Source organism: Geotrypetes seraphini, chromosome 7 (assembly GCF_902459505.1).
Source record: "Geotrypetes seraphini chromosome 7, aGeoSer1.1, whole genome shotgun sequence".
NCBI lineage: Eukaryota > Metazoa > Chordata > Amphibia > Gymnophiona > Dermophiidae > Geotrypetes > Geotrypetes seraphini.
This window is the reverse complement of record NC_047090.1, coordinates 158,822,624-159,110,981: the sequence shown is the minus strand read 5'-3', so window position 1 is coordinate 159,110,981 and position 288,358 is coordinate 158,822,624. Positions and strand designations below refer to the sequence as shown.

Genomic DNA, 288,358 nt, shown 5'->3' with positions numbered 1-288,358 from the left:
AACTTTTTGCTGAATAAATTTTCAAAATATATCCTTTTTCTTTGACTTATTTATTCAATGAGATTTGTCCTTCTCTCATGTCAGGTCCCAGTGACCACTGATAACGCATACAATATATTCACAATACATCTATGTCTATTTTGAAGCAGCTACAAATATACCCATGGAAAATATGTATGCATGGCTTTCTTTTTTTAAAATTCTTTATTCATTTTTAAACTTTCAACAAGTGAAGCAAAATACAATCATATACACTTTAATATCACTTACTAATGTAGCAAAGATTAATATATGACACATACCCTCCCTTCCTCCATTATAAATATTAATAACACTTTTGCTCAAGATATCATTAAAATAACCCCCCCCCCCCTGTACTTTAATAAATAAAAGGGGACTTTGAAAGCCCCACTCCCCTCCAACACATGCAGGTAGGATCTCCCTCTGCTCCGACTTGCTCTTTTTTTCCCAGCAGGCAAAAGTACTTGCACTATACTCATAAAGGAGGATGGTCAAATTTTCTGTGACTAGTGACTGGCAGACCTGGTACAGGAGGAAGCCAATTGCATCAGTGGGTCCATTCTTCCACGAATGCCTCATCCATTCTACTGTATTCATCATACAAATTTCTCTTTCATGTTGACTTCTGTAACCAAACTAAACTCTTCTGAACTAAGGCCTTCTTTTACTAAACTGTAATAGAGGGGTTGTTTTTTTTACCATGACCCAGATTGCTGAATGCTCCAACGCTATTCCAATGCTCATAGGAATTCGATGAGCATCGGAGCACCATCGGAGCATTTATTTTTATTAAGATTTGATATACCGCTCCTGCATATCACTGACCTAAGTGGTTTACAATGCAAGAATTGATTAAAAAAAGGAACTCCATTGAAGATAGGAAAGATAGAGATAGAGATAAGATATGTATATCCTAACAAGCATGCAATGAGGATGAAAACAAAGATTATATTAAAAATAAAAATACTAGTTAATTATAAATTATAAATGAAAAAGATTAAGAAATTAAAATTAATTAATTTAAAAATAATAAAATTAATTAATTAATTTAATTACATAAATTCCAGTCAGATACTCCAGTCCAGTGGAGACATAGAGGCCCCTCGATGCTGCCGTGGAATGCAGCCGTTAACAGCCAAGAAAAAAATAACAAAAAATTTAAAAAAATGCTTTCCCACTAGTGGTTCATCGGACTCTTTTTCTACTCTATTTAGAGCTCCGGGCCACAGTAAAAACCTCTATCGTGGCTTAATAAAAGGGGGAGATAGGTTAGGTAAGCACAATATTGCTGGCACTTTTTAGAGGAGAGATTTTCTGTTTTTATTACCAAATATATTACCACCTTATTAAAAATGTTCTTAATCCAATTAGGGTCACATCAGTGGCATGGTAAGGAGGGGACAGAACGCCTTGGGCACAGTCTTTGGGGGGCGGACCAGCACTCTCCTCCTCTCTGCTCCCTACACCTTCCCACTCATTCCCCGCCATGCGCGCACCTTCAATTCACCCCCCCCCCCCCCAATACCTCTAGCTATTCGCTGGCTTGAGAATCAGCTCCAACCTGCTCCTCGCACTGGCCTCCGTGCTTCCCTCTGACATTACCTCTGGGTCTATGATTAGGAAGTGATGTCAGAAGGAGAGTTGATGCCGTTGAAGGCAGCAAGTTAGAGATGCCGCTCACGCCGAGGAAGTTAAACAGGTACAGGAAAGGGAAGGGGAGCACACGCAGCTGGGGGGGAGAGGGCAGAGAAGAGGGCAAGGGAGGCACCACCGCCCTGGGTGCCTCCCACCTTTGCTCCACCACTGGGCCGCATTATAACTTTTGTGGGTCCTATTCTCTTTTGCCTTTGGGGGCATCTCCCCCTCCCGGTGGCATTTAATATGTTACTGAACTTTTTAATTCTAACGGAATGTATGTTTCATTTGTATTTGATTCATATTTTATGTATTTGTATTGCATTCGTTGTGTTTATTTTCAAGGCTGAAAGGCAAGGCATGAAAATAAATTAACTTGTACTTTATTTTTCTTGTTTCTGATTAAAAAAATAATTAATTAATTAAAACATTTTCGTGGGTCCTAGGCTCTGTGCTTATTGTGCCTAATACAGATTTCAACAGCAGGCTAGGATCTTTCTCAATACAGTACTCCCCCGAAATCCGCAGGGGGTTCCGTTCCAGGAACCCCCGCGAATTTTGAAAAACCGCAAATGCGGTTTTTCACATGTCAAAAGGCAGGGGAAGCAGGGCAGGCAGGAGAGGCACGAGAGGGCAGCTGGAGCGCCGGCGGATGAAGAAAATCACTCGCGGTCTGCCCCAACTGCCTCTGCCTTTAGTAAAGTCGGGCTACACCAATCAGGAGCTGCGTGTCAAAGCAGCTCCTGATTGGTGTAGCCCGCCTTTACTACAGGAAGAGGCGGTTGGAGCAGACCGTGAATGAGCAAGTTCTCAATTCACGAACCGCGAATTTGCGGGGGAACACTGTACCTCTAATCAAATTGCCCTTGTAGGAACTTTCGATATCTGTTGCAGGTGCAACCCAACAAGTGGCATAGTGAGGGTGAAAAGTGCCCGGGACAGTGGCGTCCTTCCCCCACCCTCCTCTCCACCCTCTGCTCCTTCCCCGACCCCCCCAACTGCCGCGCGCACCCCTTCTCTTCCTCCATACCTCTAGTTGTTCACCGCCACAGCCAACCACTTCAACATGCTCCTCACAACCGCGTCCTCTCCCTCTGATGTCATTTCCTATGCATTGCACCCAGAAGTGACGTCAGCGGGAGCCAATGCGGTTGCGAGGAGCACGCTGAGCAACTAGAGATACGGGGGGAGGAAGAGGGGGCGCATGTGCAGTGGGGAGAGGAGTGGGAAGGGGCGGGGAGCAGAGAGGAGGGGTGATGGCGCCCTCACCAAGATGGTGCCCGGGGCAGACTGCCACTCCGCCCCTCCCTTACTATGCCACTGAACCCAACCAAATCTATATGTGGAATTGACTATGATAATGCACAAAACCAAGGAGGCAGATTCTGTGCTCCCTGAGTTCCATTTCACGTCGGTCGGTGTTGGGTGATATTTAATAACGTCTGGTGTCATTTCACTCCAGTCTAATATTCCACAGAGCCCACCTGCAGCCTCCAGTTCCAGGGGGGATGCCCGAAATATCTTTGGCAACAGCTCCCATCGGTAAGCGCTTCAGTCGAAAAATATGCGCACTTTAATCTCAGAGCCATGCTGGCTTCAAACACGCCTTGCAAAACTTTGCTGGGAGCCAGTGATACCATAAACATTTCCCCTTTTCCGTATTATTAACGCAGCTGTTGTCTTTCATGTGTAGGCCGAAGCAATTAAAATATCATTTCAATCTGAAAAGCGTGTCTCTTAACTATCCTGTTCCCTCACTAGACTGCTAGTCCCGCATTAATTACTTCTATCATTAGACTTTAACAAGAGCTACATTAACTGCATAACAAGCATGGTGGTTTATATGAGCAGATGAACCACCCTCTTGAGGAAACAAGAATCAAGAAAGTGGAAAGCTCTAAGAAGGGAAATACCATTGTTGCATGAATCACAGAGACAGAGAAAGCTACAGATATGGTAATAATGAGCACCTTGACTCAAAATATTTTACTGACAGTACCTAATTATTATCACTCAGCTACAAATGGAACCCATTTCACTTTCGTGGTTAAAAAAAAGAAAAAACAGATCAGAGAGAAAAGTCCTTATTAGATATTAAGGAACTACACTTAAAATAGACAGTAGCCCGACATGGCCATGTTTCACCCCTTCCAGAGGCATTTTATATTTGATTTTTTCAGCTCATAATTTTATGTTTGGTCTGTGGTAATACGAGGTTCATTTCATAAATAATGCACACTATTTTTTTTTAATTTACATGTTTTATTTTTTTTTCAAGTATTTCTTTACAATCCTTCAATATAGTCTCCCTGCTTTACAATGATCGAGTCCCAACATCTGGGAAGCTTCGTTATTCCATCCAAGACACAGTTTTTGTTCAGTTGCCGAATGGCTCAGGTACCGGTGGAAGAAAGCTCTGCCAGAGATGCGAAACGATGTCCACGCATAGGTTGTTCAACTTTGGAAAAGGGTCGAAGTCTGGTGGACTCATATCTGGACTGTAGGGAGCATGAGGTAATACCTCCCAGCTGTATTTGCGTAGTTTTTCAATGACGACATTCCCTATATGCGGGTGAGCGTTGTCGTGAAGAATGAGTGGCCCAGCCAAGAGCAACTGAGGTCAGGTTTTGTGCATTTTTGTACGCATTGTTTTTGCGAAAAATCACAATAATACACTGCTGTGACACTTCTTCCACATGGAAATTTGTCTGTGATGATGACGCCTTCATGATCATAAGCATAAATCATCATTTGTTTGACTTTTGATTGAGTTCTTTGAAATTTTTTTGGCCTTGGGAAAGATGGAAAAACTACGCAAATACGGTTGGGAGGTGTTACCTCATGCTCCCTACAGTCCAGACAAGAGTCAACCAGACTTCGACCTGTTTCCAAAGTTGAAACAACCTAAGCATGGACATCGTTTTGCATCTCTGGAAGAGTTTTTTTCCACCGGTACCCAAGCCATTTAGCAACCGAACGAAAACAGTGTCTTGGATGGAATAATGAAGCTTCCTGGACGTTGGGACTCGGTCATTGCAAAGCAGGGAGACTATATTGAAGGATTGTAAAGAAATACTTGAAAAAAAAAAATAAAACATGCAAATTAAAAAATAGTGTGCATTATTTATGAAATGACCCTCGTATTACCACAGACCAAACATAAAATTATGAGCTGAAAAATTCAAATATAAAAAGCCTCTGGAAGGGGTGAAATATGGCCATGTCGGGCTAGCATTTTTTTTTTTTTGCTACTTCAGCTTCTTGCGGTGTTCTTTGCTCACATGTTTAAAGACAATAGACTGTTTTCAGTCCAATTCTCTATATGTGAGGTTGCAAACCATTAGACCCCTGAGGAAGGCGTGTTCACTGAAACATGGACCGTGTAAGGTCCAGTTGGATTTTTATCATAGTATTTTTTATCATTGTACTTTTTTAATTGAATTTTCATGGTTTTATATATCAGTGTTTAACAAATTATCTCCAGAACATCTGTATCCACAGTTTTTGTTTTCATCGTTACATTCAGGTACTCAAGCATTTTTCCCTATCTGTCCTAGCAGGCTCACACTCTATCTAATGTACCTGGGGCAGTGGGTGATTAAGTGATTTGTCCAGGTTCACAAGGAGCAGTGTGGTATTACCTTACCATGATTGTATGACATCACAATCTCAGCTCTGGATACTAGAGACTGAAAAATCTTCATACTAGGAGGGGGTGCTGAAAAGTTCTCTGCCTAACCAAGAAGAGAATGACGTGGATGTGGTTCAATCAATGATCTGAAACAATGCTAAAACATAGAATTTCATTTTTGTACACAGCTGCAAACATCTCCATATTATGAAACAGCTTTGATTAGTTAAGCTTTCAAATTAATATGCTTATGTAAGAGGTTCATCTTTTCTCAGAGCTAGACAATATCTGGTGACTGTAACAGTATTGGATATTTTGGGACTTTCCACCAAACAAGAAGATAATCCCAGGCAACATTACTGCAGGACAAGAAGTCCTACCAAAAGTTATCTGAACTGCTGACAAAGGACAATGAAGCTCAAGAAGGAGGGAGCCTACTCTCAGAAATTATTGAACTTAGTATTAAAAATGCATTGTCAGGGGAAATAGAGAGGAGTCAGATTTGACAGTAGGTGACATCATGCTTCAATATGGCTCCGAGATAAGTATGCAGACTATACAATCAATAGATATGATAGATGTGTCAACCCAATAGAAAGTGAGTATGTAATATGTAACTAGGTAGTATTCTAGGCTACTGAACTAAAGTATATAAGTAGCATACCGGCTGGCCTAAGCTTCAGGATGGATCTAGCCGGCCACTCTGTATGTTATCCATTGGCTCAATTTGCTGTACTTTGTTGTTCCATGTAAGCTGGCTTTTGTCTATTTCTAATAAACCTATATTAAATACAGCATTTGGGTTGTTGTTGCAAGGTCCCTATTTTGAAGTTTTCTAGGATGAGTTCGCAAACTCGTCAGACCTCGTATGTACCTAGTATGTGTTGTTAGGATAAAAATGTGTATCAGAAAAACTTGTACTGTAACTATGGCAAATCGTAACTCATTAACTATATATTATGTATGCTAACCTGTAACCCATTCTGAGCTCTTAGGAGAGAACGGGATAGAAAATGAATTAAATAAATACATAAATATTAGCAACTCTATTGAAAGTCCATGTCAAACTCCATTGTAACTTCCTGGGTAACTGACCCGACCTCTTGTAATGTAATTTGACCTTGAACCGAATAGGCAAAGGCAGAATAGAAAACCTCCAAGCAGATACACAATTAACGCAATTTCTCCCTAAACACTGCATGGGTTCTTTTGGGCTTTTCTTCTGAAAATTGTGAATTCCTACATGGTCCTGGTTTGTGAAGGATTTTTGCAGTACAGTACAGTGGATAATGACCCTCTCCCCCAATACCCACTTAAATGTCTTTACTCCTTCTTAGGTAAATATGTTTTCACAATGTCTACTTCAATATGGGTGGCCATGCCCTCCTGAAAGAATCTCTTTAGTCATAATATGTGAATTCTCTAAACATCCCGTGAACATACCCTTGCGTCTAAACATTCCATTTTGTCAGTGTGGCTGCTACTGACAGGGAAAAGGACTTCAAAACTGTGCAGGAGCCTTGTTTCAGCTCCTTAAGAAACATGCCTCTGTGGATTTGAATGGGAGGTGTATAAATAGTAAATCTCCATCAAATGCTCCTTAATAAGCACATAGTAACACTTGCTTTTTGGCATTTCTGAAAGATCTCTGTTGTTCTTTTCTTCCTTCTAACAATGAGAATGATTTTCCTGCTTCTGACTGTGCTGCTCTCCCTTTCTCTTTCTTTTTCTTCATTTAACACATCTCGAAACAATTCACCCTCCGCTAAATGCAGGCCTTTCAGCAGGCTGGATTCTCCCTCTCTCCCTCCTATGGTTATTGACAGAAAACACAAAGAAGAGACAGTAATTTCTAGGTAGGACTGCTCTTAGAATGCTCAGAGATAGTTCAGTAGTCTGAGAATCTCATTCATCTCTCTTTTGGATCATTAATATTGACCTGTCCTTTATAACCCTTCACTGATTCTGTTATCCATAGAAACCTGCCAAGGAATAAAAGCATTATTAGATTTCATTTTGTGACAGCAAAACGCAATGCTTCCAATTTTATTTTTTTTATTTTTTCATATGTACGCCTACTTGCTGTTTGCTAATCAAACCTATTACCTGGCACAAGTAAATTCCGCAGGCGGGCGCATCCTAAGCATACAGGACGTGACTTTATCACAACAAACACACAAGAAACTTGGTTTTCCACCAGATGACTTATTAAATCTGTCTTCAGCAATTAGCTTTTGTGATGCATGCCTCATACAATCGGGTCTCTTGCCATTTTACAGATGCCTATGGAGGCAAATGTTGTATGGAGCTAGCATATAATTTATTCTCCACCCCCTGGAAAACCTTTCATACACAGGTGGGGAAAAAAGTGTTCTCATCGCTCAGTGGGGACACCTGAAGATTTTATGTATGCTCGCAGGCCACTGGGACCTCTCCCATCAAGAACCTTTAAACCTTTACTATTGTACATCTTTCAACCCACAACCCAATGTATGACACAAAGAACATTAAACAGACCTTTATTTGGTTGCTGGTTACTCAAAAAGAAAGAGAACAGAATAAACACTGTTGGATTCTCATGTTTGTTTTTCATTTTTCTCATTACTAGTCTTTAAAAAAACTCAAACAGTATAAATTATCAATTATTTAAATGCACCAATGCTGAGATTGCATACTTCTGGGTAATTTGGCCCAAATATTTTGAAAATTTTGCACACATGTCAGAATTATGCAAAGTTCTGTAGACTTTTTTTCTCCCTACAAACAGAATATAATCATCGCCATTGAGCAATGCACACCTTGGAGTCCCTAGGGGTAGAAATCCCATGAGTAAAGGATAGGGATAGGAGTGTACGATCGTCCACTTAACTAGGATGAATGGGCAGATGCAGAAATGTTATCAGAAATTAGGGAGGCTAACAAACTGGGTAACACAGTAGTAATGAGTGATTTCAACTACCCCGATATTGACTGGGTAAATGTAACATCAGGGCATGCTAAGGAGATAAATCCTGATGAAATCAAGGACTGCTGTACGAAGCAGCTGGTTGAGGAACTAACAAGAGGTGAAGCAATTCTAGACCTAGCTCTTGGTGGAGTTCATGAATTGGTGCAGAGGATAATAAGAACATAAGAATAGCCTTACTGGGTCAGACCAATGGTCCATCAAGCCCAGTAGCCTGTTCTCACGGTGGCCAATCTAAGTCACTAATATCGGACAAAACCCAAGAAGTAGCAATATTCCATGTTACTGATCCAGGTCAAGCAGTGGCTTCCCCCATGTTTTTCTCAATAACAGACTATGGACTTTTCCTCCAGGAACTTGTCCAAACTTTTCTTAAAACCAGCTATGCTATCTGCTCTTACCACAACCTCTGGCAACGCGTTCCAGAGCTTAACTATTCTCTGAGTGAAAATAATGTCCTCCTATTGGTTTTAAAAGTATTTCCCTGTAACTTCATCAAGTGTCCCCTAGTCTTTATAATTTTTAACTAAGTGAAGAATCGATCCACTTGCACCCGTTCTACTCCACTCAGGATTCTGTAGACTTCAATCATATCTCCCCTTAGCCGTCTCATTTCCAAGCTGAAGAGCCCTAACCGTTTTAGTCTTTCCTCATACAAGAGGAGTTCCATTCCTTTATCATCGTGGTCGCTCTTCTTTGAACCTTTTCTAGCTCCACTATATCTTTCTTGAATTGAACGCAATACTCCAGGTGAGGTCGCACCATGGTGCGATACAGGGGCCTTAAAACATTCTTAGTCTTGTTAACCATCCCTTTTTAAATAATTCCTAGCATCCTGTTTGCTTTTTTGGCTCCCGTTAAACATTGGGCGGAAGGTTTCATCGTGTTGTGTATGATGATACCCTGATCCTTTTTGTGGGTGCTAATCTCCAAGGTGGACCCTAGCATCTGGTAATTGTGATTCAGATCTTTCTTCCCAATGTGCATCATTTTGCATTTGTCCACATTAAATTTCATCTGCCATTTGGACACCCAATCTTCCAATTTCCTAAGGTCCGCCTGCAATTTTTCACAATCCGCATGCATTTTAACAGCTTTGAAGAGTTTAGTGTCATCTGCAAATTCAATCACCTCATTTGTCATTTCAATTTCCAGATCATTTATAAATAAGTTAAAAAGCACCGGTCCCAGTTCAGACCCCTGCGTCACTCCACTGTATACTCTCCTCCATTGAGAAAAATGACCATTTAACACTACCCTCTGTTTTCTATCCGATAACCAATTCCTAATCCACAACTGAACTTTGCCACCTATCCCATGACTCTTTAATTTTCTCTCGTGAGGAACTTTATCACAAGCTTTCTGAAAATCTAGATACACTATATCAACCATTTCACCTTTATCCACATATTTATCCACATCTTCAAAGAAGTCAAGCAAATTGGTGAGGTAAGACCTCCCTCAGCTGAACCCATGCTGACTCCAACTCATTAAATCATGTTTGTCTGCGTGTTCCACAATTTTATTTTTTATAATTGTTTCTACCATTTTGGTAAGGGGCCGCTTGATAACACTGATCATAACATGATCAGATTTGATATAATCCCTGGAATAAGTCCACACAAGAAATCCAATACAATAGCATTTAACTTCAAAAAAAGGAGACTATGATAACATAAGAATGGTAAAAAAGAAACTTGATGGGCAGCTGCAAAGGTCAAAAATGTATATCAGGCATGGATATTATTCAAAAAATACCCTCCTGGAAGTTCAGACTATATTTATTCCATATTTTAAAAAAGGAGGAAGGAAGACCAAACAGCAGCCAGCGTGATTAACAAGTGAGGTGAAGGAAGCTATTAGAGCTAAAAGAGAATCCTTCAGAAAATGGAAGAAGGATCCGACTGAAAATAATTGTAAACAGCACAAGGAATGTCAAGTCAAATGCAAGGTACTAATAAAGAAGGCAAAGAGAGTCCTTGAAAAGAGGATTGCACTGGAAGCAAAAACACAGCAAAAACATTTTTAGGTTTATTTAAAGCAGGAAGCCAGGAAAAGAATCAGTTGGACTGCTAGATGACCGAGGGATAAAAAGGTCACTCAGGAAAGACAAGGCCATAGTGGAGAGATTAAGGGCTCTTTATACAAAGGCGCGTTAGAGCCTTAGCGTCTGGAATAGCGTGCACTAAAATGCCATGTGCGCTAGCCGCTACCGCCTCCTCTTGTGCAAGCGGTAGTCTTTTGGCTAGCGCATGCTATAGCACGCTCTAATCCGGTGCGTGCGCTAAAAATGTTAGCGCAACTTCATAAAAGGAGCCCTAAATGAATTCTTTGCTTCAGTTGTCACCGAGGAAGATGTGGGAGAGATACCGGTATAATCATAATAATGGGCAAAGATGTAAATTATACACTAAAAAACATATCATGGAAAACACCTTCAACTGTCCATGTCAGGCGGTTAACTGAGCAAGAATAGCTGTTAAATAATTGGCCTTAAAATCCAAAAGGACAAGTCAACGTCCCAGGTGCAAATCAAGCTCCTATAAGGGGTATATATTTTATTCCTAGGCCAGCTCCGGAAAACTAACCCAAGGTAAATTCCCAAAACATAAGGGAGAAAAACCCTTAGGCCAAATACCGGGCTCATATAATGCTCAAATTTAGACTGCCTGAGATGGAATATTATGTTTTTTCTTTGTTTATTTCCTGCTGTATTACTGACGCAAGAGTAAATTCTTGTAATATAATTTGAAATTCGATAAATAAAAGAATTTTTTAAAAAAGGAGAGATGACTCAAGGAAGGGAGAGATGTCAGATTCTGGAGAAGGGTGATGGAAGGAGGGAGAGAGAGATGTCTAACTACTGGAAGGGGAAGGAGAGAGATGCCAGACCAGGTAAGGAAAGAAAAGAGATGCAAGACTATGGGAATGAGAGGGGAGAGATGCCAGACCGTGGGAAAGGGGGGAAGGGAAGGAGAAAGATGTTGAACCATGGGAAGGGGGAGGGAAGATGAGTGAGATGCCATGCTGTGGGAGGGAGAGGAGGCAGATGCCAGTCCATAGGAGGGGGGAAGGGGGACATACAGAGATGTCAGATGAGGGGAGAGGGAGGAGATGGTGCACAGGGATGGAGATGAAGGGAAGAGAGAAGAAGGAGATGGTGCACAGCAATGGGTGTAGAAAGGAAGAGAGATAGAGGAAATGCTTCTTATGGATAGATGGGAATAGGGGAGACGAAAAAGGAGGATATAGTGCACAAGGATAGATGGGAAGGGACGGGAAGACATGGAAAATTAGATAGATTTTGAGAAGAAAGCAGAAAAATGGAAGAAAGTTGAATGTTAAAAGTTAGTGCCAAAGATGGATGAAGAACTGAAAGAAAATCACTCCGTGGACCTGTTCAAAGTATTATATGGATGATATAACAGAGTTCACAGGCTTGCTCAGAATCGTGGAGGGGAAAACTGGGGCGAACCCCAGAGGAAAAACCACCTCACAGCCCAATCATCGCATGGACAAGTAAACCAGAGGTTATATCAATTCATATATGTTTTTACGTTGTGAAAAAACTACGGTTTACTATAGCTTATAGTCAAAGAAGTTAGGCAAACTTAGCTTGCAGCATGCGAGTTCCGACATGCATGTTTCGGTCCTGCCTCAGGGAACACACAGGAAAAATCTTAAGAGAAACACTCATGCGATGGGAGATTCTGAAAAGAAAAAATTAAACGAATTAATGCTTTATTCAAAACAACACATTAAAAGAATATTCTAAATAAAGTTTTCCCCTCCACGATTCTGAGCAAGCCTGTGAACTCTGTTATATCATCCATATAATACTTTGAACAGGTCCACGGAGTGATTTTCTTTCAGTTCAACACTTGCATTTTATCACTCCTGTTACATTGTTTGTAACTGGTCCCCTTTCCCATATTTGAAAGATGGATGAAGGGCAGAAAGTGAAGAAGGAGAGAAAAATCACAAATGGATAAAAAGGTCCTGGAGGCGCGCTAAGCGTTTTAATGTGTTATAATACCGCACGAGCTAAACGCTAACGCCTCCATAGAGCTTGCATTAGTATTTTTTGTTTAGCACATGGTTAGTGCACGGTAATCTTTAGCACACGCTAAAAATGCTAGCGCCCCTTAGTAAAAGGAGCCCATAGTTAAGAGCACAGACAGAAGGAAATGCAACCAGATACTAGGAAGAGACGGTTAGAAAAATAAAATCACCAGACAACAAAGGTAGGGAGAATGATTTTATTTTCAATTTAGTAATTGAAATGTATCAGTTTTGAGAATTTATATCTGCTGTCTACTGTCTACTTTGCACTGTTCAGGAAGAAATGCATTTGTTTCTATTTCTCTGGTGTTGTACTGCATCCCAGGGTTTACTCTGTGTATATTAGTATTTTTAGTTTGTGGACCTGTATTTGCATAGGGGTTATCTGTGTTCTGCATGTGTGACCAAGGTCGGGTGTTCTGGTATGAATAAATGGTGAGAAGCAGTCTAGTTTAATTTTGTGGTTAACTATTATGTATTGTTATTAAGATTATATTGTGTGTGTGTATATCAAAAATGGATGGAAAAGTTTACATCAGTGGCGTTCCTAGGGAGGGGCGGGGGGGGGCGGGCCGCCCCGGGTACCAGCCCTAAGGGGGTGTTCCCGGCCTTGCCGTTCAGTCCCCCGCCACCCCCGAAGGACCGTTCGCCCCCCTGGCCTCCCCGCACCACCTATGAACAGCCGCAGCAGGATAGCGAAGTCAGCGTCAGCGATCCCTGCGCTGCTTCCTGCGCCGCGATCCCGCCCCTCCCCTGACGTCAGAGGAGGGGCGGGACCGTGGCGCAGGAAGCAGCGCAGGGATCGCTGACGCTGACTTCGCGATCCTGCTGCGGCTGTTCATAGGTGGTGCGGGGAGGCCAGGGGGGCGAACGGTCCTTCGGGGTGGGTCGGGGCATCAGGCCTTCAGGGTGGGGCGGGCGGGCAGGCAAGCAGGCTTTCAAGGGGGAGGGGGTGACAGGCAGGCATCCTTCAAGGGGGGACAGGCCTTCGGGGGGGGGGTGCAGACCTTCAAAAAAAAAAAAATTTTTTTTACATGGGGGGGGGTGCAGACCTTCAAAAAAAAAAAAATTTTTTTTACATGGGGGGGGGGTGTCAAAAAATGATGCGCCCCGGGTGCCACATACCCTAGGTACGCCACTGGTTTACATTACAATTATTACTATTATTATGGGGGTGTGATCAGGGATGGAGTTTAGTTAGGGTCTGGGGCAAAGCTTGGGCAGGGTCTGGGAGTGGAGCTTCCCCCCCCAAAAAAAACACAAAAAAACACACACAAACACATAAAAAGTGTTCCACTGCCTATGAATTCTAGGGCTTAATTGTTGGTTTAAATGGGCAGCCATCTCTTTTTTATGTTTAAACACATTGGAACTATAAACAAATTTGAAATGTTATTTAATGGTGAGAGATTGACCTGGGTAGTATTGGGCAGTTTAAGATCATAAGCATTGCCATATTGGGACAGACTGAAGGTCCATCAAACCCTGTATCCTGTTTCCAACATTGACCAATCCAGGTCACAAGTACCTGGCAAGATCCCAAAAGAGTAAAGCAGTTTTCATTCTGCTTATCCTAGAAATAAGCAGAGGATTTTTCCTAAGCCCATCTCGTAATAATGGCTTGAGGACTTTTAGGAAAGTATTAAAGATTCTTTTCTTTTTCTTTTTTTTTACATCCTGCTGAGCTAACTGCTTTCACCACATTCTCTGACAACGAATTCCAGAGTTTAATTACATGTTTATTCCAGTTTGTTTTAAATATACTATTAATAGCTTCATTGCATGCCCCTCTAGTCCTAGTATTTTTGGAAGGAGTAAACAAGCAATTCATTCAATTCATAGACAGCGGAATGCTGCTTGGTTTGGGGGGGGGGCAAGGAGCTCCGCCCTAGCCCTGTGGAATCCTACGGTGTGGACTCTCCCCAGCTCCCAACCCCCCACCTACCTCCTCCCAGCGCTATACTTTTAAATCTTCTGGCAGCTGCCATGCAGTGTCAGCGAGCAGTCCTGGCCCCAGAAGTAGAATGAAGTGCTCCAGGGCAGGCATGCTCGCTAATGCTGCGTGGCAGCTGCTGGAAGATTTAAACATTAGAACACCAGGAAGTGGGTGGGAGGGCGGGCACCAATCTTGGGAGAGGCCACAGCCCCTGTGGCCTTCCCCGTTCCGACGCCTATGATTCAATCTATGATGCTTAGCATTTAATTTGCTATGTGGTAGTGTCCCTACTACCTTCCCCTTCAGATATACTGACCTACTGGGTAGATCTACTGATCAACATTCATCACCGTCCCCGTCCCCGCAGATAACCGCGGGAAATAATCCCATGTCATTTTCTAGTGTCTATTTCATCCTCTGTCCTTCTACACCAGCATTCTTCAAAGCAAAGCTTGCGGGTCAGTGGCTGTGCTTATGTGAGCCAAGGATAATGAAGCCATTGTGACATCACTGATGTGATTGGTTCTTAGGCACTGGTGGAATGAGGCATTATGACATCACAATATCTGCTCTGGATACCAGAGACTGTCATTCTGTAGTGTCTGTTTCAACCTCTGTCCTTCTACACCAGCATTCTTCAAAGCAAAGCTTGCGGGTCAGTGGCTGTGCTTATGTGAGCCAAGGAAAATGAAGCCATTGTGACATCACTGATGTGATTGGTACTTAGGCACTGGTGGAATGAGGCATTATGACATCACAATATCTGCTCTGGATACCAGAGACTGTCATTCTGTAGTGCCTGTTTCAACCTCCTTCTACACCAGCATTCTTCAAAGCAAAGCTTGTGGATCGGTGGTTGTGGCCATTCATACTCTGATTCTCCCTCTCTCCTTAAAGAATGACATGAAGATGATTTCCCGCGGTTATCCGCAAGGACAGGAACGGTGATGAATTTTGTCACCGTGTCATTCTCTAATCAACATAACTCTTAACAGCCTGATCCTATCATTCCCAACTACAAAAGACAGAAAATACAAGATATCTGACAGCAAATCATTCAACTACCAAATACTTGCCATTGTAATTCACACAACCACAGTATATATGCTGTTTTACAAAAATCTAAAATTCCTACCAAGGGTCCAAAGAGACTCAGACTAATACTACAAGTCACCTGAAATAAAGACTATCCCCCTCCTTTACTAATGCGTAGCGTGGGTTTTAGTGCCAGCAGCAGAAGTAACTGCTCTGACACTCATAGTTTCCGCTGCTGCCAGTGCCAAAACACGCACTGTGTGTTAGTAAAGGTGGGGTATGTTAATGGTCAGCTGTTAGCTCTGATTTATTACTTCAGACTATATGCACAATTTGATAACCTTATGTAGAGCATAAGAACATAAGAATTGCCGCTGCTGGGTCAGACCAGTGGTCCATCGTGCCTAGCAGTCCGCTCCCGCGGCGGCCCTTAGGTCAAAGACCAGTGCCCTGAATCTAGCCTTACCTGCGTACGTTCTGGTTCAGCAGGAACTTGTCTAATTATGTCTTGAATCCCTGGAGGGTGTTATCCCCTATAACAGCCTCCGGAAGAACATTCCAGTTTTCTACCACTCTCTGGGGGAAGAAGAACTTCCTTACGTTTGTACGGAATCAATCCCCTTTTAACTTGAGAGAGTGTCCTCTTGTTCTCCCTACCTTGGAGAGGGTGAACAACCTGTCTTTATCTACTAAGTCTATTCCCTTCATTATCTTGAATGTTTCGATCATGTCCCCTCTCAGTCTCCTCTTTTCAAGGGAGAAGAGGCCCAGTTTCTCTAATCTCTCAGTGTACGGCATATATAATTCGTTGTTTAACTTTATACAGAATTCTATGAAACATGGAAACATTTGGTGGGCTAGATGGATACTTTGTTTTTCAACATTGTACAGTGGTACCTCGGTTTACGAGTGCAGCGGTTTGCAAGTGTTTTGCAAGACGAGCAAAACATTTGTAAAATCGGTGCCTCAGAAACTGAGCGTGCCTCGATTTATGAGCCCCCCCCCCCGCGATCCGGCACCCCCCGCTCGCGTTGCACCCCTCACCCCACCCCCGCCGCGATCCAGCATCCCCCAGGCACCCACCCACCCGATCACATTCCATACCCCCATTTGGCACCGACACTGGTACCAACGCACAGGACATGCCGGTGCCCGAAGATCTGCCTTCTTCTTTGTGCTGGGCCTTGAGCATCTGCGCAAGGCCTTTCTTCATGTTATTCACACCATCCGGCATGTCTACTCTATTGCAGATTTTCGTATCATCCGCAAAGAGGCAAATTTTACCCAACAACCCTTCAGCAATATCGTTTAAAAAAATGTTAAAAAGAACAGGCCCAAGAACAGAACCTTGAGGCACACCACTAGTAACATCCCTTTCCTTAGAGCGATCTCCATTGATCACTACCCTCTGTCGCCTTCCACTCAGCCAGTTCTTGACCCAGCCCGTCACTTTGGGACCCATCCCTAAGGCACTCAGTTTATTTATTAGATGTCTGTGTGGAACACTGTCAAAGGCTTTGCTAAATCTAAATACACCACATCTAGCACACATCCTCTATCCAATTCTCTGGTCACCCAGTCAAAGAAATTGATCAGATTTGTCTGACAAGACCTACCTCTAGTGAATCCATGTTGCCTCCGGTCCTGTAATCCACAGGATTCCAGAAACATCACTGTTCTCTGTTTTAGAAGTGTTTCCATTACAACAGAAGTCAGACTTACTTCCACTTTTGTGGAGAGGGACCACATCCGCCCTTCGCCAGTCCTCTGGTTCCACTCCCGACTCTAGAGACTCGTTGAAAAGGTCAGTCAGCGGAGCTGCCAGAACTTCCCTAAGTTCCTTCAGCACCCTCGGATGTACACCATCCGGCCCCATCGCTTTGTCTACCTTGTCCGGCCCATCGCTAGCTCCTCACGAACACAATCCTCTGAAAATCGATCAGGGTCTATTACTCCTCCATCCCTATTCACATTGTAGCAATATGCTGCTTGTAACCCATCTAGAACTTTAATTAATGAGGATTCGGCAGGATATAAGATTGCACATAACTTTTTTTTTAATCTTTATTCGTTTTCGAACTTACAATAAGTGTCAATATGTTAAAACAAATTAACAATAAGTATATCACTTAATAATCATCAATAGTACAAATGAGATATTCTTATCTCCCACCCTTCCCACCCCTTCTTATTATATAATCAAATACCTTGTACAATATGTAATCATAAAATTACCCCCCCCTCCTCATAATTGAACCTGTAAATTTAAGGGAAAAAAATGTCATCTAATCAGTACAATATTTTGTTAATGGCTCCCACACATCTTGAAATTTCCTAAAACATCCTCGTTGTATTGCAATAAATCTTTCCATTTTATAAATATGAGATAAGGAATTCCATCAGAAATTATAATTTAATCTACTCCAGTTTTTCCAATTATACGTAATTTGTTGAACGGTAACCCCTGTCATTATAAGTAATAATTTGTTATTATTTGAAGAAATCTGACTTTTTTGCTCTCATTGCCATACCAAACAGCACAGTATCATATGATAATGCCACTGGGTTATCTAATAAACAATTAATTTGGTCCCAAATTGATTTCCAAAAAGTCATAATAAATGGACAATAGAATAATAAATGATCTAAAGTCTCTGCTTCGAGATGACAGTGCCAACATCTATCTAATTTTTGTAAATGAACAGGGGGTCCAGAAACTTCTATGTAACAGAAAAAAACAGGTTTGTCTCATAGATGCCGACAATGTACATCTCATCCTCCGAGTCCAAATTCGTGGCCATTGAGACGCAGAAATTTGATGCTTAATCTCAATACTCCAAATGTCTCTCAGACCAGTGTTTGGTTTCTTTTTAATAAATCCAGTCAGCAATTTATACCACTGGGCGGCCTGGTGACCCAGGAAGTCCGCCTGAAAGCATAAGAACTCCATATTATATTGATTGCACATAACTTAAGATAACACTCCACTCAGTATTTTATAGACCTCTAACATAACTCCCATCAGCTGTCTCTTTATTGCTGGGTTTTTTACATGCTGTTAGAAGAATTTGAATATTGATTTCCATTATTGAGATTCTACTCAAGCAATCCCCCACCAAAAAACCCCAAACCCAACCAAGTACCCTAGTATTATTACATGTTTATCTCTTTCTGCTTCCTTTAATGCTGTCTACCTCATGAACAATAATCAACTTATTTCTAGTCTATCTTAATTTTAATAATATTTAGGCCCTCTTTTACCAAACCACAAGAGAGGTTTATACCTCAGGGCGCTATATGCTCCAACACTTATTTAGCGCTCCAGGCCGCGGTAGAATCCTCTATCACCACCCAATAAAAGCGGGGTTAATTAGTTAGCATCATGAACTCTGATAACAGGATAATTCACAAGGTTAGAAATTTGTTAAATTGATTATTATCAGAATCCCTTGTCCCGTGAGCTTACAATTTCTTTCTGGGGGAAAAAGGAGGTACTTGAGGGAGTCCAGAGAAGAGCGACAAAACTGATAAAAGGTATGGAAAACTTCTCATACGCTGACAGATTGGAAATGCTGGGGCTATTCTCCCTGGAAAAGCGGAGACTTAGAGGAGACATGATAGAAACCTTCAAAATCATGAAGGGCATAGAGAAGGTAGACAGGGACAAATTCTTCAGGCTGTGGGGAGCCACAAGTACAAGGGGGCACTCGGAGAAATTGAAAAAGGACAGGTTTAGAACAAATGCTAGGAAGTTCTTCTTTACTCAGAGGGTGGTGGACACATGGAGCACGCTCCCGGAGGCTATGATAGGCCAGAGCACGCTACAGGGGTTCAAGGAGGGTCTAGATAGGTTCCTAAAAGAAAAGGGGATTGAGGGGTACAGATAGAAGTAGAGGTAGGTTATAGGAATAGTCAGAAACCACTTCACAGGTCATGAACCTGATGGGCCGCCGCGGGAGCGGACCGCTGGGCACGATGGACCTCTGGAGGCAACTTCTTATGTTCTTATGATTATCATTTATCATAGAAAAGAATAATTCTCACAATCAACAACAAATATCGATTGACTCTCGTTTACTCAACACATAGAACCATTCCATTACTGTCTTACCGGGTGTAAGTGCTTACTTGATAAAGCTCTGCTAAAGATTTTATGGCAAATGAAATAATAATCTGGGCCTCTGAATAAAACCTGGAATCTCTGCATTAATGTATCCGAGTGCCTAGTGGCTGTTAATATAAATCATATCCTTTGCTTAAAAATAGCCAATTCCCATCTTTTTAACTTATCAAACCACTCTCCCTTCCTCAGCAGGATTTCACACTTCATCTGTAGCATTTGCATGTGGTTGCTTCTTTTCTCTGTGTATTTTTAACCCTGAATATTTAAATGGAATGCACAAACAGTGAAAAGCAAAACCTGCCCCGCGTCGTCTCAGCTACGAACTTGGTTGTTAACCTTTCAAGATCTCTGGCCAATTCTTATTCTTATGTGCACTTATTCTACTGTGACACAACAAAGAAAAATGGGGAGACCCAATGATCCACAGTGAAAACAATCCACCGATGAAAACAAAAACAAAAACTGTGGTTACAGATGTTCTAGAGATAATTTATTAAACACTGACATATAAAACCATTTTTTTATTACTTCAGCTTGTCTGCGGTGTTCTTTGCTCACATGTTTAAAGACTGTTTTCAGTCCAATTTATATGTGAGGTTGCAAACCATTGGACACCTGAGGAAGGCGTGTTCACTGAAACACGGACTGTGTAGGGTCCGGTTGGATTTTTCTCACTGTATTTTTTATCATTGTGCTTTTTTCATTGAATTTTCATGGTTTTATATGTCAGTGTTTAATAAATTATCTCCAGAACATCTGTATCCACAGTTTTTGGTTTTGTTTTCATCAGTGGATTGTTTTCACTGTGGATCATTGGGTCTCCCCATTTTTCTTTGTTGGGCAGACTAGATGGGCCATTTGGCCTTTATCTGCAATCATGTTTCTACGTTTCTATAACCATAAAGTTCTATGATATCACAATGCAGGTGTAAAGAGCCTTAGCCTATAGGAAGAGGAGATGCAAATGTTAAGAGCCTTAGCCAATAAGGTTACTGCAGATGGGCATGTTTTTGCTACTTCAGCTTGTCTGCGGTGTTCTTTGCTCACATGTTTAAAGACAATAGACTGTTTTCAGTCCAACTCTTTATATGTGAGTTTGCAAACCATTGGACCCCTGAGGAAGGCGTGTTCGCCGAAACACGGACTGTGTAGGGTCCGGTTGGATTTTTATCACTGTATTTTTTATCATTGTACTTTTTTAATTGAATTTTCATGGTTTTATATGTCAGTGTTTAATAAATTATCTCCAGAACATCTGTATCCACAGTTTTTGGTTTTGTTTTCATCAGTGGATTGTTTTCACTGTGGATCATTGGGTCTCCCCATTTTTCTTTGTTGGGCAGACTAGATGGGCCATTTGGCCTTTATCTGCCATCATGTTTCTATGTTTCTATAACCATAAAGTTCTATGACATCACAATGCAGGTGTAAAGAGCCTTAGCCTATAGGAAGAGGAGATGCAAATATTAAGAGCCTTAGCCAATAAGGAGAGAGATAATGATTACTGCAGATGGGCATGTTTTGCTACTTCAGCTTGTCTGTGGTGTTCTTTGCTCACATGTTTAAAGACAATAGACTGTTTTCAGTCCAATTCTTTATATGTGAGTTTGCAAACCATTGGACCCCTGAGGAAGGCGTATTCGCCGAAACACGGACTGTGTAGGGTCCGGTTGGATTTTTATCACTGTATTTTTTAGCATTGTACTTTTTAAATTGAATTTTCATGGTTTTATATGTCAGTGTTTAATAAATTATCTCCAGAACATCTGTAGCCACAGTTTTTGTTTTTGTTCTTATTCTATTGTGACCAGCAGTTTTCTCTTCAAGGGGTCTTTTTTACTAAGGCGCACTAACCGATTTTGCGCGTGCGAAATGCGAAGCCGCCCATTATATTCTATGTGTGCCTTAGCATTTAGCATGTGCTAATCTTTAGCGTGCCTTAGTGAAAGGACCCCTAAATCTTTTTTTTAAATGTTATTTTTATTAAAATTTCATTTTTCCATGATCACAAAATCATTCAGTTTAAACAGAAACAAAAATAATAATTTTATACAATTAGAAATTAAATAAGGCACATATTCCCCCTTTGTTCTGTTATTTCAGTCCACTACTTACATAAAATCTAATCACATATTATGGTGACAAGGGTTTCTTGATTCTTCAAGCAATAAAATCAGGATCAAGCATGACGATATTTCTATTATTTAATATAAATATCTGTTCAAATTAGACAAATCTGGTGGCTAAAAATGAACTGATGCAAAAATGAAAGTTTAGGGCTGCAAGAGAGTTTGACACCGCATGGATATGTGAGAGCACTCTCCAAGATGCAAGCCCAAAACCAAGTGATATTGCACTTCCCCCTCCCTATTCACGGTTTCGACGTTTGCGGTTTTGATTATTCGTGGGTATTTTCCCCAGCCCCCCCCCAAGAAACACTCATTGGCAGCCCGCATCAAAAAACAACGGCCCCGGGACTTGGATCGGGGCGAGGAAGGAGGCGATCGGAGGAGGAGGAGGGGGGTGATCGGAGGAGGAGGAGGGCGATCGAAGGCGGAGGGGGATGATCGGAGGCGGAGGAGACGAGCAGCCGCCCCCAGGAACTAAGACTTTACCTGGTGGTCTAGCGGTGATGCGGGGCAGGAGTGATCTTCCTACACTTCTGCCCCATGCAGAGCCGTGCTGCGAGTTCCTGTGGTCTCACGAGACTTCCAGAGGCTGTTATAGGGGAAAACACCCTTCAGGGATTCAAGAAAAGGTTAGATAAGTTCCTGCTGGATCAGAACATATGCAGGTAAGGCTAGAATCAGATAGGGCACTGGTCATTGACTTAAGGGCCGCCGCGTGAGCGGACTGCTGGGCACGATGGACCACTGGTCTGACCCAGCAGCGGCAGTTCTTATGTTCTTATGTTAAGAGTTAAAAGCAACCTCGGAAAAAAATTAACTTTTTAGCCTGGATTTGAATACTGCCAGGGAATGAGCTTGACGTACTGACTCAGGCAGTCTGTTCCAGGCGTATGGTGCAGCAAGAGAGAAGGAATGAAGTCTGGAGTTGGCAGTGGATGAACAGAGTTCCTGGGAAGGAGTATAGGGAGCGAGAAAAGAGGAGAGAGATACTGAGGAGCTGCAAAGTGAATGCACTTGTAAGTCAATAAGAGGAGTTTGAACGGCATGTGGAAATACATAGGGATTTATCAAAATGTATACAAGCTGAATATCCAAAAAAATAAAATAACCAACAAATATTCAGAATAAAGCTGCTAATAGTGGAAGGAAACAGGCTGAAAGGCAAGTAACTAACATGGAGAAAAAGACCTCAGTGTTTCAAGGAAACAACCAAGAAACTATATGTTCAGTTATAAACTGCCATACAAAACACATCCCAGGTCAAAAAACTCCATGGAAAAGATTCATAAAGATACAGTTTAAAATACACAAGTTAAACTGCAAAAAAACTATAAAAACTTGCACTTATCTTCCATTCATCTCACACAAGCAGTGGAAATAAACATCCGTTGCTCCAATACGGAACCAGACACACTTTTCAAAGAATGAACTCAGTATTCCCGACAAGCCCTGTTTCGCCAAGTGGCTGCGTCAGGGGAATATCTGAAAAGACAAAAAATTAATCAATAATAAAGAATATATAATACTTAAAGCTTTAAAAATTCAGATTACCTTTAGAAAGAGAGCAACTGCTTCAAAAAATCTTCCTCTTGCTCTCTTTCTAAAGGTAACCTGAATTTTTAAAGCTTTACAGAAAATCAAAAAGTCCAAAGAGAACCTTCTATCACAAGAAAGAATATAGCGGCGCTAGATAAGGTTCAAAGAAGAGCGACCAAGATGGTAAAGGGGATGGAACTCCTCTCGTATGAGGAAAGATTAAAGAGGATATGGCTCTTCAGCTTGGGGTAGAACGGGAACAAGTGGATCGATTTTTTTACTGCATCAAGATTTACAAAAACTAGGGGGCCACTCGACGAAGTTACAGGGAAATACTTTTAAAACCAATTGGAAGAATTTTTTTTTTCCACTCAGAGAATAGTTAAGCTCTGGAACACGTTGCCAGAGAATGTGGTATGAGCGGATAGCATAACTGGTTTTTAAAAAAGGTTTGGACAAGTTCCTGGAGGAAAAGTCCCCAAACTGCTTTTGAGACAGACATGGGAGAAGCCACTGCTTGCCCTGGATCGGTGGCATGGAATGCTGCTACTTTTGGGGAGTTTGGCCAGATATTTGTGACTTGGATTGGCCTCTATAAAGATGGGATATAGTAACATAGTAGATGATGGCATATAAAGACCCGAATGGTCCATTTAGTCTGCCCGGTCCATTCAGTCTGCCCCAATTTTTAAAAATTTTTTTTTCTTAGCTATTTCTGGGCAATAATCCAAAGCTCTACCCGGTTCTGTGCTTAGGTTACAACTACTGAAGTCTCCGTCAAAGCTCACTCCAGCCCTTCTACACCCTCCCAGCCATTGAAGCCCTCCCCAGCCCATCCTCAACCACATGCAGACACATACCGTGCAAGTCTGGCCTTAGTTCAATATTTACTATTATTTTCTGATTCTAGATCCTCTGTGTTCATCCCACGCTTCTTTGAACTCCGTCTGGGCCAGATGGATCATTGGTCTGATCCAGTAAGGCTAGTCACTATAGAAAACTCATCGGCACCGAAAAACCGAACACCAAAAAACTCTTCAGCATTGTAAAAAACCTCACCGATACCAAACCCTTCCTCGTCACCCAAGGAACCCAGACCCCATCAGCTTCTCAACTAGCAGACCACTTCAAAAATAAAATCGCCACAATCAGATCCACATTCAACCACTCCCAAAACATCACAGAAGAGTTGCTAATAAATCCCACAATAGACGAAGCCATCCCAGCAGACAGGATCTGGAACAACTTCCCAATGACACAATGGTCAGACCTCGACCGGCTGTACAAAAAATACAGCAAATCCTCTTGTGATCTGAACAACTGTCCACCCTATCTACTTGCTACAGCGTCCACTAAATTCATAGCATGCCTCACGCTATGGTTGCAAACCACCCTCAGGGAAGGTCTGTTCCCTCCGGATCTTGGCGAAATCATAATCACTCCCATACTAAAAGACCCCAAAGGCCCAATAGACAACCCAACAAATTATAGACCAATTGCTTCTATCCCACTATACGTCAAACTTATAGAGGGCATAGTAGCACAATATCTCACCAATTACCTAGAAGACCACCACATTCTGCATCCAACTCAATCTGGTTTCAGAGCTAATCACAGCACAGAAACACTACTGGTATCTCTACTAGACATAGCCCGACAGCACCTCAGCAAAGGAAACAAATTACTAATCATCCAACTCGATCTCTCAGCAGCATTCGACTTAGTCGACCACCCAATACTACTCCAGATACTAGATGCCATAGGAATATCAGGTAAAGTTCATAACTGGTTCCAAGGCTTCCTTAAAACAAGATCATATAGAGTTAAGTCAAAAGATCATCTATCTGATCCCTGGACAAACCCATGCGGAGTACCACAAGGATCCCCTCTATCGCCCATACTCTTCAACCTCTTCATAGCTTCCTTAGGCACTGCCCTAGATGCCCTAAACCAGAGGTGTCCAATGTCGGTCCTCGAGGGCCGCAGTCCAGTCGGGTTTTCAGGATTTCCCCAATGAATATGCATTGAAAGCAGTGCATGCAAATAGATCTCATGCATATTCATTGGGGAAATCCTGAAAACCCGACTGGACTGCGGCCCTCGAGGACCGACATTGGACACCCCTGCCCTAAACATAACATCTTTCAGCTACGCGGATGACATAACCATCCTCCTCCCTTACGACATCCATGACCCCATCTCCAACGGACGCCTAAAAACAACACTGGAAACTGTAGAAAAATGGATGAAGAACCATAAGTTGAAACTGAATGCAGAGAAAACCAAATTCCTACTACTAGAGAAGGAACAAAAACCATCCCTAATAGAACTAGAAGTAAACGCAACCAAATATTCAATTCAGAACACTCTCAAAATTCTGGGAATACAACTAGACAGATGCTGCACAATGCAAACACAAATCCAAAAAATCATACAAAAAGCATTCTTCACCATGCGAAACCTAAGAAAAATAAGAAAATTCCTTACCAAAGAACACTACAAACTCATTGTACAATCCCTCATACTTGGTACCTTAGATTACTGCAACAGCCTCTACCTACCTTGCCCAAACAACATGATAAAACAACTGCAGACCATTCAAAACACAGCCATCAGACTCATCTACGCTCTTAGAAAATTTGACCACATCACTCCCGCCTATGTAGACTCTCACTGGCTTCCAATAAAAGCAAGAACTCAATTCAAATTCTATTGTCTACTATAAAGTAACCCACGGCACTGCCCCCAGCTACTTAAGCAACCACCTTCACCGCTACCACTCACCCAGATCAAGGAGAACTCAGAACCTATTCACCTTCCCCCCTCTTAATGGTACCAGACGTAAGAAACTTTACGACAGCCTTCTGGCGACACAGGCAGCGAAAATTGACCCCACCATCACCAAACTGATGATCAAAACAACAGACATCAAAGTGTTTCGAAAAGAAATCAAAACAGTCCTATTCAAAAAACACGTCCTCACTCACTAATCTCCTCCCACTCGTACATGCTTTCTCCCCTGCGAAGAGCACATCAGTCATTCCCTCAAACCGCACCTTCCAAAAAATCTTCTTCTATTACCCGAACATATTGTTTTTCTCCACTGCATTCTATAACTACTTGAATCTTTATATGTAACTCTCAACTATATTATGTAATGTATATAATTTTCTCGGTAATGTCCGATATCTTCTAATTTGTAATCCGCTTAGAACCGCAAGGCACAAGCGGAATAAAAATCACTAATGTAATGTAATGTAATGTAAAATGGTTGAATGGGAGGTGTTTTTTTATTGTGATATCCTGTAAATGTATTGTCAAATATAGATCTAATACATATGTATTCTTCGATCCTTCTCAGTTAACAGGGTTCCTATCTACGAAACGCCTTGAAGGGGTAAAAGAAACAACAGCAATAATTTAAAGTTAATAGAAAGATTCCTACTACCTGTGACAAATCTAGCGCTATCCCTAGCTTTGACACAGTGGTGAAGAAGGTAGGTAGTCCCCGAGGCAGGAGAGCTGGTCAGGTTGGCCCTGCAGAATATGAAAAGCTGACTTCACTTGGACTATCCCAGGAGCTAAGAAACTACAGCTCCCAGAAGGCCAGTCTCAGCACAGAAAGCTGTGACTGAGACAGGCACAGCTGCAGAGAGTTTTCTCTCCCTTCTCACTCTGCAGCAGGGAGGGGCGAATTAGAGGGGGTTAAAACAGAGCAGCTGAGAGAGAGTTGGGGAGGAGGAGGAGCCGAGGAGGCTTTAGGGTGTGCTTGGTGAAGAACCCTCTCCTCTTCAACGGAATGCTGAGGAGCTGAACCAAGACTGGCAAATTTTGGACACAGAAGAGCTTACTGCTGACCCAGGGAATGAGGAAGGAACCCCAGGGGAACCCATGGAAATCCAGGAGAGTCTGGTAGGACCGGAGGAGGCGTCCATGGACATTTATAAGCAGTAAGGGGATGTGTATTGCCTGTGTCCACAGTAGTGAAGCTACCAGTTATGCCAGTGATAGTTTAAAGGGGAGTTGTAGTTCTCTCCCTGCTGATAATGAACTGTTAATTGCTGCTCGAAAGCTTTAGTTGTAAAGCTAGCAAATGTTTTGGCATTTTTTTGTTCTCTCTGCTAGCAGCCAAGCTGAGCCGAGAGCTCTTCCTCACAGCTGTGCATAATTAATTACTTGAAAGGCACAGCAGGGAGCTGTGCTGAGAGCCTGCACGGACCTTGTGAATTCTGTGCTAAAGAATAATACGGTTTACAGAGCTACAGTATGTGATAAGCCACGTTAGGCTGTGGAAACCAGGTGACATGCTGGCCAGGTTTCTTGTTGCCCAGTTGTGGTTTAAAGTGTGTTTCTGTTCTGAATTTTTTTCATGCCTGTGAAATGACCCAGCTGCTGGAGCTGAAGCAGCTTAGTGAAAGTTACTAAATCCAAACTACTCTGGTGAACAGGACTGTTTATAGATGTGCTAACAAAGTCCAGAGGCTGTGGAACGATAGGTTAAGATGAGACGCACCCAAAAACCTGGACACTGGATTTTTTTTGAAAGTTTTGCTCTGTTTGAACAGCTTGTGTTTTGCCTCATAGTTTTGAGTGCTTGTTTTGAGGTCTGCTAAGCTGAAGCATTTTTCCTTTTGTTCAATGCAACCAATGAACATAATAAAAGCTTTGTTTGATTATTCTACTATACTGGATTTTGAGGTGTGTGAGTTTCTTTTCCCTTGCCTGTTTTTTTCTTTTGGTAATGTCAGGGAATCTGATATTATACCTCAGGCAGACGCCTAAGAAGGCCTGAAGGGTACCCTGGTTAAAGGGTACACGTATGGACAGGAACAGTCACAGTGTTCCAGCTCGCTGCCGTGAACAGGAGCTGGGCAGGTGTGACATACCGCAGTTAGATATTTGCTTTTCTTGCTAAATTGATGTGATTTATTTTTAGTTACACTCACTAGAAGTCTTGGATCCAATAAATGGGATTAATAGTATTGATTAAGAATTATATTTCCTATTTGATATTAGTATCTTGTTTAAAAATATTATATCAGTATTTATTCAATATTCTGTACAAGAGGTTTTCTTGGAAAAATTTTGAAAGCAATAAATAAATTTTAAAAAGATGGTTACCAGCAAGGAAATGAAAATTTTTCTTGGCAGCATGGATCAGTGGCTGACTGCAGGAGCTCACAAAATGCAGCACTCCTAGATTGCAAGTACAAGTCAAACTAAACTAAACTAAACCTTAGGTTTGCATACCGCGCCATCTCCGCAAGCGTAGAGCTCGGCACGGTTTACAGAGTTAGGATAGAAAGGAACTCCAATGAAGGGTTATAGGATAGGAACTAAGAGGTAGAGAATGGCACGGTGACAAAATTCATCACCGTTCCCTTCCCCGCGGATAACCGTGGGAAACCATCTTCATGTCATTCTTTAAGGAAAGAGGGAAGAATCAGAGTATGAATGGCCACAACCACTGACCCGCAAGCTTTGCTTTGAAGAATGCTGGTGTAGAAGGACTGAGGTTGAAACAGACACTACAGAATGACAGGCTCTGGTATCCAGAGCAGATATTGTGATGTCATAATGCCTCATTCCAAAGCAACAAAACAACAAAAGAACCAGAGGTCCAACTTCGTCTGCAGTGAAAAAACAGACCAGAGCAAACAAACCAAAACTGCAGACTTGTACACGGTGCAGGCAAATTTTATTTTGACAAATAAATCTTAACTAAAAACCTTTTACCAGACGGGGGACCCAACACGGTCCGTGTTTCGGACAACCTTCATCAGGGGTCCATGGTAATAAAGGTAAAAAGAAAAATATCACAAAAAGAAGCCTGGAGAAATAGCGTTTGGTAGCACACTTGTTCGTGACGAACTTGTAGTGCATTTCGGAGATTCACTGGTGTGCTACCAAACGCTATTTCTCCAGGCTTCTTTTTGTGATATTTTTCTTTTTACCTTTATTACCATGGACCCCTGATGAAGGTTGTCCGAAACACGGACCGTGTTGGGTCCCCCATCTGGTAAAAGGTTTTTAGTTAAGATTTATTTGTCAAAATAAAATTTGCCTGCACCGTGTACAAGTCTGCAGTTTTGGTTTGTTTGCTCTGATAATGCCTCATTCCACCAGTGCCTAAGAGCCAATCACATCAGTGATGTCACAATGGCTGCATTATCCTTGGCTCACATAAGCACAGCCACTGACCCGCAAGCTTTGCTTTGAAAATGCTGGTGTAGAAGGACTGAGGTTGAAATAGACACTAGAAAATGACATGGGATTATTTCCCGCGGTTATCCGTGGGGACGGGAACGGTGATGAGTTTTGTCACCGTGTCATTCTCTACTAAGAGGGTATGGAGGGGCCAGAGTACCAGAGAGGGGGGAGGTGTTACATTTTAGTAAAGAGCCAAGTTTTCAGGTGTTTGCGGAAAAGTTGGAGGGAGCTTGAATTTCTAAGCGGGGATGTAAGGTTGTTCCAGAGTTCTGCGGTTCTAAAGGGGAGGGATGTTCCTAGTTTTCCTGCACGGGATATAGTCAAAGCACTTTCTATATGTAAGCCTACACAGTCTCTCTCAAGGTGCAAGGATATGGCGGGGCCAGGGCCAGGCTGCTGCCCCGGCCCCACTCACAGCAGCGTCACATCTCCCTGCAGCCCAGTGCCGTGCCTCAGACGAAGGGTCAGTCACTGCCACTGCAGCCCCAGCTCTGGAGGTGGGGGGCAGAAAGGGCTCAATGGCATGCTTGCACAGACACAATCACTCTCCTCAAGGGCAGGCTCACCCAAAATCAGATGGCTGGCTATGCTACTGATGCAAACAAGGAAATCAGCCAGCCCTGCCTCCTCACAGGCTTGGCACTTTCTACTAAAGTCTCCTCAAACACAGTCACAGTGTCAGTTGCTTATCCCTGACATGGCTTCATGCTTCAATATGTAATAGACTTTCTCAAGCACAATCATAGATCCTGAAGTGGTTCTTCAATTCCAAGGGATAATTGCTATGCCTTGGCAGTTTTCGCACACATTCCCTGGAGGCGTAGATTTGAGACTTCTTACAACACAGTGTGTAAATGTCTGAGCTAGAGCTATTCCTCTTCCCTCAAGTACCACAGTCAAGCCAGAGCACCTTAGAAACATAGAAACATAGAAAAAGACGGCAGATAAGGGCCGCGGCCCATCTAGTCTGCCCACCCCAATGACCCTCCCCTATTTAACTCTGTGCAGAGATCCCACGTGACGATCCCATTTCTTCTTAAAATCAGGCACGCTGCTTGCCTTGATCACCTGAAGTGGAAGTCTATTCCAGCGATCAACCACTCTTTCAGTGAAAAAGTATTTCCTGGTGTCGCCGTACAACTTCCCCCCCCCCTGATTTTCCATGGATGTCCTCTTGTCGCCGTCGGACCTTTGAAAAAGAAGATATCCTCTTCTACCTCGATACGGCCCGTGAGGTACTTGAACGTCTCGATTATATCTCCCCTCTCTCTGCGTTCCTCGAGTGAGTATAGCCGCAATTTATCCAGCCGTTCCTCGTACGGGAGATCCTTGAGTCCTGAGACCATCCGGGTGGCCATTCGCTGGACTGACTCAAGCCTCAGTACATCCTTGCGGTAATGAGGCCTCCAGAATTGCACGCAATATTCCAGATGGGGCCTCACCATGGATCTATACAACGGCATAATTACTTCAGGCTTACGGCTGACGAAACTCCTATGTATACATCCTATGATCTGCCTAGCCTTAGATGAAGCCCGCTCCACTTGATTGGCAGTCTTCATGTCTTCACTGATGATCACCCCTAAGTCCCGTTCTGCAACAGTCCTTGCTAGGATCTCGCCATTTAGGGTGTAAGTCTCGCATGGATTTTGACTGCCAAGGTACATGACTTTGCATTTCTTGGCATTGAAACTCAGTTGCCAGGTCCTTTGACCATTGCTCCAATAGGAGTAGGTCGTGTTTCATATTGTTCGTTGTGCTCTTGCTTGTTATATTACATAGTTTGGCATCATCGGCGAATAACGTTATTTTACCGCGAAGCCCCTCAGCCAAGTCCCTTATAAAGATATTGAAAAGGATCGGGCCTAAGACCGAGCCCTGTGGCACTCCGCTGATCACTGCCGTCGTTACGGAGGGGGTGCCGTTCACCACCACCCTCTGAAGCCTACCACCAAGCCAGTCCCCAACCCATTTTGTCAAGTGTCACCTAATCCTATAGAACTCAATTTGCACAACAACCTGCGGTGTGGGACACTATCAAACGCTTTGCTGAAGTCCAAGTATACAATGTCCAAGGACTCTCCAACATCGAGCTTCCCCATCACCCAGTCAAAGAAGCTGATCAAGTTGGATTGGCAGGATTTCCCCTTGGTAAATCCATGTTGACGGGGATCCCGTAGATTCTCCTCATCCAGGATCTTATCTAATTGGTGTTTGATTAGGGTTTCCATTAGTTTGCTCACTATAGATGTGACTCACTGGTCTGTAGTTCTCAGCCTCTGTCCTGCAACCTTTTTTGTGGAGTGGAATGACCTTGAGCCTTCCTCTTCTGTTCTACCAGAGGGCTTTTAACTAGAGAATGACACAGGGACAAACTAGTCCCCGTCCCCATGAGTTTTGTCCCTGTCCCATTGCTGTAAGCTCTGCCTTAATCGCACAGGTTTTGAACACTTATGTTTTTAAAGAGTTTGGGGCTTGTGCAGATGAGGACGGAGCTTAGGCATTGGTGGAATGAGGCATCATGACATCACAATCTGAGCTCTAGAATGTTGCTACTTATGATTTTAAAGAGTTTGAGGTTTGTGCAGGCGAGGACGGAGCCGGCAGGAATGGGGTAGGGACAGGAAGAGAACTCACAGGGATGGAATGGGAAAATGAGTTCCCGCGGGGACAGGGAAAAAATTTGTCCCTGTGACATTCTCTTCTTTTAACGTCTTGCTCTCTCCTTGAGTCCTGCCTTCCCAGCCTGACAGACTTCCATACCTATTCTTAAGCTAGTTTTGTTTCTGTGAGGCAGTGTTCTTAAGTAGGGTTACCAGACATCTGGATTTACCTGGACGGCTTTTCACAGTTGCAACATAAATATGGCCTTAATAAATCACAAAGCTTTAGATGGATGCAACTGAATCAGGCCATTCAGGTGGGGTTCCCTGAGTGTAAAAATCTAAATAATCAATATAGTTTGGAGTTCTTATGCTTTCATGTGGACTTCCTAGGACACCAGGCCGCTCAGTGGTACAAATTAATATCTGGGTTTATGAATAAAAGACCAAAGACTGGTCTTAGAGACATTTGGAGCATTGAGATTAAGCATCAAATTACTGCATCTCAATGGCCACGAATTTGGTCTTGGAGGATGAGATGCACAATGTCTGCATCTATGAGACAAACATGGTTTTTTCTGTTGCCTAGAGTATTCTGGACCCCTGTTCATTTACAAAAATTAGATTGCTCTACGTCTGATAGATGTTGGCATTGTCATCTTGAAGCAGGGACTTTAGACTATTTATTGTTCTATTGTCCATTTATTATGGATTTTTGGAACTCAATTTGGGGCCAAATTAATAGTTTATTAAAAAATCATTTGGCATTATCGTATGATACAGTACTATGAGGGTTAAGAGCCAAATATCTTCCCAAAATAATAAACTTACTTATTTTTACAGGAGTTGCCATACAACAAATAACATGCAATTGGAAAAATTGGAATAGATTAAACTACAGTTTTTGGTGGAATTTAGTGTGTCATATTTATAAAATGGAAAGAACATTAGCTATTCAGAAAGGAAATTTTAATAATTTTCAAGATGTGTGGGGGCCATTAACAAATTATTGCAATGAATAAGTATTATTTTCCCTGATTTGTACAAATGTAAGAAAGGGGTGGGGGGAGGGGGGATTTTATTATATGGTATAAGCGTTATGAGATGTTGGAAGGATGGGAGGGAAAGGGATAATTCTATTTAATATGAAGAATTGTAGAATTTCAAGTGATACATTTAAATTAAAATGGTTGATACCTTTTGATGCACTTGATGTAAGTTATAAAAATGAATAAAGAATTACAAAAAAAAAAAAGAAAACCCAAGGTTTAAAAGGTGTTCACAATTGTCTAATAGATCGCTGGGCATCGGAAAGATATTTTGCTGTTATATGTAAAGCAAGTTATCCAGACAGAGGAAAACAAATTTTCTGTCTCCAGATATGTGCATTGGCAACTGCTAAGCATTTCATGAAAACTCTTGGTGCCAAAAAGGTCAAAAAAGCACAGTACAGTGGTGCCTCGCACAACGAACGCTGCACACAACGAACTTCATGTCTTGATTCACACAACGAACTTCGTTTCACACAACGAACTTCACACAACGAACTTCGTTTCACACAACGAACTTCGTTTCACACAACGAAGTCGCCCGAGCTGCCGATGTATTGCATCCTTCCGCGCAGGCACTGCAGGCAGTCGTTAGTCACTGCGCTTAACTGCCCTCTCTCACTGTATACAGTCGTCCTTTTAAGATAAACTCAATATTTTTTATATATCATGGCTTCTAAAAAAAGCAGGAAGGTGATTTCTGTTGAAATGAAACGGGAAATAATTAGAAGGAGTGAATGTGGGGTAAAACAGTGTGACCTCGTCAAAGAGTTTGGCCTCAGCAAGACCACCATTTTCACCATTTTGACAAATTTATCTTTTTTTATGTCATCTTAGCATATTTTATGCTGCAGAACGAATTATTTTTTTTAACATGTATTGTTATGGGAAAACGCGTTTCACATAACGAACTTTTCGCATAACAAACTTGCTCCTGGAACGAATTAAGTTCGTTGTGTGAGGCACCACTGTATTGAGAATGTTGAGTTTTGAAAATGACTGAGGTACTTTCAAATGAGAGTGAATGGCTATTAAGACATCTCTATTCTGTCATCTCCGAAGCAACACCGAAACATGTGTGATGGAATGTCAATATTTTATTAGGTCATTGATTTGACATGGAGCTGATCAGTTTTATGTTTCTCTGATTGCCGATCTGTACTGGCTAACCTCCTTTACATTTCTGACTGAGCTAAGTATCAGCAGGTGGCTGTGTAGAGAAGTAAAATAATTTAAAAAAAAAAATTAAATAAACTGGATCCTAAAGCGAACTGGGAGCCAGTGAAGCTTTATCAACAAAGGGGGAAACATGATCATACTTTTGTTTCCCCAAAATGAGCTTAGCTGCAGTGTTCTGTATTAACCGGAGTCGTTTTAGACTGCTCTGCTTAAGGCCCAGATAAACTGAGTTACAATAATCTAGCTGAGAAAGCACAGTGGATTGTACCAATGCTGAGAAATGTTCTTGATGGAATAGTGATCTGACCTTCCAGAAAGTGTGTGGGGGGGGGGGGGGGGGAGGGGGGGTTATATGAAAGTCAAATACAAGTCCAAGTAGAGCCACATAAGGTTTCTGCAAGACCTTTAGGGATCAGAGCCTTGGGGCCTTTATGTATAAAAGAAGATGCCACACATTTCTTTCCTGGGCTTTTTGTTATTTTATTTGCTACTAGATGATAAAGAATATACTACAAATTGTGCTATGGAGTAGAAGCTTATTGTGTCACGTATTCTTTTGAAAATTGTCCTGCTCCCCCCCCCTCCCCTGCCATCTATGTGGCTAAAATGTTCCTGAGCTATTCGTCAGTGCAGATATGTTAGCTGGGCCCAAAGAGGAGAGAGGCCGGGGTGGAAAGAGTAAAATGCATGAGGGGGGTTTCATTCTGAATCACTAGAAATCGCTGGAAAATGAATATTTTTATATATATATATATATATATATATGTGTGTGTGTGTGTGTGTGGCAATCTGAGTTTCTATTGATGCTCTTGAATTGTGAAGGCACAAAGGTCTCTGATCACAAACAGTTTCATAATTTCGCTCATTTGAGTAAAGAATATCTTGCAAAGACTGTTTAGTAAATGAGCTGAATGCAAATTGCTGACTTCCTGGGCTTTACCATGCGTGCCAATTTTCTTTAATACACCGCTAACTACTGAAGTAAACCCGAGCGGTATACAATAAAAGCAGACGAGAAATAGAAATCCATGAAAAACAGGATAGCCCCCCCCCCCCCTCCCAAAGAAAGCAAAATAACTCACAGCTTAAAAGCCATAAAGAAATTGACATGGAAAGAAAACGCATATGCAGTCTATCACTTCAGTATATACTCTTAAAAAAAAAAAACAAAAAAAAACCATTTCTCAATACTACACACCCTGGAGAGAGAGTGAGAAGGCCTGTTGAAAATAATAGGCCTTCAGCAGCCTCTTAAATCCTCCTTGTGCATTTCAAGAGGGAGGGCATTCAGTGCCACAGTAAATGATGGCAGAGCCTCATGCACCACTCCTTTTAGGCCCAGGTCACCCATGTTTAGGGTTACCAGTAAAATCCGGACCCATAGACCCGCCCTCCAGGCCAGCCCAGTATCACCCATCCCCGCTCCGTTACACCCATGCCATGCCCTTGCCTGGCCTTGCCGCGATCGGCCCCTCAGCCTGTTCTTGTCGGACATACACACACGCACGGACACGTGTGACCTCACCGTGTGCAGATGCCCCTCCCGACGCGATCTGCTTTTCAAAACCTGGACAAAGTGCTGGGTTTTGAAAAGCCGTCCGGACGCCCGGACATACCCTCTAAAAAGAGGACATGTCTGGGTAAATCCGAACATCTGGTAGCCCTACCCATGTTTAAAGCAAAACAATAGATCGTGCCAGACAAACTCAAAGAACCGTGTTTCTCGCCACACATACTTTAACCTGCTTTTCAGCAAAAACACAAAGGAGATATATAATGCTCAAACAACATGGAGCAAAATGAGAAAGAAAGAAAAAGAAAAGCTCAGTGTAACACACCATAATAAAATTAGTTTCACGAGAGCTGATATTCTACCTCCCCACAATGTGCAGATCAGAGCTAGAACATTTCTCCATGGAAGTCACCATACAAAAAAAAAAAAAAAAATTCCTGATTTTCATGTTATCTGAGCAATAGGAACACAGAGCTCTCCACTACAAGGCACTTTGTGAAATACAAAACCTGAAAAGGGGGCTCCATATCTTGAACTGAATACAGTATAAAGACATCTGCAATTAATATTTCCCAAAGCTAACATATTTCAATTAATTTAATATATTCCAAATAAAACACTACAGTATATTCTACCTTTGTTTTCTGGATGGTTTTATGCTCTATTATGCTGGTTCCAGTTACTTGTCTGCTTTCCTGCCTTTCTTCTGTTTCCAGTAGCTGTTGTCTCTCTTTTTCAGTTCTTTTTTTTTTTTGTCCCTGGCCACTCAGATTTCACCCTACTCCTTTCTACTTTTCACCTATCTATCAACTTTATCTCCTTCTCTCACCCCCTAGCTCTTCCATTTCCCATCTTGCCCCTTTCTCAGCCTCCTATTCCCATCTCTCTCTCTCCCCATTTTCCTCCTCCCCAAGTCCATTTCTTTCTCTCCCCATTTTTCTAACTCCACCAAGTCCATCTCTCTCTCCCCCCCCCCATTTTCCCCTCCATCAAGTCCATCTCTCTCTCCCCCCATTTTCCCCCTTTACCAAGTCCATCTCTCTATCTTCCCCTCATTTCCCCCTCCACTGTCCAACTCTCTCCCCCCCATTTTTCCCTCCACCAAGTCCATCTCTCTTCCCCATTTTCCCCCTTTTACACCCTCTACCATCTCTCCCTGACCCCCTTTTACACCCTCTACCATCTCTCCCTGACCCCCTTTCACCCCTTTTGCCATCTCTTCCTTTTGTGTCCCCAAGGACATTTCTCCTTCTCCTGCCCCCTCTGTCCTCTCTGCCGCTCCCCTTCCCGACATCTAAGATTTTCACCCTTCTCCCCAAAATCGACATTTTCTACATTCTATCCCTCGCCTCCACCGCCGCATCTAACTTTAGGTTTCTTTAAAAGTCGCAAGGCAGTAATAGCGATTCCCTGCCACTGGTCCCGGCGTCTTCTCTCCTCTGCGGCCCACCCCAGCAGAAAGAGGAATTTGTCAGAGAGGGTGGGCCACAGTGGAGAGAAGACGCCGGGACTGGTGGCAGGGAATAGCTACCACTACCCAGCGACTTTTATAGAAAACTAGATGCGGCGCTGGCAGCAAGATGTCACTCCCTCAACAGTGCCGCCTGAGGCCGCCACCTCAGTTGGCCTCATTATAGAGCCACCCCTGCACTCAGGATTTTGTAGAACTCAATCATATCCCCCCTCAGTCATCTCTTTTCCAAGTTGAAGAGACCCAGCTTCATACGTAAGGAGTTCAATTCCATTTATTATTTTGGTCAATCTTCCTTGAACCTTTTCTAATTCCACTATATTTTTTTGAGATACTGCGACCAGAACTGTATGCAGTACTCAAAGTGAGGACACATCATGGAGTGATTCATGGGCATTATAATGTTCTCTGTCTTATTTTCCATCCTTTTCCTAATGATTTCTAGCATCCTGTTTACTTTTTTTTGCCTCAGGGCAGAAGATATCAGTGTAGAGGGGCATAATTGAAAGGAACGTCTAAGTCTGTGTTCGTCTAAGTCGCAAGTCATCCAAAATAAAAAACAGCTTAGGACACATTTTCGAAAAATACATCCACATTCTTTTCCCTTTCGAAAATAGTCTAAGTATACATCCTGCCGATCTGATTGTCCAAATCGCTAAATCGTCCATCTTTATACCACATTTTTGTCCAAGTCAAAAATGCCTAGAACAAGCCCTGTTGGATGTGGAAGGGGTCTGCAAAGTGATGGACTGAACACCCAGACATGGCACCTAAATAGTGGGGTACCTTACAGGGCACTGCTGTGAATTTCACAAAAAGGGTGCCATGTCATCATCTCACTACAGCTCCCATATAGGTCACGGTGAGTCCCCCCCAAACCACCTCCAGAATCCCCTAGACCCACTTATCTACCACCCTAATAGCCCTTATGGCTGCAGGAGCCACTTATATGCCAGTACAAAAGGGTTTTGGGGGTGTATAGGGGAGTGCACATGTTTCAATAACAATGCAGTGATTATTGGGGCTTATGGGTATGGGACCTCCTCTCTATGGGTCCCTAACCCACCCCAAGATGGCTTAAGATGCCTCTGTGCAGGACAACTAGGCTTTCCTATGCCAGGCGGCCAAGTGATGATGGTCTGGAGGCTGAATTTTAAAGATATGATTATGATTTTTATGGGGTTGGGTGGGGGGGGGGGCAGTGATCACTGGGGTAGTGTGTGGGGGTCTGTATTATGTGTTTGCAGTGCTTATCGGGTGACTTTAGGTGGGTTTTTGTGACTTAGACCATATTTTAAATGGTCTAAGTCACAACACCCAAGTTCCGTCGATCCTGGGCTGTATAACTTTCGGTTATACATGCAGTATGTCTAAGTCTAATCCTGCCCAAATCCCACCCTCGATATTCCTCCTGATTCACCGAGATTTCTTTCAGGTCCTTCTCATCGTTTCCCTTGAAACCCATTTCCTGGTTCAGGTAGATCTCTTACATCTTCTTCCGTAAAGACTAAAGCAAAGAATTCTTTCAGTCTCTCTGCTATGGCCTTGTCCTCTATAAATGCCCCTTTTGTTCCTCGATGACCCAATGGTTTCATGAGTTCACTCACAGGTTTTCTGCTTCTGATGTACAGTACTCCCCCGATATTCATGGGGGTTCCGTTCCAGGAACCCCCGTGAATCTTGAAAAACCGCAAATACGGGGGAGACTGGAGAGGGCAGCAGGAGAGAGCAGCCGGAGCGCCGGCGAGTGCAGGAAATCACTCGCTGTATGCTCCAACCACCTCTTCCTGCACTAAGTCGGGCCTTACCAATCAGGAGCTGCGTGTCAAAGCTGTTAACTTTTATTTTCTAGACTCAGAAGATTCTCTAATTCTCTGACTCCACTTCTGCCTTGATGCATTCCTAAAACGCTCCCAGACAAACTTGATTAATAATAATAATAATTTTATTCTTATATACCGCCAAAGCCATAATAGTTTGAGGCGGTTTACAACAAGAAATGCTGGACAATCGGGGAATAAAACACAATATAAAATCATCAGTACGTACATATAATGTGAAAGTAAAAACAGTAATCTTAATATGCTAATGTAATTTTGAAAGTTTTTTGTATTATCGCTGTCTGTATACAGTCTCTTCCTCTGCAAACCGCTCTGAACTATTTGTGGTATTGCGGTATATAAAAATAAAGTCATTATTATTATTAATATCGCTGGTAAAATCTGATGGGACACTATCGCAGCTATAAATGTAACGATTTCAAAAGGATGAGTGATTCTCAAAAAAAAATGCGCATACAAATGAGATTCATGGAGGGTCACCAAATTTACATGAGACAAGTCACTGGTGATAGCAATCAGCATATCCACAGAATAGACCACAGAAAGAGGCGTAAATGCGCTTTTGTGCCGGGAATAGCTACGTCGTAGGCAAACATATTGTATGTGTGCCTTATTGGAGCAAAGTATAGGCACATGTCATAGATGCAGGGCTGGATTTTCCTATAGGCTAACTAGGCTTCAGCCTAGGGCCTTAAGATCAAGAGGGGCCTACATTCAAATTGTTAGCAAAATTAAAATTACACTATTCTAAAAACAGTGAACACTAAAACACTGAACCGAAAATAAGGAGAAATTCTACGCTTTGGGATCGGAACCGGCTCCGGCCGCAACGGGGCACCGACTCGGCTTCTCCCTTTCTTTTTCTCGTCCTGGGAGGAGGATCGGGGAGGGAAAGACGACAGTCCGGAAACAGCTGGGCAAAGCTCAGCCCCGTGGGGAGAGAGGCAAAACCTGGATCCGTCAGGACAGGGCGGCCCAGACTGGCATCGGGGGGAGGGGGGGTTCAGGTTTCAGTGGAAGGGGGATGGGAGGCAGGCAGGCATCGGAAGGGGGGTGAGGTGAGGAAGGACGCACTGGGGGCACTATGGACATAGGAAGGGGCAATGTTGTGTGTTATATTTGATTAGTTATTGTTACAAGTACTATATATGGTGCTGAGAATAAATGTCCAAATAAGTGTTCTCGACTTTTTTTTATTTATTATCCGTGTCACATGTTTTATAAAGGTTAGTACCAATAACAACATGTTTCATTTAACATATTGATATATATCACAGTAATGATGTATTTTATTATCTCTCATGTAACTTACAAACTTAAAAATGGGAGGTGAAAGGGCCTCTTAAGTGGAATAGCCTAGGGCCTCTTTTCATCTAAATCCAGCCCTGCATAGATGCTACGTTATTGTGTCAATCATAGGTGTGCCAAGGCTATTGGATGAAGGTGAAGGGAGGGGAGGAAAGTACGAGCGTCAGCTTTCAACGTGTGTGCATAAGACATGCCTTTAATACACGTGCTCGAGAAGCGTGCTTTTGAGATCTTTTTTCCCCAAAACTACTATAATTTATGTGAATAGTGTGGGTTAAAATTTTTTTTTTTTCTGACGAGCCATAGCTAGAAATGCACGCCTGAGATGTGCTTTGCACAGTACCGGCACCCACGGACCAGCTGGTCATTTCTGGTCATCAAAACTACTATAATTTATGTAGATGGTGTATTTATTTTTCTTAAATTATATGATGAGCCATAGCTAGAAACGCACATTTGAGACGCGCTTTGCACAGTATGGAACCAGCCCGTAATTTTTGGTCCTCAAAAGCCGGTGCCGCGCTTGGAGAATCACCCGGCGATGATAGAGAATTGCCTAGAGTGCTCATTTAAATCCTGATGGGCTCATTTTACTGCCACTTTAATATTAATGACCTCATTGTAATACATGTGCGTGGCAGAGTCGTAGTCTGCCAGGAAGCTCAGAAAAGACCATGGTGAGCCATTTTGATAATTAGCCGGTAAAACACCGCCACGCTAAACCAGTTAGAGCCGGTTTAGTGACCATCTTTGAAGGCACACTAAGTTTTGAGAATCTTCCCCTTAGTGACAGACATGTGCTCCCTACTTGAAACATTTCAAGTTTCAAGTTTAATAAATTCTTTGATTAGATCGCAAAATCTTATTTCAATGCGATTTACATCAGATAAAAATATAAAATAATAAAATCCACAAATATCACATATATTGCTAATTAACATTAAAACATTAGGGAAGAGGGGATCTTAAATTACAATATTAAAAAAATAAAACCAAAAATAAAATTGGGTATAGGTTTAGAACACACAGGATGGGAGACAAATACCCTCATATCCTATCCTAAAATATAGTAAGACTGATCTAGTAAAAAGTGTCTTTAAAAAGCCAGCTCTTTAGAAGACTTTTAAATTTATTCAATAGTTTTTCTTCTCTTAGATTAAGTGGAAGTAAGTTCCAGATGTGGGGGGCAGATAAGGGTCTGAATTAATTTTGAAAAAGCCACTGAACAGCGTTTGACATCTGAATTGTGAGTAGTGATGACCAGTAGATGGTTGTGACCGAACCTCTAGTATATTTTGTCTTTCCCCTTTCTCTTTCCTATTATAGAATGGTGTTCTTTTCCCTATTTTTTTATTTTATTTTATTTATTTATAAGTTTCAACTATCAATTCAAGATTAATTTGTACAGAAAGTGATCACAGCAAAAGAAAAAGTGTAGTTACTTACCTGTAACGTAGGTTCTCTGTGGACAGCACCATGGAGAACCTACGTTACAGGTAAGTAACTACACTGATCACAGCATAAGAAAAACCAATACATCTTCCAATTTTATATAAGGACATAAATATTGCTTAATCACTCAAGTCCACAAATAAGATCTATGATGTAATATTAACAGAATAAGAAAACATTAATAACTTAAGATACGTGGAACACGGTTAACTGATATTCAGGCGTCTAATATCAAAGCCCTCATTTCTTTCTATTTTCTTTATAATTAGATGTTGTACACTGCCTCGATTCTGGAAGAGATCAAAGCCCTCATTTCTTTCTATTTTCTTTATAATTAGATGTTGTACACTGCCTCGATTCTGGAAGAGATCAAACCGGCTAGGTCGCTCAAAGCCCAACCGATGAAGTTACGACCGTCTTATTTTGATCACACTGTCAGAAGAGAAAGATCAGTGGAGAAGGACATCGTGTTTAGGAAGATCGAAGGAACCAGGCGAAGAGGGCGACCTGCAATCAGATGGCTGGAAGCGTTGAAAGCAACCGCGGGGATGACGCTGGAGGACCTTTCCGGACTAGCGCAAAACCGATTTCTTTTTAGATCCGCAGTTCATCAAGTCGCTAGGACTGGAGCACGAGTCGACGGCACCTAACAGCGACACACCACCTCGGCTAGAGCTGGTTGCGGTTAGAGAGTATTTTTCAGCCCTCGTACTGGATTTTTTGTTCGATATAGCTTCCATCTACATTAGTGCCTTCAAAATTTGTACCCTCATCGGTTGGGACCCCCTGAAGAAGGCAGTTTTAGCTGAAACTCGGACTGTGTTGGGTACGCACCATTCATGTTCCCTCTTTGTGAAATGCTGAATGGCCTTTATGTGTTAGATTAAATAAACGCCTGCATCAAGAACATCTATTCCACGGTGTTATTTTTGAGGTTTTTAATGTTTTCAGAAAAGGCAGTCTATTAAATACACTATTAATGAACCATAAACTGCAAATATCATCAGTTGCTTTTAACACTTTATATTAAGGAGAATACTTTTTAGAGAAACCCTAACTAGCTATTGGGCCCTTTTACTAAGCTGCAGTAAGCACTAATGGGTGGTTGACCACTGGAATAATCTTCCACAACAGGTAATTGAGGCCAGCAGCGTGCCAGATTTTAAGAAAAGATGGGATTGGCAGTGGGATCTCTTCATGGAGGTAGTTAGGGGGTGGGCCATTAGTGTGGGCAGACTAGATGGGCCGTGGTCCTTTTCTGCCGTCATTTTCTCTGTTTCTATGTTTCCTGCAGGCTAAACAGCACTGCCATGGGGTGCGCTCAGGCGTCCCGCGGTAGTTTTCAGATCAGTGAATTAGTTGGTACAGCTAAATTAGAATTCCAGCCAATTAGCACGGGACCTCTTACCACCTAGTAAATAGGCTGGCTGCAGATGCTCTGCTATTGGTTGTAGAAAGGGGTGATGATGTGGAACCTCAGGTGTAAAGATTCCTTCCCTGTTATCTAGTATTTGGTTGCATTCGATCAAGGTTGGTAGATCTCTTTTGATGTTGCCATCCGTGGCTTCTAACATGTAACCATCCACTTTTCTCCCTGTTTTTCTTTTCCTTCCTGCACAAGTTCTGAGGTGGTAGGAGTAGCAGTTTCCCCAGATGTTAAACAAGCCAAGGAACTCTTGTTACTTTGTTCGTCAATGACTTTGTTCGTCAACGATGACATACATTTTCATTGCTTTCTCTGGTTGCTCCTTTGGATACACATTCGCTACACAGATCTTGGTGCATGATCTCCCATTGAGGCTTTCTCTATACACCTCTGGCCCCTCCAACACCCCCCCCCCCCCACCAGAGGGGCAGGCTCTTTCTCTCTCCAGCTATAGTCCACCTCTTATCACCACTGGTCAGTAACTGCTCCCACGCTAATGGCCATGTGCTAATTTGGAAATTAGCTTGTAGACATTAATAGGGGAAACAGGAAATGTGGTCAATTTACAGCCACACTAAGTGACCTCAGGACGCAGCGAACCCACCTGCTAGTCATAGCGTTAGGCAAACTTTTTAGTGCTGCTTAGTAAAAGGGCCCCTGGATTTGCAACCCAGAATTTTCCTAAATCTTGCCAAGCAAAATTTGACAGCTATTTTTGCCTCTCTAAATCTGAGGGTCTCCTGCTAACTAAGGGGCCCTTTTTCCAAAGAGCATTAAGACTTAACGTATGAAAGCATTTTGCAGTAATCACCCCTTTTCTATGTGCTTACTGCGCATTATTTTTTTTACAAATATTTTTGAGAGGGGCATGTCATGGGCAGGGAATGGCGTTGTAATAATGGCGTGCAAGCATTATTAAGCTAGCGTGTTCTGATTATCAGACGCTAACTGGAGAATGCAGACTTCATGCAGGAGCACTTAGTATCTCCTAAGTAGGAGGAGTATATGCTTTCACTAAAACTTTTTGCAGGTACCATGTGCTAATGGCAACATTAGCTTGTGACCTGCAAGGAAAATATTTTTTTTAAGTGTGGTATTGAATCTGGGCTTTGCACGCAGGAAAGCTCGCATTAAGATGCACTAAGGGTCTCTAAGAGCTCCTTTTACTAAGATGCGCTAGTGTTTTTAGCGCACGCAGCAGATTAGTGCACGCTAACCCCTCGCTACGCAGCTAGAACTAATGCCAGCTCAATGCTGGTGTTAGTGTCTAGTGCGCGTGGTTTTGTAGCGCATGCCATTTCATAGAAACATAGAAGATGACGGCAGATAAGGGCCATAGCCCATCAGGTCTGCCAACTCTACTGACCCATCCCCAAGTCTACTATCCTAAGGATCCCACTCCTGGTGACAGGTTCCCTTGGCTTAACCCTCTAAGGGATCCCACATGAGCATCCCATTTGCTCTTAAACTCTTGCACGCTGTTTGCGCGCGTTAAAGCCCTAACGCAGCTTAGTAAAAGGAGCCCATAGTTTTAGCAGGTTAAATATAAATAACCCATGAAGGACATATTTTGATCAGACTTTCTATCGGCTAACTCCAAAATGTTAACTAATACGATCTTTTGAAAATTGACTTCTAATTGTTTGGAGGATATTTCTTGCCTAGGCAGGTTGTGTTCACTAACAGCTGGGCTCAGGAGCAGACTGACAGGAATCTGGGCCCCCAAGTGGTAAAGCTCCTGGGCCCCTGCCCCTGTCATGACCCACCCTCACGCAATAAGGCTCCTGGCCCCACCTATCTATTTCTTCAGCGACAGAGCTTCCCATCGGTTGTCTGCGGCAGAACTCGCAGCCTGTTCTCTGCCCTTTCTCTCTCTTTCACCCCACTTCCATCATCTGCCCTCTTCTCTCTCCCCACTTCCATCATCTGCCCCTTCTTCCCACTTCCATCATCTTCCCCTTCTCGCTCTCTTCCCCCCCCCCCCCCCCACTTCCATCATCTGCCCGATGGGAAATTACATTGGAAGGGGGCGGGATGAGTAGAGAACAGGCCGCGAGCTTGGCAGCAGACAACTGATGGGAAGTACTGGACCCAGTTGTCCGTATGGTCAATCCGCCCCTGACTGGGCTTCTTTTCCTACCGGAAAATCAGTCTCAGAATTCTTCCCTTAGCAAAATGTAGTCTACTATTAGTAACGTTTTCAGTGACTTTGTTGTGATTCACGGGGCTGCCGTTTCTAAAATATAAAACTGGAACACAGCTCATGAATCTTTATTCTAAGTAGAAAAAAAACCCAAAAGAAACATCATTAAAGAGTCATCGCAGGATGACGCTCAGTTAATGAATCTGAGCTGCAATCTCTTTTCTTCTGTAGCTAAGAAATGAAACCATGAGTCAGAGGAATAAAAGTAGGCTCATAGGACTTCACAGTTCATAGTTGCCTTATGTGCTTTATATTGATAAAGGCAGAAGAGAATAGACAGTTTGATCACGTACGATCTCCTGGGGATCCCTTCTCAGCTTGGGACCTGATGTGGCTTCTGCCTCTGGGGATGCCAGCAGAGTCAAAGAGAATTCCCCCCTCTGTTAGCCATCATTCTGACACACGCTTATTAACAGCTCTACTGCACGCTGACAGGTTTAATTATCTGTGCGTTCTCATCCCCCGAGTATAGTAGTCCATTTCAGATCAAAGGTTTGCTCTGCGCTTCACTAGCACATACAGATTTATCTTTAAACAACTGCAAACTTAAAGAGCACGAGATTAATACTTAACAATATTTTCTGCTGTTACCCCACAATTTTATATATGGTATAGTGCCCCCAAAAAATCAGCTGTTATAGGGGAAAACACCCTCCAGGGATTCAAGACAAAATTAGACAAGTTCCTGCTAAACCAGAATGTACGCAAGTAAGGCTAGACTTAGTTAGGGCACTGGTTTTTGACCTAAGGGCCGCTGCGGGAGCGGACTGCTGGACACGACGGACCACTGGTCTGACCCAGCAGCGGCAATTCTTATGTTCTAGAATTGTGTTAAGCGCCAGGAGTCTCATAACATTTAGGCCACCCATTTAGGCCAGCCAAAACCAAGCCTAAATGCCTGAGCCTATGTTGTGCGCGGATCGTGCGGATCCTATGACAATGGGCATAACTTTCAGGAAATGCCCCTGATCCACCCATGCCACGCCCCTGATCACGCCTCCTTTCCAAAGATGCACACTAGAACTGGTAGATACTTCGTTTATCGTTTATTAAACGTGATATAATGCCTTAGTTGCAGCACAATTCAAGGCGGTTTGCAATAAAAGAACTATTTATAAAAACAAGAGCGGAACACCGTTTGTAAAAAAGGACAAAAAGCAACATTCATCCCAGAGACATAGACATTCAAATCCTGATACCACAAAACAGTGCTCTGGAACGCATTGACAGAGGTTGTGGTAAGAGTGGATAGCGAAGCTGGTTATAAGAAAGGTTTGGACAAGTTCCTGAAGGAAAAGTCCATAGTCTGTTTTTGAGAAAGACATGGAGGAAGCCACTGCTTGCCCTGGATCGGTAGCGTGGAATGTTGCTACTCCTTGGGTTTTGGCCAGGTACTAGGGACCAGTGGCATACCAAGGGGGGGAGGGGTGGTCCACCCTGGGTGCAGCCTTAGGGGGGGGTGAACAGCCAGCCAGGTCCGGAAAATTCCGGAGCTGCAATGGCGATGGCACTCAGTGGCATCGGCGCCCTCCCCCCCCGGCAACAGCACTCAGTGGCATCAGCGCCCCACCCCCCCACCCCTCCCCGCGACAGCACTCAAGTTCGGCCTCCTTCTCCCGGCATCAACAGAACTTCAGATCGGCAACAGGTGCTCAGTCAAAAGCTTCCCCTGACTCAGTTTCCTGTTTCCGCCCACGCAGTTCAGTCAGAGGGAAGCTTTTGACTGAGCACCTGTTGCCGATCTGAAGTTCTGTTGATGCCGGAAAAAGGAGGCCGAACTTGAGGGCTGTCGCAGGGGGGGGGGGGCGCTGATGCCGCTGAGTGCCATGTGCAGGGGAGGGGCCTTGCCGATCTTGTTGCCAAAATCGGAAAGGTGAGGAAGGGAGAAATATGGGCCTATGGTGGATGGAGAGATTGAGAGAAGGGTTTAGATTATGGAAGTGGGGAGAGAGAAGAGGGCAGATGATGGAAATGGGGGAAAAGAGAGAGAAGGGGCAGATGATGGAAGGGGGAGAGAGAAGAAGGCAGATGATGGAAATGGGTGGAAGTGGGGAGAAAGGGCAGATGATGGAAGTGGGGAGAAAGGGCAGATGATGGAAGTGGGGAGAAAGGGCAGATGATGGAAGTGGGGAGAGAGAAGAGGGCAGATGATGGAAGTGGGGGGAAAGAGAGAGAAGAGGGCAGATGATGGAAGTGGAGAGAAGGGAGAGAGAGAAGGGGCAGATGATGGAAGTGGGGGGAAAGAGAGAGAAGGGGCAGATGATGGAAGTGGGGGGAAAGAGAGAGAAGGGGCAGATGATGGAAGTGGGGGGAAAGAGAGAGAAGGCAGATGATGGAAGTGGAGAGAAGGGAGAGAGAGAAGGGGCAGATGATGGAAATAGGGGGGAAGAGAGAGAAGGGGCAGATGATGGAAGTGGGGAGAAAGGCCAGATGATGGAAGTGGGGGGAGAGAAGAGGGCAGATGATGGAAGTGGGGGGAAAGAGAGAGAAGGGGCAGATGATGGAAGTGGAGAGAAGGGAGAGAGAGAAGGGGCAGATGATGGAAGTGGGGGGAAAGAGAGAGAAGAAGGCAGATGATGGAAATGGGGGGAAGAGAGAGAAGGGGCAGATGATGGAAGTGGGGAGAAAGGCCAGATGATGGAAGTGGGGAGAGAGAAGAGGGCAGATGATGGAAGTGGGGGGAAAGAGAGAGAAGGGGCAGATGATGGAAGTGGAGAGAAGGGGGAGAGAGAAGGGGCATATTATGGAAGTGGGGGGAAAGAGAGAGAAGGGGCAGATGATGGAAGTGGGGAGAGAGAAGAGGGCAGATGATGGAAGTGGGGGGGAAAAGAGAGAAGGGGCAGATGATGGAAGTGGAGAGAAGGAGGAGAGAAAAGAGGGCAGATGATGGAAGTGGGGGGAAAGAGAGAGAAGGGGCAGATGATGGAAGTGGGGGGAAAGAGAGAGAAGGGGCAGATGATGGAAGTGGGAAGAGAGAATAGGGCAGATGATGGAAGTGGGGGGAAGAGAGAGAAGGGGCAGATGATGGAAGTGGAGAGAAGGGGGAGACAGAAGAGGGCAGATGATGGAAGTGGGGGGAAAGAGAGAGAAGGGGCAGATGATGGAAGTGGGAAGAAGGGGTAGATGATGGAAGTGGGGAGAGAGAAGAGGACAGATGGAAGTGGGGGGAAAGAGAGAGAAGGGTCAGATGATGGAAGTGGAGAGAAGGGGGAGAGAGAAGAGGGCAGATGATGGAAGTGGGTGGAAAGAGAGAGAAGGGGCAGATGATGGAAGTGGAGAGAAGGGGAGAGAGAAGAGAGCAGATGATGGAAGTGGGGGGAAAGAGACAGAAGGGGCAGATGATGGAAGTGGGGAGAGAGAAGAGGGCAGATGATGGAAGTGGGGAGAAGGGAGAGCAAATGCTGAATGGAAGTGGAGAAAGAGAACACATATTGGATGGAAGGAGGGATTAAAAAAAGGACATATGTTGAATGGGGGAAGAAGATAGAGCTAGTGAGATAGTGGAGGGGTGAAGGAAAAGGGTGGCATGCTGTGGGTAGACATAGTGAAAAGTGGGCATTTGAGGACTGCATAGTAAGCACAAATTTAATTTAGACGGACGCAGAAAATAAAGAAGGAAGACCAGAAAAGGGAAGAGAGAGAGGAGAGATGCCAGAGAACGGGGAAGGAGACAGAGATATCAGATATGAGCAGAGGAAATGAGAAGAGAGAGATGCTAAAAACCACAGGGGGGAAGGAAAGAGAGATGAAAGGAAAAAGATGCCAGACCATGAGGGAACAGAGGGAAGATGATAGATGCCAGACCAAAGGGGGGGGTCTAGAGGAGAGATGGCAGGGGGAGACAGACAGTTTCTGGAAGGGGCAGACAGTGGATGGAACAGGCAGATGCTGGATTGAAGAGACAGGGCAGATGCTGGAAGGAAAAGAGTGAAAAGAAGATAAAAGCAGAACCAGAGACAACAAAAGGTAGAAAAAAATCATTTTATTTCTATTTTGTCATTAGAATATATCAGATTTGAAATATGTATCCTTTTAGAGACATAACTGGAGACTGCAAAGCCCAGGCAGTGCTTCTTTAGCTTCCAGCTGGCTTAGGGCTCTCTCGGACCAGGGGGTATTCCCCTAACACTATTCCTGTCATGTGTGACTGCAGTATTCTGTTAGCATGATATTTCTGTGTAGCATTCTATAATAATTTGGCTTGTTCAGTTTTCTTGATAGTGGAGGGGATATATGTGAAGGGGAGGGGAGACAGGGGTTTTGTTGCTCTGTATATTTATATTTATAAAATGACTATGTACAGAATAGTTTCTTTTTATACTTTAATAAAATATGTTCAATATAAAATCATAACTGAGACTTATGCGGATGGGATCAGATGGTTTGTGGGGACTGAGCTTGTGGAGACGGGGCAGAAATGTGTTTTTTTAATTTCAGTCTTAGTAGTTTGCCGGTCCACAAAATAATTATTTTGTTTCTGCCGGTCAACGGGTGTAAAAAGGTTGAAAAACACTGCTCTAGAGCAGAGTCGGCAGCTGTGCTGAGGTGCAGGAAGGTCCCCCGATGACTCATCTGCCGGCTTTGCTCCGGAAGAAGTAAGTTATGTCGGAGATGGTGGACCCGGCAGATGCAGTCATTGCAGGTCCTTGCCGCAACTCCCTGCGTCTGCCAGGTCAACCCCCTCCGACATAACTTACTTCTTCCGGAGCAAAGCCTGGAGTCATCGCAGGTTCTTCCAGCACGCGGCTGCCGACTCTGCTCCAGAGCTAGTACGTCAGAGTGGGGTGGACCGGCAGCCGGCAGCTACAGTCATTGCGAGAAAGGAGCAGGATTGCTGGAATGAAAGAGTGGTGCAGGGAGAGAAAGGGGGCAGGGTGGAATGGAAGGGTAGTGCTGATGGAATTGATGTACAGGGAAAGGCAAGAGAGACATAAGGGGGAAGGATACTGGATGGAATTGGATTGGAGGGAAAGAAAGGGGGCAGATGCTGATTGAAGAGGGGTGGATGGAGAGAGAAAGGACAGACATTGGATGGTAGTGTGGCGGGTAGAGGGGGAGCCTATGCTGGATGGAAGTGCAGATGGGAGAGATAAGGGAACAAATGCAGGAAGGAAATGGGAGAAGAGAAATAGGGGAGCAGACGATGGAAGTGGACAGAGAGGAGAAGGTACTAGATGGAAGGGGTAGAGAAAGAGGGCACATGATGGAAGGAGGGGATAAATAAAAGGAGGGCACATGATGGGGGTTAAAGGATTGTGTTAGGGAAATACTGGAGGGGTGAGGGAAAGAGGTGGCGAGCTGTAGGTAAACAGTAAAACAGGAAATTGATGAGAGGGTAGTAAGAATGTAATCTAGATGGATGCAGAAAATAAATTGAAAAGGAAAATGAGGGAAGAAAGGGATTGCAGAAGAGAGGTGTAGGAGAGGGAAGGAGAGGAGAGAGATGCCAGACCAATGGGGGTCAAAGGAGAGATGGAAGGGGGAGGCATACAGTTTCTGGAAGGGGCATAGAAGGAGAGAAGATGCCATATAGGGGCAGAGAGATGGCAGACAGTGGATGGAAGGAAGAGATTAACAAGAAGATGAGGAAAGCAGAAACCAGAGAAGACAAAAGTAGAAAAAAAAATTCTATTTATTTATTGTTTTAAGAGACATGTGTCACTGTTTCTGTGGTGTTGCATTGTATGCAGAGTCCAGCTTCATGCTGGTTCAATTTAACCTTTGTCTATGTATTTCTATTTTATCCACCCTTTTACAAAACTGTGGAGCGTTTTTTAGCACCAGACGTGGCGGTAGCAGCTCTGATGCTCAGAATTCTATGAGCGTCAGAGCTGTTACATTGTGGCTAAAATCCACACTACAGTTTTGTAAAAGGGGGAGGGGTTAGTTTGTGATGACATATTCCATACTAGGTGAAGGTGTTTTCTGTGTTCTGTGTGTTCGAAAGACATGGTTTTCTGTTAGGATTGACGGTGTAGGATTGATCTGTACTAGTCTGGCTTGTTTAGTTTTACAATGGGTGTATTGATGTTGTACTGCTCACTGCATATGTAAGATGCTGCCTTTTCCTAGGTACTCATGTGTGACGTGTGGCTTGTTACTAAAAATCATGTTTTTCGTACAGATGGGGGGGTGCCAAAAATGATGGGCCCCGGATGTCACATATGCTAGGTACGCCACTGCTAGGGACCTGGATTGGCCACTGTGAGAACGGGCTACTGGGCTTGATGGACCACTGGTCTGACCCAGTGAGGCTATTCTTATGTTTAATATTTCCATTTTAATGAATAAAAAGATGCTTGTTCAACAAGATATGTTTTTAGAGATATACAAAACTTGGTGAATGGTGATTCTAAACTTAAATATGAGGGCGGCGAATTCCATAGTGCTGGTGCAAAAAAATGCTCAGTGTCTTGTTTCCCTTTTCATTTTTGAGGAGTGAGGAATAACAAATCTATTATCTGCTAATGAACAGAGTCCAAGTTGGTGAGTAAGGAAACAGGGACGTAATAAGGGGGGGCAGGGGGTGGTCCACCCCAGACATCGTCATGGTGGAGGCACCGATACCCATCCTCCTCTTCACACATTCCCCCCCCCCTGCCGCTTGCATGCACCGCTTCTCCTCCCTCATACCTCTTTCATTTTCCCGGTGCGAGCAGTATCACGAACTCGCCGCCCGTGTCGGTGTCAGCTCTCTCTGACATCACTTCCGGATCCCGCGCTTAGTAAGTGATATGACGCGGGCGGTGAGTTCGTGATGCTGCCCGTGGCTGGACAATCCAAGAGGGACAGAGGAAAGGAAGGGGCACATTGCAGAGGAGAAGGAGCAGGAAGGCGGAGAAGAGGCGGGGGAGGGGCCCCACCACCCCGGGTGCCACTTACCCTCACTACTAATATTGCCAAATAATCTAGAATATGTGAAGATAAAGCCTTATAAATCAAAGTAAGAATTTTAAATTGTATACGATAGTATACTGGAAGCCAATGTAATTATTTTAGTAAAACCACAAGGAAGGATGCTTACAAAGATATACTCAGTAGGAAAACATCCAGATATATCTTCAGCACTGTAGACTATAACAGAATGGCATGCAAAATTGGAGAAAAGACCTCAGTGTCTAATAAGGGTTTAAATAAACCATTCACCCCACATACACTTTCCTGCTACAATATCACACTTATTTTGAAGCATGGAGACATATCCTTGGTCTGAAAAACTCCATAAAGCAACTGTCTATTCAAAACATATAATCTACTAAAGTACAGTTCTCAATATTAATAAATGACAGATGCAGAAAAAATGATGTCAACTTATCTGTAGAAGTTTCCTAGTGCTGGGCTTATGTTGAAGCAGAAAAAAAAATCGCCAAAGCGAAGCAAATGCTTAATGCTGAGGAGCGGTTATGCCACAACCGCTACGTTCTCTTCAATGTCCATTTCCAACAGGGCCCCCTGATTCGTTATACGCTTCTTCAGGGAAATGAGCGTCGATTATCCCGCTTCACAACTGTCAAAATGGCTGCTGTGAGCTCCTGTTGCAGCCTCGAAACTACAACGGGAACTCATGGCAGCCATTTTGATGACGGCTCTGCACGGGGCAGGAGCATAGGAAGATTGCTTCTGCCCCGCGTCACCGCTAGATCACCAGGTAAGGTCGTGGACGCAGGAGGGAGGCAGGGGTGGGTCAGAGCCGGCCCAAAGAATTATTAGTGATTTTTCCCTATTCGCGGGCCAGCTCTACACCTAACCCCCGCGAATACGGAGGGAGAAGTGTACTAACAATCCTTTGTCTATAGAGCAAACCCTCATCTGACTCCAATATCTATAGCATTCATCCACCCACCCATTACCCTTCCCTTCTTGATTAAAAGTAGTCCCTGGCATCGTCCAGACTCCCCAAACACCACTCATATCTGCCTCTGGCACCGTCACCTTCAAAATGGCAGCACCCTGTCTGCATGGTGCATTCTGGGATGCACTGGGAGGAGCCAGGATGCCATATAAGGGAATTTGATTAGAATCTTTCTGGAATAGAGGCTTAGAAAAACAACAGGGAGGGTAAAAGTGGAAGACTTGAAATAAGTCAGAAAATAAAATTCATTAAAGGCTCCTAATCATCCAAATATCTTAACCCCTCTTCACCTACCTCCAGATAATTCTCCCCTATAAAATCCTCCCCAAATCACCTACCAAGTAAACAGATCCCTGAAATGTATTGTAATCTTACCTACTCCAAATGTAATCTATTTGTTTATATCACACAGTTCTGCACTGTCAATTTGCTATCCAACTTGTAAATCCCCTCGGAATCTTTCCAGCTATATCTCCTCTGTTGTTAAAAAAAAAAAAAGTGTATCTTCACTGGAAAATGTCCAGTCAAATCTTTTGTAATCCGCCTTGAACTGCAAGGTATAGGCGGAATAGAAATCCGTAATGTAATGTAATGTAACTAATAGTCAAATGCATCTTTAAAAAGAAAGCATTTTTTAAAATTAATTTATTTATTTTCACATTACTATCAAGCATAACATCTGGCTCCCTTCCTGAAGCTGTTTAGGAAAGCATATTTTGGCAGCTGCTACATATGTAACATACTTAAACACCATAGTTGAGTTTATAGAGAATGCTGAGTGCAGCATTTGAGTACTGACCAGCTAATATTGAAGATGGTAAGCCCATGACAGGATTAACCCAAACAAGCATGGTGGGCCTCTTGTAATATACATATATTTAAAACACCCATAAACAAGGCCCCTTATGGTTCTAATTGGAGAGAGGAACTGGCAGAGAAGAAAGAGGGAGAAAGCCTGGGATAGTCATGTGAGATCTCTTAGAGAAAGGAAGAGATAATAGTTAATAATAATAAATCATTGAGTGGGGATCCAAGATGGCCACGGTCGTGGTGTACTGAGCAACCGCCCGCAAAGCCTTACGTTCGGGAAACTTTTCTTTTGGCGTTTTACGCTGTAGAACTTGACCATGCCAAAAAGGAGGGGAAAGGGAGCCTCTTCGGCCTCGCGGCATCCCGGATTAGCCTCCTCTGGTAATATCGAGGAGTTGATGTGACGGATGCAGGGCGTCATTGGAGCGTCGGTATCGCCCCCGGCTGAGACGCTTCCTGGCAACGGACTCGAGGCGTCTCTTCGGGCTCATGAGATCTCATTGAGCCCCAACGTGAGAATCCCTCCTCCCAACCCTCGAGCCGCCAGTTCCCCGGGAGTGGGGAGGCAGCCGGAAGTCGGCGTGAGCTCCCTCCCAGAGGCTGCAGGGAACGGCGAGACGAACACTGACTCAGGCTCACACGGATTGCAGCAGAGCCTGAATGTATATGAGGATATAACAACGCTGGGGTCAACCCCGACACAGGAGGAACGGAGAGGAGAGGATCCTTTAGCTGGTGAGCCTAATTTACCACTATTAAACCTGCAGACTTTTAATCTTGTAAAGCCCCAAGAAGTCACACTGGAGGCTTTGTGGGATTTGATTGCCAATTTGACTAGAACAGTAAATAGTAATCATCTTCAAATAGAGGGGAAAATAAAAACTCAAGAGAAAGAAGTTCTTCAGATTAAACAAGACTTGGGAGAATCAAAACTAGATATCCAGTGTATTAAAGATCAACTTAAATCTTCCAAGCTGCTTCAGGGCACCTTAATTAAGGATAATATAAATTTAAGAAGGAAGATAGAGACATTTGAAAACTTCTCTAGGAATAATAATTTAAGATTGATTAATTTCCCACGAATTTCAACAGTGACTCCAAGAGAAATGTTAAAAAGGTATTTGCTGGAGATATTGGAAGTATCGGAAGATTCATTACCTCCTTTCACCCAGGTCTATTATTTGCCTAATAAAAATCAGGATCTTCAAGAAAAAACTCGGGGACCAATTGATGTATCTGCTTTACTTGAACTATCTGATAAAGAAGTTGCAATACCTGCTACATTGATTGTGACCTTGGCTATTACGTTAAATAAGAATTGGCTTTTGAGACTATTCTTCAAAAATAAAGAGAAAAAGTTTCTTGATTTAAAGATACAGATGTTCCCAGATTTGGCAAGAGATACACAAAGACGAAGAAAGGAGTTTCTACTATTAAAACCTGGAGTTTTGGCTCTTGGGGGAACTTTCTATCTTCGCCATCCTTGCACGTGTATAGTTCAATATAATTCTCAGAAATATGTTTTCTTTGAACCAAACCAGTTGACGGCCCTTCTCTCCTTGTCCCGCCTGGAAAAGGGGAAAGAATGAGGGCTTCAAGATATAAGACGCCTGAACTTCAGTTAACCACGTACCAGTTATCTTTAATGAATAGTTCTTTGTTAATACCGTTTAATTTACATCATGGATCATAATGATGGACTTGAGAGATTATACAAAAATTTGTTTTCTATGTAAATTTATGAGGTTTTTCTTTGTTCTTTTGTTGTAATCACTTTCTGTACAAGATTTATCTTGATTTGTTAATTTGAAATTCATAAATAAATAATAATAAAAAATAATAATAATAATAATTTTATTCTTATATACCGCCAAAGTCAGCGAAGTCAGCAATACAATCTTACATAATGAAGGAATATGGGAGTTATACAATTTTACATAAAGAAAGAATATGAAAGCTGTATAGTTCATTAGGGATACTAGTTGAGTAAGCAGAGCAGAGAAGATTCTTAGTTAACAAATCAATTGAACAAGCTCGTTTTTACCTGTTTTCTAAAATTGAAGTAGGATGATGAGACCGCGAAAACGTTACTAAGCCAATCGTTCCATTTGCCTGCCTGGAAGGCAAGAGTTACTGCAGATGGGCAGAGTGGATGGGCCATTTGACCTTTGTCTATGAGAAAGCTTTTCTTGCTGACCCCGCCATAGATAGACCTCTATGGACAGCAACAGTTCTCTTCCTTCTACCCCCCCCCCCCACCCCCCACACATACACACACACTACACTTTCTTTCTACCACCATTTACCTTACCAGGGTAAATATTTGCCTTGGGATACCATTGTATTAGCACATTGTTATTGTTAAAGGCTATTTATAAAACAAAATACATCAAATATGAGAGGGTCCCTCGTAAACATTTAGGCCTAGTTTGCCAATGCCTTAATCCTGGCCTGTGTAAGTCCGTAGATTGATACAGAGCTTCTAGAATGCTATTTATTTCATCTCTACTTGTGAAAAGAGTTGGTGGTATTGTTCCTGTTGGAAAATATCCATTCAGGACTATTGTGGGGAAATACATTAACAAGCAAAAAGGCCCGAGAGATGTCCTAATCAAACCAATAAAAGCTTTATTAATTAAAACGTCTCTATAAATCAAGCTGGTTTGATTAGGACATCTCTCGTGCCTTTTTGCTTTTGCTTGGTTTGTCACAATAAAGCAAGGGTTTTTTTTCTCTTTGCTTGTTTTGTTTGGAATACAACACCAGACAAGAGATGCAGTTGGTTCTTATCCCCTCACTAGGGTTACCAGATGTCCGGGAAAGCCCAGCCAGGTCCTCTTTTTAGAGCACTGTCCGGGTTTTGGAAAGTCCCAAGCTCCAGGCATGTCTGGAGTGCATTTTATTGTTTTCCCTATATTTCTTAGCGTATGGCTCCAGAGGAGTTTGTGGTCATCGGAAGGGCATGGGGCACTAGGCTAACATTCTGTCAAGGTCATTCTGTGCAGAACGCCCTTGACAGAATACTAGCTTAGCACGCATCATCCCAGCGTCTAACTTTGGATGCCATTTTCTAAATTGACCCTTAAGTACCCAAGAATTTATTTTATATCATGCAGTCCGTGCAGTAACAATCTAAAAGTGTGTTACTGATCTTATTCTAGGACTAATATTTAAGACCATTACATTAACGGGTACTAGAATAGATGTCTTTCTTTCCTTCTTCCTCTCTCTCTCTTTGGTCGCTTTCTGTCTATCTTTCTTCCTTTCTATCTCTCTCTCTTTCCTTGGCCGCTATCTGTCTGTCTTTCTTTCTGTCTCTCTCTCTCACCTTGCCCACTGTCTGTCTATTTTTCTTTCTTTCTGTCTCTCTCTTTCTTCAGCTGTCCACCACCACCCCTTTGCCTGCTCCCCCTGTCCAGCAGTAGGCCTTCTCCCTTCCTTTTACCTCCCCCCTGTCCAGCAGCACCTCTTACCTGAGCCCCTGTCCAGCAGTAGGCCTTCTCCTTTCCCTGCTCCTCCTGTCCAGCATCCGCTAGCCCGGGCAGCCTCAGGGTTTTTGCTAGGCCAACCCACCTTGCATTATCGAAGTGGGCCTGCCTAGCAAATGCGCCGCCGCGGCTGCATTTGCTGGTCCGGGGGTGAGAAGAGGCATCCCGGCAGCAGCAGTGCAGGAGTCAAACCGCCACCGCCGTTGCAAGCCACCCCACGCGCTGTGTGACCAGCCAGGTATTCTCCCTGCCAAGGTCCCAGTTAGGGCAGGGGAAAAAGTAAAAATGAAATCCCGGGGTGGAATCAGGAAGGGGCATGTGGTTCCTGAGAATGATAATTTTATCCGTTGACCACCAGAGGGAGCCTGAATTGACTGGGGAGGAATTAAGTGATCTATACTCTAGTCACCACCGGGGGAGCCCAAGAGGCCCCTGGAACACTGCTGACTCACCTAGAGTAGGGCGTTGCCCCAGAGTACTTAAACCAGCAGTGGAGAGTAGACAGGGAGGTCAGCTAGGGAGAAGGTTTAAACCTTTTCTCCCTAGGGAGTCCCCGGGGCCAAGCAGGAGCAACCGGCCTGTTCCCATGGAGCTGTTAGAGGCTGGACAAGCTGAGGAGCTGCTATTTCCAGAAGAACAGCCCATGGAGTGTGAGGAAAGTCTGGCAGAGTACGCTCCTGATTTTTCTGAAGCCATGCAGGTAGACTGGGTCTCTACCAGCAAATAGTGAGTTGTGATTTTTTGCTCTGGACTGTTTGGGACTATTTTTGTTTTGGTAAGCTGGGAGTGTGTATTGTTTGGGAGAGATTTTGCTATCATCCTGGGTGGGAATTTTGAAAGCCTGTATTGAGATCTTCTTTTGCAAAACCTGACACTCTCCTATCCTGGCAGTGAGCTGAACTGGCCAGAGGCTTTAATGAACTTTGGACACTAGTGCTACCGAACAAATGCCATGAACTGTGTTTGTGTTTTCTTTGAAACTGCCTGCTTGGGAGCAGTCAGTATTAGCTCTAGGGAGAGCTAAATCCTCACCTGTAGCGAGGATTGAGTAAGACTGGAACAAGCCAAGAACTTTATTTTGTACTGTTTTCACTTATTTCTTTTGATATTTTGGTTTTGCTGCTGTGGGAGAATTCTGACAAGTTTACAAGTTGAATGATGAACTACTTACTTTCATGAAAGGAATGAGTAAAGTTGACTCATTTTTCCATGAACTTTAATGGTGGTGCTTTGTGATTTTTGTTCCTGTCTAAAGTTCAGTCCTGCAGGGTGACTCCGTTTCGGGTCACATGCTGGTGTGCTATTTTGTGGTAACCACTGGGAGTGCTGTTGAGCCCTGGTCTGGGCTACAGTGGACCACAGCTGCAAGCCGTCAAGAGCTGCCCCACACGCCGCAAGTTGCCCCACACCCTGGAAATCGAATTCGGCATGGAGGCACACAGCATGGTGGCAGGGATCACAAAACCCTAAGTGCACATGCGTGCTTAGGGTTTTATTATAGAGGATTCAGAATTAAAATACAGAAAAATATTCTTTAGGCAGGGGCTGTAAAATACCTTTGCAGCTGAAGGGGCCAAGAAACCAATCTCCAGTCAGGCCTCCAAGTTTTCTCATTGCTGATGTTACATGGGGCAAAATACTGGAGGGGGCAGGGGCACCATTTTGGTGGTCCATCCCATTTCACTGCCCAAACAACTAAAGAACAGAAATTCACAGCATCAGAACCGATTATCTGAGCTGTCTTTACTGTGCACATTCTCAGATTATAGAGGCAAATAATTGTATCGGTCAGTCAGACCTTTAACAACAATCTGTGGCAGGGCTGACTGACCTGATAAGATTACTTGGCTTCCAGCTTGCTGACTGTTAATGTTTATTTCTGCAATTTTTGATGCACTCAGCTGTTGCATACTATGTAAATTTTGCAGTTGAAGGCTTTTGTGTTTCTCTCTTACATTTCTCTCAGTCTTAGAACTGCTTTAGTTAGTAACAAATACTTGCACCTGCAGCTTGAAGGGGATACAATTCAAACGCTATTACCTTCCAAAAGCCAAGTGCTTCAGGGATGGATAAGAGATGCAGGTAAGCTATTGGTTTATTTGACGGCAGTGCAAAGGAAACGGACCGAGCCATGCCTGCTTCCCCTCCCCAAATGCTGCTTTCATAATTACCTGGTTTTCAGGCAAACACAGCAGTGCAGGGGTAGGAGGGCTGGGATGTTTGCAAAAAAAAACCCCAAAACCCCAAAAAGGTTGACTCAAGTTTCCACAGAGAAAAAATGGAAAACCCAAACAAAACAAAGCTGTGGAAACAATGTTTAAAATCTTCTTTAGTTCTTCACACAAAAAAACTTAAAACAATGTCCACATTTGTATGGAGTGGAGCCAACAACGGCCTTGTTTCGGCAAAATACCTTCCTCAGGGGTCCAGTGGTGTAGCTAGCCTTGTGGAGGTCACACTGGTGTACCTCTGAGGTATCACTGGTGGCCACAGCAATTTATATTCGTTTTCCTGTTGCATCCCCTCTGTTACTTCCAGCTTCTCCTGTAGCTTGCGAGCTCAGCTCTCCCTCTCTCCAGGGCTCTTCATGCATTCCTGTCCCTTGTCTCATAGGATTCCCAAAGAACCTTTTTCTCCATCATAAGAAACTCAAGGACTCAATTTACCCAAAATCGTTAAGGACTGAATAGGGAGAAATAGTTGGATTTTGTGGACTGTTCTGAGAAGAGGTATTCGTATCATATTGGTCACACAAAAAAAACATATTTGTCATAGCCTGAAAAAAAACCCCAAAATGTACTTACAGCAGGCGTTACTGCTTAGGCTTCATCTGACAACACACATCCTCACAAGGACTAATCAACCCATAAACCAGTGGTTCTCATACCTGTCCTGGGGGTGCCCCAGCCAGCCAGATTTTTCAGGATACCCACAATGAATATGCATAAGGTCAATTTGCATACTAAGGAGGCAGTATATGCAAATCATTTCATGAATATTCATTGTGGATATTCTGACTAGCTTGGGTCCCCCAAGATAGGTTTGTGAATCATTATCATGTACACACAAATTATTTAATGGTTCCCAGAGCTGGCACGTAATACTGTATATATCACTGGGACTACAAGTCAAGAGGAGGGCACCACCATCCATCACTATGCCACTGGTAGTGTTCCAAGATATGTGAAGCCTTTGGAGTAGCCCTAATAGCTAGAACAGAGTTGAGAACCAGGAAACCGCAGTTCAAATCTCGGTGCAGCTCCTGGTGGCTTTCAGGCATTGCCTCAAGTACAAAGTTACTAGTCGATATTCAGAGGGATTTAACTGGGCGGGTGAGGAGGAGAGTGCGGCTGGATGTCAGCTCTGAACCCCATGGCACTCTCCAGATAATATGGAAAGGGAGGCAGAGTCAGTGTGGACCTAAATGTTATGCAGGCATCGCTGGTATTTAGTGCCAGTGTCTGGAAAACTAACTGGGACTAAATAACATGCAGTTCTGACTATGCCAGATAACCTTCAGCACCCTGAAAAAAAATCCAGATCAGTGGCGTATCAAGGGGCGGGGCAGGGGGGGGCGGTCCACCCCGGGTGCATGGCTTGGGGGGAGGTGCACAGCCGGCCAGGTCCGGGTCCTCCTGCCCTTCCTTTCCCCCGGTCCGCGCCTGCAATCTTACCTTCCCGCTGCTGCAGCTAATTGCCGACAAGAATTCTTCTTTCCGACGTCAATTCTGACGTCGAAGAGGATGTTCTGGGCCAGCCAGGCAGTGATTGGCTGGCCTGGAATGTCCTCTCCGACGTCAGAATTGATGTCGGAAAGAAGGCTTCTTGTTGGCGATTAGCAGCAGCAGCGAGGAGGTAAGATTGCAGGCGCGGACCAGGGGAAAGGAAGGAGAGAGGCGCTTTTTTTCCCGCAGCAGGGAGGGAAGAATGTAGGCAGGCAAGCTGGCTGGCTTTAGTGTGGCAGGGATGGAGGGAGATAGGTAGGCAGGCAGGCAGGCTGGCTTTGGGGGTGGACAAAATCTGGAAGGTAGTGGGGGGACATAAGAAGGAGGCACTGGGGACACTAAGGACACAGGAAGGGGGCACTGGGGCATTATGGACACAGGACGGTGGCACTGGGGGCACTATGGACACAGGACAGAGGCACTGGGGGCACTAAGGACACAGGACGGGGGCACTGGGGGCATTATGGACACAGGACGGGGGCACTGGGGGCACTATGGACACAGGACGGGGGCACTGAGGGCACTATGGACACAGGACAGAGGCACTGGGGGCACTATGGACATGGGACAGAGGCACTGGGGGCACTATGGACATGGGACAGAGGCACTGGGGGCACTAAGGACACGGGAAGGAGGCACTGGGGGCACTAAGGACATGGGAAGGAAGGAGGGAGGGAATAGAAAGGGACAATTGTTGGGCCTGAGGGCAGAAAGAAAGAAATGAAAGAAAGGATACACTATCAATTAATAGATGTCCCCTTTTGATAAAAAAAAATAAATAGTCACGTTACCTCTGACTTACTTTCTCTGCAGCAGAGTTGGCAGCCGCACTGAGGTGCAGGAAGGTCCTGCGATGACTCGTCTGCCGGTTCTGCTCCGGAAGAAGTAAGTTATGTCGGAGGGGGTGGACCCGGCAGACGCAGTCATTGTGGGACTTTGGTAGGGGCCGCATGGTTGTGGGGGGGGAGTGGCGCCAGTGCCCTGGACACAGTTCACCCTTACTATGTCTCTGCAGGAGGACTAGGAATCATGTGACAAAAGGGATAGAGGTGAGTTCAGACATGGGGCAGTCCTGAGACACCTTCTGACACTCTTACACCTTTGGGGGATCTGTTTTTTGCTCTTCATCTTCTCTGCCTCTGAGGGAGAACTCCTCTCTCCCTACCCGTCAGAGAGCTATAATCTGCTCTTTTATTTGTTACCTAGGGAGAAGGGGTAAAACGCAGACCTTACAGACCTTGTGGATCTAAAACCCGTACATCCTTAAAAATCTGAGGTCCATGCCACTTGTAGTCTCTGGCTCTGACAGACCTCTATGACAATTTAGCTCTGACGGATCCTAACCTATGCTGAGACTAAAAGTGGAGCGGACCTCAGATTTTTAAGGATGTGCAGTTCAGATCCATGAGGTCCGCAAGGTCAGATGCACTGCAGACCTTTGCACACATTTTTTACCCCCCCCCCCCAAAAAAAAAAACAAAAAAACAAACAACCCAACTATTTGTCATCCAGTGTCATATCGCGGGGGCTTTCGGAAATAGTGCGGAGGGAGAAATCTGGAGGAAGGGACGATCGGGCTAATTAGCAAAAGCCACGGTGCGCCTCCTCCCTCCCTAGCCATTAGGAAAGGCAGAGCCGAGGGCCTGAGCTGAGCTGAGCAGGGAAAACAGTGGAATAAGCTAAAAGGCGGACTTGTCAATGCACGGACCTCAGATTTTTAAGGACGTGAGGTTTTAGATCTGCGAGGTCCGTAAGGTCCATGAGGTCTACATTTTACTCCTTCCCATTACCTATTTTCTCTTTTCCTTGCATGCCATGTTTGTTGTTTCTATGTAACCATTTTAGAGTGACTCTTTCCATTCTTGCAGGGATTTGCTTTCCATCCCCCCCCCCCCCCACACACCAATATCTTAGTAGACGGTACAAGTCTGGGGTGTATGTTAGGATAGAATACATGCCCTTTACAATAACTCTATAAACTGCCAATGTTTTGTGTTTCCAAAAGATACAAAATAATAATAATAATTTTATTCTTATATACCGCCAAAGCCATAATAGTTCGAGGCAGTTTACAATAAGAGGTGCTAGACAATCAGAGAAAAGTTACAATGTAAAGTCATCAAATACAAGCATACAGAATAGAAGAAGTAAAAATTATAAATTTCTTAGGTTACAAATTGATTAAACAGTTTCATTTTTACTGATTTTCTAAAACTCAAATAGGATGAGGAATGCATAATAATGTTCCATTACCAATCGTTCCATTTACCTGCCTGGAAAGCAAGAGTTCTGTCCAGGAATCTTTTATAACGGCAGGCCTTTATTGATGGATAGGTGAACCTATGAATTCTATGTATAGACCCAATGGAACTATCCAAATTAAAATGAGAAACCAAGTACTTAGGGGCCAAACCAAATACTGATTTAAAACGGAGACAAAAAAATGTAAACAAAACTCTAGCTTCCAGGGGAAGCCAGTGTAGTTTTTGATAATAGGGATTTATATATTCCTATTTTTTCAAGCCAAAAATCAGTCGAACTGCCGAATTTTGAATAACTCGGAGTCTTTGAAGGTTTTTGTTTTTTTTTAATTTCCCAAATAAATGATGTTACAATAATCAAGCATGCTTAAAATGGAGAGTTTTACCTGTTGAATGGAACAACAACCTTCAAGAAGGCAAGAGATATTAAATTTTGCACACACATGATGGTGTATGGCTGAATATGTGTGGAATACCTCACACCAGATAACTCCGAGGCTTAATAGAGCATTGGAGCCTTTCTCCTCGGGGATGTTATTGAGACAGACATGGGGGAAGCCACTGCTTGCCCTGGATTGGTAGCATGGAATCGTGATACTCTTTGGAGTTTCGGAATCTTCTGCTACTCTTTGGGATTCCGGAACCTTGCTATTCTTTAGGATTCTGAATGGAATGTTGCTACTCTTTGGGTTTTGGCCCGGTACTAGACACCTGGATTGGCCACCATGAGGACAGGCTACTGGTGAGGGACGCCCAGGGTGATGGCACATGCCCCCTTCCCTTTCCCCATACCCCCTGGTTCCAGAAGTGATGTCAGAGAGAGCGCCAAAAAAAAAGGTATGGGGGAAGGCAAGGGGTGTGCAAGGCAAGGAGAGAATCGAGTGAGAGGGGTGAGCGGGGAGAGTGGGTGAGCGAGAGAGTGAGCTACTGCACCCCTAGGAAGACCGCACCCGGGTTGGACTCACCCCCCTTACCATGCCACGGGCTATTGGGATAGATGGACCATTGGTCTGACCCAGTAAAGCTATTCTTATGTTCTTATGATATCGTTTCTCAGAGCTCATTACCTCACACTAACGATTCAAATCACAATTAAATTTTGATAGTTGTTCCATTCAACAGGTATAACCCTCCAGGGCTTTTCTATTTTGCATCTTTTGGAAGTACTGCAGGTATTTGTTTGCAGTTTTCTTGTTTTATAATGTTTTGTGTTGTCTGCAAGGTCTATTGATGGTGTTTTTTTTTTTTTTGGGGGGGGGGGGTTGCCTTTTTAATCTTTCCAGCCCCACCATGACATGCTGGTTCTTTCAAAAGTCTTCCAACCATTGTCATTCAAGTTTCAAGTTTATTTAACTCTTGATATATCGCCTATTTTAAATATTCTAAGCGATGTACATAATATAATAAAACATAGAAACATTAATATACATTTAAAAACAGCAAATTTCAATAATGACTAACAAGAAAGCGAGGAAAAGGGGGCAAAGTTACAATAAGGGCGTAGGAAGAAAGGGAAAAAACGAAAGGTTGGGTAAATAGTTACAAGGCACTCTTTAAGAATATTAATTTAAACAAAGTAGATACATTAGAGTTTTAAAGGTCATAGGCGTCCCTAAACAAATAAGATTTTAAAAGATTTTTAAAAGCTGAGATATCATGTTCCATTCTAATATACTGAGGAAGGGAGTTCCACGATTGTGGACCTGCTACAGTAAATATGTCTGCTCTTCTCGTACCGATGATTTTTAGAGAAGGGATAGTTAGTAAATTTGATTCGGATGAACGTAAAGATCGTTGTGGTTTGTAAGGGATCAGAGATTTTGATATGAATTGTGGCTCGCTAGATGTTAGAGTCTTAAAGATTAGAAATATAATTTTGTATAATATCCTATGATTAATTGGTAACCACCAGGGAATTAACCCTCATGAAAAGGAAGGGGGGGGGAGGGAGTGTTCCCTTTCTACGCCTGTTTAATATTATCTTAACAAAAACAGGAAAAGATGTTTTCTTCTTTAGTAAAACACAACCGGTGGGAAGAGAATATCTGGCAGGATTTGGAAAACAAAAAACTGTCATGCCAAAAACAAGCAATAGAATATAACTACTCTGGCCAAAAGCTGCATAGGTGGCAGTGGCGGCTTTGTTTGGGAGACCGTGCAAGCGTATTAGCAGCTGAATTTAAAAAGCCTAATTGGAACATTTTACACAACTGATGTGCTGAAACGAAGCCAGACGTTATTAGTCAAAAATGCCCGATTCAGGCACTGGCAGGCTTCTGCAATGAATGATATACACTCCCTCCCACATGCGTGTTTGCTTTGGACCTAAGGTAAATAAGAATGAAAAAGAAAGTAATAATTTGAGTAGGTTATCTGTAAACACTTTAACAAATATTTTAATATTAATATATATAGAATCAAAATGAAACTTCATGCACAATTAGAGAAGAAATAAGAAGAAAACCACATGACGGCAGATAAAGACCATACGGCTTATCCATTCTGCTCGTACACACCAAATGCTCAGCTGTGCAATCCTTTCCTTCAGAAATTCTCTGTAATTTTCCCACATTTTCCTACTGGGAGTCTGTTCCAAGTGCCTGTCACCTTTTCAGTAAGAAGGTCTACCCTAGATCAGATCTACTCCCTTTTCACCTTCATCGAGGTGGAAGAAGATATCTTTTTTTTCAAGGGTCCCGCGGCAACAAGGGGGCATCTGTGGAAAATCAGGGGCGGGAAACTGCACAGGGACACCAGGAAATTCTTTTTCACTGAAAGGGTGGTTGATCACTGGAATAGTCTTCCACTTCAGGTTATTGAGGCCAGCAGCGTGCCTGATTTTAAGGCCAAATGGGATAGACACGTGGGATCTATTCACAGAGAAAGGTAGGGGAGGTCATTGGGGTGGGCAGACTAGATGGGTCGTGGCCCTTATCTGCCGTCTATTTCTATGTTTCTATGTTTCTATCTTGAGTCGCCTCTCAACTGAAAAAGGTCTTCCTCCTGTGAATTTATGGCTTGGAGATATTTAGATGTCTCTATCATGTCTCCCCTCCGAGGCTTACATATTTAGATTTTTATGTCCATCCCCGTATGCTTTAGGATGAAGATTACTGACCATGTCAGGAGCTACCTTCTAGATGAACTCTATCTAGTTTATATCTTTTCAAAGGTACATCCCCAGAATTGTACAGAGGCCTTGTCACCTAATCTAATCTAATCTTCATTTTATATACCGAATCTACTCCCTAAGGAGCTCGACTCAGTTTACAGTTCGTTAAAAAATGAAACGTAGCAAGTAAAAATTGTGGGATAAAAACAGAAATTGGTTAGATTAGATGGATGGAAAAAGTTAGAAAAAAGTATGTTGAATTGCTTAAAATTACTATACTGAATAAAGTGATTGGAAACCAAATAGTGTCCAAAAATATAAATATTGAAATTATTCAAATGTGATGGAACACCAATGGTGTATATGATGCAATTTAAATCAAGGGAAAAAAGAACTCAAAATACCCCAAGAATGCAATCAATGAGTCACAATCATATTAGGATTGGGTATCATCATAGGTCAAAAACCTTTCAATTTTTAATTTTAATTTTTTAATAATTTTAATTTTGTGTAATAATTCTATATTATTCTTATGATCGACTTTTCATTATCACGATTAACTTTTCAGCATAGTGTAGGTAGAACAGTCGTGCATGGACTTCGTGTTAATTTAAAACATTTTGTTTTAGCTTCAGTTCGCAATCAATATATGTTTGACAGTAAAATGAATAGTAGTATGCCGTATGGCAAGCATATATCAATATAAAAGCAGTCCTTTTTAAAAAAATTTGTCACCTTGAAGTATGTTTTTCATTCGCATTTAGTCATATGACAGGCAAGCAGTACAACAACTGTTAAACCTTCATAGGAAAAACATTTGCGATAGTATATCAAAGTCACATTACTCATTCTAATGTCATAAAGTTCCGATTGGCTGAACAACTTTAGCGTTTAGTATAAATGCGAGCGCCATTTTAGTCGGCACTTTATGGCAGCAAAAGGAGCAGCAGTTTGCGAAATGGCAAGTACTTCATATAAAAAGTAGTAAAGAATGATTTAAACTTTTTTAAAATACTAGAACGTTGTTTAACATAAGACTTTGGTTCACATAAAATACAGGAAATACAGTGGTGCCTCGCATAACGAATGCCTCGCACAACGAACGCTGCACACAACGAACTTCATGTCTTGATTCACACAACGAACTTCGTTTCACACAACGAACTTCGTTTCACACAACGAAGTTGCCCGAGCTGCCGATGTATTGCATCCTTCCGCGCAGGCACTGCAGGCAGTCGTTAGTCACTGCGCTTAACTGCCCTCTCTCACTGTATACAGTCGTCCTTTTAAGATAAACTCAATATTTTTTCTATATCATGGCTTCTAAAAAAAGCAGGAAGGTGATTTCTGTTGAAATGAAACGGGAAATAATTAGAAGGAGTGAATGTGGGGTAAAACAGTGTGACCTCGTCAAAGAGTTTGGCCTCAGCAAGACCACCATTTTGACAAATTTATCTTTTTTTATGTCATCTTAGCATATTTTATGCTGCAGAACGAATTATTTTTTTTAACATGTATTGTTATGGGAAAACGCGTTTCACATAACGAACTTTTCGCATAACAAACTTGCTCCTGGAACGAATTAAGTTCGTTGTGTGAGGCACCACTGTACATTAAGCTAAAATTATGATAGACTGCATATATCTTTTCAGGTAACTGAGATTTGAACGAACAGTTTTGATACATTAAAAGCAACTTTGAAAGAATGGGGCTACATTAAACAAAATGTTCCAATTTGATGATTGGCAAGTAACACATAAATAGTTACATTTTTATGTGTGATATAGTTGCATTAGCATATTAAAATCGCGTCATTAACTCTGACGTCACCAATGTTCCGATAGGCTGAACAACCTTGGCGTTCGGTTTAAATGCGAGCGCCATCTTGTTCAACATTTACGACAGCTAAAGGAGCAGCAGATTGTTGAATGGTTAAACTGTTTTTCAACAAAAGGCCTTGTTTTTATGCAAGGCAGATAGCGACATTTAGTTAAAATTATGATATACTGCATATTTTGTACTAGGTAATGGGCACTAAATAAACAGTTTATCTTATCAGCATATTGTAATTTAATAGTTGAGCAGTTAGTACTTTTTGTAGCTATTTCAATTTTAAACATTATTCCAAAGATTTGTCTAGTAAAATTTTGATATAATGCTTTTATTTCTTCTTCTTCTTTTATTTAAGAGCAATGAGCCACTTTGAATTCCCATTGGCGAGTTATTAAGCCCTATCATTACCCTTGAAGAAGCCTCACGGTGCGAAACGGACCGGGCCTCCGTCGGGTTACTAAGATAAGTGCTTATTGATATTTTCTTGGATAAGCCAGTTAAAAATCTTAAATATACAACTGCTGGTTTTTCAATGCTCATTGGCTAGAAGAAAGTTGAGATAATGAAAAGTTAATCGTGATAATGAAAAGTCGATCATAAGAATAATATAGAATTATTACACAAAATTAAAATTATTAAAAAATTAAAATTAAAAATTCAAGGGTTTTTGACCTATGATGATACCCAACCCCAATATGATTGTAACTCATTGATTGCATTCTTGGGGTATTTTGAGGTCTTTTTTCCCTTGATTTAAATTGCATCATATACACCATTGGTGTTCCATCACATTTGAATAATTTTAAAATTACTATACGACAGCTAAAACCAAATTAACTATTGTGAAAACAACCAGGTTTTTAAACTATTTCAAAATTGAAAATAATTGATCTACCAGTCTTAGAGAATCTGGAAGTCCATTCCAAGTTCTCACCAATTTAAAAGTAAAAGATTTATTAAGCTTCCCAGTGCATTTAATACCTTTCAGAGTAGGAAATGCTAATTTGTGAATTGTTGTAATTCTTGAATAGCAGGATCACCTCCTCTCTCTTGCCATCTGTTCCTCTTCCTGTGCACCCAAGCATCCTCCTGGCTCTTGCTATTGCTTTATTCTACCTCTTTGGCTACCCTAAATTTATCAAATATGACCTCCCCCCTCCCATAGCGTGGTTTAGTAGAAGAGGGGGTAAGGTGAGGTAGGGTCTGAGAACATATGTCACAGAATACAAGGGTCTAGAAAATTAAAGTGCATACTTTAGTGGATAGGCAATGAAATGAAAGCAGATTGTAAAAAATGGATCTGAAACGATGCTTGCATCCAACATCTTTCCTCCTCTCGTCCTCTCCCTCAGTTCAAATTTTCTATCTCCCTTCCCCACAGTACCTCTTCCTGTCTATCTATCCAACCCTCTCCCCCCCCCCCCCCAGGTCCATACAACTCTTTCTCTCTGTCCCTCCCTGGCTCGGCAGAGGAGCAGGTCTCATTCACTGCCAGGGTCCCCAAACCACTTTTTCCTCTCACCCCAATCCGCACCCACCCACAGGTGCCAGAATTTCTCCTCCCCATGGTCCTTCTGCAACCATTAATCCCCTGCTGGTACCTGCATCTCAGCAAGTAAAGCAGGAAGCTCTCCTCTGATGTAATTTCCTGTTTCCACGAGGGTGGGATGCATTGCAGAGAAGGCTGAGGCCTCAAGGCGGCCCTTCTTTAGTCACTGAGGTGCAGGTATCAGCAGAAAATTAACAGTGGCAGAAGGACAGCAGGGAGAAGGAAAGATGCAGGTAGCTGCAGGAGAGTGGAGAAACTGGTTTGCTGGACCCAGGGAGTTTGTGTGCAGTGGCTTACTTAAACTTTAAGAGATCATGCTTGCAGCTATGGAGGCTTAGCCCACCCGAGCATCTTATACAAACAGGCACCTATACTCCCTCTCAACACAACTCATGTTTTGTGCACAAAAGAACCTCATGGTTTATATCAGTGGTCTCAAACTCGCGACCCGCCAGGTACTATTTTGAGGCCCTCGGTATTTTTATCATAATCACAAAAGTAAAATAAAAGTTTCTTGATCATATGTCTCTTTAGCTATAAATGACAATATTATTATTAAGACTTAGCCAAAAGGAAAGATTTATAAACTATAAAGAGTTTTACCTCATGCAAAATTGTCATTTCTTTAATAAGACATTAAGGGGCTCATAATCGAAAGAGAAAAACGTCCATAAACCGGCTTAAGTCGGCACTTGGACGCACATTTCTCAAAAACGTCCAAGTGCCGATACAAAAAACGGGTTTTGGACATATTTCTAAACGACCTAGGCCTTCATAGTGCTGCTGAATGACCAAAGTTAAATAGGGTGTTTCGGGAGGAGTGTCGAGGGCGGGAGTTGGGCGGGACGTGGGCCGGCTTAGACTTAGTTGTACAGCATGTATTATATAGCCCATGATCGACGGAACTTGGACGTTGTGACTTAGACCATGTAAAACATGGTCTAAGTCACAAAAACCCACCTAAACTCACCAGATAAGCACTTCAAACATATATAACAGAACCTCCACACACTACCCCAGTGATCACCGACCCCCCCCCACCCCCATAAAATTATTAATCACATCTTTACAATTCCGTCTCCAGACCATCATCGCCTGGCATAGAAAAGCCTAGTCGTCCAGCACAGAGGCAGCTTAAATGGTCTTGGGGGTGGGTTAGGGACCCATAGAAAGGAGGACCTATGCCCATAAGCCCCTGTAATCACTGCATTGATACTTAAACATGTGCACTCCCCTATACACTCCCAAAACCCTTTTGTACTGCATATAAGTGGCTCCTGCAGCCATAAGGTTCTATTAGGGTGGTAGATAAGTGGGTCTAGGGGATTCTGGAGGTGGTTTGGGGGGGCTCACCGTAACCTATAAGGGAGCTGAAGTGAGGAGAAGACATGGCACCCTTTTTGTGAAGTTCACAGCAGTGCCCTGTAAGGTACCCCACTATTTAGGTGGCATGTCTGGGTGTTCAGTCCATCACTTTGCAGACCCCTCCCACGTCCAACAGGGCTTGTTCTAGGCGTTTTGGACTTGGATGAAAAGTTAGACGAAAATGTGGTATAAAGATGGACAATTAAGCGATTTGGACAATCAGATCTGCAGGACGTATAATTAGACAATTTTCGAAAGTAAAAAAATTTTGGACGTACTTTTCGAAAATGTGTCGGCTGTTTTTTACTTTGGACGACTTGCGAGTTGGACGTAAATGGACTTAGACGTCCCTTTCGATTATGCCCCTCCACCTGAAGCCCTGAATATGTATACCCTAGAGGAAAGGAGAGACAGGGGAAATATGATTCAGACGTTCAATACTTGAAGGGTATTAACGTAGAACAAAATCTTTTTCAGAGAAAGGAAAATGGTAAAACCAGAGGACATAATTTGAGGTTGAGGGGTGGTAGATTCAAGAGCAATGTTAGGAAATTCTACTTTACGGAGAGGGTGGTGGATGCCTGGAATGCGCTCCCAAGAGAGGTGGTGGAGATGAAAACGGTGACTGAGTTCAAAGAAGCGTGGGATGAACACAAAGGATCTAGAATCAGAAAATAATATTAAATATTGAACTAAGGCCAGTACTGGGCAGACTTGCACGGTCTGTGTCTGTATATGGCCGTTTGGTGGAGGATGGGCTGGGGAGGGCTTCAATGGCTGGGAGGGTATAGATGGGCTGGAGTAAGTCTTAACAGAGATTTCGGCAGTTGGAACCCAAGCACAGTACCGGGTAAAGCTTTGGATTCTTGCCCAGAAATAGCTAAGAAGAAAAAATAAAAAAATTTAAATTGAATCAGGTTGGGCAGACTGGATGGACCATTCGGGTCTTTATCTGCCATCATCTACTATGTTATGTTACTATGTTATGTTACCTCTTTTTTTTCTGAGGCCCTCCAAGTACCTACAAATCCAAAATGTGGCCCTGCAAAGGGTTTGAGTTTGAGACCACTGGGCTAGATGACTATCGAGGAAAAAATTCAAGGCCTCAGGTGTTTCCAGGATTTGTTGTCATGGGTGATATTTTTTTACTTTTGTTGGGTATTGCAGAGTGAATCTGATAGCTTCTTAGAACAGCTGTGTTGAATAGGGCCTCAAAAATCAACTTTGCTCAGTCACTCTCGACGAAAAATCAATAAAAGGCAGTAGCTTGGACCCTTTGTATTCCATAGATCATTTAGCCTTATAACGAGCTATCACTTTGTTTTGGATCTTTTTATCTTGATTGGTTTTGTTATTGGGTTTGTTTGTTTTTGTGTGAATATCGCTGTCCTCATGCTGCTTATGGGATCGATAAAGACATTTTAAAAATGCACACAGTGGAGTGAAGGCGTGGCCTAGTGTTTAGAGCAACTGCCTCAGCACCCCTCTCCCGCCTCCTGAGGCTGTGAGTTCAATTCCCACTGCAGCTCCTTGGGCAAGTCACTTTCCACTTTATTGCCCTGTGCAAACCACACGGAAAAAGCAGTATACCAAGTCCCATCCCCCTTTATAGAATTTAGGGAATCTGTGCTCAGCTTACACACCAGGAATTATATCTGGTGCTATGCGCTAAAGGGAACCAATCCCAGAACACCATTCAGTGTCAATAGTTTTTCAGGGTCAGATTTTTAGCGCTCTTTATAGATTCTGTTTCACTTTAGTGCTCACATGTTGTGTTAGTCAGCTAGGTCCATATTCTCTAAACGGTGCCTTATCTTAGGCGCCAATAGTAGGATGACCAGATTTTATATGAGTAAAATCGGGACACGCAGTGTTCCACCCATGTCATGCCCCAATCTTCCCCAGCCCTGCCCCCAAACCCCCTCTTCTCGATCTCAGGGCCGGGTCTGGAGAGCATCTGTGCACGCGTGGGTGTGACACGATGATGTCGCACGCATACGCACACGGGCGTGACATCACCACATCGCATTCGGGCGTGGCGCACATGCTCTCCAGACGAGGCCCCGAGCTCAATGCTTTTTAAAATCTGGACAAAGTGCCGGGTTTTGAAAACATGTCCAGATGCCTGGACAGTCCTCAGAGGACATGTCCGGATAAATCTGGACATCTGGTAACCCTAGCCAATAGGCACCCTACTGGGGTCTAAGTTAAGTCCAAAACACCGCCTACTCAGTGGCATAATAAGGGGTGTGTAGGGCGTGGTCTTCCTTCTCCTCTCTGCCCCCCCCCCCCCGCTCCTCTCTTTGCCGTGCACACACCTTTTTTACCGCCCTGGCACGAGGTTGCTGCCTGCATCGGCATCAGCGCACTCTCTGATGTCACTTCCAAGACCCACGCCCAGGAAGTGACATCAAAGGGTGGGCATACTGCTCATGTCGGAGAAGTTAAGGCGACATGTCCCCCTGCAGCCCCTTGCGAACCTGATTCTGTTCATCTATACTGATCTCATTGCTCATCTTGTCGATAACATTGCTAATCTATCTTACTTTTTGCCAATATACTGCATTTTACACGTCTGGCCAGTATTCCTGGTTTCATTGCTTATGGTTTTGGTAGGATGTTTCCTACCCTGGCTTCTTTCTGGGACAATGATAGACAAAATGTATATCTTCTGTTACTATTTGCTTAGTGTATTGGTGATTGTTGCCCTATTGTTCTGTATATTATAAAACTTTCAATAAAGATGATTGAACTAAAAAAAAAAAAAGGGAAGAGGGGAGGTGCCCATGCATGGCAGGAAGGGGGGGCAGAGAGAGGGCGGGGGAGGGGCACAGCTGACACTACACCGCCGCGCTTACTAGTGCCTATAAAAGTGGCACCAGATTCACACTGTAGGCATAGCTAATGCCAGAAGCGGCATTAGGTGCCAGCGGGTGCCGCCAGAGGCTCGATTCACATCAAAGGTAGGTGCCGGAAATGTAGGCCTTGAAAACCCTAGCCTACGTTTCCAGCGCCTACCTTTGCGGGAGGCGTGATTCTCTAAATAGTGTCATCGAGTGATTGACACCGATCACGGCATCGTTTACAGAATCTGGGCCTTAGCGCTGTGCTATTTATTTATTTAAAACACATATAGTCCACCTAAAAACTAAGGGCCAGATTCTCATAACTTAAGGTTGTCTTTGATGCAATGGCTAAACCAGTTCCAGCCGGTTAAGCATGCATGTATTTTAGCGGCGGATTACCAAGACGGCTTATCGTGGTCTTTTCTGAGTTTTCTAGCAGTCTCCGATTATGCCATGCAAATGGGCTCATCAACATCAACATCATCGAATGATTTTCCAAGTGCGGCGTCAGCTTTTGATGACCAAAAATCAATGACTGGTCCGGGGTGGCCGTTACTGTGAAAAGCGCATATCTGGCGTGTGCTTTGACTGTGGCTCATGAAAAAAAACTACAAGATTCACATAAATTATAGTCTTTTTTTTTTTTGGGGGGGGAGGATAGACAAAAGCAAGCTTTTTGAGTGTATGTATTATAACCATATCATATGTGTTTCAGGCTGCGGTTCATGATAAAATTTGACAGTATAAAAAATTACAAGATTTAATAATAATAATAATAATAATCAAGGCTGTAAAGTTCTATGCGGTTTACAATAGTTTTTTTGGGTTTTTTTTTTAAAAACCCCAATAAAAGAAGTTGAATAGAACTAAAAAAATTAAAAGCCAATAATTAGAAACATTAAAATGATCAAAATAGTGCTTATTAAAATTTTTGCAAATTAGCTGCCTAAATACTTTGAAAACAGATACGTATGTTTTTAGATGTCTCCTAAATTCCCCACGCTGCTTGACATACATGAATTATAGCAGTTGGCGAGGGGAGGAAAGGCATTGACTTATGTGTAATTGTTGGAAGCCGATGTTGCATCTCCCTTCCCTTCATCCAGTAGCTCCTGCATGCCTATGACACACTGCTTATGGCATTGTTTTTCCCGGCACATGCGCACTTTTACACCTCTTTCATGGCGTATTCTGCACCTGTGCCAATCACTATCACCAGCGACTCATCTCATGTAAATTCAGCAAACCTTCGCTATTCTCTGCAAAACCTAATTTGCATGCGCCTTTTTTTTTTTAGACTGACACACCTTTTTGAAATCGCTACAATAACGGATGTGACAGCGGCCCATCGGCTTTTACCATGAAGTTTTGAAAATCTAGCCCTGAGAGGATTACAACCATACATACATAAAATATTAAATAAGCACAGTATCATTAAAAGCACAAACAAAAATTTTAAAATCGTATTTTGCTGCTTGTCTCTCTTATTTCCTGCTATACTAAACTGACTAAGGGGCTCTTAATCAAAATGGAAATACATCTAAAATCCCATCTAAATCGGCACTTGGACGATCAATAAGATAAGTCGTCCAAGTGCCAATAACCGAAACGGGTTTTAGACGTATTTATAAACATTTAGGCCTCTTCACTGCTGCTGTACACCCAGAGCTGAAAGAGGCATTTTAGGAGTGGTGAGAGTGGGATTTGGGCGGGACATGGGCTGACCTAGACTTAGTTGTACTGCAAGTATAACCGAAAGTTTAACGAGGCTGCCTGGACGGAACTTGTAAGTTGTGACTTAGGCAATGTAAAAGCAGATCTAAGTGTCCAGAAGGTATCCAAAGTGACTAGATAATCACGGCAGATACAAAGTACAGACCCCCACACACTTCCCCAGTGATCACTGACCACCCCCCCCCCTCCAACACCATAAAAATCAGAATAAAAATGTACATACCTGCCTCTAGAACATCAGCACCTGGCATAGGAAAGCCTAGTAGAGCAGCACAGAGGTAGCTTAAGTAGTCTGGGGCTATTGAGGTTGTAGACAGGTGGGTCTAGTAGGTTTTGGGGGGCTCACCATGACCTATAAGGGAGTTCTGGTGAGATGTTTATAGGGCACCCTTCTTGTGAAGTTCACAGCAGTGCCCTGTAAGGTACCCCCACTATTGTGTTGCCATGTCTGGGTGTCCAGTCCATCACTTTTCTGGCCCCTCCAACGTCTACAAGGTCTTGTTCTAGGCGTTTTTAACTTGGATGAATTTTTGGATGAGAATGGGGTATAAAGATAGATGACTTAGTGGTCTGGGCGATCAAATAGATGGATGTATAATTAGACGATTTTCAGGAAAAAAAATATTGTGGCCATTTTTTTCGGGAATGGACTTTAGGCACTGCCGACTTTGGACGACTAGCGAGTTAGACCCAAAACGGTCTTAGACATATCTTTCGATTATGCCCCTCCACATGTTTAAGACAACACGTCCACAAACAAGGTTGTTTTCAGCATAAGAACATAAGAATAGCCTTACTGGGTCAGACCAAAGGTCCATCAAGCTTGTAGCCCGTTCTCATGGTGGCCAATCCAGGTCACTAGTACCTGGCCAAAAAAAACCCCACAGAGTAGCAGCATTCCATGCTTCCGATCCAGGGCCAGCAGTGGCTTGCTTCATGTCTTTCTCAATAACAGACTATGGAGTGGCTGAATAATGTGGGAATGCCCACTCTACCCACAACATGCCCCTCCACAAGCAAGTCAGTGGAATTCAACCCTCATCTCTCAGGTTCACAGCCTAACCACAGATTTAGATCAACTGCTCCTTTTTACTGAAATTTATGGGGAATTTAGAAAACATCTAAAAACACATTTATTTTCGAAGTACTTAAGTAGTTAATTTGTAAAAATTTTACACTATGTAATTATTAGATTTTTAGGGTTTTTAGCTATTGGTTCTTTATGCTCTAGTTTTTTTCTGCTTTTATTGTATTTTAAATGTATTTTAAATTATGTAAACCGCATAGAACTTCACGGCTTTGCGGTATATAAATAAACTATTATTATTATTATTATTAACCACTAGGTTACTCCTACACTGTGGCTCTTTCTCCCTGCTGGCACAAGGAAATTTGAAGTTTGGCTCTGTTTCACTAATTAGTTCGTTGGTTGGCTTTGTGCTTTTTTTTTTTTTTTTTTCATGTTTCATTGAACTTCAGCCTTTTTCCTGTTTATCTGCCTTCCTGGACTTTCACCTATTTCTTGTATTTGTTTCTGCCTGAGTGCTCCTTGAACTCACTCATCTAGCTTTTGACCTTTGTCTGGACTTGACTGCTGTCCACCGATGCTTTACATTGCAGTGTCAGGTACACGTCATTTGCTGAGGGCCATGATCTCTCAGTCATTTATGACCCAACCAACTCTGGGCAGGCTTCATCCAAAATGGGGCCTTTTTAACAAGGGTTGCTTTTGGTGTCTTCTCTTTTAGGCTCGTATGCATGCAGACTCACAGATTGACTCAAAAGGGGCACTGTGCCCCTTCGCCCTTAGTTTGGCATCAGGCATTTTGAAAACCTTGGTCTACACTGAAAAACTGAAGAATACATATCCTCGAAAGGCTTCGGTTTCTGAGCCAACTCCTGTTAACGTCCAGCTTCCTCTGAGATTTGCCTGAACTTTCTTCTAATGAAAAGGCCAGTGGGATTCATGGCAAGATTCCGTGAATTGCAAATATGAACAAATATATATATATTTTTTCTCCTGTTTTGTTTCTCCCTTATTCACTCTATGCCTGTTATTGTTATTGCCAGACAAGGCGTTCAGTGACATTAATTGATAATACATGTTCACATAATCGCTCTCTCTTTTTGTCTTATGTTTTGATTTTTGACCAGACCTTTGATTTTCTTTGCTATTTTCTTATATCTCCTGGCCAGTATGCCCTCTAAGGCTTGGCCGGGCGCGTGCAATTTTTCGTGTGAGCGACAAGTTCTAAAAACCACATTTGCAAGTATCTTTGTGAGCGACTGTGTAAAATCTGTGAGCGACACTCCTAGAACGTGTGAGCAATTGCTCGTGCGCTCTGCTTAGAGCAGTGTCCCGCAACCTTTTTTTTTTTTTAGCTCTGGAACACTAACGGAGCAAATGTTTTTCTGTGGCACACAAAAAGGAGAACACGAGACCCTGCCCCATTCCACCCACAGCCCAGCCCCACACGAAACCTAATCTCATTTTCCCTGAGCTCGGGACCATGTCTGAAGAGCCTCCGAGCATGCACAGATGCTAACACAATGACGTCACACACGTGTCGTCATCATATCGATGCTCACGCAGGCTTGGAGGGCTTCCAGACATGGTCCCGAGCTCAGGGAAAACTAGATGAGGTTTGTGTGGGGGAAGAGAGGAGGCGAGGCGCCGGCAGTGACACTCACGTCACCGCCGTCATGAGTTCTTCAATCACTAGCAAATAAAATTGTGTATCACAGCCTTACAATTCCAATTACATTCATTAAATTAGTTGGTGCTCAGATTCACAACCTTTTTTACGTTCAAGTGAGGTAACCCAAACATAGGCTGCCATCAGACCATAATAGCATCAATGATGACTGTACCACCATCAACCAATTAATAGATGTCATATAGCAGAAAAATAATAACGTTTACTTATCTGCTGGTGGTGGTTGGAGCGAGTAGGTCATGAGACAGGCAGTCCTATGTGTCACATTTTTGCTTCAAGATTTTGGTTCAAGAAGGCAATAGTTTTATTATTTGTATTGCAGTTTGTCTTATCCCTTATTTACCATGGACCCCTGAGGAAGGAGTGTTGTCCGAAACACGGATCGTGTTGGGTCCCTAAGTTGGTAATAAGGTTGTAATATCACTGCAATTCTCTTTTTAATAAATATTGCCTGCATCTTGTACATCGTCTACCGATCTAGGGCAAGCAGTGGCTTCCCCCATATTTTTCTCAATAACAGACTATGGGCTTTTCCTCCATGACCTTGTCCAAACCTTTCTTAAAACCAGCTACACTATCTGCTCTTACCACATCCTCTGGCAACGCGTTCCAGAGCTTAACTATTCTCTGAGTGAAAAAAATTTTCCTCCTATTGGTTTTAAGAGTATTTCCCTGTAACTTCGAGTGTCCCCTAGTCTTTGTAATTTTTGACGGAGTGAAAAATTGATCCACTTACAGGGAAATACCTTTAAAATCAATAGGAGGAAATATTTTTTCACTTAGAGAATAGTTAAGCTCTGGAATGCATTGTCAGAGGTTATGGTAAGAGCGGATAGGGTATGGACAATTTCCTGGAAGAAAAGTCCATAGTCTATTATTGAGAAAGACATGAGGGAAGCCTCTGCTTGCCTTGATTCGGTAGCATGGAATGTTGCTACCTTTTGGATTTTTGCATGGTAATAGTGACCTGGATTGGCCACTGTGTGGACAGGCTACTGGGCTAGATGGACTATTCTTATGTCCTATTAGCCCATGAATTGAAAAAGAAATATTGAAAGTTGCCCTATTTCTTGGGGGCACTAGTTGGGCTTAGAATGGGGGAAGTACCATGTTGGTACACTCTAAGCCAGTGGTCTCAAGCTCAAACCCTTTGCAGGGCCACATTTTGGATTTATAGGTACTTGGAGGGCCTCAGAAAAAGATTGTGAATGGCTTATTAAAGAAATTAGGTGTCAAGTCAAAAGCGCGCCGGGACAAAGGCGCACGCAGACAACTGAGCGCAACACGGAGGCGCGTGCCAAAGAAAATGACTGTTTTAAAGGGCTCCGACAGGGGGTGTGGGGGGAACCCCCCCACTTTACTTTATACAGATTGCGCCGCGTTGTGGGGGGGTTTTGCGGTGGCTAATTGGAAGCCAATGGGAGTCGATCATTAAGGGCGTGACGTGGTCATATTTCTTGGCATTATGGATAAGTTTAACAGCTGTATTTTGAATAATTTGAAGTCTTCTTTTTTCCTTTTGTGAGATATTAAGTAAGAGAGAATTACAATAATCCATTTTGGCTATAACCAGGGAATGAATTAATATGTTAATGGATTTAGGCTCGAGAAATTTAGAAATTGATCATATCAAGCGTAATTTGTAACCCCCCACATTTTACTGAAAACTTCACTTTTTCCCTAAAAAACAGGGAAACAGTTAAGTTTCCAGTATAATGAGGGCGGTTACAACCCCCCAAACCCCCCACAACACCGCCGCAATCTGTATTAAGTAAAGTGGGGGGGTTCCCCAACAAAACCCCCTGTCGGAGCCCCTAAAAACACTCTTTTTCTTTGGCGCGCACTTCCATCTTGCGCTCAGTTGTCGGTGCGCGCCTTTGTCTTCGGCGGTTTTGTCTATGAACCAGAAATTACACAAAAAACTCCAAAGAAAAACTGCCAAAAGAACTTAAAAGACACTACACAAGAGGCAGTAACAGTCAATAGGTTCCCAGTGAGAACTCCGGGGGTAACCACTCGTGAGAATAATAAATACTCAATGATTCATTAAATAAGAATAAAAATAATAAAGATTTGTTGTGAAACGAGGTATCCTCAGTGTGGAGGGAATGACGAATGGAGGAAAGACCTCCAGCGTAGAAAAGAACTAGGTTGGGACAGCAAACCCCTACCAGCACACCATCATCGGAGGTTGTGATAAGCCAGAGCACATTACAGGGGTTCAAGGAAGGTTTGGATAGGTTCCTAAAGGATAAGGGGATTGAGGGGTACAGATAGAAGTAGAGGTAGGTTATAGAAATGGTCAGGAACCACTTCACAGATCATGGACCTGATGGGCGGCCGCAGGAGCAGACCGCTGGGCCGATGACAATAACAATGCCAGCCTGAAATCATCAAAGATTGCTGCATGATATATGGTTTTGAGGCTTTTTCTCCACCTGTTTTATATCTTAATGTTAGATCTTATTGTAGTAACCCACTGCTGGTGAGTGACATTTTTCGAAATTTTGGATTTTTTGTCACTACAATAGTGTTCTTGAGAGATGTTTAAATACCTGTGTGGCATATATAGGCATGAGGCCAGTCTTTTTCACTTGAAAGGAAGCTCCGGAGCATGAGGGCATGTTATGAAGTTAAGAGATGATAGACTCGGGTGTAATCTAACAAAATACATTTTTACAGAAAGGGTGGTAGAAGCATGGAATAGTCTCCTGGTAGAGATGGTGGAAACAAATACTGTGTCTGAATTCAAGAAAGTGTGAGCCAGGCACGTGGAATCTCAGGGAAGGGAGGAGATAGTGGATGCTGTGGATAAGCAGACTGGATTGGCTATTTGGCCTTTATCTGCTGTCATGTTTCTGAGTTTCTATTTAAAACATTAACTATCTGATAGGCACCTAAGTTGGTAGGAGTCTACACCGAAGAGCCTACTAGAAAGTAGGTATGGTTGGGGTGGATTTGGGGCTTCTTTTGACTTAGACACTGTCATTTAGACCAAGAAAAACCTGGCCTAAATTTATTTATTTAAAAAATTTCTACCTCGCACCGTCTACTATTGGAGTGCGCCTTAGGTTTCAACATCTACTGGCGACCGACTGCTTAGGTACCGCTAGGCGTGATTCCCAGTGGATGATTGACAATCGAGTCAATGGTGGCTATAAGTTTAGTTTCAAGTTTATTAGGATTTTATATACCGCCTATCAAGGTTATCTAAGCGGTTTTTACAATCAGGTACTCAAGCATATAAGTTAGGCACCATTTATAGAGTCAGGGCCTAAAGGCTGTATTCTATAAATGGCGCTGAAATCTGGGTGCTGGAAAAGATCAATGCTAAGCATGATTCTATAAAGGGCGCAAGGCCTTTACAGTGTCTGGCAGTACTTTTAAGACTGTCCTACAGTCAGTTGTTTTATCCAGCCTTGACTATTGTAATTTGGTTCTTCTGGGTTTACCTGCTCCAGCCTTGTGTGGTCTGCAGGTTGCACAGAATTCGATAATCCGGACGCTTTTTCAACTGGGGAGGTATGAGCATGTCAGAATGTTACATTACATTGCATTGGTTTAAATTGGAATACAGGATCCATTATATATTGCTGTTAATGGTCTATCTTTGCTATAAATTGTTAATGGTCTATAATTTGGCACCGAAGTATCTAATGGATAACATTCTGCCACATATTTCTCTCCATCAGTTGCGTTCCATAGATCATGCAGATCTACGTATTCCAACAGTTAAGCAATTAAGGCTGAAGGTGTCTAGGATCAGCATATTTTCCTGTATAGATTCCCGGGAATGGAATGAGATCCCATTGTATATACGCCAGCAGGAGAATTTGCAGAATTTTTAAAGATTTCTAAAAAAAAGACACCCTTTTTTGTAAAATGAAGTATGGGGGCCTGAATTTTGGATTGTATGATGGGGCGCTGGGTGCTTAACTGTTTCGCTGTCTGCGATTGTTCTTGTGCATGTATTGCTATGATGATAATTATGGACGTATTTGTCGAGACCCGCTTTGTGCAAGGCGGGACAGAAATAAATAAACTTGCACCGATTTCCGCGCCCTGCCTTAGGCGCCAGCCCTTCGCCTGCTGAGACGAGGTTTAATTCCTGGTGCCCAAGTTGAGCATGGAGACTCTTTACTTCAGTGTCTCGCAAACTTTCCGGCCGGCGGCACAGCCGTTCACCTCTGCCACTTCCAAATTTAGGTGTCGTCGATGATTTATTGAAAGCGTCTCAAGTGTGCAGTGGGGGCTAAGACATAAACAGAATATTAGAAATTATTAGAAGAATACACCAGAGGCGATCATGACACTTCTATATCACTGCATCTCAAATATTGTGTACATTTCCGATCACACACATCGCCAAAAGAGATGTAGCTGAATTAGAAAAGTACAGAGAAGGGCTACCAAGATGATTAAGCGGATGGAGTAACTATGACGAAAGGCTGGAAAGGTTAGGGCTCTTAAGCTTAGAGAAGAGATGCTGAGGGGAAGCATAATTGAGGTCTATAAAAATCAGTGGAGTGGAAAGGGAAATAATGATTCACTTGTTTACTTTTTCCAAAGGACTAGGAGGTATACAGCGAAGTTGTACATTTTTCCACTTAACATATAATTAAGTTCTGGAACAGTGTTTTAGCGTGGGTAGGTGGCACCCCCCCCCCCCCATGCCATCCTTTCTGCTCCCCACGCTTGTTCCCTGCCCCCATGCCACATTTGTTTCCTCCCTTTTCCCCTTACCTCTTTAAATCTTCACCAGCGCGAGCAGCTTCTCCGACCTGCTCCTCGCGCCGGCGTTGATGTTCCCTGTGACATCACTTCTGGTTCCGTGACCAGGAAGTGATTTCAGAGGGGAGCCAGGCAGGGGTGGGCAAACTTTTTGACTCGTGGGCCACAATGGGTTCTTAAATTTGACAAAGGGGTCAAACCAAAAGCATCTTTCTATCCCTCCATCCCTCCCATCCCCCTGTGCAGCAGAACCCTTGCCCAGCTTCCATCCTTCCCTTCCTCCCTCCCTCCCATCCCTTGTGCAGCAGAACCCTTGAGCACCTTACCCCGCCGCGCAGCCGAACCCCCGCTGACCCTCTATCCTTCCCTCCCATCGGAACCCCGCCGACCGCAAGCCCTACATACCTCTCTCCAAAGCAGCGTCGGGCTGGCAGCACTTTAAACAGGCTGCTTCGCGGCCTTCTCTCATTGGGGAATTCCCTCTGCCGCATCACTGATGATGTCATCAGTAACACGACACACAGAAGGCCCCGACGAGAGAAGGCCGCGAAGCAGCCTGTTTAAAGTGCTGCCAGCCCGACGCTGCTTTGGAGAGAGGTATGTAGGGCTTGCGGTCGGCGGGGTTCCGATGGGAGGGAAGGATAGAGGGTCAGCGGGGGTTCGGCTGCGCGGCGGGGTAAGGTGCTCAAGGGTTCTGCTGCACAAGGGATGGGAGGGAGGGAGGAAGGGAAGGATGGAAGCTGGGCAAGGGTTCTGCTGCACAGGGGGATGGGAGGGATGGAGGGATAGAAAGATGCTTTTGGTTTGACCCCTTTGTCAAATTTAAGAACCCATTGTGGCCCACGAGTCAAAAAGTTTGCCCACCCCTGCCCAAGATAATAAGAAATACTCTGGCCAAATATCTTGTTCACAGTTACGTGGAGGTGGTTTTTTTCCCCTGTGCTTTAAATCCTCCCCACTCTTACCAGGTCAGATTGTATACGAGGGATCAATATTCAGCTATTGGCAGTGAGCATTTTGTAGCCTCCATTGACCAGTATCCTCTGTCGCTTTCCAGTATCTTTAGTTAAGTAATAATCTACTGCTTGCTGAATATATTCATTTTGCCTGGTTTTGCCTGTTGGCTCACAGGTTGGGGGGAGGGGCATATAGACTATTTTTCATTGCTTTTGTAGTATTTAATTTATTTAATCACGTAATGCACCTTTAAGGTCACTTTGGGGTCCTTTCACTAAGCTGTTTTAGCCCGCGCTAAACACTAACACGTCCATAGGATATAATGGACGCGTTAGCGTTTAGAACACGCTAATATTTAGCGCACGCTAAAATGGATAGCGCGCCTTAGTAAAAGGACCCCCTATATTAGCACACGACCGGGGTGCCTATGATGGTGTGCGGCAGGAACCCAGGGGGCTTCTGCCTTTGGCTTGAAGCTGGTGAGTAGGTGCCTTGTAATCTGCTCCTTGGAGCTTACTAGCTCACACTGAGGACCCCGCATTATAAATTAAAAAATTAAAAAATGATGGGGTTCTTTTATTAAGGCATGCTAGCAGTTTTAGCGTGCTAAATGCTAATGCATCCATAGGATATAATGGACGCGTTAGCGTTTAACGTTTAACACGTCTTAGTGAAAGGACCCCAATATATATATAATTTTACTTATAGGTATTTTGTGAGTTTCTTCTGCTCCCTACCTGTGTCCCTTTAAGCAACAGTTTTGCAGCCCACAAAATAACCGGAGCATTAACCGGTTAAGTGCTGCTCGGTGTCAGCGAATTGCCCTGAACAAGCAATTTACCTGGCCAGGAGCTGTTACTGGCTGGTTAAATTGCTCTGACTATCGATCCCTAGACTTCCTTCTAGTTCCTTGGACTGTGTCATGAGCTCTCAGACTAGCAAAGCAGCTGTTGCCCTTAATGATAACCACGGATGCAACATTCTCCTCCCACCCCAGCAGAGGTTGTTTGTACCGTCTCTACAACATCCACATCTCTGGCAGACTTGAGCTAGGAATTGGACTAGGGACCTTCCACGGTACTTGGAACCAAGCCATCCCCAAATGCCTCCATTCATTAGACATTTTAACATTTCTTATTTTAGCATTTTTGTTTTCAACGCAGACTCATCAGCCTTTTCTAAACCTCCGCTTGGAAATTATAGTCCTTGTTCGAAGATGATGCATACAGCACAGCTCTCTTTCAGGCACTGAGATGCTGTCACCTGCTGGTAAATTGAAAATAGGGACGGAAGTGAAAAGTCAGAAGAATGAGGATTTCCCTGAAGAGCAGAGCTGTGAACGTATCAAACTATCACAAGGGTCGATGCTCAAAACCAAACGTGGGCGATACAGGTGATTAGCGCCGGACAAGCGCAGAATGCTCAGAGGACCTTAGCGTGGGAGACAATGTGTGTGCCAAAGATTAGGGCAAATAGCATGCAAATGTAATCCAACGGATGTTAATGAGGTCATTTCCTAATGCTTAGAGAACAGAGAATAAAAACAAGGTCACCTTACTGCTGAAAAAAAACACCAGCTTGGAGCAGGTGTTGGGGCGTTTGAAGAGACGGTTTCCTATGATTCATGGAACCAGAACTTGACGTCAGAAGATAACCGAGGCCGGCGCAACAGCAGGTAGAAAATGCTGCTCAGGCCAGTGAACATTTCAAGAGGTACGCGGGGGCAGGGGGTGCCCAAGTGGTGGGGAAAAGTGGGGGGGAGGGGTCACATGGTTCGGTGATGCCGGGCACCACCGCACTTGGGCGCCAACCTCCCTCCTTAAGCCACTGCATCTGGGCTTTTTGGGTCAGATAATATGGTACTTATTGCATAAGCTTCAACTTCTGACTTGGCTACTCTAGCTTCTCCAGTTAGCAGTGGCATAGTAGCAACATTCCAGAGCTGATATTGTGATGTCATAATGTCTCATTCCACCAATGCCTAAGCTCCAACCTCATCAGTGATGTCACAATGGCTTGATTGGCTCACATAAGTGATGTCACAAAGGCTTACAAAAGAACATAAGAGCTGAGATAGACCGAATATCCATCAAGCCCAGTATCCTGTTTCCAAGTACCTAGCTAGATCCCAATGAAACAGTAATAAAATGCAGCCCCAAATTCAGAGAAAATGACGAAGGTTTGTGTGGGGATATGACTGGGGTGTAACAGGATGGGGCCGGGATGGGGGCAGAACAGGGCATTACTGGGGGCAGAAGGGGCAAGGCCACCTGTCCTCCTTTTTAACTTTAAAATCTGGTAACCCTAAGTAAGCACATAAGATTAGACAGGAAAAAGGTTGTCCTAGTTTTACATGCCAAGTTAGCTGGTGTCTGATCTGAACATCAGCTGGTGCCTGGATAACTTCTGGGTCAGTAAACATACTTAGATTTTCAAAGTCGGGAGCCAAACATACTCCAGCACTGAATATCTGGGGTTAATTCAGCCCATGGCTCTGAGCGACTTATAATCTGCTTACTACCATGGGCTAAATATCATCTCCTGCTGGTTGATATTCAAAATGATTTAACTGGCCAGAAATGGCAACCAACTAGTTAAATTGCTTGTTCGCAGTTATCCGGTCATTTTCAGCAAAGATAACTGGGTAAGTACCACTGAAAACGACCAGTTAGCAGCTAAGTGAAAAATGGCTACATTGGGAGCATTCTGGGGGCGGAGTCAGCACTTGGTCATTTAAGTTCCGATATTCAGAATGTTATAACATAAGAATTGCTATACTGGTTTAGACTGAAGGTCCATCAAGCCCAGTATCCTGCTTCCAACAGTAGCCAACCCAGGTCCCAAGTACCTAGCTAGATCCCAAGTAGTAAAACAGATTTTATGCTGCTTATCCTAGGAACAAGCAGTGGATTTTCCTAAGCCATCTCAATAATGGCTTATGGATTTTAATTTTAGGAAATTATTCAAACCTTTTTTTAATCCCTGCTAAGCTAACTGCTTTTACCACGTTCTCTGGCAACAAATCCCAGAGTTTAACTACATGTTGTATGAAGTAATATGTTCTTGTTTATTTATTAATTTTAAAAATTTCTTCCCTACTTAACACCTAAGCAGATAACAATAGAAAACATACATATTCAGGACATACTCAAACATGTTATAATATATGCAACCTATCCTATTCTTCCACATATAATAGCTAAAATAAGCATAATGCTCGTAAAAATGTTCATCCTCTATGAACCACAAAATGCAGTATTATACAAAGCTAACAAAAAGCTTTGGCACATAAAAAGGTTTCCAATTGCTTCTTAAATAACATTTTCTCTTTGCATAATCTTAAGCACCCTTAAGCAAAGTGTTCCATAAATGGGGACCAACGACCGAAATAGCTGTTACTTGTGTTCTTCTGTAATGTGTTTGACCTAATGCATCAGTCGATAACTTCATTGCGAATTGAGATCTCAAACTTCAAGAAGGTACGTACTGCTTCAAGAGATGTCTCGGGTACAAAGGAGTCTCCCCATAAATTACCTGGTGAACAATTGTCAAAATCTTGTATTCAATTCTTAATTGAATTGGTAACCAATGAAAACTCTTCAATACTGGCATAATATGATCGTTCCAGGTGACTCCTCTGATCACACGAGCACCTGCAATGCTTTTATTCTGCATTTTGCAGTTTGTTTAAAATCTACTACTTAGCAGCTTCATCGCTTGCCCCCTAGTCCTAGTATTTTTGGAAACATAACCAGCCAAGATTAGCTAACAACGTGACTGCAGAAATCACAGTCCTATCTTTAAGTGCTAAACTATGGCTGGTTAAGTTCTGAATATTGACTTAACCTGCTAAAAATAATGGATCTCGCGCCTAACATGGGCACACCTGCAGAAACCTGATATAAATGGTGGTGCACAACTAATGGCGGTCGGGCGTGTTAAATGGCCCTATTCTATAACTTTGTGTCTAATTTCTGGGAGCATCCCTGATAAACCTATGCCCCTCCCACGGCCACACCACCTTTTGAATTATATGAGGGTCCTCTGAAAAGTTTTCAGCCCAACCAAGAAGAGAATGATGTGAAGCCATGAAACTTTCCAGTCATTCCACACTTTTCTTGATACTTTTCGTTTCAATGAGGCAAATGCATCTAGTAAATGGGCACAAGTATAGGGAAAGGAAGCCATTGTGACCTCTTAGGCATTGGTGGAATGAGGCATTATGACATCACAATACTAGGGGCTGTTGAAAAGTTCTCAGCCCAGCCAAGAAGAGAATGATGTGGAGCCATGAAACTTACAAGTCATTCCAATATTGGTCGCCGTCCCTAAAGAAGGACATGGAGATACTTGAGAAGGTTCAGAGAAGAGCGACAAAAATGATAACAGGTATGGAAAACCTTTCGTACGCAGACAGGCTAGAAAGGCTGGGGCTCTTCACCCTGGAGAAGCGGAGACTCAGAGGAGACATGATAGAGACTTACAAGATCATGAAGGGCATAGAGAAGGTGGAAAGGGACAGATTCTGCAGCCTATTGGGAACCACAAGAACAAGGGGGCAGTCGGAGAAATTGAAAGGGGACAGGTTTAGAACCAATGCTAGGAAGTTCTTCTTCACTCAGAGGGTGGTGGACACCTGGAATGCGCTTCCGGAGGATGTGATAGGTCAGAGTACATTAAGGGGATTCAAAGAGGGATTGGACAAGTTCCTGAAGGATACGGGGATTGAGGGATATAGATAGAGGTAGAGATAGGATTATGGAAGGGTAGAGATAGAAGAATAATGGGGATTGAAAGGTTTTAGACAAAGGATCACTTACAGGTCATGGACCAGATGGGCCGCCGCGGAAGCGGACTGCTGGGCGCGATGGACCCCTGGTCTGACCCAGCGGAGGCAACTTCTTATGTTCTTATGTAAAAGTGTCAAGAAAAGTGTGGAATAACTTGTAAGTTTCGTAGACCCACATCATTGTCTTCTTGACTGGGCTTAGAACTTTTCAGCGGCCCCTCGTATTGTGATGTCATAATGCTAGGCTTACCAGACGTCCAGATTCCCCCGGACATGTCCTCCTTTTGAGGACGTGTCCGAAGGTCCGGACGGCTTTTCAAAACCCTGCACTTTGTCCGGGTTTTGAAAAGCTTGGCACAAGTCACTGTCTGGCAGGAGCGCATCCACGCATGTGCGGATGCCACGCGATGACGTCACGTGCACTCATAAGAACATAAGAAGTTGCCTCCGCTGAGGCAGACCATAGGTCCATCCTGCTCAGCGGTCCGCTCCCGCGGCGGCCCATCAGGCCCATTGCCTGAGCAATGGTCTATACCTATCTGTACCCCCCAATCCCTTTTTCTTCTAGGAATCTATCCAAACCTTCTTTGAATCCATTTAGTGTTTTCTTGTCCACAACAGCCTCTGGAAGCGCGTTCCGTGTATCTACCACCCTCTGAGTGAAAAAGTACTTCCTAGCGTTTGTTCTAAACCTGTCCCCTTTCAATTTCCCCCAATGCCCCCTTGTACTTGTGGTGCCCCTTAATTTGAAAAATCTGTCTCTGTCTACTTTTTCTATGCCCTTCAGGATCTTGAAGGTTTCTATCATGTCTCCTCTAAGTCTTCGCTTCTCCAGGGAGAAAAGTCCCAACTGCTTCAATCTGTCGGTATATGGGAGATTTTCCATTCCCTTTATCAGTTTGGTTGCTCTTCTTTGTACTCCCTCAAGTACCGCCATGTCCTTCTTGAGGGATGGCGACCAGTACTGGACACAGTACTCCAGATGCGGCCGTACCATTCCACAATACAGCGGCATGATAACTTCCTTCGTCCTGGTCGTAATACCCCTCTTAATGATACCCAGCATTCTGTTTGCTTTCCTAGAGGCTGTGGCGCATTGCGCCGATGTCTTCAGTGTTGCGTCTACCATCACTCCCAGGTCTCTCTCCAGGTTACTAACCCCTAGTGGTGTTCCCCCCATTTTGTATGTGAACATCTGGTTCTTTTTCCCTACGTGCATGACCTTGCACTCAGGGCGGGGGATGGGTGGAACCGGCCGGGCCTGAGGTCTGGACTTTCCGATTGGAAAATCTGGCAACCCTAGTTCTTACGTTCTTCAATTTTGAATCCTAGACCTGCAACCTGCAAGGAGACAGGCTGCACCAGTTGTAAATAACTATGAAATATGCTTCTAAACCCAACTAAAGGGCATTAGCATATTCAGGACTAATCCGCTGTAGAGCATGGATGCCGCAAATCTGCAACAATCAGCTCTTCTTGCTAGTTTTCGAACAGCTTGTGAGCTTTGAGTGTGGCTGTATAACTACAAAAAGGGTATATACAAGTCCTAATGACTTTCCCTTTAAGAAAGTTTTTCATCCTGCTCCCTGCTTCTTTGCTGAGTTTCTCATTACATGCAGTAAGAGCCAAAGGTACACAGCTCAGGTGTGTTTACAGAAGAGCAAAGACCAACCTCCTGCTTCCTCTCTTTAAGCTCCATTGGCTTTCCCCTCCCCCCTCCCCAAAGCACCCTTTGTTCTTTGTGTTTGGTTAATCATGAATCCGAAAGTGAAAGAAAGACATCTTCTGGGGCTCACACAATGGAGGACAAGGGGACAAGCCTTTAGATCTGGGTTTGACTGACCTGCCAGATGACTTTCTTTCTGATCATTACCTAGGGTCTACTGTGCCAGCAAGAAGACATGAGAGTGTCATGGGCTCTGAAGAGTCACAGGGAGTTTCTACATTCATTAAGCCATGAGAAGTCCCTCGTCTAAAGCAAAATTGGCTACAGAGAATTCATATTAGAGGTAGGGTATAAAATAATATTTTTATTTACCGAATATGTGATCATTTGTGGGATAATTTAATGCATATGTATTAATTTAGTGCTTCAGTTTAAGTAGTGGTTAAAAAAAAACCCGGACGTCAAAAGGCAGTTCAAAGCCAGTAGAATAAGAATAGCACAGATTTCTAAAAGGTATGTATTATCCCTCCCTTTTACAAAACCGTAGCACGGTTTTAGAACCGGCCGCAGCGGTAACAGCTCCTGCGCTCATAGAATTCCTATGAGCGTCGGAGCTGTTACCGCCGCGGCCGACGCTATAAGCCGCGCTACGGTTTTGTAAAAGGGGTGGTATGTTTGGTCTCTTTTTGGCTCATTTTCTTCATTTGAGCCTCTCAGTAAAGACAGATTTTTTTGGTTTCAGAGAAAATAATGTAAAGACAGTTCAAATATTGCTTTTCTCCCCTAGGAAGTGCTAAAAAAAAAACCAACTTTATTCCACTTTATTCTGGGGTAGTTTGGTTCTTAGCTGAAAACCAAAAAGAAAATGAATCCAAAACTGTACAGCAGCTTGAAAAGGCTGGGATTCACTATCCTGTCCGATCCGGGCAGGTCCGATGAATTCAGGAATGAAAAATATGCAGATGGGGGCGATCAGAGGAATGCCCCCATCTGCCTGCACGGATCGCTCTATAGCGATCCCCGTGCATGCGCAGACCATCTGTAGATGGTCTGCGCATGCCCATCTGAGACGCAATCTTTTTTTTTTTTAACTTGAAAACTTTTTTTTGTTAGTTTTTAGCCCAGCGAGCCCGTGGTTTTAGCCTGCTTTAAACCCGCGGGTTAAAACCATGGGCTCGCTGGGCAGGGAAGGGCAGGAGAACGGCGATGCGGCAGGAGAGCAGCGATGCGGCAGGAGAGATTCGGGGAAGGTCGAGGCAAAGCAGGGCAGCATTCGGGGTGAGCAGGCAAGAGAGATTGCAGGGCAGAGAGCAGGGCTTCCAGTCGGAAAGACGTTTTCGACTGGTCCCCAGCAGTCGCTTCTTCAGGTCAGCCCAGGACTGGGTCAGCCCAGTCGGATCGGAAATTTGATGTTGTGAATTATGTCCCAGCCTACTTTGCATGCGTTTCACCTCATTTGCATGCACAGATTCGAAGCGGATCGCAGGAGAGGTAAGTGAATCAGGCCGGATGGAAATTTAATAGTAAAGGGGTCACAAACCGATCGGTATGAAAGATCACTCAGACACAATAATCAGAGACTTGAAGAAAGCGACAGGTATATTTTATTCAGCATATGCGGATCCCTGAGCCCCCCAAGCTGGCGGCATCAGAAATGCCAAAACCAGGAAGTTACAGAGATATTTATATACTTTTCTGGCTATACAACTGAATTCTAGAAAGAACTTCTCACATGTTACTTTTCTTAACAATCAGTGGTCCTAAGCTCACACTAACAGGTCACTAGCAGGTCACTTATCTAAGCCCTGCAGTCTTTCTGTTACATGTCCAGGAGGGCGGAATACAATATCTTGTATGCTGAGATAACCATAAGAAGCTAAAATGCCCAAGCTAAAACACCCAGTGCAGGCAGGCTAGAACATGCGATAAGTTAGGTCTGCAGCTAAACATAATTCAGCATTTTATTAAAGAGAAAACGTAATTTAAATCTCAGGAAAACCAGTCCCAGACTCCTTCAGATACATGATCAGTTTGCTTTGTGAATCTAGCCCAAAGTGTGTTGCATTGCTCAGGGAAGGATGGAGGAATAGATGTGGTTGGGTATGTTTGGTGGATGTGACTGGACAAGACTGGTCATGTGAAGGTAGAGACCCCCTAAGGTTCTATTTTATATGACTCCCTCCAAGAACACCTCTGCTACAGAGCAGGAGTGGCTGGATTCTTTGGGGAATCACAGAGGCCCTGATACACAAAAACTTTCCATGACAGTAAGATTTGTTAAAGCAGTCTTACTGCCAAGGAAAGTTCTCCTCCCTATGCACAAAAGCGTTCTCCATGGCTGCTACCGATCCTGGGATCAGCCACCGAGCCCTATGCATCGCAGTGAGCCTATTGGTATTTAAATGAGCTCTCCTTGCAATGCACAAAAGGGAACGCCTCCCCTTGTAAGGAGCAAAATTTTCCAGCAGGTCTGGACCTGCTGTTAGCTGTTCTACATGTGTTGTGTGAGGCACACAATACACACACAACAGCAGCATCTGTGTATGCATGTAATTTCCCCTAATTGATGTATGTCTTTCTTGCCTCTTATCTCTTTGACAAATTTCTCTGACTCCATTTCTACCATGATGTACTTCTAATACACTCCCAGGAAAAATTTGATTAATCTTACCATGTTAATGTAATTCTGAAAGTTTTTTGTGCTATTGCTGTCTGTATACTAGTGCTGCCCGATTCAGTGAAAAATATTTCGATTCGATTCGATTTATTTTCAGTGACACAGCTTTTTAAGTTTAAACGTTTTATTTAAACAAGGCAATATCAAGGAAATTGGGCAGCACTACCATATTCCCCCTCCCCAGCTCCCCTCACCGATTCTCAGCTTCCCCAGAGCATCCCCAAAGAAATAGGCCCTATATTCCCCCTCCCCAGCCCCCCCCCTCATTCTCAGCTTCCCCAGAACATCTCCAAAGAAATAGGCCCCATATTCCCCCTCCCCAGCCCCCCTCCCCGATTCTCAGCTTCCCCAGAGCATCCCCAAAGAAATAGGCCCCATATTCCCCCTCCCCAGCCCCCCTCCCCGATTCTCAGCTTCCCCCTTCTCCCCCTCCAATTCCATGGCCTCAGGAAAAGAAGAGAGCACTGCAGCAGAGAGATCCTTTACTTACGCTGAAAGTTAGATGTGGGGACTCGAGAGGAGAAATGCTTTTGGGAACGAGCCAGCCAAGAGCCAACAACTACAAAAAAATTAACGTGCTTGCAAGTTGCCGCCACCGCCGCGGATCGTACACTTGCACAGGCGCATGCCAACGTCCTTTCTTCTGATGTAACTTCCGGTTTCGTAAAACCAGAAGTTACATTAGATGAAGGACTCCGACGGCCGTGGCAGAGGGAAAGCCTGAATGTGAGCGGGTCTCAAGGGTGCCAACCTTGAATCGGTGAGTTCGATTTTTTTTGTGCAAATGAATCAATTTGGACCGATTTACCAGAAGCAATAAACGGTACAGCCCCCCACCTATCTAAACAATCGCCTAAACTGGAACCTTACCACAAGAGAAAGGAGAACTCTGACCCCATTTTCCTACCCCCCACTCAAAGGTACTCAACGCATGAAGATGTATGACAACCTACTAGCGACGCAGGCAGCGAAACTAGACCCCTCCATCACTAACTTGCTGACAGCAACAAGCGACTACAAATCATTTCGAAAGGAAATCAAAACCCGGCTGTTCAAAAAACACATCCAGCTATCCTAACTCTCCCCCATGCCCTTCCCCCGCCCTCAAAATAACTCCCCCTCAAATTGATACTCATCTTGCATTTTCTCCACAAAGTGTCAACTACAAAACCAGCCCCTAAATTGTTATAATTCTATAACTGGCCAGTTGTCTCCTGATTTCTACTTATATTGTAATTTCTCCTCTGCTCGCTACCCATCTTGTAACCTCTCCTCTAAGACTCAACTATGTAACCAGCCCCTAGTGTGTAATTTTTCCTGGAAATGTCCAGTTTTCTTCTGTTGTAATCCGCCTAGAACTGCAAGATACAGGTGGAATAGAAGTCACTAATGTAATGTAATGAATCGGTGAATCAATTCAAGTCGCGAATTGGGCAGCACTGCTGTATACAGTCTCTTCCTCTGTAAACCGCTCTGAACTGTTTGTGGTATTGTGGTATATAAAAATAAAGTTTTTATTAGTAGTAGTATACCCAATTCCTCCTGCCTCCCCCTGTTCCCCCCCCCCCGTAGATCACGCCAGCCCCCCCCAATCCCCCACCCGGGGATGCACCAGGAGGGGCCTAAGGCCTGATTGGCCCAGGCACCTAAGTCCCCACCCATTGGAGGGGCCTTAGGCACCTGGGCCAACCGGAATCTTAGGTTGGCCCCTGCCTAAGGCCCCTCTCCTGGGCCTATCTAAGATTCCCTCCTGCTGCGGTCTACCGGGGGGGGGGGGGTGTTCCAGCAGGAGGGATTGGCTATCCTTCCTGCAGTGTTTGTTAGAGAGGGGGTTGCCGGGCAGGAGGGACTGGGCATCCCTTCTGCCGCAATTGTTCGGGGAGATGGGGGGTTCTGGCATGAGTGATTGGGCATCTTTCCTGCCGGTAGTGTTCGCAGGGGGTGGGGACGGGTCGCCGCTAAACTTATCGCGGCAGGGATATCCCTTGCCGCGATAAGCTCAGCGGCAACCCGATTTCTAACCGGCATCCGTAACATGAACGTTGGTTAGAAAATCTGGTTCACTGTAGGTGCGATTCTGCATAGGACACCCGTCGGCTTCTGAAACCGGGGCGCTATATACAGAATCCAGGTCTAAATGTATAGCCCTCAACGGAGACTGCCCCTACTTTGTTGGTTGGACTGCGAACTTTTCAGCGGCTCCTCGTAAACTGTTCTTAATAACTTGCCTCTAAAAGCCTCATTGGTCTCTAAAATAGGCCAATATTTTCTCAAGATTCTGGACAATCGAAAACTGTTCTGGGCATATTTAAGTACACCGGTCCAAAAATCATCAGTATTTGAGAGAACATAAGAACATAGAACATAAGAACATAAGAACTGCCATCTCCGGATCAGACCCATGGTCCATCGAGTCCGGCGATCCGCACACGCGGAGGCCCAGTCAGGTATACACCTGATGTAGTTTTAGTCACCCATATCCCTCTATGCCTCTCGTAAGGAGATGTGCATCTAATTTGCCTTTGAATCCTAGCACAGTGGATTCCTTAATAACCTCCTTTGGGAGAGCATTCCAGGCGTCTACCACTCGCTGTGTAAAGCAGAACTTCCTGGCATTTGTCCTGGACTTGTCCCCCCTTAGCTTCAAACCATGTCCTCTTGTCTGTGTCGCATTGGACAATGTAAATAATTTATTTTCCTGCTCTATTTTATCGATGCCTTTCAGCATTTTGAAAGTCTCGATCATGTCCCCTCGCAGCCTCCTCTTCTCAAGGGAGAACAGTCCCAGTTTCTTGAGTCGTTCCTCATATTCCAAGTTCTCCATACCTCTTATTAGCTTCGTTGCTCATCTCTGCACCCTTTCCAGCAGTTTTATATCCTCCTTTAGGTTGGGAGACCAATGTTGGACACAGTATTCCAAGTGTGGTCTGACCATTGCTCTATAAAGCGGCATTATAACTTTCTCCGATCTACTCGTGATTCCTTTTTTTATCATGCCTAACATTCTGTTTGCTTTCTTTGCCGCTGCCACGCATTGTGCCGACGGCTTCAGGGTCCTATCTATCAGTACACCCAGGTCCTTTTCTTGTTCGCTCTTACCCAGAGTTGCGCCTGACATTCTATACTCGTGTTCCTTATTCTTACTACCTAAATGCATTACTTTGCATTTCTCCACGTTGAACTTCATCTGCCATTGCTCTGCCCATTTCTCTAACTGATACAAGTCGCTCTGGAGTTCCTCGCTATCCTCCTGCGATCTGATTGCCCGGCATAGCTTTGTGTCATCTGCAAACTTAATGATCTCACTGGATACTCCTTCTTCCAGGTCATTGATGTAAATATTAAATAGGATCGGCCCAAGAACCGAGCCCTGGGGCACACCACTAGTCACTTTCTCCCAGTCTGAGAACTTCCCATTTATGCCCACTCTCTGCTTTCTGTTTTCCAGCCATTTGCCTATCCACCTGTGTATATCTCCCTCTATTCCATGGCTTTGTAGTTTCCTGAGAAGTCTTTCATGTGGAACTTTGTCGAACGCCTTCTGGAAGTCCAAATATATTATGTCCACCAGCATTCCACTATCAATTTGCTTGTTCATGGTCTCAAAAAATTGAAGTAAATTCGTTAAACATGATTTCCCTTTCCTGAACCCATGTTGGCTGGGTTTCATCAAGTCGTGTGTATCTAGGTGCCGGACTATGCTATCCTTGATCAGTGCTTCAACCATCTTTCCAGGGACAGATGTAAGGCTCACAGGTCTGTAGTTGCCCGGTTCCCCTCTCGATCCTTTTTTGAAAATTGGCGTGACGTTCGCTATCTTCCAGTCTTCTGGTATCTGTCCAGTTCTGATTGTCAGATTGGCAAGTTTTTGCAATAGAGAGTGTTGATTTCGGTTGCAACAAAGCTCAGTTTTTGAATGGCCGTGTCAAACTGTCCATTGTAACTTCCTAGATAACTGACCGGACCCAACCTCCTGTAATGTAATCCGACCTTGAATTGAATAGGTAAAGGTGGAATAGAAAACCTGATTAACATAACATAACATAAATAGAGCTTTTTTGTATGCCTTCCAAACCAATTTCTTAGGAAATCCCTGATTGATATATTTGTTATATTGATCTAGTCCTTTGATTGTTGTTTAACATCCTCATCAAAAAAGCTGAAAACTGCAGAAATTGAGAAAATTTATTTATTCAATTTTCTATACTGTTCTCCCAGGGGAGCTCAGAATGGTTTACATGAATGTATTCAGGTTCTCAAGCATTTTTTCCCTTTCTGTCCTGGTGGACTCACAATCTATCTAATGTACCTGGGTCACTGGAGGGATTAAGTGACTTGCCCAGGATCACAAGGTGCAGTGTGGATTTGAACCCATAACCTCAGGGTGCTGAGGCTTTAGTTTTAAACACTGCGCCACACTCTGGATTTAATGGGTACACAATGAAATCTGGGGGTCCTTTTATCAAGCTGCGGTAGGGGTTTAATGCACGTAATACTGCGCATTAAACCGCCTGCCGCGCTAGCCGCTAATGCCTGCGTTGAGCGGGCATTAGTTTTTTAGCCAGCCGCGGGGGTTAGCGAGTGATGAAATGTCCGACGCGCTAACCCTACTAGTGCGGCTTGATAAAAGGACCCCCTGGTAAAGAGTACCGTATTTTCACTCATATACCGCGCACCCGTGTAAAATGCGCACACGGGTATACCGCGCGGGGAACACAAATTTATATAATAAAATGTTAATATAGCGCGCACACGCGTATACCGCGCATGCTAAAACCTCCTCCCGCTTACTCCGAACCGGCATCCTCCCCCCCGCTCGCGTCACCCCCCTCTTCCCCGCGATCCTACATCCCCCCCCAGCACCGCAAATACAACTCTTACCCGATTGGGCACCGGCACCAGCACCAATGCACAGCATGTGCCAGTGCCAGTGCCCGAAGATCCTCCCTCGTTGGGCTGGGCCGGGCTGGGCCGGGCGGTGCAAGAGAGATCCTCCTTCTTCCTCTGCCAGGCTGGACTAGGCTTTGAGCATTTGCGCATGCTCAAAGCCTTCTGGTCTCGCTCTCTCCGATCGCAAAGCCTAGTCCAGCCCGGCAGGAGAAGAAGGAGGATCTCTCTCGCACCGCCCGGCCCAGCCCAGCCCAGCCCAAACCAACGAGGGAGGATCTTCGGGCACTGGCACTGGCACATGCTGTGCATTGGTGCCGGTGCCCAATCGGGTAAGAGTTGTATTTGCGGTGCTGGGGGGGATGTAGGATGGAGGGGGGGTGACGCAAGCGGGGGGGAGGATGCCGGTTCGCAGGGGGGATGCCGATTCGGATTGAAAAAAAAAAGTTGTAAAACACGCTCACACGTATAACGCACACGGTTATGCACGGTTTGTAAAAATCGTGTATAATGCGCGCGTTATATGCGTGAAAATACGGTAATATCGTATTCCCCATTCGCTCACAAACCCTTCCACATTAGCTGCTTAATGTTAAAATTACCCTGCACTGCTAAGGTGGCACTTTGAACTGTTAATACGTGGTACAATTTCCGTGTTAAGCAGTTATCATACCAGAGCTATAATGGAGGATTAATTGTGCTTAAAATGATATGCATCACTTTTGAGTTTCAATGTTCGTTGATGGAACAATAAATAAATGCAAAAATAAATTTTAACAAAAGATACGCTACCAATATTAATCTGATTGTCACATTGATTTTAGCTCTGAAATAAATCCGGTGCCTTCCAGCAAACTGGAGTGGTTTACAAATTGTTTGACATTGTTTGTCAGACTTAGCAATGGAACATGGCAAAATTTTACAAGTGCCAAACTTTTTTTTCTTTTTTCTTTTTCTTGCATGCCGCCCTGCCATTAGTTTTAGGCGGTTCACAACAGTAAATAAATACAATCATATACACATTTCTATAAGCAGAATTATGCATCATGGTTAAATTACGACTTAAACATACAAGTATTAATGTCTCAATTAAGAAAGGAAAAAAAAACAACCCCTAATTGTAAAGAAAAATTTTAAAACATAGCAGATAAAAGACCTCCTGATCTCTCCTCCCGTTGCCCACAAAATTAATTGATCATTAAAAGTAGCAGTCAGAGAACATTTATTTCCAAAACACCACAAAGTCCATACTTGAAAAACTTGCCAACATAAAACTGCATTAGAGCTTGAGAGAATTCAAGGATTTACTCCTTAATTGAAGCTGTAGCCACAGAAAAGCTATTTCCCAAGCTGTCAACACCTCCTTCATGCTCAGTGAAGGCCTTCCTTTGGGATGATATAGGAAGAATCTAATCACAGAAAAACAAAAAAATACTGCCGAGACGATGCACTTGATGACAAGTCTTTATTGGAATAAATCACCGTTATGTAGATGTGGTGCCAACTGTATGATGAACGTACAGGGACCCAACACGGTCCGTATTTCAACAAACACGTCTTCCTCAGGGGTCCAATATTCGTATGGGCGAACCACAAATAACATGTAAAATCTGAAAAGGTAGAAATCCAGGCATGTATAACCAAGTTTCAGAGGGGTAGGGGGCAACATGCTCCCCAAATGATACAGATGCTTGTACTGAATTTGCTCGCTTGTCTCCATGGCTCATATGACCTCCTTCTTGAAACCCCTCACCACCACCACCAACTAAGCAGGAAAATTACACCGCTGATGCTCAGTTTTCCAAAGCTGATTTTCTATACCATTCTGGACTAGGTGTGAACAGGAAAAAATGTTTCACGTCACTACATCGGGGGGGGGGGGGGGGATTTTTTTTCTAGATTTACAATGTTTCTGTTTTCATTTTCCTGTGTACATCATTCTTTTTATGGGTTTCATGTTAGCTCATGCTATGGAGTAATTTTCAGACTGGCTCAATAGGTGCAAAGTCCACGAGTGCTTTTTACCTGCCAATTTTGTGTTAATTTTCAAATTGAGTGTATTGGCATGCAGCTTAGGGTTATCAGACGTATGGATTTACCCGGACAAGTCCTCTTTCAAAACACTTTTTTTTTTTAAGATTAGCACTATAAGTTTATGTAATCGCTCTTGTGCAAGCAAAACTCTGTATATTGAAAATGTGAAAGGGATGTCACTTCCACACCCCTTTCTATAGACTCACACTTGTCAAAAGTTTCTTCAATATTCACCAACCCTCAGAAGTGGCACCACGATACTCAAAACATTTCACTGTATCTGGCTTCACGCACTATATCTTCACTGGGTCCAACTTTTCTAACTGTCTTAGTTGAATTGTTTTTAACGTTATTTTTAAACATTTTATAAACAACCATTTCTAAGAAAGGTACTTAACTTTTAACTTTTTGCCTTCAGGTGGTCAATTTGTAGGGACATCTATGCCGACATGTTTCACCCAATGGGTTTTTTCAAGGCTCATATCCCTATATATTAAACAGACAATAGAAGCCTTGTAACAGATATAAAAATGCCAACAAAGTATTTTAAATATCAAAGTTCCTTACCTCTACAAGCTTTCGCCGTCTTATACAACCACCAAGTCCTTTAAACAAAGATGGCCGCGGCTTTTTCACTCCTCTTATTTATATCCCCCAGCCTCATCTGATGATGACCTCATACTTGGAGAGACCATCACTACCCTATCCGGCACCAGAGAAGAGGTTGGGGGGCGGGGCTGGTGTGAAACAGGGCATGATGGGCGGAACAGGGCGGGGCTGGGTGGAACTGGGGGCGGGGCTATGGGTCCAGATTTTACGATCGTAAAATCTGGTAATCCTAATACAGTTGCACCTGTTAGTTTGAACTGGTAGTTTTTCCATAGAGAAACAAAGACATACTTTTAAAGCATTATAAATGCAGGTACGAGTATTTTCAAACTTGTCCTAACCCAGGGGTGTCAAAGTCCCTCCTTGAGGGCCGCAATCCAGTCGGGTTTTCAGGATTTCCCCAATGAATATGCATGAGATCTATTTGCATGCACTGCTTTCATTGTATGCTAATAGATCTCATGCATATTCATTGGGAAAATCCTGAAAACCCGACTGGATTGTGGCCCTCGAGGAGGGACTTTGACACCCCTTTCCTAACCTAATCTCCACAAATGCCTCCCTCTACTTCAGGTTAAAGCAGAGGTCTCAAAGTCCCTCCTTGAGGGCCGCAATCCAGTCGGGTTTTCAGGATTTCCCCTATGAATATGCATGAGATCTATTAGCATACAATGAAAGCAGTGCATGCAAATAGATCTCATGCATATTCATTGGGGAAATCCTGAAAATCCGACTGGATTGCGGCCCTCAAGGAGGGACTTTGAGATCCCTGGGTTAAAGTATGATTGCAGTGGACCTATGTGTGCTCTGCTACACAGTAACACAGTAAATTATGGCAGATAGAGAGACCTGCACTGTCCATCCAGTCTGCCCAGCAAGATGACCAGAGCCGCACCCGCCTCTGTGCAGATAGTCATTCATGATTTAACACCAGTTAGCAGTTTACCATCATGCCAACCACATATGGGCAGTAAAATATGACAGTCTTGGAACAATATGTGTTACAACCAAAAGTATTGATCACAGTTTTGAACTTGCTGATAACTGCACCTTCACTCGTAGCATAAGAAAATAAAGCAAATATAAAATTTGCAGATTTGACCTTCATCTGTCTTTTGCCATACGCATGTGTATAATCTCATTGTGTCATATCTGCGCATGCGCAGATGCCCTCCCAACATGGCTCCAAGCATGAGAAGAGGTTGGGGTGGGGGTGGGGCCATGGGTCCTGAGAAGTCTTATCAAATCATTGGCGGAAAAAGTGGAAAGAGAGTCTAGACAAAAAGCTGTGCAAAATATGAGTGTTAATAAAATACTGTATATCTAGAAAGCAATAGACACAAAGAGGGGCATTTTCAAAACTTACATCTAAGTCCAATTTGGACGTATGGCACTAGACATCCAAAGTTGGCAGTTATAAAATGCCTATTTTTGAAAGGCAAACCACCATATGACTATTATTATTTTAAATCCTCTATCTCAGTGGTCTCAAACTCGCGGCCCGGGGACCACATGCGGCCCGCCAGGTACTATTTTGTGGTCCACGGTCTGTACTAGTGCTGTCTATACTAGTGCTACCTGCTCTTTGCAGCATCCTCCGGCTTTCCCCCTGGCCTTCCAGTTTTACCTTCAGATAATTACTGCAGCCTGCAGAGAGGATTGCTGGTGCTGTAGCGATCCTTGCAGGCTGCCGTTGTCCTCAGCAGCAAGTTCCCTCTGCTGCTATCCTGCCCCTGATGTCAAAAGAGGGGCGGGACTACAGCAGAGGGAATGTGCTGTGGAGGCCGATGGCAGCTTGCAAGGAAGGCTACAGCACCAACGATCCTCTCTGCAGGCTGCGGTAATTAGCTGAAACTAAGACTGGGAGGCCAGGGGGAAAGCTGGAAGATGCTGCAAAGAAGGGGGGAACATGCAGGCTTTCGGTGGGGGGGGAGATTTATAAACTATAAAGAGTTTTACCTCATGCAAAGTTGTCATCTAATATAATAAAGAGCTAGCCGCGCATGCGCACTTCTATTTGCGTGTTCCGTGTGCTGTAGGTCTGTGGCCGAAGGAGTGCGCATGCGCGAGTCCCCGTATGCGCCAGTTAGCTGCATTGGGCGACAGGAGCGGCTGTGGCAGCTGTGGCCGCTGCCGCTCCTGTTCACAGCTGCCTGCACGTCGCAGACTCCCCCCCTCCCGCAACAACCGCTACCACTCCTGTTCTTCCCCCTCCCTCCAATAACAGCTGCCATTCCTATTTAAAATGGCTTGCTGAGGTTCGCGGCCGGCTGTAACGAACCTCGCAGGCCGCTCTACACATGGTAGCACGTTCCCTCTGACGCGATCGCGTCAGAGGGAACATGCTACTGAGGTGAACAGCGGCCTGCGAGGTTCGCTACAGCCGGCCGCGAACCACAGCAGGCCGTTTTAAATAGGAATGGCAGGCAAGACCCCCCCCCTTCCCCGCCTCACCAAGGACCCGGCGGTCGCTGGCTGTGCGGACGTGGTTCCTGAGTTTTCGCCTCCCTGGTATAAGATTAAATCCCGATCGCGCGGCTCCAACCCAGAAAGAAAAACAGGCACTGGCAGTCCCGGTCCCAGGCGGCAATGCAGTTTCTCTGTCTCCTCCCTGCTCCTCCTCACACACAACCACAATCAGTCACAGCGTTCCGTCCGAACGAACAAGCGGTTGGCTGTGCGCCGGCCTGCTAGCGTGCACCTGCGCAAGAGTGAGAACCAACGAGCACGTGCTCCCTTGCCCTCTGCGCGAGACGGTGAGCCCATGAACACATGCCAGCCCGCCAGCAGCAGCCACTTAGTTGGCTCTCAAACTGGTCAGGCGCTGAAGAAAGCCGGCAAAGAAGTGACCCTGGAAGGCAGGACTGTCTATTGGCTCTGCAAAATAAGATTTTGCAAGGGAAGGGGTATAATGATGGACAGGGAAAAGCCAAGCCTGCAAATTAAAAATGGGCAAGAACTGCATGTATATATATATATATATATATAGAGAGAGAGAGAGAGAGAGAGAAAAAAAAAAAAAAGTTGACAGGTAGCAGGATACAGATGTTTCAGGCTTGGTAAATAAGGGGAGCAGTGAAGGGGTGGTGGTGGACACAGGGGAGGTAAAAGGAAGGGAGAATGGACAGGGGGAGCAGGCAAGGGGTGGTGGTGGACAGCCGAGGAAAAAGAAAGACAGAAATACAGAAACAGGCTAAGGAGAGAGAGAGAGATAGAAATAAAGACAGACACACACACATATATTCTAGCACCCATTAATGTAACGGGCTATAAGACTAGTTTCTTTAATAAGACATTAACTATTTTTTCTGCGGCCCTCCAAGTACCCATAAATCCAAAATTTGGCCCCACAAAAGGTTTGAGTTAGAGGCTACTGCTCTATCTGGACGTCCAGGCCTTTGGGACGCCCAGACTGCCAGGATGCCTATCTTTATACCACATTTTCAACCAAAATTTAATCCAAATCCCAAATGCCCAGAACAAGACCATTTGGACGTGGTAGGGGCAAGTCCTGTAATGGACGCTTTACAAGGCACTGCTGTGAACTTCACAAAAAGGGTGCCAGATAAACATCTCACCAGAACTCCCTTATAAGTTATGGTGAGTCCCCCAAAACCCACTATACCCACCTGCCTACAACCCCAATAACTCTTATGCCTGCAGGTGGCATCTATGAAGCAGTAGAGTAGGGTTTTGAGGGGTTTGGTGTGCTCACATTTCCCACCATAAATGTAGTGGTTAGAGTGGCTTATGGGACTTGCTACTGCTCTCTATGGTTCACTTTCCCACCAGGCTATTTAAGACACCTGTGTGCATCTGTACTAGGCTTTCCTATATCAGGTGCTGATGTTCTGGAGTTTGTATTCTGATCTTTGTGGGTGTGAAAGGGTCAGTGGGCACTGGTGGAGTGTGGGAGTGTCTCACTTTCATCTGGTCAGTTCGGGCACCTTTGTGTCACTTAAACCCTTCTAAAAACAGGTCTAGTTCCAAGTGTATAAGTTCCGTCCAGGATGTCTTGCAAACTGTTTGATTATCACTGCAAAACGTCCACCCTTGAGACCGCCCAAAGCCCGCCAATAACACGCCTCCACCACGCCCATCTCGTGCTCTGAATGTACAGAGGCTGGAACATCTCACTAGACGTACAGAAAGACGGTTTTTATTATCGGCACTTGGACGTCCTGGCGATTAGGACGTAGTGCCGATTTAGGATGCTTTTTGGACGTCTATGTTTTTTGATTATGAGCCTGAAATACAGTGCGAGCAACAAAGAGCAAGATCTGTAAGCCCTTATTGGGAAAGGGATTGGGATTTGTATACCACCTTTTTTTATTTTCTAGTTTTACAACCACATTCAAAGCAGTTTACATAAAGATGCTTCAAGCATTTTCCCTCTCTGTCCCGGTGGGCTCACAATCTCTCTAATATACCTGGGGCTGAGGCTGTAACTCTAACCACTGCCCCACACTCTCCTCCAGTACAATATCAGGCGTGAGCCAAGTATAGAACAATGAAGCCATTGTGACATCACTGATGAGGTTGGCTCTTATTGGTGGAATGGGGCATTATGACATCAGGGAAAGGGATTGGGACTTGTATACAGTTTTTTTTATAGTTTTACAACCACACTCAAAGCAGTTTTCCTACAGGTTCTTCAAGCATTTTCCATATCTGTCCCAGTGGGCTCACCTGCTTTGAAGCAGAAGCTTTCCATTTCCTGCTTTTGCAGCACTTTGAAAGTTTCTGAGGATGGGCAAAAGAGGAGGTGGAACACCAGGACCGATCTCCCCTTCCCTTTCTTACCTGGGCCTGGCAGCCGCATTAGACTGGGCTTTCTGGAATCTTCTCCGCACACGCCGCTTATCCCTCTGTGCATGGCGGATTGTGCTCTTGTGTTTGGATTTGCAATAGGAGGTAACGTCAGTTCTAGCTTTTCTCTCCCTTTTGTACTTTTGGCAATGAAAATAGTACATCATTAGGAAATCACATACTTGTTTTAACAAGTTGTCTGTCTGGTGGGCTGCTTGTCAGGTCAATCCGTTTTGTTCGTAAAATTTTGTACCAGTGCTAATTATTGTGCATCCCGGGAGAAATTACCCATTTCTGCAGATCTGCAGTGGTTTTAATTATAATTTAATTTGGTCCTTTTAGATTGAAACAGTTTGAAGCCTCTGTTTGGCACAGTGTGCTGTAATTTTCTTTTCATTAATGGAAATATGGTGTTGGGTTTTTTTTTTTTGTTTGTTTTATTTTGTCTTCCAGAAAAGTGATTTACAGGCATCGCAAGAATGGCCGAGAGTGGGAGAGACAGAGAACTGAAGGAATCATCAGAGTCAACGTCTGGGGTGACCAGTCCTGGAAATGAAAGCGTCCACTGCGAAGCCAACGTTTCTGCTTTGAGAGACCAGCTGGGAAAAGAGGAGAAGAGAAATGCAAGTTTATGGGGGCGATTTTCTTCTTTCAGGCTGAGTAAAAGGAATGTACAAGTGGAGAAAGAAACGGAAGGCCAGAGAGCTTCAGACAAGATATTAGGTCATCACAGACAGCAAAGCCTGAAGATATCTGAGTGCATTCAAGCAGAAACTGAAGAACTCGTAAGAAAAAGACCATTGTCAGGTTGGTGGTGAAAATACAGTTTAGGTACAAAATACAAAATATTTTTTCCCAACTGCTTACTCTAAATCAGGGCTTCTCAGTTTGTGGGTTGTGACCCTAAAGCAGCAGTCTCAAACTCAAACCCTTTGCAGGGCCACATTTTGGATTTGTAGGTACTTGGAGGGCCGCAGAAAAAATTAATTAATGGTATACTAAAGAAATGACAACTTTGCATGATGTAAGTACCTACAAATCCAAAATGTGGAGTAACTGAAATCTGAAATTATCAGAAGCAATTAAGGAAATATTTATAAACTATAACCGTTATAGTTTATAAATCTTTCCTTAATTGCTTCTGATAATTTCAGCTATACACAGCTGAAAGCAGTGCAGAAATGGAAAAACTATCCCAAGTATCAACTGCAAGAGACAAGATTTTGGACCAACTATTTTGAGGCCCTCATAGAAACATAGAAAGATGACGGCAGAAAAGGGCTATAGCCCATCAAGTCTGCCCACTCTACTGACCCACCCCATTAAGTCTGAGTACTAATGACCTAGTTCCTTAACTCGACCCTCGTAAGGATCCTACTAGGGCATCCCATTTATTCTTAAAGTCAATAACGCTGGTGGCCTTGATCACCTGCTCTGGAAGCTTGTTCCCTCGGTATTATAAGGAATGATTCTTTATGGAAAACTTGTGCCTTATGTGTCCGGCGGTCACGTCCGCAACCGCTTTCAGCTCTCACCTCCTCCAGCACCAGACACACGCACAAGCTGCACTACCTCCAATGGTTACCTTACATAAGAACATAAGACTTTGCTCCTGCTGGGTCAGACCAGTGGTCCATCGTGCCCAGCAGTCTGCTCCCGCGGTGGCCTCCAGGTCAAAGACCAGTGCCCTGAGACCAGCCCTACCTGCTTACGTTCTGGTTCAACAGGAACCCGTCCAACTTTGTCTTAAATCCCTGGAGGGTGTTTTCCCCTTTTACGAAGACTGATAGATTTATAAGGAGCTACATTTCTGTCATTATGCTTATCTTGAATTGCCTGTTGTAGATAAGTTATAAAAAAATAATAAATCGCTTCAGTAATGACTGTATTTACTGGCTGGTAAATAATTTATAACATTTTTACACATTTTTTTTGTAGTAATGCAAATGCATGAGCTTATTCAACACAAGAAACTTCAGGAGGCATTTGCCAGCATAAAACTGTGGGAAGATGAACTTCTCGCTGAAAACAATTCAAAGAAATATGAAGACGATGACACAGAGTATTACAGAAAAGCAATGGACGTGAACTTGCTCTACGATTCCCTTTTTGCTCGAATCAAAGCAATTGTAGAAGAGGCACTGCTGGCTGAGGGGAATTGTGATGGACAACTAATAGCCTCTGTGGTGGAGGTGATTAAGGAGGAAGAAATAGCTCACAGGGAAGCAGCCACTTCAGAATTGAAAGGTCTTGGTATACCCAAGAAATGGAAAGAGCTTTGGAGAGAATCCATCGGCGAAAGTGTTACAAAGAAAGTCTGTTCTGTCCCCATCCCATCAAAAGAAGAAGACAAATCCTGGCTGGCTTTTCATTTATATTACCTTAAGACAAATGTGAGCCATGCTTTGTCGAAAATCAAACATTCTGTGAAAAACTATTACCCGGACGACTATAAAGTGTGCGACCTTTACGTGGCAAACTTTCACAGTGCTATTTCTTCCCATTTGCAAGAAAACATCTTAAACAAGATCATAGATTTCGAAGAACTTTATGACCTGCTGGACTGGGTTATGAACACATACTGCGGGTGAGTTATTATTCAGAAATGAAGGAACTGTGAGGCTTTGGGGGGGAGGGGCTGGGAGTCATTTGGCTAATTAATTTGTTATGATTTGACATTCCACTAATGATGATCTTTAGGCCTTGATCACAAGTGGATACCAATCTGGTACAAAAAAGGCAGAAACCACCAACACAATCAAGACAAAAAGTATATTCCCAACACAAGTTGTATTATTATTAAATATTTTATAAAGAACTTTGTAAGAGACTTCAAAAATTATAAAAATATAAACAATGCTTTATTAATCTAACACTATCCACAGTCTCTCCAACCCCGGGATCTATCTTCATCCTTGCCCTGCCCCATGAGTTCTGTCCCTATCTCTGCCCCATCCCTGCAAGCTCTGTCCTCATCTGTGCAAGCCTCAAACACTATAAGTGCTTGCAGAGATGGGGCAGGATGGGGATGAAGATAGATCCCGCTTGGACAAAGACAAATTTCTCCCCGTGTCATCCTCTATGTTGAACTCCCACATGAATATAAACCCCCCTCCGTTACAAAGCCGCACTAGCTTTGGTCTGAGGGTTTTGGTTTTCTAAATAATTGTCTTGTCTTTGTTAACAGTCTTGGGCGGCTGGGTATATTGGATCACACTGCTCTGGGAGGGGCTGGGCTCCTGGGGCGGTCTCTACTTTTTCTTTCATTTTCGTGTATCTCCTCTTTCCTGACTTACTGACCTGAGTACTCCTTTTAGGCTTGTTTCTTGGAATGTTGGGGGCATTACCTCGCCGGTTAAGCGATCTAAAATCTTGGCTGCCTTACAGCGTTATCACTCGGATATTGTTTGCTTACAGGAAACTCGGCTGACGGACGCGGAACATCTTAAGTTAGCTCGTTCCTGGGTGGGGGAGGTTCAGTTCGCCTCCTCTTCGGGTCGTCATGGTGGTGTTGCGGTGTTGATTCGTAAATCCTCTCCCCTTGGTGTGCAGCTTCTTGACAAAGACGTTGATGGTAGATACTTGCTTTTGTGTTTGACCTTGGGGGATCGCTCCTACAACTTACTTGTGGTTTACGGCCCTAACTCGTCGGAATCTGGCTTTTTACAACGATTGACCAGTCTCTGTTCGCGTTTTTCCGGGGCTCCATTTCTAATAGTGGGAGACTTTAATTTGGTTCTGGATCCTACCTTAGATAAGTCTAGCTCCCCTCCTGTTTCTTTGGGAGCTAAGGGTCGTCTTCTCTCCGATTTTTGTGCTACTTTTTCGATGATCGATCCTTGGCGACTTTTTCATCCTGAAGTTAGGGATTGTACTCACCTTTCTCGGGCCCATAATACCTGGTCCCGGATAGATTATATTTTTCTTTCTTCAACTTTGTTTTCTTCGGTGCTTTCTGCTGAGATTGGTCCCTTGAATATCTCTGATCACGCGCCTATTTGGGTGGACGTTTACCTTGATGTTACGTATTCTAGAACGCCTCATTGGCGCTTCCCGTCCTACCTCGCTCATGATAAGGAATTTCAAACCTTTTTGATTGTGCAATGGGAGGATTATGTTACTAATAATGCTCCCCATCAAGATGATCCTGTTTTATTTTGGGAAGCCGCCAAGACTGTACTTCGAGGACATATTATATCTTTTCTGAGCGCCCGCAATAAACGTATCCACGGTGGTATCATTACCTTGGAACGGGCCTTACGTGTTGCTAAGCGGTCTTTTCAATCTCGCCCATCCATGCAGACTAGAGAATGTTATCTGTCAACTCAGGCAGCCCTCAATTCTTTGTTTCATTCTCGCTCTCAAAAATGGGCGGCTTACTATAATCATCGATTTCAACGCTTTGGGAATAAGCCTGGGCGCCTCATGGCACGTTTGGTGAAGACTACAACCTGCAAGAAACCGATTTTGTCGCTTCGGGCTCCAGGTGGGGGCACAGTGACTAGTCAGGCGGATGTCTCTGCTGTTCTTTTTGATTTCTTCCGTCAGCTATATGATATGCCTGCTACTGTCTCTCCAGATATGCTGACTGACTACCTTCATTCCTCGGGCCTTCCGGTTTTACCGGAGGCGGTCACGTCTTCTCTTAATCGACCATTTCGTGCGGCGGAATTAGAAACTGCGATTAAGGCCCTTCGCTCGGGTAAGGCCCCGGGCCTGGATGGCTTCTCGGGCAAATTTTATCGCCTTCTTCCTTCCCATGTTTGTGGCCCCTTACTGGCTTATTTCAATGCCGCTATTGCTCAGGGTTCGTTTCTGCGTTATGCTAACAAGGCTCTTATTACCTTGTTATTGAAGCCTGGTAAAGCGGCAGATGACCCGGGTTCCTATCGGCCGATCTCTTTGATCAACGTGGATCTAAAGCTTCTCTCTCGCATGCTGGCTGATCGCTTGGCTCCTCATCTCCCCGATCTTATTCACGACGACCAGGTTGGGTTTGTTCGGGGTCGTCAATTGGTTAGCAATGTTCGCAAGGTTCTCTTTGCTCTCGCCCATTGTAGTTCTAATAGCATACCGGCTTTGTTTGTCAGTCTTGACGCGTCCAAAGCTTTTGATAGTGTTGTTTGGTCTTTCTTGTTTAGTTCTTTAGAACATATCGGTTTGGGTGGCTTTTATCTTGATGCGATTAGATCACTCTATTGTAACCCGAGGGCTTCCCTTTTGATTAACGGGACCAGGACTGATTCTTTTCCTATTTTTCGAGGTACTCGGCAGGGCTGCCCCCTTTCCCCCTTACTTTTTCTGCTTGCTTTGGAATCGTTGCTTTGTACTCTTAGGGGATTTGCTGCGGTTCAGGGCCTCCGAGTTGGGGGGATCGAGCTGAAGACTCTTGCTTTTGCCGATGATTTGTTCTTAATCCTCACTCGACCTGAGGTTTCTCTGCCTACTGCGTTAGATCTTCTTTCTGAGTTTGGTTTTTACTCTGGTCTCTCACTTAATTTAGATAAGTCCTTTGCTTTGCCCTCTTCCCCCGATCTTCGTCACTCTTGGAGGGGGGTGTTCCCCCTTCGATGGGCTATTTCTTCTTTGAAATATTTGGGAGTGCTCCTTCCTTTAGATTTGTCCGCTTTATATCGTTTGAATGTCGAGCCCTTGTTTCTGGCTCTTCAGAATAAGTTGCAGCTTTGGGGAAACCTACCCTTTTCGCTTTTGGGCTGTGTATATTTGTACAATATGCTTATTGTTCCGTGTTGGCTCTATGTTTTTCAAGTCCTTCCTTTGTTTCTGACATCTCGGGATGAACGCCGATTAGAACGTATAGTCCAACGATTTCTTTGGCGAGGCCTTTCTTACAAACGGGCGGCGACTCCATGGTACAAAGGCGGATTGGGTTTACTGAACCTTCGCTATCTAACTATTGGTTGTGGCATGCGCCACATAAATGATTTTTTCAGAGGGACATCTATCTTCACTGCTACCCACTTGGAACTTTCTTGTTTTCACCTTACTCATTTTAGTGCTTATCTCCACTCGCTTACTTCTTCTCAGCCTGAGTCTCTCTCAACGAAGGTGCTACATCGTCCCTTGCGGAAGATTTGGCGCTGGGTCTGTAAGTTTCATTCTCTTTCTGCCTCAGTCACTCCATTTCTACCTATACGTTTTAATCCCTCCTTTTTACCGGGGATTGATGGGTTAAGTTTTGCTCGGTGGGAAACAATGGGCATTCTTACGTATTTCACCTGGTTGATGATGATGGTAAAATTAAATCCTTCGCCAGATTGAGCGATTAATTTGGTCTCCCACCTACTGATTACTTTGCTTATATGCAGGTTCACCATTATCTTTCTTCTTTGCATTCCAGATTTTTACAGGCCTCTTGCCATGAATTATTGTCCACGGCATTTACCATTGGTTCCCAACTTTCTGTTCCCCTTAAATTCCATCATCGCCATTTGAAAGAACCGGCATGGCTTACCATACAGGTGAAGGAAGCCATAAAAGAAAAGAAGGACTCTTTCAAAATATGGAAATGCACGAAGACAACCGAAGCCTGGAACAAACATAAAGATGAACAGAAGAAATGTCACAAAGCGGTGAGGGATGCAAAACAGGACTATGAGGAAAAAATAGCCCGGGAGGCCAAAAACTTCAAGCCCTTTTTTAGATACGTGAAGGGGAAAAAACCTGCAAAAGAGGCAGTGGGACCCCTGGACGACAAGGGAGTAAAAGGGTACATCAAGGAAGATAAACAAATCGCAGACAAACTAAATTCCTTCTTTGCCTCCGTCTTTACGAAGGAGGACACCTCAACAATACCTGAAGCGGAGAAACTGTTTACAGGAGAAATAGAGGACAGCCTCACCACAGTTGAAGTGAACTTGGATCAGATATACTACCAGATCGACAAACTTAAAAGTGACAAATCCCCTGGACCGGATGAAATTCACCCGAGAGTCTTGAAGGAATTGAAGGTTGAAATCGGAGAGTTATTGCAAAAACTTGCAAACCTGTCAATCAGAACAGGTCAGATACCAGACGACTGGAAGAAAGCAAACGTCACACCAATTTTCAAAAAAGGATCGAGAGGAGAACCGGGCAACTATAGACCTGTGAGTCTTACGTCTGTCCCCGGCAAGATGATTGAATCACTGATCAAGGATAGCATTGTTCAGCACTTGGACACACACGACTTGATGAAACCCAGTCAACATGGATTCAGGAAAGGGAAATCGTGTTTGACGAATTTACTCCAATTCTTTGAGACCGTGAACGAGCAAATTGATAGTGGAAAGCCGGTGGACATAATATACTTGGATTTCCAGAAAGCGTTCGACAAAGTTCCACACGAAAGACTTCTCAGGAAACTACAAAGCCATGGCATAGAGGGAGATATACAAAGATGGATAGGCAAATGGCTGGAAAACCGAAAGCAGAGAGTGGGCATAAATGGGAAGTTCTCTGACTGGGAGAAAGTGACTAGTGGTGTACCCCAGGGCTCGGTACTTGGGCCGATCCTTTTTAATATTTATATCAATGACTTGGAAAACGGAACATCCAGTGAGATCATCAAGTTTGCAGACGACACAAAACTCTGCCGGGCAATCAGATCGCAGGAGGATAGTGAGGAACTCCAGAGCGATTTGTGTCGGTTAGAAAAATGGGCGGAGAAATGGCAAATGAGGTTCAACGTGGAGAAATGCAAGGTAATGCATTTAGGCAGTAAGAATAAGGAATACGAGTACAAAATGACAGGTGCAACTCTGGGAAAAAGTGAACAAGAAAGAGACCTGGGTGTACTGATAGATAGGACCCTGAAGCCGTCGGCACAATGCGCGGCAGCGGCAAAGAAGGCAAATAGAATGTTGGGCATGATAAAGAAAGGAATCTCGAGTAGATCGGAGAAAGTAATAATGCCGCTTTATAGGACAATGGTCAGACCTCACTTGGAATACTGCGTCCAACATTGGTCTCCCTACCTAAAGAAGGATATAAAACTGCTGGAGAGGGTGCAGAGACGAGCAACTAAACTAGTGAAGGGTATGGAGAAACTGGAATATGAGGATCGACTTAAAACACTGGGATTGTTCTCCCTTGAGAAAAGGAGACTGCGTGGGGATATGATCGAGACCTTCAAAATACTGAAAGGAATCGACAAAATAGAGCAGAGAAGATTATTTACATTGTCCAATTTGACACGGACAAGAGGACATGAAATGAAGCTAAGGGGGGACAAGTTCAGGACTAATGTCAGGAAGTTCTGCTTCACACAGAGAGTGGTGGACATCTGGAATACTCTCCCAGGGGAGATTATTGCGGAATCGACAGTCCTAGGCTTCAAAAGCAAACTAGATGCATATCTCCTTGAGAAAGGCATATAAAGATAGGGTGGCTATAAAATAAACCAGGTGTATACCTGGCGGGGCCTCCGCGTGTGCGGATCGCCGGACTTGATGGACCGAAGGTCTGATCCGGAGATGGCGCTTCTTATGTTCTTATGTTCTTATGAGTCCCCCATGTTTGATCTCACCGGCCCACGAGAGGCTTGGGCTCGGGATCTTGCCATTGCCTTGCCTGATGATGTGATTCACCAAGCTGTTCGTAGATTACCTGCCTTTAGAAAATATACTACCTTTTGGGAGCAACACTATAAGTTGATTTTTCGCTTATACATCTCTCCCAGGTGGGCGTATCTTTCAGGCTTCCGTGAAACTGATACCTGTCCCCGCTGCCACGTTCCTGATGCAGGCCTGGGTCATATGTTCTGGACTTGTTCTCATATTCAGACCTTTTGGCAAGCTGTTCTTACATTTGTGGAGCGTATTTGGAACATTTCAATTCGATGCTCGCCTTTATTGTTGTTTGGAGTTATCCCTCATTATTGCCCTCGTCCGAGGGGGGCTGCTGCCTTTCTTAAGTGGACTGTCCTTGTTGCCCTGAAGTGTGTTTTACTGAAATGGCTTGAGGGAGAGGCTCCAGATTACTCTATTTGGCGATGCAGAATGATCACTCTCTTGATGTGGGAGCGGCGTGATGTACAGGACCTTTCCTCCCTCCCAGGTCGTACTTTCCAATGTGTCTGGGAACCATTTTGGAATACTATGACTCCAGTGGCTCGTAGCCGTCTGCTTAATAGCTAATTTTCGTCTTTGTTTTGTTTCATGTACCTGATATGCCTGATACCTTGATTTCTTATCTGTTTCTGATTGTCACAATGTGAAGGAGGACCCTCCAGGGGAGGGGGGTTTGGGAGGTTGGGCAGGGGGGTCGGGAGGGGTGGTTCAGTTGGGGGGTGGGGTCGTTGCTATGTTTATACCAAAATGTGAGCATATCTGCTGTTAACTCTGTTTCTCTGGTTGTTGTTTCTATTGAGCTCAATAAAAATATATTTGAACATCTCTCTTCTCCTCCTTTCTTCTCCCGCCATGCTAAATATCTCCCTTTCCTTCTCCCCAGCTCCAGCATCCCTTTCCTTCCTCCCTCCCCTGATCAGTAACATCCAGTATCCACACAGACATCCCAAGTCACACTCCTCCAATTTTTGTATAGGTTGGCCAACATTTGGCATGCAATTTTGATAGAGCCATAAAGATAGATAAATGCCAAATTGCCCATCATAGAAACATAGAATATGACGGCAGAAAAGGGCCTTCGGCCCAACAAGTCTGCCCACTCAAATAACCCTCCCCCATAAGTTCTTCATTGAAGTGAACCCACATGTTGATCCCATTTGTTCTTAAAGTCAGTCACGTTATTGGCCTCAACTACCTGAAGTGGAAGATCATTCCAACGGTCAACTACCCTTTCGGTGAAGAAGTACTTCCTAGTGTCACTATGAAATCTCCCGCCCCTGATTTTTAGCGGATGCCCTCTTGTCACCGTAGATCCTGTAAGGAAAAAGATGTCTTCTTCCACCTCAATACGGCCAGTAACGTATTTGAATGTCTCTATCATGTCACCCCTCTCTCTGCGTTCCTCGAGGGAGTATAGCTGCAACTTACCTAGACATTCTTCATATGGAACATCCTTGAGTCCTGAGACCATCCTGGTGGTCAACCGTTGAACCGATTCTATTCTCAGCACATCCTTCTGATAATGTGGCCTCCAAAATTGCACACAGTATTCCAGATGTGGTCTCACCATCAATCTATACAGCGGCATTACCATTTCGGGCTTACAGCTGACAAAACGTCTCCGGATGCAACCCAGCATTTGTCTAGCCTTAGATGAGGCTTTCTCCACTTGATTGGCTGTCTTCATATCTTCACTAATGATAACTCCCAGGTCCCGTTCTGCAACAGTTCTCGTTAAGGTCTCACCATTCAGAGTGTAGGTCCTGCATGGGTTTCTGCTACCAAGGTGCATAACTTTACACTTCTTGGCATTAAAATTCAGCTGCCAAATAGTAGACCAGTGCTCCAGTAAAAGTATGTCTTGTGTGATAGTGTTGGGCATGGTACCTCCGCCCACTATGTTGCATAATTTAGCATCATTGGCAAATAATGCAATTTTACCCCGAAGTCCCTGAGACAGATCTTGTATGAAGATATTAAATAGGATTGGACTCAGGACCGAGCCCTACGGTACTCCACTGTGTACTTCTGACTTTTCAGAGGGAGTACCATTTACCACCACCCTTTGATGTCTGCCACTGAGCTAGTCTTTAACCCATGTAGTTAATATTTCTCCTAGCCCCAACGAACTCATCTTGTTCAAAAGTCTACGGTGTGGAACGCTATCAAAAGCCTTACTGAAGTCTAGATACACTACATCTAGGGACTCTCCCTTGTCTAGTTGTTTTGTTACCCAGTCAAAGAAGCTGATCAGGTTGGATTAGCAGGATCTCCCCCTTGTAAATACATGCTGGTGGGGATCCCTCAGTCTCTCATCATCCAGAATCATATCTCATTTGTGTTTAATCAATGTTTCCATAAGTTTACATACTATTGATGTGAGATTTACTGGTCTGTAATTTGCAGTCTCTAACCTGCATCCCTTTTTGTGGAGCGGAATAACGTTAGTTGTTTTCCAATCTAATAAAACTTTTCCCGTGCTCAGAGAAAGATTGAAGAGTGCAGCTAATGGCTCTGCCAGGACATCTCTCAATTCCCTAAGCACTCTGGGGTGCAATTTATCCGGTCCCATGGCCTTATTCACTTTGAGCCTTGACAATTCTTGGTAGATGCTGCTGGTGGAAAATTCAAAATTCGGGTCTTCTGAGCTCTCCCTTGTTTGCAGCTGTGGACCGGATCCCGGTGCCTCACAGGTAAAGACTGAGCAGAAGTATTTGTTAAGTAGTTCGGCTTTATTGGAATCCGATTCTGCAAAGTTGCCGTCGGATTTCCTCAGGCGCACTATCCCATCTGTATTCCTCTTTCTATCACTAACATGCCTGAAGAAGGATTTATCCCCTTTTTTAATATTCCTAGCTAAATTTTCTTCCATCCGGAGTTTGGCGTTTCTGACTGCTGTTTTAACAGTTCTAGATTTCTCTAGATAAGCTTCTTTGGCTTCTGGTCGTTGTGATTGTTTGTAGGATACAAATGCTCTTTTCTTCTGTTTTACGAGTTCCGAGATCTCCGCAGAGAACCATTGGGGTTTGCTATTTCTCTGCCGTTTACTCACGATTCTTATAAAGAGGTTGGTTGCTTCCTGTAGGGTAGATTTCAGAGCTGACCACATTACCTCCACATCATCTGTTGTGTCTTGGTTTTGCAGCGCCTCAGAGACAAAATCTCCCATGCTCTCGAAGTCAGTGCCCTTAAAGTTAAGGACCTTCATTGACGTGTTCGACCTCGTGGATCCCTTCCTGAGGTGAAACCACACCATGTTGTGGTCGCTGGAGGCCAACGCCTCACCTACCGAAACCTCTGTGACGCTATCTCCATTGGTGAGTATCAGGTCCAGAATCGCCTGATCCCTGGTGGGCTCCAGTACCATTTGTTTGAGTCGTGCTCCCCGTATAGAGGTTAGTAGCCTTTTGCTGCTGCTGGACGTAGCTGAAAGTTTGTTCCAGTTTATATCTGGCATGTTGAAGTCCCCTAACAGTACATTACATTACATTACATTAGTGACTTCTACTCCGCCTGTACCTTGCAGTTCTAGGTGGATTAAAGAAGAAAACTGGACATTTCCAGGAAAAATTACACACTAGAGGCTGATTACATAGTTGAGTATTAGAGGAGAGGTTACAAGAAGGGTAGCGAGCAGAGGAGAAATAACAATATGAGTGGAAATCAGGAGACAACTGGCCGGATATAGAATTATAACAATTTAGGGGCTGGTTTCGTAGTTGAAACTTTGAGGAGAGAATGCAAGATGAGTATCAATTTAAGGGGAAATTATTTTTTTTGGAGGGGGAAGGACATGGGGAGAGTTAGGAAAGCTGGATGTGTTTTTTGAACAGCCGGGTTTTGATTTCCTTTCGAAATGATTTGTAGTCGCTTGTTGCTGTCAGCAAGTTAGTGATGGAGGGGTCTAGTTTTGCTGCCTGCGTCGCTAGTAGGTTATCATACATCTTCGTGCGTTGAGTACCTTTGAGTGGGGGGTAGGAAAATGGGGTCGGAGTTCTTTATCTTGTTGTAAGGTTCCAGTTTAGGTGATTGTTTAGATAGGTGGGGGCTGTACCGTTTATTGCTTTGAATAATAGACAGTATAATTTGAATTGATGTGGTCAAATTTTCCAAGTGAATAGATCAGTCTGAGGGCTGTGTTCTGTACAGTCTGTAATTGTTTTATCAAGTTTGTGGACATGGTAGATAGAGGATATTACAGTAGTCCACTAGACCTAGGACTAGGGATTGGACTATGTGTGATGGTTTCAATGTCTTCAATTAATTCTTTGTCTATGTCTTCTTGTTGTTTCAGAGGTCTGTATACAATGCCTAGATACAGGCATTTGCCACTTCCCCTGGCAAGGTTCACCCAGAGGGACTCCGCTGTATACTTGACACCAGTGATTCTGGTAACTTTGATTTCTTCCTTGGTATATAGTGCTACTCCTCCTCCATTTTTGCCTTCTCTGTCTCGGCGGAGTAAGTTATAACCTGGTAACCAAGTTTCAGATATTGCCACCACATCTAGGTTGGCACTCCTCATTTCCATCTCTAATTCCAGTATTTTATTGCCTAAACTGCGGGCATTAATGTACATAGCCTTATATACTTCGTGTTTGCCCAGTCTGCATGGAGATTTTCCCGCTTGACTTAGTTTGCCCTTTAGTTCCCTATTAGTTAGTTCGTCCCTTTTGAGCTGATCTGTCCCCTGCAGTACTGACTGCAGTGTAAGTACTTACCTCAGACTCAGTAATGGAGTAGTTACTTACCATATCGGGATGGATACTTACTAGAGAATGACACGGGGAGCGATCCCCGCAGCGAACCGCTGCGTGGCTGCGGTTTGGCTGCGGGTTATGGTGACCTCATTAGCAAATCGCCGCAGATGCGGGGACAAATCCTTTCACCGACCGCAAAAACGGTGAATAGATTTGTCCCCGCAGGCCAATGTCCCCCCTTCTAGGAACCGCTATTTACCTGTGTTTTCACCGTGCTCCTCATTTGTCAGATCAACCCTTCCTGCCAATAGAACCCCCCCCCCCCCCCGACGATCGCCCTCACTGGTAGGAGGGTGCCCAACCCCTCCTGCTGGCACCCCCAACGGCCCCCTATATCGCCAATAGGAGGGTGCCCAACCCCTCCTGCCGGTCCCTCCCCCAACAAACCCCGCCATCCCGAAACACCACCCGTAGTCTTACTTTCCAAGTTGGACCGGACAGCTCCTCGCTCGTCTGGCCAGCAGGCCTGCCTCCGTCCAAATGAGGCGGGCCCGCCCCTCCCCTCCCTTGCCTAACCCACAGGATCCTAGGGCCTGATTGGCCCAAGCACCTAAGGCCCCTCCTATAGCGGGAGTGGCTTTAGGTGCCTAGACCAATCAGGCCCTAGGATCCTGTGGGTTGGGCAGGGTAGGGGCGGGCCCGCCTCATTTGGACGGAGGCAAGCCTGCTGGCCATACGTGTGAGGAGCCGTCCGGTCCAACTTGGAAAGTAAGACTAAGGGGGTTCCGGGGTGGGAGGGTTCGTTGGGGGGGGTCCAGCAGGAGGGGTTGGGTACCCTCCTGCCGGCGATCTTAGGGGAGGCCATTGGGAGGACCGGCAGGAGGGGTTGGGTACCCTTCTGCTGCGATTGTCGGGAGGGCCGTTGGGGGGGTCTACAGGAGGGGTTGGGTGCCCTCCTGCCGTGATCGCTGGGGGGAGGGGAGACTTGCAGCCGTAGCCGCGGTCACTATGCTAATCACGGCAGGGAGATCTTTGCCGCGATTAGGTACAGCGGCCGCGTCTACTTACCATATAGGCTAACATTGTAAGCATTTAAAGTACATGTCGTGTTTGTTTTTGCATTGCTAGCCCCAGGGGTGGTGGAAGATTAGTGATTGAAAAACTGTATGAAAAATAACTATTTTAAATTTAGTGATCAAAATGTGTCAGTTTTGAGAATTTATATTAATTAATTTTTTCTCTGCGTGTTTTGTTTTTGTATAGTTATTAACTAATATTTAACTAAGTTTTAAAGTTTTAAAGTTTTAAAGAATGTTTCCTTTATACGTAAATAAAGAAAAGTGAATGGGATTGCAGTGGCGGTGACGGGGCGGTGAATGGGGTGGCAGTGGCGGTGACGGGGCGGTGAAGAGGATGGTGAGACGGGGACGGGGCGGTGACGGGGATGGTGAGACGGGGACGGGGCGGTGACGGGGATGGTGAGACGGGGACGGGGCGGTGACGGGGACCAATTTTTTCACCGTGTCATTCTCTAATACTTACCACACCAGGATGAGAATGGGTTCCCTCCCCCAACTCACCTAGTTTAAAGCCCTTTGGAGCAGGTGAGCCAGTCATCTACCGAAGACGTTCTTCCCTCGTCTGGTCAGGTGGAGCCCGTCCGAACTCTATAGTCCCTGTAGTGCCTCTCCGTGGTCCAGGAAGCCGAAGTTCATCTCTTTGCACCATAAGTGTAGCCACTCGTTTGTCTTCTGGATACGATCTTCCCTGGCTCTGCCCTTGCCTCTCACTGGAAGGATGGAGGAGAAGGCCACCTGTGCTCCCATTTGCTTCAGCTTCTCACCCAGGGCTCAAAAGTCTTCGGGTATCTTCTCCAGGGTGTTCCTGGCGGTGTCATTCATCCCGACGTGGATGAGAAGCATTGGATGGGGCTTGATTAGTCTCCCTAAGCTTGTGGTCACATCCCTAATTCTGGCTCCTGACAGACAACAAACCTCTCTTGATTGTGGATCTGGTCTACATATTGGTCCCTCGGTGCCCCGCTGCAGGGAGTCCCCAATGACTACCACTCTGCGTTTCCTCGGGGGGAGCTGATCTGTTGCCCCTGTAGCCTGAGTCATCTGCTGGAAATCCTCTTGAAAGTCATCCTGAAAGTCGCTGGCTGGTTCTTCCTGTAGAAGTTGGAACCTGTTCTTCAAGGTGATCTGTGGGGTTGATGTGAAGCTTCTCTGTTTGTTTGAAGTAGAGGAAGGTCTTTTGTATTTGCTTGTAGAGGTGACCAGCTGCCAGGAATCTGCTTCTCTAGCTTCTTCTTGTACCCCAGCCATTGCTTCCAACGCTGCAGATCTGGTTGGTCTGGGTGTCTCAAAGATGGTCATGTTTCCTTGTGCATGCTCAAAGACTTGGGAGAGCTCCTGGAAGACTCCATCGATGTAGGCTTCATCTTCCCTGATGCTTCTGAGACGCTTCACCTCTTCCCTCAGGCTCATCAACTCTTGCATGATGTCTCTGTCGGTCTGTTGCTGGTCGACCACCTCCGTCTGTACTGAGACTGAAGTCATCTGTTGTGGAATAACTTTGGTCTGCACAGAGACCTCTGTCATCCGTCATGGGTATTCCTCTGTCTGCATGGAAGCTGTGGTCTTCCTCTAGCTCTCTTCGGTGACTGGAGCGCCAGTCTTGAATGCAGCATCCACTATCTCCTCCTTTCCTAAAAGATCCCATGTGTCTCACGCTTTCTTGAATTCAGACACATTCATTGTTTCCACCATCTCTTCTGGGAGACTATTCCATGCATCTACCACCCTTTCTGTAAAAAAGTGTTTCCTTAGATTACTCCTGAGCTTATCACCTCTTAACTTCATCCTAAACCCTCTCAATCCAGAGCTTCCTTTCAAATGAAAGAGACTCGACTCATGTGCATTTATGCCACATAGGTATTTAAACGTCTATATCTCTCCCATCCACCTATCCTCCAAAGTATACATATTGAGATCTTTAAATCTGTCCCATATGCCTTGTGATGAAGACAACAGACCATTTTAGTACCTTTCTCTGGACTGACTCCGTCCTATTTATATCTTTATGAAGGTGCAGTCTCCAGATTTGTACGCAATATTCGAAATGAGGCTTCAACAGAGTCTTATATAGGGACATCAATACTTCCTTTTTCCTACTGGCCATACCTCTTCCTATGCATCCTAGCATTCTTCTAGCTTTCACCGTCGCCTTCATCTTATCACACCCAAGTCCCGCTTCTCTTTCATACACAAAAGTTCTTTGCCCCCTAAACTGTATCGTTCTCTCAGGTTTCTGCAGCCCAAATGCATGACCTTGCATTTCTTAGCATTAAATCGTAGCTACCAATTCACTTGTTTCAGATCTTCAGATTGCGGCAGCATGACACACCGTTTCTCTTTGCAGCTGAAATGCTGAGTCATAGCACGCTTGGTTGAGAGTGTGACTTAGCACGCCTCTGAATATTACCCCGTTGCAGCCCTATTTTGGGCGAAACACGGCTCATGATGGGTGTTTTTAAAGAAACTCTTAATAAAGCATCTCATTTTGTTGGTACCTGGGATCTACTGTTTGTTTCTACTTAAGCAGATTAAGGGAATTCCCAGGATTTAGATGTGGAATTATAGAATACTTTCATTTCTGTGCCTTACCGACAGTAGTTAGGCACAGTAGTATAGTAAGGGGGCGGGGGAAGGTGGACCGCCCTGGACGTCATCTTGGTAGGGGTGCTGACACCCGTCCTCCTCTCCACCACCCCCTCCTCCCCCCGCTACGCAACAGCCTTCCCTTCTCCCCCACTGCACCTCTAGTTCTTCGCTGGTGCACGCAGCAACTCTTACCCGCTGCTCATGCCAGTGGCGGCTCTCCCTCTGACGCCACTTCCAGGACCCGCGCCTAGGAAGTGGCGTCAGAGGGCGAGCTGACGCCAACGCAAGCAGCAAGTTGGTGATGCTGCTCACGCCTGAAAAGTTAAAGATGTGTAGGGGAAGGGAAGGGGTGCACTGCACATTCGCGGCAGGGAGGGTGGGGAAGGAGCGGTGGGGCGGAGAAGAGGGAAGGGGAGGGGCACCACCTCCCCGGGTGTCTCTAACCTTTGCTATGGTCCAGAATGCCGCGGCTAGATCGATAACTGGAACATCAAGTTATGAGCATATTGCTCCATATCTCCGACAACTGCATTGGCTGCCAGTTGTATTTAGAATTCAATACAAAGCAATTATGTTATGTCATCAATTTTTATATGGTACGATCCCTGAAATTTTTAAGAGTTTGATGTCTGGGTATCAACCATTAAGATCATTGCGCTCCGAAAGTTCAGCATTGCTGAAAACGAAGGTTAATCTTAAATATGTGGAAATGAATGACATGACTTTGACACGTGCAGGAGTTAAATTGTGGAATAGCCTTGTTGGTCCAATTCGAAAATGTAGACAGGAACTTACTTAGGAAAATGTTAAAAAACACAACTATTTGTAGATGCATTTCTTTGAGCAATTGACCATATGTAAAGATTGAATCTGTCTATTTTTTAAAAATATTTTGGGCCTCTTCTATTAAACTGTACTAGCAGTTTTCTAGCACGGGGAGCCGCGCAGAATGGCCCGCGCTGCTCCTGACGCTCACAGAGTTCCTAGGAGCGTTGGAAGCAGCACGGGCCATTCAGCGTGGCTCTCTGCACTAAAAACTGCTAGCACAGTTTAATAGAAGAAGGGGTTTTTTATGAATGTAACTTTTTGGAAATCGTTTTGGAAAAAAAAACGGTATAAAAATTTTATAAATAAAAAAATAATTAAAATAGTTTCTACTAGGAAACACATTTCTTTTATTAAAGCTTTTGGTTGACGAAAAAACTTCTTGATAGTCAAGAGATGGTGAAGTAAAATCTTGGAGAAGAGATTAAGATCAAATTGGATAGAATAACTTTTATTGATTTTGCTCACGCTGAAAGTTGTGTTTTTGTTTGATTATTATGCATGTTCTATTGTGAGCCGCTTAGGCCTTTAAGCAGATTAGAAATATTTTAAATAAATACTCAAATAAAGGCTATTCCAGGTAGAACTACCTTTATAGAATTTGCATTCAGTGTGTATCATTATGACACCTTTCCTGGGTCAGCTATGTTGGGATTTTTACCGCACTGGTTATTTTTGACGTTAAGGTAGATCCATGCTATCTACACAGCTTAGTAAAAGACCCCCATAGTTTTACATTTGCAAATCAGCAGTGCTCAGATGGCCTTGTTTGGTAAAAGTACCCACAGAAAAGGGAAATACATATCTCTGCAGATACTTTTTTCCTGAGCAAGTTTCCAAGGTAAATATGCTTGCACTTTCCCTCTTGAGAATTGATACAACAATCCACAGGGGAAGGTGGCCATGAACTTTGTATCTACCCACACAGTTCTGAAAATTATTACAATTCCCCCTCCATATTCGCGGGGGTTAGGGGCAGAGCCGGCCCGCGAATATTAAAAAAAACTTGAATAATATTTGGGCCAGTTCTGCCCTTAACCCCCCTCTTCCCCGACTATTTTAAGCCCTGTAAACCCACCCTTAAGCCTTACCGGGTGTAGCAATCTTCCCACACTCCTGCCCTGTGCAGATCACTCACAGGAAATGGCTGCCTCGAGCTCCCGTAGTCTCTCGAGCCATTTCCTGTGAGTGATCTGCACGGGGCAGGAGAATGGGAAGATCGCTCCTGCCCCGAAAACCCGCTAGATCACCAGGTAAGGCTTAAGGGGGGGCTTACAGGGCTTAAAATAGCCTGAAATATGAAAATAAGTTTTTGGGTTTAAAATCGCGAATAAGCAAATCCGTAGATATGGAATTCGCGAATACGGAGGGGGGAACTAAAAAAGGACTAACAAAAATAGTAAGATGTATTTGGGAACATATGGGCCCTACATGCCTCTCCAGGTGTCGCCCCCATCTCCCTCCTTCCCTTCTTATCCAAACTACTTGAACGTGCTTTTCACCGCCTCTGCTTGGACTTCCTTTCACCTCAAGCTATTCTTGACTTACTTCAATCAGGCTTTCACACACTGCATTCCACGGAAACTGACCTTCCTAAACTCTCCAATGCCCTGTTCCTGGCCAGATCCAAAGGCCCCTACTCTGACCTCCTCACTTACTCTGCTGCTTTTGTGTTGATCACCACCTCCTCCTCGATACACTGTCTTCACTGGGATTCCAGGGTTCTCTTCTCTCCTTGGTTTACTTCCTATCTCTCCCATCGCACTTTCAGTGTATGCAATCTCCACTTCTACCCCACTATCAATCGATGTAACCAAAGTAGGGTTCCCAGATTTTGCATCTGGAAAAGGAGAACATGTGGCCAAGCCCTGTTCCACCCTCAGGCCAGCCCTGTTCCACCCCTGGGTCCACCCCATTTCATCTCCCAACCTCCGCCCCATGCAAACTTCGTCTCTTCGGGCCGGGTCTGGAATGCATCTGTGCATGCGCAGATGCAATTTGATGATGTTGCGTGCATGCATGTGACATCACTGTGTCGCATCCACACATGCATGCCAGTCTCAGCCCCGATCTTACCAGTTTTTCAAAACCCAGACAAAGGGTTTTGAAAAGTCGTCTAGATGCCCGGACAGTCCTCTGAAAAGAGGACATGTCTGGGTAAATCCAGATGTCTGGTAACCATAAACCAAAGACTCTGTCTTGGGATCTGTTCTTTTCTCCATCTATACCAGTGGTCTCAAACTTGCGGTCCAGGGGGCCACATGCGGCCCACCAGGTGCTATTTTGCGACCCACGGTCTGTACTAGTGCTGCCCACTCTTTGCAGCATCCTCCAGCTTCCCCCCCTGGCCTCCCGCTCTTACCTTCAGATAATTACCGCTACCTGCAGAGAGGATTGCCGGGGCTGTAGCGATCCTTTCAGGCAGCTGTCATCCTCAGCAGTACGTTTCCTCTGCTGCGATCCTGCCCCTGATGTCAGAGGAGGGGCGGGACCACGGCAGAAGGAACGTGCTGTGTTGGCCGCCTACAAGGAACGCTACAGCACCGGTGATCCTCTCTGTAGGCTGCGGTAATTAGCTGAAACTAAGACTGGGAGGCCAGGGGGGAAGCTGGAGGACGCTGCAAGGAAGGGGGAACATGCAGGACTTCGGGGGGGGGGTGTGGATAAAGATTTATAAACTATAAAAGGGTTTTACCTTATGCAAAATTGTCATTTCTTTAATAAGACATTAACTATTTTTTCTGCGGCCCTCCAAGTACCTACAAAGCCAAAATGTGGCCCTGCAAAGGGTTTGAGTTGGAGACCACTGATCTATACCCACTCTCTCGGTGCACTGATCTCCTGCCATGGTTTTCAATATCACCTCTATGCTGATGACTCCCAGATCTACTTCTCCACACCAGATAATCTCTACAGGACTCCAGGCCCGAGTCCAACACTGTCACCTGGATGTCTCGCCGCCCTCTAAGACTGATTATAGCTAAGAATGAGCTCCTTATCTTTCCACCTAAACCCACCTCCTCCTCCCCCATTCTCTTATTTCTGTGGACAACACTCTCCTTCTCCCTGTATTATCAGCTTGCAATCTCGGGGTCATCTTTGACTCCTCTCTCCTTCTCCGATCATATCCAACAAACTGCTAAAACTTGTCGCTTCTTCCTCTCTCATAGTATTACCAAAATCAGACCTCTCCTCTCCGGGCACACTACCAAAACTGTTATCCACACTCTGATCACTTCTTGCATAGATTACTGCAATGTACTTCTCTCAAGTCTTCCGCTCAACCATATCTCTCCCCTTCAATCCATTCAAAATTCTGCTGCTTGACCTATATTTCACCAGAGCTGCCATTCAAGTCACTTTATTGGCTCCCCGTCCGTTTCCAAATACAGTTCAAACTCTTCTTACTGACCTACAATTGCATTCACTCTGCAGCCCCTCTCCTCACTGCCAACTCCAGACTCCGTCCCTTCTTTCGTGCCATGCCGTATGCCTGGAACAGACTGCCTGGATCATTACATCAGGCTCTGTCTCTAGCAGTATTCAAATCCAAGCCCACTTTCTTTCGAGGCTGCTTTCATCTCCTAACTCCCACTCACCATAAGATATCTATGTCTATCCTACCGTTCTCTCTGCAAGAAACTCCCCCACCCCTAAATGTCCTGTCTGTCTGACTAAATTAGACTGTAAGCTCTTCTGATCAGGGACCGTCTATTACATTGTTAAATTTACATTTACAGCACTCCGTACACCTTTCAGTGCTATAAAAATGATAAATAGTATTTATTAATTTATTTATTAAAAAAAAACTTTGAATACCGCTTGATGTCACATCGGTTTTCATATAAACACAAGGCAAGAACAAATAACAATGCATCTCACTCTTAAAAACAATATCAAAACACATAAAAAAATATAACCTACAGATTCTTCACTAGCATATAGGGCTCCTTTTACGAAGGCTCGTTAGCGGGTTTAACGTGGGAGACTTTTCATCACGCGCTAGCCGGAAAACTACCGCCTGCTCAAGAGGAGGCGGTATCGGCTAGCGCAGCCAGCGGTTTAGCGAGCGCTATTAAGCGCGTTAAACCGCTAACGTGCCTTCGTAAAAGGAGCCCATAGAGTTACATGTTATCAAGATACCCAAACAATTTCAGAAAAAAACCCCAAATCAGAAGTATGCCTCTACAAACAGCTTGGGGATCCTTTTACTAAGGCGTGCTAATCGATGTAGTGTGCGCTAAAGATTAGCACGCGTTAAAAGCTAAGGCACCCATTATATTCTATGGACGCCTTAGCATTTAGCACACACTTGTCTTTAGCAAGCGCTAAATCAGTTAGCGCGCCTTAGTAAAAGGACCTCTTGGTTTTCAACATCTTCTTAAAGCTATTATGATCTGCACATATTCTTAATTGGCCACTAAGCCTATCCCAAAATGACATTCCAGCAACAGAAAACATTTTAAGTTGGGTTGCCACATATCTCACATTGTAGTAGTACCGTGTTTCCCCCCAAATAAGACACTGTCTTATATTAATTTGGGGCCCAAAAAAGGCACTAGGTCTTATTTTCGGGGATGTCTTATTTTTTTCCTGTAATGATCATTTCTCCCTTCCTCTCCTCCACCCCAGTTCTTCCTATTTCCTTTCTGTCCCCCACATGTGCACCTTTCCTTCCCTCTCATCCATCCCCTTGTGTAGCATCTTTCTATCCCTCCCTCCCAACCCTTGTGCAGCAGAACCCTTGCAGTTTGTATCCCTCCCTCCCATCCCTTGTGTAGAACCCTTGCAGCTTCTATCCCTCTCTTCCTGCCATCCCCCTATGTAGCATCTTTCTATCCGCCTGCCACCTAAGCACCCCCCCCCCCCGCCTCGCACCCCGCTGACCCATCTCTCCCTTCCTCCCGAACTGCGAGACAGGAATACCTTATAACAGCAACCTACACAGGCTGTTTCGTGGCCTTCTGTATCCCAGGCGTTCCACTTCTACATCACCGATGATGTCATCAGCAACACGGCAGAGGAACGCTCGGGAGATAGAAGGCCACGAAGCAGCCTGTGTAAATTGCTGTTATAAGATATTCCTGTCTCGTGGTTCGGATGGGAGGGAGAGATGGGTCAGTGGGGATGCGAGGTGGGGGTGTGCGGCGGGCAGGCAGGGGGAAGCACTGCTGCTGCCGGCGTCTAGGGCTTATTTTCGGGGGTAGGGAGTATATTAAGACATACCCCGAAAATCATGCTAGGGCTTATTTTCAGGGTAGGTCTTATTTTGGGGGAAACACGGTAGTTCTCAATGATTGCGTTATGTGAAGGCATTTGTGTAAAGAGATGCAATGGATAGTGTTGACTTGTTCATGCACCTAAAAGTATCTTTTGTGCTCAAATGAATGCTAAATTTTATGATGTGACATTTTTCAGTTCTTCCTGTCCTTTGCTAGAGCTTCCCCTTTCCCCACCGCCATTGTCCCTTCGGCTTTATTACGTTCTATCCATTTGTCCTTCTGTTTTATTGTGTTCTAATCTTTTCTCTTCCCTTGCATTGAACAGAGGGAAAGAATGAGCCTGGGAGAATAACAAGCAGTGTACATGCAGATTTCATTTCAAGGTCAGCTGAAGTCTCTGATTTGCAACCAGCAGCAACCTGCAGTTCAGTGGTAAAATGCCACCTACCGAGCTTTCCTGCTTCTTCCTGGCTCTCCACAGTAAACTAGATCCAGGTTTGCAGGACAGGGTTGATCTGGTCCTGGATTTACCCCATCGCAGTCCCTAAGAAAAACAAGACTACAAGTCCCAGCGTGCACTAGGGTAAACTCAGGCCTGGATCAACCCTATCCTGCAAATTTAGATCCAGTTGGCGGCCTTACTCCGCAGACGTGTCTTGAGGAGTTTCAAACAGGACGTGTAGCTCTGTCAATGAAGGATGGTGGACCTAGTCCATAAAACACCTGTTTTATTTTTAATTTTTGGCACAGGGGTGTTTTAAAATCTCAAGAGAGAAACCCTACTCAAAACTTACAAAGCCAGTAAACAAGGCAGATTAGAAAACAAAACAAGAACGTTATTTTCCAACGTAACCAGAACAGCTAACGGATGCTTTTGAGCCTCACTACCACAGTTCTTTCTGGATGACCTGTGAATTAAAGGAAGCGCGTTATGCCAGCCTCTGCATTCCTGAGTTCAGTCCTGATAGTAAAGCAATAATGTGCCTTCCATATAAAAGATCCTTATTCTCTCTGAAAATCTTTGCATTTGATTGCTTTTTTTTTTTTTTCTCTCTCTCTTTTTTCTCTCATTAAGCTGTTCTGCCTGCTTTGTGGAAATTCTCCTCCTCAGGCTGCCTCTGCTGTAACTACTCCTCCACGCATGCAGCTTATGTTTCTAATTGCTCTCCCACTGTTCCCTTTTACACTCGTTCCCCTTCGCCCCCTCCTTCTGTCATTGTTCTCATTTCTTGTGGGCCTCCAAAACAGCTCAGGTGGGAACGGGGGAGGGGAGCCGAGGAAGAGAGGCATGGGGGTCTGTCTATTGTAAAGGAATGATTCATAAAAAGTATTTCTCAAGAGTATTTTATGGGGGTGCTAATGGCCCCTACAACACCTGAAACAGACATTGCATTAACCATGCCTAAGAGGCTGGTGGCCCTGTACAGACTAACCTAGAGCCTACTTTATTGTTGCTGGTTTAGATTAATGGGGGCTACCCCCTGGAAGTTTTCTCCTTGTGAAAGAATGTACCAAAAGGCAGACGAACAGCTTTTTGATTGGAGGAGCCAAACTGCTATTACTATTTATCACTTATATAGTGCTGAAAGGCATACAATGTGCTGTACATTTTGACATTTTAATAGTCGGTTCCTGCTCAGAAGAGCTTACAATCTAACTTGGTCAGGCAGACATGACATAAAGGGTTAAAGATGTGGAATCCAAGGTGAGAGGAGTTCAATCTCCATCCCTAAGGACATAAGAATTGCCATGCTGGGACAGGCAGAAGGTCCATCAAGCCCAGTATCCTGTTTCCAATAGTGGCCAACCCAGGTCACAAGTCCCTGGCAAGATCCCCAAGGAGTAAAACAGATTTTATGCTGCTTATCCTAGGAATAAGCAGTGGATTTCCCCAGATCATTTCAATAATGGCTTATGGACTTTTTTTTTTTTGTTTTAAGAAATTATCCAAATCTTTTTCAAACTCTGCTAAGCTAACTGATTTCACATGTTCTCTGCCAACGAATTCCAGAGTTTAATAACAAGTTGAGGGAAGAAATATTTCCTCCGGTTTGTTTTAAATCTATTACTTAGTAGCTTCATCACATGCCCCCCCTAGTCCTAGTATTTTTGGAAAGAGTAAAAGAAGTGATTCACAACTACCCTTTCCACTTCACTCAGTATTTTTTAGACGTGTATTATATCACCCCTGAGCCGTCTCTTCTCCAACTGAAGAGCCCTAGCCGCTTTAGCCTTTCCCCATAGGGAAGTCATTCCATCCCTTTTATCATTTCTGCTGCCCTTCTCTATAGCTTTTCTAATTCCGCAATATCTTTTTTTGAGATATGGCAACCAGAATCGCACACAGTATTCAAGGTGTGGCCTCACCTAGATGGGTGTACAAAGGCATTGTAACATTTTCATCTTTGTTTTCCATTCCTTTCCTGATAATTCCTAACATTCTGTTTGCTTTCTGTGCCTCTTTCCCTCACCTCTTTTCTGTTCCACCCCCACCCTGGGGCTAGTAAGTCTCCCTTTCTTCCTTGCTCTTCCCCTGTCCTCAAACTCTTTAGCTGTTGCTGCTGTTTGGGCAAAATGTTGATAGGGTCCTGGCCCCAGTGCATCACTCTAGTTCTCTGCCTGTGGGTCATAAGAACATAAGAACATAAGAGCTGCCATCTCCGGATCAGACCTTCGGTCCATCAAGTCCGGCGATCCGCACACGCGGAGGCCCTGCCAGGTGTACACCTGGCGTAATTTATAGTCCACCATATCTTTATATGCCTCTCTTAAGGAGATATGCATCTAGTTTGCTCTTGAAGCCTAGGACGGTCGATTCCGCAATAATCTCCTCTGGGAGGGCATTCCAGGCGTCAACCACTCTCTGAGTGAAGCAGAACCTCCTGACATTAGTCCTGAACCTGTCCCCCCTTAGCTTCATTACATGTCCTCTAGTCCGTGTCAAATTGGACAAATTGGGTCATGCACCACAAGTGTTGAAAATAATAACACTTAAGTGCATATGTGAACATACAGTAAGTGTTGGTAGGAAGCTAAGTGCTATTCTGTAAATACTCACTTAACTTACAGAGTGTGTATTTGCAAGGGGAATACAGGGGCGTAGCCAGTAGTCAATTTTTTTTTGGGATCCCAAAATGGACTGAGGGGCCCCAATATTCTCTCCCCTTTCCCCCTCCCCTGTAATAACAGTCTCCTACCATCCATCGCAATAAAATATTACCTTTGCTGGCGGGGATACCAAGCCTGTCAGCTGAAGGAATCTCCTGCCTGAGTCGCAACTGCGCCGAATGAGCAACACGTAGGGCTCCTTTTACTAAGGTGCGCTAGTGTTTTTAGTGCGTGCTACATTGCCGCGTGCGCTAACCCCGTGCTACGCGCCAAACACTGATGCCAGCTCAACGGAGGCGTTAGCGTCCAGTGCGCGCAGCATTGCAGTGCGCACTAAGCGCGAGCTAAAACCGCTAGCAACTTAGCAAAAGGAGCCCTTAATTTAGCAGGCGTGCATTGGTCGCCAGTGCTGGCTCTCCCACGCATTTCCGAGTTAGACTTGAACTGAACATGCACGAGAGAGGCGGCGTTAGTGGCTGAAGCGCACCTGCTGAATTTAAGTGCTGCTGCAGGTACGACTCGGGCAGGAGACCTCTTCGTCCGGCAGGGCTTGACATCCTCACCAGCCATGAAAACATAGGGGAGTCATAACATAAGAACATAAGCAATGCCTCTGCTGGGTCAGACCTGAGGTCCATGTTGCCCAGCAGTCCGCTCTCGCGGCGGCCCAACAAGTCCTGGACCTGTGTAGTAATCCTCTATCTATACCCCTCTATCCCCTTATCCATCAAGAAATTGTCCAATCCTTTCTTAAACCCCGTTACCATACTCTGCCCTGTTACGTCCTCTGGAAGCGCATTCCAGGTGTCCACCACACGTTGGGTAAAGAAGAACTTCCTAGCATTCGTTTTGAATCTGTCCCCTTTCAACTTTTCCGAATGCTCTCTTGTTCTTTTATTTTTTGAAAGTTTGAAGAATCTGTCCCTCTCTACTCTCTCTATGCCCTTCATGATCTTGTAAGTTTCTATCATATCCCCTCTAAGTCTCCTCTTGTCCAGGGAAAAGAGACCCAGTTTCTCCAATCTTTCTCTATCTATCTCTCTCTCTCTCTCTCCCTTTCTCTTTTTCTGTCCCTCTCTACTCTCTCTATGCCCTTCATGATCTTGTAAGTCCCTATCATATCCCCTCTAAGTCTCCTCTTCTCCAGGGAAAAGAGACCCAGTTGCTCCAATATTTCTCTATCTCTCTCTCTTTCTCTCTCTATTTCTGTGTCTCTCCCTTTCTCTCTCTCTTTCTTTCTATCTCTCTCTCTATTTCTCTCTGTCTCTCTTTCTTTCTTTCTGTCCCTCTCTACTCTCTCTATGCCCTTCATGATCTTGTAAGTCTCTATCATATCCCCTCTAAGTCTCCTCTTCTCCAGAGAAAAGAGACCCAATTTCTCCAATCTCTCAGTGTATGAAAGGTTTTCCATCCCTTTTATCAGACGTGTCTCTCTCCTCTGAACCCTTTCGAGTAACGCCATATCCTTCTTAAGGTACGGCGACCAAGCTGAAGGTGAGAGACCCCAGGCCCCCCTCCGTGGCTATACCACTGCATATACATGAGGGGAAGATGGGTGGGACCTAGGTGGAGCTCCCACATCAGGCATACAATACAGATTTCTGTAAGCTACACAGGTCCCTGTTGAACTTAGGTGCCTGCTTTTATGTCAGCTCTGGGGTTGGTATAACTATATGTGGTTAAATGTTAGGTGTGCCGACACTACGTTATGCTAGTATTCTGTAACAGAACATAGGTGTCATTACAAAATAGGCTCTTACCAAGTGGCCTCAGGGTGTCTAAATGGAAGTACCCAGTCATAACAACTGCATGCCTTACTTAAAAGCAAGACTCCTTTTTTTTCTACCTTTTTGTTGTGTCTTTACAGTGAAGATCTTATGGGAAATCCAGCTCTGAAGCCAGAAATAAACATTGAAAGTTTGCCTCCATTGTTGGAACCTCATGTACTCAACAAATTAAAAGCTGACTACAGAAAGTCATTAACGGTAAGTCATTCAGTGATTTTGTTCTCAATAAGAAACATGACTTGCATGACTCGCATTGCTCTTCATATTGTACCAGTTCAGGGGGTTTCATCCTATTTTTTAGAAAGTCTACCTCTTGTGTCTCAAAGTGTCAGCTAATATACTCCTAATGTCTCAGATGTGTTGTTGGTTTTTATCCTCACATTTCTTTACATGGATTGTGTTCTTTCTCCATCTCTCCTTCTTAGAAACATAATGGCAGATAAAGGCCAAATGGCCCATCTAGTCTGTCCATCCAAAGCAACCACTATCTTCTCCTCTCCCTATTGGCTAAGGCTCTTAACATTTGCATCTCCTCTTCCTATAGGCTAAGGCTCTGTGCACTGCATTGTGAGGTCATAGAGCTGCCCATCTGCAGTAACCATTATCTCTTCCTCTCTCTAAGAGATCCCAAGTACCTATTCCATGCTCTCTTGAATTCAGACACAGTCTTGGCCTCCACCACCTCTACTGGGAGACTGTTCCACGCATCTACCACCCTTTCTGTAAAAAAAAGTATCTCCTTAGATTACTCCTGAGCCTATCGCCTCTTAACTTCATCCTATGCCCTCTCGTTCCAGAGCTTCCTTTCAAATGAAAGAGACTCGACTCATGCTCATTTACATCATGTAGGTATTTAAACGTCTCTATCATATCTCCCCTCTCCCGTCTTTCCTCCGAAGTATACAGATGACCGTAATGGTTTTTTTTGCACAGGACTTCCTATCCTTTATGTCAGATTTCAATTTAATCCAACATGCGACTGGCCTAATTTATTGGGGCGGACACACACTAGATCTAGTCGCCTACAGATAACTACAAATCACACAATATCACAACTCACTCTTTGACCTGGTCAGACCCTTCTCTAATACTGTTCAATTGTACCGCCTCTATATGTTGGCAAGGATCGGATGATACCTGGTGAAATTTGGCGGCCTAGCAGTGAAGTCATCTCAATCTGGACTTTAATCCGACTGTTCTGATTTTTATTTTCATTTTTTTCCAGTTTATGTTTTATTGTTAATTTTATTCATTGATTTGCCCCTTGTTTTGTTTTATTTTTAACATTTAAATTTCTCCAAAATTCTATTGCTCAACGGTTCCCCCTTTCTGCAGCTATTCCTATCTCTCTTCTTTTCTACCTTTCAAAGTCCTTAGATCAATGTAGTCTTGTTAGAATGTTTATTTTCTTATTTTTTTCTTCCATTTCTATTTCTTACTTTTATTACTCAACTAATTGTTATTTTTCCAGGTACTTCGGTTAGATTGTGAGCCTTCGGGACAGTAAGGGAATTTCAAAGTACCTATTCTTTATTTATTTATCTTATTTTTATTGTATCCTTTAATGTTTATTTCTCTGTTAACCTATATTACTTATAATTTCAATGCACCCTATTGTCTATTTTCTGTAAACCGCTTAGAATCCTAATCGGAGTTTAGCGGTATATAAGAAATAAATTACATTATATTGCATCTACTGTTATTTCTCAGACTAAAACTATCTTTCACAGAGACCTTTCCAGCTACAACTGTCCTTGACAATTCTAGTCTTGACAGACTCTTTTTCTGTCCTGAAACTAAACGATAAGGCAAGCCAATGGAGCTTCTGTCTGAAGAATGCCTATAATACCAAGTTTCACCCCTCCCTAAATTTCACTATGGAAACTTCGAACCATAAAAAAATATTTTGATGTATTTTCATTCCGTTTGTTGGTTCAGTCTTCCATACTAAGTATGCTGGACTATTGCAATATTATTTATTTGGGAACTTGCAAGAAAACCCTTAATAGACTTCGAGTTGTTCAAAACTCATCAGTTCGACTGATTTTTGATTTGAAAAAATGGGAACATATTAGTCCGTATTTTAAAAAGTTGCATTGGTTTCTAATCGAGGCAAGAGTTTTATTTAAATTTATTTGTATCTTTTTTAAATCACTATTTGGTATGGCACCTGCCTACCTGGTTTTGCATTTTTCTAACAGATCCACACGTCGAATTCATTTGTTCACTTTTCCAACAGTAAAAGCTTTTAGGTATAAAAGATTTTTTGATAGAACCCTTTCTTTTTAAGCTGGCAGAATGAATATCCTTATGCATGCGCCTTCTTATCTTACTTTTAGAAAATTAGTAAAAACCCAGCTGTTTGATTTATAATTTGAAGGTTTACTGTTTTAACTTTTTAACTCATTTTTATTCTTATTTTAATACTGTATTTCGGATTATATGTATCTTTCTACGGCTTGTCCAGTATTTCTTGTTGTAAACCGCCTTGAACTATTATAGTTTAGGCCAGGGGTAGGCAATTCCGGTATTTGAGAGCCGGAGCCAGGTCAGGTTTTCAGGATCTCCAGCATGAATATGTATGAGATGGATTTGCATGCACTGCCTCCTAGAGATGCAAATCTATCTAATGCCTATTTATTGTAGATATCCTGACCTAGCTCCGGCTCTCGAGGACCGGAATTGCCTACCCCTGGTTTAAGCGGTATATAAGAATAAAATTATTATTATTATTATCACGTCAGAAATCTGATCCTCGGTGTACTCCTGAATTGCGACATCTCAAAGACTAGCTCCAGCAAGCAGAGAGGAAATGGCTACATTCCTTTTCACCTCTTCAATATTTATACGAGTACCGCCTCCTCGTACCTATTACACTGCTAAGATTACTGCTGCGCCAAACACAGCAGTACTTTATAAAACCCTCAAAATTCTCACTACATCTCGGGTCCCTCATCATACGGAAGATAGTTCATCGATCTCTGAACAGCAACTTGCAACCTACTTTGAAAAATCACTACATTACACAATTCCTCCGTGCCCCATATTGCAATCTGTAACAACTTTTCTTTTCTTTACTTGGTTGATCTGGCCACTTTGTTATGTAGGTGCCGGCTCCGAATATGCCTTTGCACTTAGGCCATATTTAGCGTGGCTATAAAAACTCCCCATGATATTCTATTTATTTATGTCCAGGCACTAATATTACCATTAGCGTGCTGACATTGAAAAAAATTACCACCTGTTTTGTAGGCACTCTTTATGCGCTAACTAGAGAGCACACAGTAATGTAGACGCACCAAGTAGTTAGCACACAAACCCCCGCTCTCTGCCCCTATACCGCCCCTTTAAAAAAATACAAAAATTTTGCTGTGCAGTTGGGGCCTGATTCACTAAAGGACGCTGATCTCGGTGGACGCCTATCACGCGTCAATCACACATCAATATCCTTTAGAGAATCACGTCTTTTTTTTCTGCCAGACGCCTTAAATGTAGGCCAGCATTTTACAGGCCTACATTCAAGGCATCTGTCTCGCGTCTACGGAGATGCATAGGGACGCTAACGGATGCCCAAGGTCATTTCCGGTAGAAACCACACCAATGCTGGCCTTGGGCGTCGATAGGCGTGCCTACACACCTCCGTAAGCATCAGTCAAATGCCTGTATTGTAGGCGTCCATCACGGCATAGATTTTTTTTTAACGTGAATCCTGATTGGCCAGTGAGACGGCGGTAAGACGTCTACCGCTGCCTACAGTCGAAACTTTGTTTGTGGAATCAGCCCTTTAGTGTGCACACATACAAAAATTAGCGTGTGACATTTTAGTATATCCCACTTAAGTCATTTTTCTGCTTTAGACGCACGTTAGCTCCTATCGCATTTTAGTAAAAGGACCTCTTAAGTTTTGTTGTGCATATGAACCACACACACACATAATGAGGGTAGTTTCCAAGTCATTTAACCAACTGTTTGAAAATTGTCTACTCTCCCCGCCATTGACAGAACACTTTGCTGGTTCTTTGAGTTTGTGTGGCTGACAGGAGCTATGGTTTGCTGCCCTAGATGACTTTCTTGTCTTGCTTAATGGTTAGGCTGATATAGAAATAAAAATCAGAATAACGGTTTGCTCCATTTTTTTCCCCTCTTAGGTTTTGTAGTGGGCTAGGGAAGAAATGTTTCCATCCCTATAGTAGTGGTCAGTCAGCCGAAATACATAACTTCCTCAAATCTCGTTCTAAAAATCTCAGCAGAACCCACAAAAATGATAAGAGAAGGCTTGCAGAAAAGAAGCAACAAAAGACGTCTAAGCCTGGGAGTGGAGGGATTTAAATTATTCTTATCATGAACTACAGAGTTTATTTTATGCATAGGAAAAGATGAACAAGTATTGGGAGAACATCCTGGCAATAGAAATGGAGAAATGGAACAGAGAAGAAGAGCCAAAACGTGAAGGAATTCAGAATCAAGGCTGCTATTGCTTACCAATGTACATTGATATTCAACAGGTAATGGGATTTCTTGATAGTTAAACCTATGATAAATCTGTGTTCTTTTCAATGATTGCAAGGTAGCCACAGTTTATTTTCTTTGACCTTTCATAAGAGCCCTATTCCATAGGGACTTTGACATAGGTCCATATTGCTTTAAACAAACAAAAACAGCAGAGGCTTTCTCAGTCTGATTCATAGAAACTTAGAAATATTATGGCAGATAAAAACCACATGCCCTGTCCATTCTGTCTATACACACCAGCTACAAAGCTTTACAATCCCTTCTCCCTCAGAGATCCCCTTGCTTTCTTGGGATCAGATGCTGTCTTTGCCTCCACCACTTCTACTAGGGGCTATTCCATATATCCACTATCTTTTCTGTAAAGTAATATTTCCTTAGATTTATCCTGAGTCAACCCTTTTCCCCTTCATACTATGTGTGGGCAAATGGTTGAAACTGCAGTGGAGGCCATACCACTTCTATAGTGACCATACCAGGATCATACCATCCTCTTTCTCATTCGGGTTTGGCAAACCTTTAACTAGGTTTGCCAGATTTGCCCGAAGGAAAATCCGGACCCGTGGCCACGCCCCCAAGCCCACTCAGTTCCGCCCATGTCATGCCCCATCCCCCTTAACCTGTTAGTGTGTTGGGACTGCATCTGTGTATTCGCAGATGCGATGTGATAACATCACCCATGTGCACTTTTCAAAACCTGGACAATGTGCTGGGTTTTGAAAAGCCATCCGAACATGTCCGGGGAAATTCGGATGTCTGGTAACCCTGCCTTTGACTCCTAGTGTGGATATCAGATCCATGCATGGATATCAGATGCCGGCATAACTCAAAGCACTGCATAACCTTAAGCAGGACAGTTGTAACCTTGGTAAATGTGTTGCATCTTACACTAAAAACATGAAACTCATAAGAACTATACTGTATATAAATCAGCAAACCAGAGAAAATCCATCCAACAGTATAAATCCCTTTGACAAGGCTCCTGCACCATCAAAAAAAGACCTCAGATTATGTACTCCCATGGCAGGACAACTACGTCGTACAAAGTGGGTTTTCTCACAGTCACTGGTCTCTTAAAAACTCCACATTTCACCAAAGGCATCCATAATCACAGTCCCCTTGATCATAGGGATATTGCAGAACACAACGCTTCAACAAAATAGGCACAAAAGCTGAAACTGGCACACAGCAAAAATTCATCAAATAATTCAAAGAGCCGGACTCAACAGCGGCCCTTTTTCGCTTTAGGCTATTTTGAGAGTCCTGGCAAAATGTTCTTCTAGTTGCCAATCAGCTTGAGCGCCAAAGGAAAACGAAACAAAGGAAGCAAATGTCCTGTAAGCGACGCGCCCACAGTGAGCTCCCATCTTGCACCGCCATGGAATTAGTTCCTCATCACAGATGAAACCTAAGGATCAGACGAACAGTTTCGAAAACAAAGTGTGCGTTTGTTTTCTTTGGTTCAAAAAGCGGCATTACCTTCTATGCAGACTCTTGGAAGTATTTGGACATCCAAAAGGGCATACCCCCATAGTCTCCTAAATAGGCCTTTCTTTCATCATGACAATGTACATTGCAAATTATTTATTTCAGCTGCTCTTGACAATCTTTCCAGTGCAGTGAGTTTCTAGGTACCTAATTTGAGCATAATTACTTTAAAAGCAGTAGATATATGTACCATTGAATAGTTGTTAAGTGGTGTTAATTAGATGCAATTGGCCGTAGAATGGTAAAAAAAAAATCTACAAAACTAACAGAAACAAAATTAAGATGTCAGGTAGAAGGAGATGCAAATATATGTATAGTAAATGGGAGTGTGTGGGTGAGGAATGAAAAATGTCGAGAGAAGTGACATTCACTACAGTAGAAACACTGGAATAAGGCTTATTGCAGTAAGGAACAGCCTGGTGGCGCACTGGCCGTTATTTTTTGTTGACAAGGGTGTCTGTGGATTGTTTGTTCAGTTACTGGGAACCGTTGGAGCAGACGGCATGGAAGAGATAGGTCAGGGGAGAGAAGAGTGCTTCAGAGAAGTCAGCGAGACCCAATAGCTAACCAAAGAGACTGCAATAGAATTTAACTCCAAAGGGATGGCGCAACCCTGCCCCTTAGCTTCAAGAACCACCGCAGTAGATGACCTGGGATTGTCCATGATATTGTCCGTGACGAAGGGAAAGAGTAAGGCATGGAAAACGTAAGTAGTTAATGTAGCATTCTGGAACACAGCGGCCAACTTTTCAGAATGACTTGAGGGGGCCAAACGCACTACAGATGACTACTTCCTGGACAAAATGAAGAAGCTTCCTGAATATTGGGGCTGCTTATACAGTATATAGGGGATACGTTTGCCGTGCTACAATCTCTCATACTATGTCTGCCACTCAATGTTTGCTATTCCACGTGTTCCATGCTTTTCTTCATCATGCACGCTTGCCTTACCAATTCTGCCAAGTCATGTCATACTATATTAGTCATGCTTCATCATGCTATGCTCACCATGCTGTGTCTCACTACACCATGCTTGGCATGCTATGTTTTGCCATGCTTTGTTAACTCTGCCATTTCTGTCAGACAATGCTTACCATGCTATCTCCTACCACACTATATCAGATAGTGTGACCACAGGGGTTATATTTACAACCCCAGTACTCTGAGGTTGTGGGTTGAGATCCACGCTGCTCTTTGTGACCCTGAGCAAGTCATTTGTTCCCCCATTACTCCAGGTATATTAGATGGATTATGAGCCTACTGGGACAGACAGGGAAAAATGCTTGAATACCTGAACAAATTCACGTAAACCATTCTGAGCTCCCCTGGAAGAATGGTATAGAAAACTGAATACATAAATAAATCAGTAGCATACTAAGGGGGGAGGTGGGGGGGGCAGTCCACCCTGGGTGTAGACCATAAGGGAGCGTTCCCAGGTTCAGCATCATGGTCTGGGAACTTCATTGCTCTGCCGACGTCGGGCCTCTCTCTGCTGGGTCATGCCTTCGCGGAAGCAGGAGGAAGGCCCGATGCCGACAGAACAGTGAGTTAAAGCTAATGACAATGAAAGAACACTCTATACAGGCGTCTTATGACCCACAGGGGCCTTCCCTCTGCTGCGTCACTGATGACATTACTGATGATATGGAGAAAGACCTGGTAGAGCAGGCCACAAAAAAATCCCACAGTGGGATGGAGTGTGTGTGGGGGTGGGGGGGAGGGGGGGTCGGTCGGGTCCAGAGGTGCTGCACAGGGGTTGAGAGGGAGAAATAAAAAGCTGCTGCACATGGGGGAAGAGAGGAAGAATTGTTGGACATGGGCTGGAGAAGAGGAAGGGAGGTGCAACAAAGAAGTAGAAAGGGGTGAGAGGGAGAAATCCTTCATATGGTGATGGGGAGGGAGACATGCATGGAAAAGAGAGAAGGAGAAATGTTGGACATAGAGTGGAGGGCAGGGAGAGATGGTGCATGGGGAGAGAGAAAGAAATTTTTTCATGGAGGGTAATAGAGAGGTTTGACTCAGGGCACAAGGCAGGAAGAGAGAGAGACAAGAGATGGTAGACAGTGAGAAAGAAATATTGGCTTTGGCAGTGGAAGAGAAGGTCCAGAGATGGAAGATGGTTGTTGAGCATGGGTAGGAGACCCTGGCGAGTTAGTTAAGAGAAGACAAAAAGAAACCAGCGCCTGGGACCAACATGATTTGAATAATAAAGTGACCAAACAAGAAATGGTAGAAAAAATAATTTTAATTTCTATTTTGTGATTACAATATGTCAGATTTGAAATGTGTATCCTGCCAGAGTTGGTGTTAGACAGCGACTGTGAGCTAGGACCTAAAAGAGAGAGAGAGAGGAAAAGTCTTTTTTGTATATTTTGTTTATAACCTCAGCCTGCATGGGGTTGGAGAGATTATAACCCTTTGTAATGTTATATTGTAACACTGTGAATGTTAAACTGTAACCCATTCTGAGCTCTCTGGGGAGGATGAAATTTAAAACTAAATAAATAAATAAAATTACTAAAAATATTTTTATAAAGGGGGGGGTGTTAAAAAATGATTAGCTTCCGGTGTCATGTACCCTATGAAATATATATATATATATATATATATATATATATATATATATATATATATATAAAGAAAGAATGCCTGAAAATAATACATGAACAGATATGAGTGGGCCCAGGTCAGTGTTTGAACGCAGCCTTTACGTTTGCTGCCTTGTATCTTTCAGATGATTGACCATCATGTAAGAAGATCTGGGAAACTATGCCTAGATTTGGAAAGAGGAACTCTTCAGATGTGCTTAGAAGGACTTCAGCAGTTCATAAAGAGGTATATGCAGAGCATTTGGCTTTTGTGCTTCTTATTATAATCCCCCAACCCCTGACACAATACATCACGGTCAAAGTAAAGGGGGTGGGCCTCGATATACTGTACCACATGTCTAGGGTTACGAGGGGGGGGGGGGGGCGCTGAAAAGTTCTCAGCCCAACCAAGAAGGGCTTGCGGGCAGCGCTGCTGTCGGATAGGAGTATTTCACGCCGTTTCACGAGGTATTACTTGGGGTCTCGGGTTCTCTGCGTTGTTGCATTTTTCAGACCCCTGAGGAAGGAGTGTTTTCTGAAACACGGATCATGTTGGGTCCTGTGGACTCACACACGAGAACCAAAACTTTATTATTTTTATCATTATTGATTTCTTTTCTTTTACCTATTTTTGGAATGACCCAACCCGATTCACAGCCAAAATTCACCACTCACCTTGTGGGTCCTCCTGGGCTAGCTTCTCCCCACCCTCGGAAGAGGGCCAGCTACCGGCCACCCAACTAAAACCCTTTGCCCTCCCGGGGCCTACCTTTGCTTTAAATGCTAGTTGTTTCCGGTTGACATTACAAAGATAAGTCCTCTTTAATGATTTTTTTAATTTAAATAAAATTGAAAAATAAGAATAACAAGTTATAGATAAGAAAGAAAGCAACAAATGGATCAATGGCAAATAGGACGTTACCTGATTGAAGAATGCTACAAACAGGTTACCTATTGGAATATTCTGATGGACCTTAGTAGAGAACATCAATAATAATAAAACCCTAAGCGCGCATGCGCACTTCTACCTCCGTGATCCGTAGCTCCATGGCAATGTCGACGTGTTCAGTGGTTTGTGTGTGGCGGGCCCTTTTATTTTTGGTTTAGTTTCAGTGGGCAGCAGCAGCGGTGGACCAGGGGGGTGTTTGAAGCAGCAGTAGGCCAGATAGTAGGTAGCAGCAGCAGGGGGCCGGTGCGGGGGAGGGGGGGCTGGCTTCGGTGCTGGAGGGAGGCAGGCAGGCTGGCTTAAGCATGGCAGATAAGGAGGGAGGTAGGCTGGCTAGCTTTGGGGGAGGGGGGTGGGACAGAGGATGGAAGGCAGTGAAGGGGACATAGGAAGGAGCACTGGGGGCACTAAGGACATGGGAAGGGGCACTAAGGACATGGGAAGGAGGCACTGGGGCACTAAGGACATAGGAGACACTAAGGACATAGGAAGAAGGCACTGGGGGCACTAAGGACATAGGAAGGAAGGAGGGAGGGAACAGAAAGGGACAATTGTTGGGCCTGAGTGTAGAAAGCGGCCAAGGAGAGAGAGAGAGAGAGACAGAAAGAAAGACAGACAGCAGAAAAGGAGAGAGAGAGAAAGAAAGAAAGAAAGACAGACAGACACATCTACTCTAGCACCCGTTAATGTAACGGGCTTAAACACATGTCATAGAATATACCTGTGTGTTAAAAAAACAACAGGGCAGGCGATCTGTAAAATCAAAGTGGAGGTCAAACCAGCATCTCAGCCAAAGATGATTTATTGTAGTGCAGACATAAAAATATATATATAAATCCCGACACAGGCCGTGTTTCGCCCATGCTAAGGGCTGCATCAGGGGTTAGTAGAACTAGGTGGTGTATAAAACCTGCATCACCAGCCAGATAAAAGCAGCATAAAGTCATAAGAAGGCAGCACTCAACAATCTGTTTCTGCTGTTGGGTTTTATACAGTCTCATATATATTTTTTACGTCTGCACTACAATAAATCATCTTTGGTTACTATACTTTGGCTGAGATGCTGTTCATACCTGTGTGTTGAAATGTCTAAATTAGACATTTCAAATTAGATGCAACACAACCTGTAACTAATTCCGCATACTTTATTCAACTATACATATAATTTGCCTTCAATTTACCACCCATCTATTTATCCCACTTGACTTGTCCATCCTGCCCAGCTTATCTGTCTTCATGTTTCAATTGCACAGTCCCACAGCTGCCTATTAAGATACCATCATATCTATGTTATTTTATTTTCCTAATTGCATGCTTATTCAGGTGTGTCATTTTTCTTGCCCTCACGTTGTATTTATCATGTATAAAACTCTTGTCCTTGCTCATAAAATCTATCACTCAGGACAACCTCTGTACCTTTCTTGCCTGTTGATTCCTTACTTAACCCCATGACCTCTCAGATCCTCTCATTTTGAATTGCTTAACGGTTCCTTCATTCTGCACCAAGGATCTAGATACATAACAACATAAGAATTGCCGCTGCTGGGTCAGAGCAGTGGTCCATCTCGCCCAGCTGTCCGCTCACACGGCGGCCCCCCAGGTCAAAGACCAGTGCTCTAAAATGAGTCCAGCCTCACCTGCGAATGTTCCAGTTTAGCAGGAACTTGTCGAACTTGGTCTTGAATCCCTGGAGGGTGTTGTCCCCTATAACAGACTCCGGAAGAACGTTCCAGCTCTCCACCACTCTCTGGGTGAAGAAGAACTTCCTTACGTTTGTACGGAATCTATCCCCTTTCAACTTTAGAGACTGCCCTCTCGTTCTCCATACCTTGGAGAGTGTGAACAGTCTGTGTTTAAGACTATTCCCTTCAGTATTTTGAATGTTTCGATCATGTTTTCTCTCAGTCTCTTTTTTTCAAGGGAGAAGAGGCCCAGTTTCTCCAATCTCTCACTGTACGGCAACTCCTCCTGCCCCTTAACCATTTTAGTCGCTCTTCTCTGGACCCTTTCAAGTAGTACTGTGTCCTTCTTCATGTATGGCGACCAGTGCTGGACGCAGTGCTCCAGGTGAGAGCGCACCATGGCCCGGTATAGCGGTATGATAACCTTCTCCGATCTGTTCGTGATCCTGTTCGCCCTTTTTGCTGCCACAGCGCATTGTGCAGACGGCTTCATCGACTTGTCGATCAGCACTCCCAAGTCTCGTTCCAAGTTCAAGCTTCAAGATTATTGTTTCTTGATATCCCACTAAGCGGCTTACAAATAAATTTAAGATGAAGTATAATGAAATAATACTATTTAACAAAGATGATTAAAATAAAATATAAAAATGACGTACAAACCAAAGAGGGATGGGAGAGAACTCCAATATGTGATAGAAAAGAGGGGGAAAGGGAACCACATAAGGAAGGGGGAGCGGTCCCGTTGCTCTTCAAGGGGGGGTGTCTCATATTACATTGTGTTATAAGTTCAATTGCCTATGAGAACGCATCACCGAACAGAAAGGTCTTAGGCATTGGTGGAATGAGGCATTATGACATCACAATCTGAGCTCTAGAATATTGCTACTTATGATTTTAAAGTGTTTGAGGCTTGTGTAGATGAGGACGGAGCTTAGGCATTGGTGTAATGAGGCATTATGACATCACAATCTGAGCTCTAGAATATTGCTACTTATGATTTTAAAGTGTTTGAGGCTTGTGCAGATGAGGACGGAGCTTGCAAGAATGGGGCAGGGACTGGAAAAGAACTCAAAGGGACAGAAAAATGAGTTTCCACGGGAATGGGGAAAAATTTGTCCCCGTATCATTCTCTACTCCATCCCTGTCCTATATAAAATATGTACTTCCTTTCCATTCTAAATATTGATGTGTTATATTTGTAAACTGCTCAGATAGTCCGTTCTTAAGCAGTATATCAAAATTTAAATATACTTTAAACTTAAATAAGGGCACCCCCCTCCCCCCTCCCCCTTTTAACAAGCTGCGCTAGAGGTTTTTAGCATGAACCGGCAAGGTAAGTGTTCCAACTCCCAAAGGTGTCGCTGCTTGCACCCCATAACAGGACCCTGGGCCCTCTACACGTCTAAAACATTTGTTGTGGATATTCGGGGGGGGGGGAAACCCCAGTTAAAGCTTTAGGATTTGGAGATAGCAATCCTGTGTAAGAGAAAGAACACTTTTTGAAGAAAAATAGTGAATTCATGTAGTTTTGCTAAGTGAACAGATTAAAAATAGATTTTATTCTTAGGAAAGTCTAGCATCTCTGCTTTTAGCTAGTAGGTTGTCAGTGACTTTAGAGTGGTTTACATGTTACAGTTCTGTGATTTTCTTGATATTATACAGATTGCAAATAACCCTTTTAAATTTATGATCCAGGTTAGAAAATGAATTTATGGACTGGGATGAAAAAAAAGCTTCCCCCATGTTTGTGCCTTATTTGATCGTCTACATTAACAGCTTCTTCGAATTAAGGTAGGTTTCTGTCTATGCATACTTTATAGCAGGGGTGTCCAACCTGCGGCCCAAGGGCCGCATGTGGCCCCGTGAAATATTTTGTGCGGCCCCGGTCGAGGGCGATGCCCCCTCTGCTGCCCCCGAGTGTTTACCGTCTTGCCTGCTCCCTCCTCTGTCTTGCTGCAGCGTTTGTGCAGCCCCAGAAACATTTTTTTCGGCCAATGCGGCCCAGGGAAGCCAAAAGGTTGGATACCTCTGCTTTATAGTTACGTGGTTGGCGTTCAGTTGGACTTATTAGGTCAGTGGAATGGTTTGCAATAACTGAGCAAAAATTTTAATATGATATAGAGGGCCATATTCGAGATGATGGCCAAATCTGAGTTTGGACGTTTTGTGGAAGACATGCAAAAAAATCCAGTTTCAAACTCGTAAAACGTCAATCTTGGGGTTTTGGGTTTTTTTTTTTTTTTAAATGGCCATTTTTCAGATGCGCCTCTATTTTTTTGAATCATTAAAAAACCCCACAAAATACACGTCCAAAAGGAAAATGCACAAAACAGGCCATGGGATGTAGGAGGGACCCACAATTTTCAGTGGACTAGCCACACAGACATCACAGTGGAGCACCTTAGGGGCCACTGCAGTGAGCCCCAGATAAAAGGACCCAGGTACACATCTCACCATAACCCCCTTACAGTGAGGGGCGTGTGGCGCGGTGGTTGGAGCTACAGCCTCAGCACCCTGCGGTTGTGGGTTCAAACCCTGCGCTGCTACTTGTGACCCTGGGCAAGTCACTCAGTCCTCCATAGCCCCAGGTACGTTAGATAGATTGTGAGCCCACCGGGACAGATAGGGAAAAATGCTTGAGTACCTGATTGCAAAACCGCTTAAATAACCTTGATAGTTGGTATTTAAACACCTAATAACTTGAATGTTGAGCCCTCCAAAACCCAACCAAACCTACTGGACCTAACTGTACACCACACCAATAGCCCTTATGCCTGCAGGTGGCACCTATATGTAGTTACAGCGAGATTCGGGAGGGATTTGGAAGGCTGACATAATCAGTGTTGTAGTAAGGGGAGTGGGGGGGAGGGGACGGGCTGCCCCAGACGCCGTCTTTGCAGGGTCGCCTGCACTGGCGCCTCTCCTCCTCTTCACACCTCTTAAAATGTTTGCCAGCGCGAGCCACATCTTCCACCTGCTGCTTGTTCTGGCCTCATCTCTCTTCTGACATCATTTCTTGGTTGCAGGACGTGATGTCAGAAGGGAGCCGAGGGCGGCGCAAGCAGCAAGTGGAAGACAGTGCTTGCACCGGCGAATATCTCAAGAGGTACGCGGGGGGCGGAGGCGCTCAAGCGGTGAGGGGAAGAGGCGCACGGCACAGTGGGGAAGAGCAGGGGGCGCCCAGCCCTGCGATGCCGGGCGCCACCGCACTCGCTACACCACTGCACGTAATCCAACCATAAGTGTGGTAGTTAGAGTGGGATGTGGGCCTGGGTCCTCTTCTCTGCAGACCACTGCACTGCTCACTGGGCTACTCCAGGAACCTTCTTGTTGCTGTACTAGGACTGGCCATGATATCAGAAGATATCATACAGGCGGGTATGTGCTGTTGCATTCACATCTTTGAGGGAAGGGAGTGGACTCATAGCGTGCTGTCGTAGACTTGAACTCTCTAAGCAAACATAAGCTATATTTTCCAGAGAGTTAAACCTTAGCATACCAATGCACACACTGGAAGTCCTTATCATTTTCTAAACTATACTTTATTGAGTAAATATAGTACTCGCAGTCAGTGGACTTCTGAACATTGGAGCTGAAGATGAAGATGTGAAAAACAGAAGCTTTGTGGCAGAGGTAGGAAATAGTTAGACAGTTAAATATTCCAAGTTCTAGAGATGAAATGCTGAATTATTCATGTGTGTGGTCAGATAGCTCCAGGCAAAAAGGCAGATCCTCAGTTCAGGGAATAGAGCCACATGTGTTTCAGATGGAAAGTAAGGTATGACTGACCCTGAGACAAAGATCCACAGGGAACACCCATAAGGTTGGAGGGGGGGGGTGAAGGGAAGAGACCAATAGGACCAGAGCTTGGCAACAGGTAGCAGAGAGAGGTCTTATCTTTACAGACCCATCCGAGCAAAGGTTATAGAAGTGACCAGGAAGTACAGCAGTAAGACAAAAGATTCAAGCTTAGATGAGAGGAAAAGAGAGGTCTTGCAGGAGAAAGACCACTAGAAACAAAGCTTATACAAGTAAGCAAGAGTGGCTGCACAACGTATGAGACTACATTACATACAATGCATTGCTCACATGCTATGCCAGGAAAAAACTGAAGCTACAATTCTAAGAAATGAGAATAACATTAAAAACATCTTAGAGCTACGTTATAAAACTTGCATGAAGCTGCCGGGGTCAGAACAATGTGATTTAAGGATAAATGGTAAATATTTTGTAGGACAATCTGTAGATGTTGATTTTTATATATATATATATATTTATATATATATCAGGTGCATGGCACTGATTTCTTGCAGTGTAAGCCAGTCTAAAAACTTCACAACCTCCACATTAAATAATCATTTTTAAAACACAAGCATGCCAACAAATATAAAAACATGCTGATTAAATTAGATGCCACTGATTCAACATGTAGATAAGAACCTGGAAAGTCAATGGAGATTAAGCAATTTTAAAACAAAGAAAACACATTGGAACATAAGACAGATAGCCATTGTTGAAGACACCAGCTTGAAAAGCCAACATCCATTCTAGAGCCTAGATCAGGGGTGTCAAAGTCCCTCCTCGAGGGCTGCAATCCAGTCGGGTTTTCAGGATTTCCCCAATGAATATGCATGAGATCTATTTGCATGCACTGCTTTCATTGTATGCTAATAGATCGCATGCAAATTCATTGGGGAAATCCTGAAAGCCCGACTGGATTGCGGCCCTCGAGGAGGGACTTTGACACTCCTGGCCTAGATATAAAAATGTAGTCAAGGTAATATGAAAAGATAAAAGATAATATGCAACATGCCAATGATAAAACTAAAAGTTTCCTTCAGCATTTATTGATAGACTTCTAAAAACAGAAAGTGATTCAGAAGTGCCTATAAGGAGGGTAAACAGGCTCGTCTCAGGACAGTTGTCTAATCATAGCCTAATGTTACAGGAAACACTAGAAGCAGGTTGTAGGAGTGTGATAGATTAATGGTTTTTCCCTCCCCCATGCAAATGTTATACCTCCGGGCAGCAGCGGATGCTAATTTGAAAGAGAATGGACTACATGTCCCAGAATACCCTGAACTTTGGGGCTCAGTGTTGAGTCACAGGGGCGGGACTCACAGGAGAGAGGTTCATTCTAGAGAGGTCCCCGAGGGAGGAAGAGGAACTCTCAAGTTTTCCTCAGACATAGGCAAGCCTTGGGAAAATAGACTGATGCCAGAAGCAGCTGAATGAGGTAAGCCATGGCTATATACTTTGGTTGGTATGACGCAAACAATAAAGCAAAGTGTTTTTGTGAAAGGTGTTTGTATGCTAATTGCTCCTAGCCAGCCAGGCCAACCTGCAAAACCAGGCCAGTCTCCCACAAAGAGAAATGAAAGCAAGGTGAATCTGGTGTATGTTTACTCACCCATCCTAAGTCTTTCTGCCTACTGGGTCAAAGAGGACTTCCGATTTGCTGTTTTATAAAATGGGTATTTTCATGGAGGGTGGCAAAGTGGAATAGTCAGAAAAGCCTGGTTCATGTTGTCTTAAGAGTGCCGACATTAGAAAAGCCCTGAGAGATGCAGAAGTACGTGGCAGGAGTTGCTTTACTCACACAACTCTATTCTCCCAAGCTTCTATGATTATATTGATTGACATAACAAGAAAATTCGTTCAGGTTTATGCTAGTATTCTATAAAGGCCTCTTGGCATTCAGATGGCATTATAGAGTTAGTGTTCAGCATGTGGTTTCAGTTTACCTAATGGAGGTGCCAAATTTGGGAACTGTCCCTTAATTGTGTGAAGCTCTTTGACAGGATACACCGTACCCTAGCATCTATATTAAAGCACTTGTTCCCAAAGCTGATCCTGGAGACATCCCAGCCAGTCAGGTTTTCAGGATATCCACAATGAATATGCATGCATAATTGACCATTCTCTTTTACTCTCCAGATTATCAGCTGTTGGTACAACAGACCTAGTGTATAAATGGTTCAGTTCATAACTTTCTAAGCAGACATTTAAGGTAGTGTCTCCAGACAACCAACCAGATTCTTGACCTCACACACTATTTTGTGGAGTACGACAGGGATCTTATCCTTTCCCCCATTTTATTTAATCTTTTTCTTAGCCCTTTAGCTATCCTGGTGCAAGAATGTGAAATATTCTAACTTAACCATTTCCAGATGTTGCCTCAGGATTTCTCCTTAAAGTTTCTTGCATCTTATATATATCTATATAAAACCTTTAAATATAAGTACAAATCATTTTCTCACATCATTCATAGCATCCATCATTCATTTGAGGCCCCATTCACACATCCAACACGGTATATTACATTCATACTTAATACATGAAGGCTTTCTCTGTTATACCCCAGTTTGGAATATGGAGTCTAATATGCTCTTCCTAATCAGCTCAAGCACATCTGTTATCAATTAGACCATGAGGCTTCTCCTATTCCCTCTGGGCATGGTAGACCACACAAAGAACACTAGCTTTTATAGGCGGGAAAACAGAAGTATGTTTTAAAGCCACGAAGAAGAGACACAAAGACAGAAAGAAACATGGAGGCAGTTTAATACCTCCATGTGTATATTATATATATCTATATCTGATTTCCTCTATGATTCTGGCTTAATAGCAAAATACTTAAAGAGAATATTATTATGCTTTTCCTTAATATTAATCTGTAATGTGTTTTCCTGGCTTTGGCTACATCCATATTCAGGTTTTTATTCACCAACTTTCCGTACGCTTTTATTGGGCGTGGCCTTAACTAACACATATGCTTGTATCTAACTAGAGTTACCCAGAACCATATGAAAAGCAGGCGGTTTGTAGAAAAAAACTCCACAAAATACTCCACTAACATCTTATTCATTATCCATTCCATTAACGTACCATAGTGCCCTAGAGTGCCACCTCATGCTGCACAGGGAAATGGAGGGAAAGGGAATGCTGCTTCAGCTTCTGCACAGCGTAGTGGGGGGGGGAGGGAAATGCTGCTGCTGCACAGAGAAGTGGAAGGTAGGGAAATGCTGCTGCACAGGGAAATGGAGGGGGAGGAAATGTTGCTGCAGCTGCTCACAGGAAAGTGGGGGGAAGGAAATGCTGTTGCTGCTGCACAGGGAACTGGGATGGGGGGAGGGAAATGCTGCTGAACAGGGAAATGGAGGGGGAGGGAATGCTGCGGCTGCTGCACAGGGAAATGGAGGGGGACGGAAATGCTGCTGCTGCACAGGGAAGTGGGTTGGGGGGAATGCTGCTGCACAGGGAAATGGAGGGGGAGGAAATGTTGCTGCGGCTGCTCACAGGAAAGTGGGGGGAAGGAAATGCTGTTGCTGCTGCACAGGGAACTGGGATGGGGGAGGGAAATGTTGCTGAACAGGGAAATGGAGGGGGAAGGAAATGCTGCTGCTGCACAGGGAAGTGGGTTGGGGGGAATGCTGCTGCACAGGGAAATGGAGGGGGAGGGACTGCTGCTGTGACTGCTGATCAGGGAAGTGGGGGGGAGAAAATGCTGCTACTGCATAGGGGGCAGGGAGAGACAGATAGAAAGACAGACATGAGGAGGGAGAAAGAAAGTAAGATGGACAGCGGGAGGGAGATAAAGAAAGGAAAGAAAGCCACAGGGGCAGGGAGAGAGACAGAAAGACAGTAGAGAATGACACGGTGGTTGTTACCCGCGGCTAGCCACGAGTAGCTGCGGGTAACCCGCCGAAACGGGGAAGAAAAAATAGTGGCCTCTGCGGGGACGGGGACAAGGTCATTCACCGCCCCATGGAGCGGTGAATGAACTTGTCTCCGCAGTGAGGCAAGCAAGGATCGCGCGGTCCCCACCCGCCCGATCGCAGCGTTCCGCCATCTCCCTCCCTCCACTTCACCTTAGATGTAGAGCACTGTTCTTCAACTGCCGGTCCGCAGGAAATTTCTGCCAGTCCGCACAGGGCCGGCAAGATTAAGGGACAGGCGCAAAAAAAAAAAAAAGCCTCCCTCCTTTTCCCCTGCTCTTACCGCCCTGCTGCGGTTGCTAAAGCTGACAGGAAGTCTTTCCGACATGAATTCTGACGTCGGAGAGAACGTTTTGGGCCAGCCAATTGCTGCCTGGCTGGCCCAGAACGTCCTCTCTGACTTCAGAATTGACGTCGGAAAGACTTCATTTCGGCTTTAGCAGCTGCAGTATGGCGGTAAGAGCAGGGGGAAAGAAGGAGAGTGGCTTTTTTTTGAGTGGCAGTGAGGCAGCAGGCTGGCTAGGGAGGGAGGGAGAGAGGTAGATAGGCAGGTGGGCTTTGGGGGGGGGGACAAAGTGTGGAAGGCAGTGAGAGGGACATAGGAAGGAGGCACTGGGGGCACTAAAGACATGGGAAGGAGGCACTGGGGACACTAAAGACAGGAAGGGGCACTAAGGATATGGGAAGGAGGCACTGGGGTCACTAAAGAGATGGGAAATAGGTACTGGGGGCACTAAAGACAGGAAGGGGCACTAAGGACATGGGAAGGAGGCACTGGGGGCACTAAAGACAGGAAGAGGCACTAAGGATATGGGAAGGAGGCACTGGGGGCACTAAAGACATGGGAAGAAGGCACTGGGGGCACTAAAGACAGGAAGAGGCACTAAGGACATGGGAAGGAGGCACTAGGGGCACTAAAGACATGGGAAGGAGGCACCGGGGCACTAAGGATATAGGAAGGAAAGAGGGAGGGAATAGAAAGGGACAATTCTTGGGCCTGAGTGCAGAAAGAAAGAAATGAAAGAAAGGATACATAGACAGAAGGAAATGCAACCAGAGACTCATGAACACATAGAAAACAATGGACAGCTAAAGTCGAGCCAGCACGGCTTCTGCAAGGGTAGGTCATGCCTCACAAACTTATTGTACTTCTTTGAGGGGGTAAACAGACAGGTGGATAAAGGGGAATCCATTGACATCATTTACCTTGACTTTCAAAAAGCCTTTGACAAGGTACCGCACGAAAGACTGCTTAAAAAGCTGTGGAGACACGGGGTGCAAGGGGAGGTCCACCGATGGATCAAAAACTGGCTGGCAGACAGGAAACAGAGGGTTGGAGTGAAGGGCCATTACTCAGACTGGCATGGGGTCACTAGCGGAGTTCCGCAGGGGTCGGTGCTGGGACCGCTCCTGTTCAATATATTTATAAATGACCTGGAGGCGGGAACAAATTGCGAAGTTATTAAATTTGCGGATGACACCAAACTCTACCTCAGGGTTGAAACCATGGAAGACTGCGAAGATCTGCAAAGGGACCTAACGACGCTAGAAGAATGGGCCAAAAAATGGCAAATGAACTTTAACGTAGGGAAATGCAAGGTCATGCATGTAGGGAAAAAGAACCCGATGTTCAGCTACAAAATGGGAGGATCACTGCTAGGGGTAAGTAACCTTGAAAGAGACCTGGGAGTGATGGTGGACACGTCTTTGAAGGCGTCGGCACAGTGCGCCACAGCCTCAAGAAAAGCAAACAAAATATTGGGTATCATTAAGAAGGGTATCACGACCAGGACAAAGGAGATCATCCTGCCACTGTATCGTGCAATGGTGCGACCGCATCTGGAGTACTGTGTCCAGTATTGGTCGCCGTACCTCAAAAAGGACATGGCGGTACTTGAGGGAGTCCAGAGAAGAGCAACTAAACTGATAAGAGGTATGGAAAACCTCTCATATACTGACAGACTGAAAAAGCTGGGGCTGTTCTCCCTGGAAAAGCGGAGACTTAGAGGAGACATGATAGAAACCTTCAAAATCCTGAAGGGTATAGAAAAAGTAGACAGGGACAGATTTTTCAGATTACAGGGAACCACAAGTACAAGGGGGCACTCGGAAAAATTAAAAGGAGACAGGTTTAAAACAAATGCCAGAAAGTTCTTTTTCACCCAGAGGGTGGTGGACACATGGAACGCGCTTCCGGAGGCTGTGATAGGCCGGAGCACGTTACAAGGCTTCAAAGAAGGTTTGGATAGGTTCCTAGAGGATAAAGGAATTGAGGGGTACAGATAAGAGTAGCGGTAGGTTATAGGGATAGTCTGGGACCATTGCTCAGGCAATGGGCCTGATGGGCCGCCGCGGGAGTGGACCGCTGGGCGAGATGGACCTCTGGTCTGCCTCAGCGGAGGCAACTTCTTATGTTCTTAAATCACCAGACAGCAAAGGTAGGAAAAATGATTTTATTTTCAATTTAGTGATCAAAACATGTTAGTTTTGAGAATTTATATCTGCTGTCTATATTTTGCACTATATTTGTCTATTTTTCTATAGTTCCTGAGGTGACCGAGCTCGCGGAGATGGGGCGGAAACGGGGTTTTTAAATTTTAGTCCTAGTAGTTTGCTGGTCCACAAAATAATTCTTTTATTTCTGCCGGTCCATGGGTGTAAAAAGGTTGAAAAACACTGGTGTAGAGTATGATGGCTTTCTTTTTCGCCCAGCCGCATGCGTTCAAAAAGCCGCGCACGCGCGGCTGCTCAAGTTGATCAATCTTCTCCTCTCCTGCAACTTCCTGTTTCCGGTTGCATCAGAGGAGAATATTGAACAAATGAGCAGCCGCACGTGCGGCTGGGCGAAAAAGAAAGCCGGCATACTCTACATCTAAGGTGAGGTGGAGGGAGGGAGATGGCGGAATGCTGCAATTGGTCGGGTGTCTGCTGTTTTTGTATCACTGCCTGCCTGCGCTCACGTTCCAGATCCTCCTGTTGGTCATTGTACTGCAGCATCTGTATGATTATGTGCTCAGGTGGGCATTTTTAGTGTGCACAATTGACCTGATTCGAGCTATAGGTGAACATGGGGGACACGTCATTGCAAGGGAGGACAAGTCAATTGATTTATTTTATGTTCTGTTTTTACTACAGGGCAGAGGCACTGAAACAGATTCTTAGTGCAGTAGTAGTAGTGGCAGGACTCTCTTCTGTCTTCATGGTGTTTCGCGGTACTGAGGCTTATATGGATGCTGCGGGGACGGTGACGGGGCGGTGAATGGGATGGCAGTGATGGTGACGGGGCGGTGAAGGGGATGGCAGTGACGGTGACGGCGGTGACGGGGCGGTGAAGGAATTGGCAGTGAAGGGGACAGTGAGCAGGGGACGGGGCGGTGACGGGGACAGATTTTTTTCCCCATGTCATTCTCTAAAGGACAGACAGACAAAGGGGGCCAGGGAGAGAGACAGACAGAAAGACAGACAGCAGGAGGGAGAGAGACAGAAAGAAAGACAGACAGCGTGAGAGAGAGAGACAGAAAGAAAGACAGACAGACATATATTCTAGCACCCATTAATGTAACGGGCTAAAAGACTAGTATCAGTATAACCTTTTCAATCACAGAGGGCAGGCAGATACTGTAGGGGTCCAATGGAACTGCCCCTCACAATCAAAAATATAATATTGATGCACCATTCCAACTGGCAAGAACAGGGGTTGAGAACCCCAGATTTATTGAAGTTTGAGAGAAAGAGAAAAAATTATTTTCCATATAGATATGCTGGAGTTGTATTGTCCAAGAAAGGCATTAAGATCTGAAAATGTTATGAGATTATCTACAGAAAAGGAGAAGAAAATAATGCATGCTAGAGTTAGAAATTCAATGTTCTCAGTTGCAGGTGTGAAATTCTGGAACACATTGCCAAGTCAGTTGCACTTATGTAAGCCTAGAGATGCCTTTAAGAAATTCTTGAAGACACAACTATTTGTTGATGTGTTTATGTGAACGGATTGTATGATCAGTAGTTATGTAAGATCTGTGATATCTTTAGAAGTTGGAGGAGATTATTTGTTGATGGAATGATGTGAATAATTATAAAAATGGAGAAGAGTGGGTAGCAACAGCTTTTATTAGACATAAGGGGCCGGAATCTGGATAGGACGCCTTGTCTCAGAAGCCGACAGGCATCCTATATAGAACTGAGCCTAAGGCCGTCTAAAATAAACCCGATTCTGTAACTGACGTCTATGTTACAGACGCTGGTTAGAGAATCGGGTTATTGTAGACGCTACTAAGCTTATCGCAGAACACCCCCCCCCCCCCCATTGATCACCAACAGGAGGATGCCCAATCCCTCCTACTGGAACCCCACCCCCACCCCCGATCACCGACAGAAGAATGCCCAATCCCTCCTACTGGAACACCCCTCCGCCCCAATGCTCGACGGCAGGCGGGTGCCTAATCCCTCCTACTGGAACACCGCCCAGATTCAGATTCTAGCCACTAGCCCCCAATGTCTGTAATCTGAGGTCCTATCTCTAATTTGCACTGCTAAGGATAGTCTTGTCTTCTTTTAACTTGCAGCAATACTACAGGTTATTGCAGGGGTCTCCAAAGTCCCTCCTCGAGGGCCAAATCCAATCAGGTTTTTGGGATTTCCCCAATGAATATGCATTGAAAGCAGTACATGCACATAGATCTTATGCATATTCATTGGAGAAATCTCGAAAACCTGACTAGATTCGGCCCTCGAGGAGGAACTTTGGAGACCCCTGGGTTATTGTATGGAAATGTGAGCATTTTCTTCTGAAATTATGGACTACTTGAGACTGCTTTCCAAAAGATCATACTTGTTTTAATTCATTCTTAAGAAATATTATACATTCTGGCCTGTAGATGGCAGCATATAACCACTTGTCGTGAAACTTACATTTGAGAGAGTATGATGAAATCAAGGTCACAATCAACTGCAAAATAAAATGACCAGATTAGTATCTGGTTAATAATTGCCATAGACTGCACAAGTCTTCTAGTAGAGAATGTATGGGATGGTTTTTCTGCTATTTTCTGTAACCTGAAATACTTTCTTTAATACAGTGACATTAGGATACCAGTATTTATATGCAAACACAAACCTTGGAATTAATTTAGAACACATTGTGGGAGTAATTTTAGAAAGCACTTGAGCTTGTAGAATAGCATTCTACGTGCTTAAGTAGGCTCATAAAATTTATTAGGCTTGAGCAAGCCTGGGCAAAGGGCTGAAAGATGCATAGCAATGGGAGGCGTCTGGCACTGAGAGGAACTGGCAGGATCAAAATTTGTTTTGAAATCTAGTGCTACCAGTTATTAGTGCTATATACAAGGAGATTAAAAATGTGTATTAGACTTATAGGAAATAGACCAGAGTAGTTGAAGCACAGAATCTTCCTCAATGCTTTCTATTGGAGAATGTGGCGTGGTGGTTAAAGCTACAGCCTCAGCACCCTGAGGTTGTGGGTTCAAACCCATGCTGTTCCTTGTGACCCTGGGCCAGTCACTTAATCCCCCCATTGCCCAAGGTACATTAGATAGATTGTGAGCCTGCCGGGACACACAGGAAAAATGCTTGAGTACCTGAACAAATTCATGTAAACCATTCTGAGCTCCCCTGGGAGAACAGTATAGAAAATTGAATAAATAAACACTGTGAAAAGTTTCAGCCTCTGATAACCAGAGCTGGTATTGTGACATCATAATGCCTCATTCCACCAATGCCTAAGAGCCAACCTCAGATGTCACAATGGTTTGATTGTCCTATACTTGGCTCACTTTTGCTACATTTTGATTTCTTGAGTGGTGCAGTAGTTAAAGCTACAGCTTCAGCACTCTGAGGTTGTGGGTTCAAACCCACACTGTTCCTTGTGACCATGGGCAAGTCACTTAATCCCCCCATTGCCCCAGGTACTTTAGACCAGTGGTTCCCAACCCTGTCCTGGAGAACCACCAGGCCAATCGGGTTTGCAGGCTAGCCCTAATGAATATGCATGGAGCAGATTTGCATGCCTCTCACTTCCATTATATGCAAATCTCTCTCATGCATATTCATTAGGACATGCCTGAAAACCCGATTGGCCTGGTGGTTTTTAGACAGATTGTGAGCCTGCCGGGACAGACAGGGAAACATGCTTGAGTACCTGGATAAATTCATGTAAACCGTTCTGAGCTCCCTTGGGATAACGGTATAGAAAATTGAACAAATAAATACTAAGGTTCCTCCCAAAGAAATATCCCTAACCAAATATCCCTTCTCCAAAAGAAATCGCATGATATGACCAATAAGCCTTCTCCAGAGGAAAACCCACACGCAGAATAGCTCCGCTTAAAGCAAGATTGTTTCTCTTAAGGAAGCAGATGAAAGCTTGACTCTTCTCCTAAGCCTTAAATGGAAGAAGCGACTAACTAGCTAGTCACTCCCACCAGATATGCAGCACTTGTCGATTAACGCCTGCTCTAGCTGAAAATCATCTTCCTGCACTTTTTCTAAATTCGTACTCAAAGATGTAAATGTTGTAATGCCTCTGTATCGCTCTGTGCTATGGCCGCACCTCAAACACTGTGTGCCGTTCTTGTCACTGTATCTCGGATATAGTGGAATTAGAAAAGTACAGAGAAGGGCAACAAAAATGATAAAAGGGATGGGACAATTTCCCTATGGGGAAAGGCTAAAGCAGCTAGGGCTCAGAGGTAGGGTTACCAGATGTTCAGGAAAATCCAAACATATCTTCTTTTTAGAGGACTGTCCAGGTGCCTGTATGGATTTTCAAACTCAGGCAGATTGTCCGGATTTTGGAAGGCCCCCTAGCTTGGGGAACGCATCTGGAGGGCCTCTGAACATGCACAGATGTAATGACATCACACTTATGCGACGTCATCGTGTCACATCCTCGCATGCTCGGACGCCCTTCTATTACGGCCCAGACTCGGGGAAGAAGAGACGAGGTTTATGTGGGGGCGGGGCTGGGGCAGAATGGGGCAGGTCTAGGGGTAGAATAAGGCGGGACTTGGGGCAGAACAGGGCGGAGCTATGTGTCCTCTTTTTCATGAATAAATCTGGTAACCCTATTCAGGGCAGGGGATATGATAGAGGTCTATAAAATACTGTGTGAAGTGAAAAGGGTAGATGGGAATCGCTTGTTCACTCTTTCTAAAAATACTATGCCTAGGGGGCATACGATGAAGCTACTAAGTAGTAGATTTAAAACAAACTGGAATTTGTTGCCGGAAAATGTGATAAAATCAGTTAGTTTAGCAAGGTTTAAAAAGGATTTGGATAATTTCCTAAAATAAAATTCCATAAGCTGTTATTGAAATGGCTTGGGGAAATCCACTGCTTATTCCTAGGATAAGCGGCATGAAATGTGTTTTACTTCTTGAGATCTTGCCAGGTACTTGCTGAAAACTAGATACTGGGCTTGATGAATCTTTGGCCGGCCCAATATGGCAATTCTTATATTCTTAATTTTTCCTTAAGTCAATCACCCATGTTTTCTATCTTAACGCTTGTTAACTCTGTTTTATCTGTCTATGGGGCTCATTTTCAAAAGAGGAAAATATCCAAAAAGTGGCAAAAATGGGCAGATGTACATTTTGCAATCAGTTTCTGATGCACATGTCGAGAAGCAGAGTGTTTGCTGCTTTATTATCATGGACATTATTGACAAGGCAATAATAATAGGTGATGTTTGCTAAACCCCTTTGGATGATTATAACTCAGACTCCTGAAACAGGCCTTTTTAGGCCAAAACACGTACATGTTGAGTCTCAGTAAGAAACATTAAAGGAATTGAGCACCTTCACTGGTTTTCTTGCCTCTCTACTTTGGGAAGGTAGTATCTTCTGTTTCTTGGTTGTGTTGGATGTTTTTCTGCCATTATCAAACGTTTAAGAATATGGTCCAGGGCACAATTTGGACTAGACCTGTTTTAATAATGAATAAGTGCCAAAGAAGTTCCCTGACAGACCAGATGACTAATGGAAGGATATGAACATGACTCCCCTCACTCCCCAGTGGCCACTGACCCCCCCCCCTCCTTCCCTCCAAAAATGTGCCTGTATGATAGCCTTGGAAGCAGTGGTGAGTGGTATCGGGGGCGGTGGCGACCTCCCCGTCTTATAAAAAACAGAGTAAATTTTGGATGACCTGGGAAACTTATATACAGCAATTATCAGTCAGAGCACGCAATTTTGTAGTGAACTCATTCCATTTGTAATCAGAAAGTGAAGCACTATTTATTAGTAATATTTGGGAATGGGATGGGTGGAGGGGGTAGGGGGATGGGAAGGGAGGAGGGAGTGTTGGGAGGTACATTATCGTGTCTGTATTGTAATGATAATTGATTGTTGATTTTTTTTTATTTTATATATCTACAATGTATTAACTGAGTTGAGATGATATTCTTTAAGATTTTTGTTATCTATATTTTATTTTTAAAACTCAATAAAAATTATTGAACGATGGAAGCGAGAATTTATTTTAAACTTTATTGCTTGGTTTATAAAATCAACAACAATACGACTTGTGGGTAAGATGTAAATAGTAATTTTCTTCCTAAGCAGTACTTTCAGATACCTGTGCTGTTAATCACGAATGATTTCTTTTAAACAGCTTCAACAGGTTAAGGATATCATTCATTGAGTACTGCTTTTTAGTTTTTTTTTAGTGCCAATGCTCTGTGCACATACTTGTATTAGAATATAAATATAAATATAAAGTGATTTGTGCAAAGATATAAACTTTAAGACAGCACTTATCTTAGAGCTGTCCTAGCCCAACGGGACCCGTTTCGCCGATTCTTCGGCTTCTTCAGGGGTCGTGACACTTAATAACTAAAATAAAATAACATAAACAAGTGTAAAGTTTAAAACTCTATAATACTATAAATTATCTTAAAACTTTTTCAAAGTGCGGTACTTACTGGGCTGCTCTGCCTTTGATTTGTATAGCAGAAAATGGCGCTAGCATTGTCAGTAGGCCACGCATGCGCTATAACATTACCTTTGAAAGAATTCATCAGCCCAAAAGATGGAAAGATCTATAAAATTCAACATTTTCTAACCTGCTCTTCAGATTATATTGTCTATGCAATTATTTGCCCCTGCGAGAAGTGGTACGTGGGCATGTCCACTAGACCGTTTAAAATCAGGATCAGTGAACATAAATCTAATCTGAAATACGGGAGACAAACAGCCCCCTTGGTTGAACACTGCACTATAATGAAACGTAATTTTCAAGACTTAAAATGTTTTTGTTTTGACAAAATTGTATCAGATAGAAGAGGGGGAGATCGTAAAAGACTCTTAATGCAGAAAGAATTCGCTGGATTTTTAAATTAGGTTCTTTAAAACCAGCGGGCTTGAACACCACAGTGGAATGGAGCTCGTTCTTTTAAATTGAATTTCAGGTTTAAATTCAAATCTAATTAATGGTAATATGTATAATCATATTTGGCTTCTGTAAATTTATTTTCAATAGGCTCTAATTCATTATTAATGGGCTTTAATACAATATAGCAGTGTTTTAATTTAGATACAGAAGATAACATCAGCGCGAGCACGTCATGAATTTTTAATGAGCTTGCTGTTATAGCGCATGCGTGGCCTACTGACAATGCTAGCGCCATTTTCTGCTATACAAATCAAAGGCAGAGCAGCCCAGTAAGTACCGCACTTTGAAAAAGTTTTAAGATAATTTATAGTATTATAGAGTTTTAAACTTTACACTTGTTTATGTTATTTTATTTTAGTTATTAAGTGTCACGACCCCTGAAGAAGCCGAAGAATCGGCGAAACGGGTCCCGTTGGGCTAGGACAGCTCTAAGATAAGTGCTGTCTTAAAGTTTATATCTTTGCACAAATCACTTTATATTTATATTTATATTCTAATACAAGTATGTGCACAGAGCATTGGCACTAAAAAAAACAAAAAAGCAGTACTCAATGAATGATATCCTTAACCTGTTGAAGCTGTTTAAAAGAAATCATTCGTGATTAACAGCACAGGTATCTGAGAGTACTGCTTAGGAAGAAAATTACTATTTACATCTTACCCACAAGTCGTATTGTTGTTGATATCATAACTGAGAGACTTGTCCACATTGTATATTTGTTGTTGGTTTATAAAATGTCTCAGGGTGTTGCACCTCTTTATATGATCAGACTTATCAAAATCTTAAATTCTAGGTGTAGAATAAGAAGTAACCTGATACTTTCAATTCCTTCCTAAAATTGCTTATAATCTTTTCCACTAATTTTCCATATTTAGCAGCTAAACTGTAAAATAGTTTACCTTCTTATGTACTTGTGAAAACAAGCCAACATGGCTTCTGCAAGGGAAGATCGTCCCTAACGAACTTATTGCACTTGTTCAAAGGAATTAACAAACAAATGGACAAAAGGGACCCCATTGACATCATATACTTGGATTTTCAAAAAGCCTTTGACAAGGTACCCCATGAACAACTACTACGGAAACTGAAGAACCATGGGGTGGAAGGAGACGTACATAGATGGATCAAAAATTGGTTGTTGGGAAGATAGCAAAGGGTAGGAGTGAAGGGCCACTACTCGGACTGGAGAAGGGTCACGAGTGGAGTTCCGCAGGGGTTAGTGCTCGGCCCGCTGCTGTTCAATGTATTTATAAATGATCTAGAAACAGGGACAAAGTGCAAAGTTATAAAATTCGCAGATGACACCAAACTATTTAGTGGAATTAGGACTAAATAGGACTGCGAAGATTTACAAAGGGACCTGAACAAACTGGGAGAGTGAGCTAATAAATGGCAGATGAACTTTAACGTGGAGAAATGTAAAATCTTGCATATAGGAAACAGAAACCCGATGTACAGCTATATGATGGGAGGGCTGGTAATGGGTGAAAGTAGCCTAGAGGGGTACTGGTGGACAAAACAATGAAGCCGTCGGCACAGTGCGCAGCGGCCTCTACGAAGAACAGAATGCTAAGTATTATCAAGAAAGGTATTACATCCAGAACGAAGGAAGTTATCCTGCCGTTGTATCGGGCGATAGTGCGCCCGCATCTGGAGTACTGCGTCCAATATTGGTTGCCGTACCTTAAGAAGGATATGGTGATACTCAAGAGGGTACAGAAAAGAGCGACGAGATTGATAAAAGGTATGGAAAACCTTTCATATGCCGAAAGACTATAGAAACTGGGGCTCTTTTCCCTAGAGAAGCAGAGGCTTAGAGGGGACATGATAGAGACTTACAAGATCATGAAGGGCATAGAGAAAGTGGAGAGGGACAGATTCTTCAAACTCTCGAAAACTACAAGAACGAGAGGGCTTTCGGAAAAGTTAAGAGGGGACAGATTCAGAACCAATGCTAGGAAGTTCACCCAAAGGGTGATGGACACCTGGAACGCGCTTCCAGAGGGTGTGATAGGTCAGAGTACGGTATTGGGGTTCAAGAAGGGATTAGATAATTTCCTGAAGGAAAAGGGGATAGAGGGGTATAGATAGAGGGTTACTATACAGGTTCTGGACCTGATGGGCCGCCACATGAGCGGACTGCTGGGCATGATGGACCTCTGGTCTGACCCAGCAGAGGCACTGCTTATGTTCCGTTCAGTCAATTATGTCTCTTTCCACCCTGCAATTAAGACTATTTTATTTTCAAAATTTGTACTTTCTAAGCACTAGACTAAGCTAATGTTACTATTTTATTTTATTGCATTATGTTTTTATACTTCCTAGAATATTATTCTAGTATTTCTTAAAGTATAATCCACCTCAAACTAAGGGCTCCTTTTACAAAGCCACGCTAGCGATTCCCGCAGGGCATATGTGACGCAACCCGTTCAATTACTATGAACTGCATTGCATTTGCCACGCCAGGACCCGCTAACACAGTTTTGTAAAAGGGGCCCTAAAGTTTGGTGTAGGCAAAATTTAAGTATCGGTTCATGTGAGGGGTGGCAAGTCAAGTGCGCGCAAGACAAAAGCGCGTGGACAATTGCGTGAAGACAACTCAGCGCAAGACAACTTAGCTTAGGACAATTGCGCGCAGCAAACTACATGGGTGCATGCGCAGGAGATTTTAACAACACAGCACTGTGGTTAGAGCTACAGCCTCGGCACCTTGAAGTTGTGGGCCCAAACCCCATGCTGCCCCTTTTGCGAATGCATGGCGCGGGTTTGAGTGCCGGCAGCAGCAGTAACTGCTCCGACGCTAAAACCCACACTATGCGTTCATAAAAGATGGGGTTAATTCTCTACTGCCCCAGCTGCAATAGATAGATTGTGAACCCACTGGGACAGATATGGAAAATGCTTGAAGTACCTGTCTGTAAACTGCTTTGAATGCAGTTGTAAAACCATAAAAAGGCTGTATACAAGTTCCAATCCCTTTCCCTGATGTCATAATGCCCCATTCCACCAATAAGAGCCAACCTCATCAGTGATGTCACAATGGCTTCATTGTTCTATACTTGGCTCACGCCTGATATTGTACTGGAGGAGAGTGTGGGGCAGTGGTTAGAGTTACAGCCTCAGCCCCAGGTATATGGACAGATATGGAAAATGCTTGAAGTACCTGTCTGTAAACTGCTTTGAGTGCGGTTGTAAAACTATAAAAAGGCTGTATACAAGTCCCAATCCCTTTCCCTGATGTCATAATGCCCCATTCCACCAATAAGAGCCAACCTCATCAGTGATGTCACAATGGCTTCATTGTTCTATACTTGGCTCACGCCTGATATTGTACTGGAGGAGAGTGTGGGGCAGTGGTTAGAGTTACAGCCTCAGCCCCAGGTATATGGACAGATATGGAAAATGCTTGAAGTACCTGTCTGTAAACTGCTTTGAGTGCGGTTGTAAAACTATAAAAAGGCTGTATACAAGTCCCAATCCCTTTCCCTGATGTCATAATGCCCCATTCCACCAATAAGAGCCAACCTCATCAGTGATGTCACAATGGCTTCATTGTTCTATACTTGGCTCACGCCTGATATTGTACTGGAGGAGAGTGTGGGGCAGTGGTTAGAGTTACAGCCTCAGCCCCAGGTATATGGACAGATATGGAAAATGCTTGAAGTACCTGTCTGTAAACTGCTTTGAGTGCGGTTGTAAAACTATAAAAAGGCTGTATACAAGTCCCAATCCCTTTCCCTGATGTCATAATGCCCCATTCCACCAATAAGAGCCAACCTCATCAGTGATGTCACAATGGCTTCATTGTTCTATACTTGGCTCACGCCTGATATTGTACTGGAGGAGAGTGTGGGGCAGTGGTTAGAGTTACAGCCTCAGCCCCAGGTATATGGACAGATATGGAAAATGCTTGAAGTACCTGTCTGTAAACTGCTTTGAGTGCGGTTGTAAAACTATAAAAAGGCTGTATACAAGTCCCAATCCCTTTCCCTGATGTCATAATGCCCCATTCCACCAATAAGAGCCAACCTCATCAGTGATGTCACAATGGCTTCATTGTTCTATACTTGGCTCACGCCTGATATTGTACTGGAGGAGAGTGTGGGGCAGTGGTTAGAGTTACAGCCTCAGCCCCAGGTATATGGACAGATATGGAAAATGCTTGAAGTACCTGTCTGTAAACTGCTTTGAGTGCGGTTGTAAAACTATAAAAAGGCTGTATACAAGTCCCAATCCCTTTCCCTGATGTCATAATGCCCCATTCCACCAATAAGAGCCAACCTCATCAGTGATGTCACAATGGCTTCATTGTTCTATACTTGGCTCACGCCTGATATTGTACTGGAGGAGAGTGTGGGGCAGTGGTTAGAGTTACAGCCTCAGCCCCAGGTATATTAGAGAGATTGTGAGCCCACCGGGACAGAGAGGGAAAATGCTTGAAGTACCTGTCTTTAAACTGCTTTGAGTGTGGTTGTATAACTGTAAAAAAAAAAAAAAAGGTGGTATATAAGTCCCAGTCGCTTTCCATAATGTGTTGGCATGAAACAGCCTTGGCTCTGGATGTGAACTCAGATGTTCAATTTTAATTTTTGTTTTTACCCCACCTAAAAGTTTTATGGTACAGTTATGTATTTATTTGTGTAGGGCAGACACAGAAAATGGAGATACCTCACATTTGCAAGAAAGAACAATTTGTATCCTAAACATGGCAGTCAAGAGTTTCAAGGACTACTTTTTCAATAGATTGAAACGGCAGACTCGGGTAAGGATATTTATTTTCAACATTTGTGTGCGTTACTTTCTTAAGGACAGTGTAATAACACTGTGCTAACAAAGGGCATGTGGTTTAGTAAATGTTTAGCATGAATTTGTACCACACAAATAGTCAATGTAATAATGCATTTCACTGCTGAAAAAAAGTTCTGTGTAAAGGAAAATTGTAATGAGGTTTTGCGCAGAAATCATCCTTTGGTTTCTGTGTAAACAAAAAATGCTAAACTTTGTGCATTAAGGGCTGAATTCATTAAATGATGCTCAAAACTTTGCACTGAAAAAAAAAACTGGCGCTGAGTAGTATTTTATAAAGGGCGTTCTGGGACAGGCACCCTGTACAGGTTTACAGGTATATTAAGCATAATATGCCACTTACCTACCAAAGCTAACTCAGCGGTGTACAATTAAAACAACTAACATTAGAAAAGGAACTCCATTTTGCAATAGGACAGCTCCAGAAAAGAACACCCCCCGAACTTTAAAAAGAAAACGGTAAAATGAAAAACAATCACAATCTCTTCTCCACAGCTTCCTCCCCCCCCCCCCCCCCCCCAAGTATGAGGAGCCGCTGGAAAGTTCTCAGCCTAACCAAGAAGAGAATGATGTGGAGCCATGAAACTTAAAAGTTATTTCACACTTTTCTTGGAATATATCAGTCTTTCTCTGGTGTTGCACTGTATGAAGAGTCTGGCTTCTTGGGGGTTCAGTTGAATTTTTATTTCTATTTTCACATTGTGATTACTTATTCTAAACTGGGTGAGATCTGAGTTCTACATGTTTGAGACATGATTGATCTGTTGTAATCTGGTTTGATGTTCCAGGGTCACTGCAGTGTTTTTGGTACTGTCTTTTCCTAGGTACAGTAGGTGCTTGTGTGACTCATGGAAGTTACTGCTATTATGGTATGTCGGATTTACTCTGTAGGTCCTGAGTAACATTTGTAGTGTTTTATATTAGTTAAGTTCACACTATACCTGGTATTGGATTTTGGATTTGGATTCAGATCATATCTTTCTCAGTAATGGCTCAAGGCAAGTTACATTCAAGTACAGTGGGTATTTTTCATGTCCCTAGAGGACTTATAATTTTTAAGTTGAGCCCACCAGGACAGATAAGGAAAGGATAAGGTTTTACCTGAATGTAAAACCACTTAGGATATAAGTGGTATATAAATAAATTGCTTCCAACATACTGTGGCTGTCATGCATTGAATGGAGACATCAATTTAGGCAATGAAAAAAGGAGCTCTAACAGTACATTTTTATACCCTCAGGAGAGGACAGGATGAAAACTGATGAAGCGAGCTGTCTGTAACATTGCAGGATGCCAGATGTGATGGGAGCAATAAATTTCACTCGTGTGGTTCTTTTACCGCTGGGTGACGGAAATGACTGACATCAAATTTGAAAAAACTTTAATGTCCTGAATGTGCAACTCATATGCCATGGCCACATGTGGTTGCAAAATATGCAGACTATTGTGAATGTACGAGTAGAAAACCTAGTTGATGGGGGGGGGGGGAAATATGTGTTCTAAAACACAAGGTCAGGCGCAAAGGGAATAGGCTGAGCCGCAACATCAGGAAATATTTTTCTCACAGGAAGGCTGGTCGAAGCCTGAAACACCCTGCTGGAGTGGGTGTTGGCAGCTAAAAAATGAACAGAGCTAATTAGATTTTTTGGAACGGAGTTTATTGAGAAGTATCTCATACAGCTCACTAGAAAAGCAATGACTCCGTTATCAAGGGCATTTTGAGCCAGATTCTATAAACATCACCTAACTCGGTAGTCGTCAAGAAAAGCGGCCCCTACCACATGCGAATTAGGTAGTCGCTGAGAAAAGCAGCCCCTACCACATGCAAATTAAGGTAGTCGCCGAGAAAAGCAGCCCCTACCAGATGCAAATTAAGGTAGTCGCCGAGAAAAGCAGCCCCTACCAGATGCAAATTAAGGTAGTCGCCGAGTAAAGCAGCCCCTACCACATGCGAATTAGGTAGTCGCCGAGAAAAGCAGCCCCTACCACATGCAAATTAGGTAGTCGCCGAGAAAAGCAGCCCCTACCACATGCAAATTAGATAGTTGCCGAGAAAAGCAGCCCCTACCACATGCGAATTAGGTAGTTGCCGAGAAAAGCAGCCCTTACCACATGCAAATTAGGTAGTCGCCGAGAAAAGCAGCCCCTACCACTTGCAAATTAAGGTAGTCGCCGAGAAAAGCAGCCCCTACCACTTGCAAATTAAGGTAGTCGCCGAGAAAAGCAGCCCCTACCACATGCAAATTAAGGTAGTCGCCGAGAAAAGCAGCCCCTACCACATGCAAATTAGGTAGTCGCCGAGAAAAGCAGCCCCTACCACATGCAAATTAGTTAGGCATCGTTTGTAGCCTCGCTCCTAGTGGCGTCTAAATTTACTTAGTCACTGGTAGGTGCCTAACTCAATCCACACCCAAACTCTGCCTCAAATCTGACCCTAACCACGCTCATTTGCCAGTAGGCGCCTCGGAGTAGCCGCCTACATCAAAGTGGTAGGCGCCTACTGGCAAATTGATTGATTTATTTAAAAATTATTTTTAACCCGCTTACACCTAAGCGGTTCACAAAGATACATACGTGTATGGAATGACATAAAACGTGTATATATATACGCTACAATCATAAAATTTCACCAACAAATCATTTAGTGAAAGGCCTCTACAATTAAAATTGTTTGGGTTTTTTTTTAACTTCTTAAGTTTCTGCAGGTCAGGCAACAATTGAAGGGATACTGCCAGGTTATTCCATAACAGCAAAAAGAAGAAACACCAGGGTAGCGTATTAGCACTTCACTTCTTAAAAATGAGTTAAGCACTCTAGTATTGCAAGATCTTGCTCGGTTTCGAACAGTCACTATACTGCGGGTGAATTGGGCGTGATGCTTTTATTACGTTCACCCACGCTCAGCGTGAGATGTGCGTATTTTGTGCGCGCTTGAACTGCAAGTACATATATTGCGTTCAGCCACGATCAGTGATGCGACGCACATATATTGTGCGTATTTGACATATATGTGCTCATACTGCAAGACAACGCTCGTTTATCGAGTTAAAATTTAAGATGTCTTGCTCCGTCTTGCAAAACACTCGTAAATCACGTTACTCGCTATCTGAGGTTTGACTGTACTGAGAGATTCGTGTAAAGTTCAGGCATCAAAGAGAAAGGTTTTCAATTTCTTCCGGAATAAGGTGCAGCTGTTCTGATTGCGCTGATCGAGGTGCCTAGATGAAGGTGTCTTTTATAGAATCAGGGCCTTGGGTTTCTGTGGGAAATTCTTGCTTCTTTACAAGTTATATCTGTGAGAAATGAATTGGAAATGCCTTCATCTGAGGCTGGCTGGAATAAGGGAGCGCTGGCCTAATGATTAGTGCAGTTGGCTGGGTTCAAATTAGAGAATGACACGGTGACAAAATTCATCACCGTTCCCATTACCGCGGGAAATAATCCCATGTCATTTTCTAGTGTCTATTTCAACCTCAGTCCTTCTACACCAGCATTCTTCAAAGCAAAGCTTGCGGGTCAGTGGTTATGGCCATCCATACTCTGATTCTTATGGGAGCCAAGGAGCCAAGGATAATGAAGCCATTGTGACATCACTGATGTGATTGGCTCTTAGGCACTGGTGGAATGAGGCATTATGACATCACAATATCTGCTCTGGATATCAGAGACTGTCATTCTGTAGTGTCTGTTTCAACCTCAGTCCTTCTACTCCAGCATTCTTCAAAGCAAAGCTTGCGGATCAGCGGTTGTGGCCATTCATACTCTGATTCTTCCCTCTCGTCTTAAAGAATGACATGAAGATGGTTATCCGTGGGGACGGGAACGGTGATGAATTTTGTCACCGTGTCATTCTCTAGTTCAAATCTCACTGTGGCTGCTTGTGATCCTGTAACACTTATTCCTCCATTGCCTCTAGTACAGGAACTTAGACTGTGGGACTCGTAATCAAAAAAACCTGAAACGTCCAAAAAAATGCCTAAGTCAGCACTTGGACGTCCTAATCGCCAGGATGTCCAGGTACCGATAAAACCCTTTTTCTGGATGTCTAGCAAAATGTCTCTCCCTCTGTGCATTCAGAGTTCCAAGGGAAGTGCTGGGAGGCTTGCTAAGGGCGTGTTTCGGATGTGCTTAACTTGGAGGTCTTGCGGCAATAATTGAATCTTTTCTAAAATGTTCTGGATGGAACTTAAGACGTTCGGAGCAAGTCACGTTTCAAGTTTATTAGGTTTTTATATACCGCCTCTCAAGATTATCTAAGCGGTTTTACAATCAGGTACTCAAACATTTTCCCTATCTGTCCCGGTGGGCCCACAATCTATCTAACGTACCTGTTAGCAGTGGCGTACCTAGCATATGTGACATCAGGGGCCCATCATTTTTTGGCACCCCCCCCCCCATCTGTACGAAAAACATGATTTTTAGTAACAAGCCGCACATCACACATGAGTACCTAGGAAAAGGCAGCATCTTACATATGCAGTGAGAAATACAACATCAATACACCCATTGTAAAACTAAACAAGCCAGACCAGTACAGATCAATCCTACACCTTCAATCCTAACAGAAAACCATGTCTTTCGAACACACAGAACACAGAAAACACCTTCGCCTAGTATGGAATATGTCATCACAAACTAACTCCTCCCCCTTTTACAAAACTCTAGTGTAGATTTTATCCACGGTGGTAACAGCTCTGACGCTCATAGAATTCTGAGCATCAGAGCTGCTACCACCAAGGCTTACGCTAAAAAACGCTCCACAGTTTTGTAAAAGGGGGGATAAAATAGAAATACATCAACAAAGGTTAAATTGAACCAGCAAGAAGCTGGACTCTGCATACAATGCAACACCACAGAAACAGTGACACATATCTCCTAAAGCAACAAATAAATAGAAAATTTTTGTTCTACCTTTGTCTTCTGTGGTTTCTGCTTTCCTCATCTTCTTGTTACTCTCTTCCTTCCATTCACTGTCTGCCATCTCTCTGCCCCTATATGGCATCTTCTCTCCTTCTATGCCCCTTCCAGAAACTGTATGCCTCCTCCTTCCATCTCTCCTTTCACCCCCATTGGTCTGGCATCTCTCTCCTCTCCTTCCCTCTCCCACACCTCTCTTCTGCAATCCCTTTCTTCCCTCATTTTCCTTTTCAATTTATTTTCTGCATCCATCTAGATTACGTTCTTACTACCCTCTCATCAATTTCCTTTTTTACTGTCTACCTACAGCTCGCCACCTCTTTCCCTCACCCCCTCCAGTATTTCCCTAACTCAATCCTTTTCCCCCATCATGTACCCTCCTTTTATTTATCCCCTCCTTCCATCCTCTGCCCTCTTCTCTCTCTCCCTTCTCTCCACTTCCATCATCTGCCCCTTCTCTCTTTCCCCCCACTTCCATCATCTGCTCTCTTCTCTCTCCCCCTTCTCTCCACTTCCATCATCTGCCCCTCCTTTCATCATCTGCCCTCTTCTCTCCCCCACTTCCATCATCTGCCCTCTTCTCTCTCCCCCTTCTCTCCACTTCAATCATATGCTCTTCTCTCTCTTTCCCCCCTCCTTCCATCATCTGCCCTCTTCTCTCTCCCCACTTCCATCATCTGCCCCTTCTCCCCACTTCCATCATCTGCCCCTTCTCTCTCTTTCCCCCCACTTCCATCATCAGTCCCCTTCTCTCAATCTCTCCATCCACCACAGGCCCATCTTTCTCCGTCATCTTTCCGATTTTAACAACAAGATCAGCAAGCCCCCCCCCTCCGCGACAGCATTCAGCGGCATCGGCGCCCCCCCTCCGCGACGGCACTCAGTGGCATCGGCGCCCCCCCTGCCCCCCAATAGCACTCAGGTTCGGCCTCCTTCTCCCGGCATCAGCAGAACTTCAGATCGGCAACAGGTGCTCAGTCAAAAGCTTCCCCTGACTGAACTGCCTGGGCGGAAACAGGAAGCTGAGTCAGGGGATGCTTTTGACTGAGCACCTGATGCCGATCTGAAGTTCTGATGCCGGGAGAAGGAGGCTGAACTTGAGTGCTATCGTGGGACAGGGGGGCGCCGATGTCGCTGAGTGCCATCGCGGTGGGGGGGGGGGGCTCCGATGCTGCTGAGTGCCGTCGCAGCCCAGGAATTTTCTGGACCTGTCCGGCTGTGCACCCCCCCTAAGGCTGCACCCGGGGCGGACTGCCCCCCCACTCCCCTTTAGTATGCCACTGCCTGTTAGACCTGTTATACAAGCGTCTAAGTGCCACAAAGGGACACAAACTGACCAGATGACCATTGGATACATTAAGGTAAGACCGCACCCCCCTTCCAGCCTCCCCGACTGCTCACCAACCCTCTCCTATTCAAAAAAATTCTGAATGAAAGAGTATATGCCTCTCTCGAGAACAGCAGCACTTGGTATGGGAAAGTCTAGTAGAGCATCACACAGGTGTCTTAAGTAACCTGATGGATGGGCTAGTGAACCATAGTGAGAAGGACCCAGGCCCATAAGCCACTTTAACCACTACATTTATGGTGGAAAGTGTGAGCCCACCAAAACCAGCCAAAATTCTACTATATTGCCATATATGTGTCTCCTGTAGCCATGAGGGTAGACAGGTGGATCTAGTACAGGGCTCGACAATCCACAGCTCGTGAGCCACATGCAGCAATTTGGCCTCATGGTTGTAGCTCTTCTCAGAATGATAGATGCATTCAACTCGATCGTAGAGCCGCCATCGCTGTCACCCCTGCCAATTATTTTACCTCCAGTGTTGAGCTCCCATGGCTACTGTATCTCCCACACTTCTCTTGCTTCAGCGGGTTAGTGGCAGCAATTCATTCAGCTGCCTGCCGCTAACCCAGAAGCCTCTCCTCTGCCGCATCCCACCCTCTCTCAGAACTTTCTGTTTCTGCCTGGGTAGGACGTGATAGAGGAGAGTCTTCCGGGTTAGCAACAGACAGCTATAGGAATCACTGCTGACCCGTTCAGTGATGAAGAACGAACAGTTACATAAATTTTACTTTCTGTTGATATGACGACACATTTAAACCACTTGAATCAGAAGCTACAAGGTAGAGGTAACATTGCAAATACACTTCTGGAAACCATCCTTTCCTTTGAACGACAACTACTTTTGTTTGGAGAAGACTTGCAAAGTGGAAATCTGTTTCATTTCAAAACTTTAAAAAAAAAACTTTCTGGAAACTACTGGAAGTGTCATTGATAGCAAGTTCTTTCTGGCAACTATTACAAAAATACATGATTCATTTACTGGTCGCTTCAAAGATTTCAGAGATGAAAAGTTCATAAAACCTCTTGTGGCGAATGTCAATAGAATAAATTTTTTTGCCGTTTCCAAAAATTGGAACAGCTCAGTTTGAACTACAACTAACAGACTTGAAAAGCAAAGATGTGTGGTCTTCAAAATTTACATCTTTACAAGTGGAACTAGTAAATCTAGAAAGAAAAAAGGTGACTTTAGCCATGAATCACAAATGGACGAAAATTTCCAACTGTCGAAAGGAAGATCAATTGATTTTTGAAACTGTTATTGTCAATTCAGAATAGTAGTATTTGAAATTTGATGATTTTTGGGTTCACTTACGGTATTATTGAGTAGATGTTCTCCAACATGAATGATGTCAAAAGTAAGCTAAGAAGTCATTTTAATGATGTAAGCTTCGAATCCTGTTTAACACTGAAATCTTCCAGCTACTCATCGAACATGAAATAACTCTATGCAGAAATACAATGTCAAAAGTCTCATTAAATTGTTTTTCTTTATTTTCTGTAAATATTTGAAGTTTTGTTTTGGTGTTAAATGCATAAAAATCGTATCTCAAACCCCCTTCTCTACCCATTGCAGCTCTTTCTAAATCTTAGATCGGACATTTAGGATAAAATCTCTTTTCTTTAAAAAAAAGTTGCTGACCCCTGGTTTAATAGGTTGGGGGGAGTTTTGGAGGGCTCACCATAAATTAGAAGGGGTATATGGTGAGATGTACTTCTGGCACTCTTTATGTGAAGTTCATAGCAATGCCTTCTAAGGTGTTGGTAGGTCTGTGGCCAGTCTGTCACAGTGATGGCCGCTCCCACATCCAAGTGGTCTGGATTCAGACATTTTCAACTTGGATGTTTCTTTGGTCAAAAATGGGATCTAAACTTATTCATCCTAAGGGCTGGACAACCTGTCGGCCTAGATGTTCAAGTAGTCGATTTTCACAAAAAAAAAAGTTGGGGGGGAGGGGGGGGAGACATCTAACTGTTCAGCTTTTGAAAATGGATGTTTCTATGCTTCCGACTTTGGATGTTTAGTTGGAAACATCCAAATCAGACTTAGATGTCCTTTTCGAAAATGGCCCTCGGTGAGTTCACTAGAGACAGAGAAAGTTCCTGCATATAATAAATGTAAACTGCTTTGGTTATACTACAGAAAGGCAGTATATCAAATGCATTACCCTTTATCAATCATGTTCTAGAGAATGACATAGTTCCCTTTTCTATGGTTGTCCTGCGGTAACCGCAGAAAAACTGCAGAAATGGGCAAAAATTTTATGTTTACCGCAGGTGCAGGAACAAGTTTTTTTTATCTCTCCACAGGAACGGTAAATAGCTTTGATCCCATGGGGAACTCTCCCCTGATCACAGCTCCCCGACCATCCCTACCCCCCTTGGGGTTCCCACTCTCTTCTCCCCTCATGGGTCCAACAGCTACACACACACCCTTGCTCGTGGATCTGGCAGCGCCACCCTCCCCCCTCGCTCCTGGGTCTGGCAGCTCCAGCCATCTTCCCTCCTCCCTGCTGCTGGCATATATCTTGTAGAAGAGCAGCTGATCCCTACACAGGCCTGCTCGATGGTGCTCGTGGCCTTCCCTCTGCCGAGCACTTCCTTATGAAACAACTTCCTTTTTTTGCGAAGATAGGAAGTTGTATCATAAGGATGAACCCAGCAGCAGGAAGGCTGCAAACACCATTGAGCAGGCCTGTGTAGAGACTGACTTGCTCTTCTACAAGCTGGTATGTGCCTGCAGGAGGGGGGAGGCAGGCTGGACCATGAGGGAGAGGGGGAGCTGGAGCCATCAGCCCCAAGGAAGAAAGGGAGGGAATGCAAGGGAAAGCAGATGCTGGCACAGGTGGAATTGCTGGGTCAGGAGAAAAGGGCACAGGAGGAGGGTTGGGGCTGGAGGACAGGACACAGGAGGGGGCTGGGGGTGGATGATAGGGCACAGGAAGGGTGGCTGAGAACCAGTGGTCTAATCTGAAAGGTCAGCAAAACAACAAAAAAGGCAGGTGTCTTGTTAATTTCGATATTTTTTCTGGTTTTAATAGCTAGTATGCACAAGCCAGCTTTTCATCTGTGATTTTGGGGTAGGAAAATAGTCACCTTCTAGTAAGAGCTATTCTGCTTCTTGAGAATTTGTTATAGTTTGTCCATACCTAGTTGTGTCTTGTATTTTTGGTAATCTGAGTTTTCTTTTCTTGATTGGCCCAACAGGAATCAGCTCAGGGCAGATGAGTATTTCTGCCTGACCTATATGCTTGTTTCCTGTCGCTTCAGTGTTGTTCTTGTCCAGATTTTCCCTGTAATAATTTAAAAAAACAAAATAAAACAAAAACAAAACCTTTTTAAAACAAAATGGAACAACCCCCCCAAAAAAAAAAAAAAAACACACCTATATGCAACACTGAAAGCAAAACAAATTTATTTTTCCTGTATATCCCTACTTAGAACCAGCTTTGAACCATCTTTTTGAAAATGTAATTTTAAGATTATGTAAAGATGTTCAGATGATTTATGATTTTTTAAAATGTGTATTGCCATTGTATTTTGTTGTTTGTTAATTGCTGTTTGTTTACATTGGTCCACGCCTAGACCACAAATAATTTTAAATAAATAAATATTCCTAAGAGTGCACAAATTCTCCAAAGAAGGTGCAAACTTGTATATACATGTGCTCCATGCATGTATGTATGTTGTATAAAATATGCAAGTACATTGTAACTGCTTCCCTGCTGCACCCACACCCACACCATGCCCCTGGAAATGTATAAGGGCAGCATTCATGTAAGTACAATCGTATGCTGAAAAGTTCTCAGTCCAACCAACCAACTTCCTAAATTCTGAGCCTTATTTTGCCATTGGAGCTGAAAAGAGTGTTATCGTATTTCATTAAGTGCCAATTTGCAAAAACAAAATTCTGTTTTTTAACATTGTTTCAGATCATTGATTGACCCATATCAATGTCATTCTCTTCCTGGTTGGGCTGAGAACTTTTCAGCACCACCTCGTATGTGCCTTCTCAACAGTGCATGCACTTATATGAATGGGAAAAAAACTCGATTTACAAGTAGAAAAACGTCATCAGATTACCTCCTTAAAGCCACTTGTAGGCATAACAATAGAAAGTAAGCTAGGCTTGAGTTTCCTGTCTATAATGCTGCTTACAGGAACACATGTCCTTTCTTTTTCCCTGTTAGCTTGGTAAGCACTGAGCATTATGAGCACTACAGAAAGAGTAATTAAAATCCTGTTCTGCCTGTAACTCTAGAATCAGTGGGAAAACTTTCAGGAAGTCAATCAAAACTTATCTCTTTGACAAATATCTCTGACTCCCGCCCTCCTTGTAACTCTACTTTTAACTATGCCTTGTACCTCCCACCTTCCTGCACCTCCCACCTACCTGCCTTCTCCCTACCTGCACCTCCCACCTACCTGCACCCGACTTCCTAAGCCACGCCGATTGACTTGTTTATAACCTCTCTATCTCCTTGCCTGCTTCCGACTCGCTAAGTTATATTGATTGATTGACTTATTTGTAAATTTCGCTGTAGATGTACAGTCTCTTGTCATGTAAACCGCTCTGAACTATTCTGGTACTGCGGTATACAAAAATAAAGTTATTATTATTATTATTAAATGGCTTGGTTTATTATTTGAATGCTCATGTCATATAGCAGCAGTCGTAAACTGAACACTGAGACCTTGTCATGTTTTTCAGCCACACTTTAGACAGCTGTTGACAATAAAATGGATTTCCAGCACTGAAGCTTTTGACACAGTGAAAGAGTCCATCAGAATGGCTTCCCAGCCTGTAAAATATTTAAAGCATCCTTATAATAAGGTATGTTTCCATTTGGTTGTCATGCCCTGAAGGTGTCATATATGTTATCGTATACAATATTTCAAAGGTTTGGTTACCATTTCCTTCCAAAACCGTAGTGAGATTTCTTATTTTAAGGTAAGAGTTGCTGAAAGCACTTCTCTTCGAATGGATAACATGTAGATGATATACAATTTTTTTTTTCTGTACGGCCGATTAGTGGAGTGAACTGAATGGAAAATCGACCGTATGTCTGCGTGCAGCGAACGCCTGGATGGGGCATCAGAAATTAGTACTGAATCTTTTTAAGGCTTAGGGCTTCTTTTACTAAGGTGCGCTAGCGTTTTTAGCGTGCGCTTAAGATTAGCGGGTGTAAATGACGCGCTAAACAAAAAGTACTAACGCTTTAGCATTTAGCGCACCTTAGTAAAAGGAGCCTTGAGTTGTTATTAGTATGAAGTCTGAAGATCCATCATGGCCTGGAGTTGTTGATGTAGATGCTGTAACGCTTCCAGTTCAGTGAAAGCTGAAGAATTGGGGGTTCTGGTTGGATTCAAGTGTTATCTTCGGTTGTCTGCTTTGTTTCATGAGGCTTTTAAGTAGAGGGAACGTGCTTCCGAGGTTGGAGAGCAGCCTGCGAGGTTCGCTAAAGCCGGCCACCATCACAGGCTGCTCTGAAGAGGAGGATCAGCAGCAGCGGCAGCAGCGGCGAGTGAGGGTGGGAGGTGTGTTCCCTGCCGAGGACGCGGGCAGGGAGAGAGCTTGCCTGGCTTCCATGGTGAGTGAGGGCGGGAGGAGGGGAGTGGCCAGAATGTTCCCTGCCAGAATGTTGGCGGCCACGGATCACACACCACAGCGGCAGGGAACACGAAATCCTAAGTGCGCATGTGCGCTTAGGCTTTTATTATATAGGATTATCTGAACAGAAAACAAAAAAAGAGTTCCACCAAAGAGATTCCACAAGGTAAACAGCAGAGCAAACACAAAAGAAACTGTGGAATTGATGATCCTGTCAGAAGTAATTGCTGCTTTTTATGGGGACGGGCGGGGATGGAGGTAATTCCTTGCGGGGATGGGTGGGGACAGAGAGGATCCTGGCGGGGACGGACGGGAATGGGTGGGATTTCTGTCCCCGTGCAACTCTCTACTGCACACCTAATTTGTGGTGGTAGTAAGTTTGAACCTGTTCTCCTTTTGCTACGTCGATTACAATAGTTGCCTATTAGATCTCGTATAACTTTCAAGATCTCGTATAACTTTCTGATTTTTCATGCTTTTCATCAAGGAAGTACCGTGGGATTTGACAAATGACATGTCGCTATATCACCAAGTTGATCCTTGAGATCAGAGATGGCAATGCACTTGTCTGTGGATGGAAACAGCAAATAAAGGGGTCCTTTTACTAAGGCGCGCTAATCGATTTAGCACGCACTAAAAGTTAGCATGCGCTAAATGCTAAGGCACCCATTATATTCTATAGGCACCTTAGCATTTAGCACACGCTAATCTTTAGCGCATGCTAAATCGGTTAGCACGCCTTAGTAAAAGGACCCCAAAATATGCTAGTACTAGGAAAACAGCTGTTTCTGTGTGGAATGATTTGGTTGTACAGCTGAGAAGCTTCTAAAAACATCGCTTTTTGCAGAAGCTTTTGCTTGAACATTTTGAGGAGTAGGATGTATATTTTTAATGTTTTTAAAATTTGTTTTATGTAATGTTTTTTAATTGATTTTAAGAAAGGTTTGGACAAGTTCCTGGAGGAAAAGTCCATAGTCTGTTATTGAGAAAGACATGGAGGAAGTCACTGCTGGCCCTGGATTGGTAGCATGGAATAATGCTACACCTTGGGTTTTGGTCAGGTACTGGGGACCTGGACTGGCCACTGTGGGAACGGGCTACTGGGCTTGATGGGGACCGTTGGTCTGACCCATTATGGCTATTCTTATGTTCTTACGTGAACCAAGTATAGGACAATTAATACATTATAACAACACTGATGAGGTTGGCTCTGAGGCACTGTGGAATGAGGTATTATGACATCACAATCTCAGCTCTGGAATGTTGCTCTCATTGGGGTTCCGGAATCTTGCTATTCTATGAGATGCTGGAATGTTGCTACTCTTTGGGTTTTGGCCAGGTACTAGTGACCTGGATTAGCCACCATGAGAATGGGCTACTGGGCTTAATGGACCATTGGTCTGACCCAGTGAGGCTATTCTTATGTTGTTATGTTATAATTTTGTATGTACTTTGGAACCCACGTAGGTTTAAGCGGGCTATAAGTTCTTTTTTTTAATTAATTAAATAAATATACTGGATTGCTTTCTCTTCACAAGGGGTAATTTTCCTTCAGAGAGCTGGTGTATTTGCCCCACTGGTGTTTGCTACCAATCTACTGCCTCATAACCCATCAGAAAAGAGAGACTGAGCGGAGATAAATTAGAAAGTCTGCAGACCAAAAGTGTGCTCAAATTTGTGGTGTGGTGGAAGAAAAGAGAACGTAGTAAAAACTTTCAAAACCACAACAGACTCCCACTTAATAATCACTGGTAAAAAAACAAACCAAAACCTCCCACCAAAACTGTTATAGCACAAAACATGAAAATAGGAATCCTCCACAATAAAAGTATCAAAATGAAAGTGCAATTTCCTTCCTCACACGAATTGCATCACAAATGTAATGATAACTCGATTCACTTAAGCTAAGTACAATTTTTATTTTTAAGATTTGAATGTGATATATCTCAGTGAAAACAGGAAAAGAGCTGTACGTGTGAACAATATGTACAACGGAAAATTTAAAAACTATCCCCCTCTTTTACTAAGGGCTCCTTTTACCAAGGTGCGCTAGCGTTTTTAGCGCACGCACTGGATTAGCGTGCGCTATAGCACGCGCTAGCCGAAAAACTACCGCCTGCTCAAGAGGAGGCGGTAGCGGCTAGCGCGCATTATTCCGCGCGTTAAGGCCCTAACGCGCCTTCGTAAAAGGAGCCCCTAAGGTGCACTATGGTTCTTAGCGCGCGGTAAATGTTAGCGCGTGCTAATCACGTGCTAAACGCTAACGTGTGCATGTTATCCTATGGACGTGTCGATTTAGCGCGCCCTAAAATGCTTAGCGCACGTTTGTAAAAGCGGGCCTATGGAAATGTTAAAAAATACACTACGGCTCAAAAAAAAAAGTCCACTAAATAGGGAGCGGAGCAACGTCACCCTTCCTTTCATCAAGCTGTGCTGCCGAGCAGCGCGAGTTAAATTCTTATCCTAAGGGCGGCTCGATATTTAGCTTGTGCTGCTCGGCGGCGTGGCTTGATAAAGGGGGGAGGGGATAAATGAAGAGTTTTCTTTGTAATACATTAGGAAAAAATCCACTTAGGCCCAGATTCTCAAACTGGCACAGTTCGGAAGGTGCCTAAGTTAAGTGTTCTAATTGGCCATTAACGGTCAGTAATTGACCGCGCAGTTAAAAACCAATTACAAACTAATTAAGAAGTAAAAAGTAAGTGCCGTTGCAGCTTAGATAAGGGGTTGTCAGGGGAAGAGAGGCTGAGGGAAGACATAGGGAATATAAAAGGGAGAACAGAGCTGGAGTGAACGCGAGCTGTGGGAAGGCATGGACAGTGAGACAAAGATAACTGCAGCTCGTTGGTCAGACATTCCTAAGGAAGCTTAGTCGGCCAATAGGCATCAACCCCAAATTGGAGCTCGATTCGGTTAACATAAAGATGAAAACAAATTTATGGTTTTAGGATAGAACTAGATAGAACATCAGTTTAAGCCAAAGTGTAATACTACCTGAATTGGCAAGAATCGCTATCGGCGATATACAAAGATTATTTTCCTATCATACGGCTATTGTCTAGTTATTGTTGGAATAAGAAGGTTTTCAGAGCCTTTCGAAAGATTTGAAAGGAAGTGAGAATCCTAATAGAAGATGGAATTTTGTTCCAAATCTCAGTAAATCCATAAATGTAAGATCAGCAGAGCTTACCAGTTGATCTAATCCCTTTTACATTACATTACATTACATTAGTGACTTCTATTCCGCTTGTGCCTTGCGGTTCTAAGCGGATTACAATTAGAAGAGATCCGGACATTACCGAGAGAATTACATAAACAATGATTCAAGTAAGTTACATGTTATGGTAGAATGTTACAAATTTAAAGATATCAGGAATTTATCCGAGAGAGTTACATAGCAAGATTCAGGTAATTACAGGATACAGTGGGGAATAACATTAAATTCAGGTAACAGAACAGAGTTACCTAACATTGAGGTTATTAAAGGATACAGTGGGGAATTTTTCCGATAAAATTACATAGCAAGAATCCGGTAATTACAGGATACAGTGGGAAATAACAATATATTCGGGTAACCGAAGAGAGTTACCTAACATTGAAGGTAATTACAGGATACAGAGGGGAATAACAGTATATTCGGGTGAAAGAAGAAAGTTTGAAGGAGTAGAGGTATTGGATACAGGTGGTACAGGATACAGTGGGGAATTTTTCCGATAAAATTAGAGAGGGGAAGGAGAGTTTATGTTGATGTATATTCATAGTGTGAGAGAGTTGTCGAGCATTGATAAATACAGGAAGTAGGGGTTTGAAAATACCGTGTAGAAGTTTAAATACTACACATGCACATTGATACTGTATTCTCAGATAGACAGGAAGTGAATGAAGTTGACGCAATAAAGGAGACACTTCTGCCTTCTTTTATGGTAGCTCTTGAGACATCAGGAAATACCCACGGCTCCTTCCCAAAAAAACAATTTAGATCTGTTACTAATCTTCAACATTAAATGATGAGCTGCCATTAAAAAAAAAAGTTTCAATTAATGTATTTCCTTGTAAATGAGAACTTTGAATTTCCTGGTTTTGTGGGCAATCCAAACTATCTGGTAAAACCGAAGAATCACGAGAATTTATCTGAGAAGCGGGATATGTAACATAATACTCCTTAGTCAAAATCAGCAAGTTCTCTCTAACAAAACCCAGTTCTTTATAAAATCTTTTTTTTTATATTTCCATTGTAGATACACCTTCTTTCTTTGGAAAATGACCAAGTTTCCAAGTTTATTAAAATTTTATATACCGCAAAGCGGTGTACATTACATTAAAAATATAAAATTGGTAACATTGGTAATTAATACTTTGGGTAGATACATGACAGACCGAGACATAAGGAAGGATAAGCAAAATAGGAGAGGGGAACCATGCTCTTCCTTGATTATTATTTATTGGCAGAAATCAGTGATCTTGGTCGGATGGGAAGTCATAAGCTATATGCGTCTTTGAACATGAAGGTTTTTAAGTTCGTATTAAATTTATCGATATTTTCTTCCTCTCTTAAATAAGCCGGTAATGAGTCCCAGTGCTCGGGTGCACTCACAGAGAAAATACGTTTGCGGGTTGTATCATAAAAGAGGTGTTTTAAAGAAGGAATATGTAAAAAGACGTTGACTACTAGATCTTAATGTTCTTGAAGATCAATAAGGGACAAGCAATCTGTCCATGAAATTTGGTGTGAAAAGATTTTGTTTTAATTAATCTTAGATTTTAACTTTGCACAGCATTTTTCTGTAAATTCCAACTTTTTGTGTAATACCAAATTATCTAATATAATAAAACAGTAAGCCGCGCATGCGCACTTCCTATGCGTGCGTCTGTTTTCCGTGAGCTGTAGCGACCCATAGGAAGTGCGCGGCTTACGGTCTGGCCTCACAAGGCAAGACAAGTTGAAGTCGGCCGTGGCGGCTGCTGGCTGCCAGAAGCTCTCTCTCTCTCTTCCTCCCCCCTCCCCAGGCGGATGTCGGCCGCCGCGGCTGCTGGCCGCCCAAAGCTCGCTCTCTCTCTGGCGGCCCGAGGCGGATGTCGGCTGCGGCGGCTGCTGGCCGCCCGAAGCTCGCTCTCTCTCTTCCTCCCCCCCAGACGGATGTCGACCGCGGCGGCCCGAGTCAGATGTCGGTCGCGGCGGCCCGAGTCGGATGTCGGCCGCGGCTGCTGGCTGCGGCGGCTGTCGGCGGCTGCAAGCCATTAACATAAGTAGGGCATGGAGTTCAGCAGGAAGGTATGGGGGGGAGGAAAATACTGCACAGGGAAGTGGGGTGGGAGGGAAATGCTGCAACACACGGAAATGGAGGGGCAGAAAAGGGGTTGATGGACAGGGGAACAGGTGCTGATGAACAGGGAGGGGGCAGAAAAATCAAGACAGGGGGAACAGGAAGGAGGTGATGATGGACAAGGGGAGGTAAAACAAAGGGGGAAGGGCTTCTGTTGGATAAGGTGAGCAGTGATGGGGCGGTGGAGGACACAGGGGAGGTAAAAGGAAGGAGGAATGGACAGGGGGAGCAGGCAAGGGGTGGTAGTGAACAGCCAAGGAAAAAAAAAAAAAAAAAACAGACAGAAATACAGAAAGCGGATAAGGAGAGAGAGAAAAAATAAAGACACACACACATATATTCTAGCACCCGTTAATGTAACGGGCTATAAGACTAGTATTTAATAAATTCAGATTAAGCAAATCTCTCTTCTGGGTATTCAAGGTTTTTGGCTTGTGCTTCAAATATAGTAGTATGCGCAGGTGTTCTCTCAATCAAAACAGATTTGCTGATTCACGTCCTTAAACTGCCCGGTCAAAACCTTTCTGACTTTCTTTGATTGCATTGCCATTCATTCCAATGTTATTACTTCTAGTTCCCAGTTGATAATATCTCCAGAGAAGCTTGGCGTTCCAAAGTTAAACTGTGTGCCATAAGGCTACACTGGGAGTGGAGATGTGTTCTTCGTCCTAATTATGGGGCTCCTTTTACAAAGGTGCGTTAGGGCCTTAACGCGCGGAATAGCGCGTGCTAAAATGTCACGTGCGTTAGCCGTTACCTCCTCCTTTTAAGCAGGCGGTAATTTTTCGGCTGGCACACGCTATAGCGCGCGCTAATCTTGTGCGTGCGCTAAAAATGCTAGCACACCTTAGTAAAAGGAGCCCCTGGTCTTCTTTCCCAATATCTACATACATGTTCCAAGGAGGTCTACCAGGTTACTCCTCTGCAGGTGACTAGGTCAAGGGAGGCCATAAGGACAGACAGGAATCTCCGCAACCCTGAGATGTCCTGTCCATATTAGACTGTAAGCTCTTCTGAGCAGGGACATCTATTGAATGTTTAATGTACTGCGCTGCGTATGCCTTTCAGCTAGGGTTGCCAGATTTTCCAATCAGAAAATCTGGACCACCCCCCCACCCTAGACCCACCCCCCAGGCCCGCCCAGTTCTTCCCATCCCCGCCCTGTAACACCCTAATCCCGCCCCCCAGTCCCGCCCTAGCATCGTCCTACGCTGCCTGCTCTTAGGCATGGAGGAAGTCCGCGTGTGCGCGTGATGTCGTTGCATGGCATCTGCGCATGCGTGGACGTCCTCCCTCCCCTGACGCGATTTGAGGAGGCTTTTCAAATCCCCGGACAAAGTGCCAGGTTTTGAAAAGCCGTCCGGACCCCTGAACAAGTCCGGACGTCTGATAACCCTACTTTCAGCGCTATAGAAATAGAAATGATATATAGTAGCATTAGTAAGGGCTCAAGCTGGTTTTGAAAGCCAAGGAGGAGGATGCCTCTCCCATTGCTGCTCTCTACCTAGGGCTCCTTTTCCTATGCTAACGCGTGCTTGTTAGTCTTTGGACGCGTTAGCGTGTAGCGTGTGCGTAGATTTTTTTCGTGCGCTAAAACGCTTAGCGCACCTTAGTAAAGCAGGGGGCAAGTCTCTTTCAAAGGAGCACGAGCAATACTGCTTCGAGTTGTCCAGACCAGAAATGAGTGAGATCCACCTGTAGGGTCATGAAATGGTTAACTGTTGTTTAAAATATTGCTCTGGCCTACATAGCTGAAAACAGTGTACAATCTATTGACCTCATCTGCCTAAAATGTAGGTCCCTACCTTACCAGATAAGAGTTTGAGCCATGAGGTACCCTGCCCTTCTGTACATTTAACTGTAAGAGTTAGATAAGTGTCCTGCTAGTGACCTGCAAGTGTGAGCTTAGAACCAATGAGTGTTAAGAAAAGTAACACGTGAAAAGCTTTTTCTAGAATTCAGTTGTATAGCCAGAAAAATGAATAAATATCTCTGTAACTTCCTGGTTTTGGCACTTCTGAGCCAGCTTGGAGCTCAGGGGTCCAGCATGCATTCTGTAATAAATTTCTTGTACTTTCTTCACGCCTCTTACTTTGTCTGTCCAAGTGACCTTTCACACCTACTTCACCCTCCCTCACCATTTTAGCTATTGTAAAAAAGCAAATCCTAGAATGTGAGGAGCAGCACTCAGCAAACTGACAAGGTCAAGAAGCCTGCTCCCTTCCCCAGTTTCACGCTAACTATTAGTTAAGTGAATTGAGTCATATTTGCAGTTGTACTGCAATAGGTTTGAGGTGGGGAACAGCACTTTCACTTCATACTTGCATTGTGCAGGCTTCCTATGTTCCTTTTTTGAACTATACTTTTGAAATATAACATTTTTGGTAAAGTTCATTTTGTCACTTTATCTATATTTATTGTTAGTTCTTTTTTTTTTCAAAATACAACCAAGTTAAATAAAGATATAGGTTATGCTTTCCTTGATCTCGGTATCCACTAGGCCAGGGGTGTCCAACCTTTTGGCTTCCCTGGGCCGCATTGGCCGAAAAAAAATGTTTCTGGGGCCGCGCAAACACTGCAGCAAGACAGAGGAGGGAGCCGGCAAGACGGTAAACACCCGGGGGCAGCAGAGGAAAACACTGCATCGCCCTCGACCGGGGCCACCCAAAATACTTCACGGGGCCACAGGTTAGACACCCCTGCACTAGGCATTCATGTTTAACATGATTAATTTTCATCCAGTTTCCAGAGGAGCAACGTATCATATTTTGGGATAGAGATTCTTCCCCCTACACACACGTTTTGACCATATATACGTCCATTTACAATGCCTTGACATATGTGTTATAGTTTGACCATTGATTATTCAATACTGACCTTAAGCAGGAGACTTTTGTGGTTGGGAGAGTTTTTACTGGGGTCTTTTCTACACTATATTTTGAATTTTGATAAGTGGTGATTATTATTAGTGGAAACACAATAGAAATTTGAGCAGACTTTGGTCTTCGGATTTTCTGGGTAATTTACTGCCTCCCATCTCCCCACCTCGTGTCTCATCCTAAGTGACGGTAATCATGAAGCAAGTTTGCAAATGCGCACACAAAAGTGCTGAAAGTGTCTGCGTAGTGGCTATTCTGGAAGTTGCCATGGAATAAATATGTAATGTGCACATTTCTGAATTATTTGAGACCACACTCCGTATCCAGTTATGTTGGGTAGGCCTTACCAAATCACCACCCCGACACCACATAATTTATCCTGCATCTTGCCCCCTCTCCTTCTGCCCCTGGATCTGGCATTTGCCACCACTCTCCCCCGCTTGTGGATCCGAAATCCCCCTCTCCCCTGGTGAACCTCAATTCCTGGGTGACGGCAGTGGCAATGTGCATCCGCTACTTGTGCTGACCCTGAAGGCTTCCTTCTTTCGCGTCCCACCAGAGAAAACAGGAAGTAACATTAGCAAAGGTGGAGTGCAGCAGAGGGGAGTCTGTTTTGGTCAGCGCAGGCAATGAATATGCATCCCTGCTCCTGCCTGTAAAGGTGATGAGGTTCGGTAAGGGAGAGGTTTAGAAAGGACGGCGTTGCCGGGCTGGTGAGTAGAGGCAAATGCCAGATCCAGGTGTGGAAGAGAGGGGAGAAAGGTGGCCACTGGTGAATTTGCTTGGGTGGGCCTGAGCCCTTCCCTTAGCTACACCACTGGACCACACTGGTAAAAAAAAACAAGCTTATGCATTAGCCAAATTGTGACTAGGGCAGGTCAATGTGAGAGTTGTTCTGGGATTTTATTTCTTATATGAGACATGTTAACTAAATTTAATGAATTACTGAAATTATTAATTAGTTACAAGGTAGCCAGACCATGGGTGAGATATGAAGGAAAATCTGTTCTCATTTCCTTTTTGAATGTTCTTTTTCCATACTACAGATGGAAACAAGCAAAAATCAAAGAAGAGGAAGTCAATAATGAACTTCCCTAAAAGAGTGCATTTACAAAGCTCAGGGAGTTTCCTTTTGAAAATCAGGCCCCTTCCCCAGTGCACACACTCTAGGTACAGCATAGCAACATCAGAACTGTGTGCAGGTGGGGAGGGAAGCAATGCATGTTCCCCACACCCCATTCAGAAACAGGGTGTGTGCCTGGAGTTAGCATAAGACTGCTCTGGCTGAGTGGTCGGTTTTTGGTTCCACTCCTGTACAGAAAAGCCCATGGTGAACCATTATATGCATCAGTCGGTAAATTATTTTGACCCTAAACTGGTTCAGACTGGTTTAGTGTCGATCGTTATAGGCCTGAATGTGAAGTAATGAATACAAATCCCTACAAAATTTCTTCATAGAAGAAAATAGTTTGTAACAAACCAAAAAAAAAAATAATAATAATACAATAACCTGTACATTCTACCAGTGGACAGTATATATGATGTAAATAATTATAAATTAACATCAAATTATGAAGCCCTTCCTGCTAGTTTCAGAACCTTTTGTCTGAGCCCTTTTGAAATAAGGAACATTATTGTTGCCTGAAAGTAACAAGAGCTGTTATCTGTGCATTTTGTGTAACAGGAATTTGTAAATGACATTCACAAATTCATGATGAAAGAGTACATTGCCCAAATCATGGCGCAGAAAATGAGCCTGAAGAGATCTAACCGTGAGAAAGCAGTCCATAAAATGATCAAAGAGGCAGATGAAATGAACCGCATCGTCTCGGATCTGGTAAATACAACCTGCTGATGCATCAAATGTGTTGCATTTCCTGTTCACCTTATAAAATGAGAACTGGGAGTAAACAACAAAAAAGACTGCAGAGAGTAAAATGTACAAGTTGCAGGAATTTTATTAAAAGTCAATAAAATATAATCCAAAGAATGGCTCTCATATGCGTGGAGGGGCATAATCAAAAGATACGTCTAAGTCAGTTTTGGGGCTAAGTCACTAGTCGCCCAAAGTCGGACATGGGAAAAGGTCCATTTTCAAAAAAATACGTCCCAACATTTTTTTTCCCCATAAATCATCTAACTACGTCCAGACGTCTGATTGTTCAGACCGTTAAGCCGTCCATCTTTATACCCTTTTTTCATCCAAAAATTTGTCCAAGTCAAAAAACGCGTAGAAAAAGACCTTTTGGACATGGGCAGGGTCAGCAAAGTGATGGACTGGACACCCAAACATTACACCAGGGTAGTGGGAACTGCTGTGAACTTCACAAAAAGGGTGCCACATACACATCTCACCACAACAACCTTATAGGTCATGGTGAGCCCCCCCCAAATCACCCCCCAGAACCGACTAGACCCATCTGTCTGCCACCTCAATAGCTCTTATGGCTGCAGGTGCCACTTATATGGCAGTACAAAAGGGTTTTCAGGGGTTCACATGTTTCACCATGATTAGAGTGGCTTATGGGCCTGGGTCCTCCTCTCCATGGTTCACTAACCCACCCCCAAGACCACTTAAACCACCTCTGTGCAGCTCTATTAGACTTTCCTATGCCAGGGTGCCAGGTGCTGATGTTCTGGAGGCAGATATGTAAAGTTGTTATTATGATTTTTATGGCAGTGTGTGTGTGTGGGGGGGGGGGGTCATTGATCACTGGGTGAGTGTGTAGGGGTCTTTACTTTGTCCCTACAGTGGTTATCTTGTCACTTTGGATACCTTCTTGTGACTTAGACCTGGTTTTAGATGGCCTAAGTCACAATGTCTAAGTTCTGTCTAGGCAGTGTTGTAACACTTTCGGTTATATATGCAGTACGATTAAGTCTAGGATTGCCCACGTCCCGCCCAAATCCCGCCCTCACCACTCCTCCTAAAACTCCCCTTATAGCTCTGGGCGTACTGTGAAGACCTAAGTCATTTTTAGATACGTTTAAAACCCGGTTCGATTATCGGCACTTGGACGACTTGTCTCACTGATCGTCTTAAGTGCCGATTTAGGCCGGTTTTAATACGTATTTCCATTTCGATTATGAGCCCCATAGTGTTCGTATCGACCTCATTGCCGTAGTTAGGACTGCCTACTTATCGGTCACGCAAGTTGCTGTCATCACACAATACTGCACTTTATCGTCTCCCTTTCCCGCAGTGTCTGTTCTTTCCTTTTCAATTCGGTGTTCACACGTGAGCGTTCGTTACCCAGCAGTGGTCACGGATTCAACATCATTGCTACCCACAAGGTTCTCAAATAGTGCAACATAGGATAACTCGGACCCCTGAGGAAGGAGTGTTTCTCCGAAACACGGACCATGTTGGGTATGGTCCCTATGCATATGAGAGCCATTCTTTGGATTATATTTTATTGACTTTTAATAAAATTCCTTTGACTTGTACATTTTACTCTGCAGTCTTTTTTGTTGTTTGTTTCACTTGATTATTGCAGACCCGTTGGATTTTCCTTTGTTTTTTCAGAGAACTGGAGTGACATTAGAGGTCATATGCATTAGTCATCTTTGGATCTCTCTGTATCAAGGAAGTAGTTGAATTTATTTTTGGTCTCTGCAAAAACATGTGGGGTTTTGTTTTTTTTTAAAAGTGCAGTTAATTACTAGTATGGCAAAGTTCCCCAAACCTGGGGATCCCATAGCTCAGGGGTGGGCAACTCCGGTCCTCGAGGGCCGTAATCCAGTCGGGTTTTCAGGATTTCCCCAATGAATAAGCATTGAAAGCAGTGCATGAAAATAGATCTCATGCATATTCATTGGAGAAATCCTGAAAACCATACTGGAGAAGTAGCTCTCTATGTAAAGATCAATATACAAGCGACCGAAATGCAAGGGCCCTGGGGAGAGGAAGAAGCAATATGGATCGCTCTGAAAAGAGAAGATGGAACTTCTATTCTACTTGGGTGTAGTCTACAGACCTCCGACTCAATCGCAGCAAATTGATAAGGATCTGATTGTGGATATCCAAAAGTTTGGAAGGAAAGAGGAGGTGCTGCTGTTGGGAGATTTCAATCTGACGGATGCGAACTGGAATGTTCCGTCTGCGGAATCAGAAAGAAGTAGGGAGATTGTGGATGCCTTTCAAGAGGTTCTGCTCAGACAAATGGTGACGGAACCCATGAGGGATAAAGTGATATTGGATCTGGTCCTCACAAATGGAGAGAGTATCTCTAATGTTCGAGTGGGTGCTCACCTGGGAAGTAGTGATCATCAAACGGTTTGGTTTGATATAACAGCTAAAGTGGAGAGCGGCCGCATGATACTTAAAGTCCTAGATTTCAAACGTATGGACTTTAATAAAATGGGAGAGTATCTGAAGAAAGAGCTGTTAGGATGGGAGGACATAAGAGAAGTGGGGAAAACAGTGGTCTAAGCTGAAAGGAGCGATAAAAATGGCTACAGACCTTTATGTGAAGAAAATCAATAAAAACAAGAGAAAAAGGAAACCAATATGGTTCTCCAAACTAGTGGCAGAGCAAATAAAGGCAAAAGAGTTGGCGTTCCTGAAATATAAAAAAAACCCAAGAAGAGGAGTGCAGAAAGGACTACAGGGTGAAACTGAAAGAAGCCAAGAGAGAGATACGTCTGGCAAAAGCACAGGCGGAAGAACAAATAGCTAAAAATGTAAAAAAGGGAGACAAAATTTTTTTCTGATATATTAGTGAAAGGAGGAAGATGAAAAATGGAATTGCTAAACTAAAAGATGTGGAGAGTGATGCAGAAAAAGCAAACGTGTTAAACAAATGCTTCTGCTCTGTGTTCACGGAAGAAAAACCTGGAGAAGGACCAAGATTGTCTGGCAAAGTAACACGAGAAAATGGAGTAGATTCTGCGCCGTTCACGGAGGAGAGTGTTTATGAACAACTTGAAAAACTGAAAGTGGACAAAGTGATGGGACCGGATGAGATCCGTCCCAGGATACTGAGGGAGCTCAGAGAGGTTCTGGCGGGTCCTATTAAAGACTTGTTCAACAAATCTCTGGAGACGGGAGTGGTTCTTGGGGATTGGAGGAGAGCAGATGTGGTCCCTATTCACAAAAGATGAAGTGGGAAACTACAGGCCTGTGTGAGCCTCACTTCTTTTGTTGGAAAAATAATGGAAGTGCTGCTTAAAGAAAGGATAGTGTACTTCTTTGAATCTAATGGGTTGCAGGATCCGAGGCAACATGGCTTTACAAAAGGTAAATCGTGCCAAACGAACCTGATTTAATTTTTTGATTGGGTGACCGGAGAGCTGGATCGAGGACATATGCTAGATGTAATTTACTTAGATTTCAGCAAAGCCTTTGATACGGTTCCTCATAGGAGGCTGTTGAACAAACTTGAAGGGCTGAAGTTAGGACCCAAAGTGGTGAACTGGATTAGAAACTGGCTGTCGGACAGATGCCAGAGGGTGGTGGTTAATGGAAGTCGCTCGGAGGAAGGAAAGGTGAGTAGTGGAGTCCCTCAGGGTTCGGTGCTGGGGCCGATCCTGTTCAATATGTTTGTGAGTGACATTGCTGAAGGGTTAGAAGGAAAAGTGTGCCTTTTTGCAGATGATACCAAGATTTGTAACAGAGTAGACACCGAAGAGGGAGTGGAAAATATGAAAAAGGATCTGCAAAAGTTAGAGGAATGGTCTAATGTCTGGCAACTAAAATTCAATGCAAAGAAATGGAGAGTAATGCATTTGGGGATTAATAATCGGAAGGAACCGTATATGCATGGACGGGGAGAGAGACCTTGGAGTGATAGTGTCCGAAGATCTAAAAGTGAAAAAACAGTATGACAAGGCGGTGGCTGCTGCCAAAAGGATGCTGGGCTGTATAAAGAGAAGTGTAGCCAGTAGAAGGAAGAAGGTGTTGAGGCCCCTGTACAGGTCGTTGGTGAGGCCCCACTTGGAGTATTGTGTTCAGTTTTGGAGACCGTATATGGCGAAAGACGTAAGAAGACTTGAGGCGGTCCAGAGGAGGGCGATGAAAATGATAGGAGGTTTGTGCCAGAAGACTTATGAGGAGAGACTGGAAGCCCTGAATATATATACCCTAGAGAGGGTGGTGGATGCCTGGAATGCGCTCCTGAGAGAGTTGATGGAGAGGAAAATGGTGACGGAGTTCAAATCTAGAATCAGAAAATAATAGTAAATATTAAAGAACTAAGGCCAGTACTGGGCAGACTTGCACGGTGTGTGTCTGTATATGGTCTTTTGGTTGAGGATGGGCTGGGGAGGAATTCAATGGCTAGGAAGGTGTAGATGGGCTGGAGTGAGCTTTGACGGAGACTTCAGCAGTTGTAACCCAAGCACAGAACTGGGTAGAGCTTTGGATTCTTGCCCAGAAATAGCTAAGAAGAAAAAAAAATTAAAAAATTGATATTGAATCAGGTTGGGCAGACTGGATGGACCATTGGGGGTCTTTATCTGCCATCGTTTACTATAGATTCTGGTCCTCGAGGACCAGAGTTGCCACCCCTGCCATAGCTAGTCAAGTTTTCAGGATATATGAGTATACAGTGAATAAAGATGAGATATTGACATAAAGGACTGAGACATAAGTGTGGAATTCTTAGTATTGTTTTTATGCAAATTTGATTGCTTTTTTAAAATAATTTCTGTTTTTATTTTCAATATTTATACACAGTTTATATTCAGGTACTCAAGTCCCGCCTAGCTGTGCATGTACCGCTGTAACTCATATTGCATTTTGCTAGTATATTGTGAAAGTGCCCTTAATCCTCATTCGTAAATATATTGTGAATGTACCGATGTAACCTGTTCTGGGCTCCTGCGGAGGACGGAGTATAAAACTAAGGGGTCCTTTTACTAAGGCACGCTAAACAATTTAGCACGCGCTGAACGCTAAAGCGCCCATAGAATATAACGGGCGCCTTAGCATTTAGCGTGCGCTAAATGGGTTAGCCCACCTTAGTAAAAGGACCCCTAACTAAATAAATATTTCTCCCTTTCTATCCTGGGCCTGGGCAATGGAGTGTTATGTGACCTTGCCCAGGGTCACAGAGAGCTGCGCTGGACTTGAACCTGCAATCTCAGAGTGCTGAGGCTGCAGCCCTAACCATTACGCTACTGCTCCACCCCACTTAGAGCTTTATGAAACATTGATGTTGTAAACTGATCTAGAGCTAATGGTCAAGACAGTGCATAAATATTCTGCAATCATAGCATGCGTATAGCTTAACATGCAAATGCAAGAAGGCTGTACTTAAGGGTGGAGCAAAGAGTGTCAGTCCTTTGGAGAATCCAATTTAAATGTGCTGGAGAAGAGCGACTAAAATGGTTAAGGGACTGGAGGAGTTGCCGTCCAGTGAGAGATTAGAGGAACTGGGCCTCTTCTCCCTTGAAAAGAGGAGACTGAGAAGGGGACATGATCGAAACATTCAAGATAATGAAGGGAATAGACTTAGTAGATAAAGTCAGTTTGTTCACCCTCTTCAAGGTAGAGAGGAGGGCACTCTCTAAAGTTAAAAAGGGGATAGATTACGGACAAACGTAAGGAAGTTCTTCTTCACCCAGAAAGTGGTAGAGAACTGGAACGCTCTTCCGGAGTCTGTTATAGGGGAAAACACCCTCCAGGGATTCAAGACAAGGTTGGACAAGTTCCTGCTGAACCAGAACGAACGCAGATAGGGCGGGTCTCGGTTAGGGCACAGGTCTTTGACCTAGGGACCGCCGCGTGAGCGGACTGCTGGGCGCGATGGACCACTGGTCTGACCCAGCAGCGGCAATTCTTATGTTCTTATGTTCTTGTATGGGATTTTCACTCCCTTGGTTCCTGTCTCCTTTAATTCCCGTGAACCATCTAATTTTAGGAGAACTCGGAAATATAAACTTGCCTTTCTTAAAGTTAAGGGAATCAAAACTATGGGCAACTTTGGCCGATCTTTTTTTTTTTTTTTTGTTCGCAATAATTGGGAATGAGTTCCCTTCAGAAGTTAGACTTCTTTCTCATTTATCAATCTTTCAGAAAGTGTTGAAAACCTATCTATCTCGGAAATATCTGACTGACTCCTCTACTTTAAACTAATGATTATAGAGATTGAAGGGCTTCTTTTACTAAGGTGCGCTAGCGGTTTTAGCGTGCGCCAAACGCTAATGCCTCCATAGAGCTTGCATTAGTATTTTTCGTTTAGCGCACACACCTTAGTAAAAGGATCCCTAACATAGAAACATAGAAACATAGAAAAAGACAGCAGATAAGGGCCGCGGCCCATCTAGTCTGCCCACCCTAATAACCCTCCCCTATTTAACTCTGTGCAGAGATCCCACGTGACGATCCCATTTCTTCTTAAAATCAGGCACGCTGCTTGCCTCGATCACCTGAAGTGGAAGTCTATTCCAGCGATCAACCACTCTTTCGGTGAAAAAGTATTTCCTGGTGTCGCCATGCAATTTCCCCCCCCTGATTTTCCATGGATGTCCTCTTGTTGCCGTCGGACCCCTGAAGAAGAAGATATCTTCTTCTACCTCGATACGGCCCGTGAGGTATTTGAACGTCTCGATCATGTCTCCCCTCTCTCTGCGTTCCTCGAGTGAGTATAGCCGTAATTTGTCCAGCCGTTCCTCGTACGGGAGATCCTTGAGTCCGGAGACCATCCGGGTGGCCATTCGCTGGACCGACTCAAGCCTCAGTACATCCTTGCGATAATGAGGCCTCCAGAATTGCACGCAATATTCCAGATGGGGCCTCACCATAGATCTATACAACGGCATAATGACTTCAGGCTTACGGCTGACGAAACTCCTACGTATACATCCTATGATCTGCCTAGCCTTAGATGAAGCCCGCTCCACTTGATTGGCAGTCTTCATGTCTTCACTGATGATCACCCCTAGGTCCCGTTCTGCAACCGTCCTTGCTAGGATCTCGCCATTTAGGGTGTAAGTCTCGCATGGATTTTGACTGCCAAGGTGCATGACTTTGCATTTCTTGGCATTAAAACTCAGTTGCCAGGTCTTTGACCATTGCTCTAATAGGAGTAGGTCGTGTTTCATATTGTCCTTTGTGCTCTTGCTTGTTATATTACACAGTTTGGCGTCATCGGCGAATAACGTTATTTTACCACGAAGCCCCTCAGCCAGGTCCCTTATAAAGATATTGAAAAGGATCGGGCCTAAGACCGAGCCCTGTGGCACCCCGCTGATCACTGCCGTCATTACGGAGGGGGTGCCGTTCACCACCACCCTCTGAAGCCTACCACCAAGCCAGTCCCCAACCCATTTTGTCAAAGTGTCACCTAATCCCATAGAACTCATTTTGCACAACAACCTGCGGTGTGGGACACTATCAAATGCTTTGCTGAAATCCAAGTATACAATGTCCAAGGCCTCTCCAATATCAAGCTTCCCCGTCACCCAGTCAAAGAAGCTGATCAAGTTGGATTGGCAGGATTTCCCCTTGGTAAATCCATGTTGACGGGGATCCCGTAGATTCTCCTCATCCAGGATCTTATCTAATTGGTGTTTGATTAGGGTTTCCATTAGTTTGCTCACTATAGATGTGAGACTCACTGGTCTGTAGTTCTCAGCCTCTGTTCTGCAACCTTTTTTGTGGAGTGGAATGACGTTAGCCGTTTTCCAGTCCAACGGGACTCTACCTGTACTAAGGTAGAGATTGAAGAGAGCGGATAGTGGTTCCGCCAGGACGTCCCCTAACTCCCTGAGCACCCTGGGGTGTAGGTTGTCTGGCCCCATTGCTTTGTTAACCTTGAGTTTAGTCAGCTCACAGTAGACACTGCTTGTTGTAAACTTGAAATTACTAAACGGGTCCACTGAGCCATCCTTTTTCTGTAGCTGAGGGCCGGAACCCGGCGCCTCGCAGGTGAAGACCGAACAGAAGTATTCGTTTAACAATTCAGCTTTTTCCGAGTCTGCTTCTACAAAGTTCCCGTCTGGTTTCCTAAGGCGTACTATCCCGCTTGTGCTGCGGTTTCTGTCGCTAATATACCTGAAGAAGGATTTATCGCCCTTCTTGATGTTCTTTGCTAAAGTTTCCTCCATTCGGAATTTGGCCTCTCTAACTGCTGTTTTGACAGCTCTTGCCCTAGTCAAATAGACTTCTCTAGAATCCTGAGATCCTGTATGTTTGTAGGAGATGAACGCTTTTTTCTTCTCTTTTATGAGGTCCGAGATCTCTGCTGAGAACCATTGTGGCTTATTGTTCCTGCGCCGTTTACTCACTGATTTTATATAGCGATTGGTCGCCTCCTGAATGGTAGTTTTTAGAGTCGACCACAATTCCTCTACGTTATCTGTTCCTGCTCGGTTTTGTAGTGCTTGATGGATGAAATCCCCCATACCCTCAATGTCTCCCCATGTTCTGTGAATATTTTTGTTAACCGAGTCGAGCACTATTGGAGGGATAAATCGATATATAAAACCAAGGATTGGATTGGATGCATGCAGCTTATCAAATACAAAGCCGCGCTGCAACAGCCCCGAAGCCCTTTAAATCTCTATGGGCTTCGGGGCCGTTAGCGTAGCGCCAGCCATTAGTGCGGCTTTGTAAAAGAGGCCAATTAAGTTACGTATGCTACAAGGCACACTTAGGGCTCCTTTTATCAAGCCGTGCTAGCGGGATTAGCGCGTCGGACATTTTATCAGCTGCTAACCCCCGCGGCCGGCTAAAAAACTAATGCCTGCTCAATGGAGGTGTTAGCAGCTAGCGCGGCAGGCGGTATTCCGCGCGTTAAACACCTCCGCAGCTTGATAAAAGGACCCCTTAATTGCAGCAATTATCTGCAAAAGTTAGAGGAATGGTCTAATGCCTGGCAACTAAAATTCAATGCAAAGAAATGCAGAGTAATGCATTTGGAGATTAATAATAGGAAGGAACCGTATATGCTGGGAGGAGAGAAGCTGATATGCACGGACGGGGAGAGGGACCTTGGGGTGATAGTGTCCGAAGATCTAAAGGCGAAAAAACAGTGTGACAAGGCAGTGGCTGCTGCCAGAAGGATGCTGGGCTGTATAAAGAGAGGCGTAGTCAGTAGAAGGAAGAAGGTGTTGATGCCCCTGTACAGGTCATTGGTGAGGCCCCACTTGGAGTATTGTGTTCAGTTTTGGAGACCGTATCTGGCGAAAGACGTAAGAAGACTTGAGGCGGTCCAGAGGAGAGCGACGAAAGGAGGCTTGCGCCAGAAGACGTATGAGGAGAGACTGGAAGCCCTGAATATGTATACCCTAGAGGAAAGGAGAGACAGGGGAGATATGATTCAGATGTTCAAATACTTGAAGGTTATTAACGTAGAACAAAATATTTTCCAGAGAAAGGAAAATGGTAAAACCAGAGGACATAATTTGAGGTTGAGGGGTGGTAGATTCAGGGGCAATGTTAGGAAATTCTACTTTACGGAGAGGGTGGTGGATGCCTGGAATGCGCTCCCGAGAGAGGTGGTGGAAAGTAAAACTGTGACTGAGTTCAAAGAAGCGTGGGATGAACACAGAAGATTTAGAATCAGAAAATAATATTAAATATTGAACTAGGCCAGTTACTGGGCAGACTTGCACGGTCTGTGTCGGTGTATGGCCGTTTGGTGAAGGATGGGCAGGGGAGGGCTTCAATGGCTGGGAGGGTGTAGATGGGCTGGAGTAAGTCTTAACAGAGATTTTGGCAGTTGGAACCCAAGCAGAGTACCGGGTAAAGCTTTGGATTCTTGCCCAGAAATAGCTAAGAAGAAAAAAAAAAAATTTAAATTGAATCAGGTTGGGCAGACTGGATGGACCATTCGGGTCTTTATCTGCCGTCATCTACTATGTTACTATGTTACTATGTTATTGGCATGGTCAGGTTTCTAGAGGAGCCTTGACATGAAGAGGAAGAGAATTACAAAGGAAAGGGGGTGGCAAAGTAAAAAGCATGATGTCTAGTGGAGTTAAATTGTGCCAGTTTGGGGCTTAACATCCTTTCAAAGTTATTAGAATTATTATCTTCTATTTTAACAAGGAGCTGATTCCCATTTTTTCTGGTCACATTCTCTGGAAGAGCTGAAAATATCTCTGTCTGAAAACCTGATTGTGTAATTCAGACTTTCTTGGAGCTCAGCTTCCCTTGGCAAACTATGGTATAAACATGTACATATATGTAGGATGATTGGCTATGGTATAAATGTGCCTGTATTGAAAACCATTTCAACTCTGAATTGTAACACCTTTACGGAAGCTCATGTAAATGCTCTGAATTGGCTCTCCAGTCATTAGTAGCGGCATATAAACTTTCAATAAGCATCAACAAGGGGCTTGGGCAGGTTTTCATCAGCTCTGGGGCATTTTTCCTATTGTGTCTATTAGCAGTTCTCTTTCAGAAGAAGGCCTTAGCACGTAATCTATCTTACGAATCTTGCTGTTGCATGGACTGTTCTTCCCAGACGTTCTTCCTTTACTTTTCCTCCCTTTTGTTTTGAATCATTACTTATGACATCTCAAGATTTTTTTTCCCCAAAATCTTTTACAAAATACTAAAATATAAAAGAATCAGGTGATCCATTAACAGTTTGGAAGTGTTGATTAAACTTGGAAAAAAAAAAACATTTTACTGTTCCAGATCCTGTTACATGTACTTCTGTCATATTTTTCAGGATTCGGACATGGAGTGGCTTTGTCCTGTGATTTATCGTGTCTCTGCAATTATTGCTAAAAAGAAAGAAGAGAACATTACGAAGAACCTAGAAAAAATATATCATGAATATCCAGATATCAGGTATACTTTTTATATAAAAACATGTTCACAAGTCAAATTTTTAGCATGGTGAATAAGACGACTTTGTCCTTATTTCCATCATGACCCAATCAGGCCTACCTGAGTAGGGCAGAACCAATTTCATTCCAATGAACTACAGAGTTGAATAGACAAACATCAAATATTACTTGTTAACAGACCAGAAAACAAATAATTATTTTAAAAAATTCTGAAATCAATAAAATATAACATCAGATTGCCTGATTCAATTGCATGCAGGAAAAAATTGCAATACACATGAAAATGTTGCCAGTCTCGGCACGGATCTATGTATGTTTTGGCAAAAAGTCTGCCTCAGGAGTTGCAAGATCTAGCCAATATTGTGTCAGACTTGTGGACATTTCCCCCCCCCCTCCGTATTCGCGGTTTCGTAGACCACGGTTTCGGTTATTCGCAGTTTGTTGTTCCCCAAATTTACGTCACAGGAAATCGCTGCTCCCAACGTTGTATGGAGCAAATCGCTACACTTGCAGGTTAATTTATTCGCGGTTTTGTGTCTTTTTTTTTTTAGGGTTTTTTAACAGAAAAACCACAAATAACATATGAAAAGTTATTCGCGGTTTTTCTGTATTCGCTGCCATGCTGTTCTCCTATCACCGCAAATGCGGAAGGGGAAGTGTAGAGGCAAATATTGTTAATGAATCGGCATGTGCGGCGCAAAAAAGGCAGAACACCTGAAGTGATTGTAGATTGTCATTTATTTATTTAATCATTTATTTAGCCTGTCCTCCCAAAGGAGCCCAGAATGGGTTACAAGAGTACATTCACAGAAAAGTTGACTAAAAGTACAGACACAGCGTTTACAGTATAGACGTAACTTACAGACTTAGATACAGACCGTCCTAGGATTCAAAAGCAAACTAGATGCACATCTCCTTACGAGAGCATAGAAGGATATGGGTGACTAAATATTACGCCAGGTGTACGCCTGGCAGGGCCTCCGCGTGTGCGGATCGCCGGACTTGATGGACTGAAGGTCTGATCCGGAGATGGCGCTTCTTATGTTCTTATGAATTGCATGCCGATTCATCCAGGAACTCTGTGAAGAGGGAAGGACGACAAACATTAAGACAATTCAACTTTTCCGATTTGTTTGTTCCTTTGGATAAACAACACATGGATAGCAGTTGACTATACTGAGGCACCTATGTGGATCTATTCCGAAAAGAAAACTAGGAACCTACTAGCTTAACCGGGTATAAACTCGTACATGTTGGTTGCAAGCACTGAAACCAGCCATAGAGCTGGTGTTAATGCTTGCACCTGGATTCCAGTTATATGTGCATAAATTATAGTATTCTATAAGTTATGCACATAAGTGTGAGCCCTGCCTAGACTCCGCCCATGTGAACATCCATCTGTAAACTACACACCATTAAAGATACACACAACACACATGTTAAAAGAAAAGCATTTAGTGGGATTATTGGTATGTACAGTATATGCATATGAGCTAGGGTTATCAGATTTTGCATCTGGTAAAGGAGGACACGTGGCCCCGCCTAGGTCCGCCCCGTTCCGCCTCCCAGCCCCAGCCCCACGCAAACCTTGTCTCTTATGGCCAGGTTTGGAATGCACCAGTGCATGCGCAGATGCGCGCCAGACTCGGCCCGGATCTTACCAGCTTTTCTAAAACCACCAGACCAAGTGCTGGGTTTTGAAAAGCCGTCCTCTAAAAAGAGGGCATGTCCAGGTAAATCCTGACATATTTGCCAGTATAGTGGTTCCTTGGAATCTGAACGCACCTGTACTCGAACAACTTGGAATCCAAACTAAAAATTCAAGCAAATTTTGCCCCAGAATCCGAACTCTGCTTTGGAATCCAACCGCCCTGCACATTGTGTGTGTGTGTTTGTGCCCCAGAATCTGAATGCTGCTTTGGAATATTTGTTAATATTTTACCTTAAAATCCAGTGTATTTACTGTTAAAATTTGAGTTTGTGGGACCCAGGAATGGATTAATCCAGTTTCTATTATTTTCAATGGGAAAAATTGTCTTGGAACTCGAATGCTTTGGAACTCAAACGGGGTTCTGGAACGGATTAAGTTCGTATTCCAAGGTATCACTGTATTCTAAATCAGTTTTGCACATATATGGCACCTAAAATGCTGGCCCCCACTTTATAGATTGATCCCCATAATATCAGAAACGTGCCTTGGTCACTTTGTAGAATTCATTTTGCACTACACTCTAGATGTAAACATTTTCCCCATACACACGAAATAGGAAAACTCCTTTAGTCCGTCTGGCTCGAAATGTGTAGGCATAATTTCAGTGGAAGTAACATTTGGAAGCGAGCCTTCACCATAATAAAACCTATGCACCTTTAATTGTAAACAAAGCAAAAACTTAAGAGGCCAACAGTCAAAGGGTTTAGGCTTCTAACGTTCACAGTTGGGCTCCTAAATTGGCCTCTCTGAAAATTTGCCAGGACTGAGGGCCAGGTTCTCATAACTTCAGGTTGCCTTTAACACGTGGTCGCTAAACCGGGTCCAGCCGGTTTAGCATGTATGTATTTTAGTGGCGAATTATCAAAATGGCTTACCGCGGTCTTTTCCAAGCTTCCTAGCAGTCTCTGATTCTGCCATGCAAATGGGCTCATCAATATTTAAACGCGCACTCTGGTTGATTCTTCATCATCGCCGAGTGATTCTCTAAGCGCGGCATCAGCTTTTGGCAAGCAAAAATCAGCCACTGGTCTGGGGGTGCCGGTACTGTGTAAAGTGCATCTCTGGTGTGTGTTTTGATGGTGGCTCATGAAAAAAAAAAAAAATAAATTACATGATTCACATAAATTATAGGTTTTTTTTTGGAGAGGGGGGGTGGACAAAAGCAAGCTTCTTAAGTACGTGTATTATAGGCGTGTCTTATGTCTTATAGGCTGTGGTTCATGATCAAATTTGACATTAAAAACAAATTACAAGATTTACATGGATTATAGTAGTTTTGGGGGGAGAAAAGGCATGTCTTATGCACGCTTGTTGAAAGCTGACATTACCTTTCTCCTCCCTTCATCTAGCAGCTCTGGCACGCCTATGATTAACACACCGCTTATGGCGTTGCTTTTCCCGGCATATGTGCCTCTTTTGTCATGTATTCTGCATATGTGCCAATCACTGTCACCAGCAACTCATCTCTTGTAAATTTAGCAAACTTTCGCCACTCTCCGTCAACCTCATTTGCATGTGCGGTTTTTTGGAGAATGACTCGCCTTTTTGAAATCGCTGCAACGGCGGCCCATCGGTTTTTACTTTGAAGTTTTGAAAATCTGCAACAAAACCACCTATGGAAATACCAGCAGACCGATCTTGAAATGGGTTTGACGAGATTAAATTCAAAAACACAAAATGGCTTCTCCTAAAATACTCCAAAGCATGCTGCAGCCTCGACCCCTGCCCACCTTACCTGATCAAAGCAATTCCTAACCTAGCTGGTTAGTGCTTTGGCAATCAGAAGGGGCATTGGGCAGTACGGTAAAAACTTGGTTTGCGAGCATAATTTGTTCCGGAAGCATGCTCATAATCCAAAGCACTCGTATATCAAAGTAAATTTCCCCATAGGAAATAATGGAAACTCAGACGATTCGTTCCACAACCCAAAAACTTTAATACTAAATACTGTGTGCTGTGAGCGCTTGAGCTATGGGTAAATTGGGTGTGACACTTCTATTACATTCAGCCGCGCTCGGCATAAGATGTGCACGCTTTAGCTGTGGGTTCTGATGATGTGACGTGCGTATATGTGCTCATACTGCAAGACAACGCTCGTTTATCAAGTTAAATTTTTTTTTTTTAGTTCAAAATATTTTATTGATTTTATAAGTAGAAAACAAACAGCAAAAGGCTTCCGAAAAAGCCCACCAAGAAAAGAAGTGACAGCTCCCTTTCAAGTACATCATATCACAGTAATGAGTAGCAAAACAGAGAAGTTAATAGGGCAATGGATTCTGCATATTAAACCATAAGTTAGGCGAAAATATAATACCAAAAAGATATAAAAGCTAAGCAAGACCAGGTAGTATAAATGTTGAAAGGGTCATTGTTGAGTCCTGAAAATTTTAATAAAATGTGTGGTTGTCTTGCAAAACACTTGCAAAACACGTTTATTTGCTACTTAAGTGCCACTCGCTATCTTGCAAAACACTTGCAAACCACATTTACTCGCTATCTTAAGTGCTACTTAAGTGCCACTAGACATCCAGGCATGGACAGCCCAGCATGGTCTTTAACCAGTCCAGATCCTCTCCTGTTCTGTTAATCCTTTTCGAATATCGACCCCATAATTGTTAAAAATATATATATGGCTAGAGCCCCTGAAGTTATACATTTATCAGTCTTTGACAAGCCCACAGCTTGCTCTGAATTATCAGAGCGAAATGTCTTTAGATTGGTTTGTGATCACATTTGGCAAAAGTCAATTTTTCTATTTGTAGCATTCATGAAGTCTCGTAGCTACGTAAAGCGATTTAGCTGGAGCTCTGTACTGAGAATTACAAAGGTTTCACAAGACACGTCAGAAAACGTGTGAGCTTTAGCAGAAGAGGAACTTCAGCTTTGGGTGTGGAAGATTCAGAGTTGACCATCTGTTACTTTAGGAAACTCTCGCAATGGCACCATTTTAGAGAATGAGGGCATTGTATTAGCCTTATAGCTCTGAGAGGGAGTTTCCAGCTGACAGAGGAAGGGAACCTCTCTGCCTGCTTGAAAAAGAGAGGACTAGGCCCTTTCATAGCATTCTTTGATATCGGTTTATTCCGTATCTATTCAAATAAGAAGAGCATGAATGAGTCGGCAATCTGCATGCTATTATTAAAATAATTAAACTAATAATAATAATAATTATTATTATTATTGCTGATGATGTGCAAAGCACACACCTGAGGTGCATAGTGTTGTAACGTCAATTGTATAGGAAAGCTGTCAAGAAAGATAGGGCACAGGTCTACATGGATCTCCTGCCTAAATCTTGCTTACACTGAAGTCTGTTTTCATTGAATGTGATTACACATTTCTTTCAAAATATTTGATTATGTTAAGAACGTAAGAATAGCCTTACTGGGTCAGAACAATGGTCCATCAAGCCCGGTAGCCCATTTTCACAGTGACCAATCCAGGTCCCTAGTACCTGGCCAAAACCCAAGGAGTAACAACATTCCATGCTACCGATCCAGGGCAAGCAGTGGCTTCCCCCATGTCTGTCTCAATAACAGACTATGGACTTTTCCTCCAGGAACTTGTCCAAACCTTTCTTAAAACCAGCTGCGCTATCTGCTCTTACCACAACCTCTGGCAACATGTTCCAGAGCTTAACTATTCTCTGAGTGAAAAAAATTTTCTTCCTATAGGTTTTAAAAGTATTTCCTTGTAACTTCATCGAGTGTTCTCTAGTCTCTAGGAATTTCTTACGGAGTGAAAAATTGATCCACTTGTACCTGTTCTTCTCCACTCAGGATTTTGTAGACTTCAATCATATCTCCCCTCAGCCATCTCAGAAATATATGTTGGCAACTCCACAGTGCAGAATTGTCACAATGGTCAGAGAGAAAATTTGATAGTTTTTGTAAGTAATAATATAGGTTCAACAGTTATCTCAAATAGAGAGCCTACCTAATGGCAAAACTCTGACATAATATCATCTTTGGAGGAATCTGCAAAAGGATCTGCAAAAGTTAGAGGAATGGCAACTAAAATTAAATGCAAAGAAATGCAGAGTAATGCATTTGGGGATTAATAATCGGAAGGAATCATATATGCTGGGAGGTGAGAAGCTGAAATGCACAGACGGGGTGAGGGACCTTGGGGTGATAGTGTCTGAAGATCTAAAGGCAAAAAAACAGTGTGACAAGGCACTGGCTGCTGCCAGGATGCTGGGCTGTATAAAGAGAGGCGTAGCCAGTAGAAGGAAGAAGGTGTTGATGCCCCTGTACAGGTCATTGGTAAGGCCCCACTTGGAGTATTGTGTTCAGTTTTGGAGACCGTATCTGGCAAAGGACGTAAGAAGACTTGAAGCGGTCCAGAGGAGGGTGACGAAAATGATAGGAGGCTTGCGCCAGAAGACGTATGAAGAGAGATTGGAAGCCCTGAATATATATACCCTAGAGAAAAGGAGGGACAGGGGAGATATGATGCAGACGTTCATATACTTGAAGGGTATTAACGTAGAAGAAAATCTTTTCCAGAGAAAGGAAAATGGTAAAGCCAGTGGACATAATTTTGGGTAGATTCAAGAGCAATGTTAGGAAATTCTACTTTACGGAGAGGGTGGTGGATGCCAGGAATGTGCTCTCGAGAGAGGTGGTGGAGAGGAAAACGGTGACGGAGTTCAAAGAAGGGTGGGATGAACATAGAGGATCTAGAATCAGAAAATAATAGTAAATATTGAACTAAGGCCAGTACTGGGCAGACTTGCACCGTCTGTGTCTGTATATGGCCATTTAGTTGAGGATGGACTGGAGAAGGCTTCAGTGACTGGGATGGTGTAGATTGGCCGGAGTGTGATTTGGCAGAGACTTCGGTAGTTGGAACCCAAGCATAGTACCGGGTAAAGCTTTGGATTCTTGCCCAGAAATAGCTAAGAAAAAAATTAAATTGAATCAGGTTGGGCAGACTGGATTCGGGTCTTTATCTGCTGCCATCTACTATGCTACTATGTTACTTTGTTTTGTGTTGGGCCAATAAGAGGTACTGGATCACTGCCCCACATCAGGACCACCAGGCCAACCAGGTGGACAATGTGTGTTGTGCCTGTGTATCTTTATGAAGTTGCCATTGCCTCCCTGCGTAAAGTTACAGCTGCTATGAGGCAAGAATAACTGTATATGTATATGTTAGAGGTGTGCATCAATAGTGGCATAGCAAAGCCAAGAGGCACCCAGGGTGGCGATACCCCTCCCCCAACCACGTGAGCCCCCTTCCACTTACCTTCCCTCATTCCTCTAGTTGAAGTTTTTGCTAGCAGCGGTCAACCAGGTGCTCCTCGCAACTCCAACAACCCTCCCTCCGATGTCACTTCTTAGCACCCTGAAGTCACGGCAGCAGGAGAGCCAACGGGGGTCACGAGGAGCACGCCGTCGACTGCCACAAGCAACAACTTCAACTAGAGGTATGGGGGGAAAGGAAAGGGGGGTGCGCGTGTGGTGAGGAGAGGGAAAGAGGAGGGAGGGATACTGGCGCCTCCACCAACATGGTGCCTGTGTGCATCAAGATGGGGACCATGGAAAGTCTACAGGAATCCATAGTATTGGTGACAAAAGATCCACTTATGCTGGAGCGGGGGGGGGGGGGGGGGAGGATGGATCCAGACTGACTAAGGACAGGTGGGGATGGGGCCCAGCTCATGTCTCCATAACGGTTCATAGACTAAATCGCGCGAGACAACGGCGCGCCGACAACTGAGCGCAAGGTTGACGGCGCGCCGAAGAAAAGCACTATTTTAAAGGATTCCGACGGGGGGTGTTGGTGGGGAACCCCCCTACTTTACTTAACAGACATCGCGCTGGCGTTGTGGGGAGTTTGGGGGGTTGTAACCCCCCTCATTATACTTGAAACCAAACTTTTTGCCTGTTTTTTAGGGAAAAAGTTCAGTTTTAAGTATAATGTGGGGGGTTACAGCGCGGCCTGGGCTGGGCGGTGCGTCAGAGATCCTCCTTCTTCTGGGCTGGGCTGGACTGGCTTTGAGCATTTGCGCATGCTCAAAGCCTTCTGGTCTCACTCTCTCCGAGACTGAGAGCGAGACCAGAAGACTTTGAGCATGCACAAATGCTCAAAGCCAGTCCAGCCCAGCCCAGACCAGAAGAGGGAGGATCTCCAATGCACCGCCCAGCCCAGGCCGTGCCAGAAGAGGGAGGATCTTCGGGCACTGGCACTGGTGCCAAGTCGGGTAAAGGAAGTGTCATTGACTGCTCGGGGGGGGAGGGGAAAGTAGGATTGCGGTGGAGGGGGGGGGCAATGCGAGTGGGGGGAGGATGCTGGTTCGCAGGGGTGGGGAAGCTGGATTGCGGAGAGGGGTTTGGAACAGCGTCGGATTCCTCAAGGGGGGGGAGAATTGGGCAGCGCCGGTAGCCTCGGGGGGGGGGGGGGGGGGAGGAGGTGGAACCAATCAAAGCAGTTTCCCTTACTTCCTTTGGGGAAACTTGCTTTGATATACGAGCAATTTGGTTTACGAGCATACTTCTGGAACGAATTATGCTCGTAAACCAAGGTTCCACTGTAGTTAAAAATACAAGTTTCTTAAATATACTCAGTGTGGAGTTTTGTTAACAATAGTCCCCACATTTAGGAAATAAATTTGTCGAACAGCGCTGGCTTAATTTCTTTTTTAAATGCATCATAAGACAACATTGCTCCGCCAATGCATTTATCCAACCAGGACTGCTGTTTACCTGCTTGAAATGCAAGAGTCTTATCCCAAAAGTCTTGTATCTGCAACCAGTAATTTTTGGATATGCGAATCAATGTGTCTTTGTGTGTGTGGTGTTGTTATCTTTAAAAGAAGGGTGCAAATGTTTTTGGTTTTGTTTTTATAAATTCTTTATTCATTTTAAAATCTGACAAGTGTACATTAATATATCATCAGTATGTGCAATATAACACTTGAAATTCATTTTCATGTAATCATAATAACATAAAAATTATAACCCTTCCCTCCCACCCTTCCTCAATTATTACAATTCAAACATATCATAAATATATTCTAAACACATTAATTAGTAAAATTTTTCATAACCACCCCCTCCCCCCATTGTGTACATATATCTATCAAAGGAAAATGATGTTCACTCATTACAATATCTTTCTAATGGCCCCCAGATCTTTATAAAATTATTATAGTTCCCTTTCTGCAAAGCAATTGCCCTTTCCATCTTAAAAATATGACATAGTGAATTCCACCAAAATGCATAGTTAAGATTAGTATAATTTTTCCAGTTATTAGTAATATGTTGAATGGCAACCCCTGTCATGATTAATAAAAGTTTATAATTATGTGATGATATTTGACTTTTTTTCCTCATAGACATGCCGAATAGAATAGTATCATAGGATAATACAATATGGTTTTCTAATAGACAATTCACTTGTGTCCAAATTGAATTCCAAAAATTTTTAATACAGGGACAATAATAAAGTAAATGATCCATTGTCCCTGCTTCCAGATTACAGTGCCAGCATCTATTTGACTTAGAGCTATCTAACTTTTGTAAACGAACAGGGGTCCAAAACGCTCTATGCAATAAAAACAACCAAGTTTGCCTCATAGATGCAGACACTGTACATCTTATTCTCCAAGACCAAATTCGTGGCCATTGAGATACAGAAATTTGCTGCTTGATCTCAATGCTCCAAATGTCTCTAAGACCATTTTTTGGTTTTTTTTATTCACATATCCAGATAGTAATTTATACCACAATGCGGCTTGATGTCCCAGGAAGTCTGCTTGGAAGCATAAGAACTCCAAACTATATTGATTATTCAGATTTTTCCATTCAGGGAACCCCACCTGAATAGCCTGCTTCTGCTGCAACCATTTAAAACTTTGTGATTTATTAAGACCAAATCTATGCTGTAGCTGTGAAAAATTCAAGCAGTTTACCATCTGAAATAACATCATTCAGCGTTCGAAGGGTGTAAATGTATTGTGAAAATTGCTAGATTTTTCTGTGCCTACTTACTGTAAGTACAGCTCCTGGAAAGTTGCTTGTGATGTGCAGAGAGGTGCACTCGGTGAGCCACTTTGTAAATGTCTGTCCTGAACTCACATATCGTGGAGGGACTGAAACAATCCACTTCGCCTCAATATCATCTCCCGAATGTCAAACCCAGCATAATCGGATATGAGCCTTGAGCAAAAGCAAGAGAGATGGATGTTGGTTTAAAAATGTACTGAAGTCATCAGAAAGAAAAGGTAAACTATTTAGGAAAATACATAGGGGTTGATATTCAGCGGACTATGGCCCATATGCACAAAACTCACCATGCGTTAAAACGATTGCCACTAAACCAGATTTAACTGGTTTAGCAACAAGGTATTGCATCTCTTGACGCCCAAAATGGCAAATTGGGATCTTTTCCGTGGTTTGCAGCAGCCTCCTATATTTGTGTGCAAATATATTACAACAAGCTCATCAATATTAAAATGAGTGTGTGATTGCCCATATAATGCACAAAATGAAGCTCAGGTTTTTAATGCTCTGAAATCTCTGCTCTGGAGGTGCTGGTAGCATTAAAAAAAAAAGTCAACTTTTTCTTTTTTTAATGGGAACAGATATGTGCATGTGTTACACACACACAATATCTTTCTCCATTAAAAAAAAAGTCATGCCCCCTCCCCCTCGACGATGTCCCTGTACTTAAAAAAAAAAAAAAATCGGCAGGACCCTCACTGCCACTTTTAAATTAAAGAGCAGAACGTAAGGAAGTTCTTCTTCACCCAGAGAGTGGTAGAAATCTGGAACACTCTTCCAGAGACTGTTATAGGGGAAAGCACCCTTCAGGGATTCGAGAAAAGGTTGGATAAGTTCCTGCTGGAACAGAACCTACGCAGGTAAGGCTAGACTCAAATAGGGTACTGGTCTCTGACCTAAGGGCTGCCGCATGAGCGGACTGCTGGGTGCGATGGACCACTGGTCTGACCCAGCAGTGGCAAATCTTATGTTCAATCCTACGATCATGTCCATTGCAAACAATATAAAGAGGACCCATGATGATTCAGTGATTGCCAGTCTATAACAGCCGCAGTGGATGTGCTCAAAGCCCGTATTTGCAGCAGTTCAGACATCACCAAACGTGTTTATTGAACTATCGGTCTTCTCTCCAGGTTAAAGTTGTCGGTGTCCGTTAATTTTAGCTTTTGTTTTGCAGTGAGGAGCATGTTTTAGCTATATTGAATCTTCAAGGAACACGAAGAAGCAAAAAATTAGCAATAGTGGAACATTTCAAGACACTACAGAAAGCAAAAGCAAACCCAGGAAACGAAGATGACAGAAATCTCTTTGCTGAGATCCAAGTTCCCAGTACTGTTAACTGTTTCTCAATTCTTCATTAAAATATGGGAAAATGGGCTTGCCCAACTGTTAAGAAATCAGTGCTAGAAAACAGAAACAAGAAGCAGAACACTTCTGCATATGTTACAGTCTATTTTACGGTAGTACTTATGAATTTGCATGTTCATTACTTCTTTCTACCAAGGTGAAGGCTGAGCAATCCAAAATGCCGAAGCGTGTATTCTGACAAACTGCCTCTTATCCTGTCAGAACGGCAGACCTTTATTCTCAGTGCATGATTAAACCAACAAATAAATTCATTCTGTTTGTTCTATTGTGGCTCTCCCGTGATTGGAGGGCCACACTCAGGTCATGGCCTGCGCGTATATTCTGTCACGTTTTCCTGTTCAGTATACTGAGGTAGCAGAATACGGTGGAGGGGCCTTTTTGATACGACGTCCAAATCTGAGTTTGGACGTGTTTGCGGAAGATGCGCAAAAATCCAGTACCAACCACGCCCATTTTCAAAACTGTAAACTGTCTTATCTTGTTTTTCTTTTTAAAAAAATGACCATTTTTCAGATCTTTTGAACCATTTTTGAAAAAAAACAAAACACATCCGAAAGAAAAACACTCAAAACAAGCCGTTGGGATGTAGGAGGGGCCACAAAGACATCCCAACAGAACAGTGGGGGCACCTCAGGGGCATCACAGTAAACTTCACATAAAAGGTCCCAGGTATACATAACCCCATTAAATAGTACGATGAGCCCTCCAAATACTTACTATATCCAAATGTATACCACACCAATAGCCCTTATGCCTATAGACATCACCTATATGTAGGTACAGTATTTATTTATTTAATTTTCTATACCGTTCTCCTAAGGGAGCTCAGAATGGTTTACATGAATTTATTCAGGTACTCAAGCATTTATCCCTGTCTGTCCCGGTGGGCTCACAATCTATCTAATGTACCTGGGGCAATGAGGGGATTAAGTGACTTGCCCAGGGTCACAAGGAGCAGCATGGGTTTGAACCCACAATCCCAGGGTACTGAGGCTGTAGCTTTAACCACTGCACCATTCTAGAAATCAAAATGTAATAAAGGTGAGCCAAGTATAGGGCAATCAAGCCATTGTGACATCACTGATGAGGCTGGTTCTTAGGCACTGGTGAAATGAGGCATTATGATGTCACAGTACCAGCTCTGGTTATCAGAGGCTGAAGCTTTTCACACTATTCAACTTTCTACACCGTTCTCCCAGGAGAGCTCAGAATGGTTTCCATGAGTTTATTTAGGTACTCAAACACTTTCCCTTGTCTGTACCGGTGGGCTCACATTCTACCTAATGTACCTGGGGCCATGGGGGATTAGGTGACTTGCCCAGGGTCACAAGGAGCAGCATGGGTTTGAACCCACAACCCCAGGGTGCTGAGGCTGTAGCTTTAACCACTGCGCCACACACTCTTGATGGGTTTGGGTGGGCTCAAACCTTCCACCACAAGTTTAATAGTTAGAGTGGAATATGACCCTGGGTCCACTGCACTGACCACCAGGCTACTCCCTGCCCAAACAGGACTGCCCAGAACACCTGCAGCTAGCATACAGGCAGTTATGTACTGTTTCATTTACATCTTTAGGGAGGGGGGGTCAGTGACCATTGGGAGACTGGGGAGGAGGGTCATGCTCACATCCCTCCAGCAGTCATCTGGTCAGTTTGGGCACCTTTTTGAAAATTATTCATTATTAAAACAGGTCTAGCCCCAAACATCCAAATTGTGCCATGGATATATTCTAAAATGTTTGATTATGGCAGAAAAAAATATCCCAAGTTATAAGCCCCCAAACCATGCCTCTAACATGTCCCCTTGAGATTTAGACAAACTGCGGACGAGCTGCATGGATATCCATCTAGAAAATAGGTTTCAAAAATACAAATTGGAAGAGTTTGGTGAGAAAAATGCCCATCTGCCCTTTTTGGGGACATTTTGAAAATGAGTCTTATAGTAAGCTATGGAATGGGACTTGATATACCTTCTTTCTGTGGTTACAATCAAAGTGGTTTACCTATTAAATACAGGTACTTATTATGGACCTGGGGCAATAGGGGGCTTAAATGACTTGCCCAGAGTCATAAAGAGCTACAGTGGGAATCAAACCCAGCCCCCAGGATCTCAGGCTGCCACACTAAACCACCAGGGATTCAAGACAAGGTTAGACAAGTTCCTACTGAACCAGAACGTACACAGCTAAGGCTAGACTCAAATAGGGCACTGGTCTTTGAACAATGAGCCACCGCTTGAGCGGACTGCCGGGCACGATGGACCACTGGTCCGACCCAGCAGCGGCAATTCTTATGTTATTAATAGACACAAATGCCAGCAACTCAAGGTCAAACTGAAACCAAGCTGATTTCAGGCTATGTGAGATTGTCAGTGTTTGCTGAGATTCATTGGAGAAAGCTGTTGGGGTTTTTGACCAAGGATCTTGAGAAAATGCAAACGAGATTTTCATAAAATCTGAAGCAGATTCACCAGTTTGATGAAGCTAGCTTTGAGGTTTTTTCAAAATATGATGCAGACTGTAGAAATTTGCATGAAAAAAAGTTTGAGCCAATTAGCAGAATCACCAAACGCTGTCTAGCTTTGTTGATTTTTCTGAGAGCATATCCTTGTAACAATTGACATACTCTTAACATTGATTCCTTCAAATCTAAGAAATTGAGGATCATGATTTTCAGTTCATGCATATGAGAGAACTTGGCAAAATGAATTCTGATGGTATACTCTTGTTTACGCTCATGACATACTGAAAAAGTTGTATGTTAATGGTCAGTAACATAGTAGATGACGGCAGATAAAGACCCGAATGGTCCATCCAGTTTGCCCAACCTGATTCAATTTAAATTTTTTTAAATTTTTTCTTCTTAGCTCTTTCTGGGCAAGCATCCAAAGCTTTACCCGGTGCTGTGCTTGGGTTCCAACTGCCAAAATCTCTGTTAAGACTTACTCCAGCCCATCTACACCCTCCCAGCCATTGAAGCCCTCCCCAGCCCATCCTCCACCAAACGGCCATATACAGACACAGACTGTGCAAGTCTGCCCAGTACTGGCCTTAGTTCAATATTTAATATTATTTTCTGATTCTAAATCCTCTGTGTTCATCCCACGCTTCTTTGAACTCGGTCACCATTTTCCTCTCCACCACCTCTCTCGGGAGCGCATTCCAGGCATCCACTACCCTCTCCGTAAAGTAGAATTTCCTAACATTGCCCCTGAATCTGCGATTGAGTCGGAGGTCTGTAGACTACACCCACATAGATAGAAGTTCCATCTTCTCTTTTCAGAGCAATCCATATCGCTTCTTCCTTAGACCTTAGCGAGCGTGTTGGCTGCTACTTCCTCAGTGCATGTGTTAAATACCATGGTGCTGTGGTCATAGTTTGATCAAACAATGCTAGGCACAAATAAATACTCATTTTTTCAAACACTTATGAATTTTAGGTAAAAAGTAGATTCTCGGAATGACATGAAATGGAGGCCGCAAAAAGGCCGCTTCCTTCGCAGGTGCACATATTTACACTTAGGGCTCCTTTTACTAAGCTGTGATAGCGGTTTTAGCACACGCTGAATGGCTGCGCGCACTAGACACTAACGCCAGCATTGAGCTGGCGTAAGTTGTAGCCGTGTAGCGCAGGTTTAGCGCGCGCTAAAAACGCTAACGCACCTTAGTAAAAGGAGCCCTGAATCTCAAGTTTATGTGGGTATTCTTTTTTTTATTATTGTATTTTTATTAAAGAAATTTAATTCAGTAAACCAAGCAATGTACACTTGTACAGAAATCCAGAGGCAATTCACACAAAAGTAATAATTTTTTTTAAAGGGTAAGTAAATAGTATCTCGTTCATAAATGTAGAGACAGTTCTTAACATTATGACCCTACTGGAATTAGGAATTAAAATCCCAATTTATTAAAATCAAAGCCATCTTTGGTTAGTTTTTTTTATATATTTATTTCTCTTTCTAGATGGTTCTGTGCCAACTATATTCTTGATCCTTTCTTCAATGGATCATGCGTACACGTATTAATAACTTTAACCACTTTGTTGCCACCAAAGCATTTGCACTTTTGCCACAATATCAAATTTTTACGCTTTCATCATGGCTGGGTTTCAAATAACAGTAGAGGCATCCATCGTGACTGGAATTATCACGGTTGCCTTTCGATGCAATATTTTTGATCATTGCACTGTAGAACCGACAGATATTATGTCCAGGGTCAAACCGGCACGGTTAAAATCTTCTTCCCCCCAAGCTGACCCATGATCACAGGAAGTCCTATTAGACTGGGCTAGTTGTTCCTGTGTCAGCTGACCCTTGTTGCCACCCAAGCGTGCAATGCTCTTTTGCCACAATATCAAATTTTTACGCTTTCATCACAGCTGAGTTTCAAATAACAGTAGAGGCATCCGTCGTGACTGGATTTCTCACAGTTGCCTTTCGATGCAATACTTTTGATCATTGCACTGTAGAACCGACGGATATTATGTCCAGGGTCAAACTGGCAGGGCTAAAATGGTGGAGTCTAACCAGCAGGGATCTCTTTCCTTGTCAAGAACACCATTCCACCCAAAATGTTAAACAAACGTCAACCTCAGAATCTTCTTCCCCCAAGCTGACCCATGATCACAGGAAGTCCTAATGGACTGGGCTAGTTCTTCCTGTGTCAGCTGACCCAGTGAGCTGATGCCATTTTCAAATAAAATACAGGAGGGCAGAAGCAACTGGGCATTGCCCCATGAAGATGCCTACAATGGTGGATAAGCTGGAGGAGTGGGTTGAAATGAAGAAAAGATGAAAATGTAGATTGTTTTACTTTTTAGGGGCCAATTATCTCTAGGATTTAACTAATATGCTCAATGAATAAATCAGTGAAATGACAGATTACTTTTTAGGGGTACATTTTTTTTCGACAGGGCTGTGGGGCTTGCCAAGGACTGGCTGCAGGTGCTTTTATTCTAATACAAAATCAGACATAACCAAATTTCATTTATCCCTTTGCTAATACAGTCGCGTACCCTGAAACTGGCAAAGTTGAAACTCTCCATTTCCAAAGGTAAAATCTGTTTGACCTACGAAAACAGCTTTTAATATTACCCTTAAGGAGACTTCTGCTAACCTCAGTGACAAGATTCATACCTCTAACATGCAATCTTGAAACAGAAAGCTCAGTTTCCTCTATTAAACTTCTTCTAATGGGGAACTGAAGATATGATAGAGTTTTGAAAGAAGTGGAAGAACAAGTTAAAAAAAGAGCATCAATGTCTGATTAAGGGCCTGATTACTGTGTGTCTGTGGAAAAAGGTTAGAGACTCAAGCCCTTAGAAATCTGTGACCCCTAAAATGATAAATCCTACATATTTATGGCATTTATTAAAAACATGAAAAAAAATTAAGAAAAATAAAAATATATTTTTGAGTGCACTTTTCTTTTTTTTTTTTGTTTATTATTTTATTCATTTTATCAACATATTTTACAAGTATCCAACTTGTTCAGGTAATACAGAGAATAGGATATAAAAAAAAAAAAAATACAAAGTAAAGGGAATAACAAATCCCATTATGTAATAAACGTTATCTCTTCCTTAGACCTCAATATAAAGACCTGAGAGGGAACAAAAAAAAGATAAGGAGATCTTCTACTAAGAAATATATCCAAAATAAGCTTAACGGGTTTCTCTTCATCTGTCTTTCTTTCAATTATCCCTTCATTTCCTGGTTTAGCTTCTTAGTATCCAAAAAGTCCTTAAGCTGTTCTAGAGCAAAAAAGACATACTTTATACCAACATATTTAATTAAACATTTACAAGGATAGCTCAACAAAAAAGTAGCCCCCAATGCTCTAACTTCCTTTCTCATATTCAGAAACAATTTCCTACGATCTTGAGTAGATTTAGTCACATCTGGGAAAACCCAAATTCTCTGACCCAAGAATACAGCTTGAGAGAACCGGAAATACATTTGCATTATGGAATTCAAATCTTGTTCAGATACAAATGATACCAAAAGGGTAGTGCGAGATTGAATTTCCAAAGATTTTTCCAAGAGGTCAGATAAATTATTTAAATCAGGAATTTGTATATCTTCAACTTCCGAGGACTTTCCCATCTTTTTCTTATTTGGAAGGTAATAAATGCGGTTTATCGGTGGCAAAACTTCAGATGGTAATTTCAAAATCTCAGTCAAATATTTTTTAAACATATCTCCCGGAGAAATCTCTATTGCTTTAGGAAAATTAAGAAACCGCAAATTTAACCTTCTGTTATAATTCTCAATCTGTTCAAATTTCCTTAAAGTATAAAGTTTATCCTTTGCCATATTCCCAGTTAATTGTTGAAGAGATGATACTTCTTTGTTAATTAAATCAATTTTTTCACTTGTGTCTTTCTTTACATGTTCTATGGATTTTGTTAAGTTGTCGATTTTACTCACAACCGTTGTAAATTCAGAAGAAGATTTCAATACAGCAGCTTCCAGTCTTTGTAGCATACACCAGATGCCATCCAGGGTTACCACCGCGGGAGGAGGAGAGAGTATCTCTCCCTCTCTTTGAGTAACTCGAGATTCAGCGACTGGCAGCAGCTCAGCTCTCTCTGCATGTGTCTGCAACCAGCCTATCGGGCTTGGAGACACTGCAACGTCACTGAAGCCTGACGCTGGTCGCGGAGGAGGCAGGATAGACGGAGGAGACAAAGAAATGTCAGGCCCAAAGGTTCCAGAGGCTCCTTCCTCTGAAGCTAAAGCAGGCGGCTCAACTCCGACAACAGATGGGGTGCTTGTTGTAAAAGAGTCCATCATCAACTGTCCCGGCGTAGAGAGATTTGGCCGGACAGAAGCCTTCCTTTTCGGAGGCATAATTAAACAGGTAAAGAACACCGGTTTCCACCGATAATTCTATAGAGGAAACAGGAAGGTAAAAGTACGACGCTCACAACAGCAACTAGCCCGTCGCCATCTTAGTTCCCCTGAGTGCACTTTTCTGAGATAATTCCAAATGCACAAGAATTCAAGCAGAGTGCCTTATACTACAGCTGGGCAATATTCTGTACCACAAATAGAAGACTAGAATCCATTGGTGAAGGTCAACATGTCTTAGGGAAAGAGGATGAGACTTGCTAATTGGAAATCCTTCCACTTACTTAAATGTTCATTTTTGGTGGCACTCTGTCCTACATCGTAAATCTGAACTTTCAGTTGCCAAAAGATTGGGGGCTACTATACATACACATTCATAAGAACATAAGAATAGTCTTACAGGATCAGATCAACGGTGCATCAAGCCCAGTAGCCCGTTCTCATGGTGGCCAATGTAGGTCACAACAAAACAAATCCTCACTCATCAGGGGTAAATCTTCCAAAACTTTCACTGAAGAATTTCTTCTCATTCAAAAATCCATACAGACAACTGTGATAATTCTTAATCTTTATCTTTATTGTATTCAAATATTGCTTGCCCCAACTTTAAGGCCCGACGGGACCCGTTTCGCCTCGAAAGGCTTTTTCAAGGGTTCCAAGGGGAGCACTCATTCATACGTCCTCTCACTCTCAGGGCAGGGGCAGCTCCTTAAAGTTGGGGCAAGCAATATTTGAATACAATAAAGATAAAGATTAAGAATTATCAGTTGTCTGTATGGATTTTTGAATGAGAAGAAATTCTTCAGTGAAAGTTTTGGAAGATTTACCCCTGATGAGTGAGGATTTGTTTTGTTGTGACATTACTCATTACCTCACCTCCCGTCTTCACTACCTTTGTTGCTTTAGTGATGGCCAATGTAGGTCCCTAGTACCTGGCCAAAACCCAAAGAGTAGCAACATTCCAGCATCTCAAAGAATTAACAAAATTCTGGAACCCTAATGAGAGCAACATTCCAGAGCTGAGATTGTGATGTCATAATGCCTCATTCCACGGTGCCTCAGAGCCAACCTCATCAGTGAGATTACAGTGGCTTAATTGCCCTATACTTGTCTCATGTAAGAACATACGCATAGCCATACTGGGTCAGACCAATGGTCCATCAAGTCCAGTAGTCCATTCTCATGATGGGCAATCTAGGTCCCTAGTACCTGGCCAAAACCCAAAGAGTAGCAACATACCAGCAACTTAAAGAATAGCAACATTCTTGAACCCCAATGAGAGCAACATTCCAGAGCTGAGATTGTGATGTCATAATGCCTCATTCCACAGTGCCTCAGAGCCAACCTCATCAGTGATGTTATAATGGATTAATTGTCCTATACTTGGCTCAAGTAAGAACATAAGAATAGCCATACTGGGTCAGACCAATTGTCCATCAAGCCCAGTAGCCCATTCTCACGGTGGACAATCCAGGTCAGTAGTACCTGGCCAAAACCCAAGGAGTAGCAACATTCTATGCTACTGACCCAGGGCAAACAGTGGCTTCCCCCATGTCTTTCTCAATAACAGACTATGGACTTTTCCTCTAGGAAATTGTCCAAACCTTTCTTAAAACCAGCTACGCTATCCGCTCTTGCCAGTTTGGTCTCTCCTTTGGACAATGATGCTGCTTAATTTGAAGATAAGTATTTTTTTTTTTTAATTCTTTATTAATTTTGAAACAAATACAAAGTGTAATAGAATACACAAACCATTGGTACAATAAAACAGCACTTTATTTAACAAATAATAATATAAGTACATTTCATCCCCCTATCCCTCCCTCCCACCCTCCCTGGATGTGTGTGAAACTCCTTTAGAAATTAAAGGCTTATACTAGTGATCAGTTTTTTACAAATTTCTTTAATGGACCCAAGTCTCTAAATTTTTTATAATGCCCCAGTTCTGAATTTCATTCACTCATATCTATAAAATTGGCAAAGGGTTTCCCACCAAAAGTTTAAAAGGACTCCTTTTATGAAGCTGCGTTAGCGGCTTTATCGCACGCACATTTGTAGCGCACGCTAACCCCTGCGTTAGCCAAAAAACTATTGCCTGCTCAAGAGGAGGCGGTAGCGGCTAGCACGGCCGGCAAATTAGCACGCGCTATTATGTGCGTTAAACCGCTAACGCAGCTTCGTAAAAGGAGCCCTAAATCTATCCCAGTTTTTCCTTTCTTTTTTTTTTAAGTTCAAAGATTTTATTGATCTTAACATACAAAAAGTACAAAAAGAGAAATGTTAACGAGGCGAGATACAGACAGGTTGTACAAGCTGCAGTGCATAGCTACCCCTGTCATGATAAGAAGTGATCCGTTCTTGTTTGCATTAACTGAACTTTTGAGTTGTAATAAAGTTCCAAACAAAACAATGTCATATGACATTGGGATAGAGGTTTCCAATATCCTATTGATTTTACCCCATATAGATTTCCAAAAGTTGAGTATCAAGGGACAATAAAACAACAGGTGATCCAGTGTCCCTATTTCAAGATCCTTTAGAGAACTATCTAACTTTTGCAAACGAACAGGGGTCCAAAAAATTCTATAGTACAGAAAAAAACAAGCCTGTCTCATAGAAGCTGACGCTGTACACTTCTCCCTCCGGATTCGCGAGGGATAGGGGCAGAGCCGGACCGAGAATGGCAAAAAACCGCGCATATCCGGCTCTGACCCACCCCCGCCTCCCTCCCGCCTTCCCGGCCTTACCTGGTGGTCTATCGGGCTTTCGGGGCAGGAGCGATCTTCCTACGCTCCTGCCCCGTGCAGATCACCATTAGGAAATGGCTGCTGTGAGTTCCCGTAGTCTCTCGAGACTACGACGGGAACTCCCTACAGCTATTTCCTAATGGAGATCTGCACGGGGCAGGAGCGTAGGAAGATCGCTCCTGCCCCCAAAGCCCGCTAGACCACCAGGTAAGGCCGGGATGCCGGGGGGAAGACTTAACGATGTTTTTTTTTTTCTTTTTTCCCCCTCCCCAAAAAATCACGAATATGTGAAACCGTGATTACCGAAACCGCGAATGGGGAGGGGGAAGTGTACATCTCTTTCTCCAAGTCCAAATACATGGCCATTGAGTAGCAGAAATCTGCTGCTTTATCTCAATGCTCCAAATGTCTTTTAGGCTTGTTTTAGGTTTTTTATCCAAATATTCAGATATTAATTTGTACCACTTGTGCTACCTGGTGCCCTTTCCAATCTATCTGGAAATATAGGCCCGGCAAGCTATACTGTTTTTTTTTTTTAATTTCGCAAATCGGGGAACCCTTTCCGAATGGCTTGTTTCAACTGCAACCATTTGTACCCTTAAGATTTCAAAATGCCGAATGATTGTTGCAGCTGTAATAAATTTACCTTTTTCCCATTCTGAATCACATCATCTAAAGTTCGTATGCCTGCCTGCAACCAATGTTTCCAGAGGATTTTAGACTCGCCGATCTGTAACTTGGAGTTTAACTATAGGGATTGACACGTGGATTGTTGTATTGGAGTAGGTGTTAAATTATGAATACATTTTAATGTATTCCAGGTGGAAAGAAGAATACTATTGTCCTTATATATTCTAGGCAGCTTGATACTCAAAATGTGGCTCAGATGTAATGGGGACATGAGATGACTCTCTAATATCAGCCAATCTGGTAGATTCTCCATGAGTTCAGAAAGGATCCAGTACATACCCTGAAGCAATATGAAGGCTTTGGAAAATTTACCCCCCCCCCCCACCCCCCGCTAATTGTGATTTTTGCAATGATTCTAAGGCTATTCTAGCCGTTTTACCACGCCAAATAGATTTTATAAGAATCCCATTTAATTTCTTATAAAAGGAACTTTGAAAATAAACGGGTAACATACTCATTTGGTAACAAACCACAGGCAAAATCATCATTTTGATGATTTGGACTCTCCCCCACCAAGAAAGATGTAGTGGGTTCCAATGTTCACACATTTCTTTGACTTTCAATAATAAGGATTTTTCATTTACTGTCATTGTATCTTCCAATGTTCTTTGAATCATGATACCCAAATATTTTAAACGTGTTTTTTTACTACTTCAGCTTGTCTGCGGTGTTCTTTGCTCACATATTTAAAGACAATAGACTGTTTTCAGTCCAATTCTTTATATGTGAGTTTGCAAACCATTGGACCCCTGAGGAAGGCGTGTTCGCCGAAACACGGACCATGTAGGGTCCGGTTGGATTTTTATCGCTGTATTTTTTATCATTGTACTTTTTAAATTGAATTTTCATGTTTTTATATGTCAGTGTATAATAAATTATCTCCAGAACATCTGTATCCACAGTTTTTTGTTTTTGTTTTATTTCTCAGCCAAGACATAACTTGTGTTAGATTCTGATTTAAATTGTGGATTTGCACAGCATCAATGACAGTAAGGGCCTGTATTACATTTCCTCCCTAGCAAACAAACAAATAGTTTTTTAAGAAACTATCTGCAAAGGTTTATCTCTAAGAAAATCTTCTAACTGGGCTGGATCCAGAAACACATATTTGTCACTTGCAAATGAGATAAGGCACTTACAGGGAAATTTTAAGAAGAAGGTCGCACCCACCGCTAAAGCCTTTGTCCTAAGGCTAAGCGATAGAAAATGTTTCCTCTTAAACTGAGTCTGCTTAGAGACATCAGGAAATATTAACACTCGGCCACAAAATAGAGCTTGTTTCTTAGTAAAATATAACTTCAAAATAGCTTGTTTCTCTCGTTCTGTTTTGAAAGCTACCAGGAGTGTAGCACGTTTTGTAATTGTGTCCTTGGATGACTCAAGAAAGTGGGACAAATCCAGAATGTCTGGTGATACTAGTACAGGGGTGGATTGCGGTCCTCGAGGAGGGACTTTGACACCCCTGCTGTAGGGCCACCCATATCGGATGAATAGTGCCCCGCCAGAAATTTTTGAAAAGTATTGAAAGCTTATCTGTTTAAGAAGTTTGTGATGGAAGATTGAGATGAGGTTGTCAGACCTGCATTAATGCTTATTTTTTGTAATGTTCCTAAAATTTTCTAGCTTCTTGATATTCTACACTGTGCGAAACTCTCAATGGGCTACTGCGTAGGGTTACCATATGACTCCAGAAAAAGGAGGACGGATTGAGACACCCGGGTTTTACTGCCATTGCTTTCAACGGAAGAAAAACCCAGATGTCCTCCTTACTTCTATTGCTTTCAGTGAAAGTAAAACCTGGATGTCTCAATCCATGCTCCTTTTTCTAGAGCCATATGGTAACCCTACTACAGCGGGATATGAGTTTATTGCATTGTATTGCATGTGTGTCAGGGAGCTCTACAGTGATCTGCTGGGTTAAAGTCTGCAGGAATAATATGGTGAAATGCAAAGGGAAAATAGGATCCCATCTGCTTGCAAAAGCATTACCTTCAAACTTGGTCCACCAGAGTTTGGAAAACTTTGTCACACTGGTAAGCAATAAAAGAGCCAGAGGTTCGTCCACAGCTAGTTGAAGAAAGATCCTTTCCGGTTATATTAGAAATCTCACTAAACCCTGGCCCGTGTGAGACACCCTCCAGACCTGGAAGTGAGAATAGGCTACAGTGGCAGAGAACTGAAGTAGATAGCAAAGAGTTACCATGGGATTTCTCAAAGGTGGTGCCGCTCAACCTGGCCTCTCGCTGTCTGTGGAATGAGATCTCCCTTTAACACAAGATTTGTAAGAACCGGTTGCTGTTTGGGCTGAGACTATTCTCAGAGTGAGTAGAGCTGGACATACAATGCCTGGATGGGCCAACTTCAGCTGGTGATATTACTCTGGTTGGTATTTGGAGCCCTTAAGTAGACTGTGGTGGAAAAACTTATAAGAACATAAGAATTGCCACTGCTGGGTCAGACCAGTGGTACATCGCGCCTAGCAGTCTGCTCACATGGGTGGCCCTTTTGGTCAAAGACCAGTGCCCTAACTGAGAATAGCCCTACCAGCGTACGTCCTTGTTCAGTAGGAACTTGTCTAACTTTGTCTTGAATCCCTGTAGGGTGTTTTCCCCTATGACAGGAGAACGTTCCAGTTTTCCACCATTCTCTGGGTGAAGAAGAACTTCCTTATGTTTGTACAGAATCTATCCCCTTTCAACTTTAAAGAGTGCCCAATCGTTCTCCCTACCTTGGAGAGGGTGAACAATTTGGCCTTATCTACTAAGTCTATCCCCTTCAGTATCTTGAATGTTTCGATCATGTCCCCTCTCAATCTCCTCTGTTCGAGGGAGAAGAGGACCAATTTCTCTAATCTGTCACTGTACGGGCAGCTCCTCCAACCCCTTAACCATCTTAGTCGCTCTTCTCTGGACCCTTTCGAGTAGTACCATATCCTTCATCATGTACGGCGACCAGTGCTGTACGCAGTACTCCAGGTGAGGGTGCACCATGGCCCGGTACAGCGGATGGATAACCTTTTCTGATGTGTTCGTGATCCCCTTCTTTATCATTCCTAGCATTCTGTTCGCCCTTTTCGCCGCCACCACACAATTCCACAATCTCTTCAAGCCCAGGCATGCTCTCGTCCTGAAGTTCTATGAAGGCAAGATGCTAGATTGAAGGATTTAGAAAAAATACATCTCTGATTTACAAGCAGTGCAGAATGTTGTGATTAAAGGAAATATGGTAATTCAGAGGAAGTTGGAAAGACTTTAGAGCTATGAGAGGTGTTCAGACCTCTGTTTCATAAACTGTCCTACAGCATCAGTACTATCACCGCTGGAAACATTGAAAAGATATCTTAATGAAATTTTAAACATCTTTTATGGATGCTATGGGGCTCATTTTCAAAAGAGATTAACATCCAAACTGATGACATAAAGTTTACATTGAAGTTTATTAGGTTTTTTTTAATATACCACCTATCAAGGTTATCTAAGCAGTTTTATACTCAGGTACTCAAGCATCTAGACATTATGTTTGCTAAAATGTCCAAATTGTCATTTTCAAAACACATTTTTAGATGGTTTTCTATGCTGTTTGATTGAAGGACATCTAAATCTCAAGGGGGCATGTTGGAGGTGGTGTGTTTTAGCAGGATTAGGGTGGACTTATGATTTGGCAATCAACTGGATCCTTTCATTATAAGGACATTAAGTTTATAGGACTTTTTAGACATGTGTTTTTATTCATGTGTTTCTTTATTTTGAGTTTATAGAAATAAAAGATTGTTTGTCTCAAGGTTGACATCTTCTATCCCACTCCCCATTTGTTCTTTCTTTGTTAGACTTGACGTGAGGTTTCTGTTCCCTTTACTTTGTTTTGTATTTGGACTTATGATTTGGTCATTTTTTCTGCAATAATGGAACGTTGCGGATAACGTCCATGGCAAAACTTGGACATTTGAGGCAAGACCTGTTTCAATAATAAGTACCAAAAATGTGGCCAAATTGACTAGATGACCACTGGAGGCATGAAGGCATGCCCCCTTACTCCCCCAGTGGTTACTGACCCCCCTCCTACCCTCAAAGATGTGAATGAAACAATACATACTAGTCCTTATGACAGCTTCAGATGTTATGGTGAGTCCTATTAGAGCAACTAGTAGGTCTCTGGAGTAGCCTGGTGGTTGGTGCAGTGGACTGCAGAGAAAGGGGACCCAGACTCATATTCCACTCTAAATACTACGCCTGGGGTGGAAAGCATGAGTCCATCAATACCAACTATTCTGTGTGAGGAGCTTTGGAACACTTCTGAACCCAGTTGTGGCTCTGGGGTGGTCCATATAGGTGACACCTACAGGCATAAGGGCTATTGGGGTGGTAGACAAGTGGATACAGTAGGTTTTGGGGGAGTTTTGGAGGGCTCGCCATATAATGTACAGGGGGTTATGGTAAAATGTGTACCTGTTACACTTAATGTGAAGTTCACAGCAGTGCCCCCCAGGGTGCCCCACTGCTCTGCTGGCACATTCGTGTGGGCAAACCATTAAAAATGCTGGCTCCTCCTACATGCAGATGGATTGTTTTGAACATTTTTAATTTGCATGGGGGGAGGGGGTTCCCCCGATAATGACAAAACAAATTAGACATCTAGCTGGACCATTTTCAAAGAAAAAAAAAGTTAAACATCTTGCAGGTTCAAAAACAGCCATTTCTTCTGCCCAGTGTTTGGAAGTCTTGTGGGGAAATATCCAAAGTAGGACACAGAAGTCCCCTTAAAAATGGCCCTCCATGTGTTTGTGGATCCATTTCATTTGAAGAATTTTGTTGAACCCAGGTCTCAACTGGACCTCCTCACCATCTCATCTCATAATGGATAGTACACCTGCCAACTGAAGTGAAGAGTCTTTTTAAAAGCTTTAATTTTAAGTGATTTGCTCAGGGTCACAAGGAGCAGTGAGGGATTTGAACCCACAACCTCAGGGTGCTGAGGCTGTAGCTCTAACTACTGCACCACACACTCACTCCTTGTTTCCTCCGGAGTAGGGTTACCATATGGCTCCAGAAAAAAGAGGTTGGGTTTTATTTCCATTGCTTTCAATGGAAATATGGAGAACAGACAGACATCTGGGTTTTACTTCCATTGAAAGCAATGCAAGTAAAACCTGGATGTCTCAATCCATCCTCCTTTTTCTGGAGCCATATGGTAACCCTACTCCAGAGCTACTCTCCTTGTTACCTTTGTCAAAAAAAGAAGTGGATAAAATCAGTATACTTAATCTGTTTTTCAAAAAATAAAAAAGATTTTCTTTTTTTGTGGTTAAAAGGTAAATATTTTCCCCGATGTATCCAAGGTAACTCAGGCACATATAAGACAGTTTTTGTCTTGGAAGGTGGGGCAAGTAGGAGCAATGATTTTTCTTATATTTCTATGTAAACAAATATATCTTCTTTAACCCATCAGAATTGAAGAACTTTAAAAAAGAAAATACAAGTGGTATTTTTTTTTTTCACTGTAGGCATCTTTACAAGGGTGATCTTATTGGTTTGGCTCTAAGATTGATGATTATGGCAACCTTTCTCTCTCCATAATGAGGGCCAAGTATGAATGTAGGATCCAATATTCATCAAGCAGCAATCATTTATATATTTATTTAAAAATTTCTTATATACCACACATCTACAAATATGGATAGTTTACAACATACATAAAATACATTCAACATTTTAAATCCAAAAACAGAATGTGTCTCAAGACATTTGATATCACAAATACAAATTCAGTAATCAAAAGCCTGAACAGTAAATTACGCTTTTTGCTGACCACCCACAGATTTAAACCTGGAAATTCAATGCCAGGCCATATCTGGGCACTAACAATGAATTCCCAGGTTTCAGGAGCTAGCTAACCCATAGCCAGTTAAGTGAGATATTCAGCACTTCGAAACATAGGCTTTCCGAATTTTAGTGCAATCCGTAATCCTATCTCGACTAGACTACTGTAATGAAACACTAGTTCTTTGCTCTAAAACGTTGCAATCGCATCTACAACTAGGTCAAAATGCAGCAATAAGGCTCATATACAGACTATGGAAATTGGAACACCTAAAGCCCTACTATATAGAAACATGATGGCAGATAAAGGACAAATGGCCCATCTAATCTGCTCATCCGCAGTAACCATTATCTCTTTCTCTTTCCCAAGAGATCCCATTCCCAAGTGCCTATACCAGGCCCTTTTGAATTCAGACACAGTCTCTTCTGGGAGACTGTTCCACGCATCTACCACCCTTTCTGTATAAAAGTACTGTATTTCCTTAGATTACTCTGGAGCCTATCACCTCTTAACTTCATCCTATGCCCTTTATCCTATGCAGAGTTTCCTTTCAAATGAAAGAGACTTGATTCATGTGCATTTATATTACATAGGTATTTAAACGGCTCTGTCATATCTCCTCTCTCCCGCCTTTCCTCCAAAGTATATAGATTGAGATCTTTACGTCTATCCCCATACGCCTTATGATGAAGACCACATACCATTTTAGTAACTTTCCTCTAGACCAGTGGTCTCAAACTCGCGGCCCAGAGACCACATGCGGCCCGCCAGGTACTATTTTGCAGCCTGCGATCTGTACTAGTGCTGCCCGCTCTTTGTAGCATCCTCCGGCTTCCTCCATGGCCCTCCCACTCTTACCTTCAGCTAATTACTACAGCCTGCAGAAAAGATTGCCGGTGCTGTAGCGTTCCTTGCAGGCTGCCATCATCCTCAGCAGCATGTTCCCTCTGCCGCTATCCTGCCCCTGGTGTCAGAGTAGGGGCGGGACTGTGGCAGAAGGAATGTGCGGAGACCGATGGCAGCCTGCAAGGAACGCTACAGTACCAGAATCCTCTCTGCAGGCTGCGGTAATTAGCTGAAACTGACTGGGCGGCCAGGGGGAAGCTGGAGGATGCTGCAAAGAAGGGGGGAACATGCAGGCCTTGGGGAGGGGGGAAAGATTTATAAACTGATAAAGAGTTTTACCTCATGCAAAATTGTCATTTCTTTAATTAGACAACTATTTTTTCTGCGGCCCTCCAAGTACCTACAAATCCAGAATGTGGCCCTGCAAAGGGTTTGTGTTTGAGACCACTGCTCTAGACCAACTCCATCCTTTTTATATCTTTTTGAAGGTGTGGCCTCTATAATTGTACACAATATTCTAAATGAGGTCTCACCACAGTCTTATATAGGGGCATTAATACCTCCTTTTTCCTACTGGCCATACTCTCCTTATGCACCCTAGTATCCTTCTAGCTGTCACCGTCACCTTTTCAACCTGTTTGGCCACCTTAAGATCATCACATACAATCACACCCAAGTCATGCACATAAGTTCTTCACCCCTAAACTGTACCGTTCCCCTGTGTTTTTGCAGCCCAAATGCATGACCTTGCCCATAACCTCAAGGATCAAGTTTAAATTAGCATCACTGCCTTTAAGATCCTGAAACTCTAGCACAGAGAATTAATGGATGGAAAAGAAGTGAGGTCAGCTGTAGGGCAGAGAAAACAGGAGGTTATCTAAAATGATTCTGAGAGACTCCTTGTCAACTCAAACTGTCCTCCTCACCCTGAGCATATATGAACTGTAAGTATTATACTTTAGCTCAGATGATCACCTTGTTTACCCTATATCCAGCAAAGAGATAATGCCATTGACATATCCATCAATGGAGAGGAGGTGGTACCACCTTATTCAGAGCCAGGCCTGAGCAGAACGGGAACCAGAGTGCACGAATGTGTGTGTCTAATGTGATGCAGAGGTTAGAGCTACAGCCTCTGAACCCTGAGATTGTGGGTTCAAACCCCACACTGCTCCTTATGACCCTGGGCAAGAAACTTAATCCTCCACTGCCCTAGGTACCTTAGATAGATTGTGAGCCCACTGGGACACATAGGAAAAAAAATGCTTGAGTATCTGTATGTAAACTGCTTTGAATGTGGTTGTGTAACTGCAAAAAGGTAGTCAAGAGACAGTGGAAGATCCCTCAGTTCATAGAGCAAGGTATTATAGTGCATGTTAAAAATTAAACATCTCTAATACTGATCAGTATAAAACACTTAAATACATAGGGCCTGATCCTGTATAGGGTGCTGTTATCAGCAGCAGCCAATTGCCTGTCAATCACACACCAGCATCCTATGCAGAATTGGCCAGCATGTTGCAGGCCTTCATTTCAGGCATATCTCTCCCATCTACAGAGACATATACCACAGCTTAAGCCCGCCCAAGGCCATTTATGGGCGAAGCCACGCCTACACCCCACCTTGGGCGTGCATAAGCGTCACTATGTGTCTCTGTAGACACGCTCTGGAGGCCTACAATATGGGCATCCTGCCTTGGGGAGGTTTATTTTTTTTAAAAACGTGCGTCCTGATTGGATGCCCGACGGCCTATTCAGTTCAAGTTTCAAGTTTTATTGATCTTGATAAATCGCCTATTTTGTACTAAGCGAGCAACAATTAAAAAGAAATACTATACATAGTTTTAAAAGAGGTACATAAAAACTTCAGACAGACAATACTGACAAACTTGAGAAACAATGGGAAGGGATAAAGTAGGTTAAAGTTACATATTGCGTTTCTCAGAGGAGAAGAAATGGAAAATATGAAAGAGGAAAAAACATTAGGGTTGGGGGTTTAAAAAGTCATATTAAGAGAAGTTGAGAAAAAAAGAAATAGAAATTATTTAAAATTGCTGGAAAAAAAAAAAAAAAAGGATTAAAAAAATACTAAGTGAGAAGGTTTTAAATATTAAAAGAAGTTTTAAAAAGGAAAGTTTTTAGATTAGATTTAAATAAGTTCAGGTCTTTGGTTTCTCTAATGTATAAAGGAAGGGCATTCCAAGTAAGGGGAGCCATGACTGAGAATATGTCGTGACGTCTGGTTCCGATGATCTTTAGAGAAGGTACAGTAAGTGTTCCTAAAGCAGTTGATCTTAATGCTCGGGACGAGCTATATGGAATTAATAGTTGATCTATAAATAAAGGTTCATTATTGAGTAGAGCTTTGAAAGTTAGAAGTGATATTTTATAGGTTATTCGTTGATTAATCGGGAGCCAGTGTGAGTCTATTAAAAAGGGTGTTACGTGATCGTATTTTTTGCCATTATGAATGATTTTGACTGCAGTATTTTGTATTATTTGTAGACGTTTTTTTTCTTTTTGTGTAATGTTTAATAAAAGTGAATTACAATAGTCTAATTTGGACATGACCAAAGAGTGTATTAAAATATTCAATGATTTAGGTTCCAGAAATTTAGACATTGAACGGATTAGGCGCAAGCGGAAAAAACAGCATTTTACCACATTGCTGATATGTTCATGGTATGAGAATTTGTCAAGGTTCAAGGTTGGATTACATTACAAGAGGCTGGGTCAGTTACCCAGGAAGTTAGAATGGACAGTTTGACACGGACATTCAATAGAGTTGCTAAGTGCAGATACAAATTAGCGCAAGCCGACGCTGCAAATGCGCCAAAGCCCATAGGGATTTAAAGGGCTTAGGAGCATTTGCCACGCAGGCACACGCTAGTGCTGCTTGATGAAAGGGGCCCCTAGTAAAGCCAGTCCAGTGACGGAAAAGGAGTCAACAAAAGATCAAGTTTAAATATGCCCAAACTATGCCTCAGTGTTGCTGCCAAACCCAAAACTATTAGAACAATGCTAATCCAGAGATTTTCTTCCTTCCTGGTGTGTGCACATATTTCCATCCAGTTTGCATATTTGAAAAATGCCAGCACAGTGCAGCCTTCCAGCAAGGAAACAATCAGAAAAGAAAAAAGGCCTGTTTAGAAAATTTCTTCTCAAGGTTTGAAAACCTTCAAAGCAGCCTTCCAGCCCTGTCACCTATACAATAGAGCTTAAATCATTCCTTCCCGAAAACAGACAATTGATTTCCATGGCTGCTGTCCTCGTTCACATCTGAGGGGGAAACCAGTTTATGAGAAATTGCTGGTTTCATCTGAAGGCCCCCCCCCAGCAGCACAGGAAGATATAGCAATGCGCCAGGGGTCACGGCAGGGGGAAATCTGGTAAACATAGCTCAGTACTTCTCTGGCCAAAGCACTTCAGAAGCTCCCAGGAGACAACAAACCACTTGGAACACGTCCCTGAGCCGCTGCCATTTGTTATTTCGCTTCAGTCTTTTTCTTTCCTTTTTTTTTTTTTTCCCCTCAGAGATCTGCTTAAAGGTTTCAGCTGCTGCCCTTAAGGCACCCCTCCCTCCCCACTCCCCCTAGAGGCACAGCAGGAGGAGGAAAATCAGGGAGGTGAACAGTGTGGAAGGGAGCTAGAGAAAGAGAGAAAAAAAGGGCAAAGAGCAAAGGAAAAAGCGTGCAGGGATAAAATCAAGGGGAGGGCAAGAAGAGAGAAACTCTGCTGCACCACTCATCTTCCACCAACCTCGCTACTCTCATGTCACCCCTCTCCTTAAATTACTTCACTGGCTCCCTATCTGCCATCGCATACAGTTCAAGACCTTATAGCTGACTTACAAGTTTGTATCATTCTGCTGCCCCCTTAATATCTCTCCTCGCTTCTCTCTCCTTATATTCCTCCCAGAGAACTCCGTTGCTCAGATAAGCCGCTCTTGGCTTTACCCTTTTCCTCCACTGCCAATTCCAGACTCCGTTCCTTTCATGTAGCTGCCCCCTAGGCCTGGGATAAATTACCCGAGTTTGTCCGCCAAGCCCCTTTCTTTACCTTGTTTAAAAGCAGACTAAAAACCCACTTTTTTAATATAGCCTTCAATCCATAATCAGACTCCCCCCCTGCCCACCAACTCAGCCAGCAGATTAACCATTCTTCTTAACTGTTTCCATGACATCATGTTTGTCTGTCTTGGCTGTTTAGATTGTAAGCTCTTTTGAGCAGGGACTGTCTTCTTTGTGACTCTGTATAGCGCTGTGTGGGTCTGGTAGCGCTATAGAAATAATTCATAGTAGTAGTGTGAAGAGTTTTAGGTTTGGGAAGCAGAGCTGAGATTGTGATGTCATAATGCTTCATTCCCACCAATGCCTAAGAGTCAACCTCATCAGTGATGTCATAATGGCTTGATTGTCCTGTACTCTCCACTGTCCATCAACCTAGCCAGCAGATTAACCATTCCCCTTAACTGTATCCATGACATCCTGTTTGTCTGTCTTGTCTGTTTAGACTGTAAGTTCTTTCGAGCAGGGACTGTCTTCTTTGTGACTCTGTACAGTGCTGCGTTTGTCTGGTAGCACTATAGAAAGAATTAATAGTAGTAGTAGTAGAAAGGGTGTGCAAGGAAAGAAACAGAAAGAAGCCTGAATCTTTTTATAAAAGCCAGATGTGAAGAGGAGACAGCTAGCTCTATCCAGAAGATGAAGGGAGGTAAAAAAAAAACAACCTCTCTTTAAACATACAAAGGTTTTAGAAAATACAGATAGAAGGGCATGATTAGGTAAGTGAGGCTTTCACGGGATTATCCCAGCTTGGAATTTTACTGAACTGACTGAAAACATAATATTTACCTTACTGGCAGGCAACGTCAGGTTTAAGATTAAACCAGAAAGTCAGAAAGCAGCCAATTGTAGCTGTGTGTCACTGGGCTCAGGAATCGGACTCTGTAGGGGGTCTCACTAAATAAAACCTGAAGCAATATTGCCAGTTCTTTTGGAACGAGGCCCAGAAGGCTAAGGGGCTCATAATCGAAAGAGAAAAACATCCAAAAACCAGCCTAAGTCGGCACTTGGACGAACATTTCCCAAATACATCCAAGTGCCAATAATAAAAACGGGTTTTGAACGTATTTCTAAATGACCTAGGCCTTCATAGTGCCGCTGAACGACCAAAGCTAAATGGGGCGTTTTGGGAGGAGTGTTGAGGGCGGGAGTTGGGTGGGACGTGGGCCGGCATAGAATTAGTTATACAGCATGTATAACCGAAAGTTATACAGCCCACCTAAAGTCACCAGATAAGCACTGAAAATACATAACGCAGACCCCCACACACTACCCCAGTTATCACCAACGCCCCCCACCCCCATAAAAATATTAATCACACCTTTAAAATTCAGCCTCCAGACCATCATCACCTGGCCGCCTGGCATAGGAAAGCCTAGTCGTCCAGCACAGAGGTAGCTTAAGTCTTCTTGGGGGTGGGTTAGGGACCCATAGAGAGGAGGACCCATGCCCATAAGCCCCTGTAATCACTGCATTGATATTGAAACATGTGCACTGCCCTATACACCCCCACAACCCTTTTTTACTGGCATATAAGTGGCTCCTGCAGCCATAAGAGCTATTGGGGTGGTAGATAAGCGGGTCTAGGGGATTCTGGAGGTGGTTTGGGGGGCTCACCGTGACCTATAAGGGAGCTGTAGTGAGGAGAAGCCATGGCATCCTTTTCGTGAAGTTCACAGCAGTGCCCTGTAAGGTAACCCACTATTTAGGTGGCATGTCTGGGTGTTCAGCCCATCACTTTGCAGACCCCTCCCTCGTCCAACAGAGCTTGTTCTAGGTGTTTTTGATTTGGACAAAAAATTTAGACGGAAATGTTGCATAAAGATGGACGATTTAGTGGCTTGGACGATCAGATCGGCAAGACGTATAATTAGACGATTTTCGAAACAAAAAAATTTTGGATGTATTTTTCAAAAATGTGTCCTAGGCCAGTGTACTTCAACCTTTTTACACCTATGGACCAGCTGAAATAAAATAATTATTTCGTGGACCGGCAAACTACTAAGACTGAAATTTTTTTTTTTAAAACCATCGCCGCCCCATCCCCGCGAGCTCGGTCCCACAAACCATCTGATCCCATCCGCACAAGCCTCAAATAGTTATGATTTTATATTGAACATATTTTATTAAAGTATAAAAAGAAACAATATTCTATACAATTGTCATTTTATAAATACAAATAATACAGAGCAAAGATCAACAAAACCCCTGTCTCCCCTCCCCTTCACATATATCCCCTCTACTATCAAGAAAACTGAATAAGCCAAATTATTACAGAATGCTATACAAATATCATGTAACAGAATACCACAGTCACACATGACAGGAATGGTGTTAGAGGAGTGGAACTAGGGCAACTGCTCCCTGGTCAGAGAGAGCCCTAAGCCAACTGGAAGCTAAAGAAGCACTGCCTGGGCTTTGCACTCCCCAGTTATGTCTAGCAAGATACATATTTCAAATCTGATATATTTGAATCACAAGATAGAAATAAAATTATTTTTTTCTACCTTTTGTCGTCTCTGGTTTCTGCTTTCATTGCTTTTTCACTCTCTTCCAGCCAGTGTCTGCCCAAAGAACATAAGAATTGCCACTGCTGGGTCAGACCAGAGGTCCATCATGACCAGCAGTCCACTCACGCGTACCATGGCCCAGTACAGTGGCATGATAACCTTCTCTGTCTCTTCAGTCCAGCATCTGCCCCTTCCATTCACTGTCTGTCTTTCCCTGCCATCTCTCCTCCTGCCCCCCCCCCCCAATTTGGTCTGGCATCCATCATCTTCCTTCTGTTCCCCTCATGGTCTGGCATCTCTTTCCTTCCCTCCCCCCTGTGGTTTTTAGCATCTCTCTCTTCTCATTTCCTCCACTCAGATCTGATATCATTTTCTGCTCTCTCTTCCCTTTTCTTCTCTGGTCTTCCTTCTCTATTTTCTGCCTCCATCTAAATTAAATTCTTTCTTACTATTTAGTCCCGTTTCCCTCTTTTCACTGAGTCTATCCACAGCTTGTCACCCCTTTTCCTCACCCCTCCATTATCTTACTATTTTCTTCCCCCTTTATTTATCTCCTCCTTCCATCCAGTATGTGTTCTTTCCCCACTTCCATTCAGCATCTGCTTTCCCCTCTCAACTGATATCCATCTGCCTTCTGCTCTCTCTCCCTTCTTCTCACTTCCATCATCTGTCCCCTTCTCTCTCTCTCATCTCCTCCATTCCATCATCTGCCCCTTCTCTCTCTCTCCCCCCCCCCCAACTTCCATCATCTGCCCCCCTTCCCCTCACCTTTGCGGGTCACTTTCTTTCCCCTGAGGGTGGCTCATGTCAGAGGGGAAGCTTTGGCTGAGCAGAACCGCTTGCAAGGAACAGTGGAACTTACTTGATTGATGTCGATGCTGGGGCCCGTTGACATTTGAAGGAAAAAAAAAAGGGACCTGCAAAGGAGAGGAAGGGAAACCTCCAGGACAGCTGCTCTTTGCCCTCCTTCAGCGGCCCAAGAGTCTTTAGGCAAGCGGCAGCTCTGTGTGCTTTTAACTTCGGCACAGAGCTGCCCCTAAGCAGTAGTTTAGCGCGGTTTCATGAGATGCGATGTGGGCTGGCCTAGCAAAGGCCCCGAGGCTGCCTCATGAAACCACGCTAAACTACTGCTTAGGGGCAGCTCTGTGCTGAAGTTAAAAGCTGGAGGTGCGGAGACAAGGCAGGAGGCAAACGCGGTGGAAGGCAGGAGTCACGGCACAGCGACTGCAACAGGAAGTTGCAAATCAGCTGACGCCGGCCTTTCGTTGCGGCGGGGACCGAATCCTTCGCGGATCGGCATCAGTCCGTGGACCAGCGGTTGAAGAACTGTGCTCTAGAGCAAGAAGTATGATTCTTAATGCTTTACATTGAAACTTTGGAAATGTTCTTTGCCTGTTTTTTTATATATATACTTGGTATTTGATGTCACCTTTCATTCTAGAGTAGTGGTAGGAATAGGAGGGATGATATTAATATGTGTGGAATTACTTGAATTGTATTTTTGTTTAATTCATTTATTATAATGTTGTAATTAAAATTAAAACAATGGGGGGGAATGGGGGAAAAGGGTAGGGGGAAGATAACAGGGGGAGTGTATTGAGAGATGTAATAGGTAATTTGAAAATTTATTTTGAAGGAGTAATAGACATATGATGGAAAATTAATATGGTGAATTTTAGGGCTCCTTTTATCAAGCCGCGCTAGTGGTTTAACGCGCGTAATAGCGTGCGTTAAACCGCCGGCCATGCTAGCCGCTACCGCCTCCCTTGAGCAGGCCAGCGTGGGGGTTTTTGGGCCAGCGCGGGGTTAGCACATGATGAAACGTCACGCGCGTTAACCCCGCTAGCGCTGCTTGATAAAAGGAGCCCTTAATAATGTACTGACTATTATATTGCATTATATTATTGTATATTTTATAGATTTCTTCAATAAAATGTTATAAACTAAAACAAAAATGTTTATTACAATGTTATAATTAAAATAATGTGGGGGAAGGGGGAGAGGTGAATGTGGGGAAAGGAAGCAGGGGGGAGTGTATTGAGAGATGTAATAGGTAATTTGAAAATTTATTTTGAAGGAATGATAGACATATGATGGAAAATTATTATGGTGAATTTAAATGTAATGATTATTTTATTGTATTATATTATTGGATATTTATTGGATTTCTTCAATAAAATGTTCTAAATTAAAAAAAAAATATATATATATATATATATATATATCGCCTTATTTTCCTTTCTTTTGTTTAACTTCAGCAACCATACTGATTTATGCCTAAGATAAAATGAGGCTGAAAAATGTACCCAAATTTAATTCGTTCCAGAACCCCATTCGAGTTCCAAATCATTCGAGATCCAAGACAATTTTTCCCATTTAAAATAATAGAAACTGGATTAATCCATTCCTTGGTCCCACGAACTCAAATTTTAACAGTAAATATACTGGATTTTAAGGTAAAATATTAACAAATAATAATAATACAATACTGTATTTTTCTCACTACACTACACAAAGGCAAAAATCACACAACATGCTTTTACTACAGCTTCCGACAATGAACTGAACGACGTATGGTTGGCCCGAGCGCTGGGGAAACGCATGCACAAACACACACGAAAAACGTGCAGGGCGTTCAGATTCCAAAGCAGCGTTCGGATTCCAGGGCAAAATTTGCTCAAATTTTTTGTTCAGTTTCCAAGTTGTTCGAGTACTGGGGTGTTCAGATTCCAAGGTATCACTGTATTCCCCTATCCACAGTAACTCCACAGGCCGTCCAAAGAGAGACACTAATGATGTCTCGGTTCCGTGGTATCACCGAAATTCAGATGGAAAAGAAACCATGTGACTGTCTCTGAAAAAAAATGACTGTCGTAGAGGAAAACACACTCCAGGGATTCAAGAAAGAGTTAGACAAATTCCTGCTGAATCAGAACGTACGCAGGTAAGGCTAGTCTCAGTTTCGGTGCTGGTCTTTGGCCAAGGGCCGCCACGTGAGCGGACTGTTGGGCACGATGGACCACTGGTCTGACCCAACAGCGGCAAGTCTTATGTCCTTTTTTTTTCCTTTAACCCTTTCAGGACCATAAGGATCGTAGGCCAATTTTTGTGGTTTTGACGACATTTTTATGGTAAAAAGAGCTTGCAGATGCCAAAAAATTGATTTTTTTTTGTGAAATATCATTATTTTTATTTAAAAAAATCACACTTCTGGCTTATGGACAGTGTGGCAAGTGAATCTTCTCGTCAATCTAGCAACGACGCTAATGAATGAATGTCGGAACCAGTTTGTTTACATAAAGGCAGTATCATATGGAATCCGTACATATCAAATTTAGAACTGTAGACTATCCCAATCAAAATTTATAGGATTTTAAAGTTATGGGACAAATATGTCCCTTGGTCCTGAAAGGGTTAAATCTTTATTGATTTTCCAAACTTCAATAGTGCAATACATAAATATATCATATATAATAAATCAATATAAGCACATTTACCGTATTTGCCGGCGTATAAGACGACCCCCCAACTTTTACAGTTAAAATATAGAGTTTGTTATATACTCGCCATATAAGACTACCCCTTCTTCCGCACACCTTCTGCACAACAAATAAAACTTAAAAGAACATCAGAATTTATTTCAACAATTTTAATTAATTCACTAAAGCTGAATAGAACAATAAACCCATGGGAGCTGCCATGCTATTTGTTTTCTAAACTGTTAACCAAACTGAAACGGTCAATGATAGAAGGAAGATAACACATAGAGGGAGAGAGCAAGTGCCGGGCAAGTCCCTAGCAAGTTTGCTGGCATGACAGTTTCCCTTTAAAAGCCTTCAAGAGCCTCCTGTTCGCCCCCGCAACTTCCTTAAGGGCTAGACTCCACACACGGCCGCATGTGCGAGAGACGTAGTCAAGAGAAAAGGGGTGGGGCCAGAGCGCCGCTGCTTCCCGCTGCGCAGGATGAAGGAGCTGGCACCCTTGTCACACTGATGTCCCGCCATGGCCCCGCTGATGTCCCGGCAGGTTTACTAGTACCGTAAGCACCGTAAGGAGGTAAGGAAGGAGATGTTAGGGCATGTAAAGTAAGGGCATGTAAACAGTACCCGGCGTATAAGACGACCCCTGACTTTGGGGAGGATTTTAAGGTACTGAAAAGTCGTCTTATACGCCAGCAAATACGGTAACTTTTAAATATACATAACCAACCATTTTCTCCCACCCAACCACCTAATGATAATTTTATAAAACACAGAAGCATAGATTTCCCCAATAATCTTACCCTATTCAGTTAGTCATATCCTTCCATCCTCCCACCCATCCCAAGTGTAAATATTCAAAGATCAAATTATGACAGACATAACCCCCCCCCTTCCCCTGGATGTGTACCAAAATAAACAAAAACTGACTCACAATCAAAGACCTATTATAGTGAGGTAATATAAGATGTCAACGGGCCCCATACCAATTTAAATATATTACCACGCCCCAAACTATCAGCGTTCATGCTTTCAAATCTATAGCTAGAACAAAGATTTGCCCACCAGAAAGGAAAATTTAAACGATCAAAGTACCAGATTTAAAATGTTAAGAGTGTGTTTCGCTGCCTTTTTAACATATTTGTCAATGATGTACAGATGGGAATAACTAGTGAGATAATTAAATGTGCTGATCACACAACGTTGTTCAAACTTGTTAAGTCGCGAGAGGATTGTGAAAAATTGCAAGAGGACCTTGTGAGACTGGGAAACTGGGCATCAAAATGGCAGATGACGTGTAATGAGAGCAAGTGCAAAGTGATGCATGTAGGAAAGAGGGACCCGAACTATAGTTTTGTGAGGCTGGGTTCTATGTTAGGAGTCAATGCCCAGAAAAAGGATCTAGGTGTCATTGTTGAGGATGCGTTGAAACCCTCAGCTCAAGGTGTGGTGGCAGCTAAGAGAGCAATAGAATGTTAGGGATTATCAGGAAAGGAATGGAAAAAACAAAGGTGAAAACGTTATAATGCTCTTATATCACTCTATGGTACTGCCGCCCCTTAAATACTGTGTGCAATTCTGGTCGCCGTATCTCAAAAAAGATATAGCGGAATTAGAAAAGGTACAGGGAAGGGTGATGAAAATGATAAAAGGGATGGGAAGACTTCCCTATGAGGAACGGCTAAAGTGGCTAGGGCTCTTCAGCTTGGAGAAGAGACGGCTCAGGGGTGATATGATAGAGATCTTCAGGCAAGAGCAAAGTGGAAATGTCCAATCAGATTGGTGCACAAAAAAGTGTCTTTCAACTCATCTGATAAATCCAATGGTCTTTATTAATCCAAATTAGCTCATACATCCAAAGCAACTCAACGACTCGACATGATCATGTTTCGGCCACCCGGCCTGCATCAGGAGTCTTAGGAGTCTTTGGGTATCAAATAGTCTCAAATAGTCTAAAGCAAAACGAACAAACCATTGCTCCGAATCTGTAACACCACAGAATAACACAGCTTTGCAGTGAAGGAACCTTGGGTTATGATAGAGATCTTCAAAATAATGAGTGGAATGGAAAGGGTAGATCATGAAAATCACTTGTTTACTCTTTCCAAATATACTAGGACTAGGGGGCATGCGATGAAACTACTAAGTAGTAGCTTTAAAACAAACCAGAGAAAATATTTCTTCACACAACGTGGAATTAAACTCTGGAATTTGTTGCCGGAAAATATGGTGAAATCAGTTAGCTTAGCGGGGTTTAAAAATCCCTAAAAGGGAAGTCTATAGACCATTATTGAGATGGTTTGGGGAAATCCACTGCTTATTCTTAGGATAAGCAGCATAAAACCTGTTTTGCTACTTGGGATCTAACTAGGTACTTGTGACCTGGGTTGGCCACTGTTGGAAAAAGGATACTGGACTTGATAGACCTTTGGTCTGTTCCAGTACAGCAATTCTTATGTTCTTATGAAAATGTTACATGCTTTCTTCTGTTCCTTTTTTATTTCATCACCTAAAAGAGGTTTGATCTGTCATATTACAAACTGTTAACTTTGACAGAATTCATGAAAAACTAATGTGGTTTTTTTTTTTCTGATAACTTGGGTTACCTTTTCCCAGAGATGGTCTTTTCTAACCTTGTATATTTTGAATATGGACTAAAGTTCTGGAGGTTATTGACCAGTAGGTTTTCAGCATTTTTAATGGAGTCTTGCTCATCATTTCCTTCAGTTATTAAGCCATTTTTGTGACACGCATTCTTTGTATCTTAGATGTGGAAAACATCAATAAAGTGGGGCTAAGTCATAGGACAACCAACCAAGAATGTTCTGGAAACAATACTCTGAACAGAACTTGTTGATTCTTCAAATGGACATAAGAACATAAGAATAGCTCTACTGGGTCAGACCAATAGTCCATCAAGCCCAGCAGCCCGCTCCCATGGTGGCCAATCCAGGTCCCCAGTACCTGACCAAAACCCAAAGAGTAGCAACATTCCATGCTACCGATCCAGGGCAAGCAGTGTCTTCCCCCATGTCTGTCTCAATAACAGACTATGGACTTTTCCTCCAGGAACTTATCCAAACCTTTCTTTAAAACCAGCTACGCTATCCGCTCTTACCACAACCTCTGGCAACGCGTTCCAGAACTTAACTATTCTCTGAGTGAAAAAACATTTCCTCCTTTTGGTTTTAAAAGTATTTCCCTATAACTTCATAGAATGTCCCCTAGTCTTTATAATTTTTGAAGTAGGCCGCTGTCTAGGCCTACCTCGCAAATGCCCTTTTCCCTTTACCATATATGCAATTCCGAGTCCAAAACCTCTTCTCTGCTGTGGTAACACATGATATATCTTGCTAAATAATGTTCCTGAGTACTCTGTTTTTCTGACCATGAGCTGTGTTCCTCTTTGCATAAAATCCGGCCAGGTGCCATGCATCGGAATTTAAGCCTTGTTTCTTACAAGTTTTTGCTTACCATAGCTAACTTAGAAACAGAATATTTCTCAATCACTATAGGCCAGCTGGCAAGTGGGTTATGAAATATCTTTTACAGTTAATATACTGATTTATTAGAGCAAGAGGGAGGGAAGGGGGTTTTCTCCTGTGAGGTCTGGTTACTTCACCTTTATCCAAAGGACTTATCCTGCTTCACCTGTATCACACCAGGACTTCTTCTTCTTCGTCTCATCCTCTTTTCCCTCTCACTAAGTAGTAGCTTTAAAACAAACCAGAGAAAATATTTCTTCACACAACGTGGAATTAAACTCTGGAATTTGTTGCCGGAAAATATGGTGAAATCAGTTAGCTTAGCGGGGTTTAAAAATCCCTAAAAGGGAAGTCTATAGACCATTATTGAGATGGTTTGGGGAAATCCACTGCTTATTCTTAGGATAAGCAGCATAAAACCTGTTTTGCTACTTGGGTCTAACTAGGTACTTGTGACCTGGGTTGGCCACTGTTGGAAAAAGGATACTGGACTTGATAGACCTTTGGTCTGTTCCAGTACAGCAATTCTTATGTTCTTATGAAAATGTTACATGCTTTCTTCTGTTCCTTTTTTATTTCATCACCTAAAAGAGGTTTGATCTGTCATATTACAAACTGTTAACTTTGACAGAATTCATGAAAAACTAATGTGGTTTTTTTTTTTCTGATAACTTGGGTTACCTTTTCCCAGAGATGGTCTTTTCTAACCTTGTATATTTTGAATATGGACTAAAGTTCTGGAGGTTATTGACCAGTAGGTTTTCAGCATTTTTAATGGAGTCTTGCTCATCATTTCCTTCAGTTATTAAGCAATTTTTGTGACACGCATTCTTTGTATCTTAGATGTGGAAAACATCAATAAAGTGGGGCTAAGTCATAGGACAACCAACCAAGAATGTTCTGGAAACAATACTCTGAACAGAACTTGTTGATTCTTCAAATGGACATAAGAACATAAGAATAGCTCTACTGGGTCAGACCAATAGTCCATCAAGCCCAGCAGCCCACTCCCATGGTGGCCAATCCAGGTCCCCAGAACCTGACCAAAACCCAAAGAGTAGCAACATTCCATGCTACCGATCCAGGGCAAGCAGTGTCTTCCCCCATGTCTGTCTCAATAACAGACTATGGACTTTTCCTCCAGGAACTTATCCAAACCTTTCTTTAAAACCAGCTACGCTATCCGCTCTTACCACAACCTCTGGCAACGCGTTCCAGAGCTTAACTATTTTCTGAGTGAAAAAACATTTCCTCCTTTTGGTTTTAAAAGTATTTCCCTATAACTTCATAGAATGTCCCCTAGTCTTTATAATTTTTGAAGTAGGCGGCTGTCTAGGCCTACCTCGCAAATGCCCTTTTCCCTTTACCATATATGCAATTCCGAGTCCAAAACCTCTTCTCTGCTGTGGTAACACATGATATATCTTGCTAAATAATGTTCCTGAGTACTCTGTTTTTCTGACCATGAGCTGTGTTCCTCTTTGCATAAAATCCGGCCAGGTGCCATGCATCGGAATTTAAGCCTTATTTCTTACAAGTTTTTGCTTACCATAGCTAACTCAGAAACAGAATATTTCTCAATCACTATAGGCCAGCTGGCAAGTGGGTTATGAAATATCTTTTACAGTTAATATACTGATTTATTAGAGCAAGAGGGAGGGGAGGGGGTTTTCTCCTGTGAGGTCTGGTTACTTCACCTTTATCCAAAGGACTTATCCTGCTTCACCTGTATCACACCAGGACTTCTTCTTCTTCGTCTCATCCTCTTTTCCCTCTCACTAAGTAGTAGCTTTAAAACAAACCAGAGAAAATATTTCTTCACACAACGTGGAATTAAACTCTGGAATTTGTTGCCGGAAAATATGGTGAAATCAGTTAGCTTAGCGGGGTTTAAAAATCCCTAAAAGGGAAGTCTATAGACCATTATTGAGATGGTTTGGGGACATCCACTGCTTATTCTTAGGATAAGCAGCATAAAACCTGTTTTGCTACTTGGGATCTAACTAGGTACTTGTGACCTGGGTTGGCCACTGTTGGAAAAAGGATACTGGACTTGATAGACCTTTGGTCTGTTCCAGTACAGCAATTCTTATGTTCTTATGAAAATGTTACATGCTTTCTTCTGTTCCTTTTTTATTTCATCACCTAAAAGAGGTTTGACCTGTCATATTACAAACTGTTAACTTTGACAGAATTCATGAAAAACTAATGTGGTTTGTTTTTTTTTTTCTGATAACTTGGGTTACCTTTTCCCAGAGATGGTCTTTTCTAACCTTGTATATTTTGAATATGGACTAAAGTTCTGGAGGTTATTGACCAGTAGGTTTTCAGCATTTTTAATGGAGTCTTGCTCATCATTTCCTTCAGTTATTAAGCCATTCTTGTGACATGCATTCTTTGTAGCTTAGATGTGGAAAACATCAATAAAGTGGGGCTAAGTCATAGGACAACCAACCAAGAATGTACTGGAAACAATACTCTGAACAGAACTTGTTGATTCTTCAAATGGACATAAGAACATAAGAATAGCTCTACTGGGTCAGACCAATAGTCCATCAAGCCCAGCAGCCCGCTCCCATGGTGGCCAATCCAGGTCCCCAGTACCTGACCAAAACCCAAAGAGTAGCAACATTCCATGCTACCGATCCAGGGCAAGCAGTGTCTTCCCCCATGTCTGTCTCAATAACAGACTATGGACTTTTCCTCCAGGAACTTATCCAAACCTTTCTTTAAAACCAGCTACGCTATCCGCTCTTACCACAACCTCTGGCAACGCGTTCCAGAGCTTAACTATTCTCTGAGTGAAAAAACATTTCCTCCTTTTGGTTTTAAAAGTATTTCCCTATAACTTCATAGAATGTCCCCTAGTCTTTATAATTTTTGACTAAGTGAAGAATCGATCCACTTGCACCTGTTCTACTCCACTCAGGATTCTGTAGAATTCAATCATATCTCTCCTCAGCCATCTCTTTTCCAAGCTGAAGAGCCTAAACATTTTAGTCTTTCCTCATACAAGAGGAGTTCCATCCCCTTTATCATCTTGGTCACTCTTTCTTTGAACCTTTTCCAGCGCCACTATATCTTGAGATAAGGAGACCAGAACTGAACGCAATACTCCAGATGAGGTCGCACCATAGAGCGATATAGGGACATTATGACATTCTTAGTCTTGTTAACCATCCCTTTTATAATAATTCCCAGCATCCTGTTTGCTTTTTTGGCCGCCGCCACACATTGGGCGGAAGGTTTCATTGTATTGCTTACGATGACACCCAGATCCTTTTCTTGGGCGCTAACCCCCAAGGTGGACCCTAGCTTTCTGTAACTGTGATTCAGATTATTCTTCCCAATGTGCATCATTTTGCATTTGTCCACATTAAATTTCATCTGCCACTTGGACACCCATCAACTAGACCCGATACAGCCCGTGTTGTAGACACATGAGTCTGCCTCGGGGGTCAGAGAAAATATTTCTACAAGGAAACATTACATTTTTTTAAAAAGTCAATAATAATCATATATTAATTAATTAAATATGTTCTCTGACCCCCGAGGCAGACTCATGTGTCTACAACATGGACTGTATCGGGTCTAATAGATGTGTAAAAAAAAATCTATTTGAAGGATCAATAGGTTCTGTTTAGTGACATAGCGAGGAGAGAGGCACCTGGGGCAGTGGTGCCCCCCCCCCACCACCACCACTCTCGTCTATTCCCTCTGCTCCATTTCCGACCCCCCCTGCCACAAGTGCACTCCCCCTACCCTTCCCCCATACCTCTAGCTGTTCACTGCCATGAGCAGCAACTTCCACTTGCTCCTTGCGATCCCCGTCAGAGCTCCCTCTGAAGTGACATCAGCGGGAGAGCCGACGCGGTTGCGAGGAGCATGTTGAAGCCATTTCTCATGACGGTGAACAACTAGAGGTAAGGGGGAAGGGAAGGGGGCACATGCATGGCGATGAGAGGAGTGGGACGAGGCGGGGAATGGGCCGCCCCCCTCTTACTGCACCACTGGTTCCATTCATTGCATTGTTTCAATTACATCCTTGGTTGGTTGTCCTAAGACTTAGCCCCATGTTTTTGGTGTGTGCTTTGTCCATAGGGATCTAGTTCCAGATGTTGTTGTTTTTTTTGTTTTTTTACTGGTTTGGACTAGGAAACATCAATAGAGGCAACTCAGTAACCTCAATGCATAAGTGCTAACACACACGTGTTAAGGGATATTTCGGCACTACAAATACATACAGTATGTTCCCTGATTCCCCTCCAGCTTAATACCCTCCCTTGAGATCATTTTGCCCCTGCCCCTGCACTAGACTTTGTACCCCCTCAAATCAATGTAGCCAGACCTCTAGCTCAAACCCTTTCTCCTTCCAAGATGCAAGGTCACACACAGCTGCAAAAACCCGAGGGAACGGTACAGTTTAGGGGGTGAAGAACTTATGTGCACGACAGAAGAGCCGGATTTGGGTGTGATTGTATGTGATGATCGTAAGGTGGACAAACAAGTTGAAAAGGTGACGGCGAAAGCTAGAAAGATGCTAGTGTGCTTAGGGAGAGGTATGGCCATAAGGAAAAAGGAGGTACTGATGCCTCTGTATAAGACTGTGGTGAGACCTCATTTAGAATATTGTGTACAATTCTGGAAGCCGCACCTTCAAAAAGATATAAAAAGGATGGAGTCGGTCCAGAGGAGGGCTACTAAAATGGTGTGTGGTCTTCATTATAAGGCGTATGGGGATAGACTTAAAGATCTCAATCTGCATACTTTGGAGGAAAGGCGGGAGGAGAGATATGATAGAGACGTTTAAATACCTACGTAATGTAAATGCGCATGAGTCGATTCTCTTTCATTTGAAAAGAAACTCTACAATGAGAGGGCATAGGATGAAGTTAAGAGGTGAGAGGCTCCGGAGTAATCTAAGGAAATACTTTTTTACAGAAAGGGTGGTAGATGCAATGGACAGTCTCCCGGAAGAGGTGGTGGAGACGGAGACTGTGTCTGAATTCAAAAGAGCCTGAGATAGGCACATGAGATCTCTCAGAGAGAAAAAGAGATAATGGTTACTGCGGATGGGCACACTGGATGGGCCATTTGGCATTTATCTGCCATCATGTTTCTATATTACCGAGACTCGGACTACCCTCCAGATCACTTTTGTTTGCCCCAGGTTAGGCCCTTTGACCACTTCATACCTCCTATAGCAAGCAACTCTTTTCTGCTTGGGTCACCCCCACGTGGCTCAGCCACCTGTGCAGGCCCCACTGAAAATGACCCCTGTTACTCCTTCTCTCTTCCAAGGCCAGACACGGGGCCATATCTGCAGTGCTCAGTCTGAGCGGTGTGCAGCACCCACCCCCTCCATTCTGCCATAGCGCCGGCAGCGAACAGAAGACTCCGAAGCACAGAGTCCCCCACTTCCTTTCAAGGGTAGCCACCGGCTGGGCTTCTTTGCTATGCTGCGAGTCTCAAGAAAGCAATAAACAATGGATACCGACGAAGTCCTCGCCCAGCACGTTGCTAGAAGAGCAGGACATTGGTGTGGCTACGTATGATGACATCATCAGGTCAGCACATCGGAACCCTTCAAGCCCAAGGCTTTGCCTATCCTTTAATCATACCCTGCTTATAAAGTGTAAAAAAAACACTAGGGGATATAAGAAAAGACCTCCCTTAGGGCTCTTTTTACAAGTGGCCTTAGCGTGGTCTTTCGTGGTTGTTTCCCATGTGCTATGGCCATTTCTACCACAGCCAGAAAATGCCTGTAGACTGCCTCCGAGGAACAGTAAAAGATTCTAAGACTTGGAGGTGGCTCCCTTTTAAGTTTCAAGTTTTATTAAAATTTGATAAACCGTCCATCAAGTTTCTAAACGGTGTACATATTAAAAATTATGAGTTTGAGTGACAGACAAAAAACAAACCAAGGTACAGAAACGGTAATGGGAGAAAAAATACAAGTCAGATAGTAAAAGAAGCCACTTAAGGATTGAATAGGGGGGAGGGGGTTCCTGTCTGTGAGCAGAGATTGAAGAAGGTTATAGGACAGTGAAATCAGGGGTGTCAAAGTCCCTCCTCGAGGGCCGCAATCCAGTCGGGTTTTCAGGATTTCCCCAATGAATATGCCTGAGATCTATTTGCATACACTGCTTTCATTGTATGCCAATTGATCTCATGCATATTCATTGGATAACTCAAATTCTTAAAACCAGCTATTAAATATTTAATACAAACAAATGTTATCTGAATCAATTCAATTTTAATCTTATCTTTCACAGTTCATTTCATAATCATTGGGGAAATCCTGAAAACCCAACTGGACTGCGGCCCTCGAGGAGGGACTTTGACACCCATAGGTTGCAAGCATCTATAAACAGAAATGTTTTTAATTTGCCTTCGAAACGTTCTAAGACTGTCTCTTCCCGTAGTTCCGGGAGCATCGCGTTGCAAAACGTAGGAGCTGAAACAGAGAAAATTGTTGTTCTTGTTAAATAGTCCCTCTCAAAAATTCTCCACTCTCCTTAATCCCTCCAATCCTGACTTGACCCCTCGGAGGGAAACTCTTTTCAAATGATGCTCCTCTGCTATTCTCTTCAGACTTATACCCCTCTTGACCTCCATCCCTTCCTCTTATACCACCTCCCAGGCCAGGGGTGTCAAAGTCCCTCCTCAAGGGCCGCAATCCAGTCGGGTTTTCAGGATTTCCCCAATGAATATGCATGAGATCTATTAGCATACAATGAAAGCAGTGCAAGCAAATAGATCTCATGCATATTCATTGGGGAAATCCTGACACCCCCATGCATATTCATTGGTGTTTTTGACACCCCTGACCTACAGAGACAAGCTCTTGGGCTTCCATTTTCCACATTTGGAGTTGAAATTACTTTTAGCCAAACCAGCATCATATAAATTTCAATAAATTATACAATTTCTCGTTTATTCAGTGGTGGGAATCCAGATTTGGCATTCATGAACCTGCAGCCTTAATGCAATAGGGAAATCAGAACTGCCGAGTGGTAAAACCGGATCAACCTGTTCTGAAAATCTGGAACCAGCTGGCACCCATCTATGGTTGGAGTTTGTTTGTGTCCTGCTTGTGGGACAGAAATGAGGTACTTATAGAACTTAGTTTTTGTGTAGTGATCTTTAGTCTGATCCGATTTCCCAGGGCAGGGTTAGGCAATTCCGGTCCTCGAGAGCCACAGGCAGGTCAGGTTTTCAGGATATCCACAATAAATATGCATGAGATAGATTTGCATCTCAAGGAGGTATTGCATGCAAATCCATCTCATGCATATTCATTGTGGATATCCTGAAAACCTGACCTGTCTGTGGGTCTCGAGGACCGGAATTGCTTACCCCTGGTCCAGGATCTGCTGAACAAATTTTCAGAGACTGATCCTGGAATTTAGGGCTATTTTCATATAGACCAGGGGTAGGGAACTCCGGTCCTCGAGAGCTGTATTCCAGTCGGGTTTTCAGGATTTCCCCAATGAATATGCATTGAAAGCAGTGCATGCAAATAGATCTCATGCATATTCATTGGGGAAATCCTGAAAACCCGACTGGAATACGGCTCTCGAGGACCAGAGTTCCCTACCCCTGATATAGACGTTTTTAAAATGCATTTTAACTGAGTTTTGTATAATTTCCAAAGTGCCTAGTAGTGAAGAATTTGTGCTGCTTTTACTCCAGCACTTGTAGTGTTTTTGTACATCAAGGCTAGTCAACACAGTAAGCAGCGGAGAAAGGCAGTGAAATTTGGAGGCGCCAAAACCTCTCCTATCTTTTACCACACACAGCTAAACTATGTGGTGCAAGAAGGCACAGTGGAGGTAGAATTTTAGGGTGCTCAGAGGTGCTTGTTATACATTAGGCTCAGCGGAAAAGCTTTTGTTTACAACTTTTCTTCAGGCTTGCTCTGCCTTCTGCCCACCTACCTCAGACTACTCCGCCTCCCACCTTGAACCGGGAGCAGCGGAGACAGAGCGGGAGCAGTGACCAGAGCCCAAGGGCGTGGGAGCGAGCTCCGCCCCTCCCCCCTGCACGTTGCACCCATACTCCCTCCCAACTGGACACAACATAAAACCAACCACCTATTCTGAAATAACCACAGAAAACCCCCCAAAGAACCGGTCACAGCACAGGATCAACAACATAATCTGAAAACCTCCCCCTACCACCACATGCGCCGTAATGAGGAACCTAAGACAAATTCGCAAATTCTTCGAAAGAGCACAATTCCAGCTCATAGTTCAATCCCTTATCCTAGGTATACTGGATTATTGCAACATCCTCTATCTCCCTTGCCCTGCAGTAATGATCCAACAACTGCAAACAGTCCAAAATACAGCACTAAGACTCGTTTACTCCCCTAAAAAAACACAACCACATTACTGAAGCTTTCATGAGCCCACACTGGCTCCCAATCCAGGAAAGAATACTATTCAAATTTTACTGCACGCTATTTAAAACCATAAACGGTGACAGCCCAACCTACCTGATCAACCGACTCATCCATAATACCTCAACCAGACATAGAAAATCTCACACCCCATTCACACACCCGCCAATCAAAGAAGTTAAACGGAAAAAACTTTACGACGGCCTCATATCCACCCAAGCAGCGAAACTGGATAACCAAATCTCCAATCTGCTGATAACAACCACGGACTACAGGTTATTCAGAAAAGAAATAAAGACCATACTCTTCAAGAAATCCCTGATTAAGTCTTAACATCACGATTACCTTATTCCTCCTATCTTCTTCTTAACTCCCTGACAATACCCGCCCTCTTCACTAGTCATGACCACTGATCTCTTCTTGTAACAGACCACTGTTCCCTTCTTGTAACAGACCAACCTTAAATCTTTTGTAATCTGCCTTGAACTGCAAGGTAATGGCGGAATAGAAATCTCTAATGTAATTTAATTATGTACAGGGTCAGTGCAAGGGTATTAGGCATCCTAGGTGAACCTCCAGCCTTATGTCCACTTCCCAATACTCAATCAACTTTCAGGCCCCTGTTTAGGGCCCCTAAACACCCTTCCACCCAAGAACAAGACACATGGGCTGGGAATTCCCTCCTAGGCGGGGATTCCCCACCCTTGCTGCAGACTATAGACAGGCAAGGGGTAGAGCAGAGGACTTCCCCCCCTCCCCCACCGCAGCCCTCAAAGACGGACCCAAGGAGGATCGGGGGATTCCACTTTCTTTCACGGGGATTCCGGGGGCAACAGGGATTCCCTCCTCCCATCCCCCCCAAAGACGAAGCCGCCTGGGATATTCCTCACCCCAAACGTAAACGGAGAGGGATTTTCGGATTTCCCTAAGGATACTAAAATCGTAGGAAAGAAGGGGGTTGGTAGTTAAAAAAAAAACAAAAACCCACCTATATATATACTGTATCTTTATTAGCAATTGCAAAGAGAACATACAACAAAGCCCAACTGAAAAATAAAAGAATGCATGATCACGCTTTTTAGCCTCTCAGTTTATTTCAGTGTGCCGGGGGGAGGGGGGGGTGCCAAATACAACACAAATTACCCCTCCCTGGACAAAATGAAGGAGCCTGCCCGGCACCCAGTGCATCCACAGAGCTGGATCTGCCCAACGCTCGCTTAGCCTTTTAATCCTCCGTGATCAATTTCGACCCCCGACCAAATATCTTTTGCCAGGACCCTTCCCAGCCGAGGGCAAACGTTTCCGGTCTGAACGTCACGAGTCTGAAACGACCACAAAAGTTCCCCAAATTATGCAAGTGGGGAAGGAGGCGGGGCTGGTGGGCGGGGTTGAAAAGAAATATATAGTCATGTCGTCGGGTTTGTGACCATCCATTCCAATGCCTGATGCAAAATACATGAGCAGAAAGCCCTGCAGCCTGACAATACGGCCTGCGCTGTGGCTGGGTGAGTAAACCCGCCCCGGATCCAACCCTGCTTTCATTTCTCCTCTAACCTACTTCTAGCGTTTCCTTTGACATTAGGCTACGAATAGAGAACGGCATGAGGAGACCCTGTTTACCCTGTCACCATAGGCACTATAGTGCACTTCTTTTTGACCTCCCTATAGGCACTATAGTGCACTTCTGTTTACCCTCCCTATAGGCACTATAGTGCACTTCTGTTTGCCCTCCATATCGGCACTATAGTGCACTTCTTTTTGCCCTCCCTATAGGCACTACAGTGCACTTCTGTTTACCCTCCCTATAGGCACTATAGTGCACTTGTTTGCCTTCCCTATCGGCACTATAGTGCACTTCTGTTTGCCCTCCCTATAGGCACTATAGTGCACTTCTTTTTGCCCTCCCTATCGGCACTATAGTGCACTTCTGTTTGCCCTCCCTATAGGCACTATAGTGCACTTGTTTGCCTTCTCTATAGGCACTATAGTGCACTTGTTTGCCTTCCCTATTGGCACTATAGTGCAGTTCTATTTGCCCTCCCTATAGGCACTATAGTGCACTTCTGTTTGCTCTCCCTATAGGCACTATTGTGCACTTCTGTTTGCCCTCCCTATAGGCACTATAGTGCACTTCTTTTTGCCCTCCCTATCGGCACTATAGTGCACTTCTGTTTGCTCTCCCTATCGGCACTTCTGAATCACTCAGTCCTAACACATAGCGATGAAACAAAAACTCTATATTAGCCAATCTTTTATTTTTGTTGCTATGGACGGATGATATTTAAAAGAGCAAGCAGGAATTTAATTTAGCGTCTCTTTTTAAAAAATTCTGTATTCATTTTTAAGCCTTAAATAAGTGCAACATATTATACAATCATATTACACTATAAAAGCACTTAAATTCCATCAAAATTGTAATCTATGACAAATAGATATATCACCTCCCCATACTCCTATTCAAAAATTGCACTCAAATGAAAGAATTAAAAATATTTTCCCACCCACCCACCCTGGACGTACATGATCAAAGGGCAAAATCAACTATCACTCTTTGCAAAATTTTGTCAATGGCTCCCAAATCTTCAGAAACTTTTTATAATGTCCCTGCTGTATAGCCTAGTTTGCATTAGCCAATCATTTTTGTTGTTGTTATGGATGGATGATATTTAAGAGAGCAAGCAGGAATTTAATGTAGTGTCTCTTGTAGATTCATCTTGTTGCGTTCTCTCCGACTTCTCCCTCCCTTTTGTGTTGGAGATAGAGAATGACACGGTGACAAAATTCATCATCGTTCCCGTCCCAGCGGATAACCGCGGGAAATAATCCCATGTCATTTTTTAGTGTCTATTTCAGCCTCAGTTCTTCTACACCAGCATTCAAAGCAAAGCTTGCGGGTCAGTGGCTGTGCTTATGTGAGCCAAGGATAATGAAGCCATTGTGACATCACTGATGTGATTGGCTCTTAGGCACTGGTGGAATGAGGCATTATGACATCACAATGTCTGCTCTGGATACCAGAGACTGTCATTCTGTAGTGTCTGTTTCAACCTCAGTCCTTCTACACCAGCATTCTTCAAAGCAAAGCTTGTGGGTCAGTGGTTGTGGCCATTCATACTCTAATTCTTCCCTCTCCTTAAAGAATGACATGAAGATGGTTTCCCTCGGTTATCCGCGGGGACGGGAACGGTGATGAATTTTGTCACCGTGTCATTCTCTAGTTGGAGAGATCGTTTCATCACTCACTGTGCATTGATCCTCGCTCTGAGTTTAAACGTCTAGCTGATAATAAAAGCGAAAAAAGCCATTTAAACGTCTAGCTAATAATAAAAACGAAAAAGCCGTCGCAATATAAAATCAAAGGGGGGGAGATCCTGAATAATAGGAAGCAGAAGAGAGATACTGATCAGGGACTGTATAGCTTTAAATTTGGTGCCTTTTGGGGGTATTGCCAAATACGAAAGCTTCTTTTTGACGTGGTGATTCAAATACGGACAACTTCATTGGAATGGCAAGTTTAACATATGTTGTCAAACTAAGAAAAGGAAACTGACGAAAAGGTACATGTTTACAGGGTACGATTTTCTCACACCCCTTTCAAATTTTACAACTACTTGCAGGGGGGAAGAAGGAGAGGATTCAAGAGTTAAGGATGTCTAAAGACAGCGAAACGGGAGGCTGTGAGAATTCTCCCAACCCGGGTGGAAAGGAAGCGCCTTTAAGCAGCCCAGCGGCGGAGCCGAGTAAAAAAGCTCCGCTTCCAGACTCTAAGAAAACTGGGAAGCAGAAGAAAAGGCGAGGAGTAGAGAAAATATTACAACTCTTTGCCTGTGGAGCAAAATCAGCTATGTCATCAGAAATAGAGACCACCATCATTCAGCCAGCAGTAGTTACAGGTAAGCCTAATTTTGGCTTCTAGTGTGTACAAGTGACCAAGATATGAAAAAAAATCTGTGTGTGCTTTCTTTTAAATTCAGATTATCAGCTGCTGATTAGACCCAGACTAATTTCCTTGAGAGGTCAGATATGGGGGCTCTGGTTCCTGCAAATTGTTGGTTCAATTTGCTATAGATTCTGACAAAGATTGGTTGCTTAAATTGTTTTTTAAGCATAAAGATGTATCATTTATGTCATATGGATGTATCAAGAACAACCCAGAAGAGATGAAAACAGTTCTTACTTTTAAGACCTTAGGTTGCACAGTTAGGGGAGTCTTATGTTTTTAGATATCCTTGTACATGTGTGGTTACCCATCAGGGGGGGTCGATATGTTGTTTTTGGGGTTGGGGGTTTTGGGTTTTTTTTTTTGGGTTGGGGGGTTACCCATAGCAATTGATCAATTTTCTTGTTGGGAAACAGATTGCGACTTCAAGCACTCCTTAAAATCTGTCTTCGTAGTCTGCTCAGTGGGTCAACGCCAGGCATTGTCTTGCTTTTATCCAGAATTTTTTTTTCCCTTTCTTTCCTAGATCTCTGGTTTTAATAGCTCTTTCTCCCTCTTATTGTGGACTAACAGCATTGTAATTTTGTATAGATTTTCCTCTTTATGGTATAATGTATTATATATGCCACTTTCATATTTTCTTTTTACATTGTTAATTTCCTTATTGACTCTTCTTGTCATATGAGAAATTTTAAATTGTGTATAAAAAAATTGCGGTCATGTTTTGCATCTTTATACAGTGGTAATAATACAAAATCCAGTTTCTACACTTTAAACTACGCAAACATTTTTTTTCTGAAGTGGACCATCATAACACACAAACAGTCAACCCAAACAGCTTAGACATTTACTGCGATGCAATCATCGGTGCAAAGTTATAATGATAATAGATTGTGAACTTATCTTTTAAACAGTGCACTTCCAAATTAGTGAATCATGCATAGCTTCCAGAGTTCACTTCAAATGCATCTGCCTAACTTTCAAGATCCTCCATGGCATCCTTCCTCCATTAATTCCACTTTCTTGGAATTCCTCAAATCTTAATACCACCAGACCTACCCAAAAATCGAAATTATCCTTCCCCTCATTAAAAGGCATTTCCCACCCAGGAAAACTGGGGACTTCCCTCTCCTTCAGATTCATCGAGCTCTGGAACAACCTTACCTCCCCCCTTCGAAACCTGAGTGCTCTCCAACCCTTCCGTAAACAGCTGAAAACCTGGCTTTTCTGTAAAACCTAACACTCCCCCCTCCTCTGACATCCTAGCCCTCTAACATTCTCCTCTCCTCTGATCTTCTTCTAGCCCCTCCTTGGAGTTCCTTCCTCATTACAAATCCTGTAAAACGTGCCGAGCTCCACAACTATGGAGATGGTGCGGTATACAAACCCAAGGTTTAGTTTAGTTTATCTTCATCAAACACCCCACATCCCGCACGGAATTCATGTTTCCTGATTAACAGTATCAGGCTTTTTAGTGACAGAAGTAATGAGTCCATTTTCCAGCCATTGCTTTCTGCAAAACAAGAATTGCAAAACACGAATGGCCCGAGTGGGATGTTTTGATGAAGATTTTGCATGATTCATTCATTTGGAAGTGAACTAGTTAAAAGATAAGAACACAGGTCAACAATCCTGCAGACTGCTTGCAGATTCATTAGATAGGGTTTCAAGTTTTATTTACAGAAGTTCCTACATACATGTAGTCAGAACTCGGCTGGGTCAGTGGTCCAGAATTCCAAGGGACAGGCTGAGGTTTTTGATGCTGTTTTAAAGAATCTACCCAAGGCTGTGTAATAGTTATGAATATTTCATCAGGTGTTTTGCTTGAAGGAAGAATGGTTTACTGTACATTAACCTACTATTTATCACATATATAGCGTTGAAAGGCGTACGCATCACTGTACATTTTGACAATTAATAGACGGTCCCTACTTAGAAGAGCTTACAATCTAACTTGGACAGATTGACATGACATATAGGGTTAAGGATGCAAAACCCAAGGTGAGAGGACTTAGGAGTCGAAAGCAGTCTCGAAGAGGTGGGCTTTTAACTGGGTCTTGAACAAACCTTGAGTTTTTCAGTCCTTATTTGACATATTCAGTTTCTTTCTTCTTTCATAGCAATCAGTGCAGTTAATGTGAATGCATTAATCTCCAAATTATGTATATAGCGCCATAAGTTGTGTGCATAAATCAGTGAGCACAGCTTAATTGTTTAACATGAGTAATTGACAATTAATGCCTCATAATTGACGATAATTGGGCTCTAATTAGAAGTTATGCCCACAGCATTGTATAAAGTGGTTCGAATCTGAAAAGGGGGCATGGCTGTTGAAAAGCACAGGCAGATCGTGGGCATGCCTGAAAATTAAGCACACTAATATAGAATACACCCAATCTGCAAAGCAAAGCAGGAAGACCCAAAGTTCCACAGGAAGAGGAGCAGTTCAACTGTACCCGAGTGACTAGTTATCCACTTGTTCACACAGCATTGTATTTACGCGTTTTGGAAAATTAGCTTCACAATTCAAGACACTTCATCCATGATTGGACCCTTGAGGAAGGCTTGTTAGCCGAAACACCGCCCATGTCAGGTCCATTTGATCCCTGTATATGATCTATGTGGACAAGTTGTATTTTATTTGTTGCATAGTCTGAAAGTTAAATTTCATACTTATGCTGACGATATCACCATTCTTATTCCAACAACAGCAATCACAGTTGACTTGAAAAACCGGATAGCCTATATTCTACTTAAAATAGAACTTTGGATGACACAGTTTAAGCTTAAACTTAATTTGGCTAAAAATATGTTTTTTTCTGGCTAGCCCCAATGATAGAATTACAGACAAAGTTCTTCAAATCAAACTTTCCTCTTTATGCTTCTATCAAATTTCTAGGGGTTTCATTAGATCGTCATCTAACTTTAGACTAGGATCACACTGAGTTGTTGATTAAAAAATGTTTTGCTATTCTTTGGAAACTACGAACAATCAAAAATATTTCGATATAACATCGTTTAGATTAGTAGTTCAGACTTCCATTCTGTCAGTCCTTGATTACTGTAACATAATATATTTATGGAGTCATAAAAAGATTGCGTTTAATACAAAATACGGCAGTCTGCTTGATCTTCGGTCTAAGAAAGTTTGATCATGTGAGTCCTTTGTATCAAAAGCTACATTGGTTGCCTTTCGAGGCAAGAATTTTGTTTAAATTTGCATGTATCTGTTTCAAGGCGCTATTTGGCTTAGCTCCTGAATATCTTTCTTCTCAGTTTAAAGTATACAAGTTTAACAGGAACACTCGAAATAACATCATGTTTTTGTACTCGTAGATCTCACTTATTTGCTTTCCCTACATTAAAATCTTGGCTAAGCGAAATAATCTCAAAAGCTTCTTTCTATCATCCTTTTAGGAAATCAGTAAAGACCTATCTTTTGGATAAATTTGTTCATTCTTAATTTTCTCCTGTACTTTTTTGCTGCTTATACTTCACCTTTTCTCTCTTTATTGTGACCTGCTTAGATCTGTTACAATATAGCATCACTATATAATAATCTATTTATTCATTATACAGTATTTAAATCATGATATTTAAAGAACATATGATTTTTGCTCTTCATTGGATTCTCATATATTTTTATTGTTTTTTGTGAATTCAATTTGCAATTACTTTTTCCTCCTTAGATATTTTTGTTACAGTATAGCGGTATACAAAAAATAAAGTTATTATTATTATATAGGAGTTTACATTTAAGACTGCTGTTCATTTATCTAGAGTTAGATTCCTAGGTTTCTAGTGTTCAAGCTCTTAACTTTCTTTTTTTTTTTTTTTAGCCCTGTCTTAACTCTTTCCCAGGAGTCTTCCATTTTGTAAAACCCTAAATGTTGGAGTTCAGTCCTGGTCAGTTTTCAGAGGGCCAATGTAGGCTCCTAACTCCCAAGCTGAAGAGCCCAAAGCCTTTAAAAATTGCCTTCGTATGAATAATACATTTGTTTTGCATTTTAGTAAATAAGCCTTTGATTGCATACTCAGATGCCTTGAAAATACTTCTCTGACTCTTAACCTCTATAGCTGTTGGCAGTTTTAACACAACAGCCGGGGGCTGGTAGGTTGTTTAAAATTCACTGATTGTATTTTAATGTAATGTTCTAGTCCAGGGGTGCCCACACTTTTTGGGCTTGCCAGCTACTTTTAAAATGACCAAGTCAAAATGATCTACCAACAATAAAATTTTTAAAACCCCCCACAAAGCACACTGTACGCAGAGAAAATGTTAATTATCATTTATATTCCATGGGTTTTCAAAGAGGTCAAGGCAGATGACTTTATGCAATGTCACCTCAGGAACATCTATACAAAAATAGACAAATATACCCCCTCCCTTTTTACTAAACCGTGATAGCAGTTTTTAGCGCAGGGAGCTGCGCTGAATGCCCTGCGCTGCTCTCGATGCTCATAGGCTCCCTGCACTAAAAACCGCTATTGCAGTTTAGTAAAAGGGGGCCATAGTGCAAAATATAGACAGCAGATATAAATTCTCAAAATGGACACATTTTTATCACTAAATTGAAAATAAAATCATTTTTCCTACCTTTGTTGTTTGGTGATTTCACGAGTCTCTGGTTGCACTTTCTTCTTCTGACTGTTCATCCAATATTTCTTCCCTTCTTTCAGCCTGCTGTATGCTTCCAGATCTCATTCCCTCCACCAACTATTTCTTCCTCTCTCCCTGCCCCCTCACCTTTCTGTCTTTCTTTCTTTCTGTCTCCCTGTCCCCCCTTTCTTTCTGTCTCCCTGCCCCTCTTTCTGTCTGTCTTTCTCTCTCCATGCCCCCTTTCTTTCTGTCTTCCTGTCCCCCCTTTCTTTCTTTTTCCCTTCTTTCTGTCTGTCTCCCTGCTCCCCCTTCTTTCTGTATCCCTGCCTGCTCCCAAGCCACTGCCACCGCCATCGGGGAGCAGGCCTCCAAACCACCGCCGTCCCAATCTCTCCCTGCTTCCCCACACAGAAACTGCTATATTTATCCACCATGACATATCTTAACGTAAGTTAATGGGGTATAGTATTCACAGGTCCCAAGAGAATATGTCAGAATCTGAAGATTTTAAAGCCCCAATCTGGGGAAATGTTACGAGCAGCATAGAAAGCAAAATTAGAATTGTACTGGTGAAACCTTCTAAACCCTGAAGTATTTCAGTTTCATCCTTAAGAGCCACCAGTAGGCCAGGGTTTCAGGATATCCCTAATGAATATGAATAAGAGAGATTTGCATACAATGAAGGTAGTAGGCATGCATCTCTATCATGCATATGCATTATGGATATCCTAAGAACATAAGAATAGCCTTACTGAGTCAGTAGCCCGTTTTCACGGTGGCCAATCCAGGTCCCTAGTACCTGGCCAAAACCCAAGGAGTAGCAATATTCCATGCTACCAATCCAGGGCAAGCAGTGGCTTCTCCCATGGCTTTCTCAATAACAGACTATGGACTTTTCCTCCAGGAACTTGTCCAAACCTTTTTTTAAAACTAGCTACGCTATCCGCTCTTATTACAACCTCTGGCAACGCGTTCCAGAGCTGAACTATTCTCTGAGTGAAAAAACATTTCCTCCTATTGGTTTTAAAAGTATTTCCCTGTACCTGACAAGTTGGCAGCCCTTGAGGACTAGAGTAAAGACTAGCATAAACTTTTGAAAGACACTTGTGGGATAGAGAGTTGCACGGGGACAGAAATCCCACCCATCCCCGCCCGTCCCCGCAAGGATCCTCTCCGTCCCCACAAGTCCCCATCAGAATCCTCTCTGTCCCCACCCATCCCCGTCAGGATCCTCTCCATCCCCACCCATCCCCGCAAGGAATTACCTCCATCACCATCCGTCCCCATAAAAAGCAGCAATTACTTCTGAACGGATCATCAATTCCACAGTTTCTTTTGTGTTTGCTCTGCTGTTTTCCTTGTGGAATCTCTTTGGTGGAACCCTTTTTTTGTTTTCTGTTCAGGTAATTAACTTATAAACCCCCTCCTTTACTAAGGCTGACGTGTCCATTATATTATATGGATGAACCCTGCTTCCAAAGCCTTCCATCCCCGTGGGAGTCCCGTTGGCTAGAAAGGGGTCCTCGTGGGAGTCCCGTGGGCCAGAGGGGGGTCACGGTGGGAGTCCCGTGGGTTAGGGGGATTCCCGCGGGAACCCCACGGGACCCGCAGGATTCCCGCGATCTCCGTTACCGTGCAGACCTCTATTGTGGGACTTTCATCCTCTGAGCGTTGACTATTTCATGCTGATTCAACCTGATGCCGCATGGTATCACCCTAAGAAAAATGCAGTTCAACATAGTCAACCTAAAAGACAGTGCTCTTGAAATGCTTGCATAATTATAGGTCATACAGAAGTAAAACACACTATTTAAAGTATAATAATGCTTTCCTATCAAATTTATTTTATCAACAATCACAATGTTAAAACAAAGACCGGTTCTTTTGCACCTATGATATTTCTTACTCTCATACAACTCGGGTAGGTGCCTCTATTTAATGAGTTTTCCCCAAAATGCTATGGGCTCCTTTTACGCTAGCGTTTTTACAGCACGCTGTAGATTAGCGCGCACTGCCCCCCACGCTATGCACCAAAAACTAGTGCACCCGGCAATTCAGTGCGCGCTATGCACGCTAAAACCGCTAGCGCAGCTTAGTAAAAGGAGTCCTATATTTTGGGAAATGTGGTGAGATATTTTAGGATTTTAAGCACTGACAATGAAACTGTATTTTAATACAACTGAAAGAAAATTTAATAGAAAAATATTGTCTTTTCTAAATTGTTGACAGTTACACAAATCAGAGAACATATCGCTCATGGCAGACTGCTCAGTGCCAGCAAGGACCTGATTGTCCTAGAACATAAAGTCTACAGCAAAACGTATGGCAAAAGTGAATCTGAAGCTAAGAAGGATCAGACAGAGCTGGAAGAGCTCTTTCAACTTCTAGAGAGAGATGTCTTCGTAATAATAGAAGAATCTATAGCAAACAGTAACCCGTACTTACTGCAAGAAGCAGTAGAAGCAATAACAGAACAAGAGAACGAAGACAAAAAATATTTGCCAGAGAGAGTACCACCGGTGGGGAACAACACAAGACCTCGAAACTGGAAGACGATGTGGCGTAGTATAGTGAAATGCTCTGTCAACAAAAGAATGACACACAAGGGAGAGTGTTCCCAAGATAACATGTCGGCCGTTGCTCAGCATTTATTGCACTTGGGAAAAACATTTCGGAAGGACCTAACTCATGTTGTGACCTGTCTTAGACAACATTACACAAAAGACTATGATGTATGCAACACCTATGCCGAAGTCTACTTTGAGATTTTCTGCGATCACCTAAGAGCATTTACGACATTTGAGTTAGGTGATAACGATACGTATCTTATCCTCGATTGGGTAGAAAACATGTATCCCAAGTAAGTGAGGACTTTATTTCATACCAACTGATTTGGGTTCTGGGACCTTACAACATCAAAGCTGAAGCAACTGTATTAGTTAATATTTTATTTATTTATTTACTAGTATTTTAGCCCGTTACATTAACGGGTGCTAGAATATATGTCTGTGTTTCTTTATTTCTGTCTCTCTCTCCCTCCCGCTATCTGTCTCTCTCCCTGGCCCCCTTTGTCTTTCTGTGTCTCTCCCTGCCCCTGTGTCTTTCTTCTTTTCTTTCTATCTATCTGTCTCCCTGCCTCCTATGCAGCAGCATTTCTCTCCCGCCACTTCCCTGTGCAGCAGCCACAGCAGCATTCCCTCCCCCTCCATTTCCCTCCTCCCACACCACTTCCCTGTGCAGCAGCAGCGTTTCCCCTTCCTCTCCCCCCTCCCTTTCCCTTCCCGCAGTCTGGCCGGCTCCCTTAGTCCCTTACCGCCCCCCCCCCCTTCCCTTCCCACGGTCCTGACAAACCTTCCAATTCCAGCAGCATCTGCAGCACTCTACACATTGCTGCTTTGGGGCCTTCTACTGCCCAGCAAATCAGGGCAGTAGAAGGCCCCGAAGCAGCATGTGTAGAGTGCTGCAGACGCTGCTTGAATCAGAAGGTTTCAGGACCCGCAGCCCTTGCTGGACCCGAAGCGAGCTCTGGGGGGTTTTGTTTTTTTTATGTGGGCCCAGCCGGAGCAGGAGGAGAAGCCTGGGAGGCATGAATTAAAGTCCGTTCTGGCCCCCACTGACATCGCCCTGGCCAGTTCACAAGAGCCGCCGCGGCCGACAGGCTCTGCGCCACTGCGCGCATGCGCATTCCTACCTGTGGGTCCTACCTGTGGGTCCCTCCTGAAAACGGGAGCATGCAGGTGGGAGTGCACATGCGCGCTTAGGGCTTTATTATATTAGATTCAATTTTTTTTATACCGTTCACCCAGGGGAGCTCATGAGTTTATTCAGGTACTCAAGCATTTTTCCCTGTCTGTCCCAGTGAGTTCACAATCTATCTAATGTACCTAGGACAATGGGGGGATTAAGTGACTTGCCAATGTCTGAAGCCCCTTGACACAAAAAAGGGAGCTCAAGGGGGCCTCAACGACGAGACAATCAAGGCACAACAAAGGAGTCCTGAGGATGAGATGTCAATAATTCAGCCATGGGTGTAAAGTTCAAAGTTCACGTTATTGATAGTAGGACTCAAAGACTTCGAGTCCTCGCAGTGGTCTTATCAATAAAGTGAACTTTGAACTTTACACCCATGGCTGAATTATTGACATCTCATCCTCACAACTCCTTTGTGAAGCCCTTTGACTACATCACACCTCTTACCTGGTTACTGTGGTATGTGTAGCTATGCTCTTAGATCAAAGTGCTCTCTTGGCACAGCCCTCAGTTACAGAGACGAGGCTTAGCAGAACGAGGTGACAAGCTTTTTCATGGGAATACCAGTGGCTTGGAATAGTTTGCCAATGTTTATGTTCATGTTTATTGGTATTTATAGACCACTACTCGATACATCATCATAGTGGTTTACATAGTAACTAAACAAAAAGAACGCCATAATCAATGGGAAAGTAAAATACAATGAAAATAATAAATTACAAAGTAAATTCTAATTAAAATAGAAAAAAAAAAAAAGATTATAAAACTTAAAATACAATTATAAAAAGCAGCAACTGCAAATCTGAAAATCTCTCCCCCAACGTTCGTACCAATATGATACTAAATATCACCCGGATTAAAAAAGCAATTAAGAGTATGCCAATCCGAAAAGATAAGTTTTTAACAGCTGAGGCTATTAGAAAACTGGAGCTAGATGCACAAAACTGTCCGATCGTTCGCTAAACCAGTTTGATTGGTTTAGCGGCTGACAGAATTTGCTCACCCAATGCTGAAAACGGCTCACCATGTGGTTTTCCGTGCGGTTGCACATTCTCCAATTCTGGCATGCAAATGAGGTCATTAATATTAAAACCAGCCACCCGATCAATGGCCTAACATCGCCCAAATTGGCACAAAGCAGGATGGACTTTTTCCCCCACAAAAATGTCCAAATCGTGCTTTTCAAAACTCATGTTTAAGATGGTTTTCTATGCAGTTTGCCTAAATCACAAAGGAGCATGTTGGGCATGTGTTTTGGATGGGACCAGGATGAAATTACGATATGGACTTTTTCTGCAATGATGGAACAGTGTAAAAACATCCGGGGCAAAAAATTAGGATGGTTTTGGCTACATCTGTTTCAATAATGACTAACTAACTATTAGGCTCTGTATTTTAAATGTACCTTTTATCTGATGATATATTTAACGGATGTAGTAATTATAATAGTTGTGTTTTTTTGAAATTGTATTTTTTAACTGAAATGTTTCAGTTCTTCTGTTGTGAACCGCTGGTGGGGTGGTATATAAGAACTAAATTATTATTATTATTAATCTCCTCTTTTACGAAACTGCGATAGCAGTTTCCAACATGAGCCATGATGAATGGCCCGCACTGCTCCCAACGCTGATAGGAACTCAATGAGCATCGGGAGCAGCGCGGGCCATTCAGTACGGCTCCCCGCAATAGAAACTGCTACCACAGTTTTGTAAAAGGAGGCCTAAGTGTCAAAAAAAGGTGCTCAAACTGAGGGATAAAAGCGTGACTCCCCCCCCCTTAATCCTCCAGTGGTCACTGACCCCTTCCCACCCACATAACAGGCTCTATGACGCGGGCAGCAAGTTTTTTGCCGCTTGTGCTGAAGTGAACCAATTGCCTGCCCAGATAAGGTCCCAAGACTCACTGATGACCTTCCGGGAAAGGCTGAAGACCCGTCACTTCAACTGAACAGTCCTCACGGACAGCCCCCTCCTTGCTTCCCTTCCTTAATCTCCCGCTCCCTCTCTCTCAACCCTCCTCCTCTCTCCTCCCTTCTCACGCCCCCCTTGTTCCCCCTCTTCTCACCTGTCTCTCTGCAAATGCCTGAAAATTTTGTCCTGTATTTTACTATAAATGTCACTTGTAACCCGTGCTGAGCTCCCGGACGGCTTTTCAAAATCCGGCACTTTGTCCGGGTTTTGAAAAGCCGCCTCAAATCGTGTCGGGCAGGGATGCCCGGGTTTCCCTCCCTGCCCGACAAGAGCAGGCAGCAGGGGGGCAGGACTAGGGGAAGACTATGGGTGGGATTAGGGCATTATAAAGTGGGGCTGGGTAGAACTGGGCAGGCCTGGGAGGGCGGGTCTTGGAGGTCCGGATTTTCCGATTGGAAAACCTGGCAATCCTAAATGGGTCACACAGTGTAATTTAGCCATGATCATGGGATCCCAGCCACAAAAAGATTGCCAAGCACTGCCCTTGCCCTTCAGATTACGTATCAGGGTGCTGCCAGGTTTCCCAGGCCTATTTGCCATTCCGGAGTCCTCTTCTCAACATTAAAAGTGATGTTTTCACGTTACGTTTTGGTTTCTAGGTATTAAAATCTTAAGACTTTTATGTCAATGGTCTAAATGAACTTTCTCTCTTATTGCAGTGACATACTGAGTCACTTCTCTTTGGAAACAGGCGTGGATGTGGACAAACTGAGAGATATTTTGCCCTCCCACAGCATCCGGGAGCTTGAATACAATTACATTATAAATGCAGAGGTAAGAGTGTTGATATTGACATCATAAATGGATATCTGTAGATCCTCATTCTCAGTCATAGGACATGAAAGGGATCCATTCCCCATCTTCCACTGTAGGGGACCAAGGTTTTTCAGGCCGATATTTCCGGGGCCCATCTTTGTTATGAATTGCGCTTATTTAGGCCCTTTGAGTTCGAGCTATATGAGCAAAGCTATGCCGGTATTAAGGCAGGCTCCTGACGGACCAACAGTGGCTCCAAACGATAAAACTTTAACTTCTTGAAGAAGCCTGATGTAATGTCTTTCGGGCGAAAGGGAGATCTTCCGTCGGATTGGATTGAGCTCGCTGAGCTGGCTGGGTAGAGATGTTTCACCCAAGCTAAGTATTGTTTCAACTTAATATATAAGGACAATGAATAACAAATAAGAATTTTGAATATAATAACATCTAAAATTGTTCTATAGAGTATCAGTCAACCACAGTCAAAATTGCTCACTAGAACCGTTCCCTTGAGATAATATATGATCAATGATAGTCTGCATATGAGTTATTCCTTATGATTTGCCCTGAGGTCCGACTGCAGACACTGGAGATAGGTTATCTCTGTGAAGTGAACACTGACTGTTACTACTCTTAAACAAAGCGTGTTTGATAGCAGGTGATTTAGTGTGATTTACACAGTTTTTTGAAGTGTTTTTGTACTTCTGGAATTATACCATATAAGTCTTATCTATCACTGTAGACCTCAGTAGTAGGTTAAACTTTGTACACATACAGCAAATGGGCACCAAAATTCTTCATTGGTCTCAATCTTTCAAATGTTTTTTACTTTCAGCTTTATAAGTTATATTGTTTTATATAGATTTATAAAGTTGAAAGTAAAAAACATTTGAAAGCTTGAGACCAATGAAGAATTTTGGTGCCCATTTGCTGTATGTGTACAAAGTTTAACCTACTACTGAGGTCTACAGCGATAGATAAGACTTATATCAGGCAGGGCTGTGGAGTCGGTAGATAAATGTTCCGACTCCGACTCCTCAGTTTTTTGTACTTCAGACTCAGACTCCAGGTACCCGAAATTTCCTCCGACTTCAACTCCGACTCCTCGACTCTGACTCCGACACCACAGCACTGGTTAATTTTCAGATCGTTAAAATGGAATGTCAAGTTGAGAGAAATGAGCATTTTCGACACCACCTTCTTTTTGCTTTTAATCAAAGTTCTAAGGCCGCAGAAGCTGCTCGTTACATTTGTGCTGTGTATATAGTGGATGCTATAGCTGAAAGAATCACTCGTGATTGGTATGCCAAGTTCAAAAATGGAGTCGGTAGATAAATGTTACGACTCCGACTCCTCAGTTTTTTGTACTTCTGACTCCGACTCCAGGTACCCGAAATTTCCTCCTACTCCGACTCCTCGACTCCGACTCCACAGCCCTGATATCAGGGGTCTCAAAGTCCCTCCTTGAGGGCCGAAATCCAGTCAGGTTTTCAGGATTTCCCTAATGAATATGCATGAGATCTATGTGCCTGCACTGCTTTCAATGCATATTCATTAGGGAAATCCTGAAAACCTAACTGGATTGTGGCCCTCAAAGAGGGACTTTGAGATCCCTGACTTATATGGTATGATCTTTTGTGCTTGAATGCATGAGTCTTATTAAAAGTGACGAAGATAGAGCTGTATTTAGAGTTTGTATTGACAAAAGACTTCTGGAATTAGCCACGCCCACAATGGCGTTAAATGCCACAAAGTGCCTACACAGGCTCGATTCTGGCGCTTTTTATTTAGGCTTCAGTCACTAGAACACGGGGGAGAAAATATTTGAAAAAACAACTCACTTCAATGTGAAATCTGGGCAATCAGTTACGATCACAAGGAAATACCCAGAAATATAGAAACTGAGACAATTTTCACAATATGTGGGGTTACCAGATTTTCCCGAAGGAAAATCTGGACCCATGGCCACACCCTCAGGCCCACCCAGTTCCGCCTGTGTCACGTCCCGTTCTACACCCCCCCCCCCCCCCACCCGGCCCTTCCCGGCACGATTTGATGGGAAGCTTTTCAAAACCTGGACAAAATGCCGGGTTTTGAAAAGCCGTCCAAACCCCTGGACATGTCCTCGAAAAGGAGGACATATCCGGGAAAATCCGGACATCTAGTAACCCTAACATTATGCAATATATATCTATGAAAGTGTATGCTCAGGGACCTGAAGACCAGTTGGGGGAACAACCCCACGTATAAGGTCTCGCTACGTATAAGGTCTCGCCATCCAATCATTGTATACTGCTTTTGAAGTCTTATTGGTTCATTCACTTTTCAGGGAAAAACTTTTTGGGGATCATAGACTTATAACTTAGGGCTCCTTTTACTAAGCTGTGGTAGCAGTTTTAGTGCGGTCTTGGCGTACGCTGAATTGTCGCGCACGCTAGACCTTAATGCCAGCATTGAGCTGGTGTTAGTTCTAGCCGCGTAGCGCAGGCTTAGCTGTGCTAAAAACGCTATCGCAGCTTAGTAAAAGGAGCCCTTAGTTTAGAATTAGCACTTATCTTACCCGACTTAGGAATTCAAAAACGATAGAGCAGCATTGGTCTCTTAAGAATGAAAAAATAGAAAACACCGTATTTTACAAGTAATTTATTTATTTCTTATTTATTAAAAAATTTGTATACCGCATATAACTATGCGGTTTCCATATCACATGCATAAAATCTTGTTTCCCTGCGATTACCACATATAACATAGACATGTCTAAACAACATCATTAATCGTCCCTGTTATAAACAGGAATAGAGCACAAATTCAATCAATTCAGAAATGATATCAAACTTTAAATCATACATTGCTGTCAAAAGAGTTCTAAAAGGCAGTTATCAACTGAACTATACCTTAGCCTAAAAAGACATTGGCAAATAATTGAGTTTTCAGCATTTTCTTAAAATTCATCCTCCCCCCTACAAGATACCAGGCAAGCCACAGATATCACGCTCAATAGAATATCTTAAGTAGTATGTTACACTGCTGCTTTAAACGATTTAGGCCCCAGTAGGTGCTTTAACTTTAATATTTTTTTGCTGTTATAAATGGCATTTCTCAATTAGGCACCGTTTATAGAAGTTCCCCCTAAGTGCGTAGTGGTTAACGATAGGCGCGCTTTTTATTATGCAAAGCTATGGTATTCTTTTTTGTAGTCATGATTTCTGAGGATTGTTTGTATGTTTATTCTATCATGTTTTTGTTTTTAAATGATGTATGCAAATTAAGTAAACCGTTTAGTTTTTAAATTTTTAAAGTAAATAAATATGTATTTCTGAATTGATAGAAATTGTGCTCTATTCCTGTTTATAATAAAAAAAAATAATAAAAATAAAGAAATAAATAACACTCTTACATAAATCACTATGATGGATTCAAAAAAATTTTTTTATAACAAAGTTTTTATCATGTGGATAGGTTGTGCTCAGAGACGTGGAAGAAAAAGGGGAACACATGTAGTTTAATTGAATAATTAGCTGTTAATTGGCATTACCAACTAAATTATTGACTATAATTGAAATCGATTGGCTCTAATTAGGAGTTACATGTGTAACTGCCAGTAGTCGATATTCTATACACAGTGTATGCAAAATCTATCACGTACACTTGTAGTCTGTCACCTAACACAGCAAAGGGCAGAGAATGTGCCTTGCAGTGAACAGAAAGTAGTCATCACCTGTTAACTATTAAGGTAGTGTCCCGCAAACTTTGTCGAGCCGCAGCACGCTAAACGCAGTGGCCGCGCCTCGAGGCATCTGGAAGTGCACCGACGTCAACACGATGTCACATCGACGTCGGCACCTGCACGATGGTCCTCCAGACGGGCCCTAAGCGACTAGTGGAGGGTGCTGGCAGAGAACACGCGCGAAGAGAAGGAGAGGCCTATAGGACGTGCCTCTCCTCCTCCCCTGCGTCTCGCGGCACACCTCAAATCTCAGGAGGCACACTAGTGTGCCGCGGCGCGCAATTTGCGATACACTGCATGAAGGTGTCAGGTAATGCAGAGTAGTAAGCGCCATGGCAATGGGGGTGGGCTCATTGCACCGCGTTATCTGCCCATCGGTTAACGTGCCGTTGAAAACCTTTCTTCACATTAGTTGATGGGAAAATGCTGAGAACTCCCCGAGCAGATCATTTTGCAGTTAACAGCACAATAAACAGGGCCCTTAATGGAAAAAAAAAAAAAAAAAGAGCGGAAAACCTAGAGCAGGGGTAGGGAACTCCGGTCCTCGAGAGCCATATTCCAGTCGGGTTTTCAGGATTTCCCCAATGAATATGAATGAGATCTATTTGCATGCACTGCTTTCAATGCATAGTCATTGGGGAAATCCTGAAAACCCGACTGGACTACGGCTCTCGAGGACCGGAGTTCCCTACTCCTGACCTAGAGGAAGAAAAGAGATTTCTCCAGCATGCAAACCATTAAATTTTGCTAAATTATTTCAAAAGCCGTTGTTACTTTATGTGATTGGTGTTTTGAAAACAATAAACTGCTGACTGGAAGAAATAAAACTGAGAACACTTAAAAAAAAATACCGATAATAAAGATGTAATTGCCTTTTCGTGACCTTTTAAATTAGAATCATTAAAGACAGAATGTGTAAAATGCAGGGTGTGCCCAATTTAAAGAGGTGAAAGAGAGGATTAGGCAAAAACTTAATTCTGGGTTTTCTTCCGTGGAAGCCACAGAAATGTAGGCTTGTGTAATCATCCATTATGACTCCCATGTGTATGCTGTGTGCCAAGAATTTGGGAAGGATGCTAAAACCTTAACAGAATATGAGAAATGGAATGCCAGAGAGCCAGAGCTGCCAGTAATCCTTCTCGCTTGGCCAACAACTCTGTCTCTCCCCGTGTCAGTACCAGCCCCCTTCCACTCCTAATCCCCCGCCCCAGCTCCCTGTTCTCCCAGATCCAACAGCAGCCTCCTCATTCTGCTACACCTCTTCTCTTTAACTGGCTCTGCAGCTGGCACTAGCAGAGACGATGCAATGGGAGAGCAGGAAGCATCTGTTCTCATATTGCAAAGCCTTTCTGGGTTAGGGTTACCAGACGTCTGGATTTCCCTGGACTTGTCGGGGGCGGAATGGGGCGGGGGCCACATATCCTCCTTTACCAAATGGAAAATCTGGTAACCCTAGATCAGACGTCTTGGAAAACCCAGGATAGACTTTCCAAAACCTGGCATTTGTCCAGGATCTGGAAAGCCCCTACAAGCTCCGGCCGCATCTGGAGGGCCTCTGAGAATACGCAGATGCTGTCGCATGCATCCGTGCATACTCCAGGCCCTCCAGACGTGACCAGAGTTCGTCGCAAAGAGAGGAGGCTTTCTGGGGGCGGAGCTGGAGAGTGAAATGGGGCAGGGCTAGAGGTGGGTGGAGCTGGAGGCGGAACCAGGCAGGGCTTGGGCAGAATGGGGCAGGATTGGAGGAGGAACGGGGCAGGGTCATGTGTCTAAGGTTCTCTTTTTTTAGGGCATCCTGGGGTCTTTCTGGGGCGTTGACTACTACTGCTATTTATTATTTCTGCAGCACTACATTGACACACTTTAAAGCCTCTCGATCGCTTGCACTTTCTTAGCCCCCCCCTCCAAACCAATCTAGATATAATTTGAGACAATTTCATTTCAAATCTGCATATTGTAGACGTTACACTCACTGGGTCTTTTGCTTCTACTTAATCAAGGCCCTGGTCAAAGAGCAGATGCACAAGAGTTTAGAGTTGGAGGTTCAAACGTGGAAAGAAGAGAAGGAACCAGAGAAGCTGATTGATTGTTTCCACAGTGAGTTACCCATCGATATTCTCCAGGTAAGGATCTTTAATGAGGTGTCATGTGCAGATTTGTTTTCCACATTTTACAAGAATACACTTTATACAATGTGCATTCCAACAGAGTGTAAACATGTCTACCATGATGCTTTACAGCATGGGTGTCCAACCTGCGGCCCGCATGCGATCCCCGTGAAGTATTTTGTGCGGCCCCGGTCGAGGGCGATGCAGTGTTTTCCTCTGCTGCCCCCTAGTGTTTACCGTCTTGCCGGCTCCCTCCTCTGTCTTGCTGCAGCGTTTGCGCGTTTCTGCGGCCTCAGAAACATTTTTTTTGGCCAGTGCGGCCCAGGGAAGCCAAAAGGTTGGACACCCCTGCTTTACAATAATAAAAACATCTGAATATCAAAACATCGTCATAAAATAAAACATGAATGGAGCAAAACACAGGCCTGAGCCACTGTGCTGAATCCACCTGGTTAGTCACATCTAGGGTTACCAGACATCCGGATTTACCCAGGCATATGTCCTCTTTTTGGGGGACATGTCCAGGCGGCTTTTCAAAACCTGGCACTTTGTCTGGATTTTGAAAAGCTCCCACCTCGGGACCGCGACCGGATGGCATCTGCGCATGGGTGGACGCACTGAGGTGATGTCACAGGCATACGCGCATGCACAGGATGTTATTGCGTTGCATCTGCGCATGCGCGGATGCCCTCCAAACTAGAGAATTGCACTGGGACAGAAATCCCACCCATCCCCGCCTGTCCCCATCAAGATCCTCTCCGTCCCCACCCGTCCCCGCCAGGATCCTCTCCGTCCCCACCCATCCCCGCAAGGAATTACCTCCATCCCCGCCCGTCCCCATAAAAAGCAGCAATTACTTCTGACAGGATCATCCATTCCAGTTTCTTTTGTGTTTGCGCTGCTGTTTTCCTTGTGGAATCTCTTTGGTGGAACCCTTTTTTTGTTTTCTGTTCAGGTAATTAACTTATAAACCCCCTTTTTTTACTAAGGCTGACGTGTCCATTATATTATATGGACGAACCCTGCTTCCAAAGCCTTCCATCCCCGTGGGAGTCCCGTGGGCCAGAGTGGGGTCCCCGTGGGAGTCCCGTGGGTTATGGGGGGATTCCCGTGGGACTCATGCGCAGTGCGCATTGTCATGATGGCATGATAGCATAAAACTCTCCCCCTCCCGAAGCCCCTGGATTCTATGGATGGTGCTCCAAGTAGAGGGTTGAAATTTGTGCCCGATCCTGAGATGCACGTGCATCTTAATTACGTAGGCCAGACATGGGCAACTTCGGTCCTCGAGGGCCGGAATCCAGTCGGGTTTTCAGGATTTCCCCAATGAATATGCATTGAAAGCAGTGCATGCAAATACATCTCATGCATATTCATTGGGGAAATCCTGAAAACCCGATTGGGTTCCAGCCCTCGAGGACCAGAGTTGCCCATGTCTGGCTTAGGCCCTCATGTACTAAGCTGCGGTAGAGGTTTCTACCATGGCCCAGAGCGCTATATGCTTGGACGCCACTCCGATGCTCATAGAATTCTAAGAGCAGCGTCGGAGCATTTAGCGCTCTGGGCCATGGTAGAAACCTCCACTTCGGCTTAGTAAAAGTTGGGGCTTAATGAGTCAATTAATGCCAATAATTGAACAACAAAAAGCAAATAAAGTTAACATAGCTGGTTTAAAAAAAAAGTTTGGACAAGTTTAAGGAGGAAAAATCCATAGCGTGCTATTGAGACAGACATGGGGGATGCCATCGCTTGTCTTTGATCATTAAGATGGAATGTTGCTACTATTTGGGTTTTTGACAGGTACTTAGCAATCTGGATTGGCCACTGTGAATATGGAATACTGGTCTAGATGGACCATTGGTCTGACCCAGTAAGGCTGTTCTTAAGTTCTTATTGGCATTTACTGCACACCGTTCTTTAACATTGCACACACAAAACTCACGGTGTGCAACCCAAAAGGAGGAAAAGCCATGGGATTAGCATGGGTGCACCAAAATTTATACCAGGTTTTAGAAACATAGAAACAGATAAAGGCCAAATGGCCCATCCAGTCTGCCCATCCACAGCATCCACTATCTCCTTCTCTCCCTAAGAGATCCCACGTGCCTATCTCACACCTTCTTGAATTCAGACACAGTCTCTGTCTCCACCACCTCTTCCAGGAGACTGTCCATTGCATCTACCACCCTTTCTGTAAAAAAGTATTTCCTTAGATTACTCCGGAGCCTCTCACCTCTTAACTTCATCCTATGCCCTCTCATTGCAGAGTTTCCTTTCAAATGAAAGAGACTCGACCCGTGAGCATTTATTTTACGTAGGTCAGTGATCTCAAACTCAAACCCTTTGCAGGGCCACATTTTGGATTTGTAGGTACTTGGAGGGCCGCAGAAAAAAAATAGTTAATATCTTATTAAAGAAATCACAATTTTGCATGAGGTAAAACTCTTTATAGTTTATAGATCTCCCCCCCCCCCCCCAAGGCCTGCATGTTCCCCCCTTCTTTGCAGTGTCCTCCAGCTTCCCCCCTGGCCTCCCAGGCTTAGTTTCAGCGCACTGTTTAAGATTTTGCACTATTTTTGAGAAAGTGCACATTGTTTGCACAGAGTGCATACATTCGTGAAGAGTATGTGCACACTCTTTCAGAAAGAGTGTGTTTGCTTTTCAGAGCGTGCACACATGCGCGATGGTTCAGGAAAGAGCGCGTACCATTTGCAGAATTTAATTTAACTTTATTTATTTCCCACTTGAACCCAAAGCAGATTACACTAACACACAGAAAATGTAATAAAACAAAAAAACATAAAACAACCAAAAAGACAACCTGAACATTGATAACCTAACGTAACAGAAGAGCACGCACTATTGATGGCACAAGGAAAACCATGGCATATTATGGTCGTTTCTGATCGTTTTCATTTGCCAAGGACATGAAGCAATATGGGCAATGCCGCTGACATTTCCAATGAATGCATATCCTTGTTAGAGGTGACACATGTCTTTTTGAACTAACAATGCTTCCTTCCTCCACTCAGTCTGACTGATCTGGTGAAGGGTTCTCGTTTCTAAATATTCAAGTGGATTAGCATAGCATGGGAAAGGCGTACTTTAACCAGGAGATATTCACGGTTCCAGTTCCTTTCTGATGACCTTGAGGGAGGCCTTTCAGCATTGCTTGTTTCCTGCTTGGAAATCCTGTATTCAACCTCGACGTTTATTTTCTTTCAGATCATTTACAATGCGAAAAAACAAGCTGGCAGATTATCAGGCGACTTGAGCAGGCTGCTGATGCAGAGGTTGCTGCCAATGTTATCAGACTTTCTAAAGAGGTACGATAGCAGTAGCGTGGATTGTGGCATTATATTGGCCGATAGTCAAAACTATTTACCGTATTTTCCCACATATAGGCTGCCCCCATGTATAGGCCGCAAAAAATGCCTATACAAGTTTAAAAACCGGTAGATAAGCCGCCCATTGTATTAGCCGTGGTTTATCTACCAGTAACTGGTCTATACAAGTTTTAAAAATCATCCTCTCCACTTTACCTCCCTCGCTGGATGGCCTGAATTACGGCCAGTGGTGCAGGGCAGGAGAGATCTTTTCTGTCTTCTTCCCGGGCCCCGCGCTGCTTCCTGCTTGCCGATGCTGTCAGTTCAGTTCTCGCAAGACTCGCAAGTCCCATGAGAACTGACGGCATCAGCCCGCAGGAAGCAGCGCGGGGTCGGGATGGAGCTAGAAAAAAATCTCTCCTGCCCTGCATTGCTGGCCGCGATTCGAGGCGGCAGCGATTCAGGCCATCTAACAAGGAAGGTAAGGTGAGGGAGGAAGATTTTTAAAACTTGTATAGGCCGCCCCAGTTTTGCAAGCTGCACCCACTGGGCCGGTTTGCAAAACCCATATATAGGCTGCGGCCTATATATGGGGACATACGGTAACCGGCCAGGAACAGCTCCTGGCCAGTTATTTCAAATATCTTGTATTGGTCAAACAGAGTAAAACAAGCAGAACAGAACAGTACAATAATCTGTCTGAAAAAATTGTATTAGTTTCAAGTTTATTATTATTCAAATTTTATTAAAATTTGTTATAGCGTCTAATATGACTTCAAGGCGGATTACAAAGGTAAAATACATACATGATATACATAATCAAATGAACACAGAACAATGTCATAATAAAAATACAAAAATACACAAAGGCAACAGAAGCAATAGGCTAAGGGGAAGAACTACAATGTACGGTGTTCCCCCGCAAATTCGCGATTCATGGACTCAGTTATTCGCGGTATTTTCTGACTGCCTCTTCCGGTCAGAAAATACAGGGAATGAGTCCGCGAATCAGCCTTCTGCACAGCCGATTCCTCCTCCTCTACCCCCCCCTCCCCGGAGCATGCTGGGTATGATTTACTGCACCCTAGCTGCCCTCTCCTGCCTTTTTACAGACTCAAAAAACCGCATTTGTGGTTTTTCAAAATTTGCGGGTGAATTATGGGGGAGTACTGTATATTGAAAAGGAGGGAAAATGTAAGGGGGGAAGACTGAACGTCAAGCACTCATACAGAATTAAAATGAATCCAAGATACATCTATGATGTCCTTAAAAGGACGATTATAAACCAAAGGCATTTTTAAACAAGGTTTTTAAGCTGATCTTAAAGGTATTTAAAGATGTCTCATCTCTTAGGTCGATAGGAGCTGAATTCCAAAGCATTGGGGCTGCTACAGAAAAAGTATTAGTTCGCATTGTGTTGATATGTTGTAGTGAGGGAATTGAAAGCAGATTTTGAGTAAACCCCCCCCCCCAACCACACCCAAAGAATAAAGAAATACTTAAGTAAAAAAAAAGGGGGAGGGGGGAAATTGGAAACATACTGAAATGAAGGAAGCGAGACAGAGGGGGCAACCATAACCATAAAGAAGATCACTCAATTAAATATTCAGAACATTACTACGAACATAAGCTGTTGAAGAAGACCAAAAGGGCTCCCAGACCGTCTGAAGCTGGAGGTCCTTGACAGAGTCCAGATCAGTAATGTCCACGCGCTTCATTTTTAGTTGGTGAAGCATCAGTGTAGCCATTCAGAAACTGTGGGGGGAGCAGAGCCCATCCAGTGGAACAATATCAGTTTTGGCCAGCTAAATAGCATTTTAGCGCCTAACCACCAACGTTCATAAGGTGCTAATCAGCTGTCTCCCCCTGGTCAGTGATTAGCTGCTAACTAGCTATATCATGCGACACAGCCAAATCGGTGCGGCTATTCAGCACCAAGCCGGCTATGTTACGCGGTTAAAATAGGCCACATAAATTGTAGGCCTATCTTTAACCACTACGCATTTAGGGGGGAAAAACCCATTAACGTTAAAGCTCCTACTGACGCCTAAATAAAAGGCACCAGAATCGCACCTATGAAGGCACTTTACGGCGTGTAATGCCACTGTGGGTGTGGCTGATTCCAGAAGTGGAGTTAGGCACCGTAAAGCTCCTACTTAGGCCCAATTCACAACAAAGATAGGCCCCGGAAATGTCAGCCTGGAAAACCCTGGCCTACATTTCTGGCACCTATCTTTCCAAGAGCCACGATTCTCTATACCAGTGGTTCCCAACCCTGGCCTGGAGGACCACCAGGCCAGTCGGGTTTTCAGGCTAGCCCTCATGAATATGCATGAGAGAGATTTGCATATAATGGAAGTTACAGGCATGCAAATCTGCTCCATGCATATTCATGAGGGCTAGCCTGAAAACCCGATTGGCCTGATGGTCCTCCAGGACAGGGTTGGGAACCACTGCTCTATACGGTGCCATCGCGTGGCTGACATGTGGTCAGCGGCCGCTTTTTAGGTGGCCACAAATATCATTGCCCTATAGAGAATCCGGGCCTTAATCGGTCAGACGGAATATTGGCTTAACCGCTCAAGTCGTTGCAGTCAAAAGTAAAACCAGATATTCAATGGTGGTTGTCAGAAACAGCCCGACATTAGCTATCTGGGTAGCATGCCGGCGGCGGGCCATAGGATTACCAGACGTCCAGATTTTCCCGGACATTTCCTCCTTTTGAGGACATCTCTGGGGGTCCGGACGGCTTTTCAAAACCCGTCATTTTGTCCGGGTTATGAAAAGCTTCTGACGTCGGGACAGTATCCACGAATGCGCAGATACAATGTTGTGATGTCACGTGCGCATGCGTGGTATCATCGCGTCGCACCGCGCATGCATGCGACGTCATCGCGTCAGCAGCGCGGGTGCCTTCCCGACGCAGGAACAGGTTAAGGGAGTGGGGCTGTGGGCGGGGGGGTGGAGTGGGACTGGGTGTGACATGGGCGGAACAGGATGGGTCTGGGGGCGTGGCCATGGGTCTGGATTTTCCTTTGGTAAAATCTGGTAACCCTAGGCGGCGAATATTGGGCCTGTAATATCTAACATTGGTTTTTCTCAATAATGTTTAAAAGAAGAAAATAAATGCAGGAGGAATCTATCTTATTCAATATTATTACATGTGGGAACCTGAAAACATACATTAATGCAAATATCTCTGCCTACCAAAGATGAAACTTTTAGTGATTGTTATTTCCATTTTTAGCTATAAAGAATCCTTTGAAGAATTCAGAGAGAAATTCACCCAGCACAAGTATTTCAAATCTATTATTATGGTAAACATTAACAGCTGTCAGACTTTCAGGTAAGGATGGAAATGTATAAAATAATTACGGGATATGGTGGGGATGAAAACTGTGAAAGAATACAGAAAGAAGTGGGGTAAACAGTGGATCCTCATCCAGCAAGAGGATGGAATAAAAGTATAGAGAATTTCAACTCAAAGCAAAAAAATTACGGTGACTTTCACACTTTGACTAAAGGCATTGGGGGTGGGTGGGAGGAGGATCCTGTCAGAGCAGAAGTTACAATTCTAAAAACAAAAGAGAGGGTGGAGAATCTGCATGGAGTGGCAGTTACAACTCTAAAATAAAAGGGAGGGTTGGACAAGTTCCTGGAGGAAAAGTCCATAGCCTGCTATTGAGACAGACATGGAGGAAGCCACTGCTTGCCCTGAGATCAGTAGTATAGGATGTTTCTACTATTTGGGATTGTGCCAGGTACTCGTGACCTGGATTGGCCACTGTGGAAATAAGATGGACCATTGGTCTGACCTGGTATGGCCATTCTAATGTTCTTATGAGATGGGAACATAAACTGAAAGCTCCCTCCATTAATACTATGGCAAAAGCAACCAAAGCAGACTGTGCAGAATTCAAGAAGGTGTGGGGTAGGCACGTGGGATTAGAGAATGACACAGTGACAAAATTCATCACCATTCCCGTCCCCGCGGATAACCGCGGGAAATAATCCCATGTCATTTTTTAGTGTCTATTTCAGCCTCAGTCCTTCTACACCAGCATTCTTCAGAGCAAAGCCTGCGGGTCAGTGGTTGTGGCCATTCATACTCTGATTCTTATGTGAGCCAAGGATAATGAAGCCATTGTGACATCACTGATGTGATTGGCTCTTAGGCACTGGTGGAATGAGGCATTATGACATCACAATATCTGCTCTGGATACCAGAGACTGTCATTCTGTAGTGTCTGTTTCAACCTCCTTCTACACCAGCGTTCTTCAAAGCAAAGCTTGCGGGTCAGTGGTTGTGGCCATTCATACTCTGATTCTTCCCTCTCTCCTTAAAGAATGACATGAAGATGGTTTCCTGCGGTTATCCGCAGGGATGGGAACGGTGATGAATTTTGTCACCTTGTCATTCTCTACGTGAGATCTCTCAAAGGGAGAAAGAGATTATGGTTATTGCGGATGGGCAGACTTAGATGGGCCATTTGGCCTTTATCTGCCGTCGTGTTTCTATGTTTCTGTGTTTACAAGCGAAAGAAAGTATTAAAGAGTTGAACCCACACTCTACCACCCACACATCACAAACAGAAAAAACTTTAGCTGATGTAAATACTGCGAGGTGAAAAACCTTTTGTGTAAAATAGCCAATCAAGCAAAGTGACTCTATATATGGATACACTTTCACTTTCAGTGTATGCGTGAGATTGTTGCCAGTATAACGATCAGGCTTCTAACAGTGTCTTAATTACCATCTTTTTAGCTAAGACCCCTGAGGCAGCCTTACGGCCGAAACACTGACGTGTCGGGTCTTAACAGTGAATAAATAGATTGAGCATCGCAGGTCGCCTCTTTTGTCTTCTATATATGGATAGCCATCAGGCCTGCTGATTTAAATATTCATAGTGGCTATCCATATATAGAGTTACATGTTGTTGTTTTTTTGCTTGATTGACTATTTTTCACAAAAGGTTTTTCACCTCGCTGTATTTACATTAGCGAAAGTTTTCTCTGCCTGTGATGTATGGGTGAGCAGAGGAGTGGAATTTCTTATACATCAACTTGGGAGCTTCAGAAGAGACTGACACCCAGTATAGAAGACTTATGTCTTTTGAATGCTTCGTTTTGGCTTCCTGAAGAAACAATGAAACGTGGCACATCGAGGCCAAAGAACTTTATTTTTTTTTGATGCATTGCACAATATTATTACCTTGTGAAGTGGAAGTACTGCAATGATTGGGTGGTGAGGTTTTTGGGGGACTTAGTTCCCCTTTTCCCTCTATCTCTCTGAGCGCAACCTGTCCACATATGAGAGTATGAATTAGAAATTCTTTTAAAAAATTTTCTTGATTGACTTTTTCACGCTTCCTTTTTGGAATTGTGTTTTCTTTCTCCTTGTTTTGTTTTTGACTGTGACATAAGGGTGGTAGAGTGTGGGTTCACCTCTCCAACACACTGAGGCTTTTTCTTGTGCTTGTAAAGCTGCTTTGGTGCACAGCTGATTTTGCCGAAGTATTAATGGAGTGACTTTTCCGTTCATGTTCCCTTACATTGTGATTTCTTATGAGATGGGAGCCATTCTTCATTCATCAACAGTACTAGTATGAGGATTTAGGCTGCTGTGTAGATGTGTTTTACTGATCTATTTTTGGTTACCCTTGTTTAGTTATTGTACTTTGCAAACCTAATAACCTGTACAATTACATTTCAGGGAAGATATTGAAAAACTGCAGACTCCTATATGTAATGACTGTCTGAGCATTCTAAGGGAAATTGAGAGTGCTGGATTTGAAGTACTTCTTCAAGACCTGTTTCAAAATTTAAAGGTACCACCTACATGGGTGTTTATTCTGAAATCTCGGTGATGCATTAAATAAGAAAGTATTTTGTACTATTTGAAGTGAGTCTAAAAACAAGGGCAGGATTGATCATACTTACTGTACCTGAATTACTCACCTTGATCTACAACTGTAAAAGATGTGAATCAAATCTAAATAAATAGGTTGCATAGGGAGAGGTATGGCTAGTAGGAAAAAGGAGGTATTGATGCCCCTGTATAACACCCTGGTGAGACCTCATTTAGAATATTGTGTACAATTCTGGAGGCCGCACCTTCAAAAAGATATAAAAAGGATGAAATCGGTCCAGAGGAAGGCTACTAAAATGGTGCGTGATCTTCGTCATAAGGCGTATGAGGATAGACTTAAAGATCTTAATCTGTATACTTTGGAGGAAAGGCAGGAGGGAAGATTTGATAGAGACGTTTAAATACCTATGTAATAAATGCACATGAGTCGAGTCCCTTTCATTTGAAAGGAAACTGTGCAATGAGAGGGCATAGGATGAAGTTAAGAGGTGATAGGCTCAGGAGTAATCTAAGGAAATACTTTTTTACAGAAAGGGTAGTACTCATAGATGCATGGAACAGTCTCCCGGAAGAAGTGGTGCAAACAGAGACTGTGTCTGAATTCAAAAGGGCCTGGGATAGGCAGGTGGGATCTCTCGGAGAGAGAAAGAGATAATGGTTACTGCAGATAGGCAGACTGGATGGGCCATTTGGCCTTTATCTGCCATCATGTTTCTATCAGGGCCCTGTAAATCAGAAGGAACAAGGTTTACAATTTATTCATTTATTTGTCTGCTTACCATAGCTCATAAAATAAACCACATATCACGCAAAACAAAACACACATTCACCAACAACCCCAAATGGGCAGATCAAGGGCTCTTCTTTAAGTTACACACGTACTTATAGAATAAGGGCACCTGTGCCTAAATATAGGTGCAGGCATTTGCGCCACCTTCTTGTTGGTACAAATGGGCATATCTAAAATTAGGCACAGTTCATGGGCATAAGCGCTATTCTATAAACCACACCTAACTTTAAGCGCAGCTTCTAAAATAGCATTTTTTTTTTCAGTGCTGATTTTTTTTTTAGGCACCATATACTGTATAGAATTTATCCCTTATTGTGCTTCAGAAATATACTAACCAGATTTATTCTACATCAGCTTTATTTCAGACAGTTTTCACAAAAAAATGGGCTTTGCAGTTATAAGACGATGCTAGACATCATTAAAACTACCCAGGACTATCTTTCACCACTGACGATGCTTAAGGAAACCTGCTATAAGGTAAGAGAAGGAAGCAGAGAACCATCGGGTCATTGGCTGAATGATTCTCAAATGACATTTAAGAGTATTCAAGCAGTTTGCATGAGAAGAGCTAGATAATGTCGGTACTAAGCTCCACCTTCATTCCTTCCCATGGGGGTGGGGGTGATTCATTGTCATGTTTTTTGACTTTAAAAAACAGACATGTCTAATGCAATTGAAAACATGATAGTGAAGTCCTCCCCCGTCCCCCGACTGAAACATGGACAGAGGACTTCTGCACGCTTAGAGAAAATGTTGGAGTTAGATTGTGACTTGCTGGCTACAGGGTAACTCATGAACTTCTTATCTAACAGGATGTTGTTGAAAGAATCCATTTTCATCTGGTTAAAGAATATATTGTACGACTGATGAAGAAGAAGGTCAGCAAGAAAAACCCAGATGAACAGCAAAGCATGGCAAGTCAGATCCTTAATAATGCACAGCTGATAGAGGACTGCTGCTCCTCTCACGTAAGTTCATTTCCTCATCAGCTTACACTTCGTCACATGAAATGCGCTTCTCCCTCCATATTCGCGGGATCGGCACACGTGACGTCGACTATTCACAGTTTCCATCTTGATGGCTCCGCCCCCCCCCCAAATGATGTCATCCTAGAGTGCCAAGAACAAAAGTTCAGCGTTTTTATGTCAGCGTGGTCGGGCAAATGGCAGCATCGGAGAAAAGGGTGCAGAGAGAAAGGGGTGCAGAGGGAAAAGTTCGGCACATACTGTACTGTCTACGAACCGTGCAATGCAATAACTTGTTTATTAAATCAACCACGAATACTAGCGATAAGTTTCATTTGCAATTTCACAGTATTCACGAGGGCCATACCACACCCCCTGCGAACATGAAAGCGAAAAGTTATTCACGATATTTTGGTATTCGCGGGCCGTCTTTGACCCTAACCCCCGCAAATATGGAGGGAGAAGTGTACACATTTTTTTTTATATAAGATTGCTTCATCATTTAATTCACATAACTAATTTGTAGAGAATCTCCATTACTTACCCTGACAGAGGAACAGCTTGTTTAACTAATGATTGATATATAAGAGATGGTTGTCATTCTCATTTCATTGGTTGCAAGAAGAAGAAATGTGCAGAACTTAAGGAAATTAAATGTTGTTGTTGCCATTTCCCTCATGACAAAAACCTAGACTGTTGTAAATTTTAGCACTCAATTAATCTTATGGAGCATCTGTTAAAGCAGGGATGAGCAACCATGGTCCTAGAGATGCACAACCCAGTTGGGTTTTCAAGAGTTCCACAATACAGTGCTCCCCCGCGAATTCACGGTCAGCTGTTTGCGGTATTTTCCAACCACGAATGACCGGGCAGGAGAGGGCAGCTAGAGAGGCAGGAGAGGGTAGCCGGAGCACCGGCGAGTGAAGGAAATCACTCGCTATATGCTACGACTGCCTCTTCCTGTACTAAAGTCGGGCCTTACCAATCAGGAGCTGCGTGTCAAAGCAGCTCCTGATTGGTGAGGCCAGACTTTAGTACAGGAAGAGACGGTCGGAGCATACAGCATGTGATTTCCTTCACTCGCCGACGTGCCGGCTGTCCTCTCCTGTCTCCCCTGCCTATAAATTGTATTCGCGGTTTTTTTTTTTAATTTGCGGGGGTTCCTGGAATGGAACCCCCGTGAATTTTGGGGGAGAACAGTATATATATATGAGATTGATTTGCATGTATGGCTTCCTTAGTATGCAACTAGATCTCATGTGGACATCTTGAAAACTATAGTATCATACTAATATCTTTAAAGATGGTATTTGGGATCAGAACAGAGAATCCACAGGAAAAACAGAATCCCGTCGATTGAAGCATAGAATGTTAAGGAAGGGTGGTTGATAATGTCAGAAACCAGCTTGGACAAGTAGAATAAAGTTTCTCAGCCAAGACTTTCGTTTGCATCATTGATTCTCAAAATCTCCCCCAACCATTATCTAACACTCTAACATTTTTAAATATCTTCTTTATTGCTTCTGGTTATTTGTTTCAGAATCTTACTGGCTTATCCTCCACCCAGCAAAGGAATATAATAATTTATCTTAGATAAATGCCTAATCTTAGCATGTAGAACCAATATTGTTGGTGTGTAATTTTATTCATCAAATCACAAAGTCTTGTGTGGTGGCTCGACACGTGCGTGTTTCGGCCTCTACGGCCTGCCTCAGGAGCCATGGTAAACCGAAGCGTAATTATTTGTGATATGTAGATGATATGTCCCGTGCAGTACTTGTATCTTGCCTTTTAATCTTTAGTTGCTAAGGTCTGTTCCTTAAAGAGGTTTCAGTAATTCTGAGGGTTTGTGGCTGCCTGGTTTTTGTCTTGCAAATCTTAGAGTATTATTACACAATGGTTGGGGGAGGTTTTGAGAATCAATGATGCAAACGCGGACCTTATAAGTCTTGGCTGAGAAACTTTATTCTACTTGTCCAAACTGGATTCTGACATTCTCAACCACCCTTTCTTAACATTCTTTGCTTCAATCGATAGGACTCTGTTTTTCCTGTGGACCTCTTGAAAACCCAACTGGGTTGTGGCTCTCCAGAACTATGGTAGCCCACCCCATGTTAAAGTGTCTCTTCTCATTGGGGGTCCTTAGTGCCCTTAAAACTGCAAGTCAACAAGAGACCCCTGGAACATCCAGACATGGCCATCCAAGGAAATAAAAACAAGTGTTAATTTTTATTTTGGGGAAAGTCTGCTTCCAACTAGCTACTGCAAACCACCAGAAAAGGAAAGAGGTAGCGACCCAACACAGCCCCTCAGCAATCCAGGATGAATCCACCTTCAGATGAATTGCAATCAAGTGTAGAGTAGAGAATGACATGGGGCAGGAACTCAATTTCCCTGTCCTGTTCTCGCAAGTTTTGTCACTGTCCCTGTTCCTCCCCCATTCCTGTAAGCTCTGCCTTAACTGCACAAGCCTCAAACTCTTATGATTTTAAAGTGTTTGAGGCTTGTGCAGATGAGGGCGGAGCTTAGGCATTGGTGGAATGAGGCATTATGACATCACAGTCTGAGCTCTCGAATGTTGCTACTTATGATTTTAAAGTGTTTGAGGCTTGTGCAGATGAGGGCGGAGCTTAGGCATTGGTGGAATGAGGCATTATGACATCACAGTCTGAGCTCTCGAATGTTGCTACTTATGATTTTAAAGTGTTTGAGGCTTGTGCAGATGAGGGCGGAGCTTAGGCATTGGTGGAATGAGGCATTATGACATCACAGTCTGAGCTCTCGAATGTTGCTACTTATGATTTTAAAGTGTTTGAGGCTTGTGCAGATGAGGGCGGAGCTTAGGCATTGGTGGAATGAGGCATTATGACATCACAGTCGGAGCTCTTGAATGTTGCTACTTATGATTTTAAAGTGTTTGAGGCTTGTGCAGATGAGGGCGGAGCTTGCAGGAATGGGGCCAGGACAGGAAAAGAACTTGCGGGACGGGAAAATGAGTTCCCGCGGGGATGGGGAAAAATTTGTCCCCGTGTCATTCTCTACTGTAGAGTTTCAGAAACTATAGAACCCCTTGCAGTGAGTGCTTTCATGATCTCCCATGCCTTTAATCTCATTGAGGTTTCTTGCCTTACTGTGATAAACATTTCACATCCAATAATCTTATTGAATCCAAGCAGCATAGCATTTACTTGGGCTACTTTTTTTATTTTTTTTTTTTTGCAATAGGGATCCAAAGCAGCTTGGTTGAATCCAGCGATCCCCACGTTGGCTGAAATTATTAAACTTCAGGATATAAGTGCTATTCAAATTGAAGTTGCCTCACTTGCAAGAAAGTACCCTGACATAAAGTGAGTATAATCCACTAGCATCTGGGAGTGTTAACAGCTTGGTATGCAGAGGCATAGTAAGGGGGAGGGGGCGCGGGGGGGATGTGAAGAGAGAGAATGAGGAGCAGCTGAGTGATAGTTCTAGAAAGAAGGTGTTGACACTTTTATACCAAGATTCCCCCCCCCCATCCCGTGATCTCCACTCAGCTGGTAAGTCCCTCTTATCTATGCCCTTCTCTTCAGCTGCCAACTCCAGACTCCGTCTCTTCTGCCTTGCTGCACCATATGCTTGGAACAAACTACCCAAATCCCTATGGCGTGCTCCATCTCTGGCAGTGTTCAAGGCCCAGTTAAAAGCGCACCTCTTTGAGAGTGCTTTCGAATCCTAACTCCTCTCACCTTGGGTTCTGTATCCCCAATCCCTATCTGTCTGTCCAAGTTAGATTGTAAGCTCTTCTAAGCAGGGACCGTCTATAAATGTCCAAATGTACAGCACTGTGTATGCCTTTCAGTGTTATATAAGTATCTTTTAAATGCATTGCATGTAAACACTTTTGTGAAATAGCAGTTGATTTCACCATTCCAATATTTTTCTACTTATAGCAAAAAGCATGTTGCATCTGTCTTGTACATCAAGGGAAACTTAACGAATGCAGAAGTGAGAGTCATTCAGGACATCCTGGATCACTGTGAAAGGACAGCAGATTCTTGCCCACAACTGTTTTCATCTATAAGCTAAACAGTTCCCAGAACAAAGAGAAGTCAATTTTTTCTTCATGCCACATGCAGCAAAAATGACACGCTAGGCCCAATTCTGACTATTTCTTCTGGCTGAAGCTCCTTTCGTGATGTTACCATTCAGAATATGCTCTGAGGAAGTAGAAGCGATGTTTCTGTCACTGCACAAAACCTAAAACAGCTAAATATCTCCATTAATGTGGCTTCAGAAGCTTCCGGAAGAAGCTGCCAGCGATGAATTTCTACGTTTCCACTTGAGCGATGCACACTGCTAAAATAGGGACTGACATACTGTAGGTAGAGATGAGATATTATCATTCTAACTCATTTCTAAGGTAAATGAACTATATTTGCAGGGAAATGATATCACCGGGTTTCTTTCTAGCAGAATCCTCTTTCTGTTATTGCGTAAATTCCTGCTGTTTTAAAGGCTGCGAGATAGAATTAGGAAATGGCACCTTCAAGTGAGTTTCTGCCATTTCTTCATTTTCCTCTGTGCGTTTTCACTTTGCAGTGTCATCTTGATTTTGGTTCAGTTGAAACAATTCATTTTGGCTCTTTTAAGGCTGTATAAAAAAAAATTATTCCCTAAGGAAAGGAGAATTGTAAATAATTAGGGTTTTTTTGTGATTCTGTTCCAACACCATTTCATTTCCTGCCTATATGTTCCAAAGCAACCATTTTGAAAATTAGGGACTAGCGTAAATCAATGTGAGCTGGTTGATCATTTCTGGGTTCAAGCACCTTCATATGGTCATGGAATATTGTTACAGTATTGCTGGAGCTCACCATACTGGTGGGCTTATAGTATGCGTGAACCAGCAAGAAGGGGAATCAAAAGTACATACCAAACAGTGGACCAAGAAAAGGAGCACCAAGGGCCTCGTGAACTGGGACAACAAAATTCACTTTATTGAATGACCCAACACGGGCCGTGTTTCGGCAAAACTGCCTGCTACAATTTTTGTCTATGGGTCAATTTAACAATCTTTCACAAACATAACAGAAGAAAGCATTTTACAAAATGGCAACCGCTTCACCTAAACTCCAACAGCATTAGCATAGGCATCAAAACCACTGCCTAGTTTAACTAGGTAATTAAATTTAGCTGCTCAAAATATGCACCAGCGTATTAATTTACATTGGTTATAAATAGGCTGTGTAATAATGTGGTGAAATCAGTTAGCTTAGCAGGGTTTGAAAAAGATTTGGATAGTTTTCTAAAACAAAATAGTCCATAAGCCATTATTGAAATGGAAATCTACAGTTTATTCCCAGGATAAGCAGCATAAAATCTGTTTTACTACTTGAGATCTAAGTACTTGGGACCTTGGTTGGCTCCTTTTGGAAACAGGATCCTGGGCTTGATGGATCTTCGGTCTGTCCCAGTATGCCAATTCTTATGTTCTTACTTCCTAAGAATGCACAGTAATATGCAACAGTGTTAAGATAAATAGTCAGACTGGTTCTTCTGAAAATGTATATGAGTATTCAATAAATGGATATGTGATAGATCCAGATACATTCCAGGGTACATATTGTGAAAATACATGAAATTTGAGTAGTATTATTCCACGAGCTGTGACTGAACATCATTGTACTGTATATTGTGCATTTTTCTTCCTGAACAAAAAGCTGAATTTTATCCTTGCACGATAAACCAGTGTTTACGTATATATTACAATTTGTATGTAATCACCTCTCAGCAGGGTTGCACTAGAATGTTAGATTTGTAAAAACATAAAGTCTCTTTTTTATTAACTGTGTTATATATGTAAAATATTTATCTATAAATCATCAAAGTTTTGGAACCTTTCCTATGAATAAAGTTTGCACTTTTGTAATATATTACTGGAATGCTGTCTAATTTCTGCAACAATGCACCGTGAAGGCAATTTCATAACATAGCCTAGACGACTAGGTTCCCTTATTGAATATTAGCATAACCCACCTATGTCCCGCCCATTCTTCACTCCTGTGTTCAGTAATCCCCCCGATATTCGTGGGGGGCTCCATTCCAGGAACCCCCGCGAATCTTGAAAAACTGCGAATATGGGGGAGACTGGAGAGGGCAGCAGGTGAGGCAGGAGAGAGCAGCCGGAGCGCCGGTGAGTGCAGAAAATCACTCGCTCTATGCTCCGACCGCCTCTTTCTGCACTAACTTGGGCCTTACCAATCAGGAGCTGCGTGTCAAAGCAGCTCCTGATTGGATAAGGCCTGACTTAGTGCAGGACGAGGCGGTCGGAGCATACAGCGAGTGATTTCCTGCTCCGGCTGCTCTCTCATGCCTCTCCAGCTGTCCTCACCTTGTCAGCGGTTCGCAGTCCGAAAATACCGCGAATGACCGAGACCGCAAACCAACGACCGCGAACAACCAGGGGAACACTGTACACCCTCTTGCAAATGTGCATTATGTAAGTTAAAGGGGGTGTTTGCAGAATAACACTTAGGCAGAATATTGGCATTTACATATGTGCATGGAGAGTGTGGCACAGTGGTTAAAGTTATAGCCTCAACACCCTGAGGTTGTGGGTTCAAACCCATGCTGCTCCTTGTGACCCTGGGCAAGTCACTTAATCCCCCCATTGCCCCAGGTTCATTAGACAGATTGTGAGCCCGCTGGGACAGAGAGGGAAAAACTGCTTGAGTACCTGAATAAATACATGTAAACTGTACTGAGCTCCCTGGGAGAATGATATAGAAAATTGAATAAATAAATATGTCATTACTCTAAGCATTTATGCATGTAGGGCAAGGGTCGGTACCCTTTTTACAGCAAAGAGCCAATTTATCCAAAATGTTTGACCTATGATTTACAAAGAGCCGCAAGGTGTAGCTTCACTCCCCTCCAACCCCTCGCAGGTCTCTGCACTTATCTTTCTTCCCTCC

At 43.4% G+C, this 288,358-nt stretch overlaps 2 protein-coding genes and 1 long non-coding RNA gene across 5 annotated transcripts; 2 read left to right on the top strand and 1 right to left on the bottom strand.

Moving 5' to 3' along the window:
• The first annotated feature begins 85,858 nt into the window (after positions 1 to 85,858).
• EXOC3L4 (exocyst complex component 3 like 4) lies at positions 85,859 to 211,181 on the top strand. Of its 2 annotated transcripts, XM_033952148.1 has the most exons (13): positions 85,859 to 85,983; positions 90,975 to 91,106; positions 106,233 to 106,586; positions 107,718 to 108,366; positions 133,737 to 133,854; positions 138,027 to 138,161; positions 142,388 to 142,488; positions 146,565 to 146,660; positions 166,641 to 166,758; positions 177,776 to 177,898; positions 188,563 to 188,715; positions 199,505 to 199,626; positions 210,523 to 211,181. In XM_033952148.1, exons 3-13 carry the CDS (start codon positions 106,259 to 106,261, stop codon positions 210,704 to 210,706), a joined length of 2,127 nt encoding a protein of 708 aa, XP_033808039.1. In that variant the 5' UTR covers positions 85,859 to 85,983; positions 90,975 to 91,106; positions 106,233 to 106,258; the 3' UTR covers positions 210,707 to 211,181. The 2 variants fall into 2 exon arrangements, with proteins under 2 accessions (XP_033808039.1, XP_033808040.1); XM_033952149.1 differs by lacking the exons at positions 85,859 to 85,983; positions 188,563 to 188,715 and having other exon boundaries at positions 90,880 to 91,106.
• On the bottom strand, positions 200,419 to 231,767 carry LOC117363799. Of its 2 annotated transcripts, XR_004540126.1 has the most exons (4): positions 231,514 to 231,767; positions 209,334 to 209,501; positions 202,212 to 202,419; positions 200,419 to 200,704 (listed from the first exon to the last, which is right to left on the bottom strand). It is a non-coding gene; the product is annotated as an uncharacterized LOC117363799 (long non-coding RNA). The 2 variants fall into 2 exon arrangements; XR_004540125.1 differs by lacking the exon at positions 202,212 to 202,419.
• Positions 231,768 to 251,047: 19,280 nt separating this feature from the next.
• On the top strand, positions 251,048 to 287,317 carry TNFAIP2 (TNF alpha induced protein 2). The gene is made up of 12 exons (XM_033952362.1): positions 251,048 to 251,109; positions 253,222 to 253,497; positions 260,374 to 261,004; positions 264,524 to 264,638; positions 270,348 to 270,470; positions 273,681 to 273,781; positions 277,029 to 277,127; positions 279,495 to 279,609; positions 280,795 to 280,917; positions 281,253 to 281,408; positions 284,631 to 284,752; positions 285,335 to 287,317. The coding sequence occupies exons 1-12, from the start codon at positions 251,061 to 251,063 to the stop codon at positions 285,468 to 285,470; spliced, it is 2,046 nt and encodes a 681-aa protein (XP_033808253.1). The 5' UTR covers positions 251,048 to 251,060; the 3' UTR covers positions 285,471 to 287,317.
• Positions 287,318 to 288,358: the final 1,041 nt, after the last annotated feature.

Excerpts from the sequence above, each read along its gene's own strand:
- EXOC3L4 (XM_033952148.1), top strand. The coding sequence starts at position 106,259 with ATGGCCGAGAGTGGGAGAGACAGAGAACTGAAGGAATCATCAGAGTCA. Across the intron at positions 138,162-142,387 it reads TGTACATTGATATTCAACAG|ATGATTGACCATCATGTAAG; the intron begins GTAATGGGATTT and ends TGTATCTTTCAG. Across the intron at positions 177,899-188,562 it reads TAAAGCATCCTTATAATAAG|GAATTTGTAAATGACATTCA; the intron begins GTATGTTTCCAT and ends TTTGTGTAACAG.
- TNFAIP2 (XM_033952362.1), top strand. The coding sequence starts at position 251,061 with ATGAGCAGAAAGCCCTGCAGCCTGACAATACGGCCTGCGCTGTGGCTG. Across the intron at positions 270,471-273,680 it reads TACCCATCGATATTCTCCAG|ATCATTTACAATGCGAAAAA; the intron begins GTAAGGATCTTT and ends ATTTTCTTTCAG. Across the intron at positions 280,918-281,252 it reads TTAAGGAAACCTGCTATAAG|GATGTTGTTGAAAGAATCCA; the intron begins GTAAGAGAAGGA and ends CTTATCTAACAG.